At 39.2% G+C, this 288,358-nt stretch overlaps 1 protein-coding gene across 4 annotated transcripts; it reads right to left on the reverse strand.

The window, feature by feature from the left end:
- Positions 1–88,032: 88,032 nt before the first annotated feature.
- On the reverse strand, positions 88,033–232,012 carry EYA1 (EYA transcriptional coactivator and phosphatase 1). 4 transcript variants are annotated; one of them, XM_033081615.1, is made up of 19 exons: positions 231,955–232,012; positions 169,680–169,729; positions 168,163–168,290; positions 166,279–166,341; positions 156,406–156,486; positions 154,442–154,511; positions 153,923–154,065; positions 149,749–149,886; positions 143,163–143,245; positions 142,537–142,723; positions 131,553–131,692; positions 130,258–130,341; positions 124,224–124,313; positions 100,590–100,648; positions 100,236–100,396; positions 99,924–100,038; positions 99,501–99,622; positions 97,263–97,363; positions 88,033–90,062 (listed from the first exon to the last, which is right to left on the reverse strand). In XM_033081615.1, the coding sequence occupies exons 1-19, from the start codon at positions 231,985–231,987 to the stop codon at positions 89,982–89,984; spliced, it is 1,929 nt and encodes a 642-aa protein (XP_032937506.1). In that variant the 5' UTR covers positions 231,988–232,012; the 3' UTR covers positions 88,033–89,981. The 4 variants fall into 4 exon arrangements, with proteins under 4 accessions (XP_032937506.1, XP_032937497.1, XP_032937526.1 ...); XM_033081606.1 differs by having other exon boundaries at positions 153,923–154,068; XM_033081635.1 differs by lacking the exon at positions 231,955–232,012 and adding an exon at positions 176,802–176,873 and having other exon boundaries at positions 153,923–154,068.
- Between the last annotated feature and the right edge of the window lie 56,346 nt (positions 232,013–288,358).

Genomic DNA, 288,358 nt, shown 5'->3' on the forward strand with positions numbered 1-288,358 from the left:
ATGGCCTAGATGTCAAATTGAACACACCTTAGAGTAAAGGCTTGACAATATTTTGAGACCCCTCTATTTATGTTACGCGGTTTTGGAGATGGACTCAGTTCACTTTGCAGTGGCATTTGTCATGTTTTCCTTTTTCATGCTTTCTGAACTGGTGATTCAGGAAGCTGGGGCAGGTCCAGGCATGCATTAGAGTTAATGGATGTTTACACAAGGAACAATGTCTTTGCACTTGAGGTATTCAAAAACAGATGAAATCAGAAAACGGGCCTCCCTCTGTGCTGCTAAGGGAATTTGGATGCATGTCTGTGTACTGTGAAAGCAGCCAGATCTTCCCCAGCCTGTGAAACCCACAAGCTAGGACTGTTATTTATCCTCATACCAGACAATTAAGTGCCAAAGGTGTTACCTTGCCCACGTTGCTGCAGGTTTTGGCACTTTTAAGACATGAGAATGCCATTGTCTATCCAGCAGTAGGGTCAAGTTGTTGCCAGACTCATCTTTATTCTGTGGAGTTACAGAGGGATGGACTGAGATGTCCACCTACAATTTCTGCAGACACTGGAAATGTGGTTACTGTATACACGTGCTCTGGGCTAACAGTCAGGTGGACAAGTCATGGGCCACATAAAGTGTGTCAGGTCAAAAGTGCCCATAAGGTGAGCTGATGGGAATTGCAGAAATTACATAATTCCAGTGTGGTGCTGGCTTGCTGTTTCTCTGTGCCTTTAACATGGACTTCTTGTACAATGAACCTGATTTTTTTTTTTTTTTAGGATGAAGGAAGGTATTTGTTGTGTCCTGGATCAGACATTTGGCTTGGAATCCTCAGGGCAGTTTTGGGAGAAACTTTCCTGAGTTATGGATTATGTGGTAAAGACCATGTAACTCCTTAATACCTCATTTGTGATGGTGGAGAACACAGGGTAAACGACACAAAAGAAACACAGAACTGTGACCTGATTTTTAAACTGATCTCCGTGTCTGTTGCCACAGAGTATCTTGACGGATGGACAAAAGCAGCCTTGTCCAGTTTGGTTCTGCTAAAGGAAATGTACAATATGGCATTTGTGTGGTTGAAGGAAAACTAGTCTTTGATTTCTTATTTTAGTTAGCTTAATACAATATTTTTAATTAAAAAAGATAAAATCAGAGCATCAACTAGATGAAGATAAGCATGTGACATTTTACTTTAGTGGTGCTGTCTTTTCCATTAAGTTAGTAATTTCACTAAGAATGGAAATACTCACCAGTACCTGCCACGTCAATATTGAGATCAAAGTATTAATAGAATAATTTATTGCCAGACAATGCATATACATTTTCAAATCAGACCTTGTGCCTCCCCTCTACCTTACTCTGAGGAATGTAATAAAATGTATGAACCAAAAGTTGCGGTGGCTATTTGCCACTCAACTAATTTTTTTTTACAAAACTAAAAATTGCAATGTCAGTTCATTAACTTATAGCTTGTTCTAATGTCAGCTACCAGTGTGACCTTGTGTTATTCATGAGTCACTGAAGAGTACAAATAAGATATATCAGGTCATTTGCAATATCTTAGAGGGTTTTCATCCCTTCAAATTTATTAATTTCTTTTTTTTTTTCATGCTTAAGTCCAGGTGTCCTTGTCCTGAGCAGCCAGAACTAGCTGCTCATTGCAGGCATGTCTGGCTCACACTTACCCTGCTGTCTACATGTCTGGCACAAATCCCTTCTCTCCCACACACAGTCCCATCACGCTCAGCAACAAATCCAAAGCCTCTAGTACAAAAAAATCCCAGAGCTTTAAAAGCTTTAAAAACTACCATGCACTCTTGAAAGAGATCAAGATTCACTGAGGGTTTTGTCAATGCACCAGGCTGTTCTTACTGGAAAGGAATTTGTTCAATGAAGTTGTCTGTGAAGTTCATTTCTTAGGATAATTCCTCAGAGCTCCCAGGGAACAGCAAACTCCCTTTCCTCTGCATATTCCTCAGTAGCTTTTGCCAATCTTTTTGGGGCAAAAAGTCTTTAAAATTTACTCACAGGGCCTAACTTAGCCCTTTTGCCAAAGATTTTGTGTTCAGCTATTGAGCAAAATCCTCTGCTATTAGTGATTGCTTTTATCAATTTAGTGCTATCACTGATGTATCTTTAGGTCCTATTTTCACTCCACATACCTGATTAAGCATTTGACCATATGCAGTAAGATTGTTCACACTTGGCTGAATCCTTAGTGAAGTATTAGATAGATTGCTATGGCACATTGAAATTTACTGTGATAAAAAGATAAAAAGCAACAAAGATTTGTAGACAAAGTTATGTGTAACTCAGAGGAGATGAGGCCACAATATACAGAGGCCAGATTTACAAATAATTTTTGTGTATCCTAGGCTAATCTCAGCTTTCACTGTCTATCAGACTTACCTTTCACTTACAATTTTTGAAATTTTACCATTTACTTGCAATTTTTTCAAGTTTTACATTTTATTTATAATTTCCAGATGGGTCCCTACAGTCACTTCAAGTCTTCAAAATCATGCTTCTTGTGTACCTCACATCCCAACCCCTTCAAAATGGTAAGTGTGGTTTTGCATGAAACAGATGCTTCCCTTTAAAAAAGTTTGTTACAAGAGAATAGACTTCAGGATCAAGGGAATTAGGTAAGCTGTGCAATTACCAGAAAATACATGCTCCAGTGCAACTGGAAAGCACCATCTGGGACGTTTCAGACTGTAACAGTTCTGCAGAAATCTACTTGTTGAAAGAAATAGACACTGCAAGGGCATTTAATCATCTCACTTTCTTATATAAAAGGAAATCCCTGAACTCCTTTAGAATATCAGCTTTGAGTATAATTAGCCTGGTGATGATAATGTGCTGCCCAGGGAGTGGTGGATTTTTTGAAAGATTTCAAGTCATCTGCGAAACACATTTATCAGCTGATGTTATTTCTTGCCACCATCACCCAGTGACTTCATGGAACTGCAGTGGCAATTTCACCTTAGCTACCCTGAGAGTTGTTAAAGGAAAGGCACAGAACTTCAAGTGTCTTTAAGATTCATCAGAAAGTTAAGTTGGAACCATGGTTTTTAAATTTTGGACTATAATGCTGCATGCAGATGCCTTCTGGCCACAGTCTACATGACATTCTGTATTAGCCTGCAGAGCAAATTTTAAGAGGGTTATTTTCAGCAGCTAGAGGATACAGCAAAAATACCTTTGTATCTTCACAATGAAAATGGCATCCTATCACTCACATTGGTCAGGTGTCAGCCCAGTTCCCTCCTGCAGAGTTTTGGAGGAAAATTGATTATCCTATAAATAATTTTTTTAGTTGAAAAACTAGCCAATCAGTCTGCATCACTGACACTGTGCTTTGCTCAACAAGATGTATCTGTGTTTGACTTGGCTTTTATTATACTGCAAAGAGGAGCAGTAAAATCTCTGATGCTGCGTCAGGAATTTAGCATATTCATTTCAGCCTTTACATCTCTATGTCACTTGGGTAGAAGATGGTAGGTTTTGAAATTCTTATTTACCAGTGATATCTGCTTTTCTATATTGCACCTAGAAGAGACTGTTTCTCAAGAGCCAATTGTTCCTAACACCTGGACTCTCACCAGACCCTTAAGCATCAAGATGGTGCTGTTTTCTTTAATAGCCATGTAGTGCACAGCAGAGGCTGAGTATGTGCAGATGTCTGAAATGTGGCTGTAGCACAGGGGCTAACTGAAGCACTGAAGCTGATACAGCATATGTCCTTCCACTGAACTGAAGGCAGACATGATCTAATGCCGATTCAAAACTGATGTGCAGTTTTGCTCTCCTGGTGTGTGCTACATGCAGCTGATTATGGCTCTGTGCTAACATTGCATTGTGGATAGCTTATTTTGCCCACTGTATACATAAGGTATGATGAAAAGACTTCAGAGGCAGATGCATCAACATAATTTTTTACTCACAGATTACCAATATCCTTCCAGAAAAAAGTTTCTTCTGGTGACAGAAATAGTTCATGGAGTAAGGGTTCCATTAATGTGCCCTGCATGTAGACATCCTGTGCTGCTCAGGTAAAACACTTGACCTTGTCAGAAGTTCTCTTTGTTCTAAACCTGAACTGTGGTGGTACAAGACAACCAGTGACAAAACTAAACCTAACTGGGAGTTAGGTGTCAGGGCAAAAAGCATCTACCACAGACAAAATTCTTGCTGACAAAAACATTACTTTTCTTCCTCAAATTTCTAGACCCCCTTCCTGACAACATAAGAATCTATTTGAAGTGTGCAGAGGATGTCTATAAATATGCCACTGTGTTCTCTGACATCTGCATTTTAATATCTACTTTGATTCAAAATTTGCTCTAAGGTGACTGCAGTAATTTGTGATGCAGTTTACCAGCACAGTTACATCACATTATGAGCAGCTTGAACACCATCAAGGCAATCCAATGTACTCATTGCCTAAATCTCACTCACTCAAAAGAAACCAAAGTCTAAAACTTCTATTGCAGTATTGTGTAGAAAGGACAGTAGCTGGAATGCTTACTAATATTTTTAGTGGCTGAACATAAAAGGGAATTTACACAACCAGTTCAGGCAGCCTGGGTCCCCCTTTTCAGGTGTGAAACATGATTCTAAATCATATGGGCAGGTATAGCAAAGGCAGCTTGTTACACAATGCTTGGCTTTGTTACAAGAGCAAGCTTGTCTTGCTGGAATCTGAAATTTTGCAGTCTATGTGACTTTAATCAAACCAACAGATGTTAATCAGCTGACTTTGCTTTGTTCACATGCAGTGTTATGTGCTGCTTCTGTGGAAAAGGGCTTGCAAGAAAAAGCCAAGCACAGATGTCCTGAACTCGAAGCCTTGGTACCAGATGATGAGCTACCCTTTTAGGCATGCCCCTTACAAAATAAGTTCAGTAATTGATGTATTTTCCTTCTGCTTATTGTACAAACCATGTTGTTGTGTGCTTAGTCTCACAGCATCATTCCACCAAAACTCAAGTCCTGTACCAAAATGTATTATTGCATTTCTAAGAAGTGGTTGTTTTACTGGTGTGTATAAAACTGCATTCTTCCTTGGAAAACAGTAGATTTTGAGTATTTTAGGTAATGTTACCTGGTCTCTGTTATTCATTAGGAGTTTTTTCCTACAGCATGGATTTTGAAAAACAGATAGAACTTTAACTACTCAACATCACTGAAATGGGAAGAAATTTTCATTAATATTTTTTGCTTGCTTTTGAAAAAGGCAATGTCTGTGTCAGAGTAATTTTTTTTTGCTACTTTTTTCTGTTCTTTGAATTTTGCATACATTATTTAATTGCTATTAAAGAGTGAGAGAAGAGTGAAGATTGACATGTTCAAAGGGTCCTGACAGACCACAGCACATGCAAACCATTTCAGTTCAGGGTCCAGCCATTAATTACCACAAGACTAGACTAGTCCATTGCTTGCTCACAAACAAGATAAAAAATAGGAAGAATCGTGGCTAAAAAAGGCAACAGATTAAAAATGCAGTTACAACATAACTGAGAGGTGATCACTCATCGACAGCACACATAAGGGAAGGGTGAATGATTGAAGGTATCAGTTGAGATAATCAGTTAGGGCATAGTTTCCATAGCTTTTACCCTTTTCAGCTGTAGCAATGGTATCTGAAAAAATTTGGTATCAGCAGTTCTACTGTCCCAGCATCCAAACTTTAATTACTTCTCATTGAGATCTGAAATTGTTTCTGTGCAGGAAACACTGCATGGTCTCCAGAGAAAAGAATTTTGTCTTGGGGTATTCCATGCTCCCTTGCACAAGGAGAGTAGGTGGGAAGGAAATTGCCACAAACCAGGATATAGTGGGAGAAAATGAGTTTGCTGTGCCCATAGCTGAATTCACAGGGCCTTGCTATCACAGTGCCAAGTCAATCTAAAAAGCTGTGTGAAGAAGTGAGAAATATTGGAAGAGTATAGTAGTCATAGAACTTGAATCAACATTATGCCATGCCTGCCTTCAGTGTATTCAAGGCCTGTTATGTATCAGCTGCAGTTTTTGATCCACATAAAAAAGGCAGGATATGTTTATCTTCAGCAGGAATGTCCAGAAGGTAGTTTAGTGCTGTTAATGTCTAAATGGTTCATATCTAACATAGAGTTTGCAGGAACAAACTGCAGGAATTTAGATGAGTCTGTAGAGGAAGATGTCTTGCCAGAAGGACAAATCTCAAGTAGAAGTTTCATGGATGTGGCTAAGAGAGGTTCCAGAGCTGCTGCCTCCAGTCCACCATGCACTGGTTTTGGCTAGGGCAGGGCTGATTTTTTTCATAGTAGTTTTTATGGTGCTATGTTGTGTGATGGAAACAGTGTTGATTTTACAGAGATGTTTTAGCTATTGCTGACCAAATCTTATACAGAATGAAAACCTTTCCTGCTCCTTCCACAGCCCTGCCAGTGAGTATGCTGGGGGTGGACAAGAAGTCAGGAGGGACACAGCTGGTACAGCTGACCCCACTGACCACAGGCATAGCCCACATCATATCAGGTTGTGCTCAGCAATAAAAGATGGGAAAAGATGAGGAAGAGGGGAAAACTTGGTTATGGCCTTCCCAAGTAAACATTACAAGTGGTGGAGCTCTGCTTTCTTAGAAATGACTAAATGCCTGTTTGCTGATGGGAAATAGCAAATTGCTTGCTTTGCTTTGCTCACACACACAGCTTTTGCTTTGCCAATTTAACTGTCTTTATCTGAAACCTCGAATTTTTTGCAATTTTATCCTTTCAGTTCTCTCCTCCAGCCCAAGAGCTATTTGGGGTTGAACTGCACTTCAGGATTAACCCACATAACCCCATGGGCTTCAGCATATTATAATCAAACACAAATCAGACTGGTTTGGTGAATTCAGGCATACTGATCCTTGAAGTTTCCTGATCAATGATCAAAACAGCTGATAAAATTTATGATTGAATTTTGTGCCTCATCTTTGCTTAGGAACATTTGATCAGATGTGACCTAAGCTGCTGTCATCTGCATAGAAAATTCCAGAAGAGCATTTCATTTTTTGCATTTTGGACATGCTAGATACCCAAGAGAAAGCATCCCTTCTCAGCATCTTTCACCACATCACCTTTACAGGGGTGATTGAGCTATCCAAAGTCTTACACACTGATAGGAAAGCCCCACGAGAGAAAGGAAGTCACAAATATCTATGTAGACAGAGTAGCAATCCTCATTTATCTCCAGGAATATTTGTTTTTTTACTTAAATAGAAGAATTTAACTGGTAAATCTAAATTAGTGTCCTGTTTGCCTAACTCTTGCACTGGGGAAAGATTTCCAGTCTACTCTCCATTCACTCTGTGAGCAACCAATCATACATTTAGATGCTTAATGTTAGGTGGCTTAAACCTCTCAGTAATATCCGGTAGTTCTTTTAATATTTTTTCCTTTTTTTCCTAAGAATAAGGAAAGCAGAAATATGGGCAAATATTTTTCTCAAGCACTGAAACCACTCATCTTGAGTATCATGAATGGTGATTCTGGAACAGACCTGGTTTTAAAAGAAGGGGAGTCTTACCTATCTGGGTCAAAGTGGGAGTTTCTGACTTTGTATAGTCAGCTCAGCTGTCGTGTCAGGTTTGCTTTTCTGGGTGCAAAATCCTGCTTGGAGCTCTGAAGCACCGCTGGTTAACTAACACACGCCCCATCAGTGTCTGACACTGACATTCCACCACTGACATTCCACACCACCAGCAGAATAAAAAGATGGGATGTTGCCCAGGGGCATTCTTTTGATCCAGGCTGAAGACAAAGAAGTTTTGGCTGTGCAGGCACAATTTGTGACTACAGAAGTGCAGTTTTTCTTGCTGTCCTTACTGAATTATCCAACAACCACAGGAGCAGATGAATCAAGTTCTTTTGTTTGCATATTTATAGTATAATGTATTTGAGTTGCCAAACTAACTTAATGGAAAATTAACAGGGATTACATCTCTTGCTGTGGCTCTGCCTCTACACTATGAACAAGTTGGTGCAAACCATAGCAAACAACCATTAGTCACTTCTGATTATAGAGAGCAGACATTTAAGCTGCAGAAATCCTACATCTTGTGGTACTGCCTGGAAAGCAGAGGCCTTGATTTGTGGGATAATCCCAACAAAAACTGAAGATTGTGGGATTTACCACTGTGCATATTATTTTAGAGTTAGTTCAGGAGAAGAATGAGAAACTGAGAAGATTAAAGTTTGCCAACTTGTAAATCTGGCTGTCTTCTCTGTCATCTATATCAAAAGAAAAAGGTCCAAGAGAAGAGAGAATATGAGGAAGCACTTTGCTTGGCAGTTCTATTTTGGTTTCTAACATGTTATATTTTTAATTTCATATTGAGTTTTGTGCTAGGAGATTGCATCTGTTATTTGAATTTTAATGAACATATTTTTCCTTCCTGAGCATAAATTTTATTATCCTCATTTCCCTAACATTTATATGCAGTCATTTAATCAGTTTCAGGATAAAAATTATTATTCAAACTATAATACACTTCTGAAATTAAATATGATGTTAAGACAGAGATTGATTTATTCCCTCATTTATGATATGTAAAGGAAGCCTGAAGATTTTGTCAGAAATACTTTTTCCTCAATGTTTTTCCCCCATGAGTAGTTTAGATCCAGTCCTATTTTTCTTGAAAGTCTGCAAGAAACCTAAAAGTCATTGTGACATCCTTAAACAATGGAATTAACTGAAATCATAGGGTATTTTTTTTAAGAGGACACGAATTAAAGTCTCAATTTTGTAATTAATAATTTGGATGGGAGAAAAAAATACTTAAAAGGAAAAAAAAAATTGAAAAATCCTTTTTCCTTCAGTTCAATACTAAAAAGAACTGCCAGGATAGCAATAAGTGAATTTCAGTTAATTAGAAATCAATTTTGATTTGCAGCACCTGAATGTTTTTTTTCTACTCACTCTTCATATTCACTCTTGTAACCATTCTAGTTAACACTGAATTCCATGGAAAATTAATTTTCAGTCCATGCTAAAGTTAGTGAAGTATATCAAGTATAACAATCTCTGGAGCAGTAGAGTTTTTTGTCTGAGTTTCTCATTAGTGTTAAGATGCCTATCAACTCATTTTGGCAAGTGAAGGCATGACTGAGACAATGCATGCAGGTCACTGTTGCTTGAATTGCCTTCAGCCCAGCTGCACTTTTTTTACTAGATCTTTTTCCTGATTGTTTTTTTTTCCTCTTCTTTGTGTGGGCTGATGCCTGGAGATTCAGCGTGAAAGATCCTGCAGACATCTGACCCTGCTTTCCCACAAAGACCATGCATGTTCATATGTGCTACAATAACAATTCCTCTTGCACAACAAACCCTTCTGAAGGACGAATGAGCACAAAGAGAAAAATGAAAGCCAAGATGCCATACAATTATCATGAGAATGAATCACCAGGGGAATTAGACACAGATGTATTTCTCAGGATCAACCTGCATATTGGAAATTTGCAAAGGCAAATGCAATATTCACACACACAGGGTGCAGGAGGTGAGATCCAGTGCAGCCAGACTTTGAGAGTTGGAGTGATGTAATCCATAGCTGTTCCTATAGCAATCTTGAATATGCAACTAATCTTTGTAGCCAGTTGCACTCTGAATCAACAGCTGCTGATGGATTAATGGAATATTTTCTCAATGGTTATTTCAAGCCATTTATCTTCTTTCTGTGCAGACTGAAAACTTAAACATTCAGATAGCTCACATACTAAACTGCATCATGCACAGACATACTGTCTCTCTTCCTGTGGTGAAAAAAGCACCCTACATCTTACATGTTAGGCAATAACACAAGGAAAAACTGGCAATTTTAAAGCCTCCCTCCAAACAGTAGCATAAGTGCATGCAGGGTGGAAGTAAATTTACCATTGAAGCTGTGTAGCTGCTTGGTAATTTTCTTACATACCGTTCAACGTACTATTTTGAAACCTGATGCATCAAGGATCTAGAAGTACAGATTTATTTTTCTGTATTGAGACTTGGTTTTATTTTAGAACTATCCTGGCAGCAACCTGCTCCGTACTGGAGCAGCTTCCTCAGACAATATTAGGAAGTGTCTCAATTTTCTGTCATGAAGATGGAAAATCTCTTTCCTGAGAAGATTAATCATTTTCTTTTTGAGCAAAGTGCGACTGTGGGGACAAGAGAAGCTTCTGGAGAGCCTTCTCCCTTTACATCTATCCAGAGAAGAGCAGAGATGTCAGTTCTAGATGCACAGTGGTGGGTATGTGGGCTGGGAGAGACGATGGGGGAAGGGTTTTCTCTAACCACATCTAATGTGGTTATGCCAAAGCTATGCCAAAATTAGATTGAGAAGGAAAAAACGCATCTGGAAAATTGCAGCAACTTAAAGCACAGTATTTTAGTGCAAGTCCAGGGGGACAGCAGGAGTGCAGTGATGTTTATCAATAGCTACAACATAGAGTTCCAACAAAAAGAGAAGGAACAAATTGCTCTCTGCCCTTGGCATGATAATTTGCCTTTTACCTTCTACATTTTCATATATTAGTTTGAAAAGCAGAGGACCAAAACAATCAACAACAGATGTTCCATACAATCAGTGTGGTACATGAATTCAGTTAGCATGCAAATTATCATCCCTGGGCTATTCATGAGGACTGCTGGGAAAGCAGGCAGCCTGCTTTGCAAAAATAGATAGAAGGGGTATGATTAAAATGTCTGGATTCAATCACATGTTTAATCACCATCCACTATTTTAGCTCAGCTACAATGACTGGTAGCTATTATGACAAAAATTTGAAAATGTGCATGATGCACAGTGGCACCCAGGAGCCCGATAGGTGGTCTGTGCTTGATCAAAGTGATCAAAGCTTTGTTCTGTCTTTCCCTCTGGTCCATTTCACCACAACAACTCTAAATGCACAAAATATGATTTATAGGAGGGTGTTCTATACTATTCTGTGGTTTTTTAGGCTAGGTTCTTATGAACTGTGTCTCAGTTTTTCAGTGAAAGTAATAAATTATTTTTTCTCTCCTTAAAAGTAACAATAGTGGACTGTGTTATCTATTCAGACCTGGGTAATACAGTAGAATAGAGACTTCTAATCTGCCTACACAGAAATTAAAGGTGAATCCCAAGAAAAATTTTGATGTGTCCCATAAAAAGCTTATTCAAACAATTCTGAAATTTAAGGGTCAGATAAGTCATCCTTGTGCCATTTTGGCACTTTCTTTGTAGTTGTGGATGGATGCCAGAAGGGTACGAAAAAGGAGTAGGAAAAAATTAGAGCCTCGATTTAATGTTTTAAAATCAAAGAAGTAGGTTAGTTAGAATTTTTGGCAGCAATATATATTATTTATTCAATTAATGAAATTTTTAAAAATACAAGAAAAAGAGCCACCTCTGAAGGATAGACTGTGGAAATTTTACTCACTCTGATAAGTGCTTGCTCATGTGAAGAGTTCTGCTGTTTCCAAAGGGACTTTTTTTTTTTTTTGCTTGGATAATATAGTTCAAAATTAACCCAAATTAGATTTAAAAAGAAAACTATCAAGTGGACTGAAGTCTGTTTATATTACACTGTATATTAGGATCATCCTTAATGGCAAAACATCAAATAAGGGGAAATTCTCTAATAGGGTGATCTGAGGATCAGATGTAGTATAGTACTGTATTGACAAAGAAATAAAAGCAAGGGCGATTTTTAAGGACATTTCAGGGTACTTCCAAACCCAAAATACTCACAAATATGGGCAAGACTAGCAGAATTTCTCTAAGTCTAGGGAAATTAGCAACTGGATCTAAAAGGATAAAATAGGATCTGACTTGGGAATATGAATGTTATGAAAGCAAAGAAGAAAGTAAGCTGAAATACATAGTAGCAGAAAACTGGGTAGCAGAAATGCCAAGAAACAGAGCTGAAATGAGAGCCAGTGGCTCTACAACTGCTGCAGCCAGCAAGGTGAACTTGGAGTTCATGACACTGGTTATGGTTTTGGTACAGGGTTTGAAATTTGCACAAGTGGGGAGATTAGCAAGGATTCATAGTTTTGAGAAACAAATGGCATCTGAGATGACTGCACTTCATTGGGGTTCTATGCTGGCCTTCATCAATTACCTCTGACCTGCAAACCCCTTTCACAAGCAAAGGGGCAGGAGAGATACAGTGAATTTAACTTTCCGAGGGTGAAGTGGGTGGATGGTTTTAAAGAATTATGCCTTTCAGCCTGCCACAAATAGAACATCCAATAATTCCTGTGTCATTTCAATGTGCTGTGCCCGAGCTATGACAGCCCAGCTTCTCCCTGCAGTACCAAATCAATACCCATGTGTCTTCCATTACAGAACATAAGTGACAGAAAATTTCAAATGCAGAGTAAAGAAGAAAGATGGCATGTAAATAAAAAAAAGAAGCATGATGCTGCCTGCTAGATGTGCTAGCACACAGCTGATGGGCTCTAAAGGCAGCATTCACTCTGCTCTTGTTACAGCTCAGTTGGCAATGGGAGGCTCATGTCATTAGAAATGAAAGCCTGTAGCTGAGCCATTCAGAATAAGAGGAAAGACAGTGCTATAACAAGGAAGGTAGCATATGCCAGTGGATCAGATGCAATTTGTATATTTTAGCATTGAAACATTCTGTCCTGATTAAAGCTTAATTGGTGAAAACACTGACTCTGTAGACTTCTTGGCTACAATGAACACAAATATTTAAAATGCTCAGTTCTTGATTAAAACAGTGACTGTGCACCGTGACTAGCAGCATTATTATTTAAACAAAAAGGAGAGGAATGAAAATATAGAATGTTCCCAAGTTACCCAAATAGAACTGCAGTGGTAATTGTTCTGAAGTTGGTCACTGTAAGATAAAAAATTATTTTTTTCTTTATTAAAATAAAGAGAAAGTAAGCACCCATTCATTTTGGCTTTTGCACTGGGCTTGGTTGGTCAGCTGACCTTGTCGCTTTTGGAAAATGCCTACAAACCTATTTTTCATACTTTTCATTTGGCAAGCATTTTCAATGATTCCCTGTATCCTCCAGTCCTGGAGAACAAAACTGAAGAAGGAATTCTTTGTTAGCTTCTGGTCTAGAGAAATTTAATAAATGGTTTTTGCTTCCTCCAGACATTGTTCATTTACCCGCATGAGTGACTCTCCACTAGTCCTGCCTTTGGTTCAGGGTGTTTTGAACAACACATTTGAAGATGGAGGCCAGACGCTACAGGAGAAATCAACAGCTGTTACTCACAAAAGCTGATCCATTTTTCAAGTCTTTCCATCCATTTTCATCAAGGAGTGTGGAAGCAGCCTTTCCCAACAGAGCCTAATGGCAGAACTCAGCAGTTCCTCTCGCAATCCAGAAATTAAGCAATCTACATTCTAATTTGAGGACTATTCATGAGAACGTGTCGTGGCATTAATTTCTGATGATGCGTGAAATTTCCCAACCTCCATTTTCCAGAAGAATTGCTCATTTTGCAGGAGCAGGTCTCAGGTTCTGGCAGGTCCCTGCAATACAGAGCTACATGGCTGTTAACGTGAAGTGTAGACATCCCTGGAGTAGCTCTCAGAATTAAAAAGTGAGTCTGCCTAGTTGCATATTTAATACATGAAAAACAAAAGTTGTTGCCTAAGATATTTAATGGAAAAGACCTAATAGTGGTGAAATGTTGCAGCCTGCTGAGCATTGCAGCATTCTGAGCCAAAGGCAGTAGGTCTTCATTACTGTTGTTAATTCTTTGATTTTGTTACATCTGAATTACACACAGAACCCAAAACACATAAAATGGCAATTGAGCTACAGGAGTAGAAAACAATTCCTCTCTTTTCTGAGTGGAGAAATCATTCTGCCAGTTTCATGAGGTACATTGAACAGACGCATATTATTGTAAATAGTGTTTTTTAGTCTGGGTAGAGGAAAAGAAGGAAGTAGATGGTCATTTACACATAATGTTGGAAAGTAGGAAAAAACACTTCACAGCTCAGAAATCTGAAAGTGCATCTTAAAATGCCTTAAAAAATTAATTTAAAATAAAAGAAGACATTAACACATATTCCATTGTTAGGTTAAAGTGGCAACAACCCATGAAAATGAGTAAGCAGTAAGTTTCTAATGGGAAACAATGGCTTGTAAAGCTTTTTGGGTAACTCTTTCATCCACAAAAGTGCAACCCCCCCAAAACCAAAACTTTGTAGACAGGAACTTTCTGTAAAAGTCATATTTGAAAACTACTGAACAAAAATGCTTTGCCATGAGAGACTACCATCTGTTTACTATATTAAATATACAGGTCTTTGTGTTTTTATTAGAAGACTTTTTCCTTTAACAAGGCAGACAGAGGAGCTTACACGTACAGAAAACCTTTTTACTGCAAAAATGTGTACAAGCTGTAGTGTAGAAATGGCATAACATTTGGAGAAGATTACAAATTCCGTCTTTGGGTGCTGCTCAGAGGCAAGAAATACAGTTATATTTGCTTCATTCCTGTAGCAGTGGATGTTAAAATCACTTGTCAGAGAGCACAAGAGATTTCTCTGTTAGCTCAGGTACTTTTACTCTGCTAGCAGACCTTATCAATCTGAGAAATTTAAAAGAAACTCCATAGCTAAAGATTATTTTTAGCATTACATACATATGTCTATGTGAAACCTCCTAGAGGTGTTGATATCCATACAATGGGAAATCATTCCTTATGGAGCTGACCAACTGATGTACCACAGCTGGACTGGAAGTGAGCTTGGGACCGTCTTGTTTGCTCAGTCATGGGCTTCAACACTTCACTAAACAAATGGCATTTTAATTGAGGTCTGATATCAGAGATTTGTGAACTGTAACCAGATCCAATTATTAATAAACACAGGTCTTGAATAGTATTTCTTATAGAGATATTATGCAAGTAGTATATTTCAATCCTGAAAGTTTTATCTATAGTGATTGTTTTCCCTAGCAACAATACATACCATAATAATGTGAGCAGCTTTTAAAAAGTGTTTTTTAAAGGCACTGTATTGTCTCAAATATTTCCTACTATTGAAAGATTTCTTATGGGTGTTTGTTTGGTGTGATATATGTATGAAATCTGTAGCAAGAAAAAAAACGTTGTATTTTGGAAAAGAAGAGAAAGAAGGAAGAATAAAGGAGCAAAAGAGAGAAGAATGAAGATAGGAAAAGGAGAGGAGAGGAGAGGAGAGGAGAGGAGAGGAGAGGAGAGGAGAGGAGAGGAGAGGAGAGGAGAGGAGAGGAGAGGAGAGGAGAGGAGAGGAGAGGAGAGGAGAGGAGAGGAGATAGTATATTGAATGTGGATTTAAGGCCAAATGCTCTGTTGAAGGAAGTGGCCAAAACGTCTTTGATGTCACTAGAGCATTAATCACTTCAATCAGCAGAGGGAACAGGACTGTATCTTAGGCAGTTTTTTGAACAATTCACATGTGACATGGATTATTAAAGGGAATTAAAATTCTTGAATACAGCAGCCATTTTAAATAATGTCCTTCTAACATTTATAAACATATAAAAGTTGCCCCATGGAGAAACAGGGATCTCTAGTACTATATCCCTATTTAATATTGTATACTGTGTTCAAGGGACAATATGAGCACTCACTGTGATTTATTAGAAGATGTGTATTTCCACTATGACTTTGGATCTATGCACAATTCAGTGATTTTTAGCATGTTGTGATATATTTCAGAGTCATCTCACGTCTTCTTGCTTTAAACCACCAAATCCCAAGTACTGAAGTGTGTTTTACTTGAGAAGCATAATGTTGCTAAGACGAGTCATGGCACGGAGCCCAAGCTAATATGTCTAGTAAGTACAAAAGGTATTACCAAAGCCCTCTTAAAGTGAAGTTTTCAGCTGCAGATGCTGACTTGGGCCTTGAATTTTGTTGTTGCCTATTCTGCAGTTACCTTTGCATCCAGCAGCTGGAGCAGCCATAAGCAAACACACAGCATGGGGTCAGAGCTCATGTCAGCTGGTGAAAACCACTGCTGAAAATCAAATCAGCTGAGAGCATCTGCCTGGCTCTTCCAAGCAGTGGCTCCCTCACCACTTTGCAGGAGCAAAGACCCAACTACACACAGTTTATTTAGTCTTCACTGCAATGTCCAAGGATACCTACATTCCTGTCAGCTCAGTGGAAGGTGCATTATTCTAATTGTGTTCTTATTCACAGAAGGTGAAAAGAAAATTCACAAATTTCTTTCCATGTTTACATTGGAGAAGATGTAATGCAACACTTAATAAGTTGAAGAGGATTTTACATTCACCTACTGCCATGATATCAAAAATTATCTCTATATTGTCACAAATCTGATTTGCTGTTTGCTGTACATCTCAAATATGTCTCATTAGTATCATGTCTGCTGCATTGCTCTTGTAGAGCATCATGTGTATGCCATCTTTCTCTTTTGCTTCCTCCCTGTTTCAAGAAACTTGGGCAGGCTTCTTTCAGCACAAGTAATATGTTAACAACAGAGAAATGTCACTTGGAAACAGAGCTCCCCTCCAGCTTTGTATCTATCATACCAAATCCAAAAAGCAGTGTGTAATTAGCACTCTGCCTGGTCTCACTTGCCCTCCTGGCTTGACTCTCCATATATTATATCTGAACCAGAACCCACCTTCTCTCACCAGCTTTAAATCCTAGTAGCATATAAGGTCTTTGGACAGTATATTTCTCAGGTAATGTGAAGTCCTCTGAACCCAGCACAAGCTTCTTCAAGATCCACTACACAATGTTGCAATTCACCAAACAAGGCTAGCTTAGTGGTTGCTATTTCAGACTGGCTATTTCTGTTTCAGAAGTATTTATTAGAAAGTTATCAACTCTAAAATGTTGGAAAATTCTAGCTTCCTTCAGTCTCAAATTGATTACATGGAAAAAGTCCAAAATTTATGATGAAAAATTCGAAGAGTTTTATAAATAACTAACTGATGATTCCTTAATCTGTTTATTCTTGCTTTCCTAGAGATGTGCTTTGAGTAAATCTCTGAGAGAGTCTTCAAATCCAGAAAGGTGTAAAAGACACTGTTTCTTTTAAATAAAAGTTGTGTGTTTCAGACAATCATCTGATCTAAGAGCAGGGCACTGTAAAAAGAGACACAGTCTGTCAAGAAGAAAAAAAAATTGATGCCTGAATAGCAAGGTAAAACACTAGCTGAACTGATTTTGAATGGAGAAGAAGTTGATTAATCAGATTATCAGTTTTCACTCATTAATAATCGATTATTTTGCATTTAGAGTATCCTTACTTTAAGTAAGAGTAGTTTAAATAATGAGAACTATTCATTTAGTTGAAAACTGTGACTGTTTTTTCTAGTACAGAGAGCCTGTGATTTCTCTTCTTTTATGATATGAGGGAGCTCTTTCTTTCCAGTTTTTTTACACATTGAAATATATGTAAAAATCTTGTATTGTCCATTTTTGATTTTCTGCAAAATAGGTACTCTCAATTATTACTGGACCTCAAAATACTGCAGAGAAAAAAGTCATTTATTGGTGATGGGGTTTTGTATCTCAATTAAGTAATGACACTGTTCAAGTGAACAATGTGATACTATTTCCTCTGATTGCTTGTTGCATTTCTTTAGTTGGCCATATTTTTCTTCACATCACAAAATCATAATCATCATCACCATCCTCAAAGGATTTAGGTTGGGATCTTAAAGACCTAGTTCTAACCCCTCTGCCATAAGCAGGGACACCTTTCCCTAGCCCTGGTTTCTCTAAGCTCCCTCCAGCATGAACCTGAACATTTCCAGGGATGGGGAATCAACTTCTCTCAGCAACCTGTTTGGGTGGCTCATCAACCTCAGAATACAGAAATTCTTCCTCATACCTCCTCTAGACATACTCTCTTTCAGTTTGAAGCCACTGACCCTTGTCTTATCACTTCTTGCCCTTGTAAAAAGTCTCTCTCCATCTTTGTACCTTCTTGAACACTTATGGTACGGTTAGAACTACATTGCTTTTTTTAATGTTTTAAAATATGTGATGATATATTTCAAAGGGGGTTTTAGCTGGAAAACATTCAGTACTTGACCTGTTACAAGCTTCCTCCTCAGCTCCCCTTTGTTTGGAGACTGAAGGGCAATGTGCATCTTAGAGGAGTATTATTATGATGTGCTAAATCAGCATTTGCAAATGGAGCTCTTACTCTGTACCTGCAGTATGGAAAGATCCTGGTGAAGCACTGCAAATGTTTTACATCACTCTATGGACAGCAGCAGCTTCTTGCCACAAAACAGGAAAGTGATATCTGATTGGCACTCCCAAGTGTGACTAGTACTCCATGGTGTGTTCATCGGTCTCCCTTTTTCTTGTCAGTCTAAACATCAGTTTGCATAGTTTGAATGTAGCAGAAAGACAGTTTGCAGCAAATTCGATCTGCCAGTAGGATTAGGACAGTGAGCAAATAAATAGGGAAATACAGGTTCACATGGATGCATGCTTCTCAGCAGATTCTTGCAGTTCATAATGGCTTGATGGGAGACACTGCTGGGCAGTTGGCTGAGCACATGCACACACTTTTACAGCAAAGCAGTGGTTTCACTGAACAGCAAGCAGAGGACACAGGTGCAGAGCTTCCCCAGCAACCTTCCCTCAGCACCAGTGCATGTGGGGCCAGGACTGGGACAAAAGAGAGAATGGTGGCTTAAGATGCTGCTTCCAGCATCTTAGGTTTTGGTTCTGCTAGGAATGCCTTGCTAATATCCATACTGGTGTGACATTTGAATGCAGACAGACTGAGATTAATATAAGTGTACAGCTACAACTCTACCTGAGGAGCTCATCACCACAGCAGATCATCCCTAACTGAATGGCCAGCAAAAATACAAAGTGCACAGGCAACCTATCATTGAGCTACTTTTAAAATAATCTACAAAAAGCTGCATTGTCACTGACCTTATTCTTTTGTATGACCAAGATATAAAGTCAGTCTGTATTGAGCAAAAATAAGGATGTCTGTGCAGCTTCTTCCACTGATAGAATCACCAAATAATTTAGGTTAGAAAATAACTTTAACCTCAAAACCAACACCACAAAGTTGGCCAAAAGAAGTGATGGAATGACCAAACATCCTTCTCCAGAAGCTGTCTATAGTGCAGCTGGAAATGACAATTGTGAACATAAGGGTTTCAATTTTTACCAGGCTTGCCTTCTAGTAATACAGATATTATTCATCATTGACCTACCCAAACTTCTAATGTATTCATCCCAAGTGTGGTGGGACTAGCACAGACTGGAGCACAGTTGGACAACAATTTGCAAGTGTTGCACATTGAGAGCTAAAGTTAAAAATATCTTTTAACAATAATAACTTAAGCTCAACTGGTGTGATTTTTTTCATATATGGAAGATCTAAATTTTAACTGTTACAGTGCTGGGATGGAGAAGATAGCTCCTCACAACTCAAAAAGTTGTATTTAAATTATTTCCAACTTCACACAGTGGTTATTTATTTTGCATGGATCTCCTTTTACTAACTTTCATTGGGGTAAAATAATTTTCATTCTGATCATGTTTAGGTAAACATGTTCTGAGCACAAGAAAAAAAATCTCTGCTCAGAGCCAAGCTTTCTAAATTTGAGAGTGCTCAGATCTAGGGATTTGACTTTCTGCCCACTTCTAGGGTATACAGTAGTATTTATCCGCAAAAGATTTTTGCCAAACTTCTTTTACAGTATTTTATCCATAAAGCAAAGTTTCTGTGTTTTAGAGGCAACATTTTACACAAGTTTTTTCCATCTGCAAGATGGAAAAGATTGACTGAAAAAGAAGCCTTACACAAGCTATATGACAGAGAAAATTGCATTCTTCATAGAAGGAACTATTGCTGCTCTGAGAGTCAAAAGTTGTAATTTCCTACATAAAATAAGTAAAATTTCCCCCTTTCTTACTTTATGTTCTGTCATACCCACTGTTTTCTCTCCAATGCCACTGGAAAGATCTGACTGTGTGCTGTGGTTGCCAGAGAGCAGTCTCCTCTTCCTAAAATACATCCTGGATCACTTTGAAGTGCATTGTGCAATCAAAAATAGACATGCTTTACTCTGTGCTTGTACATTTTTCCATTTAAAAGGAAAAATGTTGCTGCATGTAAGCATGCTCAAAGTCAGAGACCAAAAAGCTTGGGTCATGTTGTGAGAACCCTTAAGGTAAATAGTTGTTATTTTTAAACAGACCTGGCCTTCATGGAGACTGCTGAATTCCCAAAGAAAACTCATTAAAAACTCTGCCAAAGCTTTTCAGAGACCTCTAGCTGCTTCCTGAATCACCTCAGACTCTGCTGACACCCAGGACAATATCTGCCTCTCTTGAAGATTTGTAAAAAGCATCCCTTCTTGGCTTAATCACTGGTGATCACAAGACTGAATATCAAAAATAAGACAATTGCTCCAACAGCCATTAACTCTGTGTGCTGATTTCTAAACACCAGAAAAGTGATTTTGACTTTCATATAGCTCAAAAGCTTAGAAACCTCTGAGTTAAGCTATTTAAAAATACTGTGAGCAGGCGAGGCAGAATTCACTGGCTACACATAAAAACCATAACTAGTAAAATTGAACAGCTCTTTCTCTTCTCTCCACAGATCCTGCCATTTTCATTTCACAGAGCTACAGAACAACAGTAGAGTAGCAGGCCAACAAAGAGGTCTTTGGTAGTATGGATTTAGGAAAAACCATCAAAACCTATATTAATAATCCTGTTTGTTTCAGCTCATTTCCTCTGGGGTCAGAAGTTAGTAAGAGATCCAAGGAGCTGGCTTTAGACAGCCTTTAAAGGTTTAAAGGTTCCCCAAATTTCTTTAATTGGGTCAACTTCACTCTATTTTCAGACAGAAAGAAACCAAATGAAAGCAGAACACGGGAATGGTTAGAGACCAATGTAGAAACAATAGACTGAAGATGACAGAGGCATGAATTTCGAAATAGAGATGGTGAAAGACTTAATTTTTCTAATTGCCCCCACTGTGCCAAAAGAAAGGACAAAACAAAACAAAACAAAAACAAAAACAACAACAAAACAAAAACAAAGACAAAACCAAAACATGCAAAACCAAAACAAAAACCCTAAAAAACCCAAATAACACAACCAAAAACCCCACCCCAAACACCGAAGGCTGAAAGAAGCTCCTGGAATAAATGAGGTGTAAGTTCCTGACAATATTTTAGGTTCAAATTTTCTGCTCATATAGGTAAAGCTTATTACACCACACATCTGTCTTTGGATAATGGGGAACATAAAGTATACACTGAATAATAACAGAGCCAGGTCAGTTTATCTTCAATATTATTTGAGAAATGCTCTTGCTCAAAAGGAAATGTTAGTGATAACTCTTCTTGCAAGTTTTATCCTTTCTTCCTTTTCTCTTTAAAACAAATGCACTTTAAAGGTTTGCCCTCCAAATTCTATAATATTATCATTTAAAGAAAAAGTTGAGAAATTCATATTCCCTACTACTCTGAATAGCAAACGTGGTGATATTTATTACCTGATATATTTGTTATTCAGTCCATCTGCTCTTGCACATATATACTAGCCATAAAAATAAGGTAAATTCTCCAAGGTGAATGGAAGATTTTAAAAACTGCTTACTCTCATACACATTAAAAAAAAAATTTACTTTCAAAGTTCCAAATATAAAAATGCTACTTAAAATATATTCTGCAAAAAAACAACTGGCAAGGTGGCAATGACAAGCAGAATGAAGTGGGAAAAAGGTTACAATGAGATTAAATATTGCATAAGAAAAAGGCAGGGGGAAAAGTATTTGTAAGTGCCAAAATACCTGCCAAGTAACAGGCTATTCTTCAGCTGTGTTGAATTTGAACAGTTTCCCATTGTATCACATCATCCATTTTTGGGCCACCTATAAGTTTCGAGCTGGCTTGTTAAAGTAAAGCACATAACAACAACTCACTAAAATACAGTAATTCCCCAGGATAATTTTCAGTTTCTTCCCTTTTCTTTTCCCCTTGCTGCAGTCCTTTAGAAAACAGGGAAATTAAATAAAATTAGAGCCATGCTTTCCAGCAGAATGCTCAGCAATGAATATCAGGTTTTTAAGACCTGTCACCTACATTTCTTTTTTTAGGTTCACCAAATTATATTTACTGCAGTAGTTGCAATATTTGCCATTAGAAGCCCAAAAACTTGTGGTAGAATCAGATTGCAGACCATTAAGCCCACAGGCTTTTAAAGGTAGTCTGCATAGAGGGCTGAAGGCTGAAATATTTATTACTAGCAAAACTCCACATCTTTCAAAATATCATTGTTGATAATATAAAATATCATTCAACATTTATGGTGGGCAAAAGGATTATTTCCATGGTTTGTTTCTGCTGTTCCTTTCTTCCTTGTTCGAGTCTTTATGTATTGCCAAAGTGATGGCACTGGAGGCTGAACTACTTTCACTTCCAAAGGCTGTGGACTGCAGGTAATTCACCAAAGCACTGAAAAATATTAAATGCTGAGAATCATGCAAATGGGAAAATAAAGGAGAAAATTCCCTTGTTTGGAGCTTGTAATTAGTTCTCCTTTAATAGATGTTCACCTGATTGTTATTCTGTGTTGGTACAGGACTTTTTGAGAGATTTGGCAGCACTGTGCTAGAAGCTACAGGGAAGTGTCATTCTTGGGTTCAGTCTGTAGTAACAGGGTTGTAGGGCAAAGTGGGGCAGAAAAAGCCCCAGTGGGATGGAATGGGATCCTACACTAATATCACTAATATTGCAGCTCCTGAGGGCTGGTCTTGCTCTTATCTGGAGGCATGACAGAGGCCCAGCTCAGAGCCAAAAAAGCCTTCACATGTGTTTGGGTGTGCGTTGAAGAGGGAGCTGATGCTCAGTACTGCTGCTGTGATTTCCAGCTGAACAGTCTCAGTGCATGTTGCTCCTAGATAGCTCCCAACCTGCCTGGCTATTATTCCTCTGTAATTTAATATGTGCCCGAGTGAGAGATGAGTTTTCAGCAGGGACCTCAAGGAGGGGAAAGGTTACAAGGCTTGAAGAGACTTTCAAGGCACGGGGTCTGGCACTGGCCCTCTGGTTCATTGCTCTTTGTACCTCCAGCACATATGCAGACAAGCCTGGAAAAAGGAGATGGAGAGCTTTTTTGTCAGATAAAGCAAAGATGTATGTCAGTGGATCAGTGTGGCTGTCTTTTTAACAGCAGCTCCTGGCTGCTGTTCCACCAGCCCTGTACTGAAATTGCTCACAGCCTTTGCACCTCGATGGCATTTCCTGAGCAGCAGAAACTCAGCAGAGCTAACCTTCAACCGTGCTTGTGCCGGTACAGTGACACACAGCTGCAAACGAATTGGCATCTAGTGGAAAGGGACAGTTGTGCACTCTAGAAAATACTAACTTTGGGACTTACAATAATTGTGAGGTGTTGCAAATCCAGTGGCACCTCTTGGCTTTACTATTGCAATGTCAACTGGGCCAGTGCCTTTAGGAAAAAAATAAATTGAACACTCCCAAACTTATATAACTTTTGTTGGCTGAGTAATTGTGATTTTTTTTTGGGCCAAGAGCAATCATAATGGAGCAACTGGCTGGTTACTATTAATTTTCATTTTCTTTCTTTAAAAATTTTTCCAACCAGAGAAGTGTTTGCATGGCAAGAGACACCAACCAAAGGGAATAAAGAAAAAGTGTACCTACGCAATTCTTCACAACACCAAAATGAAATATTGTAATCATAGGGCTTTTGAAATTTATTTTTGTCCAAGTATAACAGTATCAAACATCTTTATGGCTGTGACCAGTCTGAATAAAGTCTTCTACTGCAGTCTCTTACATCAAAATTTTAGATGGTTCCTCTTTCCTCATCTTATGAGCAGCTTCCTGTAGCTTATGAAGGCATTCAAAGACTAAAAGAGCAGAAAAGCATCACTCAGAATGCACAATTGTCCCATTTACAGAAGCAGTGTAATAAGTCACTGCCTGTTTGGGAGAGCATGAACATAATGCTCCACGTTCTGACTTCCTAGCTCAGAAATGGATCTCCAAACATTACACTCAAATCATTAGCAGTTCACTGGATTGTTGTATGTACATTAATATCAAAAAAGTGAAGTTAAATCAGTACTTGAATTTCATAGTTGCTCTTTTGTCTGATTACCAGTGAGATATTATCATCTAAAACAGTGTATATTTTCTGGAATGTGCAATTTGTTTTCCTTTAGACCAGGAGAATCTGGAGCTTAGGGTCAGATTGGGAAACGATGGTGTCTGTCCAGCTCAGGCTAATATGTTCTTAGAACAAAATCTTCTGCTCTACATAAACTTAAAATAAGCTACAAGCTATTGAAAAAAATCTTTTTTTTTTTTTTTTTTCTTCAAATTATCAAAAGATATTTTGCTGCACTGTTTCTTATTTCATGGAACCATGCTGTAGCAATGACATGATTTTTGCCAATTTAAGTTTTTATTTTAAGTACAGTACTTTTACAAATAATATGCAATTGTTTGGAAAAAAAAGTTAAGAAAGAAAATGCACTTTTTTTTACTAAAGCCATAAAAAATAATGTAGTTTCTGCATTTCATTTAAAGTTATTGTGTAAATTGAAGCACTCTGGGAAATTCTTATTTCTAATACCTTAAATGCTTATTAGTCATCCTTCTAGAAAACACTGGGGTTGAGGCCAGGTAGTTTCAATATTTTCCATATTTGAATACTGCCATGAGAATTCAGGGCTGAGATCTTAATTTATGGAACTTTGTGGAGAAAGGCAGTTTTCCAAAATATGAATATAAATTCCAATTTAACAACTGGCGACTCAGCAATGCAGGCTGTATTAACAATATACAAAGCACAGTAATCTGAGGAAAAATGTAATAGGCTTTAAATTACCAATTCTTGTCAAGGCAGTGTAAGCTTTATACTAAGACAAAACTAGAACTCTTATATTTAGATAGTAAATATAAATTTACATAGTTTTACTTGGTTCTGTCTTTCAAAAGTTATATCACCAGTTTGGGATAAGATTAATATCCATGCAGCCATTTGATTTCAAGACTTTGCTAGAGGCAAGTAGCTATTTAGTGCTAAATTAAACAGGATTATTTTGGGAATATGAATTATAGCATGTGGGGTCAGGAGCAAGAGAATATGAATCTGAACTCAGCTTCTGGAGTTAGAAATCAGGAAGAAAACGTAATCAGGAGTTTCGGTACAAAGCATTAATGCCTCAATAGTTTTTAAAACAGCAAATGCAGTTTTTAATTCTTGGATGGACTTTGTCTGTTATGTTAAAGCAATTTACCCCCACGCACCATGCTCTGTATTGTCACTTGATGCACCCTTATTACTTCTCCAGGTATTAAAGCAGTACGATATGTTTTCATTTCATTAATCTTCTCTCAGGGGGCAGTGATGAGTTCATCCAACTCTATTCTCAAGACTGAAAATTCTTTTCAATTAAAAAATCATCTCCACAGATGGTACCGGCATTATCAGCAGCCCATTCTGTCTGCAACAACAAATATTGAGATATTTCAGGAATTAGCCTATAAATCACTGGACATGGAATGAGCTGCAGGATTATAAAAAAAAAAAAAAAAAAAGAAAAAAAGAAAAAAAGAAAAAGGAAAAAAAGAGCTACCAAAAGTTAGGATGATGAGAATCTGGGCCATATGGTTTATTGTCTCTTCGATGTATCAGTTTCATCACTGTGTCTGGAGAATTTAATTGCATGTTAAGGTGAAATATAGTGAAAAATTTAACAAAGCTATTAACTATAAATATGTTATCCAAAACATTAGGATCACAAAGGTGATAATAGAAATGGTTTAAAGTCAGGGAAAATTCTCTGTTAAAGGGGATTAAAGAGGCGATTTATTGAATAGGATGGATTTCTTCCAACCCCCTATGTGCAGAAAGCATGCAATGCGTGAATAATTCATCCAGAAATTCTATCGTGAAGTTGTATCAGTTTCCACAGTAAAACCTGGCTGTGGAGGAGGAAAATACATCAACATCTGTGACAGGCCCTATGAAGAGACAGTTGCAAAGCCTTTCAGGCACCAGGAGCAAACCAAAATATAATAAATTCACCAAGTGTCAAATTTGTGTCGGCTGAGTAATGACACCATATGTCTGGGTTGCCGTGTCACTGCAGGCTGCCCCACAAAGCAGCCCCCACACCTCCCGTTCTCATCAGCCCCTTCCCAACCCCCCCAAGGCAGGGGAAGTGCTTCAGCTACCGTTTTCCACCCAGAAGATGGATAGAGATCCACTGGATAAATACGACTCTTGGCCGCTCTTCTAAACCGGAGCTCAGCCACGTCTCTCTATCCCCACCCCAAGCCAGGTGAAATGGTCACTCCAGTCCAGCGTGAGCTCTCTAATTTATTGTCTGCTGAAACAGAGGCACCCAATCCCACAAGGATGGTTAGCATTCCTGAGGGCACAGGCTTTTCTCAGCCCGAGGGGCATGAAACAAAGCTGAAAAGCTGCAGTCAGAGCCGGCTGGCTGGGCTGGTGGCAAAGCATCACTGCCCTGCAGGAGAGGCTCTTTCTTGGATGTGGTGATCATCCCTGCAGTGAATAAAGCCAATAAATTCTGGTCTGGTGCTTGTGCCCCAGAAAAAGGTGCTGACTGAACTGTTCCTAGTGTCTGATCCCTGCTGGCAAGTGCTAGACAAATAAAACGGGGGAAAGGAAAGGGGCAGGGGGATGGAGGGAACTGCAAGTTTTATGTGTTAAATTCAGTTTGCTCTACTTTGAAAAACAGGGACAAAGAGACAGGTCTTGGTATTTCCCTGAACTGTCTGTGCTGACAGGTGAGACCACTCCAGATGACATATTTGACTCAAATCCCTGGAAAAGCACCTGAACTTCTCTCCAAGTTCTGCTTAAAACCTCAGTTATACTAACGGCCCCACAAGCTGCCAACTTGCATTTTGTTTTAGAAAGCTCTAGTTTTGCCATAAAGAATCTCCTCATTTCTAATGTTGTGATTGCTCTTCCTTTTCCTGCAACCAGCTTTCTCTCACTGGTAGCTTTTGCAAGTTTTTTTTCATAGAACTCATTTTAAGAGCTGAAAGTAAACATTTTTGTGAGTATCGTGGAATGAATCACAGAAAATAAAGAACTGGTTTTTGTGGAACAGTTAGCATATTACATGGGCTGATGAGAGAGCTAGTTATGAGCTCTCACAAGATATCAAGAAGTCTTATTCTATCTTGCACAACACAAGAATATTAAATAAAGAAAAAAGTGAGATCAGTTAGAATCAAACTTTCAACGTTTCATAAAAGTCAAAGCAATGTGAACCTATGCAGTAGGGAAAAAAAAAACCAGTAGGAAATTTTGCTGCCCAGCAAAATCCTATATTTTTTACATTGTTGGGTGAAAATAATCCATAAATCACTAAATATACTTACACTAGAGAAAAGGAAACAAAGTCAGTAGGAAAAAGCAAAAAAGAAATACCTGCTAGAACAAGTGAACTCCACTGTGGGTTGTTCAGTTACAGACATGTATCTGTCATCATTGCTTTTATGAACACTGGAATCAATGACAAGTCTGTCAATAAAAGAAGGGGAAAATGAAACCATGCCTTTAAAATAGAGGGGAAATATATCATATATGTATATCCACAATTGTATATGTATATCTGCAGGCTGTCAAGCTAACATGCACATGGAAAATGGAAACCAGAATGTCCTCTGAAGAGGTCACTGAAAGGGGGAGGACAAAGTCATAAAGTCATACCAGAATTGTGTCGGCTCGTGTATTTTGCTCATTTAACAAAGAACTAAAGATGTCTGAAAAACCTTGGTTGCAAAAAAAACCCCGAAGCAAAACACAACAACAGCAATAACAACAACAAACTCCCCATAAATAAATTTGATATTTGGTTGAAGACAAAGAGGTAATTTTGCAATGAATAACGTTTTAGACAAAAATAGGCTCTTGGTGGTTACAGAAAGGCTGGAAGATTGCTCTTTGCTTTTATTGACTGATTTTTTGTGACTATTTGGAGAGTAATAGTGCTGCTAACAAAATTTTGCCCTGAATTTCTTATTTAATAATTAAATATATGGAATTTTTGTCAAGTTCTTCTAGGAGACAGGACATGGAAAGGTATGGTTAGTGAACTCTAGCAAGTTAAAAACCTTTTGCAATGTAATGGACACTTCCAAGAATATACCTCTTAGAAATATAAGTAAGTGGCAGGTTGAAAAGTGAAAAAGAATGTCTTTTATAATTTCATTTTCACAGAACAGTAGTATGGATATGTAAAAATATAGAGATCAGGTCTTGTCACACTAATTTGAATTATTTCAGGTGAAGCATCAAGGATCTCTGTAGACCAGAGAGAAAAAAATCAACAAATCTGATTTATCTAAATCATTGTGTTTGTAAGTCTTGACTATGAAAATGGACATAGTAGCAGTTTTAAATACAAACAGTTAATGTTTCAGCTTGAACTAATTTAATGCTTGATAATTTTAGGTTTGACAGCAAAAGTACTTTTTCTCAGCTTCTCAATATGTCTTCTGCAAGCCTCACTCACATTTACCTGGTACTTTCCTGACTCCTTGATCTGCTTTTTCCTCCTCTTTGGTTCCCACCTCAGTTTCTTTAAGAATTTTCTCATTTTCTCTCCCAGTGCTCCTGTTCACACAGAGAAGATGAAGATCAGCCTTAAGCTCCTGGATCACCTCTCTCTCTTCCATCTTCTCCTTTGCTTGGTTTCCAGAGAATTCTCAAATGCAGAGACACCATCAAGGTTTGTTTGGTGTCTACAGCACTGGGGTTCTGAACATGGCAGAAGAATTCAAAGTGGCACAGAATGCATTTCAAATAAGTAACAAAAACTGAAGAAAAACAATGCTATCACCTGTCTGTAAAACCTTTCAAAAGTGACAAATGGAGAGAGTTTCTCTTCTAAACTGCTTTATTTTTAACATAGTCATGAAACATAGCTGGAAAGAGGGAATCCATTGCTCTTTGAAAAGTAGAAACAGTTGGCAATATATGGGGAAATGTATCTGTGAAAGTGACCTTTACCCCTGGAGCAGAGTGCTCTTTGATGCATAAATCTTATGGAGAGACAAGAGTAAGAGGCTTTAGCTGCTGATTAATCTCTTTTTTTCAGCAACAGTGGGACCAGACAGTAAAATAGAAGCTTGAGAGATGGTTGCTTAAGAGGTCCTAAAAAGTCCTTCGAAAGGAAGAATCCCCCCAAACGGCTGAGGAAATATCAGGTTATTGACTGACAGGTTCACTATGCTATATTTAGTCAAGGAAAATTGCTAAAAGATCCACAACGTTTGTATGTATTTTTTTGTTGGAACAGATGTATCTGAACTCCCTCATTACAACAGCAGGATGATCTGATCCTTCTCAACTGTTTTAGGGTTTTATACAGTTACAGAGTACTCAGGAAAAATCATGGGAATTTTACAGTGCTGAGATAAAGCTGTGTGAAAGTGCCTATGCATCTCCACAAATATTTCAAAACTCAGAATCTCAGGAGACTCATTTTGCACTTAAAACTGACACGTGAAATTTTGTGAGCATGAGATTTTGAGCAAAAAATTATCCATTTTCTTCAGTGAACTTCATACAAAGAAAATCCACTGCACACATTCTTGTGGCCCCACTAGCACATCATCTAATTTAGGAAGGCACTTAACTACTGCATCCCCAAACTTTGTGTAATAAATTAGATGCAGCAGCACCTTTCTGGGAACTGTAAAATATTCTTTTCTCCCTGTCAAATTTCTCACAGACTTTCAGAGCTGTTGCAGTCAGTCTTTTGACAGAGTTGGGACTTTTATGTGTGCAAATATGTCTGCAAATACAGAGTTGATGGCAGGACTAGGGACCTTGGCATTAACTGAGGTTCACCTTGCCTGCATATCAGTTCTGAGGTGGAGGTTCTACATAAGTACTCAAGAAAACAAATGAAAACACCACTAAGATGAACATCAGAATTTTTCTTTATTTGGCACTAAATTAAATGAGTATGGAAATATAATTGTAATGGAATGTATTGTACAGTCATTTCTAGTGAAATATAAGAGCTCCCTGGCTACGTAAGTCAAGCAAATGAAAGAGGTTAGTAAACTGGAACAAAGAAGGGCTTAATCCAGCCAGAGGCTTTCATCCCCTGATGCCACAGATGCTTTTTTGGGCAGTACCTTCCACCTTAAGAAATTATGCAAATGGAATGTGAAACTACTGTGAAAATGAACACAATTTCAATCTCTCCAATAACTATAAGCACCCAGATAAAGTCTGTCTTTTTAGACTATTTATACTCCCTTCTAAGAACATGAGGCAAAAGGACATACACAATTTATAATGCAGCTTGGACAACCAAGGGAGGACTGAGCGTTGCAGCACATGATAACATCTGGTAGAAGAAGAGGGAAACTTTCATGGTGTTCAGATATGACATGCTAAGTTACTAGTACTTCTCTTTGAATGCAATTCCAAATCTGCAGAACATTTTCTAGGGATAATATTTTTGAGGAAACCTCACACTTAAAAAAGGCAAAAAGATGATAAAGGGAAAAGAGAAATATTTTCTATTAAGAGAGGATTTTCTACTATCTCAATCTCTTACTGTGGTAAATGCACTGATTATTTGTTACGACTTTTGTCCCATGTCCAAAAGTCTCCTTAGTACAAGGTCTGCCTTTTTCACTGTTGTATTACAAACCAGATTTCCACTCCCTAAACTGAGACGGATGTAAAGCAGAAAGTTCAAACTGCTATACAATCATCCAGCCTTCTTTTCCAGATTGCATTGGATTTGTATTATATTTATATGCAAATAACTTTGATTTCACATTCAGTGTAACAAAAATAAAGAAGAGAAAGACCTTATATTATGCACCACTGTTACTTACAGCACTTACAATGGCCCGGTAGCCATTATAATTGTTACTACAGTGACAAGTGTGATGGATCAATTTGAATAGAACGGCCTGCTCCTGCCAATGTTCAGTAAGTCAAACAATGCACTCCAAATAATTATTAATCTATCATTTATACCCTGTCCCGTCAGAAGTTTCCCCTGATATTTTGTTATACTGTCTCCTGGTTTTGCTGCTTTAAATTTTTCTGAGGGTTCTCTTTCTCACTTTGCACTAAATTGCAATTCATTCCATAGAGTCATTGATTCATTTAGGTTGGAAAAGATCATTAAGAACATCTCATTGCTCTTCATATTTATTCTCTTCTCAGTCTCATTTGTTAAATGTCCCCCTCCCATCCTCGGATTACTGGATTACTCATAGAAGTGGGACTGTACACTTAAGGATTTTAGAATTATCTGTTCAGGTAAAACAATACAAAATCAGCCTCTAAAGTATGGTCTCATGTTTAGACCTTGCCAGTTACAAGACTATGTTGACTAGATTATATAACAGCATTTTAATACAAAAGAAGCACATTATATGCATATTGAGCTCATGACTGCCCTGTTTGTGTATTTAAAACATTTAAAATAAATATCCAAAACACTGTTAAGCTTCCATGATCCTTTTTTCTTTTTGAACTGTCAAGGAAGTCCAATTATCTTTCAAGGAGCTACTAAAAAAGTAGACTTTTCTTTCTGGTTTCAAAGAGATTTTATTTATCTTTGGTGCAGAGTTGCTCTCTCTTTTACCTCTAACAAGAATCAAAAACCTATGTAACCTGTGTGGACCAGAAATCACCTTAAGGCATTAAACTTGTAGCCTCAAAAAACACAAAATGAGTTTCTTTTTCTTTCATATATCCCTTCTACATGGCAAAATACTTAAAGTGATGCCAGAATCATAAAGAAGATGATCTACCTCTTAAACTCTTGGCTACTGATGCTTGCCCTGGAGTCGCAAGCCCATTGTTTACCTTTCCTTTTGAAGCCTGGGAAAAAATATATCAAAGTATTTCAGGCTGCCAGAACTTTGCACACACAGACACTGGCATTGTGACAGGAAACTCAGATGAAAAAAGATGTCTAGGCTTAAATATCACACTCTCCCCTGAGCTCTTCTTGGGAACTTAAAAACTAGCTTGCATCAAGGAGATGATTATAAAATCACACACAGAAATGGTAGAACAGTATGACTGACCTACTCTTTACATGAACCATCTGGGCCTGACATAATTGGGCATTTCTTTCCCCAGACTGCTATGGGAAAAGTCCTGCAATGGGTAATTTTGTTTTCCAGCCCGTGTTTGGCCATTCCATATCCTTTACCACTGTTGTTGAGGAGAGAGCACCTGTTTGTTGCAAACATTTTGCTGTAGAGCGAAGAAAGTGACTCTCTTTTTAGGCTCATGTATTCATTTGCCAAATGGACATAGATCCATTCTGTGCTGAAAGGTTTGGCACAACTTACAAACTGCATCATTCTACTTGCAGAAATTCTAGCTGTCTCTATTTTTTTTTTCCTTTACAGGAAGCCATTCCCTTTTCCTCTGATCTTCCAAGTAAAGATTTTTACTCTCTATGCCCCTCTATCTGTCTCTTGTCTGTCCCCAGGTAAATATTCCACTTTACCAGCAGAAACCTTTGCTGCAAGCCCCATAGAGCTTATTTCTTTCATTTACCATATAAAATATTTTTGGATAGCATGGGTATAAGTACTCTGCTCCAGCCATTCTGCAGTTTAATTGAACTAATTATGCAGTATAACTGAACAGTTAGACAACTCTTCTTCCACAGTGTAAATGATAGCCAAGGAAGTCAAGCTCCCTGGGACAATTTCCTGTACCGTTTCTGTATACTAGAAATTTCCCCTAAGTCATGCCTCTGATATGTCCAAGGTTTAAAGTAATAAGAGAATCTTAATCCTTTGTATGTGCCAAGCATTTGTGGTATGTCATCAGGCTAAATGAAGCAGCAGTTCTGGTTTATTTGAAAAAAACATTCCACCACAACTTAGTATACACCCTTGTACTGAAGAAGAAAGAAAAAGACACCACACCAACACACACTTTTCTCTGTTCTGAAGCACCAGTCCCTTTTCTCAGCAGGTATCCTGACAAACACAGAAACTGGGCAACAGTTGTGGCTTCTTCAGGTCAGCTTCCAAGGAGATTTAAACAATAGGTTAATTTGTTTTCCAGACTAATGCCCCACAATACATTTTGCTCTTTCTTATACCGAATATGTAGCATTTGGGCCACAGAAAGACAGCAGCCACATATAGGTACAATACAGAAGAAAAGGATAAGACACAGCAAGGCAAGAATAAGATTCTGTGTTATGCATGTTGCATTCATTCACCCCCATCTCCACTACAACATTCCTTCAGGAGACCACCCTGCCACACCACATAATAGGATGATACCTTCTCCCATCATTCCATGGGATTTCTCTTTACTTAACATCTTTGTGTTCCAGATGTTCCCACTGAAAATAATTTCAATAGTATAGCGAAGATTAAACTGTTCCAAGATGTTGGCAACTACCAACCAAAATTCCAGTAACACATAATTTTAACATCAAGATCCTCTGTTTGAGCAATCTCTTTGCTGTGGGCTGTATTCCAGCAACACCCTTCTCCATTGTCCTAGCAGCAGAAATAGGAACTGTGAACATGTAAAAACCCTGGGGACCAAATCCCTCTGGACCACCACCTCCCTGTTCTATGACAAGACCACATTTGCAGATGTTCCTGTGAGGCCACTTGCACTAAACACACATCTCCCCAAGCCTACAGGTCTGCCTGATGAAGAGTAGCCCTGCCACGAAAAAGATTTCTTTTTTATTATTAATATACTTTTATATATTTATAAAAATACATGTTTCATTTTTACTAGAGTTTTGTCTGATAGAAGTAAGTAAAAAAGTCTACAGGCAGTTGCAAAGGAATATTGTTCAGGTAGTTTTGATGGCTAAAGGGCCTGCCTAGAACAGAGGCTAGACAGTGTTAAAGGAATAAAGTGGGTATTTATCAAAAAGCCTTCAGAGCACACACCTTGGGCAGTACAAGAGCCTGGCCATTGCCCCACTCAAGATGGACCACTGGTCACGAGTTTTCACACTTTTATATTTTGGTCCATTGACATATTTGGGTTAACTGTCCAATTGCAGTTTCAGGTTATGAGTCCCATCCCCCCAGATTGCTCTCCTCAATTCACTGTTGTTTACACTTTTTGGGCCTGAAGCTGCAACAGTGTCCTTGGTTCTCAGGCTGGAAAAGGATTGTTTTGTCTAATTAAACTGGGAGGAGAGCTTGCTAACACTTTATGTGAAGTTCAGGGTTATATACCAATGCAGTACAGACTCTGGAAAATATGAAAGATAAAACTTAAGACATCCATATAATATTTTTCTCTGTCAGAGACTGACTCATCTTTCTCTTTGGTGTCTGTATTTCGAGCACCCATTCATTCTCTGTCAACTATGGACTGAGTTTCAAAATGAAGCTCAAGTGACTGCAAGACCATTTTAAAGACATTTTTACTTCAACAGGTTCCCAGCACAGCTAGGGAATAAAGTCAATTTTCCTCTTCCATCCCAAACCATTTAATGATTTTGGCTACATGAAAATAGATCTTTTGTACTACTGGTGTAGCCCTGTAAGACATTAAGTCTGACTGGGAAATCAACCAGATCTATGCTGGTGATATTTTGTCTTGTCAGTGGAAATTCCCTCTGTGGAGTGTGCAGCTGGAGTAAATGAGCTCTTTCTGAAGGAGCTCACTTTTATTTCGGTCCCGTTTTCAACTCACCACTGTTGGCTGTGAGTTTGTCAGTTCATGCTGGAAATGGTCAGTGTGCACCAAATTCTCAGCCAGCCTCATAATTAAGCAGGAGGCGTGTCAGGAAATACCATCATCAGTAATGTTAGAGAGGTTAGAGAAGAATGACACAAGCCAAACCCAGAACTCTCACTTTGAAAACACCCCTGTCCACATCTTTTGGATCCACTTCCACCTGCTGAAAAACACCTTCAAGATCAGGTTTGAAAAGAAGTAGAAGCATTTTCTAGCTCTCAGCCTAACTCACCTAGTTAGGATACACTGAATTCTTTAAAGCTAAACAGTTCTGAGCATTTTTTGTGTTTTTCTTTGAATAACTGGGATCTGTGAGACCCCACAACTAGTTGAAAGCATATTTATACTTTTTTAATACCATAAAATCTTCAAAACAGTAATCCCAAAAATATCTATATGATTATATCTGACCCTCCTTATCCCACCAAATAAAACCCACCTCTCTATTGACTTTAGAGAACAGTTTCCTTTTCCTTATACTTTCAATACTTTTATAGCACTTCATTTAAATGTGCAGCAATGCCTGAAACCACTCCAATAAAAACTCAGAATCCACAATCTCTCCTTATCCTGTAACATTTTCTTGAATCAAACAATTACAGGAATTACACATCTTGGAGTCATTCTTTACGTGTTGCTTTTTTAAGAGAAGCATTTAGTCACTGAGCACAAACTAGATCCCACTGGAAGCCCATAAGAGTGCTACTTGCTAGAAGTTCCCTTCTCATTTGTTACTTCCAAGACATCACTATGGTGTGGTGGCAAGGATGACTGCATTTAGCATGGGTCAGACATGCTGTTGTCTGTCATTCCACTTCAGCAAACAGTTGTGCCAAACAAACCACAAGTTTTTGGGGTTCCCACAATGGTTTTTTCAGCAGATATTACAAAATTACATGTGAGATATTTAGGAGAGTTTCATAATGCATTTAAGATTTAAATTAGCAGTGTGTGGCCTCAAGCCTGACTGAATTTTAGTGTATGGTTTTGTAATAGCAATGTCAAGATCAATATTTTATTATTTGTGTATTTACTTATTCCACTTCTTGTTAGGAAAACATTTGTTTCAGTTTATTCTGGCCAACTACAGCTTTCTTTCCTCACTTGTTCCTGCCTTACCTTAATATATATTTTATTTGTCTGTTTCAATCATGGAAACAATATGGATAAAGTTCAAATTATATTATCATAATTAATAGATTTTTTTCTCTGTTTTTTTGGTTTTGTTTTTGTGGGGTTTTTTTTATTTTGTTTTTGCGGATTTTTTTTCCAATTCAGAAATATTTAGCAAAAACAACAAAAGAAGCTCAGAGAAAAAAATGTTTAAGGGACCCTTTCCTGGCTCAGGAATTTGTTTGAACTTGCTGACTTAATAGCTCCCAATGATTGAGCTATAACAAAACCACTTCACCCCCAAGACAACAGAAATTGTGAGATAAACTCTGGAAACAAATCAAGCATTTTTGTGGGGAAACTCATGTGGTCCTGTGGAGCAAGAAGAGTTGTAGGAAATGTCTTTGAAATCAAAGTTTATGAATCACTTGTGTCTGTAAAAATTGCACACAGATGTTATAAAGTGCCTTTTCAGTTTTGATTGCCAAGAAGGTAAACTGAAAACACAGTAGTTGTAAAATGAAGGCATAAAAAGCTGATCAGTGTCATAAATATAGAGGAGAAAATCTGTTTTTTTAAAATACCTTAGTTATTTTTATCATCTACTGATGCAATTTTTGCGGCTGTTATCAAAATACAGATATAACAAGTTATGTCTTCATTCAGATTTGTTCTTCTGCATGTATTCTATGCTCTTGCATTTGCTTGTATATACAAATAAAAAAAAATTCCTATCAGCATCTCTGATCCTCCCCAAATCTGCAATCTGCTTTGTTAGAACAGTGTTCAAACCTGTGCTCAAACCATTGCACTACTTCATGTTTTCCTTTGGGGTTTTTGGCTCCTTACTTCTATGTACAGAATGTTTGGGAAAGAATGGGCTGCATTGCTTTAGCCTTCTTTTGCTGGAAAAAACACTCAAGTGGTAAAAATTTTGAAAAAATATTACAGACACCATGTGTCATGTCTGCTTTTCAGCCATGCTTTATCACTTACACAGAGATTCAGAAACACTGGAAAAGTTCTTATCTGGATGTATAACACTTAGAACCTCTGGGAACATTAGCCTTGTGAGCTGAAGCACTGCAAAGCACCTGTATTGCATACCAGGATTTTTCTCTATGGCCATTTGTTAGCCCAGCTGGCTGTTACTTGAATTCCAGGTACACTGATACTGTCCACAAATGTCCACAGAATTACGAAAAGTCATTCTGCACATATAGGCTAGCATCCCTGTTGGATTACTTTTTGAAGCCTGAAGATATTTCTTTGGTGGATTATAACAGATCTTCACTTTTCTCAGTTTTCTAGGTCATATATTTAGAAGACAGGAATCATCTTGAGATCTCAACTTTTGTTTTAGTTAAACAAACTCCATGGAATAGATTTCATGACAACAGCACCAAGAACAGAAGTATTTTGGTTTTATAGTTACAAATTTTTTTTCCTACAGTAGAAGAAAACACACGTTTCTTTTGCTCTGTTCCTCACATGGATGGTTGAGTACATCAGAAAATAAAATCTGGCTGGGAAATAATTCACTGAATTTAAGTAAGTGATGAAACAGCATGATGTATAGACTTAACCTAATTGGTCAGGCATGTGCACATAATGCTTCAGATATGTAACAGGACATTAAGAAGTCTGAACTTCTTACCAAATGAAAAAAATATGGTATGTATTACTAACCCACTTCCCTGAGTGTCTGTATCAAAAACACTGCTTTATGACTCTCATTTTCACTTATGCCACTGAATGCTCTGTGATACAGGGGGGAAGAAGTCAAGCTCAGCATTTCCTGTCCTTTGTTATTTTTAGAAAAATGAGGTAGTGTATACATCTGTGAAACTGCTGTGTCTAGAAAAAGCACTTTGTGCCAGGCTGCTGTATTATTGCATTCAGAGGGAGATGGAAGCAAGGCTCAAAGCCGGTGATGGTCTCAGAGAGACCTCAAGCTGGAGTTAAGTGTGAGTGAAAAGGGCACTGGGTGCTGGTGGAGATGATGATCATGCAGAACCCATGAGCAGAGACCCTATACATGCATACATACATATATATATATATATATATATATATATATATATATATATATGCAATTTTGTTGACCTCCATTTCTACTGACCAAAGAGGCAGAATTGGAAGAGCCTGGGCTGTTTTCCAAGGTAATTTTAGTGATGTGCTTAGAAGAATGATGGTTTCACATTTTCTATGCTTGTACTACCTCAACTTTCCTATTCTGAAATTTGGACATAAGAGACAGGACACAGGGACAAGTACTGCAGAATGGAACAAATTGCATCAGCATGGAAAAAAAAAAGGCTACCCGCCATTTAAAGTTCACTATAATTTTAGAAGGAAATAATTTACAGAGCTGAAAATGAGACAAAGGACTCTGGGGCTTGATGTCTAAAGAAAAAGATGTCTCTCAGTGCAGGACAGCAGCTCTCCTACAGTTGCAGAAAAATGATGTCCTCAGAAAACAGGCTGAAGTATGCATATCTTTAGTTTTCATCTCACTGAGTGTGCTTTTATCTGTGTTCTCCAAGATGACTATCCCAAACTTCATATGACCTGAGAGAGCTTTTCCAGCCCAGTGTCTATGGCTGAGCTTGTGATTCCTTTCACCTGCACCCCATCAGAAAGTTCCCATAAACAATCTGAAGTTACCCAGTTATCTCTCATCCTGAGACCCTGAGGCATGATGCTTTTCCCCCTCTCAGAGTCAGATTTTCCAGTTGTGATGGAAGACAATGACTGCTGACACCACAAACTTAAACCCCTCTACACTAAACACCTACTTAAACTACTCATATTTTACTCTTCAGTTTACAGAAGTCCACCACTTCTTTCCAAAGGGCTGTCAAAGTAATCCTGCATTCATATTAATTTTGCATAACATAGCTTTTAATTTCCTTGTTTAACTCACTATATATGGCATGCACTAAAAACTACTTTAACACTCTTATGCATTACCCCCTTTTTTTCTGAATCCTGATTACACGAGCAATAACTTAATATTTGCATGAGTTAGTGTTGAAAATCAGACTTTGTGAAAGTGTGTATCTTTTTGTTAATTTTTTTGATTCCTGTGTTGTGGCCAGAGCCCAAAAATTAATTTCTGCTATTATCAGGTGCCAACTTCAGGTACAGTTTGAATCCATGAAATGCCCTACAAAATGTCTTACAAAGTGATTTTCCTTCCACAGAGGAAAAAGGTAACTCATTCCTAAACTCCAGCCATGGCTAAATTATCTGATGTTGGCAGTGGTTCAGAGACAATCTACAAACAAAATTATAATCACTAGGCCATCAGTTTCCATAGGTCTGGCCAGAAAGGATTTTTCTCCCAGACCTTATCCCATTTAATCTTGTTTCTTTTGTCTTCACCCTTTCACTCCCTTCTTCATACTTAAATTCTCACACTTCTCTCTGAGTCCTTTTCTCAATCTCCACTTTGGTTTCCCTTTCCAATCATCATCCTTTATTTGCCTAATAACACTCGGTGTGAGAAAATTCCAAATTAATCAGATTTGGCTCAGGTCTTAGTTTTTGTTTGTTTGTTTATTTTAATTTTTATTTTATTTTTATTTTTATTTTTATTTTTCCTATTCTAAATAAAGCTAATATAGGAACTGTAGTCTGAAATACAGATACTCAGGTCTGATTGATGAGTTTTGACACCTACATCTGTATTTTGGCATCTAAACAAAAGTGGTTATCCAATAGTTTTAGATACCTGCAGTGGAAATGTTAAGTGTTGCATTTAGATACTCACTTATAAAATGTTTCTAATTGAAAAAATTAAATTTTTTGGTAGTTAAAATATTCCGTAAGTGAACTAATAATATTGTCTAGAAAGAAATGCTTCATAGCAGTAAAGTTATAAGTGCTGCATTCCAGTCCTGTGAAAGCTTTTATTCCACCTCTTGAGTGGGTTACAGGAGCAAAGAAGAGCAATAATCCATTTTCACTGATCTGTATTCTTGTTTGACATATCTTTCCTTTAAATCAATGTAATAAAGAATTCTTGAAATAACTGAATTGTTTTTTAAGGAATTCCAGTGGTGATATTTGAAGTTAAAAGGAGGCTGTATCTTCTGTTAAGAATCATATTATGTTTGAAGAAACCTTTGTGACAGTCTGAATCAGATTTCCTTCAGCATAGAAATTCTCCAGAGCAGGACCACCATGGTCTCCTAGGCTGCTGAGCCCATCCTACCCTGGTCATGACAAGGGCGTAAATGCCTCCGAAAATTGATCCAAACCAGGATGCAGAGAAAGAAAGGTGACCAGACTTCATCCATGTTTGGGAATTTGGCTCCTTTTCATACAGATTACAGATACAATTCTCTCTTCAGTGTTGTTTGGGTTTTTTTTTTGTTTTGTTTTTTTTTTTTTTTTTTTTGTCTTGAGACTGGAAGAGGGAAGAATTGGAGAATGGGCACTTACCAGAACCGAGAGGCACTGTCCAGATTGACTCCATGAGTTACTAGCAAATTAATATAGCTGGAAACCTACTGATTAGTGGCACCATTCTGCTGCAGAGTGGATCTTACTCCTCCTAAATCTCCAGTCTGCACTGACCCTCACAACATTTGGTTGAGTGTATTTGATCCACAGTGTCAGTAACTCTCTCCTTGTCTGCAGGATGAGAGGAATTTAGCCAGAAAAAAAATGGAGTTCCAACGATTTAGGGGAAAGGTTAAAATAAATGTTCAATTGATTAGCATTTTTAACATTTCTTGAGGACTTCAGCATAGGTACATGTGCACAGCTGTAGATTGAAAAGTAACCTCAATAACGCCATGTTTTTCATATCATGTTTAATGATGGTATTTCTTAGCCAAGACAATGAGTGTTCAAAAGGAGCTTCAAGACCCTAATTAATAATAATCCCCATTCCAAAGACTACAGTGAAATGTGGGAAATTAGTATGAATACAACCACTGGTCTTTCTAATCCATCCTTTTTCTTTGGACTAGTATTTATCAGCCATGCCCCAAAGTGCTCTCTGCTCTTCAACTCCATGCTGTTTGAATCTTCATCTTTTGTTAGACTTTTCAATGTCGTAATTATGTTTTTGACTGAAAAATCTCTCATTAAACCCCAACCTAAACCTCCTCCTCATTTCTCATTTCAAGTCACAGTGGAAACAAAGCAATGTCCATTACAGTTTTAGCCCTTTTTAATACAACATTTGTTACATTTAAATTTTCCTGTCAGCACTTTTTTTCAGGCTGCAGACATTCAAGCTCCTCAAAACAAGCTATGGCTGTAAAATAGCCAAAGGCAATTGCATTAAGGGAGCTTCAGTAAACATTTTTAGAGAAACTTTTACATGTAGAATTTTCCTTAGCTTAATGCTAATTACTTAGGTATTAATGACTTTATTTTTTAGACATGCTAGAGGAATAGGGACAACAAAAAGGCATCTAATATCAGTGGCTTTTATTAGTGTGGGTTTTATAGTGTTATTTATAAATACAAATTTTTGGTTCCTAGATTCAATCTCTCTCTCAACTAGAGGTCAAGAGATGAGTGGAGAAAAAGGTAGGCAGATTGCTTTTTTCCCCATTAAAAGTGATGAAGAACTTCCTTATGCAATTTAAATGACATGTCCATGGTGGTATGTGAAAGATCGTCTCCCCACAATGCATTTTTCTTTGTAAACATCCTGTCAAGGTGCTTCAATGAGTTCGGAATTGTCTTATCTCTGCCTCGAGGGGGAAAAGACAGTTGTCTTTATAATCCTGTGTTTTAGGATGCTTTAAATGCTGATCTAGTCTGTGAGGATTAGGCACTCTGTGTCATGTTCCTTAATCTGGGCCCCAGTGATGGCTGTGTTCAAAGCAGAGCACGTTTTGGGAATTGATGCAGGTCCCTTCTGGCTCAGCACCTGTGAAAAGCAGGGTATAGGAAGAAGGCTAATATCTGCTTGGGGCTTCTGAAATGGCTTTGCAACACACAGACCTAAACATTCACATCACGGAACTGCTTCTGGGGTCCCCTACAGCAGTCATAACTGAAGCATAACATTTAAAACTTTTAACAGCTGCAAGTAGGAATGTTAAACACTTCCAAAAAACATGTTGCATTTGAAACAAACAACTGTCTTCCCACAGCCCAACTGGCAAATTATTAAACCTCTAATACTTTTCTCTTGTGTGCATGACATCAGATGCAAAGTGTACACAAGGGATTAGCAGGCCACTCAATAATTTTGAAATGAAGGAGTAAATTAAATTCCCAGTGCTCTGAGGTGCCAATTTAATCTGTGTCCTCAGAATATTGCAACATGAAATGCTACTAATCAAATTAGTTGTTTTATAGGTGCTATCAGTGTTTTGAAATCTGTAACCCACCTGATTGTAAGGAGTTAAGAGGTGTAGGGGTCTGACTGATATGGTCCATCCATGCTCCTACTGAAGTAAATATATTACCACATGCTGTGAAAATCTCATCATTCTGCTGATTTACATGTCCCCTTGTCTACATTAGGTGTTTTGCACTTACATAGACTCTGGAGGATTATGGTTGTATAATATATTTGATTTTATAAAATATGTTTCTGTAACAGCAGATGTAACCTGACAAGTACATTCCCCAACTGGCATGTATAGGTGAAGTTCCATCTCATAAGTTCATGTTGGGACCAAAATCTCAAAATATCATACAAAACTAGGTGACAAATGCTTGGCCTTCCTCCACAGGCTGGTAAAGGGTAAAGTAAAGCTTTCTAAGCAGTCGTTTTTGGATATCACACCAGTCTGGATATTCCCCAAGCATTTGATCCTGGCTAGAAACATTTGTTCTTTCATTTGTTCTGATCTCTATGACATAAATGCATCATGAGCCTGTTACTGGATTCCAGGAGGGAAACTCTTTCCATTTCCCAAAACCAGGATAGGAGCCTTCCTTTAAACACCAGCCAGCAGACAAACCACATGGGACTAGAGAAGGTGACCTCTCATGTGCTTTTGTAACTACAACCTCCCAACATCCTTTCCTGTCTAGGTCTAAAAGCTCTTAGGACTGTAAACTACCTTGAAAGATATACCTGTGACTTTCTTTGTCTTAGCAATGCTAAGCTGATAAGATCGAACAGTAGTGTAATTAAACAAACAAAGAAAAAATACAAACAAAAAAACAATGCAAAAAAGAATATTGAAAAGTTGCCTGAGAAAATACCATATGGGTTCAGAAGCCCAGGACAAGATTTGCAGTGAGACTTAAGCAGTGCTGAATGACTTACATTGAACAGCCTCCTTAGTAACTCGCACTCTTTCTTCCTGTGGATTGGTATTAAAAAGAGTAGTAGAAAATAATAATAACAAATAACAAATATTTATTACTTAGTACTTTAAATAAGTAATGCTTTTATTGTTTGTTGTGTTTGGGAAATGGGAAATAAGTGCTTACACGCAACTGTGACTGGGGTCAGTGGGACTCCAGAACAAGTTTCATGTTAGCTCAGTTTTTCATGAACAAAGCTGATGTAACCCTGACAGCCAAATGTGTGAACTGGATGTGTAAAATATATGGACTGACATGTCTGCTGGGGTGTCAGCCACGTTAGTCCACACTATGTAAATCCCTGAGTGAGTCCACCCCAAGGGGCAGCCCAAGCCTGACGCATCAGTGCTGATTGTCCCTGCAGACAAGGTGTGGGTGCTGACCACACTGCCCACCTGTGCCATCAACCTGCATGCAAACCAGAAACAGTTCCTGGGGAGGGGAGCTGGGGCTGTACAGTCAGCAACATGCTTGGAACATGGGAACTGCCTCTACACAACCCTGATTTTGTTGAATTTGCTCTGTACCTACAGTGAGATCTGGTTCACTCTTGTCAAGCAGTTACAGGACCCATTCATGATCTTTGAACAGAGGGGTCACCTATGCAGATCTTGAGAACAGTGTGGAGATGCATGCCCTCAAACATGAGCTTCCTTTTTGGTCCCTGGTGATAGTTTTACCAGGACCTGAGTGTGCTAATATGGATCAGCCATCTCTCAGAAGCTCACATTTAGCCAGCAGAGAAAGACTGGAGGCCTTACTTGACAAGTTCCACAAGAATCTATTTCATGCGAAGGGTGGTCAAGCAGGATTCTCTCAGAACAAAGGGCAGACAGTCATATTTATAAGTTCAGGGGGGATTCAAACTACAGCCAATAAAAGTTTATACAAGGTGAACTGACCAATTACACAGACTAATTTCTAACCAATTATCTTCCAAAGTGTTAGAGTGTGACCAAATTTGGCTCAACCTTGGTATCTAGGATACCTTATCTATTATAGCAAGTTCCAGGGGCCAGGGGAAGATGGCTTTGGAGGAATTGTATCATCCACACTCAGACAAAGAAAAAAAATAATCTTCTGCCTATCTGCATCTCTTGACATTCTAACAGTAGTATGAATGCTGGCTTAGGAACCAGCAAGACATTTCCTTCAGTCCTACCAGCCCATTAATTTGTTATGTGACTCTCATGCACTCCATTCATAAAATACAGGTAATACCTTTTTTATTTTCCTAACTAGTAAAGTCATAATCGCTATTTTCTATTTTTTTTAAACTTTCTAATTTTTTAAAATTTAATTTATTTGAACCTATTATATACTGGTAATGAAGGTCTTTTGTTCCTAACTCAGATGTAGCGTTAGGCTTTTGTGAAACTGTGATTTCAGTATGTAGATTATGACCTTATATATAATAGGATGCATTTGGACTTTTTACATATTTTACAATTTTTAAATATTAAAAAAATGCATATTATAAAATGTTTTTTTGAAGTCTTCACTATTTATTCATATGGGTATCTTGCTATTATTTATGTAGCAATAGTTATACTATCATATAAAAGCACACATATAGAATTCACAATATAGATTTTTGTTCCTGTCACTGTACATTATATTCTCTTCATTATAACAAAGTATCTTGTCCTCAGATGACTCTCAAGAGAATGTGAGCACTGTGTTGTGATCTGAAGGGCTTGCATTATACATTTGCCTGGAGCTTTCATTATTAATAGACCCTCCTTGAGCATGTCTTAGCTAACTGACATTCATTTGAGACCACTGAATTCCTAAACTTCTCTGACCTTGCTACATGAACTCAAGATTAATAGTCTCAAGTAGAATGGATAAATCAAATAAAATAGTTTTTATTATGAGGTTTCAAATGCAGACAGTAAAAGAATATAAAATTATATTGAAAAATATTTGTCTAGAACAACATGCTTTTATTCCCCAGTTTGTTATTTTTCTATTGTGTCAACTAAAGTGAAACAGCAATTTCTTCACTTCTAGCTAGTTATATTGCATTTCTAGTCAAAGTTAAATAGGAAGTTTTTAAAAAAACTATTTTCATGAGTATTTGAACAGTCAAAATGACATCATGGATTTTTTTACAGTAGCATTAGTCCTTGCCAGCTAATAATATGTCAGTCAGTACAAATGTAATATGAGACTCTGGTAGGACTAGGTATTGGATTTGTTTTATGTCAAGGTTTCCTTCAGATTTTTCCATACAGTTCCTGCTGAATGAACTTTCCTGTGTTTTGAGTCACTTATTCTAAGCATTTATTCCTTTGTTTCCAGCACTTTGAGAAGAAGAGTAAGAGGAGAGGACACAGATAGAAAAATCTCAGTCCCACTGCAGAAATCACAGCATCCTCTTTGGGCTTTGGGGCTCAGAGCATGACTCTCAGCAACATGCAGCAGGCAGCTGACAGTATTTGCAGAAATTTGCCCTTTGGGTTCTTTCCACTACTGTAGTTGAGGTTTGTAACACAAAACATGCTATTAAGGAGCGTGTTTCTTGAACCCTTGTTAGATATTGAGAACACAGTATATGTCAGTCTGCAGAGTTCATTCCCTCATCACATCTGAATTTCCAAGTGTCTAAGACTCATCCCCTAATGAGCAGTTTGTCTCTCCTAACTTTTCTGTCAGTTCAGAAGAGTGTGAAGTCCCCCTCACAGCCGCATGAGAATTTCACCAGCAAAAGTTCTACATGTGTATGATAAATCAGAACAGTTAATTAACCCATTGATGTCTTTGCCATGTAGATAAGAGGAGATCTGAAGAAATATCTGGAGAGAATGGAGCTTTCAGACAATTTAGTCCTCTGTCAAGGTAGTGACTCAGCTACATGGCTAGTCCTGAAATCCACACAGTCATGTCTTATTACCCTCTCTGGAATATTCCTTTCTGTCTGAGGGATGTGATGCAACATGTTTTAAAAAACACAAGCCCATAATTTCATTTTCAATACTAGGTTTTTTAATAGATTAGTCAAAGGTACTGTGTTTAGACTTACAACTGCATCAAGGCACTGCAAAAAGAGAGATGCTAAACAGTGCACAAAGTTGTGTACATAAGCTCTCTGAATTTTCCTTTGAAAGCAAATTACCACCCCAAATGCAAATTAGAAGGTTGCATCTGGTGTGCCACCTTTGGAACCTAATTTAAGTGATTTGAATATATGCTTGGAAGTATCTTTTTCCACTGACTACTAGTAAAAGTCCAGGATAATTGCCTGGGATAAATTATTCACAAAAGTTAGGTTGCTGAACTTAGGCATTATGTCTGTCTCTATTGCCTGTCGCTGCTGTCTTAGCCTTTAGACTTCTAAAGGTGGGCAATCAGCAGGTGGGGATGCAAAGACATAAGTAATCATATCTGGTCAAAGAGTGAAGAAATTAAGCCAAAATTTTTACAAAGGCATATGTCCTTATTTCTAATTAAACAATTTTTGGAAAATGTTCTGAAGATTTTCCCTACTGTGAACATTGTCTTCATACTCCCTAGAGAAGAACATTGCTTCTGGAAGGGGTGCCTATTTCAATTTACTTGGGAGAGAAAATGACACCTCAGAAGGTTTTGTGTTTTTCAGTGTCTGGAAAGGTTTCAAAGAGCATACCAACTTACAGACAGTTGTAGTAATATTAAAGCAACACAGAGATACTGACCAAGGACAATACTAGCTCCCTTCTGGAGGTATTTGTGGCAAATGGTGTCTGAGGGCTTCCTCTCCTCCTGACTTGCAGCTGCCTCAGAGGTTTGGGCTAAGGAGTGAGGACACAGAGCAAAACAGAGCAAACATGAGGCAGAAAGACCATTCACAGCCCTCTACATGAGAAAAAGTGGCAAATGTGTCACAGTCCCTGCAAAATTTGGACCACTGGATAGATCTGAGGGTGTTGACTAGGAAAGGGTTTTACTTTGTTCTTGTTCCAGTGAGGAACTGCCTACCAGGCCTGTTTGCCAGTCTTTGGAGAAAAGCCAAGGGTTTTGTCTCTTGGGGAATAAATTATACAGATAAAATATGAGGTATCAGGTAATGTAATTAGCTCAATTTAGATGCACTATTGACATGACACTAGTGCTTATTACTAATGAATACACTGCTAGTGAATCATTAATAATGGGAGTATCTAACTACCATGCTTATGAATGCTTTATTGTGGAAAGGTGGAAAGTTCATTTAGGCTGTTGGATTTTTGTGGGCCAATTGTTTGCTTCACTTTTCACCTTTTTTGATCAGCTATTCTCAACTGGGTTTGTGACCAAAAAGAATATGAGTTGAGTTTTGAAGGAAATTTGGTGACAAGGGTCTTGAATACCTCCACTACATTTTCTTTGCATCAGAATTTCAGCCAGGGCACAGAAAAAGGCACATAAATCTAGAAGTAGACAGAGAAATAATTGAATCAGCAACAAGAAGTTCTCATTGGTGCAGAGGATGTGCTTGCTGGAAGAAGAGCATTTAAACAACTGGGAAGACATTTTCTGTGAGGATTTGCAAAGGTACAAAGACAGTCACAGAGGTGTGGAAGTGGGAAAGAAAACAGCTACAGGAATCTGTTTTGCTGCATAGCCATATCCCAAGCCTCTCTCAGACCCTATCCTAAAAACTGGATGTGCTCTGACAGCTGCACCTGTGGGAGCTGGGACTGTGAGCAGGGACCTCTGCAGGTGTGCAGCACGGTGCAGGATGTAAGCAAGGGATTAGCCCTTGGGCAAGTTCATTAAACTTCAGCTGTGACTTCTGGCACCAGGGGGTTAATGACAATCCCTGGTGTGCCAAACTGCTTGCTTCAGGGCAGCTCCAATTTTTGAAGGAGAGCTCAGGGAGGATTGGAAGCCTTTGCAGTGGTGACTGGTGCTGAGAGGTCAAAACAGCTCTGGCTTTTCTCAGGAGGACACCAGCACTACCAGCAAACCCTAGCCATTGAAGCCAGATGTTTTGCTGCTCTCCAGATACCAGCAGGCCCACAGACTTGGATTTGGGGAGTGCTCCGTGTTTCAGGACTTGGTGCTACATCCTCAGCTACTTAATGAAAAAATTCAGGGAAGTCCAGGTGCATCAATACTGCATGGATAACAAGCTTTATATCGGAAACACTAGCTGGAGCCTCACCAAAACTGGAGTATTTTACAGGCTGTTTGGAATCTGAGCAGTAGGATGCAGAGATGTGGTATCTTGTGACAAGCTGGCTCTGGCTTCTGGTTTTGAAGCAATTCAACTGATGAGATTTTGCAAGCCTAGAATCACTCTTATTCTGCCCTTGCTAATTGGCTGAAGCTGTTCCAATTCCAGCATTTTTCATATAGAAACAAACTTTTTTTTTTTTTTAATCTGTCTTATAGGAAAGAGAGTTTTCAAATAAAATAGTGCAATTTCACTAAAGTTTTACAATCGGGTTTTGTTCTGTAATCTTAACTATAGATCAGAGTTGTGTGATTGTACATCTGCATTGAATTCCCCCCAAAGGACAAAGTGCTCAGGATGTTTCATGACCTTGACCTTAATCTCTGAACTTGCTTTATCTCTTTGCAGAACCAAACACAAAATAGATGTCCTCAGACTTGCTCATCCTTTTCAGCTTACACTTTCAGCTACACAGCCCCTTTTGCATCTGTTTTCCTCCTTTCTTGATCCAGATTAGTCATGTAAGATGTAGAAATCAGCTAACCCTTGATGTACTGGATTTTTTCAAACTACTGTGACAAAAATGTCAGGTTTTAAAACAAAGTGAGACAAAAATGACACAGTATTTATGATTTTTAAATTGAAACAATTCCTCTTGGATGGACAATTTAAATAAATTATAATTAATAAATAATTACAATGATTAATTAATAATATATTAATTAATAAATAATAAAAATAAATAATCTATATAATTTTTTTAAAGCTTTTAGAAAGATAATGCTCTGAAAAAATGGGACTGTAAGTGAAACATCTAGTGCATTATTTTTGACATATTTCATATTCATTTAGCACAGTTACGTGAATTTGTAAAGGAAAATAAATAGTCTTTGGGAAGAAGAAAACACTTCGAAGCTAGATGATTTCTATGTGCTCTGGATTGTCTTTCTTTCTTGAATTACAGTTTATTGGAGGGGACTACAAGTAATTCCCAGTTCAAAAGGTAGCTAGAGAGGGTACAATAAATCTCCTGGAAGCTAGACTTTCATTTTTTTCTGGCATGCTGTACATCAGGCAGAGTGTTGCAATCTGGGCTGTAGCTGATAAAAATGGGAATCTTCCCGTCCTTGTAAAACATATGAATATTTTTTAGTACTTACTATGATTATCCCCAGCAGAATATTCCTGTGTGAACATGGAAAAAAAGGTCCCAAATCTACAATCAGATATGGGACTATGGATCCTGAAACCCACAAGACTCTGCACAAACTACAGCTCTGTATCCATCCCACGGTAGCTCAGATTTCAGGATCAATGCTCTAATTATCCCAAACTTGAAAAGTATGCTAGAAAAATGGTTTTTGCCAAATAGAGAAGGAAACGGAAAAGACATTTCCAGTGTGAACAGACATGTCGATGCCATAAAGACAATTGGGGTTAGTTTCAACAGAGTTGTCAACTGCCGCTGTCAACCCTGGGAGTGTTTAATCATTGAGGTAGTGATATATCCTTCAGTATGGGAGGTGCTATTAAGGTTTTGTGTTTCCTTCTAAAAGCTTCTAGCAATCTCATTCCTTAGAATGACACAGTCAGTAGTTGGGAGCAAGCAGAATACTTACCATCCAGATTTTCAGTGGGGATTTTTTGCTACTTGGGTCATGGAAAGGTTTGACACATGAGGGGTCTGTGTCACCCGTTTTGCCCTTGCTTTTCTTTCAGACTTCTTGTCTTCCCAGTCTCAGTTCTTTTTTCTCCAAGTTCTGCCTCCCAAATACCAAACACTTTCACTCCATGGACACTGATGAATATTACAGAATGCACAGTAAATCCAACGCTTCTGTGTCACATTAAACCTACTGCACATGTGCACACACTGTGTGTATGTGAAAGTGGGGTGATGCTTATTTAAAGTGGTATGCTCCTGCATCCAGCTTTTGCCAGACCATGCACATATACTTTTTCATGGCCAATTCTTGATTTCAGTATACTTTCCTTCCTCTTTCCTCCTGCTATCCACTGGGAGATGGTTTTCAATAAAGTTATTTCCATTCTGGACCCTCCTGGAATACAGCATGTTGTGTGATCAGGATTGTATCTCTGCTGCAAGCTGAGTTCCTGTGACAGCCCAATTATAAACATGGCATTGCAGGACTTCAGGAAAACAAACTTCCATCTCATCAAGATCCCCTGGAAGACTTTCCTGAGGGACAAGAAAGCAGAACAGAGCTGGCAGATCTTTAGTGAAGTCTTCCACAGAGCACAAGAGATGGCAATTCCCGCGAGTGAGAAACTGGCCAAGGAAAACAAGAGATCAGTGTGGCTGAGTTGGGAACTTCTGGTCAAACTAAAGGAGAAGAAGCAAATGTACAGGCATGGAAACAAGGACAGGTAACCTGGGAAGAGTATAGAGATGAAGTATGGTTGTGTAGGGGTGAGGAGGGTCAAGGTGAAGCTGGAACTGAACCTGGTAAGGGATATAAAGAATAGCAAGAAGGGTATCTACAAGTACGTTAGCCAGAAAAGATCAAAGAAAGTGCTCCCTGCTGAAAAACAATGCTGGAATACTGGTAAGAACAGGTGAGGAGAAGGCTGAGGTAACAACTTTTTTTGCCACAGTCTTTAATGTTTGCCTCTCTTCCCACACTCCTTGAGTGGATGGACATCAGGATGAAGACTGGGGGAGCAAAGTTCCTCCCACTGTTAAGGAAAATCAGGTTCATTACCACCTGAGGAATCTGATTGTACTGCAGTCTGTATGACATCATGAGTTGTATCTCGTTGTCCTAGGAAATTGGTTGATGTAGTTGCCAAACCAGTCTCCATGATATTTGAAATGTCATGGCAGTCAGGTGAAGTACCAGGTGACTGAAAAAAGGGGATTATACCCTTCTTAAAAAATGATAGAAAGAAGGGAACTACTTACTGGTCAGCCATACCTATGTGCCTGGGAAGATCACAGAACCAATCCTTCCAGAAACTAAGGTACGAAACCTGCAGAACAGGGAGGTGATTCAAGAAAGCCAGCAAGGCTTTACCAATGCCACGTCCTGCCTGACCAAACGAGTGGCCTTCTACAATGGAGGGACTACATCAGTGGACAAGGCAAGGGTCACAGATTACATTTAACTGTATTTCTGTAAACCCACAACATCTTGCTTTCTGAATTGGAGAGAGATGGATTTGATGAGTGGACTGTTAGATGGATAAGAAAGCATTTGGACAGTTGCATCCAGAGGGCAGTGATCAATGGGTGAGGCACTGGTGAGAAGTGGTATTCCTCAGGGCTCCATACTGGGACCAGTGTTATTTAATGACCTCTTCTCTGTGGTGACCAGTGGCAGCTCCTGAGGACATGGCCTGAAGTTGTGTCAGGGAGGTTTATGTGGGATATTATGAAAAGATTCTTCACCCAGAGGTTGGTTGGGCACTGGAACAGGCTCCCCAGGGAAGTGGTCACAGCACCAAACCTGACAGAGTTCAAGAAGTGTTTGGACAATGCTCTTAGGCACATTGTGTGATTCTTGGAGATGGCCCTGTGCAGCACCAGGAGTTGGACTTGGTGATCCTTCTGACTCTCTTCCAATTTAGCTTACTCTGTGATTCTGTGATTCTGTGATTCTCTAATATCTTCATTAATGACACAGACAAAGAGATTGAGTTCAGCCTCAGCAAATCTGCAGATGATACCCAGCTGGTGGCTGGTGTGGCCTGAATCTCCTTTTGAGGAAGGCAGCTGCCCTTGGACCCCACCCTGCTCTGCCACAGCTGCTTGGGGCAGCAGAGCCCCATTCCAGGCAGGTGATTCTGCATAACTGGGGATCCTTGGGTGCACCTTGCCTGGACAAATCAGACAGCATTGGACATTTGGTAGAAAACTGTACAAGAGCAATTGACTCCTTTGCAGACCTGCTTATGTGTGGCAATTTACCTGCAATGCTTCAAACCCCATGTATTTAAATAATTTGTATGTATTTTGCTCACTCTGCTCAGGAACTATGCAGAGGGTCTGAGAAACATCACCAAACTGACAAATGTGACAAACCTTAGATCTCAGTTTAATAAATTTGGATAAAAAATTGACTGCAAGGTGATTTCAGAGCTGTGCTCATCACACTACGAGTGCACACATTTCACAGAAAAATACACATAAAGGTTCAGGCTTCTACATAAAATTCTTTGTGTCCTGTAATCACATGCTGAAAGCTGGGCCATGCTACTGACAGAATAGTTTGCCTGCAGCCATAAATAGTCTTGTATGGCTTCCTATAAGAGACTGTCTATTACTCACAAAACCTGGACAAATCACAAATGTATATTTTTCAATCATTCCCTAATATCTCACATACTACAGAAAGCAAATTTACATTATGCATACTATAAATTTTTATTTGGTACTTAATTATTTAATTGTAAGAGAGAGATAAATGAGATAATTCTCTCTCTCTCCCTTTTTTGGTGGGATGGGGATGTCTTTTGTAGATGGGTACTCTGATTATGATAATATAAAGTTCTGTTTAGGAACCTGATCATCTATTTTGAGAGACAATGGCTGCAATTCAGTGGCTTTTCCATTTAAATTTGCATTGGTGAATATTCTTAATAGCAGTTTGTGTGCATGTGAAGGTGAATATTAAGACAATTGTCTTGGAGTTTTATATCTGATAACTTCTGTATGTTTCTTCATAGCTTCAAAAATTCTAGAAAGTTTTATAAAACTTTTCATCCTCCCACCGCCCCCAGATTTGCCATCTTGTACTTTTCATTGCTCATGCTAATTCACCTCCTTCTGAGAAAACGGATTTCTGACTAAGAGGAAGCCTATGTAATGGTTTTACAACAGGATATCAGTCTTCAGGAAAATACAGGTGAGCTCACAAAATTGTTGGGCTTCACTCCTCTACTAATTATTTAGCAACACAATGGCTAACCACCTTATTTTGCATAGCATTTTTGTAATTAAAAATCTTTGCTATCTCCTCTGTTCTTCTTCGACCCTCTCTTCTTTTAACCACTTCTTGGCAACTGAAAAATGGGTTAATATTGGTGTTTAAGCTAAACTCTCAAACCTATCGTGTTTAAATTTATTTGAGTTTGGGGAAAATGAGTTTTTATGGCCCAGCAAACCTGACTACCCTGCAGAAGGGCCTGAAATTACCCATGATAATTGTTTTCATATTATCTCTGCTGTAACTTTCCAGTGATATATTTAATGCCTGTTCTGGCAGAAATACAACAGCCCTAGTGGGCAAGTACATGTCAGACATTCCTGTATTTGCAATTATGGTTCCTTGCACATGCCAGATGAACTGAAGCATGGCACAAGTGCCTGTGTGTCTCTTCAGTCTAAGCCCATACACTTGCTCTAAGCTTTAACCAGCCTGGCAGAGGAATTTCTTGTATTCAGCCTTTTCTCTTCAGCATATAGAAATTTTTATTAAATTACAAGAGTGATGAAATGTTGAGACTGTCTTCTGCAAATCTGATACAAATCAGGAGGCCAAATTTTTATTCACATGAGCAGTTCATTTACTTTTTATGGGCATAGCACATAAATATTAGTAAAAATTGAGACTTGAGTTTTTTATTACATTTGCTGTGAATGAATGTGACATACATAAAAAACTGGGAAGTGAACTTAGTGGAACTGTTTAGTATCATAAAGAGTACTATGTGGGAAATCCTTGTTCCAAAGAAATTAATGGGAAGCCTGATGTAAAGGAAAAGCATCAAAAATATGGTGTATAACCACAAGAATTCTCAGGCATATGCTCTTAGTTAAACAGTTTAGAAGTTTTACTTCTTACATAAAATCTAATATTAGGAATATTTGTGTTAGTTTCAAACTCAAATAAGTTGAAGAGCGCTTAATTTCAGCAGATTACCTTTCACACAGTGGGTTCTCTTATTTGTGGTGGAAGACTAAAATTTGTTTCCACTGGAGAATATAATTGTGTTCTGTGTGAAGTACTGTAGGTGAATTGGGAATATATGATATTTTTTCTAATTAGAGACAGGCTTTTGCCTAATTAGATCTGAGTAAGGATTTCCAAACTTGTGTCTGACAGACTCTGTGTGTGTGATAATTTTATTGTGGCAAATAAATTAGTTTCAGACTCATGAAGCTATATTCACTGCAAGAAGAGAGAATGGGACAAAACTAATACCTTTGCAACTGCTTGCAAAGGAAAATCCTTGTGAAACTCAGTAGTTTCAGGTACATTTTATAAATATAAACTTATAATACCCTATGAATAATCTAGTAAAAAACTATGAATGCCTGTATCCACGCAGAGGATTTTCTAGCTATTTCCCTTTTCCAGCTAGTCCCCTTCAACTGGATATTTGCTGAAAAGCTCTAGGAGGTCTGGTTTAGGAAAAAACATATGAAATTCCTATATGTTGGAACCTTCCATAGAAAAAAAACCCCACTTTCTTATGCTGAACATATAAATATGTGTATATCAATGTATTCTGGTAAGTATTTGAGTTCTTCTTTCAACAACCAGACAATTTACAATTATTTTTAGTTCCTCATAGTCTAAACAAATGTACTCATTAGAAACAACTGAGTAATGAAAACAAACATGCCCAACCATGTAAACCAAATGCAAAATCTACCAGTCATTTTTGAAAATGGTTTTGATTTGACTATATCTAAATTGGTGGCATTATCATTTTCCCTCAGTAACACTGATGTGGTTTTACATAAAGGGTTTAATAAAATAGGTGGCATTTGAGAAATGTGCCAGGGTTGTTATTTTTCACCTGAAAATATTGAGACACAAATACAATGAGCAGTGTGGATTTTTAAAAAAATAATTAAATATACTCTGTACCATCTTTTGTAAGAGGAAATCCAGACCTACAGGGATAAATGCTCTCATATTTACAGAAATAAGTAACATAAATTTTGCTCTAATACTCTATTTTTCCTTTAGCACACATGCAGCTTGCTCCAAGTTTGAGCACACCAAGACCAGACTACGAGGCCTTCCAGTGATCTTGATTCTGTAAAACACAAATTTTATCTGCAGTAGAAAATCCATCTCCCACAGGAATCTCTCCTGGAATAAATACCTGGGGGGTTTCTTTGGAAACTTTGTTAACAATTTTATCTGTGTGTGAATTGCAACATAGTTCTCTGATTCATGTCAGAAAGATAATTTGGTTGTTACAAGAGTTCCATTAAGCGATACCTCATTGTTTGATATTATTGGACCAAAAATAAGAATAGCTGAAGTATTTAATAGTATGAAAAATGCTGAACAATTTGGGCTTTTAATTGTTTGGTCCACCAAGAATGTGGACATTTTTATCAGAAGGTTGCTATGTTCCTAAGCACAGCTATCATATTTCAAATTTATAACAAGACCTTGTTTTATGTAACATCAGGATGTTGCAATTCAAATCTTTATTCCAAAACAAATATGTTGTCTTCAATTTGCACTGAAAAATACTATTTAAACATGATGAGTTACAATAATTCCTGGAAGTACTTTTCAGCAAAGTACTGTATTCTGTGCACCAAATGTAATGGTTAAAATCTATGCCTTTTAAACACATTTTCACAAAATAAAATGCCATTTTGTGCTTATACTGTGCCTAGTGTCTGCATTTCTATAACTTTGTGCTAGCTTTGATTATAGTTTTCCAGCACAGTATGCTACTCAAATGAAAGCAAGATGTAATTAAGTATATTAACAAACATAGAGGGACAAGCCTGCACAAATCTGGAACAAGATTCACTGACTTCCAGGGAGTCCATAAGGATTTACACTATTACCAACAGAGCAATGTTTGGCCCTGCTTCTTTGCTATATCCACATATATAAATTATAAATCTCAGATCTGGACTCTCACATCCCCTCCACACATTAATTTCTTTATGTAATGTCATAACTGTGTCTAAGGCTCCTCACCTAGGAGGCAGAGAGGTTTCTGATGCACAGGTTCAAAAGGTTTTGCTTATACCTGCACCCTTCAGAGGTCTGAAGGGGCACTGCTGCCACTTTGCAACCATGATTCATCTTCAGTGGGACTGAAAACCAGCACCTGCTCTGCTCTGCAGGCTTTGTGTAACCATGGCTGTGCCTGGACAAAACCTTCAGCTCCTCTTCCCCCCCACACCATCCCAGTGGTGTGGTTTTGGCAGCAGCCAGCACTCAGCAACATCCCTGCACCTCAGGATACAACAATTATCTTTACCATGTTTTTAAGAAGATTTACATATGGTTTTCTGCTATGAAAAAGTGCATCAGAAAGTGTGTCAAATACCACAGCCTGTGAGACAAACAAATCCTTCTTCCTTCAAAGGCATCAATGACTTCTAGCCAAGTTTGTGCCCAGTTGCACATGTCTGCAGTAAATCTTCACCTTCTTCAACACCTCTGCATGATTTGCTGCCTTTAGGTATACTGACACCTTTTCTCATGTGAGAACTTTATGGCTTGATAACCATAAAGGGACAGCTGGCCCCGCAGAGTGGTTACTGCTGACACTCACCTCCTAGTTAGTAGGAATCTAAATATATAGAAATGCATGTTCAATTCTCACTTGTAACCTGATCTACGGGAAATGTCTAAGCTTATTACTGCGGGGATACGTGTCTTAGATCAGCAGTGGCTTTGTAAGTCCCTTTGTAATAATATAGCTATGGCTGACTCTGAGCAGCCCTGAGCTCTGGAGGAGGATGGATGTAGCCCTCAGTCTGAGCCAATGGCTCAGGTCTAGCTCCAGCTTTAGCTGCCTCCCTTCATGCTGTACAGGAAAATCAGTCATAGGTAGGTATTTAGAAAAATTATCTAAATTCACTGTGCTGAAAATGTGTTTGTGGCTGCTTTTGTAAATAAGGGAAAAATGAAGACATTTAAAAAGTTATCTTAATTTCTCCCTCTTCCTTTCTCAGTGTTGTCTTGATGATGTTAATTTTGGAAGTGATGCATTCAGAGCCCTCTTTCCATGGGGCTGTGATTTGCTGTCTGCAAGAAGAACAGACTGTCTCATCTTTACAGGCCAGGCAGACCTGCAGGGACAGTGACTAATTGCCTTCATTTATCATGCTTCCTGGCATCCTTTCAGATAATCTGATCAAAATCTCTCACTTGACAGTGGCTCAGGAGTCATCAGTTCACAGGACCACCAGAGAAAAGCACTGAGATTTTGGGATCCATTATTGGTCTGGCCGATAAGGTATTTAAATACTGTAATGCAGAGGAAATATAGTGCACATGTGTCAGTTGTTAATAAAATTTATATCTTCAGCTTTGCCTTTATAAATCCTAAATTGAAAATAATTCTAGCTTTGGGGTTTTCCTCATTGCACTGGGATGGGAAAGAATAGACAGCACAGGAGAACAGTTGTTTTCAGGTAGCTGGGAAAGAAAGGATGAGGGAGCAAGCACACGTGACTGAGGCAATCTATTGCTAATGGAACTGCTTTCCTTCAGCTTCCATCAAAATTAAGGCATCCTATGTATGGCTTTTTCCACCAGGGAATTGTGAGGACCGGACACCACCTCTTGCCAGTGAGATTCTGTTGGAGTTTTCCTCTTCTCAAGCCACTGAAGTGAAGTCCTCTCATGCCACTGAGGAGAGGTACTGGCCAGGTGGAAGGTGTTTAATAGGGTCATAAAAATTGCCCTTCCTCTCCTGTGGTGAGGAAAGGCACATCCACTGAATGGGAATAGTGCCTGGAGTGCATCCACAGTGGCGTCCTCATCATCAGAAAGCCTTTTCTTTGTTGCTACCTTTCAGCTGTCTGAATCATGGAAAATCTTTTAGGAAAAAAAAAAGTGTTGGAGGTAATGAGATGGAATAGCTAAAATCAGCAGTATTGTGTTTCTCAGAAGTCAGAAAGCCATCACCAGTTCCATTTCCAGCAACTGCAAGGACACCCCACAATGTGTTAAGAAAAGCTCTCATGACTTGATGGTTTCTGTGACAAAAATTCCTACAGCTGGACTACCCTGACATGGTTTTGTGAAGATTCTTGAAAATTACTTTTTTCTGCCAAATTATCGCTATCTCTTCTCAAAGCTTGTCTTATGCCAGCAGGTTTTCTTATCAGTTCAAGATGTGAAAAATGTCCTTCTTTGCTTTTACAAACCTTTTATTAAATTCTTCCAAATTCCTGGAACATGCATTAGATACTGTAATATGAAATTACTAATAATTTAATTAAAATGTCAAGAGTTACTCTCCTCCCTTAGTAAAAGTCACAATCCTCTATCCAGGTCCACATCTTTATTAGGGTTTTTTTCCTTATCTGAATGAAATGTTACCTTGCAATTCCAAGCACTTAAGAAACTTATTTCTGAGCCTAACAGAAGACTAAATTAAATTGTGCAGAAGGCACCTTTCCTTCTGTTCCTAACTCTTTCATTACTTTTTTCAAAAGTTTACCTAAGACAAGAGTTAATCTTCATTTAGGGAGAGTTGTATTTTATTGTGCTCATTCTTATAACATTAATCTGAAATTTCCCTCTTGTAATCCATTACTTTGCATACATTCTATGCAAAGGACCTTTGCATAGAAATATAGCCATTTTCAAGCATGAAAATGAAATGGTAAAAATTTTTTTTTTCCAATTGCAATTTTTCACAAGAGAAAAACACTCATTAATTATTGTTTAGACAGAGTTTATACTTCTCTATTTTGTACATTCTCAGAATGGAAAATGAATTGGTCCATTGACCTAAGATTCTAAATTTCACTAATTTTATCTTCTAGAGCTCTGCTAAATATATCCTCAGCCATGTCAATAGCAGTGCAAGGCTATGGTTTTGCTAGTCATGCACTGCATGGTGTTGTGTTACCTCAGTGCTATATTTTGGATCTCACATCCATTTCTGTAAAATGGGCAAGTGCTTTTGGCTATGCTCTCTTAGATATTTCCTCACATTTGACTGAAACTGTCAAATACTTATTCTGTTTGTTAAATAATAATATAAATACAGATATTAAAAATATATTTATTAAATATACATATAAATATTTATAATTTAATAATATATTCTAAGAGTGATCACTTAAAGCATCAGGTACTTGGAAAGTTTGCAGAACAAACCCAGTACATACTTGTACACATTTCATGACTATTTGCCAATATACATTTTGTATTCCTTGACCTATTCCTTGCTTTAACACCTTAAAGCAGAGCTTTCATGAGGAAAAAAATCCTCTTATTTTTGGGATCACTTCAAAATTTGGAATGTTATCAGTTGGACTACAGGGGCTGTTTGTCTCTTACTGATTTTCCATTCCTTGAGTAGGTAGGAAGTGTTTGTGTGAATACTGTCCTACATTCTCTAGCAATTATTCTAATGCTATACAATTTATATTAAGGTTCTACCACTCCCAGGCTTTTACATAGGGAAGAAAAATGTGGCATTAATCACACTATTGATATGACTCAGAATGGTGACAGGAATATGACATCGAAAGAAGCCAATGACAAAGTTCCCCATTTCCAGGCAGTGGGAGGGAAAAGTTTGTGGTATGTGATTATTTATACAGACAATTTAGAAAGATATTTTGCTATACCTGGCCTGTTTTTTCTTTGATACAGGTAAAATTCCTAAAGAAAACTGAAGTGTCCGGGAAAAAAATAATAAAAATCAATGTGGAACATAAGACTGCAACACAAATCTTTTCCTGACCTGTATTTTTGCTAACTTAATGAACTTTTCTTGAGTCTCACTGGAATGTCTGCAGTCAGTGGGCTGTGCATTCCTAACAGTTTATGGTAAGAAAAAGAAGGTAGGTGCCTTCTTGTGTAATTTCTTGGACTACTCAAAGTTCCACTGATTTTGGAAGACTCTTACATCTTGCTCCCCACCCTGCCATTCCATAAGCTGTCCCAGTCAGTTTTGTCACATCTCATGCACAGAGTTATGCCAGATAATCAGTGGAGCAATGAGGACTTTTCCCTGTCCAGCTCTGCAAGGCAAGGTGATCTCTGAAGGAGAAAGGAGAGATTCCTCTTTTGGCCACTTAATAATTTTTTGTACATGAAAAAGTTTTGTTTTACATTTCTCAGAGTTATTCCAGTTGTTAAGAAGGAAAGATGGATTAGTGGATATAATGAAGATAGCTACCAATCCAAAGTGTGCTTTACTCCTGACATAGATCTGCATCTCATCAATGCAACTGTACTTTTACAGGTGATAACACCTTAAAACTGAGTTACTTCCTCCGAATATAGACATCACTCCTAAAGTCAATACTTTTGGCCCAAGTTTATATTTTTGGCCTGTGGATTTTGCCAGAGATGGGGCATTCTGGCAGGCAGCCAGGGAAGAGAAGCTCATGGCTTTCAAGTAACAAAATGCTTCTTAGTAGTGCTTCTCAGATTTTGGGTGGAGGTAAGGGGAGGTTGGGGTTTTATTTTCATTTTTGTAACAGAGGCTGAGAATAATTCTCCTGAAGGATGCTCAGCAGAAAGAATTTGCCCATTCCTGGCAGTCTGAGCCAGGCAGATATTGTGTTTTGTTTTCCTGGCCAGAAGCAGTGATGGCTCACCACATCTGCTGCCCCAGGAAGGGTAGGAGACACAGGTCATGCTGTGGGAAGCCAAGAGGCAGCATGTGGTCAGGGTGGGGATGCATCCTGAGAATCCCACCCAGCCACTGCCAACTATGCAGGTCAGGCCAGCAGCAATGTAAAAGATTCAGGAGACACTGACCATCACTGATGGTTCAATTTAAATTCATCCATGTGGGCGACTTCATGGGCCTTGTGGGTAACCCACAGATATATCACTATTGCCTGGGGGCCTGAGATTAAGAATCATGAAATAATTTCTTCAGACTGGAAAATAAAACCCTGAAGCCATGTGAATCTCTGCAGGGATTGTGTTTCAGGATTCAGATTGTGTCAAGAGTCATTAATATGCTACATTTAGGAATTTAAAGAAAACTTTCCACCGTAGAGAAGAAGTAGTAAGGTTAACTTTTTAACACTGAGAAATCATAAAGAAAAAATAAGTTGGCAAATACTTGTAAACACTCCTAGTCTGCAGGTGAGATACCCTCAAAACACTGATAGATTAAAAAAAGGCACAGCTATGAAACACCTTCACTCAAACTATTGCCACACAGTCTCAGAATTTAAATTGATTTGATCTGACTGTATGATTTGTGTTATTTTTCAAACACATCTTTTTCTTGCTGAAAATCCTTTTTTGGGGAGTTTGTTTGTGATTATTTTAATGTATTGAACCACAGGTCGTCAGTAGGTTGACCACTGTTAATTTTGATTTATGGCTGTGATAGGCAAATAAAGCAAGTGCACCAGATCCCAGTGGATTCTGCTACCCCTGGAAATGGTTTGCAGGAATGCTTGAGCAGACTCCGCTCAGCACCCCCCATTGCTCGGCTGCTGTGGCTATGCAGATCCTCACTGATGTGACAGTGCTCCATGGTGGTGGCCTGAATCCAGGGAATTACTGCAGCAAGGAGACCTCCTAGTGCAGCCAACGCAGTCCGAGCAATTCCTTGTGGGAGTTGCTCGACAATTTTTTATCTTGTAGATTTTCTTCTAAATGTACACAGAACAGATGAAGTTGGAAGGGACCAGTCTAGAGATCACCAAGTCATAGAACCATAGACTAACAGAATAGTTTACTTTGAAAAAGACCTCCAGTACCATAGATTCCAACTGTTAACCCAGCACTGCAAGTTCACCACTAAACCATGTTCCCAAGTGTCACATCGAGATGTCTTTTAAATATGTCCAGGGGCAGTGACTCAACCACTTCTCTGGGCAGCCTATCCCAATACTTATCAATCCTTTAGGTGAGAAAAATTTCCTAATATCTTATTTAAATCTCCCCTGGTGCAGTTTGAGGCTGTTTCCTCTGATCTTTTTGCTTGCCACTTGGAAGAAGAGACTGAGACCTTGTTAGGCATCCTCTGAGGTAGTGGTAGAAAACAAAAACATGGTGTTCTCCCCAAAAATAATGTAGTCAGATTTTGCTGTCCCTTTCTGTAAATATTTGCTTTGAGTTAAATAACTCAGAAGAAATCTAAAAAAACTGTTAAAATCTACCAAAGCATAAATATCTGCTTTAAGATGTTTAGATTCATAGCTGAACAGCTCACTGACTGCAAGAAAGTGGCATTTCAAGAAACATTTTGGGAACCCCAGGTGATCTGAATGACTTGGCTTTTGGTGCGTGCAGGCATGAGGAACACAGTCACTCAAAAGGGGGAAAGTCTGGCTTCTCCCATGGATGAATGTCATTGATAAAGGTACATCAAAACACGGCAGGACATCAAATACACAAGCACTGCTGTTGCCTGCAGTGGGGCTGCTCCCAAGCTGCGGGTGAAACCAAAGTTAAATGCTTTCCTGGGCTTCTGCTACACCTTGCACTTGTTTTTAAGGCATGATTTAATTTTTTTGAGCAACAAACAATACTTCATGCTATCGCAGGTTAATGAAACAAAACGGCTTCACTTTATATGCTAAATTTAAAAAATAAATCCATCCTCAGTTTTCACCTGAATTTGGCATTTCCCTTGTTCTCTTTGTGTTTAAATTTAAAAGTGGTAGCCTAAGGGAAGGCGTTTGAAGAACTCTGTGTTTATAAATGGTCTGTATTATATTTTATATATGTAGGTAGCAGCTCTAGCCTTCCCTTTCAGGCCTGAGGGGAAGGCAATGGTTTCCTGCGTCACAGAGCTGCGGCTCCTGCCCGTAGGCAGGTACACAAAGCTCCCTTTAAGTGCCTGCAAGGAGCGGTGAGATGAAACATGCCCACTGATGGTTAACAGATCTGTCCCTCAAGACTGCTTTTCACCGAACATGGCATTTGTTTACACTCAGCTAAAGCTTTTAGCATTTTTGGGCCTATAAGAGGATTTGGCTGGTAGCCCTGCTGCTGATTGTCATATTCCCTAGCTGGAGACGTCAGTTACCACTTCTCTTTCTTCTTCCGTTCATTAAACTTTTTGTATATTTTCTCTGTCTTTCCCAGGAATTAGTGATGACATGTTCCATTTGCATATTACTGTAGTTCTTCCAGGGGATGTGAGTGCACACAGAGCTTGCTGCTTTTAACCCACTAGGGATTCAGGGGACCAGGAGCAACATAATATCATCAGAATATTGTTTGTAGCATCTTGTATATAAAAAAAGCCTGGCGCAAAAATAAGGGCTGTTCAGCTGGAACTGCATATACACACACACTGCTTTTCTTTCATGACCTACCACTGAGCATTTTCTCTGCAGATGACAGGATGGTATTTCTGGAAATCTGTCCCAGTGTGACTAACTGAGAGGATCTCTGAGCTAAAATTGTTTAAAAATTCCCCTTTTAATCCTGTGTGGTGCTGAGCTGTCACACTGGGAAGGCAGCTGATTTCTCAGATTTGCCACTGAAGAATCTTCACGGGGTTTTGCTTCACAGTGCCTGCATGAGGAGTTACCATGGGCTGTCTCTGCTTCTCCTGTGCTCACATCCAGGGGAGAAACACTCTTCCCCCTTTCCATAGGTAATACAACTTTCATAATAGCACAGGATACTCTGCCATGCAGGGCTGAGGCTCAAGAGCACATAATTAAAATTTCAGTCATGGACAGATGATGTAGTCCAGCTGCTGCCAATTCACATTTGTTGGTTTACACCCCAGAATTCTCTGTCCTGACATTTTTTACCCTGGTTCATTCACAAACCCAGAGCTCATTGACAATTATTTACACAACCAGAACTGAGGAGGCAATAGCCTCGGCAAGGTGGGTAGGAGCAAGCAGCTGGCCATCAGTAGCAGTTGACTTAATTTGCCTACCAAAACTGTCTTGGCTTGCTGCAAGAATGAACTGGAGGGATTTAACCGCATAGAGTCATTTCACATACTTCTACCTAGCTAAAAATTATAAGTTTGTCCTTGCTCATGAGCTAAGTTACTGTTGGTGTCTAGAAAAGAGACAAGCACCTCCAGAGGGAATTTCTTCTGTCATAGATGCTTTCAGAGCAGCTCATCTGACTTTGTTTCCCTGGATGACGGCAAAAGCTACAGATTAGGGCAACCAGGCTATATGGATTGGTCTGGAACTTCCAGGGATTGAAGAAAGCTTTCAAGATATTAACTTGTGCAGATTTTAGTAACATTAATGAATACTGCAAGATATTAATCTAGGATGTGTCTTCCTCCTTGATATGAGTCTTGGCAACTCTTACTCATTTCAAACCTGCAGCAGGACAGGACGGTTTGTGCCCATCATGCTCCCTGCCATGTTTGCCATTCCCATTACAGGCATTAATTCCGTGCTCAGTCAAGCTGCCTATTGCAGATGTGTAGGATAGACTACCTTGGAAACCTGAAATAGTTAAAACCCAGGGAAATTAAGTGCATTTTTAAGGGATAAATATGGTATAGACATGGCAACACTGGCTTTAAAATGGATAGCTCAGAGAACAATAGCAAGTAGCTACAACAGCAGGGACCTCAGCTCATGCTGAAAAACCTGCCTCTGTGAAAAATTTTATCAAATTCTCATACCAGAACTCCATTCGAGCAGGGCTACATCCACAGCAGTATCAATTAGCTACACAAAACCTACAACTGTATCACACAAGTCACCTATGCAGGAATGAAATGTGCAGGATCTTACTCCCTGTCCCTCTCAAATGCGACTCCAGATAGTCTTTGACAAAGGCCCTGGCCTAGAAAGGCTGGCGTTTATTAAAGACCCGCAGTAACCCCAGCTCAATTTGTGGCTGGCGCTTTGCTTTTATGTATGATGAATTAGAAAGTGGGATGGTTCCTCCTCACACTACAGGTTTCATTTTACTCTTCTTTGTGAAAAATTCCTTCCTTTCAACCCACAGACCTGGAAAGCATTTCAAAGCCTGTCCTGTTCATGTGATAGTTTGGTAACTCCTTAAGAACTGGTGAATTTAAGAAGTAAGTTAAGAGTTGCTCATGTTCAATTCTGAAGCATAACCACATAAGTTGTTTCTATTTTGTACCACTACTGGGATTTCAGAGATCACTTCTTTGATTTTAGCTGGTAAAACAATGTAACTACATTTCTAATAATTCAACTGGACCAGGTGAACACCTTCTATGCCCTCATGAATACTGCAAGAGGAAAATCCATATAACAAAATCTTTCCTGAAAATGCCCCACAGGACTGCGCTAATTTCAAGTATATGCTTACTTTTTTCAAACACACCTTGTTTATTATATTTTTTTATGTGAAGTAGTAATTTTTAAAAGTTCTGTAACTGTTTTTTACTTGCAAACTGTAACGTGTGTGCCAGGCTGTCCATCCTCCTGTTATCCTCCTGACAGTCCAGTGAAATCTCTGCTAGACACACAGCTGCTGTGGGATCCAGTTTCATTAGCCACTTCCTGCGGCTGTTGCTGGGGCTCTCAGCTATTCTTCTTCCCCTTCTTTCCCTTTGCTCCCCCCTCATTTATTCTCAATAGAGCCATATACTGTAAGGTACATCAGCTCTGATGTCTTTTCTGAAAAGTTTTCAAAAGAATTGGTACTCTTAAAGCATGCAGAGATGAATGTATCCGGTTTCACCAAAGTACACATAATTGAGGAAAGAGGGAAGTTTCAGGCAATGGCCTCAGTTCCAGCAGTAGCAGGGCTGCATTTGTACCTTGCATGTCAGAAAATTATTTACACAGCCTGAAAGTGCAGTGAGAGCATTGATGTAGAAGGGAAGGGACTGCCATAGTTTTAGAGCAGGGACACACAATTTCTGTGAAAATTCAAAAATTATGGCATATGCTGAAACTGACCATATTCTGCTAAGACAGTCAGCAAAGTTAATAACTTGTACACATTTCACAGGGGAATTAGGCTTACTGTATATCATTTAGTAAGTTGTTTGCAGTGGTTTGCTGCTTTTGGATAAGGATGTTGTATTTGATCTGTTTCAAACAGGGGCTCTTCAGTGCAAATGGTCTTTCTTCATGACTGTACAGTCTTAACCCAGTGGAAATGGATGGCTTGTCAATGTTATTTGATAAGGACAGCAATGCTACTGATTTAACAGAAGCTTAGAGCTGATAGGAATTTTCTTCTTTTACATTTAATCTTTCAAGCTGATTAGACTTCTGAAGAAATGTTTTGTTTTGCAGTCATTTATTTGTCCTTTTCCCATTCATTTACAAAACACAATTTATTTTTTAATGGACAAAATAATTTATAACAGATATTAACATTCAATTTTCAAAACAACTAAAACTTCTAAGTATTTCTTGGATAAAGATTTAGATTTGGCACATAGGAGCTTCATGGTCTGAAATCTTTCAGCATTTCAACTGCTTAAGAAAAGTCTGTTTGTTTTTGACCAGATCATCACAGTTCAGCATATGTGGCTTTTGTAGAAAGCACAAAGTGATTGTTTTCCTAACTATCTGCTTCTCAATTTTCTCCTGCCTCTGTGCATGCTTGTGTAAGTAACCTTAGAGGAGTGTTCAGTTGCTGAGGCTACGACTATTCTAGTAAATTAGAAAGTGGCAAGGAATGTTCCCAGGCACTGTGCTTCAATTGCATTTACTTCTAAATTTTTAAAAAGGTCCCAGGGATGGTTTTGGCTCACACTAAATACCCAGGCATCATCTGAGGGTAAGAAGGGGATGGAAAGCCTTCCCAGTGGCAACCTGAATGCAGGGACCCTGCTTGGAAGGGCAAGAGTGTGACAATGTGAACCCAAGTACCAGCTGTTCTCATTGCCAGAAAGTGGTTCCAAGCATGTTTATTTTATTAGTTCAGATACAATTTGAGTAGTATTAAGGATCATCTCCCTCTTTGGTGTTTGAAGGACCTTTAAGGTATCTCTCTCATTTCAAAGGAACTTACAAGGAACCCACAAAAACCTTAATATACAAAGATACTTAAACAAGTAAGTAGTTCTGTGACAGTCAGCAGTGTAACTCATATGCTTGAGTTCAGCTCCATCCTCATCACATCTCTTGGTTGAAGCCTAAAGTGTGTAAGTTTGGAGCTGTCTGGCCTCACTGAAGTTGATTCTTCACAGGATGGTCTCCTGTTGCACTGTGAAAAGTATCTGAGGAGAAAGAAGTCCAGTTCAGCCCAATTTCAAACATTAGCCCTTTTTTTTAGTACAGCCACTCTCTCTATCCACAATGAAATATTTGGTTCCTTGTAACTTGTACAGTTACTCTTGATCTAACCTATATGGTGTAGAAACAGGAAAAGGAACCAGTTGGCTCCTCATGTCACTTGTCTCAGAAGACTGATGACAGCATCAGTGTTGTCATCCAACTTAGCATCTTTAAAATATCACAGCTTATGGACAAAAACCATATAGATGGCAGCTGACATGTCTGAATCAAAACTTGCATGTTCTATTAACGTCCTACAGATAAAACAGAAAAGCTGGTGCATTTGTCATTGATGAAAAGAGAGAAATTTCGTTCCCTTCATTTTTACCATCTGAAAGGTACATCTCTGACCTAACCTTGCTTAGGTTTCGTTTGTGAGACAAAACAACACTAAAGATATCTCAAAGAGTGGTCTTGAAATAAAAGGCTTCTGAATGTACCTGAAATTGTTGTGCATTAAGTACCTGACTTTTACAAAGCTAAAATAGAATCCTACCTAAACTCCTTAAGAGAGTTTTTTATTTCCTTCTGGAAAATAGATGCTGTTCCAGTGAGATGTAATGGGTCTGGAGTCATTCAGTGAAATTCTGTGGTCTGTGTTCATATTAGAGGAACTTAACAGTACCTCTGTGTTTAAAAGCTACTGGCCCATGAAATCCTGCAGAGATGACACAAACTGAATGGCAGAAGCAAGACTTAAGTAGGCAGACTATACACAGAGATGGCTCTGCATGGTTTTGCAGAGCCATACATATGGATCACATATTCAGCATCAATATTTGACATGGCATCATTTGGTGCTGGACAGCCTTTGTGCCAAACAGCCCTAGTGACAGTGTTGTTTTCAATGCAGGGCTTGGTTGTCTTCATTGTTGCTTTGTAATACCATGAAGTGTTAAGAGAAACATTGTCATGGCACAAAGGGATTCCCAGGAAAATTACAGAGCTTTGTTTTCATTTATTCACATCAAGCTCTGGATGTGGTGACAGCTCCAGCAGAATCAGGGCAACCAATCACTGCAGTAACTACAGTACAGGTCAGACTAAGAAGGGGGCATCTTGTGCTAGGATGGATTAGAAGGGCATCTAAGAAAGTCAACAGAAGATTTGAAAAGATAAACATTATTTACCACCTTCATCATCATTTATCAAAAATGGAAAACCTCCAAAAAGTGAACTGTTCCAGAAGTGAGAAATAAAATCCAGGGAAAAAAAATCTGTATTGTCTACAGGGAAGCCTGTTGGTCGGGACCAAAAGCACAAGGTTGCTATGAAGGGATTGCAGATAGAATATCTCTGTCAAAAACAAACAAACAAACAAACAAACAAACAAACAAACAACAAAACAAAGAGCAAAGAAGGGTCTGGCTATTTTTTCAGACCAGAGGTAACCCAGGACATTGTAGGCTAGTATGGCATTGCTATGAGGACCAGGCTGGTGGCCAGCCTCAGTGGCATGCAACTTCTGTGATGTGTGCTTGCAATAATTTCCCTAACACCAGTTGCAAAAGGGAACAGAGGGGTAGGTAACAGAGGTTACTTGGAGTACCTACCACAGTAACGGGATATCAGTCCAGCCTGATATAGTAACAAGCACCCAGTAATTAGTCTGGGTGTGAAAAAGAAGCCCTGCCAGAGTTGTATATCTTAACTATAAATAGGTGGGCACATGGACTTCTAGTACTTATTGAAGAATTTTGCCTCTTCTGCTTTGGATTAAAACCATTAACCTTTAGAAAAAAACACCAGCAACTCAGTCAGACAAAGTTTTTTGAGTCCAGAGACAACAAGAGCCTCAAAGTGGGAAGTAGGAAATTTAATTGCTGCTTCTTTTCTCCTAGCCCTTCCCCTTGAACAATTTGTCATATCTGATTGAGGCTGGCTGATTTTATAGTGCAGATGACAGGTCTAGGCAGGCAGCACTGCTTGTACAGTAGGACTAGGAGGGAAGCCCAGGTAAATCTGTGCCAGCTCATGAAGTTAAAACAGTTTTGCATATGAAAAGGAAACCATAACTAATTAACACCAGGCAGGTGGTCTATCTGGAAAACTAAAATCCAAACTAGGTCACGAGGGAATATGGGACTTGGCAGATGAAACTGTAACTGAAATCATCTCCTAAGACCAGCCAAGTGAGAACAGAGCCAACTATCCGTATGAAAAAATATGCCTGTGCTAGTCATTTCTGGGAAAAACAAGCCAAGGACAAATGACTGCAGCTCTCAGAATGAGCATGATTACATTTAGTCTTCAGGGCTTTGTTTCTAAAAGAGTTTTTTGTTAAATGCTAATCTTACTTGGTCAGATTCACAGTAAGATCAAAATCAGTTTTCATGGTGCTTTAAGAGAATCAGCAGGGAAGATGATTGGGGGTATCAAGTATTAAAACAAAGGGAAGGGTGTGAAAATTTGTGTCAAATTTTGGCGGGACTTGGAGGAAGCAATGGACCCTGCTGAGTTATGAAAGCAAAAGCAGATACCAGCAAAATACAGAGCTGGCTATGTATCAACTACGGTATCAGGGACTGTAACCAGAATGGTGGGAGAAGTTTTTGTTTGGAGGAAAGAAATGGAGAAAGTGAGATTTGTGAGGTGAAAGATTCTGCTCTTTCTCTGAAAATAATGACTGAACAAATACAAGCACAGTGTCTTAAAACTTACCACAAGTGGTGTATGGGCTTTGGGAAACTGAACACCCAGATCACATATTCAACTGGTGGCCCTTAGGGAAACAGAAATGATTCTGACCCCTCAAATTCCTGAAATGTAATCCTATGACATACCTAAATGTTCAAGCAGACTGATGGAGACTTACCCACAAGCTAGAGAAATAGGTGATAGATTTGGATTTTTAAAAGCTTCTGAGAGCTTGCAAATGCGTAAGGTAACAGCAAGTACAAAGTCCCAGCTATTCCTGCTGCTGCAGGTAGATTGTCCCACTCAACTCACTGTACCTGTGGTCAGAATATGTGTAGTTCTCCATGTGAAAATCTTAAGCTGTGCATTTAAAACACACAAGAAATACAGCCTGTAAGATCAATTGACTGTATTTTAATGGCATTCTTTGGCAAGCAATTCAGTGAAGAGCTAATTGTAATCAGTGAGCAGAAGTAGCTCTTTAGCTTTAATCAGCCTCATGGTACCATTTATACCTTCTACTATAAACACTATTATGGTAATTCTATAACAGTTCTCATTCATGCTTCACTAAGATCACAATTGTTCTACTTTACACTGCAACGCTCACATGTAGTCACTCACATATGTACAGCATTATACACAGCATAAAACAGAGAGGCCCAAATTCTTAGCTGGTCAATAATGGTGTAAACTACTGCTGCCAGGTAAAGCCCATACACTTGCAAAAAATTCCTGCCTTTCAAATATCTTTTCAGCCTTATTTAAGTATGTACATGGCAAGGCACAAAATGCTAAGGGATTGTGGTTTGCTTGTGAAGAAAGTCTGGGACACAGAATGATGCATTCTGCCAGATCAGACTGGAGTACCTGAAGACCTAAATGTCCTCTTTTCTCCACTGCCGGCTCACTGGACCTTCTCTGAGCCTCCAGCTCCACGCTAGGAAGGCCACCCAGGGTAAATGAGCCCAGATAAACTTCAAAACTCATCAAGTGCTTTGAGTTAATCCACTAACTCTGCACTGAAGTTGATTAGGAGAAACTCCCCATGCTTACTGCTGAGACTGTTGGCACAGCAAACACCTGTCAGGGTGAGTAACATCTTCTGGCACCACAAGGTGTGCAAGGTGAACGTCATGTATAAAAGAAATTAGCCCAAACATAACAACTAGTTCTTCCATTAGGAAGACAGAGAGGAGAAGTGATTTGTCACGAAAGGCTTGGGAGACTTTTTCATCTAGACGACAAGAGCATGGAAGGGAAAAAAGTTAAGATTGGGAGGACATAAAAAGGGTAGAGTTGATACCAGAAGTTAGAGTGGCAGCATGAGAATATATTTTCTATCTCTTAGTGCATGAGAAGAGCTGTCAAGCTTCTGCATCAGACTGGGAATAGACCATGCAGGAGCTAGAATCCATTTCACCAAGACAGAGGGGAAGTTTAATCCCCCTTTCATATCGTGTTCTTACTAATTAACTGCTCCCAAGACATTGCCCTGCTAACTTCTTTTCTTGTGTCTCTCCAAAAGTCTTCAGTTAATAAAAAATAAGCAATTAAAAAAAACAAAACCAAAGACAAGACTGGCAGCTGAGCAGCCAGAATCTCTTCTTTACACATTCTAATTTAAGCAATATACTGTCCTTCTACCAGGCAAGAATATTAACTGGGAGCTAAACCAGCTGAATACCATTGTTTAAAAGCTCTCTACCTTCACTGATCTGCTGCAGTAAACTTTCTACTCAAATCATTTGGGAGTCTTCTATAGTTTGAGCACAGAAGAATGATGGACTAATTGATACAGTCATCATAATCTCTATAGAAACATTTCTCATTGTCTTGAGGGAAGCAAATCTGAATCTGTAAGAACCTTTATTACTTATATTAAAATTATTCTCTTGGACAATTATCATACTGACTTGGGCAATGAAGACTTGGGCATTAAGCTGAAACCAAGCTATTAAAAAACCACCCTGAGGTGATTTTTGTAAAACTTTTAATTATCGAGTTAAATAAAACATCAGTTGTCTTTTAATGAAATATGTCACTGCATTCAGCCTTTCCCTTGGGTTTACGAGGTGTGCTCAAATGAACACTCAGAGACAGCTCTGTTATTATCATCTCTACATTTATAGTGCCTGATAAGTGCTTGTTGTAGTCCAGAGAGGGACAGATAGTAGTCTAAATATGCTTGGACTACTCAGCAATGCAAATGAATATCACAGGAAAAGAGGCTTTAGGAGAATGAAATAGAAGAAGGCCAGTGTTTGGCTCCCATAGAGCAAAGCTGATAGTCTGTACTCAAACTCACTGCGTGGCTACAGAAAAAACCATGTGCTTTAATAAGAATGTCAAGTGTTCAGTGTGGGTCACCTAGTCAAACCCTATTCCCGGACCAACTGCAGGGAGGTGCCAGACCTGAAATACTCCCAGACTACAGGAGAGGAATGCCCAGGGCTAGACTATTCCTCTGCCAGGATGCAACTGCTGTTCATATGGCAGTGAGCCCAGGCATACTGAGAATCCCATTACGGCTTTGTTGTGCATGCAGTCCAAGGGAAGACAAAATGGCCTGGGAATCACATTATGGAACTTCACGAGATTTGCCTTAGATGCTCCCATCCCTGTCAGGGCACATGTTGACTGCATATGTTCAGGGCCCTGACTGCTGTCAGGGACAAAGGCAGCCCTGGAGACAGCCCCTGCTTTGTGAAGCAGGAGTGGTCCTCGACAGGAAGAAGTGCTTCACTGTCATAAAGCATCTTCTTTGTCTTTAACTGGCAGCACAGTGACAGGGTAACATCTTTGTTATCAGAGTGCTGCAAAGAGTTTTGTAAGCACTTAGAGTGAAGACAATGGGTACCCTGCAAGATGATACATGGGCTACTGCTGGACTTGGCCCAAGGCACACTTTGGGTGAAATCAGAGTCATCCCACTGGCCTCCCTGGGATTTGGATAATGCCAGTTTGGCTCCCTGACCACCAGGCACAGTTTGTACTGTTCATGCAGATTATGTTGTTACCCTTTTCAGCTTGATTAGCTTTGCCAAAAAATTGGAGGCTTGAAGGTTATTCTCTTTAAGAGGAGAAATTGATGATGGAGTCAGATAGCTTGCATGCAGGTCTCTCTGGCTGCAAGCCCTGTGCTCCTAACCCCAGGTAATATTAAGCAGTGGGAAACAGCTTTGGTTTTGGCCAAACACATTAATATTTTTGAGCATGATCTTGCACCCCTTTGAGCATAGGCACAGGCTTTTGTTTTGAGAGGCTGCTATCATTTCTTTTACACACTTCCACAGAGGAACTTCATAGTTCTTTTCCAGCCTTTTTGAAGGAAGGGTGGCAGCTTAGTCCACTTCCTTCAGTGAATTCGTGCCCAGCTCATTTCAGTCTGCCTGTTTCACTGTAGCCACTCCTCACACCGCATGATTTTCTCTCTCTATTGCTCTTTCATTCAGTATCACATTTTCTGCACATTTTGTGTATTTTATGCCCTATGAAAATCAATAAAAGAGATTGAACAATGAAATGTTAATGAATAACAACTGAGACACTGCAGCTGTTTCATTTTAAGATACTTTTAATCTCCATTACCATAGCCAACAACATGCTTTTCAGAGACAACTGTTACCAGGGCAGACGTACTGTCCTCATCACTAATGATAAATCACTGAAAGACCTACTCAGCTGCAGCACTGCTGTGAATGATCTGAGTCCATTCATTGTAGCTCCTGCACCAAAATCAAGGAGTCTCTGTGCAGCATCACTTTCAAACACTCAGATCTATGGAACCATTCCATGGAGTGACTGAAGCCGTGCAGCCCGGGCTCTTCCCATCTTTGCTTATCTGCCGAGAGACACACAGGAAGGTTAAGGCAAACCAGCTCAAGGTGGGAAGTACTGCACATAAATTACAGCATTCTAATCCCTTCCACAGATGCTCTCATTTAAGTGTAAAATGGTTTAAGGTTATTGAAGTTCCATGCCACTGGGATTTATTTACATTTCCTGTAGGAGGCTGTGGTTTGATGTTACAAAATGGACAACAGTGATACCAACTTAAGAGAAATTTCCCCAGTTACAAAAAGAACAACAAAAACTCCTCAAAGAAGCAAAATACAGTCAAAAATATTTTTAACTCATTTTGCAATCAGACCAGTTCACCAAACTTATTCACAATGAAGTCACACAAATAGCATGCTAGAAGCTCTTCTTTTCTTTCTGGTAAAGTTTGTTCTGGAAAAATTGAGGTTTCGTGTCCATGTTTTACTTTTAGCAGTTAAGGATAGTCCCATTGTAATCAATTTTGTTCAGTTGCCCTACTTACTAGCACAGTAATTGCAAAAGTTATTTCAAATAACTGTCTTAATTAGCCAAATGTGTACCTGCATAGTTAAGGCAGAAACGTGAGAACACCTATTCAAAAATTTCCCTCTTCATCCTTTACTACTGCAAATCCTTTAAGTATTTGCACAGTTGCCATGAAGCCTAACACAGAATTAATGAATAATATGAAGTCAGTGGATTCTCTCTGGTTTGTGAGGTACAATCCAAGAAGAATAAAGCTCATATTACTGAGATTTGTGCATTTGGTCAGTAGGTACCCTGGTCTGGTAAACAGAAAATACCTGGGATTACAGGTGTCTGAAAGCCATCTTCCAGCCCTTAGGCCTATGGGGAGATAGGAAAGTTAGAAACAGAAAGAGAAGACTTGGAAGCAGAGTGTGAATGAGTGTGTACGAAGCGGAAGGAAAGACTGTGAGACCAGTTTTGAGTTGTAGTGCTTAAAATCCCCCTAGAAGCTCCAGGAAATGGGCCAGGATTTGGGAGATGGGCCAGTCTTAGGAATTAGACCTGGAAGTGATCTCTTGACATGGGAATGGACTGTAGTTTCTTCCTACAGTAGGAAAAACCTCAGTGACTCTACAGAAATTTAGCAGGAACTACTGAGCAGGTATTGCCCAACCCATTGTAAGAGACAATGTTCTTTAGTCTGCACGTCTCTGTGATTGGACACATTGGATAGATACTGGCAGACCTGCTGTGCATGTACCTGGGACAATTCAGAAATCTTAATCTCCATTTCTAATTAATGAGTCAATGCAGTTCCACTGACCCTTAAAGTGTTTCAAACTTTTAAAAAATTTACTTTCACTAAACCCATTGTCTATTTAAGATTACATCAACATTATTCTTTGAAAATAAAGTAGAGTCCAGCATTCTGGCAACTCACCTTGATCTGTATTATCATTTAGACCACACCTGAAAACCTCATTAATTTAAATAAGCAATAGAGACTGAAATAAAATTCCATTCATGTTTAATTCTTCAATGTGGTTTTGAAAAATCTTTCTTCTTTAGCCAGTCTTATGTTACATGCTGGATGGTCTTTGCTTTGACCACCTCATAAAAAAAGGCTCATAAATACTTTCATGTGTTATTTAAACTAGCGGTACTCCCTGAGGCACCATGCTTTTATTTTTAAAAATCCTTTGTGTATTCCTAAAGCATTTCTAAACCAGTAGCAGAGGTAAATGTGTATTTAAACCTGGGAAAGCCATGTTCTGTCAATATAAGAACTCAAAATATCTTACTCCATGCTGATAAGAATAAAACATTTTTAGCAACTTCCACTTGATTTATGTGCTTTCCTCCTAAAAATCAACAATTTCTGATTATGAGTGAAAATAGATGAAATTATTTTTCATGACTAGATGCTTTCCAAAATAGAAAACATATTCCTAGTATGCTACAAGCAACACACTGGGAGAGTCTCCCTTTCTGCTTGGGAATGCTTTTAAAGAAGGAAGAGGGTATAAAAGCAGTACCTGGGATGGGTGAGAGCTTGCCTGGAGAAGAGTTTCATTGGTACAGGTGTTGGGCAGTGACTGCAGGCATGTGGAGCAGGTGGGGAGATGAGAATGCAAAATATCACCTGGCATAAGAGATATTAGCATATAACTGTGGATAGGAGTAGAATTAAGTTCTACTGTAAGCAGAAGTACTTGTACTCACAACATGTAGGCAACAAAAAATATACAGAAATACTGATGGAATATCACATTTCAAAAAATCAAATGTAAAGTAGGATTTAAACCAATAAGATTAGAAATTGCATACACAGAGTAGGCATCAGGCAATTGGATAAACCCAGATATTCCAGAAAAGCTAGAATGGTTCTTTCACATTACACTTCTGCTCCAAATTTATCTTTCAACAGAAAGAAAACCTTAAAAAAATTCTTTTTGGCTCATAGCCTGAGCATATTCTTCTTGGCAACCTGTGGGCTTCAGTGTATTATCCTAAACTAGGACAGGAATGACATCATCCTTAGTGAGACAGGTATTGTCATCAATAAAATCAAGAGAGAGAAGATTTCTAAATCTTTTCCTTAGATTCTGCTGTTGTGATGGTGTATTAGGTTAACATGGCAAGTAGAGGGGGGTGCTACAGGAGTGCCTTCTGTGAGAAGCTGCCAGAAGGTTCCCCTGTATCTGGCAGAGCCAGTGCCAGATGCTTCCCCATCTGGTTCCCCAGGATGGATGTGTGGCTGATCTGAGCTGAGTCAGAGATGGTGGTAATGCCTCTGAGGTAACATATTTAAGAGGAAAGGAAAGTTATTGTGCAGATCTAATTGTTCTGAGGGATGAAAGAAGTGAGAACATGTCAGAGAAACTGTTCTGCACATACCAAGGTCAGTGCAGAAGGAGGGCAGGAGGTGCTCCAGGCACCAGAGCTGGGATTCCTCTGCAGCCCATGGCGATGGCCATGGTGAAGCAGCTCTGCCCCTGCAGCACATGGGGATCCATGGGGGATCAGATATTCACCTGCAGCCCACACCAGAGCAGCTGGATGCTCCAAAGAAGGCTGTGATGCCACGGGAGGCCCCCCACTAGAGCAGGCTCCTGGAAGTGACTTGCAAACTTTTGGAGGGAGGAGAAAATTTCCTGCTAGAACTTGTGACCCTGTGGAGGACCCACACTGTAACAACCTGATCTTTATGGACTTTCTTTATGGAAAGGATCTGCATGGGAACAGTTAAGGGAGAACTGTTGCCTATGGGATGGACTCAGGCTGGAGAAGCTCACGAGGAACTGTCTCCTGTAGGAGGGACCCCACTCTGGAGCAGGGAAGGACTCCTCTCCCTGAGCAGCAGCAGTGTGATGAACAGACCATGACCCCTGTTCCCCAAGAAGGCAAAGCCCAGGAAACAGTGAGGGATAGGGGGAAGATTTTAAAGATTTGGTTTTTTTCTCAGTATCCTGCTCTGATTGGTAATAAATTAAATTAATATTCACAAGTCTTGTCTGTTGTTTTCTCATTATTGTAATCAGTGAGTGATCTTTCCCTGTTGTTATCTCAACTCACGAACCTTTTGTAATATTTTCTGTCCTGCTGTGGAGGAGAGTGATAGAGCACATTTAATGGGTACTTGGCATCCAGCTGGGTCAACCTGCCACAGGTGGAATCTCCTTGGACTAATGAAGATCAGCTGGTGCAAGGGATAACCTTTTTGTTCATGTCATGCCTGACAGGTCTTTAAAGGTTCACATTTCTTTAATGGATGAATTCCTATTAGAAATTTTTAAATTTTTCAGGAGAACTTGCCAAGCATTAAGTCTTGCTGAGATGCATCACTAAGACTCATTTACAACTTTAGAAGTAGCTGACCTGCTAGATACAATATTTTAGAACAAATGTCCCATAAAAGTGTTCACATAATCTTTTTAACAGCTGTTTAATCAAATGCTCATATTGTCAAGACTTCCTTTCATTTATCCTCACAGTTTTTAAAGAACAGACACTGAGGAAAACAAAATAAACTCTCCCAATCCTTGTCCAGACATCGCAATTACTGAGTAGCCTATCAGCTTAAAAAAAGTAGGAAGAAAAAGGTTTATGAGGAGTTGAGAATTCCATTTAATAAGGGAGAGAGAAAAGTGGCATTAGAATTGGTCTAATAATACTGGATTTGAAGCAGTTTTTTCTATAAAACTATTTCTTCCTTCCTCCTGCACATTCAGATCATTCCCTTTAGGAAAAATAAACAAGACCTTTACCATTCAACTGGCACAGTAGTTCTAGGATTCAATTCCAGTTCAAATGTGAAAGGCTGTCGGACTGTGATTATCTGTTACACACCTTGACAGTAGCCAGCATGGTAACCATGTCAGGAGCAGAAGTGGAGTCAGGAGCTTTGCTTGTAGGAAGCTTTTTCCTCCAACAAGAGATGAGGTTCCTCCTTCCCTGCAGAGCCAACAGCCTTGAATTTAGAGGACTGGGAGAACAGGAAATGTCATCTCCATGCGTTTTTGTTGTGTGGGCAACGAGGATGACCATTTTCCCTACCTCTTATTGCAGCCTACACATCACTTGGAAAGCCAGAGTTGGGCCACAGTGGTACCCTCTAAAGGGACACAGAAATTCAGTAAGAGAAGTTGGACTGCCTCTGAAACATCACGAAGTCTGTTTGACCCACTGGTATCTGTGGGGAGTAAAGAAAATTTAAAAACAAAATTGAAATACAAATAATACTACAAACTAAAATGAAAATGTACATACAATCAAATATGGACTCACCAAAGCTATTTGATCTTTTTGTAGGTTGGAGAAATACACTGTACCTCACATCTCTAATCTTCCCATTGTCCCAACACTGGTCTATATATGATGTTTTCCTTACTAAGAGGTCAGAGGCATCAGATGCAGTCTATAAGTCACTTATCCAGCATGACATGGAGAAATCAGAGGATACAATCTGGCTGTCCTGGATACTGGAGCTGTACTTGTATTCTTTCCAATACACTGCTGTTGATTCACAAGATACCAGCTCCAACTGGAAAATGTATTTCCATGAGGTGCATTGGAGGACAACAGTTGATAAGGATAAGGGCTTTTTCCTGCTGGCTATATTCACACTTTACTTTCCTAGGGGAGGCACATAGTGTACAACTTTCCATCCAGGGGATGCACATGCTGTACAACTCTGCACAGGGTTCAGTATTCTAGCTGTGGTGCTGCCTGGGCTCAGCTGTCCCTGCAAGAGCAGCAGAGGTGTAAGTGAAGATCCCCAAATCAGAGGAGGGTCATACATGGCTGTGCTGCTGTTGGACAAGCTTGGCTGCTCCTGCCATGGAGCACTGCTTGCTCTTCTTTCCAGGGGTTGGTTAAGCCCCAGGCAAATTATGACAAGATATTTCAGCCAACATGCACTCTGAAATGCCAGATGCTGGCATGACATGCAACGTGCTCCCTAAGCCAAAGAACATTTCCTAGCCAGGCTGATCCTTTCTCCCAAACTGTCTTTTAGTTTCTGAGAGACAAGTAATGATTGATGTTTTCCCATCAATTATGTTATTCAACCTGCCTTTTAACCTAGCCTAGCCTAGCCTGGCTTAGCCTTTTATTTCTGAAGATCCAGAATGGATCTTATAGACCATGCATCCTCAACTACTCTTAAATGAAGGAATAGTAGAATGCTTGCCGGCTGATGCAGACAGCATCTGGCAAGCTTAAATGCTGTGGCAAAACAGCAGACACCACAAGATAGGTTTGTGGGCAGAGGTTTTTACCATTATCCTATTTGGTTTTTTTTGGTCTTTGGTGTTTTGCAGCTGTCCTGATTAGTGTTACTAAAACGTGGTTATTTAGATTTACTGTCTGTGCTACAGACCTGAAGATTTGGGGAGTTCTGACAGAACTGAACATCAGTGCTGGTGGATAAATACAATAACACGGTTGCCCAGATTCAACTTTTGGCTGTATAGTTTCAAATCATAGCAGTATCTTTCACTTATATTTGTCTGCCTTTCTCTTTGAAGCAAAGAAAACTACAAACCACTGCAGATTTATAAGAATATATAAGGACATCAGAGTTGGTTAAAGTTTGACTGTTCTGGCTACATAGTTTATTTTTTTAATAGGCTATATCACTAACATCACACTTAATCTATGGTTTGGAGAATTGATGATTAATTTTATTTATAAACTCAATGTGGTTTCTTCTTCCTGACATTATATCTGTAGACAGGCTTAAATTTTGCATGCATACTGTTAAGAAGTTGTCTTGGGGTGACTTTATGGTGCTTGTATCCCCAGTTGCCTGCTCTGTGGTGTGTCATGAGTTTGAAACAAAGCCTTTCTTCTATCCATAAATACATGATATTCTGTTTATTTTACCCAGGCTGCCTTTGGGAATCACTGAACATGAAGACAAAACAGAAAATTCTCCTTCAAGTGAAGATAGAAAATGAATGAGACATGAGGACCTGACATGTGACTCAGTGATTTCATTCTAATTTAATTAATAGGAATCTAACCTGTGTAAAAGAGGTAATATGCCATGACAACAAGAGCTCTGCCATTTCATGTTCTTGAAGCATTACTACAACAACTGTGAACATAGGGAATTACTGTTATATAATATCAAAAGACCATGGTCAGTGGAGCTGAGGAAAGGGCTTTGCAGGTTCATGAAGCAGGGCTGTCTATGGAATAGCTTGAGCCCAGCTGTGGCTGCCAGGCCCTGTATACCTGGTGTGGAGGCTGTAATGAGTAAGGTGGGCACAGAATCACCTGCTGCTGCTCTGGTGCTCCATTCATGGTGTCACCTGGCTGATATATATTTCTGCATAAACATGGAATCAAAACAGAGTATCTGACGATGGGTGGGCAGGACTCATGGTGACCCTGGGTCCATTTGGGAACTCCTCATATCCACACTGATACTGACCAATTGATGCTAGAAGTGAAATTCCAAGCGACAGGGAATGTGAAAAGCAGGTTAGAGGTCTGAGGAATGCTTGTTACATGTGTTGTCAGCATGTTCATGTGCCAGTTCTGCCACAAAAATACCACATCTTACTTATGTTTTCTCTCTTAGTTACCCATTTCATTTAATTTCATTATTTAGGTGGATTAGTAAACCTAAAGGCCAACATCCAAATCAAAATCTCTCTACTGAATTGTGGAAATAATGGGATTTAACCTTAGACTGCAGCTGTCCCTCATTTTGATTAAAAGTATGTTTGAAGGGGGTCTACTTTCCATTTCCATTTAGAAAAGGGTGGATAAAATTATTTTTTTCCATTTATGAGAGCCAAAATCTCCCTATACTTTAGGCTTCTGAATGAACAGAATGTCAACCCACAAGTCTAAGGAAGTGTAATTAACAGACTGATTTGAAGGCAGCATTCTTAACTCATATTCAGATTCATGTTACACAATGAAGCATTTACAATGGTCTATTCTTCTTTTACATAACAATTAGGTCATAATTTCAAATAAGATTTTTATTTCCACAAAATTGCTGGCAATTAGTTTGTCATCTGGATAGTAAAACCATCTGTCCAGAATTATTCCCACCAGGAAACTGAGGGTTTAGAAACCCCATGTACTTCCACACTTTAGAACGATACCACAAATATTCACCAGAAAGCCACTGTCTAAGAACTAAACCAAGTGCCTTGTGGAACAGAGTCCTTTTGCCAGCATGTTTTCAAAATTACTAGAATGGTTTTAGAAACCTGACCAGAGACAACATAATCATTCAAAATCCTGCCAGAGACCTACAAAAGGTTTGATCATCAGTCTATATTTGGTACAGATGAAAGAGTAATTAGAAGACTGTGGAAAATATTATCCAAACTGTAACTTTTCCTCCAAATTTCAGGTGCAGTATTCTCCATCTCAGAAGAGAAGGAAATTCATTACATACTATTATGGAAGTGTTAAATAGGTTCTGTCTCAGAAGTCAATTTTTAAAACATTACAGTATTATGGAATATGGAAGAGGACAAGGCATGGATTAGGATGAAGTTAAAATGGCAAGAACAAGGTCATAAAAGATCAGTTCTTCACAGCCAAATGTGGGAGGAAATATGCTTTAAAAAAAAAAAGAAAAGAAAGGGAGAAAAAGAGAAGCATGAGATCAGTATCTTCTCTCATCACCCAGTGTCCCAGCTCATGACTTGGACTGCTCAGCAGGAAGGAGGATAAACACCAAACCACATTTCCAAGCAAAATATGATTCAAGAACTAAATAAAAGTCTCCAGTCAAAGCTCTGGCTTCAGGCTGCCATAGGACTCATCAGATTTGTCTTGCTCCTATTCCTAATGGGAAAAAAAAAAAAAGCAAATGTTAAGTAAAAAGGCCAGTAAGCCTTAAGGGTCTACTACAGTTACAGATCCGCACAGTTGCCCATAACTTTAGTTGAAACCAATGGGCAACCCAATGTCTGGAATTTTTAGTAGACAGTTTCTGTTCAGGTTTTGATGGAAATGTAGTCTTGACTTCAAGGAATTTCAATTCTGCTTATCTGTAAGGAAGAAAATCACAAAAAAAATTGTTCAGAAACAGAATTTCTCAACTTTGATTTAACCCACACCTGTTGCTTGTGTTCAGCAAGAACACCGAAAAGTAACAAGGGCACCTTCACTCCCAAGAGGTACTAACGTTGGCTCTGTTACCTTGCTGGGGTTGTTCAGCCCAGAGAAAAGGAGACTCAGAGGTGACCTCATCACTTGCTATAGCTTCCTGAAAGGTGTTTGTAGTCAAGTGGGGATTGGTCTCTTTCTCCAGGCAGCACTGACAGAACCAGAGGACACAGTCTTAAGCTGTGCAGGGGAGATACAGATTGGATATTAGGAAGAAGTTTTTTATAGAAAGAGTGATAAAGTACTGGAACTGTCTGCCTGGGGAGGTGGTGGAGTCACCATCCCTGGATGTGTTCAATAAAAGACACTCAGTGCCATGGTTTAGTTGTGGAGTTAGGGAATGGGTTGGACTCGATGATCTTGAACGCCTCTTCCAACCTAGTCATTCTGTGATTATTGGCACACCCATTGCATGATTTGGTTCTTCTGCAGGGAAATGCCCAAAGACAATCAGCAGAATCTTTAGATATGGGTCACACACCTACTGGAGCAATGGAAAGAGGAATCAGGTGGCATAAGAGCAAGTATTTGAGAAATTCTGGACAAAAAGCTTACAGAATGGTGGATTTCAGATGGACTATGGAAATGTCAAAAAGAATGCTAATATTCACAAGAACTGACATTTCCTCCCCGTTAACTGTTCTTTAAAAGGGATATTGCAACATTCCTGATTTTATTTTGTTGAGCTTTCCTTGTCTTCTAGAGAACTAAGTATACAGTTTAGGGTTGTTTTTTTGTTCCACCTCCCCTTCAAAAACTTTCTGTCTTAAAACAAAAGGGCTCCAGGAAGGCTCTTACTAGGTATACATCTGTATGGTTTAAATTGAATTTCAAACTCTCATTTCATAAGAAGGTATCAGGAGCAGTCTGAGAGGATTTACCTGCTGTGTAGTGGAAATATTACGGGGCTGACCCCCTGTGACCCCAGATTAGTGACAAATACCAAATGGCATGTAAGTAGACCTCTGATATCTATGACACAGATGCTCTACTGAATTTTAAGTGAGTCACAATAAATAAAGACTGCACAGATAGATTTAGGAGCTGGAACATGAATTTAATGCAAAGTTAATAATCCCTTCTGGAATTATAACATTTCTTGAGGTAAAGGGGAATGTAATGGTTTAGTTTCTATTCAGTTGCTTGTCTTGGTACTGAGAACCGCACTTGTTTACTCTGGAGAGGTGTTTTGCTGGTTTTGGCTGGGATAGAGTTAATTTTCTTCACAGTAGCTTGTATGAGACTGTGTTTTGGATTTATGCTGAAAACAGTGTTGGCAATTCAGAGATGTTTTAGTTACTGCTAAGGACTGCTTGCACAGAGTCAAGGCCTTTTCTGTGCCTCACTCCACCTGACTCCACTAGTGAGCATTTGCGGGTGCCAAGGAGTTGGGGGGCACACCCCATTGCTGGGACAGCTGAGCACAACTGACCAAAGGGACATTTCATACCATATGGCATCATGCTCAGCATGTAGAGATGGGGAATGAAGAAGGAAGAGGGGGAATATTTTGAGTGATGGCGTTTTCTCCAGTCACCATTATGCATGATGGAGCCCTGCTCTCCTGGGGATGGCTGAATATCTGCTTGTTCATGAAATTGTGAATTAAGTCTCTGTTTTGCTTTGCTTGTGTGCACAGCTTTGGCTTTTACCTATTAAACTGTCTTCATCTCAACCAATGAGCTTCCTGTCTTTCACTCTTCCAATTCTCTCCCCCACCTAAATGGAAGGGAATTGAGTGAGTGTCTGCATGGGGTTTAGTGACCTCTTGGACTGAAACCACAAGAGGAAGGAAAACAGGTATTCAGTCCAACCAGTGGATTTTTCTGAGGAGAGCTAAAGGCATCACTGGATTTGATGGTGTGAGCACATGCCTCAGAGATAGAAGCCCTGATTTATGTGCCAGTTCCCAGGACTTTCTGTACTTTGCATTAAGCATACAGAGAGGCAAAGTGGTTTTGCTCTGCAAAAATTATCCTTGTGTGCTTCACTGAGAGCCTGCACATTTGCACTTCTCTTTTCTTCCGCTCCCACAGAACTCCTCCAGATCTCCAAGAGCATTAACAGCAGGCAGCCTCCCACATAGCTCTGGATAGGGTTGAAAACAGACTTGGCCCAAAGTCACCTGTATCCTGTGGTCACTAATCACTAAGCTTCTGCAGAGAGGGTGAACAGTGGGTGCCGCACAGGACATGCACAGGTCCTGCCATGTTCCTCAGCATGGGCAGCCTCCAGTCCTGCACAGAAAAGGATTCCAGCCACCAGCTGGGGGGCAAGATGAGGTGTCCAAGCTCCTGGTAAGGACAGGATTTTGTGCATAGATCTCATGCGTGGCCAGCTGAAGCTCTGGATGCACTGCTGGTGGCCAGCCTCAGTAACAGCTAGCTCTGCTGAGCCCGAGTCCTAACAACTCCTGGGTTATTCTGTGGCAGAGTCAAGAAATTAATTTGCCTTCCTAAACATAATTTTCTCCATTCTGGACAACTTCACTGCTTGTTTTGCATTATTTTCTCCTGGATTTATTATCCTATGTTTTTCAAATCTGTTTATGTTTTCTCTTTTTATTTCTAACTACTTTTTGCCTTCTCTGCACTATACCGTCTATCACTGCAATCTCAGCTACTAAACTTAATGTGATATCTAGATCACACTCAACTTCCATGTAAAATTTGACATGACTTGGCAATGAATAAAATGAAGCAGACTGGGGCTTCCTTTGCAAATGATTCAACTCCCACTTTAGAAAACAATGCACCTGTGCATAAGAATGGAAATAGCAGTGTTAAAGGCCAACCCTTCAGGAAGCAATAGAGAGCAGTACATGCAAAACATTGCTGAGAGTGAGAAACAAAACCCAAGGCACAAATACCTCTTCCCAACCAACACTCTGGCAGCGCTGGTGAAACGATGGGAAGGCAGATCACTGGTATCACACTTGTACCTACGTCTGACTTCCATGTTAGCTGGCAACATCATGTGGCTACCATGAGAGCTGGCATATCTGCATTTAACTTTAGATAAATCCAAATATTTTGTTTTTCTTCTGCTGTTATTCTATTACCATTAGCAAGAACAAACAGCCACTTAAAACCCAGAAATGGCAATAGTAAATATTGGTAAAAAAAAAAGCAAAAATAAAATTCCCTGGTGTATCAGAACGCGAAATTTTATTTACACTCACACAAACTGAAATGCTGACAGTTACAAAGATGGATGATTTGAGTAGTCAAATGTAAAAACTTCATTTATCTTTCATAGTTGTGCTGGAGAATGAGAGTAAGGGGCATTTTCTATTGCAAACCATTTGCATAACGTCACTTGGGCAACAGGTTCAATGATACACCATTTAAATTTTGCTCTCATAACAAAGCTTAGCAGCAAAAATGTCCACCTATATTTGTGTATCTAGCTATATATCTATATGTATGTATATGTGTGTATATATGCTCATACCTATTACAGAGAAGTTCACACATTTAACAGGCTGTGGAGGGAATTCACGACGTACTCAAGAGATTTCCATCTTTGCTGTGCCCTTTCTGGCACATGAAGGTGCATGCCTGCTGTACAGAAGTAATGGGAACAGGGCAGGAGTTTCAGGAGGAGCCAGAAGAGGGACAGCAACCAGCCCCACCTAGGTTTACCTTGGTTTATCACCCTCCCTTGAGGCCCATATTGAGTTGTGTGCTGCTGTCCACCATGCTGTGCCAACCTGCCATCCACACTGTGAAGTTGGTGGGATAGGGTAACCAAGAGACTGTGGGACGTCTCACTGCTCCCTTGTCCCATCAAATTCCTGGGCATAACCCAGAGCAGCTGCTGGGGGCCCAGGTAGGGGTACCAGGTGCTCCCCTCAGTGACCCTTCCTGATCCTCAGATCCTCTTTGCTGTTGGAGCCTTGTAACCCTCACACCTCTTCTCCATGTTTTTTTCCAACCTGGGAGATGACTGTTTTCCCCTGGATTTTCCCATTTTCTCCTAGCCCTTTGCCTGCACAAGAGAGCTGAACAGCTTTGGTAGAGCCAGTCCCTGGCTAAACAGAGAATGGCAAAAGCGGCAGTGGTGCAGCCTTGCACCTTCTAATATTGATACAGAACAGGAAGATTGGGACAGGGCTGTGCCCCCCACTTGGCATATGACACAAAAAAATGTGTCTCTTGATATCCATCCTCTACTCATGTTGCAGGGCAGAATTCAACAATGAGAGGAGCAGAAAACTGAAGGAAAAGGCAAAAAATAATTTCTAATAATATTTTATTGGCTTGCATTGCAAGCATTTTTGAGACAAAGGTGCCACTCACTGAGCATGCATTCCAGTCATGAAAGAATAAATAATAATAATTACTATTTTTAATTTCTCAGCCCTACCTCAAAGTTACATGTGTGTTATTCTTAGAATAAAAACCATTATAACTAAACATTATCAGTGAACATCTAAGAAATTGCAACTTCAAGCAGTACTGACATGTTTCAAAAAGTGAAACCCAAGTTTATGAGCTGCCTACAGGATCTCTTTCACTTTATAGGACTCCTTGCTTTCTTACAAGATTTTGATTTAAGAAGGGTTCATATGATGGTCCTTAAAAGATAATTATTTTTATGAGTATTTAGTTGCTCAGAAAGAAAGACAATGACTTCAGGGTGAATTTAAGTGTTTACTTCACCAGACTAATTTCCAGCATCATTGCTGCTGTGCTGAAAACATATAATTCAGGTCTGTGCATGCAACTTTTATGGTGGTGCCAAGTATGCAGAAGCAGGTCCTTGACTGGTCTTGGTTTTGCTTCCATTTGTTAGGTCTCACTAGACCAGAAAGTGAGTGTAAGGAATGACCAGCTGGCAGTCAAGGCGTTCACTGATAGGCAGAGAAGCAAAGAGGGATCTTCACCAGACCATGTGTGTACAACGAAGTGTTGCTATACAAGGGTGGTCACTGCCACTCTTCCCAATTTAAAGGGCAGCCCTGCTCCATGCTTGGAAAAGTTAAATTCCAGTCCTGAATTCCCAGATGTTCTGGCCAGTAAAGTCTCAGACTTGTAGCCCTGAGTGAGATGTGTGGATGGCAGACTCATCCATTCAGCACATGGATTGCTTTGGATGACAGAGGCACCATGGAGTTCAGGCATTTGCTGTGAATCACAGACACATTTCCAGGACACTAAGGTGTTATTCTGCCCTGACTGTCTCTAGCTGCTGCTGATAAGCAAAACAATTGCTGCTCATCTAACTGAGGCTTCTGTAAGCTAGATGCAAGTATTCTTTAACCTATTTAACATCTCAGCTGAGCACCAGGTGTCTTGGGAAAGCAAAGAGATGAGAGATGTCTCCTCATTCCCAACCCTGAAGGCAGAAATATCACAGAATTGCATGCAAGACAATTGTTTAATATCTTCACAAATCAATTTTATTAATTTAAAACAAAATTAATGAAGAAAAATTCTGTACACAGTTGTGGACACAACACACTTTTTGTACAATAAGGCCCAGATAAACGTCGTTGTTTTTTTCAGTCCGCAAGTGACTAAAAACTGAAAAGAGCCAAAAGAAAAAAAAGAGACAACCAACCCCCCCATCACTGTCTACTTTGCTTGAGGAAAAAAAAAGGCTAATTATAGTCTCAATTCTAAAATCTATTCACAATGTGCTTTATGTATGTATGTGAGTACTGCATGAGTTGCAGCACTCATACTGGGTAAAGCAAAGCACATGTGCAAGTCTTGGTAAGATAAAAACCTCTCTGATGGTACTAAAGCAATCCACAAATATTTTATTCTAGCAGCAATGTGATTCCTCCAATAGAGAAGATTGTTGATTTGTAGCTACATTGGTGCTCTGTAGCTTTGCAGGTAGCTGTTTCGAGGCTGGTGGTTTTTTAAAAGAAAAAGAAGAAAAACCAGAAAACCAACCAACAAAGGTGAGGCTTTTTAATAAGATATTTAACTGGGCAAAAGGAATTGGTACAATTCAAGCCAAAAAGTCAGACTAACAGTTTATTTAACCAAGTAGCTCACAGCCTTCAAGATCAGAAAAGTCACAAGCCACAGACAGACACAGTCTAGATTTGTCCTTTAAGTTAGTACAGACAAAAGCAAATTTTAACTCCTTGGTGATAACCATTTCAGCATTTCCATTGCCGGCAATGGATATTATATCTTAGGAAAATCTGACTCCTGGTGGAAGAGGATTAAAAAAACTTAAATGTATATGAGCATTCTTGTTTAATTTCTCCAAAATATTCTCATTTCTAATTTCTAAAAATATTAGTGATGATAGTTTCCTTCATTTTTGAATGAGACAAAAGGTATTCAGTACCAAGGTTCCAGTTTAAGTAACATCTTAAAATATATTTGTGTTCTTTCTATATTTCTTTATGGAATGACTCTCCTAATTATTTTTTTAATACTCTAGAAAAGGGTTAATATGTTAACTTTAAAAGAAGAAACAAAAAGACAATAAAGTCCTCGTCTTCACTTGGGTTTTATCTGTATTTGCTTTGACCGAGGGGGGGGGAAACAAAAATCAATCTTTTCATAATCAGAGTGGGTGAGAGAAGAAAATGGCAGAGAAACAGCTGAGAACAAAACCCAATTCCTATTGACACTTGACATCCATGCTTTTGGTCTTGACAAATTTATCTAAAAAAAATCCATTATCTACATATTTATATCCAACACATTGATAAGGCACTGCACTAGTTTGTGCACATGTGGCCTCATTCTTCACCAACAAGGCATTACTATCTTTCAATAGCATTTACCTTAATATGTAAAAGAATCATTCATTATTACAAATTTACACAAAAAATTCTTCCTGTACATGATTGTCTCAGTGATGTACCTATTAGTTTAAATTAGACATATTTTAAACTACTCTGTAATGTGCTAAAATCAAAAGTAGTTGCTGTACCATAAGGCAAAGGCTTATAATAGCCTTTAATCCTATTATACATATCCTCAGTTATATGATGTCAAAATATAGTCTGTTCATAAATAAGTAAAGATGTACAGAGTACCCTGGGTATGAGAAACCAAAACGTAAACCTTCTTTATAAGAAAATTACTCCACTGGTATTTTGTAAAATCTCAGTCTTCATTGTGCAATCAAGTTTGCTGCATTGAAGAAATGGTGTGTGTCACATTGAAGAGGCTAAAAACTACAAAGCATTTGCAGGTCCTTTTTCTTTTCTTCACAGGTATGAACCTCTTATTTCCTTTTCTTTTCTTTTTTTTTTTTTTGTCTTCCTTTCCCATTTTATTTTTTCCTTCTCCATTCCTTTTTGTAGCGAATATGGTAAAGGTGAGTTGTTCAAACACTCGCATGGCTTATTTTCGTTGGACTCGCAGAGCCAACAGCTGTTCTGAAGAAAAAGACATGCTCCTCCATTTACTGAAAGGGCAAGGGTTAAGACCAATTGCAGCTGTACGTCAACATGTTGAAGTCACAAAGTTCTGTAGTCCAATGCTGACACAAGACACAGGCATCTCATCCACGGGCAGAAGGAGGCTCTGAGGTTTGAAAGTGCTGCTACGCTGCTACAAGTACTCCAGTTCCAAGGCATGGTGAAGGGCCATAAGGTCAGAGTGGCTCGAGATCCTCCAAAACGGCATAGCATGCTGTGAACAGCACAGACAACATGTAAAAATAACCCCAAGCATTCTGGTATTTAGACCCACCCCTTGTCTTTCACAGGGATAAGAGAGAACTTGGGGGAGAGAAAAAGAGCTCTAAAAACCTTGAGTCCTTCATGTTTATGTCTGGTTTCTCTAACCCACCCCTTAAACATAAATCTCTTTAACAGCAAATCTATTTACAATAGTAACTACAGCAAACACATCAGGAGATCGTAAGGAAGGGAGGGGCTTCTAATCTCTTTACATGAAAAACAGATTTCAGAACATTGCAGAAGAAAATATTACTTCTGGAAAAAAACCAAATAACATACACATGAAGCATGTGGGTAGTTTGAGGAAGGGAACAGAAAGAAAATAAAGAAAGTGAAAGTGTTGTTTACTACCAAAATGTGTTTGCTCTTTGTAAAAAAGTAATCCTGTCAGATGAGTCAAGAACAGAGAAATGGTGATTCAGAATAACTCATGTGTTGCTCACATCACTTTGAAAAGATTTCTATCCCAGTGGCTTGTATAACATTGGTCATTGCTAACACTGATCTTAAAACATCTTTTCCATATGGGACATTAAAATAAATACATATTTTTTTCCTATTAGTTGCAATAAAATCTGTCTGGAGCATAAATACTTTTGCAAAGAACCTGAATAAACTAAAAACACAAATCCCAGGAAAAAACACAGATTACCTCATTCATGAAGGGTAAAAATCGGATTAAGAACTACCTTCATACTTCAAATTAGGGATGATAACGTCAACAAGAACTTTTGAGTAAATTTAAAAAAAATGAAAAGATAACCATCAGCTTTTGTCAGGAAATCATTCTATAAATCCAATGGGAAAATAGTTTCAATTCAACAATATTCTGGAGGTTGACACGATTGTGTTCACCTTTTCATTGGGTCAGTTTGTGTCCTGGCATCTTTAGGAGGCAAACCACAAGCAATTTATTATCACATTAGCTTCTAAGTTCCCCAAGCATTTTATTTATGACTTCTCAAAGTGGCTTTCATCATCCTACTTCAGCTGCTCCTAAGTAAATTCCTAATTCCACTGAAATCAGTGGCAAAACTCCATCTCCTCTGTCACTTTTATTCTGCTCTCCTTTTTTCATTCTGGTCTTCTCAAGTTTTAAGTTAGAGAAAAATTTTGAAAACAATGTTAAACTTACTGTTTCCAGCTGCAGGTTTACTGTACTTTTTATACCCGCCTCAGAAGGCTAACACCTGAACACTCAACCTATCACATCCTCTTTGATATGACACTCTTGATCTGAATGAAGATGCAATATAAATGCATCAACACGTGGTCACATTCAGAGTATGCCTAGCTTCTACAGTAAAGGAATTCCTTCAGGAAGAAAACAACATGACCCCCAAGAAAACACCATTGTAACAGTTTTGGTTCTGCTTTGCTTTGTTCTAGAGTGTTAGAAAGCCTTGAGAAACATCTGGTTGAATCTCAGCTTGAAGATAAATTCATGAGCAATGGCTGACAATGGAGAGAACAAAACAAAATTCAGAGAAAAATGCTTATGATTTTTTAAGCATTTTTAGGCAAAACACTTTTATAGATAGATCTTTTCCTTAAGAAGGCAATGTTAAATACTACAACACTTTTTTCCCCCTCCATCTTCAATCTGGACTTCCTATAGTCCATGTCCCAGAGTATCCCCTGTTACATTATACAGGCAGCCGACCATCTTGGCTCTGTCAGGCCAGACACTGCTGCTTTCCAACTCACAGATTTCCTAAAGATGAACTTCTTGCATCATCCTCAGGAAAGGAACCAGCAAGAAGAATACGAAATAAAAATTACTAGTCATGCCATTCTCTGGACTTTGTAAAAGCTTCTGTGTACCTATCTCTAACTTAGGCTGCAAGATCTTTCTGGCAGAATCTGAAATATCTGATAGGGGTGCTACATCAATGCAGCAGGTCCATGCTGTGTTTGCCAGATGACTGCACAGGTTGGCGATGCTCAGCGGTGCTGCCTCCTTTTCGTTTGAGGTTGTAGCTTCTCTCTTCTCCCTCAAACCCCTGCCAGGTGGGACACAGCTGCTCTCCCTGACAGCCAGCCATATCTCCCTACTCCTCCTCTTAGTCAACTTGGCAGTAGGTCTGCTTAAACCACTGGTCAGGGAGGTGTAAACAGCACACCTATGATGTGCGTGGCAAGGACTTTGGTGGACACTTGCCTTTGCAAAGTGTCTCTGCAGAAGCCAAGAGTCAGTGACAGGGATGCCCTCCAAGGTCAGGCAGCAAACCAGTGAACAGAGAGAACTATAGGAATAAATTCTTGGCTTCCAGCTCCCACTTCATGCAGCTCCAGCTTTATACTGCTTCCCTAGTAACAACCTCAGCATCACAGAGCATACACACACCAGGCAGACAGAGCAGTTAAAGACTCTGATTGATTTAACAGAAGGTTTAGCTTCTACTAAATCAAATTACAGCACCTCTTGCTAGATGCCCACGTGCAATATCGAGTTTTGGATTACCCTGTTTATGGGTCAGCTGTTGATGCTCACATTTTAAACCAAAACTGTAAGCAGTCATTATTTGGCTATATAGCTCTATCTCAAATTCAGCTAAGTGTCATCTGCTTTATGTATGTCTGTCTGTGAAAGGAGTATACCTATATTTACTCCATGCAGTTACAGCAGTGAAGTCTGGAATGACAATAGAGAGTCTCATGAAAAAAACCAGATTGTGTTAATCTCAGGATTATAATTATTTTCAGTTCTCCTTCATGTAGGTCTAAAGGCCAGCTGCACACTCCCAAGAAATAAAGCATGCCAGGAACGTGGTGGCTGCATGGGGCTGGAATCTGTACTGATGCTCCAGGCATGGCTGAATGTGGCCAATTCAGATTTCTATCAGTCTGACCCTACAGTACAGCCTTCAGAGCTGTGTAACATACCTGATACAGATCTATGTATATCTGTATGTTTATGTGTATATATAGAGCCTCACAAATATGTGTTCATATCTATGCAAGTGTTTTCATGAAGCATGTACACTAAATTTTCAGCCCATCTAAGACAATAAATGATTGTGTGAAATTAAAATCTTTAAAGTAACAAAATTATCATATAAAACCTCATATATTATTCCTGTATTAACATGTGCTGTTGATTCACAACTATTCAGCCATGTCAAAAGCGGCAACACACCCATGAGATGGAAGTACATTCTCTCTTACCAAATGACTTGAGATCATTTGAGAAAGCTAGAGATCCTTTGTATACATACGTACTAAATACTGCCTTTAAAAAGCCATCCCTGCCAACACTTAGCACAAACATGTCATGCAGAACACTTCTATTCTGAGCCAAGCAAGAAATGCTAATCTCGCATTTGCTGCTGCGGGAGAACGGATGACAAATGCTAACCACTAATAAATAGGTGGTGAAACTGGATGCATTAGTATCTAATGGAACTCCAAGTCTACTGTTTCAACATCTTTCAAGTAAATATGAAGCTTTTGTCTCTTAAAAATCATTAATTGTTTGGCAGATGATACTTAATAATAAAAAATCTATGAACTTTTAAATGATTTTATTTTGATGACATTTTGAAATTAAATACAGTGGCAAAATTTTGGCTTTGATGTAAAAAGCATAAAAAATGAAACTACAAATTTAGTAAGCCTAATAATTAGAGTATTAGTAAATAACTTAAGATATTAAGCTATTTTATTTCTGAAATTGAGGTAATTTTATTTTCAGCATGTACCCACTAAATGCACAAAAGTTCAGCTGTTTTAATCCATGAAATAGTGTTGCTATTAATACATATGCAAAACAAATCAATTTTTTGATAGTAACACCAAAAAGTGCAGACTATCCTCTATCCTCCTTTCCTTAAATGAATATATATTTATACAAAAATCTTACTCCTGAGATTTGTGATGGATTTGAATAGAAAACTCATCAGTTTTTGTCATCTTTCACGGTATTTTTGTTGTATTCCTGCCAGATTTGCTAAGCGGCCGTCTTTACTTCCTACCCCAAACCTGACCAGCACAGTGTGACTGTGAGCTTAAAAGCAGTGGCATATTGGATACCCATTTATATTCTATTTATTGCTCCACGAAGATTTATGATTTTTCCTCCAAGGCAGCATGACCATTTTGGAGACAAAGGAGAAGGCCATTTGCTTAGGCTCTCCTGAATCACCTGATGTAAAATCCAGTTCCTCAGTGCAGGGGAGCCTTTGTCTCTTCTCACAAATTAGAAATCCTTTGGAGAATTCTCCTAAGCAGAAAAACCCAGGAGTTGGGGTTTTTCTGTCTTATTAATATTTCCTGAATGTGTCTCCAAAATCAAAGGCAAAAGATGAGCACAAAACAGAACAAAAAAAAGCACAACAAAACAAAAACCCACAAGACAACAAAGCAAAACAACCTCCAAAACACAAAACAAGACAAAGCAGAGGAAAATGCTGAGACAATGGAGTCTCTGGCAGGAATCCCCACAACCTTATACTGAGAATAGCAGTGTCACCAGGGTGGCTCTGACCCACATGGCACCACCACTGGTGCCAGCCGCTCTGGAGCACTTTGGACTTTCACACTGGTTTCCCTCTGCCCTCCTCTCCCTCTTTTCCTGGGGAAGCTGATATGAAGCTAGGAACCTTCCTGTGAACCCTGGTGCTTCTGCACTGATCCAGAAGGGCAAGGTTATTTCTCAATCCACAGTGCAAACATCCTGAGGGTTTTAATTGTCTCTTCAAATATTTTGCTGGAAGTGACAGCTAAACAAAGTGTCAATATCATAGTTTGACGAACGCTACCAGAAATGTAACAGTGTGCAGTTTCCTCAGTGTATTATTCTTCCATCAACCAAGAGGCATTTTATGAACAAACTCTTCATCCTAAAAATGTTTATCTGTAAAGCAATGATCTTTTGAATGGCATTAAAAAGTTTCTATTATTGAATTTTTATACTAATGACAATAATAAAAAGATTTTAAACGTGCCTTTTATTTTTCTGCTGCTGTATTGACTCAAGATTTTCCATGAATGAAGGACATACATTAAAATCTTGTTTTATGATGAAGGAATTTATAAATGATTGGTAAATTGTTTTTAATAAAAGCTTTAACTTTCTTACTGCCTAAGCTGGAAGTTCAACTTTTTTTATCCACTGAATGAACATAGAATAAAAAAACCCTCTCTAATTAAAGAGGCTTGAATTTATATGCTCACTTGAAAAGGCTCATTACAGTTTACATGTAAACAATGAAGTGCTATCTAAAGAAGGGTGCACTGTTTATGCTCTAAGTAGTGTGAAGAAATACACCTATACTAATGGCTTCACCACAGGCCAAAGCACTACAGAAAAGTGCTGTGCAAAGGGGTAACAGAAGACCTGCTCCTTCTCTGGAGAACAGCACAAAACCTGTTGTGACACGTTGATGGGAAGCAAAGTGAGAAGGAACCAGCCACCAAGATTTAGGGGATAAGCATGACAGTGGGGTACATCACAGGACAGTCATGCTACCTGGATTGATCTGCTTTGGGTAGTTTTGTGGAGGCAAAGTTTCTGTTTTGTTTGTGTGCTCTCCAGAGAAGGTTTTTGCTCTTGCAGGATGTGAAGGAAAAAACTAAAAAGGCAAATCCTGCATTCACAGTGTGAAATGCTGATTTCTCATTTGGTGGAGTAAGAAGCAGGACAAGAATCACAGAAGCATTTTGCTAAATCAAATTGATAGTTTATGCAGAAAGGCAGGGCTGCTGGTCTACTTATTGACTTCTCTGGCATTGCTGCAGCAGATAATTTAATCCAGAGCATCTAACATGCTTTCAACCTGAAAATTCCTTCCACCAGGAAAGAATACACACAAATAATTGCACAAAGGAACTTTCTATACTGCTACTCCTCTTAGCAACTGGAAAGGCTTTCTCTTATGCCTTTCTGAATCACGTTTCCTGTTGAAAAAAACATTGGAATAGATAATGTTACCAAAAGGACTACTCCTGCCATTATCATATACAACATTATTTCACCGAGCAACAGAAAAGGAACAAAGAGAAGGAATTATTTTTTCCCCCTGATCTTAAATACAGCTTTTAAAATGTAATCATTTGCAGCGGGAAAACATTTCTCTGCAAAGATGAAAGGCATTTCTGCAGGAGAAAGGAGCAAACTGTTCCCGTCAGTCCGCCAAGGGGATATATGAAACTGAGACTCTGCAAAGTGCTGGGACGAGCTGGGAACCTACCTGCAAGGTTTCGGGGTCACAAACCCCAGATTTCATAAAGCAGAACCAGTCAATGGCTGCTAAAATGCCATGTGGACTAATTAGTTTCACTTCTCCAACTTAGAAAGTCACAGTGGAAAGAGACAGAAGTATCACAGAGTATTGTGGTGAAAAAGCAGCTGTGTAAAAGCAATTTATCTGTGAAAGGAAGCAAGAACAAAAATGCCCATTTTCCTGCTCTTATTCCTGTTATTCAAATAGCCAAGGTTATGCCTCATTCCTCCAAGCAAAGAGTGTGTATCTGCAGACTACACTGGGTAGCTTTCCTACCAAGGTTAGAAATAATATCTATTATTTGTGAATGGGAAGTGTTGCTTTTTATACAGCTTAATTTCCATGGGAAAAAAAAAAAGTGAATTTTTCCCTTCTTCTCAGTGTAAAGCAAAAACTAATAGACAGTCAAACAGTATCCTCTGCTCAGTTATCTGAGATTATGAATGCATGCCAAGCCACAGGTTGTTGCCTGAATGAAGAATTGGAATTATGGACACACAAGAAAACGGAAATTCCTGGATATGTACTCCAGTCCTACATGTCTTTCTAAGGTGTGACATATACGTATTTCATACAGTCAAACAGCACACTGCCTTTGATCACTAAGAATCACCATATTTTGCTTACATTCATAACATCCTATGTGGTATTTTGGGTTGCCAAGGAAAACAGAACTATTAGTTCTTGGCACAAAAGCCAGGGCCCATTTCTGGTCCCTTTTTGAAATACATCAAACATACATAGTTTAATGTGTCTTTTGGAGAACAGCAGGGCAAATCATTATCTCTAGTCTTACCCAGCCTTCTGCTAGATATGGTAAACACAGATTTTGTCAGGCAAAGATATCCAACCTCAATGTCAATGCATGCTGTCCCATGTTGAAGAAAAGACAATTTTCCAACCCTCACCAAAAGGAAGGTCATTACCTTTTTTGCGCCTTGTTCTTCTTCAACACCATCCCCTATAACAACATACACTACTTTTCTTCCAAATCTTTGAATTATTCGCTCAAAACAACTTTCCTTTCCTGAAAGAAAAAGATTAGACTATTCAGGGCAGATGGTGATAGGATGTCATCAAATAAATAACTTTTTAGCCTGGATCTCCCCAACCCTCGGAATTCTTAAGTAGAGCTAAAAGAGGAGAAGAGTCTGTCCCTCAGGATGGTGTATCAAGGCTGATTGCAGCATAGACAACATACTAGAGGGCCACAGTGTGACCTTTCTTGTCTCATTCCCTAATACAACACAGGTTTTGTGGGGAATTTCACTACCAGAGAATTATCTAACATTTGCTTATGACCAGTAGCCTGATTTGAGTAAATTGATTGAAGCTGAGTTGAAATTCTAGCTTTTTCTCAAAAACCTGCAACATGATTAATCACAGCTCCTAAAACAGTAGTCCCTGACTAGAAGGTCACCCAAAAGATTTAGATTTAAATGCCTGTAATCCAATACATGGGCCATGTCCTTGATCCTGCTCTGGGTTCCATTCATATGGGTAATTCCTTCCCTGCACACACCTAGGGAAATCATCCCAGTGCTCCAGCCCTATGCACAAGTACCACAGAATCACAGAAATGTTAAGGGTTGGAAAGGACCTTAAAAATCATCTACTCCCAACTCACCCTGGCATGTGCAGGGACACTCCCACTACAGCACGTTATCCAAGGCCTTACCCAACCTGGCCTTGAACATTGCCAGGGCTGGGGCATCCACCCTGGGCAACCTGTCTCACCACCCTTACAGTAAAGAATTTCTTCCTTACAGCTAACCTAAATTTCCTCTCTTTCAATTGTACCCATACTGGGAAGCTTCAGGTACAGTACTGAAAAGACAGAAAGAAAGCAAACGCTTAAAGTTGAGTTTTCTCAAATGTCCACATTCTGAAAGGTCACTTTAGTCTGGGACATGCTAACATGCTACAGCAATGGGTGGAAAAATCGTGGTTTTTAAAACAGTTGTTTCAGCTAAAGAACAATAAAAGCATAAGAAAAAGTAGGCCGGAAATTAAATAAGTTTTCTAGCCATTACAGAAGCCAAACTGCTTAATGATACCATTTGACAGTAGTGTCAGCCATAGGAAACCTGCAACACTAAGTTGAAATAGTATTTGTATATTATGAATCATGTCATGTTACAAAAATCTCATGGTTTCCTGTGACAGTTGGTGACAGAACACATTTTTCCAAAAACGCCCTTCTATCCCATGAAGTCAAAAGAGAAGATTTATTAAAATACATTTTAATTAACATGTGCATTTAATGTATTATATTTCAAAGTTATAATTTACTATAAAGTTTTGACAGAGGGCAATGTAACTTTAATATTCAGGAAATAGTTTTAAATATTTTATGGGAATGCTTTCAAATTTCTCTGTAAACCTCTAAACCAATTTTTGTTTCATCTTGTTAATAAAAAAATAAAAAATTCCACAATCATTTCTTGACCATTTGAGTTTCCTGTATTATATAGATACTTAAGAACATATGAAAAATGTGTTAGTGTAGCCCATAATTATGAGGGAATCTGAGACAGAACAGATATGTCATAATCGAATTAAAAACTACAAACACTGTTGCCATCTGGTCTGGGGTACTTCTACATACTCAGAATAACATCTTTTATGCTGAACTAGAAAACAGAAATAAACACTTGTTTGGCTGAAGCTTATTACAGTCAGTATGAAGAAACATAAATAATTACATTCTGCAGCAAAACATTCTTGCTTCTGGTAAATAGTTTACCAACATTTTCTCCAGAGCCCATGAAAACAAATGAAGCCAGGGCTTACCTTTATAGAACTTCTCCTACTGCTATTCCAGGGAGACTTCAGTGTTCTGCACTTACTGCCTGTTAAAAATCTTTCTCAACTGCTACACAGGCCCATAGTTTTGAGAAAATGTGAAATAAAAAGCAACTACATTTCTTTCTAACAGAGACTATACCACTGTTAATAGAGCTATACAAAGCTTTGTGTGCTGGATCATCACACATCTGGAAAGCACTTTTAGGATGCTTTAGCAACGTTTCATGAGGATCAGGTGTTACTAATCTCTCTATTTGCTACAGTGGAAGCAAGCTAGAATTAAATATAGACTACAGTATCTTTTTTTTTTAGAAATACAGCTTTAAATGTATCGCAACATGATAAAAATATCTCACCTATTTTAGTTGCACTGTAAATATTCTCTATGGGAAATACAACACCTAGTCCATACAACAAGACTTTTGCCAGAGCTGGAATTAGCTGAGTAGTTGTTACGAGAATGTTCACACAGTTTGTCCTATGGAAGAGAAAATGCAAATATCCTTTTTCAACAAAGCAAAACAGAAAACCACAAAACAAAACAATAGAAGGAAAATATTACCCCTCCCATCACAACCCCTCAATGTTACTATTGCCAATTAAAAATAACATCTCCTTTTTTCACCACCACGCTGAGGAGCAAGGCGCAGCATGGTCAGATCAGAATAAGGGATCAGGATAAGGTCCTCCAGCTTCAGCATTTTGCCCAGCACACCAGACAGCCTCTTCCAGATCATCATCAGACATCCTACAGCTTCCTTCGTACTCTTAATACTCACCTTGAATGAATGAGGGTGAGTGCTTTCAGTGCAAGTGTTAACCAAGAATCTGTCAAAGCTTCAATTTCTGCTCTTAGTTGTAACCAAGCCTCTCTTTTTGCTGGACCAAGCAGACCTGTGGAGTAGACAAGGACATGTCTGCACTGGTATTAAGTAGTGCTCTACCATTTTCCTTTGCTTTCACTAGCTCAGTTTCCTGCACACTGCAAACTAAACAGCTCACTAAACACTACTATGTTAAAAAACAGGAGTAGAAACCAGTTCTTCCCATTTATGACCTCTTTGTTTGTTAGGCACTCCAGAGCCACTTGCCTCCAACATTATTTTTGTAGGTGTTGTATATTTCTTTTACTCGTCTGTAGCGGAAGGCCAGTTTCCGCATCCAGTCCACTCCTCCGCGCACGCCGGTGGCCAGGCACAGGTTGGCACTGGTGGCAGCTGCGGGAAAGCCGTCTGTTCCGAAGTTATATGTGCTAGGCAGAGATAAAAAACCCCACAGATTAATAAAAGGCAAGAGGCTACGCTGAACCGCCAGCTACTCACTTGGCTGGGTTGCAAAGAAGAGAGTTAAAAGAGAGCAGGCTGCTGTGAGCATTCTAGCAGCCCATCACCTGCCCAGGAGGGAATTTGCAAAGCAACTTTTTATCTTAATGAGCTCTCTTGTACCTTAAATCTTGGCCGTTGTCATCCGAAGACACGTCATCAATGTGAACCTGGTCGCATTCCTAAGGTGACAGAAAGATTTTGTAACTTTCTTGATTTTGTAAATCTTGAAAACAAAGCTATTAAAAAATCTACGACCAATCTAGTCATCAGGGATATTTTTAATTGTGGAAATCAGTAGATGGCAGTCTTGTTAAAACAACTATTTTACCTATTCCTTGTGCTCATTTCTTAGAATAAATGCACACCGTCATTAGCTACTACTGTTAAATGGCTTTCCAAAAACACGTTCTTGTGTTTAGAAAGAAAAGTGGTTAAAAACAATTAGCATATGTGTTCCATAAATGTTCTTGTAGCCTTTCAGGTACGTTAAAACATCATGCTGCTCAAAGCTGATTCAGTCAGTGCATAAGTGTAACTGAAACCAGACATTTTGGTAAATGTAACATATTAGAAAAATTAAACCTGATGCTAACCGCCAATGAAATTATGACCTCTGATTGCTGTTGAGCCACACACCAACACAGCCTGAGGCCAGTGTTTCAGAGGAGTGCAGATGAAAAATCTGTTCCTAGTTTGCCATTCATTTGAGAGTTGTGAGTTTCCCTCTTTCTCTTTGGTCTTAGTGCATGAAAGCAGCATGCCAAGATGAAGAAAATCTGAACAGAAATAACCAAATCAAACCATCTTTCTTCAGCAGCTTGTCTGCAAACTAATGCAATACATTAAAAATTAGCTTTGTCCATCACTAAATTAAAAACTGCAATGCACATTGTTTATCCACAGAAAAAAAATTAAAAATTACTATTAACATTTTAACTGTTGGCAGGAAAACAAATAAACCTCTGGCACTCTACATCAATGTCAATTCAATGCTTGTAACAATAATGGATTTCAATTATTTTAATAATTTCCTCTTCTCTCTCCTAATGTGAAGTCCTATAACAAATACAATCTATTTTAAAGGTGAAAATGCTGCAATCCTTTATTTTTGTGTTGCTTTCCTCTGAACAAATTTTTCTCTCTCCATGGATTTGTGAGGAAGGGAGGGAAGATAGAAGTGGAAAGAAACTCAAACCAGCTGTTCCCTAACAGAATTAAAATCATGACCCTCAACCCTTTTTCTAAAACATCTATTTTCCAACCAACCCTCTCCCAGCAAGCAGCAAGCTCCAAGGAGGAAAAGACTTTGACCCTGTAACCTTCTCCTCCTCTCCTGAGGTCAACAACCTCAGATAAGAAAAAAGCTGAAGAAGCCTATGTGGCCTCACATGGTGGTTGTGGATTTAAAAAACATTGGTTTACGAAAAATTCCTCAGAAACTTGAAATGTTTTGAAGAACAAGGTGTGGTCCTTTGCACTTGTACAACATATTCTTACTGTAATGCTTGCTCTTTTGTATCTTATGCATAGGTTGCCATGCTAAAGAGAGGTAGGAGTGACAACCAGCACAGGAGAGACAATACTACATTTGCTCATATTTAACCAGCATACAGTGAATTTCCTCCTCAGGCAGACAAAATGCATTAGATGTACAGACACAGCTGAAACTGCAAGTGTGAGCGTATGTTGCCAGGCTTTGAAAATCAACTTGGCTGAAAAAAGAGCCAGAAGCTTCCTCAGCAAGTTATCAAATTCACATAATTTTTTACTATTTTTCTGTTTAAAACCTAGAGCAAATAGCTTGTCCAAATGCAAACCACATTAACAATTCGAACATGAGCTGAGTGTAAGCTAAAGAAGCAACACCCTCCTGAATCCATTAGTTTCCCACTTTAGTTACTCTTCTACTGCTCAGTAGTTTCTCCTTCCCCAGCTTAGAAAGGACGAATGACAACTGCAACAAGCTGCTGGAGAAGAGGACTCAAAATAGAAACCCGTGGAAAAAACTCCAATTTTTTTAGTAACCACAAAATAAAAGGAAGGAGTAGAAGCTTATCTTCTCAAAGAAGCATATGGAAGAAAGAATAACTCAAAAAATTTCCAAATTCAACTCTGTCAGGGAAAAGACAGAGGCAGGAAGAATGAGACCACTACATCTTAGACACCACAGTTAGTGAAACCTGGGGACATGGAACTTCAATTCACAGCACAAGATCTTGGGACCATCACAAGCCTTGGATCATGACAGACATCCTCCCCTTCTTTCTAACCACCTGCTTGGTAGGTAGAAAGTGAGAACCAGAGTGACACATCAGAAACAGAAACTGTGGGCATAAAAAGAAAGAATTATTTTGGAAAGAAAAGCTCAGAAAATAAATCTGAGACTAAAAACTGGTAGGGCAAAGGTGCAGAAACATTGTCGAAAAAGCAAGAAAAACGAAGAAAATGTCCCAAGTACCACAAATTTTGGACAAAATACAATATAATATAATAAGGGACAGACAGTGTCCTCTTTTGTCAGGAATAAAAGAAGCAAAAAAGTCAGGAGGGGAACAAAGCACAAGAGATACATGTTATAATTTGGAAAGGATTAAAGCCCAATGTGATTGACACTATATTACAGCTAAAGGGAGGTCACAAACAGTGCACGACTGTTTTGTTCCTTTTGAGTGGCAGGGCATGGCTTTGAGGCTAAATGTGAGCTTTGAGTGCCAGGTATTTTTTCACGCTGTCTTGCTGACTTGGACTCTGGGCTAATGAGTGATGGCTGCATTTTTTGACCCCTGAGCATAGCAAGGGAAAACACTTATTTAGCAATTGCTCTTTTAGCAGGGAAATTATTTAGGAGCAATTCTTCAAAGCAGCCAATTACCTGCCCATCATTAATTGATGTGGTCCATCCTTCCATCAGAACCCCTTGTATTTGTTTTCACCTGGTTGGTTTGTGTGGAACATTCTGTTTGTGAGCTACCTGAGACACTGCTTAGTCCTCTGATTAGATACCAGCAAGCACACACACAGTCAACAACTTAAAATAGCAATTAGCTCAATATGCACCACAATCAGGGATATAGCAAAAAATAAAGTTTCCAACCAGAAACCAGAACATTTCCACAACCAGAACATTTCCACAAAAGTATATATATATATACATAGACTCTAAAATCCTCAAGTACTTCTCAGAAAAGCTTCTGTAAGGGGAGCTGACTTACAGCTAAATGGCCATCCAGAAAAAAACAAACAACAAAAAACCAAAAAACAACAAAATTTGTTTGCAGGCTCACAATTTCAAACTTTCACAAATGTATTTGACATTTTTGTGAAATTTTCATAGGAAGTACAGTATTAGAATTCTCCCCCTATTTTCTCTGGCAAAATAATATCTGAAACAAATACTAAAAGTCCCTGTAGAAACACTGTTATTTATGCAGATGTATTTTATTATGACAGAATCAGTTTAGCAGTCAAGTCCAAAGCAGAAAATTAAAATTGTGGGATTCTCTTTCAAAACAGGCTGAATTGGCAAGTAAGGAGCAAAATATCCTGTGGCTTACATATAAAGCTTATGCAGCTAGCTGTGTTTTGCTCCTAAACGTGTTGACCTTGCAACTTCAGTGTATCCAGTTTGAAGGATTTCTTCAGGAGGAACTACAAGTGATAACATATTTATACTGAAGATTTGTATTTCAGTCAGACAGGCTGAGACGCAGCTCTGCACTTCTGGATCAATCACTGGAAAGCAAAATGCACTTGGCATTGTTTAGAAATAATACTTTCAGGGAAAATGGGAGTGTCAGCACGTGTAACCTGGAAAATCTACCAATAGTAGCTTAAGAAGTTACTGCCCATGCTGTCCTTTTTTGCTCTTTCCCACAGCTGGCTTGCATGATCCATGTGTTTTTGTCCCTCAGACCCTTCTGTGCCACAGCTGGTAGCTTAGCTTGAATCTCCTGCAGCAGCTCAATTAAACCAACAGATGCTGCATGGAGTAACTGAGACTTGTTTCTCCATTGCCTTCCATCAGCTCTGCTTTGGGGCACGAAGCAGCAGCAGATAGGTGCTTGCAGGAGCAACTTAAAGCTGCTGCAATCATTTGCTAAGTGAATGTCTCCAGTGAAATGCAGCAAGCCAAAGATAAACAGCAATCAAAAATGAATGACTAGGTGAGTCAAGCCTAAGATTTGTACATGGAAAGCTTATGTCTTCTCCCTCCTCCAGTCCCAAAGCATTTGTTAACTTCTTCCTGCTAAGCTTTCCTTCTTCTCTTTTCTGTTTTTGTATGACAAGCCAAAAACTCCCAGAGATGCTCTGCAGTCATCATTCACAGCTCTTAAAATGCCTGGACCTATGTAGTCGTCTGGAATAATTCCTTTAGACTAACTTAGGATCTTTATAAAGATTCATATGCAAAGCATTAACTTATGGCAGAAATGTTCTGCAAATATTTATATTACTGTGCTCCTTCACTACCACCCGTCAAGTTGTGTACTTCTGCCACAATTATGTAAAATATGCTTCACTACTCAATTTACTGTAGGAAAATTAATAACAATAATAATAAAAAAGAGATTAAGGCTGTTATAATAGTTCTCTTACCCGTGCCAATACTAATGCCAAGTGGAGTGATGCAATCAGCTAGCATGCTGATTCTCTGCATTTCTGTGTTACAAAACTAACAAAAATAAACCTAATAGTTCTGCTGTCTTTGAATAAACACTGACATAAGGTAACCCTGGAAAACTCTGCACATTATAGGGAGGAATAATGTGAATAATATTAACATAACCTCAGAGGGTGCTGAAGTATTACAGTTTCAAATCTGCTGATTATAGCTAAAATACATTTCCACATTTGGTTAATCTTCTTAATTCACCGTGAGAAAACTAACACCACACTGCCAACTAATTGTTCCAATACCTTAGTCTGCAAAGTCAAATGAGAGACGGAAAAAAAACCCCAACCAACAACTGCCCTTCAGAATGAGCTATTTTCATTTTGCCTTTACATCAGCGGGCCCATTGAGACATCCTGGAAGCTGGCCAACTCACAGGAAATGATTGCTGGGATTCTCTGTTCCTCTCATATCTGTCATTACGCAATTATATCCACTGCTCCATTTTCCCTACTGAACAGTAGAGAAATTTGGCCATGTATATGTGAGAACAGATCTAGCAAAACAAGTTAAAGATGCAATCCTTTATAAATGTGATGTATCTGTTAAAAAAAATCAAAAAAATCCCCAAGTGTACACTGCTGTGTTTTTAATGCAGCTTTTTATGACAGCAGTACCTCTGTATATGTCTTTTCCAGGAATAAAATATATACCCTTTCAGTGTATATACCCCTTAAGACTATTACCTACTCCACAAATACTCATCACTCCTATTTCATTCCTATTAGCCATCACAACGTGCTTCTTTGGGAATCACAGAGCTACAGATTGTCAGAATTTTTTTTTTTCCCAGGCAACAATGAGAAATGTCAAAGCTGGTTCATGAACAACCATTTAACACCCCACACCCTCCCCATCTTTTTACTCATAGTTGTGAACACATGCAAGGACCCCAACACTATTTGCCAGCATTTATAAAGCTTTAGAAGTAAACTTCTGGTTTTCACTTGACTAGAAGGATAAAATCTCTGGTATGTGTTGGTTGGAAAATTGAACAATATATACATATTATGAACAGTGCCTAATGCTTCTCTACTGTACTTCTGTGCTTGCTAAATATCCAAAATCCTCTGCACTTCCTTTCAAGCTGAGGTAACAAAGGCTGAAGCGCTGAACTTCCTGAGCCGTCATCGCGGAGCGCTGTTAACGTCCAGCACAAATCCATGTGAAAGAGCAGGGACTGCAGTTCGCAGCTTCTCACCGCTGGCACTCCATTGGCAGGACCTGTCATCTCTGTCTGGCCTGCACTTTGTGACCCTAACATTTTCTCTTCTTTCCCACCACAATTATTCGGCGCTGAAGAAAAAAAGGTGCAGATTACCTGTGGGTCAGGCACAGGATATTAAGAACAAAGAGAGTTCTTGAAATCCACTTCATTCTGTCTGACAATTTGTGGATGAACAGTCAAGGAATTAAATTGGGCTGTGAAGGCTTTCAAAATGCTCCCATTTTAAACTTAAGACTATAAAGAGAAGCTTATAGTGTAAAAAAACCCCACAAAACCCCCATCAAAACTCCCCAAGTCCTATCTTTTATTGTTAAATAGAACATCAGATCAAAAAAAAAATTTATTATGTATACAAACTATTAGCTGTTATAAACACTGAGGACTAAGAACTGAAATTATTTACAAACTCTTTTTCACAGCCAATGACTTTAAAGTACTCCCCTGCAATGAACGTGTAACTCTTTTATAGCACACAATGGATGCCATTCTTTTCTAACAGAAAAAGTGATTAAAATCCTATTTTGCTTGCTCACATCAACAAATGCATTTGGATCAAACATGATACTCCTAAAGTAAACAGTGTCTATTCCAAAAGAAATATAGATCTTATTCTGCAACTTGTGTTTATTGAAGTAGCTATGCTAAAACCAAGGTTTACATTTTCATTTCAACTACACCTTGTAACTGGAAGAATCCAATTTAAAATAAAACATGACCTAGAGAGATATCTATATGGCAACTGCAGTGGATAGCGTGCCTCTCTAACAATCAGTTCTTGCTGCAAATCTGACAAAGCAATTTGTTATTCTATTCTATTATGTTTTTTATTTCTGTATATTTTGCAGGAAAAGTGAAGAGAAGAGGGGGGATGTCAAAGAAAGAATTTTAACAGTAGACAGAAATAGCTAAATAAAACTGAAGTGTACCTGCTTGAAGAGTCTGTGTCATTCCTGGAGAAAATGGTGTTATGTTCAAAGTGTCAAAATATCTTTATTTTAAAAGGCCAGCACTTCACATGTAAATACTTTCTTTATGATATGTTTCTATTATCTGATAATATATACTTTGGCAAAGAGAAAAAAATTCTGTGATTAATGGGAGACAACGAAAATAAAATATGAGGACATTTTAAGAAGTAAAAAAGCCTGAATCTCATCAGAATGTAATGAATTATTCCCAAGCTCATTAATTTCAAAGTATGCTCTTAGGAAAATACACATTTTGTTGAAACTACACAATAAAGATTGTGTAGATATTAAAATATATTTAAATTTTAAAGAACCTAAAAATTAAACTTACAAAAAGAATGATTTTTCCACAAAAGCCTTAAAATGTCTCATTTCTCTGGAAAAGAGGGGTTCATGTGGAAATTTTCACAAGATGTTCTAAGCTGTGTCTTTCCAAGAACCACACAACCAATTCATTCAAACTTGCAGGGCCTTGATGCTGTTGATAATATTCTAAATGCATATGATTAAAATGAAAGCTGCAATGCTTTGAGTGAGTGAGTCTCTCATCTTTGTAATTGAGATAAATGAGACAAATCCAAGGTTTAAAATTCTCTCTGCCGACCTCGCCAGTGTGGACAGTAAAAACATTTTCTTCTGTGAGCAGCCTGAAGACCTTTCCAGAACACTTTGAATTTTCTCTTTCCTTTTCTTCCCCACTCCCAGTGTTGTGGGGCAGATGTTGGTCCCTGTGCTGCTGCTCAGTGGCAGAAGTAGGGAGTGAGCTGAGCCATCACTGCCCTGCCCAGCCAGAGCAGAGGACAGCTATCCTTTGTCAGAGCTCTAAGAGTGCCAGCTAGAGAGATAAGAGTGTTTGTGCCACCTTACAGCCTGTGGTGGTTTAACCCCAGCTGGCAACTCAGAGAAAAGCAACAGAAAGGTGAATAAAGTGATAAAGTGATGCTATGAGCATGGTAGGTCCTGGGTATTTCAGTTCAGCTGTACATCTGCAAAGAACAACCCACAACCAACAACAATGTGATCCTCTTGAGAAAGGAAATCATATAAGCTCTATTTTTAGTGGCACCTAGCATGAAGGTATTTGTCATTTGCCATGTGAAAGAAATTAAGTGGTTAATAAATTGCATAAGCCTATAGGAATGGTCTTCTCAAGTGAGCAAAGGAGGTATTTGTTATTCTTTGTAGCTCTAACACTCAGGAACTACAGCAGCACATTCCACAACAGCCAGGCATCTTGCATTTCAGATGGGTTGAGGCTTTTAGCTGTGTTTTGCACACACCAGCAAAGCCACAGTTCTGCCTGAATGAGGACTTTGTTTTGCATTTTTGTTCATTTACCTACAGCTACATGTGTGATGTAATTTAGTCCCACATTCATGAAGTGGAACTTCATGAACTTTCTGCAAGTCACCCATGGTAGCAGTATCACATAGATGAGAAACAATTTCCTCATACACATATTAGGGAAAACTCTGTGCCGTGATTTGTATTTCCTTTCCTCTCTCTACCCTTCCTTCCTGCACTGCAAGCGAGCTGCTCTTGAGTTGCTACTGTGGAAAATTAAATGCAAATAGATGGGCTTTGTGTCTCAGCCTGAATGTGCACTGGGAACTGCTGTGATGCCTGCTGGAAGGGAGTTCAAAGTGTGGATGGGTTCCTTAGAAAGTGAACTTGTCTTTGCCAACTCTTCATAGAACTCATAGTACTTTAAAAATAAGTTTTATATCTCAAAAAAAAATTTAATGTTGTTAAAAGGTTTTGGAATAATTATATTTGGCTTTCCCAGAACTCTCTGTTGATGAAGAAGAACTATCAGAAGTTGAATCACATGCTTCTCATAAAGCATCCCTAGCCACTATCTGGTCAGGAGGTTCCCATTACAGACATTACAAACATTGGGAGGAGGTGAACCCTTATTTCAACCAAATGAGAAAAGTAATTTTTGAATAGATATTCCTCTGTAGGGGCCTGATGACTCCACTCTGGGTGACCAAAGATTTGTTCAGCTGCCATCCTTATGGTATTTGGGGGTGGGAAGAAAAGAATTCAGTCAGCTCTGTTTGAAGCTTTCTTCTCCCTGAAACCACTCCTTGTATCTCACCACAAACAAGACTTATTCAACATTCTTTCCTGTAATTGCTTGTTTTTTTGACTCTGATGGCCCAGAAATCTATTTACAGTATGTTCTACAGTCCTTTCTATGTTTGGTGTTTTTTATTTTAAGAAGTGACCTCAGGTGTTTCTTACTCAACATCTCGCTAACCAACTAGGAAATTAAGAGCCAAGGGATCACTAAGATTTGCAGGATCTATCCTCCAATCACAGCCCAATCCGACCAATCCTGCCAAAATCACATTCGTGCCTCAAGGAAAACAGATATTTCTCACAGCAGTAGAACTAGACCTAGAGGTCTGAATATGAGCTTCTGTCCATTGTTTATTGCTAAATGGAAATAACAATCACAAGTACCTATATTCAACATTCACTAAGGGCTGATTCCACTTTCAGCTCATCTTTAACTATTGTACTCTTTTGAAAACTCTTCTCAAGTAAAAAGTTTTTCTTTCACAGATTGTTTTAAAAATATTTCTATAGAACAAACATTTCTTAGAATATTAAAGAATACACATACTAGTCTTCTATTTTGAGAGAATGTGAAATGCAATTTTCTAAGAAATTTATTTTCTTTGGCATCATCCTGCTCAATATTTACTTTTAGGTCAGTAAACCTACCCCTTTATCTCAACAGTGGCTGACCTCCACCTATCAACAACACAGTTGCTTTATACTGGATATTTTTTCTTTTTTTACACACATTGACACATCTAGGTTGGTTTTCTTCTTTGCTGGCACATCATTGGTGATCCCAGCACAACAAATAAAATTAATGCCATAATGAAAAAATTTGAGGTTTTGCAATGCTCCTAGACAAGTTTGCAAATGAAATGCTTTAAATAGAACTGGGGTAATTGTCCATGAGGAAAACAAAGAATAGGAAACACTCAAAGCTGTTGTGTTTGCTTCTTAAAAGAGCTGCTATCTACTTTATTTTAATAAACCCCAACCAAACAATATAAATATTTCATATTCCAACAACTTAACTTCTAGGAAAGGTGGAACAACTAAAACCCACAAAGTTGTTGTATGGTTTTATGTTAATAGTAACATTAATATTGCTGTATGGTTAATATTCTATGTAACTTTAATCCTCATTTTGAATGGAAGACAATACCAGCTCTAGTGCTTCAGACTGAATCAGTGGGTTAATCTTTTTAGCATGCTGAAAACTGATCAGAAACCAAATGTAAATGGGATAACTGTTAATACTAAGTTCATCAATATTTTAGTTCATTCTCCATCAAAATTTTCTTCTAATAAAATAATTTCAAAAACCATAAAGATGTAAAAAATAGACAAGTGATACCAGAAATAGTAAACTTTATAAAATCATTAATATAGAAAATAATTATGAAATTATATTAAATTCTAATGGAGTTTTTTTTTCTTCTTTCTCCTGAATTATTTTAATTCATATATACCAATATTTTTTCTTCTGCCATGGACTTTTGTAAAATTTTGAGGTAATTTTACTGATTTCTGAAGCATTTTTTCATACCCCTGCTACTGAAAGCCTAGAAGTCTCCCCTGCTTTATGGTCAAGAAAAATGAGCTATTAAACAATACCCACAATCACAGGTAACATGTTTTGGAACAGCAGTACTTAGAGGAGCAATACTCTGATTTACTGTTGTTCTGATTTCTTCTTTTTCAATGGGTTACCACATCACTTTGTAAACATAATTTGTCACCAACACCAGCCAGAGTTCTCTGTAGCTACTTTTTGCCTTTCTTTCAGATCTGTTATTCCTGCTGAGAGAATCTACTAAAGAAGAATTTTTCATACTGACACCAACTGTAGTCTTGCTGTGAATAACCACATTCCCATAAAAATCATTCCATTTATTGCAAAGTTGTTGGCAGACCATAGGAATAATAGTCAACTCAGGAAACCTTTTATCCTGAAATCACACAGCTTAACCCTTTGCATGACCACATACAGCTCATACATAAAATCTATATTACCACACTGCTATTTAATTCCTTAGTAAAAGGTTTTCTGTTGTTAGCAAGTTTTATTTTTTTTTTTCACAGTACTTCATTTAAGTAAAATTTAAATAATAATTTTAAAAATACTGAATTTGAATTAGGCAGTATACAGGTTTTTTTTCTCAGTGTATATTATTATATTAAAAAATTAGAAACTTTTTCCCAATACATGAAACATTACATACCATTTGAGTGCGGTTTTGATTATAAAGTAAAAATTGCATTCATACAAAACTTTTCTTGTTTTTTCTACCCTCCTATGGTAAACAAAGATTTATACATTTACAATATAATGAAAAAAATTGCAAATAAAATCTGTTTGCTTTACAATATTTTGTGGAAGATACTTCTGCTAGTCATTATATTTGCTGAGTTAAATACCAAACTAATGGAGATTAGATTCAGGAAAGAGATGTTAGTTCTGTTAGTTAATCCTCTTGACAGTTTGGGAGTCAGAGGTTGTATTGCTTGCATTCAAATTTCTGTCTGAATTTATTAAACTGATGGAACAAAAAAAAAAAGGTGGTATATGTTTTCACTGTCTATTTTGTTCTGCTTATAAATCCTTGTTTGTAGGTAAGCACAGCTTGATTTATGCCTTATTCATTTGACCAAGGCAAAAATGGGAGTTTTGGACTTGTGAACACATCTTTAAGAAAAATATATACATTTCGTTCCAATAAATGAATTTTAAAAATTATATTTTTAAACTTTGCAAAGTCAAAGAAAATCCCTAGAAACCATCTTTCTCACATTCTAACTGCTGCTACAAATGTCTCTCCCCCTTGCCCACCAGTGCTAGGGAAAGAGTTATTCCCCTGGGTATCCAGTACAGTCCCAATGAGAATTATACAAATATGCAGAAGACAAAGATGAGATCTTTTAACTGATTGAAGGGATTTTATGCAGTTTGGAAAAGTATCATTTGCTTAGATAAAGCTGATTTTTCTCCTGACAGTGTTTCAGCTGAGCCAGTCTGTCCCTGCTGTCAGTGAACACAAGTGAGCTCTCTCATCTCCTGACTGCACAGTGCTACAGGTAACCTTCACACAATGCCTGGACTGCCTTGTTCCAGCTGGGTGAGGATCTTGGAAAATCCAAAAAAATAAAATCAATGCTCCTTTCCTTCAGTACCTTATTGTTTCTTTTGTTACAATTTTTGTTTACATTTTTTTAAAATCCTTGTTAAAGCCTCATGCTCCAACAGCACACTTTAAGGTAGTTTTAGTCTACTGTAAGATCACCCAGCTTCTTGAACATATCTAAAGAAAAATTCTATACATGCAATTAACAAGAGTCAAATTTTTATTTAAAACACAGAAAAAATGTAGTGATACTGCAATGAGTAAAGGAAATAATGCTCTCCCCTTTCTTTACAGTTTCATTAGACCATTGAACTGGATGAAATTCAGATAGAGGCCTTATTGTAACCACACTGAAACAGTAGAAATCTCCTGAGACTGTGAAACTCAAACATTTTGGGAACCAACTTCAAGCACTCCTTTCGTGCTTTTAAAAGAAAATGAATGAAAGAAACTTCTTATTTTTTTTCCCTGTGGAAACATTTTAATATAATTGCTACCAAAAAAACAAAACAAACAAACAAACAAAACAAGCTAAAAACCCAGCAGAGATATGTTTAAAATTCCCATATATGCATATTTTCTTAACATTTAATCTTCAATCATAGCACTCACACATAACCACACCAGCACAAAGGGCTTTCATGATATCAAACAACTTGTAAACAACTTTGTAAATCCATGCCAAAATTAAACCTAGGCTGGCAAGACTGATAGAAACCACCAGCCATGCATATTGCTAAGATGCTTAAGCTGTGGTTTCAAATCTCTGTACTTATGTGAGGATTGGCTAATGTACTCTCATCCCACAAAATAGCAGATAAGGATGACACTTAGTTTCACCCAGCTTTCCTGAAATAATTACATGACAGAATTCCCAGAGACTAATCCACTCAAAAAAAAATCAACCTGAATACTTCAAATCTGAGAATTTAAAATGAGATTTTAAAAAAACATCAATCAGGAGATATTTTTTCTAAAGGTGACTATTATATTCTCTTCAGTTTGCCTTCTGGGTTTTTGAAGTGGAAGAGTCCAATGACAAAAAAAAATAGTTTGCCACAAAGTAGTGGAATCAGCACAAAATAACTGCATTACGTGAACAGAAAGGGCAGGCTGGGAAAGATATTTGACTGTAAATTAATGTTGATCTTAGCTGGAATAACTTGCACTCTTTAGAACTTGCAGCTGCACCAGGGACTTGACTGGCTATATGAGATTTTACACATCTGTCAGCTTAATCAGAGACCAAAATACAAATCTACTGTTCAGGAATGTTATTTGAATTTAGGAAACTTTTTAGATTATAACTAATAATGGAATACTTAGTTTTATTAACAAGTCTTGACATCTATAGTAGTAGATAGCATTTTGTTGAATGTTATCAAATTCAAAATATTTAAATAAAATGTTAAAAGAAGTTGTTGACATCAGTTCCATGAAATAATAAAAGACAAAGTGAAGCCTCTGTACACAAGAATAAAAGAAAAACAATACAATAATTAGTATATTAACTGCTTTTACCATTAGTATAAACTATTTATTAATTTATTTGACATTACTGCTCTATTGTTTCAGATAATTTAACTCATAAAATGAAGCTATTCAAATCTGAAATGACAATTCTGGCACAGAGGCCTTCAGGATGAATCACATCATTACCTAGTTTTGGATCTAAGAAGATGAACCATCAAGCAGTGTATCTGTGCTTAGGGAACGATTTGCACTGTAGAGAAGCTCTGGGGCACATATCAGCAATTTGCACCCTCTCAAAAATTAAAAATCATTAAGGGCATTTTTAAATGTCAGCAATGTAGCATAAGCCACTGTTTAGAAATCTGCTAATGATTGCGAAGTTCTCAGTCTGTTACAGCTTTGCATCTCTTAATTTCCATCAAGTCTTAGGCTTTTAAAAACAACTCTATTGTTTCACTACTGGCTGTAAGAGAATTTTCAAAGTGCTGTCTCATGTCCTTCATTACATAGCAATCTGCATGCTGCCTTCCAGAGCCTGCCCCTGCAGCCCAGCACTGAGGTTTCTGCTGCAATTAAAGCTGACACATGTGAGGTAGATCTGGGATTCCAGTAACACACCCTGCCTACATACAGCTTTAATACAGGTATTGCACCTGCCCATATACAGCTTTGATACAGGTGTTGCAATGGCTTCCAGGTACCTTAGCAGTGTCCTCCAAAACACAATCTCCTGACTAACTGATCCTAAATCTGATGTTTCAGATTCTGCAGAACCTAGCTGTAATGGGCAGATACAATTGCTACCTGAAAAGCATGACAGCATTTGGTATTTTATTTCCTGGGAAAGGGACAAGAATGTTAGTTCTGTCACTGGAAGGAGCATCTTTAAATATCTAATTTGGAAAAATACGTAGACAAAACATGTTTTGTTATTTTGATAGAAATTACTTTCAGCATGCCATCTTGGAGATGGGTCTCATACCACTAAAAATTAGCTTGCTGCCTACCACAAACCTTTTTGCACTAGCACTGACAAGTGGGATGCCATCCAGAGGGACATTGACAGGCTTGAGGAGTGGGGTAATATGAATTTCATGAAATGCAATTAAGTGCAAGGTATTACAGCTGGAGTGGGACAATCACCCATATCAGTACAGGCTGGTCAACAGAGAGAGTGTGTGGTAAACAGAGAGAGTAGCCCTGTTAAGAAAGACTTGGGGATTCCAGTGGATAAAACCCCCTGGATGTAACCTGCACACCAGAAAGCCAACAGTTCACAGGGTTACACCAAAAGAGGCCTGAAGAGCAGGTTGAGGGACGTGATTTTCCCCATTCCCCTTCTCTTCCCTGGTGAGATCCCACATGGAGAACTGCTTCCAGTTCAGGGGGCCTCAGCACAGGAAAAAGAGGCAGGCTGTGAAGTCAGGCTGAGAGAGCTGGGGTTGTTTAACATGGAGAAGAGAAGGCTCTGGGGTGATCTTATTGTCGCTTTTCAGTATATAAAGTGGATTTAGAAGAAAGATGGGGACAGACTTTTTTACCAAGGTTTGTATTGATAGGGCAAGGAATAAGAGGTAATGATTTTAAACTGAAAGAGAACAGATTTAGATTAGGTACATGGAAGAAAGTCTTTACTGTGAGAGTGGTGAGGTACTTGAACATGTTACCCAGAGAAGTTGTGGATGTGGATCCCTGCAAGTTGGATGGGGCTTTGAGCAATTTGGTCTAGTGGAAGATGTCTAGTGGAAGATGTCCCCGACCTGTGGGGTTGGACTAGATTATTGTTAAAGGCTCCTTCCAAACCAAACCATTCTGTGAGTCCATGAAATGCTCTACACTAAACTGGGAAATTTGCATATCCATGTATTTCTTCACAAAGCATGCCTGTCTAGTCTTTAGCTGATCCGCACTACCGCAAAACAAAAACAAACAAACAAAAAACATCCCAAAACAAAAAAACCCTCAAAAACTCCAACAATAGTAAAGAAATTAGATACAACTGAAAACTGGAAAGCTTTCTTGGCTATTTGTAATTGTTTTGTAGTTTTTTTAAGTTGTTTGAATACACATACTTCTTAATTGTGTCAGTAGAGACAGAAGTTGTGCCAGTATATTCCTGAGGACTAATATGTTAAACAGACCAAGCTGAAGCTTTGTTAGAAAGCCAGCTACAACTGTACAAAATAACAACAGCTATAATCACCAGAATCACCAGCTGTTTTTCTCTATTGATTACTTTATGACAGAATTATGATCCTTGTATCTGTAGATATCATCCTTATCATTACCATGATGAGAAGACTAAGGCACAGTGATCAGGAATTACAAAGTATTGGCAACCACAAACCCAGACCTCTGTTGTTTCATCTACATAAATATGTATGTAAAATATGCACCAGAGAAGATGCATAGCCAGCAAAGGCTTACCCTGACAATGTTCAGAGCTTGGAGTACAGCTTTAGACACAAAATTACCTTGATCTGATTTTTATTTTGTGGGGAAGTTGAGAAAGCTTTTCTCTCTGGTAATGGTGTCTCACAATCCTGTTTCTGCACATCCTTGGTCTGACTGCAGCTCCCCCAACTCCTATCACTGACTGTGGATCTCCACACAATATAAGTCTAAATCTAGGCAACGTCATACCTGTCATGGCTGTCCAAAGCTGGATCCATGACATTTCTTCAAGGTGTGGAAGAATAAATGATGCATTTCTACACTGCTAATAGTGGCCAGCCTGCTCTCCCAGCTTGCTTTGGAGCTTGCTCAAAATCTGCACTTAAGAGCTGGCTTGCATCCAAGCACTTCATTTGTTAGATTATTTGAATCTAAGACCAGATGTGCTAAAATGCTTTCAGAAAGAAGAGCATTTTGCCCTACAAGTCATGGTTCTTTGAGATGTACAATAACCTGCATACAGCAAGCCTGCTGAACGCAGTAATGAATTCAATGATGTGTATTATCATAATGCCCAGGATCCCAAATCATGCTTTGGAGTGCTACTGTGCTAAAAGTTACCAGCCTGAGCCTGTGGTATATCAAAGTACCCAGGTCTGAGGGGAAATAGTTTCCCTTTCTCCTTCAGATTAAAGAAAGAGAACATATGGCTGTGTTGCTTCAAAGGCATTCCTACAGGGCACGGCGTGGTACACTGGGGACGTAGCTGTGTGCACGGTCACTGAAGGACCTGTGAGGAAAGTCACTTAGTCTCCTGTGGTGTTACTGATACCTACAAAGGAGAAATTTTCAGGCTGATGAAAAGAGGATATATGTCCCTGTCATGAAAAAAGGTCTCCTTGAGGGCCAGAAGTGATTTATAGGGTACATTTGTTTCCAGCAGCAGGAAAGCAGCCAGGTTTCACCTGTAAGAATTGAAGGCAAAGGCCAAAAAGTAACTAATCTTCAAGGAGTTCTGCTCCATGATCTGGCTTTATGGATACTGTCCTGGGTATTAGTTGTTCCCTTTCTTATCCATGAACTCTGACAATGATCTCCCATTTTGGAATTCCCTGTAGTGCCTGGTGTTAGTACAGAGTGTATCACCATCTGCTTTAGTGACATGGGAGTCTGCCTTGCAATGTGGACCTTAGTGGTCCTTTATTTTCCTTTAGGGAACAGGAGGGCTCAGCACACTGCTGGGTGTCAGACATCTCCATCACATTTCAAGTACAAAATCAGTCCTCCACACAGTCTTGAGCTTGGAAAGGAATAGGAGAGAAAGATAGACTTGATAAATACCCATAGTCTAATGACTGGGGGCCACAAACAAGAGCAGGAACTTCCACTTAGTGAATTATACAACCCCCAAAAAGCAGGTTTTTTTTAAAAAAAATTGATAGTTAATTTCTCCCTATCAACTTCTAGATCTGAGTAAATTCAAGCTAGCAGTTACAGACCTTTTGGAGTCCTGGAAGGATTTATTGCCCTGTGGGTGGAAGGAGGAGTTTTAAAAAGCAAACACAGAGCATGAGAGTGCAACGACATAAATGCTGTTTATTCTCTCCTTTAAAATATGAGAATATGTTTCTCTGGAAGACAGCATCTCAATGCTTCATTAAAGCTGGAAATGTTCCCATATGTGTAAAATGCAGAATTTGTAAAATGCTTCTGTATTAATCTAACTTTATTTAATGGAATGAAGAGGCAGAGAGATGGGCTGCACTTGTGCTGCTCCTTGGTGCACTGTCCGTGTGCACTCTTCCAGGGATGGGGCATACACCACTTCCCTGGGCAACCTGTTCCAGCGTCTCATCAAGCTCTAAAGACTTTCTACCTAATCCAAACCAACCCTCTTCCAGTTTAAGGCCATCAACCCTTGTCCTGTCACTACACAATGCCTCGTAAAGTCCCTCTCCTGTTCTCTCCTCTATACAATAAGGTTTTCCTGGAGCCTTCTCTTCTCCAGGTTGAACAACTCTAACTCTCTCAGCCTTACCTCATAGCAGAGGTGCTCCAATCCTCTCATCACCTTTGTGGCCTCCTCTGGACTCACTCTATGCCCTTCCTTAGCTGGGGTTCCAAAGCTGGACATAGTACTCCAGGTAGGATCTCAGGAGGGCAAGTAAAGGGGGGCAACCACCTCCTCAACCTGCTGGTCATGCTTTTGATGCAGCCCAGGACACAACTGGCTTTCTGGGCTGCAAACGCACATTGCCAGGTCACATTTAACTTCTTGTTTAGCTTCTTTCCTTCAAGCCTTTCAAGGTCCCTCTGGATGACATCTCTTCCTTCCAAAGTGTTGACCACATCCTCTTTGTTGGGGGCCACCATTCCTTAGCTTGGAGGATCAATCCTTGAATATTAAACACTTCCCTTGGGCCCTTCTTCCCTCAAGGGATTTATCTCATGGTGCTGCCAGGTAGATTGCTGAAGAGGTCAAAGTCTTCTGAAGTGCAGGATTGTGAGCTTCCTGTGCACCCTCCTTGCTGCCCCAAGTATCTTAAAATTCACCATTTCACAGTCACTGCAGCCAATCCTTCAGCTTCATATTCCCCACCGGTCCTTCTTTCTTGGTAAGAACAAGGTCCAACATAGCACCTCTCCTTGTTGTCTCCTCCATCACTTGCAGAAGGAGGTCATCATCAACGCGTTACAGAACCTCCTGGATTGCTTATGTTGCACCTTCAAGAGACATCTCGGTGGCTGAAGTTCAGCATGAGGACCAGCAATTGCTAATATGAGGCTGTTCCTTCCCGTCTATAAAGAGCCTCATCCATTCTTCCTGCTTAGGAGGTCTGCAGCAGGCCCCCACTTAATGGCACCTGTTCTCTGCTCTCCCTTTAATCCTGACTCATGAGCTCCAGTCAGCTCCTTACCTATTTCCAGGCAGTGCTCCATGCACTCCAGCATTGACATCCACTGACACAGAGGGTTACAGGCTCTCCTCATCTCTCCTTCCTAAACATCTGGCATATTTTCATTCCAACATTCCAATCACAAGAGTCATCCCACCAGTCTCTGTGATGGCAATAAGATCACAGACCTGCAGGCAAGCACATGCCTCTAACTCCTTTACTCCTCAAGCTGTGCGTGTTTGCACAGAAGCATTTAGATGGGCCCCTGATGATGCCAACTTACTGGCTAGAGTGGCTGGAATTCCTTTGCGCTGTTCTTCAAGTGTTCTGCTGATTGTGATCCCTCTCCAGGCTTTGGGCACCTATGACTGCCACAGGTATCAGACTGGTAGGAATGGGACAGATTAAGGTTCCTCTCCTGCAGCAACTGTAGTTTAAAGCCTTTGACTGAAGATGCTCTCCTTCTCTGTCAGATGGAGCCAATCAGCTCCACCTGGGACCCCTTTGGCAGGCAGGTCTGCTGTCCTGTCCCTGCCCCAGGAGAAACCCCTATTTGCTTTCTGCAGTGTGAGTTCTGCACTGCAGTGTGTCCCTTCAGCAGCCCTGTGTGTGGAGGCACTGGCCATGGTCAGGACAGATGGTGCAGATCCCCATCAGAGCCGCAGCCTTTGCTCCCAGATGAGTGCCCACCATTCTGCCTTGGCAGTCAGGTAGGAGGAGTGCCCCTGACCTGTGCAGATGGCTACAGAACGGTGCTCGTTGTTGGTAGACTTCACATGTCCTCTCTTGGCCATGGAATGTCCCTCCTCTGAGTCTTCCCTGCTGAGCAGATGCCACACCATGACCTGTCTGCCTGCCCTGGCCATGGTGCTCACTACGGTGCCTACTTTGGGAAGAGGGACTGGCCACCATGACTGCTGGCCTGGCACATGCCAGGACAGTAAGCCACTCTCATAAGAGCTGCCTGCTCCTGGTGGGTCTCTGTGCTCCCCTGGGGCTTCCCTGGCTGAGGACCCCCCTGTAATCCATGTTCCTTGCTCTGCTGTAGAACACACCTGCACCAGAGCTGATCATCTCAGTGCAGGTCACGTTTCAGTCTGGTCACCTAGCTGCTCATTTCCCTAAAGCACCAGAGCATAGCTCCTAAAATACATAATATGTATAATAGCTCCATATGCACCTTTAAAATATTATACCTTATTATCCTTTTCACAACATAATCAGCATGTAAAATCAAACTTTATTTTCACATGAGGTAACTGTGGTTCTCTTGAGAGCACTACATCAATGTAGTTATTCCCTCTTGAACACAATTAAAATTCAACTATAAAATAGAGAGTATGACTTATTTAAATAAAAAAAACCCCACATAAATACTGAAAACCTAAAGCACTTGCTCAGAAGCCCAAATGCAGATTTTGGAATCTAAATTTTTAGAACTCCTCACTATCTTATACTGTAAGCCTAGTACACTTCAGTAATTTCATCATGAAATTACTGCTAATGCAAGAAAACACTGTTTATTATGGTACTTAGATCAAATTATACATAAGTAAACATTAATATTTTTCTTTTCAGTATGTTAAATATCTTGTCATAGCCCTTTAACATGCTGTTTAAGAAGTGTTCCTAAAACTGAAAATTATTTGCTATTACATCACCTTGGAATTAATTATTTCAAGTAAATCTGTGCAAAGTGAAGGAAATAAGCAATTTGTTTTATTTTTTCAAAGCAATAAAATAAGAACCAGTACAAGAGTGCAAATCTAACTGTAGCTCAGCCATCCAGAAACAGAATACTGACTTCAGAGCTAGACAGTGAGATCTGACTGAATTTTTTCAATGAGTTTGGAATTTTCAATTGCAAATATTACTATTATTATCATTATTATTACTAATACATAAAGAACATAAAAATAGATGATTCATTTACCTGGCTGTACCCCCTACTAAGTTCAACTGATACACATTGGCATTGATTCACATTATACAGACTAAAAATTGACTGCCAAACTTTAGAATTTAACCTAATACCACTTCTAAATCTCTAGGCTGAGCTTTGAAAAGCCAGTTAGGTCACACATAAATCAAACTGGGCTCCAGAGATCACTGCTGCAACTCTGCTCTTTGCATTCAAAATGTTCAATCATTCTCCAGCATTTTTTAAGAAGAAGAAGAAGTATTTTCACTTGGATAACCAGAGAGCTATTCTGATTATAGAGTGTTCTGGAATGTGTTGGATGAAAGATGATTTTTATTTAAAAACATTAACTTGTGGTATCTGTAAAAATGTGCATCATAGGCCAAAGTTATGACAGATGATTGCCTGCCTTCAAAAGTGGCCTCTGTGTGTGCCAAGAAGGGTTCCCTCTGAGCCTGGGTGAGACAGAGGGCATCAGCTTTCAGGTTCCCACTTTGAATTAAGCCTAGACTCAAAGACATCTACTCTGTGGGTTAGAGATATTCCAAATCCAGCTTTGCTGTTCTTCATACTACTGCTGGGTAAAGATACCCAAGCTCTGCAGTCCCCTGGAAATGGTGCCTAGAAATGTTTTCAATCCCAGCAGCCCAGATACTTGTGCTCATGAACTAGAAAGCTTAGATCTGAGCTAGATCATTCAGACTCAGTCCTTCATCAGTGAGAATAGATGCTTTAAGTCTGAGGCATGTCCAAACTGAATTGTCCACAGTTTTCATGAAAACTGTCAAGCTGTCAGCAGCCTGAACTTCCAAACCACCAAGCAAGGACTTTTGAGTTTGAGACGGATGTGAGGAATCTGCCCTGAGGCCACAGCTCTTGGGAAACTGGCAGACCCTGCTAGCTAAATGGTGATGCTCACAAGAATGACAGACCGTGGCTCTAGGACAACATGCTCCTCAAGAACACCAGGTCTCTGTGACACGTTCAAAACACTCTGTCATGGCTGGTGAACTGAAAGCCTCATGTGATGAGGTCTAGTCCTCACAATCCTGCTGCTTTCCTGCTCTTACACCCTTTCACTGTGTACTCTGAAGGCTGCACACCTCTTCACTCCTTGGACAAGGCATGATCCTTCAGGCTGGAGCTCATGTTCCCCAGACATAAGGATTAGAGCTCGTGTACAAGGACATGCACACAGCTGCTCCCTCCTGGGTGCCTCTATGTATGAGGAAGACAGACCAGGGTATAGACACAAACTATTACACTTCAGTTGGGACATGCAACATAAACTGGCTTGTTATGGTGGAAATACAAAGAAATCAGGCTTATTAGTGAGCTCCTCTGCCTTCATGAACCCCCTGGAGTAGTTGTTTCCTCATACAGAGCTTCAAAGTTCTTGAGTGAATGAACTACTGTGCTGTATTGTTACGGCTGCAACATGTCTATTAGCAGAAGATAATCTACCACTCCTAGGATGTCACTGATTAACTTCCATTGAAGTCAGTGAGGTTGACAATCGTGTATGAAGTAGCCACGTATCTGGCTCTGCACAGCAAATGAAAACACACTGAACTTTATTAAATATGCTGCTAAAATACAGAAAGAGTAGTACTTTTTCGTTCTGCTCTGGTTAAAATGAAGCATAACCAGAAATCAGAAACAGAGTTGGAAAATAACTAGCATTGTTATATTTTTAGATAAATCTGAAAAATAAGTCCTACACATGCAACTCATTGATGGTGCTTCTTATATCCAAAATAATCATATCTTTAAATACAGGTACCTTAATGAAAGAAAGTGCTACCTTAAAATTTAAAGAAACCAGCTATTTTACTGTAAGTATAAAAAATAAATACTCTAAGGAATGAAAGAAAAAAAAGCATGTTCAATAATTTCATTACGTTCTAAGATGCCAAATCATCTGTGAGTGGTTTCTTCTTAGATGAAAAGAAATCAAAATATAGGACAGATGTTGGACAAACCACATTTGAGGTCTATCACACACTGGCATTTTTCAAATTATTTTGGCTCATCTATTGAATAAGGTGTATTTTGCTTGATTTTGAAAAGGGAAACATCAGGAAATATTTAAAGGCCAATTGCTGCCAATTAACTTTGATCAGCAAAAGTTGCATTTGAATCTTTTAGATTCTTTTGCTGTCTGGAATAACACACTATTCTAAAATCTAGCAAAACAACAACTTGATGATTAATGTGTGTTGGCAGCCCCACCACAAGCTTGCTTAACAGCTGGATTTTAAATAAACAGCTGTCTTCACTATGATGGGAAAGAAATCTGACTGTTTTCATGTTTTTGTGTTATTAAAATGTGATCAGAAATTGCTTTTTTCCCTTTTAAGATGAAACAGCCAGGCATTACAGTGACAGTCTCTTTCAGCAGTTTGGAGAGCTTTGGAACAATCTCCCAATCTGCCAAACCATAGTCTGTGCAGGCTGAAAAAGCCTTGGCAGGCTAAAAAAGCCCTCGCTGCAGGCAGAGCCACCCTGGCACAGAACAGCCCGTGCCTGCTGCAGGCAGAGCAGCCCAGGAACAGCCCAGGGACAGCCCATACAACATTAATGATGCCCCTCAGGGCTAAGGTAACACTTGCCCACCGTGGGATGTACGCAAGAAATCTGTACCCAGCCATCAACTGTTTATAGAAGCTGGAGTTTAATATTTAATGGCCTGTGCAGACTATTGAATTTTGTATCTTTATAGGTTCTTTCGGTGCATCCACTTCTGAAACCTGTCTACTGTCCTTGTAAGTGCTAAAACCTGTGAGGACAAATCTCTACCATTTAAACTGTAGTAACTTTTGAAGGCCAGTGCAGACATTTAGCGTAGATATTATTATACATCCTGATGACTAAATGATATAGCTATTTTCCAAGCATTTCCGTATTGAAACTCTGCAAATAATTTTCAAACCATCTAACAGCACATAAAGCCAGACAAATATTAAATATTAGATCATCTCTGTGTGTTTTAAAAGAATGAACACTTACTTCTAAATCATTAAAGAATAGATGTGTGTCCGCCAAATTGAAAATCATCTCTTCCATTCGGAGTCCAAGGGACACAGAAGTGGGAGGATCCTTAAAGAAGAAATAAAGCAAGTTCACCATCAACACTGTGCCTAACATACATATCCAAATGCAGACTGAGGAACAGATTTTATAGCATACTACTTGTATTAAATGCAACATCTGCTTTGTCTGTTTCAGTTCAGTAACTGTCTCACCCTGTACTAAAACACTTCCCAGTAACACTGAAAAATATGACTTTAACCCAGCTGACTCCCTGATTTTGCAGTGGGACTTCTGTGGTCACCCTCATGCATCCCCAGCATTCGCTCTTTGCTTCTGTGCAGAAAGGGCAAATCCATTTCTCCTAAAACTTCTCCAGATTCTACAACTGTTCCCAAGTTTTATGATCAACCAGGGGTATGATAATACTATTGTTAACTCAAAATAAACTCTCACTGGTCACAAATGACAGGATTCAGTCCTGGGAATACCTAGTGACATTATTGCAAATGACTATTGATGTTTTATTTGCAAATGGCAATTATATTTAAAACCACTCCTTGATTGTCCACAAAACCAAGCTTTAATTACGTTTCCAGTCCGGCCCACCCACGCAGAGTGAACAAAACTATTGTTTGTTATTAATACATAACACACTTTAACTTCTCTACAGAAATTACCATAACAACTTATTCCTTACTGAGCTAATAAACTCAAAAAGCATGTTCAGCATTGTGGTTACCAAATGCATTACAGATGTTTGTCTTGTTTTGATTTTTTTGGTGTTTTATATATATTCAATCTGAAAAATGGAAAAGAGAGCCTAATACATACATTTGATATAGAGTTTCTCATTTATAATGCCAAGTCTATCCAAGTGCACAGGAGCATGAGTTTGAAAGAACATGTTATATTATCCTGTAACAGCCTCTATAAATAATGTTAGTTTGTTAGGAATTATATTTTAAATAGAACTGAAGAAGTGACAACCCATATTTTACTTAAAATAAGCTAATATTTTAAACTTGATGACAAGTCACAGTCAAAAAGCAAGAGATGCAGCCCCCAGTTTCTTTTTCCACCTCTCAATCAAATTAATAGGTGCTTCAACATAATCTCTGAACTTTCAAGCATTTTTCTGTAACTACTGGTTAAAAAGGCTCAATGTGTTAGTGGTAAAGAGCTGGAAAAGAATGGTGATTTGGCAGCCTGTTTACCTTCTGGAAATGCCAAAACCCAAAAACTGCTATCCAGACAAAGAATTTTTGAAATTTCAAAGCAAATCTACACTGAGCAGACAAAACATCTATTCTTGAACTCACGTCCATTAAGAGTGAGTTTTATAAAATAAAAGAAAAATAAAAATAGCCCTTATAAAGGAGAAAAAGATTGCATCATACTATTTTGATGAACTTTGCCCTTAAAAATAAGTCTTCTATTTAAACTGGCACAGCCAAAAAAAAAAAAAAAAAGAAAAAAAAAAGAAAGAATACTTGGCTTCTTAATTCAGATGGAAAGACTTTAAAATATGAACAAAAGTATTCTGTCTCTCTGTTTGAATATTGCTCTATTTGCAGACCTATGCCTTCCTCTGCTTTGCTTTTATAGGCATGTGAGGTGGAAAGCAGGAGGTATTTTCTTTCTAGCTAGACCTGAGGCTTCTTCTCCCTTTGCCACTGCTGCTTATCTTTGTGCCCAGTTAGCACCTCATCATCCTACACAGTTCACCTGGTTTCCTTCTTTCCAAACAGACAAGGATTTCTGTTGTGCCTGAGCAGTAACAGAAGACACCTCACCGGAGCCTCTGCTCTAGTTATTAAAGAATTAGATGGGCTAAAGGTCTAAGATGCAAATGAAGATCACTAGCTGATTATCAACTACTAATGCAACAAGGTGGAAATAATTCCCTTGTGACTTCCATCCCTAAATGGGAACATCATTTTGAAAAGCAAAATAAATGGGCAACAGAGCATGATATTGGTTAAGAACCCATTTGATTAATTTTAAATGAATGGCTGCAAATATATATACTTTACATTTCAGTGTACACAACTTGCTTTTTTCATTGTTGAACATTTTCATCAAATTTCTGAGTCTGTAAAAAGAGGTTTTTGTAAAGCTTTCTAACCATTTTGCTCCAAGGTATTTTTCATGGCAGAAATAAAACAGAATGGTTTTCTCCAAAGTAATACTGAAATAATGTCATTTATTAGGTTAATTTAATTAGGCAGAAAAAATACTAGAAACTCATTGGCACCTACTGAAAATGTCAGATTGAATAACACAAATGCTAAAAGAAGAAACAGAATGGATTCTTATTTAAAGAAAGCTTAATTCCTAGATTAAATACAATCTTTTTATATAGGAAACACAAAAACTATGCTAAACTGTGGGTCTCAGCAGCTACATATTTAACAGAAGCAAAAACCTTGTCTGCATTAGCGTTTTAAACATCTATGTAGTCATAAACTCGCAACTGCTCTAATGAAAAGCACAAGAACCTTTGTTTAAAGCATCACAGTACATCAAACTCTGCCACCAGACGTTACAGTGGGGGCTGTAAACTTTAAAAAAAGACAAGGGTAGAACAAGGTTTAACAAAAATAATCCCATACCCAACCTGTTTTTGCAATTTTAAGCCATTAATTGCTAACTAATTACTGTGAGGTGTCACACAATGAGTAGGAAAGCTAACAATCTCTTCTTGTTGCCTGGGATTTGCAGGTTCAGTCAGTGTCTTTTCAGGTATGGTCAAAATCAGGTACAAATCTCTGAGGGAGGTACAGTTTAACTAAAGAAAAGAAATACCAATGTCAAACTGCTTAAGTAGGCCTTTTGTTTCCAATGCTGGCATTGGAGCCAAAACATTGCCTGTATGTCATTTCTAAATTCTACCTGCTTGATTTCTTTGTTTCGTGGAGAAACAAGAAGCTGAAAAACAGGAAAGTTCACTTTGGGTACAAGGCTTATTTTCCACTTAAGCCTGCAGGTCACAAATGAAGGGTTAAGTGAAACCAGGCTTTGTTTTTTTCTATTTCTAAAGAATATTAAACCACAATAAAATAGCTTATAATTTAAAGGAAAATTCCTTTAAAACCTCTGCATATAACTGCTTTCACTGAGGATGGAAATGTGTGTAAATACCACAGTATTCTGTGCCAATTTTGACATGTATTTTCACCTGCTCCAAGATTCTAAAGGGCTTCAACTTTTTTCCAAATTCCAAAATTTAATCAGCCCTAATGTCAATAAAAGTAACTGGCAACTTTATATTTGATCAATACATCTCTCTCTGCACATAGTTAAAAAAATCCAAAAGCAAATGGAAATGTTTTGGTTCTCTGTCTAATCTTCCGGAAGGGCATATTCTTAAGAGTTTCATACATTTCCATTACATTCACTAAATTCAAATAATCCTTAAATAAATATGTAGTGCTCTATGGAGGCATTTTTGCCATGACTGCACAAACTGAAAAATAAAGGCGTTATTTTGTTATAACAAAACTGAAGGAAAAAAGCAGGAGGAAAATAGAGCACAATAGCAGCTAAAGGAGAGCAGGTGGTAAAAACAGATGAAAAAGTAAGAAGATACAGAAAAGGGTGGCACAAGGAAGAAGTTGGGAGGAATAAGGTAGAGAATTAGGCAAAGAAAATCAATCCCTTCAGCAGCATGGCTGCACATCATTCATAGTCATTCACCATGAAACTCGCTCAGGCATTATGAAAAGAGCTGAATAGCCAAGTTGCCAAATCCTCTATTATTTAATTAGGACATTTTTGTTTGTTTGAAGATCCAGCTTTTGTATTCTAATGATTATGTGATCATCCTAGATTTAATTTTTTAAAAGGGCATTTCTAGGCCTCACCATAGTGCAGATTTATAAGATGCCAGATTGCTCATAAACAAGAATATGAGTGAAAAGAACAATATTTACCTTCAACATTTTTTTTCTCAGATTAATATATAGTCCAGTTTTCTGATTTTAAAGGCAAGTAATCACAGGCAAATAGTCTTTTAAAAACATGTACTTTCTGCTGCCACAAATAAACCTAAAATTCTAGTGTTTTAGCACATTTGCTTTGAACATTTGACACTGCCTTTCTCTAACATCGTTGGAAATTGCTGTTGTCTGAAGCTGTCAATAACCCAAGAGAAAGTCTGATTTGAGTGAAACCTTAAGAAAACAAAACCAGAATGGCACAGTTTCATGACATCATCTGAGAGCCAAGGAGAGGTATGTTGCTACTGCTACCCCTCACCAAAAAGATTTCATATTTATCCAAAGGTTAAGCAGTAATAATGCCATCATTCCTGTCAACATCAACAGCTGGCTGCCATTCAGCAATGCAGGAATATTGTGCCAGATGCCATCCAACCAGAGCCAGCTGGGCAAAAGCTGCATCTTATGTAAACAGTGCCAACAGTGATGGAGCTGCAGCCAGGAGTCAGCCCCCTCCTTGCAGGAGGATTTATATCTCTTTGCAACTGAATAGCAGCCACTTTCCTCAACTTCAACCATCCAGCAATAAAGTGTTTATGTTCAGGCCCCAGTTAATGAATCCACTTCAGGGAACTAGCAACAAATGGAAAAAATATGCTCACATTAGTACTTCTATGGCAATGACTAATTAATCATGCCTTCCAGTGCTACTCTGCTCCCCAAAAGCCAATGGTGAGATTCTGTTATCACTGAGCTTTTTTGTGAGCACTGGGATTTATTCTCCTCATTTTGAACTAGATTGTCATAGATTTTGGGATACCACACAAAAGCTGGTTTTAGTCTGAAAAATGGAAACTAACTTTTGGTAAATATTTAATACTCTTCTATAACGCTTTTGTCCATACATATCCATACAATGATTGTTGAAACATTTAAGTCCTAGTTTCTCTTTACTACTTTAATATAAACCAACAACACCTAGGAAACCAAGGGTGCTGAATTAACTTGCTTTTCAACATATAATGAAAAAACCTAATTATACTCCTCAAACAGGTACACTGTTATTACAGTAAACATTTCTGCAAACAAACCTTACCTGAAAAAGCAAGAAAGGTTGCAAAGTAGTACTGCTTTATTTTTGTATAGTGCAAAAAGCTATTGAGAGAAACTCAGAACCTGATCCAGGCACAGACTGAACTGGAGGTAGCTTTGCCCTTCACTCAGCTGGGTGTAGGGTAAAACCTTGTGGTGCTAAATAGAAGCTTTTCAAGAAGACAGAGGCTTTGCATGAAGTCAGACAAAACTATGTAGCTGCTCTTTATATGTAGAAATGTTTGAGGTTAACAAAAAATCACGTTCCAGTTATAATTCACATGAGGTAACATAAAAAGGCTGTTAGAAATTTTAGCACAAGCTGTTAGCTTTCAAATATAATCCTGAAAAAAGAAGTCTGATCTCATAAGGACATTCCATTCGTAAACTCTCCTTGTTCACCTAAAATCATGTTTCTCTTCTGAGAATTACCAAGGAAATCCACTGTCTGTAGACATATTCATCAATTCAGTTATGATTTATAGACTGTGCATAATAGAAGATTCAACTCATAAGCAGACTTTCAAAAACATCAGTCAATATTTAGATTTAAAAAAAAAAACTAATGTAAAATTTTTTAGACTAATCTGGCCATGTCCAAAAGCATTCCTCCCCTTTCCCTCTCAACACAGAGTAATCTGTCATAGCAATCATTCCTGGAAGTTCTTCACTCTCTGAGGGGACGTAGAGCTGTGCAGATTTTATCAACAAGGTTCAGACAACCTTTATCTACAAACCAAACCTCAAGTGGCCAAAGTACTACTCCCAACACTATTTAAATATGTACTGAATACAAGGGCTGAGTAACTGCAAAGAATGGATGTATTAAACAGTTTGATATTTTTAGTCTTGTAATGCCAGTACCAGTTTGCCTCTAATCAACTCATCAACAAAATCAACCAATGTTCTGGTATTCCCTGCGTATCAGCCATAAATCAGCAAATATTACTGAACATTTCCATCAGTTTCTTGACACTTACCCTTCCATATCTGTTAGCATAGGACCCTGTAAGCAAGGAATGGAAAATGATGATTGTCTCATCCAAATCCCAAATGAATACTCTCTGTAAAAAGAGAATCAAATCAATGTGTTCCTTTGTGAAGCTAATACTTGAAATGGAAAGTTAAAATTTGAATCAGTTAGCACACAAATGGGAAAATTGTACTGAAATGGTTGTATATTAAAACCATAACTTCCCTGCCATTTATTTTCAAAACTAACAACTTATTTTTTTTCCAGGATAGAGTAATACAATCTGTTAGCTTTTTACTACAATTGCTCCTATATCAAATCCTTCTATTAGAATAGAATTATAGTATCGTCAAATATACACAGCAAATGAGACTGTACAATGTAATGTTTGAAGCTTGATGTGAGATAGAAACTGAAATTAAAAAAGAGAAGCATCTGGAAATTAAATCTTTGGGGTTAGAATTCTGTATTTTTACAAGTCTTACAAAAGAAAAGTCTTACAAAAATTCATGTAAGGGCTCTTGGAAATTGCCTCTAAAAACAAAACAAAGCAGGTTGCTGCTGAGTACTTAATTTCCTTTATGTTAATTTCAATGAATTTTAGGCATCTGAAGAAGAAAAAATATGAACTTGGATGTTGTAGGTATAAAACTTATGGCATCAGTAAATAATTCTTTTGCCTAGAGAAAAGGGAAAATAGATGTTTTAAATTTGTCCTCTGACCACACACAAAATGATAAATTAATGAAAAATAAAGTGTTCAAATACAAGTATTTTAAATCCTGGTAAGATTGTATTTGCCATGATGACAAATGGGGTAAGCTTCTGGAAAGGAAAATAATGCAGTGTGGACACTCATAGCTGTGGTGTGTCACTGGAGATGTGTTCTCAGCATACACCATGGGCCACTGGGAGGAATGTGAACATAGCATGAGAGAACAAACCCCACTATTGTGCTAGAAGTGTCTCCTGTCCAAATTAAAACCTTTCTTTGCCTTGGGAAAAGCTTGCTCCTTTTTTTTTTATTCTTTTCCTTTTGGTTTGTTTTGGTTTGTTTGTTTGTTTGTTTGCTTTGCTTAATCAAAAGGAGAAAGAAACACCCAGTATTTTTCCAAGGAATCAGGAGCTCTTCCTCAAGAAGGTTCTTTAGAAGAAAAATCCTATTTTCTATGAAAATGCTGTTAGGAAAAAGGGAGCTTCAATGCCACTTTATTTTTGATGCATAAATAACAGGTTTTTTTGTGCAAAATAATGATAAAATTAAAGTTCTGTAACAGGCCAAAGACATCTAATGTAAAGTACCTCCAGATCAGAGTCAGGTGGTGGTGAAGGATTATTGTTTCTTCTGCCACGTCCACGTGATTTCCCATCTGAACTACGACGCAATCTGTCTGAATCTGAATCCTTAATGGGGGTTGATGGACTGTGGATGCTACTGTACTCTGTTGCAGGAAAGAAAGAACACTTTTACCCTTCTGTTCAACGTTCAGAATGTTCAACTTGCTTACACCAAACCCAGTCCTAACTAAAATAATTGAATATAAAACGGTAAGTGGTAATATTGATTCATAAATTAATTCGATCTAGCTCAAGTTGTATGTAAAAACAGAGTGATAAACTATTTCAGTAAGCACCTATAAAAGTAGAAGAAAAGGTCATTGCTTCATTCCTTCAATTATTACAACATTAAACTCCAAACAAAAAATTTTAAGAGATACCAGTTTTTCATAAAACAACACTAAATTTAACCCTAGCTTTTCAAACTTAAATACCTTAAATGCTTTAAATACCTGTCATGGTGATGGGCAAAAAAAATCCAACCAGGTGTGAAAAACCTAGATATACAGAAATTGAAAATTTTTCCAAATTGCCTGGTTGGAGACACTTTTAGGTTGCTACATTTGAGCCATAAGAATATAATTATTCCAAAATATAGCATAAACCTGAGTATTTATTTTCCTATGGTAATTTAAATTAATAACTGTTAAATATCAACTATGAAGATGATATTTCTAGTATTTTTCAAAGGCCTATTCAACACTGAACATTTCTATCTTTCTTCAAGATAGAACACAAATCTTTACAAACAGTATTGTATGTTAACTATTACGCTTCAGCAACATTCATTAATAGGAATATTTACTGTTATTGAACAGGTGAAAAAAGAATGATGATTTATGTAGTTAAGAGCAGCAGTTTTTCTGAAAACATGCTAGTTTGAAGATATTTTGCTACTCTTAACATCCATAGACTCCATCATAGTGAATGCTTGTACATTAACAAAGCAGACACCAAGCATCAATTATCCTTCCCATTAATTTAATTAGCAGCACCACAGTTCTTAGAAATGCAACAACACATTTTTAAATCTCTTTTGAAAACTTCCTTTCACAGGATGTGTTTCACAAATACTTTTATTTTGATGGCCACCGTGATTTCTTTTGTTTTTCCTAAAAACACTACTTTAGTGAAGGCAGCTGAAATTTTTATGTTTCTCAATTTTACTGCTCAGTTAATATTAACTACTCTTTTGAGTTCAGTAAATACAAAAATTTTCATTTGAATCTGCCTAGACCATGGCATTCCAGCTTGAACAGTCAGGTATATTTCTCACACAAGGGATTCTCTCTCCTAGGAAAACATCCTGTTGAGGTCAAAGGTTAGATTAAGGAGGACTCTGGACATCTGGGTAACACCACATATGCACAATTACTCAAAATAATAACAGTTGCTTGTGCTGAATGAAAGGAAAAGGTCTTGAAATTCTCATGCTCAGCCTTCAAATCCACACTTACTGAGAATTAGCATGTCTTACATACTTCACAATATGTATTTACCTAAATATTTCAGGCTACATCAAACAAAGTAGAACAAGATATAACTCAAGGTTAAGCACAGAATCTTCTGAAGACATCTGATCTATACTAAAAAAGTGATTCTATATGTGTCAAACAACAAAAATTATCCAGACACATCTATCTACATATCCCAATAATATATATTTTTTCTATGACAATGCACACTTCAGAATATTACTTTAAAGCATTTAAACTTTGAATACTGACAGCTCTTTCACCTACTGTGCTTAATCACAAACAATCACAAATAAGAAATCGTAACAAACAGTACCAATTTTCCCAGTTAATTTTTCTACTATACAGTATTTGATTATTAAAATCTTTAATAAAAAGAAAAGAGAAAGAAAATTACGCACAAAAGTCTTGAAATAAATTATAACCTCATAAAATAAACAGACTAGAATTTCTTCAACAGGTATACTGGCCAATGATGTTCTAAATATGTACTCTATGTAATGAAGAATTGCATTTCCTGTTGACTAATTTAAATTATTGCTTTTAGTCTCTGACACTGTTTTTGGGAGTGCGACTTTAGTTCCCGGTTTAAGAAATTTTTCTAACAGGCATATTATGCCTAAAAGTTTCAAGTATTAAACTTGCAGGAGTAATACTAACAAAAATAAGGAACAGGTAAGATGGGAAGAGTATAAACAAACATTCATGACAAAAAAAACCAAACAAGCAGATCTAAATGAGTGAGGACACAGAGCAGAGCATGGTGGGGGCAGGGAAGAAAGTCTGTCTGTAAGAGGCATCCAGCTCTTCATCTCTGCAAACACCTTTCACTTATGAATACTTCATTCAAAATCTCAAACCCAGGGCTGCAATTTTGGGTGGAGGATCATTTCCATTTCCCCTTCACAGGTAATCTGTCTGGATGCACCAGACTCTCACCTGACAGAAAGACTCCCAACCCTGCCTCAGGACCCCTTCTTGGGACCACTGTACTTCCATCATTCCCAAGAAAGGTTTGTCCTGTTTTTATGGACCTCTCCAGGAAATCTCTGCTGCTTGGACAGCTTTGTCATCAGAACATACAACTTCAGCATCCATTGCAGCAGTAGAAGTTTAACCTGTGAAAGTGGGGGAAAAATTACTCCCTTCATAGTATCTGCATGCATTTGAAGACTGTTCACACATCCCCTTTGTTGTTAGATTAACCCTTCCATGTCAATCTTCTTTGCTAGGCTCTGATTCTCATTCTCTACAGTCTCATCAAACTGGACAAAATAATGCAAAGCAAAGTCAAGGAAAGCTTGACTTCCTGAATGTTCTGGACACCACTTGGCCAGAAAAACTTTGCATTTTCCATAGTATTTCCATAAATATTAGATGTGGCATTCCTAGATCATCTTCTGAGGAAGACGTGACATTGGTTGCTTCTCAAAGACCAGACCAAACCTTGCACATGACTGAATAAGCAACATTGCTAATACCTGCAGCTTCTGAGTCTACTCAGGAGATCAGTGTGCTACAAACAGTGTGACAGACAGCAGTAATCAGTGGGGGGAAAACATGGCATTGTGTGCAAGAAACTTGTTCCATGGATGTGGAGGGAAGCCTCTGTGTGCATGGCTGGGTTACAGCTCACTGCCCAATGGTCACTCTGAGGGCCTCATAAGGAAACCCACTTCAAGAATCCAGTGTCCAGCCGAGCCCAGAGCCTCGACAAGGCCAAGCCCTGACAAACTCTGGAGAAATAAAAACAACAGTGGCTGAGGGCACTCTGTGTGCCACTAATATCTGGAGTACTCACAGCAGTCCGCAGGGAAAGGTAGAGCCTGGAAGAAGCTGCCAACATTCCCCATCCCACATTTGTGCAGTTCATCATTCCTGCCTAAATGTATACCTCACACCTGCTCCTATTCAGATCACATCTCCATTTTTTGAGTTCTCATCCCGTCTCCAAAGGCCTCGCAGCCCCTCTCAGCATGGTGTCATCTACATATTTAATAGGCAAACACATTCTGTTCCGTCACCTAAATGATTAATGAAAATGTGGTCTGGGGCAGGCCCAAGGCAGACATTGAGGAATGCTGCTGCAGCCATCCTTCTATTTTAACAGCGAGCTCTCACTGACTTCTCTCTGGACATGATTCCCTAAACAGCTTTTTTATCCTTCTGCTGTAATTCCTGCCAAACTGCTTTATCCTAGCTTGCTTTTAAAATTGTTAAGTGAAGATATTTAACTGCCAGGGCATCAAAAGACTTGCTGAAGTCAATTTACATAGCCACAAACCATGTTATCACTATACCCATTACTCTATAATCATTGGTAAGAGAAGGTTCATTTGTTCAACTTCAGCTGACTTCATGGTAACAGACATACTTTAATACTAGCCAAGTGAAATAATTATTTTTCTAAAGCACTGAATTCAATTTTATCCTGTTCTTGGGCATCACAAACACAAGTAAGTGCAGGAGAAAACCCTGCCCTCCACATAATCATGAGCAGAGAAGGGAGTGGGGATCAGATCCATTGCCTCTCCAACACAAAAGCAAGATGACAAAAGCAAAGGGAGCTGGCAGCAGCCTGGTTAAACACAAGCTATTCAAAAGCTATGAGATTTCTACACATTTTGCCAAAAAAACCCCACACCAGGCTCCCAAAATATTACATGGGTTCAAGACATCCCTGGAAGTGAAGCATTCAGGGATGCTACAGCTGCACCACATTAGCAAGTTGGATCTGTGGGATCAGGCAAGTGGTGGCAACTACATCAGGTTCCACTGGCTGTTTCTGAGAGGTTATGTCAGTGCAAACGCATTCTGATCCAGTCTCCTGGGCATCCTCAGTAGGGTCTGGAGGAACTAGGAGCTGTTCTGGAGGACACATTCCAGGTTAGCTTTGAATGTAAGGACTCCACTTGGGTGCCCTAGGACTGCCCTGTTGAGCCAAAGCTTCACATCAAAAAGACCCTACTCAAAATGAAAATGCTAAAACAGGCACACCCTAAACATACGAACAATAGCAGGTCTGGAAATCCCCTGAGACAAAAATATCTGGAAAAGTGCTTAGGGCAAATCTTACACAATCCTAGCCTGTCCTTGATGCTCCCAGGGTGCCTGCTGATGGCCCCTGGGGCAGGCAGGGGACAGCACAGTGGATCCATCAGTCTGGACCCCCACAGCCATTTCTCTGTGTTGCAATGTCTTCACAGAATTGTATTAATAATGTAGCACCAGTCATTCTTCTGCATCGATGCACATACACCACAACATTTTAGGTCTCTGTGCCATGGCAACTCTGTGCTTTGCTCCAGGCAGACACTAAGTGTTACAGCTTATTTCTGCTTCACCCTCTTCTGAACCTTGGATAAGTGTAAAAGACCGACTCTTGACTTCTACAGTCAGTCAGAAAAAAACATTTTAAGCCCAGATTCTATAAATATCTTGTTTTCCAGGTGTGACTGGTGTGACTCCCCTGCTTCTGACCTGGTAGCAACCCCTGTAGTATATGGTGACATCAAGCCTGACAAAAACATAACTGTGAGGAATGAAATATGTTTACAGTCTAGCTTAACTAAAATACATGAACCATACTGTATCAGACTTTCCTCTATGCTTCAAGGCACCATAAAGCTGCAAATTGACACAAGAGTTCTTAAGCTTATACATCCCTTTATGCATCACTCAGGGCAGTGTTGATAGTTTTGTCATACAGGACAATTTTCCATAATCTCAAAATTAAAACCACCTTGGTTATTTATGAACAGAGAGTACAGCTGTGGAGATAGCATTTGCAACACCATATTCTGTAATTCATTCATGTTTGTTATGAAAATCCCCCCATAGTAATTGCTGAATTTTCTTACTGTTGACATTGATGTACAGCAGCAGTGTTCAATGACAAATCAGGGGAAAAGTGGCCATGCCAGAAAACCCAAAATCAAGAGTGCCTCTAGGTAAATCCAGCTGGTGTGTGTGTATGTGGGTAGAGCTTTTGCTGTTGACAAAGGCATTGCAAATTTTGTCAAACTTTTTCCCTACTACACTGAAAGGTTATGCAAAAAAGAGTAAACACACATTATCAAAGCAATCATATCTCATATCACAATGTAAATTACATGAATGAGGTGGGTCTAGGGTAGTTCGTACAGTCAAATTTCTCTCCAAGTAGCTATGTACAAAAATTTTCCATTTAGATTAATGGATTCCCCTTAAATCTTATACTTCATTTTGGCCATTTCATTTCCTGTGTACCAGAATAAAAATAGAAGATACAGCTAATTTGAATATGTCAGTCTCACACTATGTTTTTCTTACTTTTGCATAATTAAAGTTTCCTTTTGCATGAATAAAACTAAACACAAATTCCATAAGGACTTGTACAAACTTTTACTTGCATACAACTGGACCAGGATTAAGCAGTGCAGCAGAATCACCTGTATTTGTGGATGGTTTTTTTAACTTGTCTATTAAAAAATAGTACTGTATTAGTAAAAGCACTAAGTAAGTATCGCAAGAAATGCAATAATTCCTGCTGACAGGATCACAGAAATATATCTCTAGTGCTGTTCTGACAAAATGTTAAAATCTTCACTTGAAAAATAAATTTAAAGTTTGTATGTTGAGAATTAAGAGCATGCTATTATAAACTTGACAGAAGCTCTCAACAGTCTGTTAAAAATAGTGGCAAAAATGACTATTTATTTCAAAGCCTGGTTGAGGTTTTGATTTAGGATATTTATTATTGCATATTTAAATAATGACAAAATATCATATATAACAGTATTTATAAACTATATATGACCACAACCTAAAGTGGTCCAGATTTTTTTTCTCCAGCCCTCTTTGTTGAAGAAAAAAGGTGAAACAATCCATAATGAGCCAGTAGTACCTGTATTCGTTTTAGCTATTTCTTCCTTATTCAGCTCAGTTTTCAAACAATTTGAAATCATTGTTACTTTTAATCCCACTGAAACCGAAGATAAACATCCCAGGAGAACAACCATTATGAGGAAAGCAAAACCAGTACTGCACTTTGCCATTCATTATTGTATCCAATTTAATTTATCTTTTTACAGAATTTTCCATTATTTTCCTTCCTTGTATAAATATATTCTCTAGATTTACTCTTCACTTGTATTTACGAGCAAGAACAAACATTAGAATACCAGAAATGTAGTGTGAATATAGCTGCATTTCTTCCCACACAGGTATTAGTGAAAAGTTGTCTATATAAACTATTGGCCCTCTTTCATTTTTCTGTCTCTAATTTATTGTTATAAAACATGGGAAGAAGAACATGTAAAAGTTGCTTTCCCTTTTGTAATACTAAATGTGATCTAGTACTCAAGGAAAAAGAAGTTAAGTCTTTAAAAGGAAAATAGTGACCCATGTCTGAGGCTGAGTTTTGTTGGCTGGCACAGCCCTTGCGAGGTTTTTAATCTGCACTGTGAAGTATGTGAGTAATACGAAAAAACTCCCAAACCTTCCCGTAATTTATTGAACACACTTATTACAGAAACTGAGGAAAACGAGAGATTGAATCTCAAGAACAATGTAAGTCTCTTGTGAGAAACACTGTTTAATAAATTATAAATACATCACCATATGAAACAGAAAGATAAATTCAGCTTTCCTGACTGAATGAAAAAGAAAAGGCACAAATCATGAACTTTTTATTACCAGCTGATGGAGTTGAAATATTGCAAGATAAAATTATTACAGCTTTAGAAAAGGTAGGGTTTTTTCTATATTAACTTCTATATTAATTTCTATATTAACTCCTAGAAATACATGTTATGAATGTTACTCTAGGAATTTTTGAGCATCAGGGTAGGCACATTGGATGGGGGCATAACTCCATCTCTCCAGGGTAAGTTTCAACACTGGAAAACAGCTGGAAACTAAGAAAGCATAAGAAGGACAGACACCCACAGAGCACTAATTCACCCCCAGTCTCCAGTGATCTTGTGCATCAAGGATTTCTTGTTGTCTGTGTAAATCTAATATTTGAGCTTGTCAAAGTTATACTTGAACTGGCATAAACTTTTTGCATCCACGACATCCTGCAGCAAAGAGCTACACAGCTTACCCTCCATGGAACATAAAAAAATACTGCTTTTGTTCACTCTGAACATTATTTCAATGAATTTGAATATTGGAAGAGAGAATGAATATTTTCTTATTTATCTACTTCTCTTTTATAATTTTAATTACTATTACTTCTCTGGGATACTACAGCTTAGACAAAAAAAATCAGCAATTTTCTGATTACATCACTAAGAAAAGCACAGGCTTTTGTTCACAAGAAAATAACATTAATTTGTATATCTGATTTATGGACACATAAACTATAAACCTCTGGGCAAATGAATGGTTTTGTCCTGACTGTGGTACAACAAAGTTTCAAATCCTGAAAACAAAGAGAAAGAAGAAACACTGAGCATGGAAAATCTCAGGTTTTTCTGCAAGAATCCCTGCATGCTCTGGATTGCATGCAACAGCTTTCAAATTTAACTAGTAACCAATGGGAACCATAAAAGGATTATTTTATATTTGGACAAGAAATTAAACATATTTCAAGTGAAATTATCTGAGATTTCTGAGTCTGCAAAACTCTACTAAAAATGTCACAAGAGCACATAATTACTTTCTCCCTTTCACATTTTTCTTACCAGGCTCTTCTGTTTCACTTATTGGCCCAAATTCATAGAAACCACCTATGTCTGTCAAATTATTCTGGTGCCTCTGCAGTCTGAAGGCTGCTCTGTGCTTGTGCTGGCATAGCTCATAACCGCATGGATTACATGTTTTTTTTAAATATAGAAGATCTCTAAGGATAGACAGCTGCAATTCAGCAGCTGGAGCCCATCCTACTAAATGTGATGGCTCTGCACTGCTCCCCACCATCCCTCATATGAAGCATTCCAGTTGTGGTAAATAATCAGGAGCCTAATTTGAGCAGAGGTGGCAAAACAGCCTACAGAAATTTTACGAATTGTAATAAAAAATTGTTTAATTTGCTCTTTTGCTGTGTTTTTGACCCAACTATTAACTTCCTTCTGTTGAATCTGCCTTCCACTTGTCCCCACTCCACCAGCATTCCCTTCCTATATGTTGATCCCTCTTTTCTTTGAGCCCAGCCTTGCTTTGTTTTCCAAGCAGACTGTGTATGAGCTCAACTGAGGGTTAGCAATAAACCTCAACAAGAAAAAGGTACAACCATTTACACTGTCCAAGGAGAAATGGCAAGCACAGCACTGGATTCACTGACACGTCCTTCCTTCCCCTCCACCAGTGTTGGAAGTTTGTGAGGCAGCAGAAGATTCTTGCCTGATTTCTCCTTACGAAGCCAGCACTGGTATGTCAGCCCCTTTAGACTGCTTTCATACCACTGGACTCTAATTAAAAGTGGTTATCTCTCTCCAGTCAATACAGAAGGAGCCTAAAAGGGCTTGAGCCTTACTTAACTGCATAAAGAAAAAAACTGCATACAGAAAAATGGAGAAATTTCGCCCTATCAGCTTCTGCTGATTGCATCTACATTGATAGAGATGATTTTCATCAGCTCCTTCTAACAGAGTGGTCCACAGGAGGTGCTTCCCTAAATGTGCCTCTGCCTCTGGTAGCCAGCCCATGATAACCCCACAGCTACATTAAGAGTTGCTATTTGCAAACTCCTAGAACGAACATTTTCAGAACTGTTAAATCAGTAACATTAGTGCCTTGGAAAAAGAAAAGGCAGTTCCAGCAATGCCAGAAGAGGTGTGCACATGTCCAAGAAAGGGCTAAGCAAGCAGTGGTAGAGCATCCTTGGATGTACAGCTTTCAACACATGAAATAACAAATTAGAAGAAGGATTAGGTGCAGAACTCATCCACGAGAAAGCCCACCAAATTCTTTCAAATTTTTAGACAAAAATGTCATAATGAGAATATGGAAGACGTGAGGGACAAAAGAAAGACTTCTTAAAAAGGAACTGAGAAAAGCTCTGTTCAGGCTTATAGAGCACAGAAAACTACTTGAATAGGAAGACAGCCTTTAAGCCACTAAGTTTGAGCTTGGGAAAAATATACCTCCTCTCTTCATACGCACATTTACTATAGCTTTAAGTAAATAGGAAGTAAGTGCTAAAGTAAAATCAATGACTTTAGAAAAATACATGCAAAGATTTTCCAAAAGATCGAGACACAGATGACACAATGATTCAATTTTAGTATCTTGATAACAGCTAAAACTTGATCACCTTAGGGTTTTGGGGGTTTTTTTAGGGTTTTTCCAACTTAAAGTAAAGCAAACAAAATCACAAGAAAACAAAACCAAAAGAATATTCAGGAAGTGAAAAGCAGGATAATTATGCAGACATCAATATGCATCCATATCTAAATGCCACAGATCCCAATAAGCACTCATACATTTAGAAAGATTCTTTTTTCAAATGCAGCGCACACACGTGACCTCATGTATGTAAATGCATACACCATCTGTATTTTCTTCCCTACTTACTAGTAGCAAATGTCTCAAAAGAGACAACACTGTATAACATTTTCTTCAGGTGCACACTCATGCAGAAAAGCAACAGAGGCCAAGCAAATTATTGAAAAATTTATCATTGCACATGGAAGATCAGTCCTATCAAGTGCTTCAAGAGAACTAAAACCAACCTCATCCCCAAGAAGTCTGAAATCAAACCACCTGATACCACTGCCAAATCATAACTACTTCTTCCTGAATTACTGAGAAACACATCTGCAACCTTGGATTTTCTCTCTGACAGACTTCATACTTCTGCCATCTACTAATGACTGACATGCTTGATCTGTTAAAAAATGGATTTTAAATTTTCTTTAATAATGAGAAAAGTATTTTTCACCCCTCATTTCCAAAAACAGCTAGAGCAGTTTGGCATAAATGTTCAAAAAATCTCAGCTAGTAGAGTAGTGCCAAATTCCACCAAGAAAGGTAAAATGACTGGGAAAAAGAATAAGCTACTGAAAATCTTTTCTTAAAATGGAAACACTTGTGCAATTTCAACTCTCTATTGCAAGCATTATTATCTCCTCTGAAATAAAAAGCTCAAAAGCTCTCTTTCAAGTAGACAGTTCAGCTATGGTTTGAAGGCCTCTTGATTTCAGTCTTATTTAAGAAAAATCAGAGGGATTTATCTTAATGAATACAGAGCTTAAAAGCACCAGGTTCTTATTTACCAGAAAGACTGAACATACTCTGCAATTTTTAACACAAACACTTTACAAATAAATACAAACAACTTGTATTCCAGATAAGATTTAAAACTTCTACTGATCCTCTTTTTTCTTTAGTCTATTCCCTGTTAAAATCTGCACAAGATATGCCACAGGCTCAGGATTAAGAAATAATTAAAAAAAAATCAACAACGACGCAAAAAAAAAAATCCAATTCAATCCCCTTTCAACTTACAAAAACGTGCCTCATAGGGACCATAAAATCCATGTAATTACCTGCTGCAGGATCTGTAACTGCTTGGCTGGTGATGCCAGATGGTGGTTCTTGAAGCTGGTATGTTGCATTTGTGGAGGGCGTCGTAGGGCTGGTGTTGCTGTTTGTCATGTAATGTGAAGGATATGGTGAGCTATTATAATACTGTGCATATTGGCCCTGGCCAAAACTGGGATAAGAGGGATATTCCTGCAAGACAAAAAAGCAACTGAATACTCCATCAAAGTTTTGCTACTTTTTAGTATAAATTAAAACTTTTATACTTTTTAGTATAAAATATAACTACAAACACATGTCAGACTTTGAGCATGTATGCTTCCTGGACTGGTTGTTGTAGGACCTAAAACTGTGAGGCAGTAAAATTAAATTTAAATTACACATAATTTATTATGTCTTCTCATACAAGTAGTTTATGGCACACTGCTGAAGATGTGTGAATAGGAACATCAACCTCAGACAATTAGCTCTAGTACTGGAAAATGACAGATTGAAGAAAACATTTATAAACTTTAGTTTAACTTGAAAGGATGACAATTTCTTTCAACAAGCTATTTAAGGGCTACATTTTTTCAGTGGATGAGAATTCTAAGCTTGCCAAAGTTTGCTGAACTCCTATTTACAAATTTACCTGCTGTGAACTATTAAATCCAGTAGAATTTGTGAGTGAATTATTTCCTGCATATATTCCTGATGATGTTGTAAAACTGCTGCCTGAAATGAAATGAAAAATTATGTGAATTAATAAAATAAAGTATTAGAAAATAACATATCACACAATTATATCACAACATTATGGCAGATTTGTAATATTTCCCATATGTTGACCGATTCAGGTCTCTAACATGCTAATACATAGAAAGTGATAATTCATAGTTCTCACACTGTGTTTCATTATTGCAATAAAAAACAAACCCCTTGAAACTTCGACTGGAATTTTGGACCCACCTCACCTCTGATTGAAAATTAAACTATTGCACCCTTCAGAATAAAACCCGACACTCCAGCACTGTGGAAGTAATGAGGGTTTCTTTACTTTTGCTGTTGTTGTTGTTCTTTTTGTTGTTGAACAATAAAGGCAAGCTTTGTCCAGAGAGACACCACCTCCCCTCATGACAGCCTGGTGGCTCTGTTTCTCCTCCCACCCTTGAGAACTGTGTCCTCTCCCCTCCCCGAGCCCCAGACCCCACAGGAGCAGCAAAAGCTCCAAACAGCTCAGTCCCACTGCAAAGCCATTAGGACTCACTAATCGATCAGAGACAGCCTTGGGCTGCAAACCTTTCCTCTTTTGACAGAGTGTACCGGGCATGACACAAGAGAAAAAAAAATGTACCTCTCTGAGAAGGGAGACCCAAGATGGAATTTAGACCAGAGACTGAATTACTGCCTTCATCTCCCTCCTCCAGCTTTCATGAGCCACCAAAAATAGACAGATGGGGCTCTCGTTTAATACCCAACCTGAGAAGCTGTTCCACTAAAAGGGCAGTAACCCCCTTTAGGCTGCCTTGCCCTCGCTGGTTATAACCCAGGAGTGACACTGCCACCAGCTGAGACATATGGATGCACAGGGTGAAGCTACATAAGCCACCACAAAGTCTGTAATGAGGGAACCTATTGAACTCATGCAGCAGGAGAGCACCAGTCAGTGCAGGTTATTAAAGTGTGCAGGTTGTTTACAGCCTCCCCCACCACCAAAATCTGCCTCAGTGCAAAGATATACAGAGACCTCGGGAGCAAGACTATCAGGTGAGCAAAGGAGACAAGGAGGGATGAGAATCAACAGAGAGTTAGGCACACAGATGCACCAATCCTCTGATGTACCCAGCACAACTCAATTAACAACCAAATCCAAAAAGAGGTTACTCATTGGGAGAAGTAACATTTCCTGCAACTCCAAAGAGGACAGAATGCAGGCAGGGGTCCATACTTACTGCAACCCCTGAAGGACATTTGTGAGCTATTTACTTTTCTTAAACAAAAATGCATCAAACCAATAGGTATCATAGCTTTGAGAAGTCAGAAGGAAAAATATTTAAATGTTTTGACTGCAAAAGTTACTAAAAACACATACAAGTTAAGCCTCAGAGTAGTAGATGAGAAGTCCAACAGCAATGGGAGTAAAGGATGAAGCTTAAACTTAAAGTATGAAATGACTGTAAACATTTCTCTTCTATTTTCTACTAGTATAAAATCTCTGATTGTTGATAGATGCTACTAATCCTGTGAACTAAAATCAGATTACTTCAGCAGAAGAGATGACATCCAAGTTTAGCAGATAGTACAGATAAACAGTACTAATGAGAAAAACACGTTTTAAATTTAATTTAAAATTGGAAAACAGATGTTATTTTTTTATTGTAACAAACACAAAAGCCAAAATACAGCTGAAAAATACTTTAAATTGCAAAACTTTGAAATGATATTTTATTTCTAATAGTGCTGTGGCTGAAATAGTATGTCACTGTGTCTCTTCTTATTTCTGTAAGCTTTTTTGAATGATGCAGTAATACATCCAAAACCAGGTTTTAAAGGTGCACAGTTTGAGCCACTCTATAAAGATATAAAAGGCACAGCTATAAGTAGAAAAAACTCCAGACTTTGTTTGAGGAATACATTATCTTTCCTCAGAAAGTTTGGAAAATAATTTGCAAGAGCAAATGAGAAAAGTAATTGCATGCCAGTCAGCATCTCTGCCTCTCAGACAAAGACACACACAAACTAACATGCAGATCTCTCTTTCATCTCATGGTCAGCACTGGCTTCTATGGAGGAGGGGTAAGGGTCTCCTAGACCGTAACAAACATGAAGCAGGTTTCTCAGAAACAGCTCTGTGGGCCACCCAGAACTACAAGCCTGAAGTTGTTTCTAAAATACTCATGATTTTGCACATTGTTTTTTAAATATTCAGCCATAACATGGCATAGAGCCGCTATCCTGCCTTAGCTGAACAAACACAAAAAAAAGAATGACTACAAAACACACGAGATTTACCGCCCTAAGTTGGCCGGCTACATAGCCTTAAAATGTGATAAAAGCTGTAAATTGCAGGTCAAAGGTCTATTTTGCAAAGAGCTCTGACCCACATTAAAGCTGGGAACCCCAGTCAGCATCGGAAGGCCGTCGGACCCTGCTGGGACCAGGGCGCGCTCCAGGCGCAGTGCGCGCCCTGTGCCGCCGCAGGCACGGGATAGGGTCCTCCCCCGTGCACTAGCCACAGAAGCCCATTTGCTCTCCTAGCTCAGTCTCCTTGCCACGGGCTATGTCTATCATCAGGGTACAATGTATGTGGCAGAAGTTTAGTGCAGCTCTCTTGGGAAAGCCTTAGACAGCCAGATGGGCTATTTAAACTCAAGGTTTCTTCCGTTTGCTTACAGTGTTTAAAAATCCTTGGCAAACTCCCCTTTGTTGTCCTAGTAACTGCTTAGCCATCCAGCACAATATTTTTATACTGTATAATAATAACCAAATACCTTAACGTTTACTTTTTTACGGTTGAATTCCCAAACCAATTGGATAGTTATTCTCTATCATCACAGCTTTGGTAACTAAAACAATGCTAGTGCTCATCACAGGCCTAGCACCCTTCCAGTGGTAGGGTACTCAGATTGTGGGTAAAAGCCATGCTTGTTATCACAATCAAAGGAGACATTTGCAAATGGAGTTCTTTCCTTGCTGTTCCCCCCAGCCCTTCTCCACTCCATTTATCCTCACTGTGCAATTCTTATAACTCCGCCAATATAGGAACAACGGCCCATTCCCACAGCCATTAGTCATGTAAGTGGTCTTTCAACATCTATGAAGCAACTTATATGAAAAACAGCTTACAGAACACACTCGGTAAATAAAGTAAGGGAGGGGGGAAGAGGAGCGGGGAGATGGGTGGCAGAACCACCCGAGTCCTCTTCTCACCCTCTCCCCTATGCACCCTCTGTCACTGAGATTATAAATTTGTGAAAAACAAAAATCCAATTACCAGAATAAACTCAGCAAGGAGTCACAGGCAGCAAATCTCCTTATAATTTTCATAAGTTGGCAGCCTCTCCCCCCACTATTGTTCGGTGACTAATGACGCTGTAATTTTAGCAGGGTCAGGAAAAGCACTGGGTTTAATTGGCTGCACACGCACCGCGAGGCAGCGTCTCTACATTGCAGGGAGACATTCATCCCAGGGAGAGGAACCAGAATTAACTCCAAAGCTTTCGAGCACGAGGTAACCCCAGTCAGGGAACACGAGCAGGACAACTGCAAGGCCACTAGGAAATCCCCTTTGCTGCAGGCAAGAATGCCAGCAGGGCCCCGAGCACGCCGTCATGTAACGCTGGGTTGTGAAGTAGGCTGTGGGATCCATTATCTCCATTTAGCAGCTCAGCAGCTGCATGAAGAAGATGAAGAACAGCTATTGCAGGCTATGACAAGGCTGAGGCTGCAGCCTGCCCATATACTGCTAGAGGGAAAAGGGAGAATAAACGCATTCTCCTCTCTAGAGGTTTCTGCACAAACAACTGAACAGCAGCAGCACTAACCCCGTCTTCTGTCATGAGAATCAATTTTGTCCTTAAATAATAGTTGAAATTATGGATAGGTTCTCCTTCCAAAATTAAATCAGGAAAGGGAAACAAATGTTCCTGTTTACTTTCAACAGCTGTTCAATCAAAAGGAAGAATTAAGTCAATTTAGAGTTGTTTCAAATACAAAAGTTTACTTAATAAAAATATCACAAAGACATATATTCTCATGAATAGTATAGACTTGTCAAATATTTAACTGCAAGAAAAACCTCTTCAGCAAAGTGGTTCTTTTCTACTTGGCAACTAACAACTCACCAGTCCTTTAATTTGAAAGATTCTCCTTATTTCCATTCTTATGGTCTCTTAAGATTTCTGTAGAAGACCAGTCCTTGCCTCACCCACACACTGGGGTGTTTATGAGCACAACAGAAAGGACGTGCACACCACAGGGGCCCTCCAGCTCTGACCTGTGGCTCTTCTGCCCCAGCCAGACTGCCAGTGAACCACTGACTTCCAGAAGTGGGCAGCTCTCAGCTCAAGCACAGCACAGCTAGAGCAGAACCCAGGCTAAGACCCCCTCCTCCCTAAGTCCTGCAGACAATTCCATCATTAAATAAATGTTTCAGATACTTTTTTTATTACAGCTTCAAAACTGGGTCATCTTCAACCTATTTCTTTTTGCAGAATATTTTAAGATCCTTGCCTCTCTAAGGATACAGCTGAAATGCTCTCCAAGGTCTTACTTCCATCTCTTGTCATCTCTTGTCAACTGTCACCCTTCGCTGAGCTTGACAATTCTGATCTTACAGAAATTTTGCATATAGCAAAAAAAAAAAAAAAGGTAATATCCTTTATGGCAGACTTTATGCAGTCCTAGCTTTGCACTACTAATGACAGCGTTCACATTACTTACAGCATTCACTTAAAATTTTTCAAGCACTCTCTATGTTATCCTGTGCTGCTCCCTCTTCCCTCCCTCTATTGAATGAGTTTCCCATGGACATCTGCAAAACTATTTCCCTGTCCTGCCTAAAATCCCTTTTTGACATCCCTCTGCTTGATATCTTTAAAAAAACACCTTTAGAGCTGTTAGATAACCAGTATGGGGTGCCAACTGTTTATTATACATAAACAGTTTCAGCTTTATTGTTTCATTAGGTTCTTCTAGCCTTTATTGTTTCATTAGGCTCTTCTAGCCTATGTGTTTATTTTTAGCCTCCAACTTCTGTATTTTTATTTGCCTGTGGAAGTTAACACAACAGGATCCCAGTATATGACTGTGGCATGAAGGCACTACTGCAACAGAAACTATAGGCAGCACAGACATGATTTTTCAATAACACCATTTCCTAGTGTTTCAGTTCCCTAAAAGCTTAAATGTTGACTCAGAAGTTCATTTTAGCCACTGCTGGCAAGTATTTTGAGTTCTCTCCTACAGAGAGGCAGGATTTTTTTTGGGGGGGAGGTGGATGTGGACATGTGCTTGTCTAAGTTTTTTGTGTAGCTGTCTGCACAAAGCAAAACCAGTAACCCTGTTTGGTTATATTTACTGTGATGAGGAGAAGATCATCACCATTCAGCATGTAGATGAAAATCCACGTGCAACTCTAGCTCTGTCCCTCTTGCTTGTCAGAGCACACTATAAGTCAGCAATATTTCAGATCTCAAATGGTCACTTCTGCCCTGTGGAGCTACTCAACACAGCTCAAAATAAGATTTAAAAAAATGTAACAAAAAATCTCTCTTGTGTCTGAGCAAAAGACTGGATCAATATATCCTTAAAGCTGTGGAACAAAAGCAAAACCTTATTTACTTAGTCTCTGGAAGCACTTCTGCCTCAAGTTTCATGGACTGTTTATTTGGTGGCACAGTTTAGCCTAAGCCTGATAATATAAGCCTGAAAATATAATATGTGCTAAACTTTTTAAAAAATGTGTTCCCTTTCTGTGTTTGATGACTTATTTCAACAATTCCAAAATCTGCAACACACCTGATACCTACTGCCAAATTCAGGGGTGAAAAGGCCTGCTGCAGACATCCCAAATTAGTGATTTCTGGTAAACAAAGATTTTTTAAAATATCCATTAAGTGGTGAACAATCCAGAACCAGGCACACCCAGTGACTTCTCAGTACAGAAGAGGGAAAGGAATTGGGAGAACAAGGGGGAAAGACATTAAGTAAACTAAACAGGCAAGTACAGCTCCAAAATATAATTGATAATAATAGCCTGCACATACAAAGACTTACAGCTTTTAAATAGACTTCAAAGAAACAGACTTCAATCATTACTTAGCTACCTCCACAGCTGCAGTAGGTATTTTTATCTTCTCCCTCCTCGAACACGCTCAGGTGTCAAATTATATTTGGCACTTCCTAAATTCATAATCCTGTCACGTTTTACAGGACTAGCTTTGTCTCATTCACTATTTGCTTAACTATTGCTATTCAGAGATACATTTTTTACTGTAGTAACACTAGAACACTTCACTATTTAAAATTTAATGAAGCAAGGGATCTTCCAAACTGCTGAGAGCTGGCCTGTTGCTCTCTCAGCAAAGGGCAATCATCTTTTAATCTCCAACTGCAATAAAATCAGAGTTAAGTGCTCAAGCAAACATTCGTTTTTATTCTAGGAATATAACAAAACAAGGAGGAAAAAAACCTCACCATAGCATTGCTATATCTAATAATGGTAATGTTATACAGACCTTGCATCTGGTAGCTATAGGGAGCCTGTCCAGGTTGAGGTGTGCTAAAGCTGGCACCGTAGCTTAGAAATCCTGTCTGTCCAGGTGACTGTGACTGTGCCAATCCACCTTCTGTCTTGATGCCTGCCCACAATGCACCTAAATCAGTTAGTGACAGCAAATCTATTTGTTCATATTCAAACAGGGATGGAAAACAAAATCACTTAATTAACAGCCATTTTAACATATACCTACTATTGCCTGAGAGAACAAATATTGAGAGCATGCACAATTAATAGGGTAAGGGCAGTCTAAAAGCACACTGAAAACTGAAGTTCACCAGGGAGAGGTTAAATTCAAAACTGTGTTTCCAATAACTGCAAAAGAAATTTATACATGAACAGGAAGTTGCATTATTCCTTTTTTCCTTTCCTGCCAGAGGCAAACTTTTCCATATATTCATGGCATTACACAGAGGTAGATTAGCAACTTTATATGAATTTAATGAAGCAGAGCATAGCCAAGCTCTCCTGCCATCTACCCATTAACAACATAACTGAGAATTGTATTGTATATTATTCCTACATGAAAATTACACAGTTCCAAGAATAGTTTTTTAAAGAATTAGAAGTGGATAAAGGGAACTAGCAGTATTAAGTGCAATGATGATTTTTCAAAGGTAATTAAACACTAATTCAGTTCTTAACAAATAAGCACCTAAGAGACAGGAACTATTCCTGAATCAATCTCCTGAACTGGGAAAAAACATAGCAGAGTCATTAATCTGCACTGACAGAGAAATCCATTACACACCACATTACTCTCTCATTTCTAAATTTAGTTATAAAAGAATCCAAAGTCTAATCAATGAATGACTTGCTGCCCAGTTTCAGTGATTCTTCCCTCAATTTGTAAGGCAATGAGCAAGCAAATATCAGCAGACAAAATACTGAGGAAATGCACACAATTCAGCCTCTGTCTCTTAGTTTTAATTATAATGTTGTCCCAACATGAACTATCATTTAAAAATAATTACAGCCAAAGTAATGGAAAAGTGATACAATATTCTTAAGTTTCACTGTGGCATTCAGTGATACCTCATTGTTCAGAAACCAACAATATTTGAACTGAATTAACTAAGTGTGAATTAATAACATTCCTTTGAAAATTACTGTTAATCTAAGTCCATTTCCTGCTTGGATTTTTCTTTAGACAATATTCAGCAATGTTTCAAGGTAGGAGAAGGCTCAGAAGTCACTGTGTTGGCAAAACTTCAATATCTCCCTATATACAAACAGTAGCATATTTTCTACCATCTAAGTAATTATTTTTCAACTGTTGCCATTAATTAACCTTAATTCCTTCTGCCAGACCTTCGAACTGCTGAGCTAAATCTGTTTGTTTGTTTCTCCCTGATGCTTACTTGATTCTTCTGTTTCATGTTACAATTAAGCAGTTTGAATGATGAATCTTGACACCTCATTTCCAAGGGCAAACTCTTGCTATGGATGGTCAGCAACCCCTATTTGTTGTCTCTTTAAGGACTTCTGAAATGCTGATTAAATATGGCTTAGAGAAAGTTTACGTGAATCAAGCATTAAATTTGTAGTCTAAATTTCCTTTAACAGCCTGACCCAGCTCTCCATCTCAGACAGAGCAGATGATCAAAAGCAGCAGCAGGAGGATGCCACTTAAGTGAAGACAACTTGGCATTGACATGCCCTTTTGCAAACCTACATGCTATGAAGAGCCTTTAATCTCCTGGGACTTACTCTCACACTTGCTCTCATCCAAAAAGCCTTCACTCATCAAACCCTGATGCTCCCTTCTCCCAAGTCTAATGTACTCAAGGAAGTGGGAAGGGACAGTGACACAAGAGGACTTCCAGGATCTGGAAAGTAAAGAAGTTGGTAAGCAAAGCCTCTGCTAGATGCTGGTGCTGGAGCAGGCAGGAGGAAAGAGCTTCAGGAAATTCTCCAGCCTCCTCAGGGGCTTTGCAGATGAAGCAGAGCCAGGAGCCCCAGGGCAGCAGCTGTCAATGGCATTCCCCTCCACCCCCCTTCCTGCCTGCATGGCTGCATGGCTGTGGAGGTGGGGAGCTGGAAAAATGAAGAGGCTAGAGGTACACTTGAGACAGCACCTTCCCAAACTCCACTCTAGAGAGAAAACTTGAGGCAGGCTAATACAGGAACTCATGAGTACTCTTTCTTCCAGTAGACCCAGAGTAAAGAAACAAAAAGAAAGAGGACTCAATTCAAGTCTTCTGCCTTTGTACTACAAGATTTCTGCCTGGATGAAAGAAAGGCAAGACAGAGGGTACCCGGGTCTAAACTGCAGATCAAAGAGTAGAATTTAGGCTTTAAGTAAGGCTTCAGTTCCTGCCTATGCAAATGAGCGTCCTAATGCTCCCCAATTTAATTTAGGAGAATAGATTATATGGCATACCTTAAATATGCAAAAATATATGTTAAGTCCCAAAACTTTTAATAGTTATTTGCTTTTAAATATTACTCCAATAAAGTACATCAGCAAGGAGCACCTTAGCACCAGCCACAAGGCACAAGTCTGAAAAGAGCAAAAAACGTAAAGATTCTCTTGGCTCAGGAGCTGAGGATTTCAGTGGTCAAAAGTAGCTCTGCAATGTAAAACATTGCAAATTTATCTGAAGTCCTAGGCATGGGGGATGGACTAGGCAAAAATCCAAACCAAAACAAAAGAGCAGGCAAGCATGTTAACCCCCACAAACAGTTGCCAAGTAAAGCAACTCTCAATTACAGCTCCGACGACAGTGAGACAGCTAAACTCAAGTAGTGAAATCAAGGCCTGGCTGAAGTCAGTGGGAATTTTAGAGTTGACTTCAGTGAGGTCAGGATTTAATCCAGAGGAACCAAGCGAAAAACAAAAAAGTCACTGTTTGGGCTGCCCAAGTCTAGCAGTCAGCCAAGTATGAACACAAGGTGTCCACAGGAGAAACAGGTCAACAAAAGTAGGGTGGGGAAAAGGATTGTCTGTTATCATCCCACCTGGTCCAGATGGAATTAGCAGACAAGCTCTCATCAGCAACAGGGGCTCCTCTGTGTGTGTGTGTGTGTGTGTGTGTGTGTGTGTGTGTGTGTGTGTGCATGTATCCAAGACTCCCCATCTAACAGTGTAGTTTAAAATATGTGCATTCAAACTGAAACAGAAACATCCAATTTATACTTAGAAACCTATTTTAAAGTAAGGGGGAAATAATGTATTTCTTTCACCTAGTGTTCACCATAATCTGCCACAGGATATACTTGAGATCCAGTGGATTTTCAACTTGCAGACTTCAAGATGAGAGATTCACCAATTTTGCACTTAAAACTTTTAACAATTTTAAAGTGAGTAGCTTGTATGGTGAGTTCTGTCCTTTTGGTATAAAACTTACATTGTCTGAGCGTATTTTTACAAAATACACTGCTCAAAGCATGTGGATTGTATATTTTTAATATATTCCCCCAGAGGAATATAAGACCTATTTTCTAATAATGCATCCTCGCTGCTGCACTGCTATGTGGTCTGCCAGCAGACAGTCTGGCAGGAAAATGGTCTCACCCACTGCAGCTTGTTTTTAAATTAAATTTTTGGGGAATATTTGCTACTTAGTACTATCTCCTTCATCAGGCAGACAAAGCTTTAGTGGCAATTTACCTCAATTTTCACCTCCAGGGAGCTTTAAAACATTGGAAAGTGAGACTTTTTTTTTGATGGAGGCATTTTTGAATCAGTTTTTTTTCCTGCTGAAAATCAGCACAGCCTTGCAGATTCATCTGGATTCTAGTAATCTATTAGCTGAAATTCAGACTTTTACATCCTGATGTAACCTCACCACAGCTGGAGAGCAGAGCCCTGAGCAAGTCACCAGGGGCTGGGCCTGTACCATGGAAGCCCCAAGACCTCTTTCCCATTTCACTGCTAGTTTTTTGATGGCACCGAAAAGCTAATGAACCTCTCCTCCTGATCCTAAAATGGGTTCATCTTCTTGAGTACCTTTTCAGCTCTTTAATACATAAATTAAGTGTCACTCATTCCAAGGTGTGAAAATTAAGTCTCCCACAAGAAATTCTCTAGAGCACAGCTGTCCCACTAAGTACTGACCCAAGGGTCACACAACCTTGATCTAAAAAAACATTTACCTCAGGAGCAGAACAACAGGGCCGTGATTTCTTACCATAGGAAGGGATTCCGTAGGGCTGTCCGGGCTGGGGGTACGTGGCATAGGCTGTAGCTTGCTGCATTCCCGCTGTAAACTGGGTCTGCCCGTACGCAGCCATCGTTTGTGAGGATGGGGTAGGAAGAATATGTGGGTAGGGTCTGCTATTGATTACAAATGACAGAAAATAGGACAGACACTGCATTAGACAGACATGCCTGCACTTATTTTTAGCCTTATTATAATCCTGCTGCTTCATTAACACATAATCATAGGCTGTGCTAGACAACAGAAACTTTAAGAGACAAAACAATAAGAAATCAAAAATAAAAGAATAAGTGAAATAAGAACTTTACAAACATTTTTCAAATAAATTCTTAGCATTTAAAAAAAAAGTATTTTTTCCCCTAGAAGCTGCTGTGGTTTAAATTATGGCTTAACAGATGGACTCAATTATTATTTTAAATGAGGTTAAAATCTGCCTATTCCAGTTATTATTATTACTACTACTATTATTATTTTAAAAAGATATCATACTTGGAAGGGTAAATCTGTGGTGGGGAGAACTGGTGTGTTTGTCTTGGGCTGAAACCACTGCTTCCAATTGCTGCACCAGGGAGAAAAGAAAGCATACAGAAGTGTAAATACACACACCAAAGATAAATATTATTTTTCCTAATAGAATTTCAGAGTATTAACAAGATTTTAATTAAATTCAAATATCATCGATACCTTAGATAGAAAATAATATTTTATGAGGAACTATACAGGAATGCTTAACATTAAAATCTTGATTGCAAATCTCAAATACTAAATTGCCCCTTTGTACAATTCCTGAGCCATAGTTTATTCTTTGGTTGCACACAGGCAACATTTTCAATGCAAACAACCTATTTCCTAATGGAAACATTTCCCTTCATAGTTTCAAAGGATTGTTGATATCTCAAGTGCAACATTTTATTAACTTTTAGAATTTTTAAGACCTACATTTTATGAAGGAGCTTTATCCATGCCTCAATTGAAAACACATGGCCCGCTTCAGAGCACGCGCGTCTTTTTAAAAATAAATAAATTCCTAATACCGACTATGCATTACCTTATTACACTTCTATTTTCTTCCACCTTATCTGCTGTCTAAAATGCTTTGAGCCCTTCGAGTGAGTATTGCATGAGGATGCCCAAGGTGCAGATGCTGTTAGTGAGACATAAGCAGAGGAGGCTGCGCTATGAGCCGCTCCCTGAGCAGCCCCAGCAGCACTGCTGCCACGGAGCCTCCCCCCAACACAACCCATTGCTGGCAGCATTTCTGGGTGCTGCTCTGAGCCTGGCAGCTCTGCTCCAGGCAGTATTTTTGGGAGCCCTTCTGGTTACTGTCAGGGTGACACTTCTCCTCTAGGTCCCAAGGTGGGCTTGGAAGCCTTTGTAAAGAAAGGGTCAGCAGCGGGTTATGAGACTACTGTAAAATCAGACAGCCCGAGAAACACCAGGCCTTATTGCTAACTGCTTGGACATAAACAAGGCATGCATAATTACCCCTCCCAGCTACCCCCTTCCTGGCCAGCTACAGGGAAAATCCATCATCTTTACACTCTGGGTGGGGGGGAAGCAGGGAGCCTCTTTCTGTGTCTTCCACACCTGATAATTTTTCTTTTCTGTGGCCTGTGAGGGTGCAGACATGCCAAATGTTACAGTCCAAGCTTTATTCAGATCACCACAGTTGTATGTAGCTACTATTAGGTACACATCGTATTTTCTTCTTTCAGAGAATTGAAATACCTTAGAAACCTTCCTTTGGGCTTTCAGGTTTGATGCTTTCATACTCAACAGCCTGTGCAGAAAATGGAGGCTGTGACAAGACCAGGAAAGGGCTGGCTCTCAGGAGTCTAACTGTTTGTGAGATGTCAAATTTTGATACTACAGACATGTAATCCCACAATACCTTATTAGATCCTTTTCTGATTTGATTTGCACCATAAAACCAATGTACTAGAAATATCACAGTTATTCCACAGCTGTGCAAAACTGAGCAACACCTTAGGTTGTTCTCACAGTGTTTGTATCCTGTATGTCAGCAACCAAGAGGCATTTGGCTTCTTTTATGAAAAGAAGCCTGACAAAAGAATGAATACTTTGGTAATAATACATTACAGTAAGTGAGGAAGATCTACCCCTCAGTTAGAATAATAAACACAGAGGCATGTATGTCTAGTCACAGAAAACAAAAAGTAATTCTGTACAAAAGTAATTACTCTTACAGAAAGTAAGAGTAGTCCTTAGTGACATTCCTACTGAAGACACCAATGGACATTAATAAGCCTGATATTGTAATGCTCCTTACTTGGGCAAAACTCCTGTTGACATAGACTAAAATGAACAGAAATAGGTATAAGCTGGAAAGTACAAAAGGCTTTTTAAGAGAGGTGCACGGGTTTAGACCATGTGGGATAAGAAAATAATAAATTAAAAAAATATTGAGCTTAAAACTTTTGTTTATTCCTTACCTGATCCTGAGAAATTGTCTAAAGACCCGTCTGTGGTAGTAGTAGTAGCGATCTCACTGCTGTTCATTGGTTCTGTTTTAACTATATAGAAATATAAACAGAAGATATTCTATACGCTCCTAATATTCTTGCAGGCGCATGCACACACACTCACTACAAACACAAACTCAAAAAAGCAAAAATCTGCCAAAAATGTTCTAAATCATGGCTATCAATATTTTGCATTTTATGTATTTGTGTATACAAACAGTGCAAAATACTGGCAGCTATGATTTACACATAAATATAGGATGATCAAGAGGGTTATTCCTGTCTCCAAGGAATAAGAGCCAATGTAACAAACCAGAAGTCCCCATGCAACTCTCTGCACCTGTCCTGATTCCTCTTAATCCTGCAGACCCAACAATAAGGATCCACATTTAGATCAGGTCACACAGTATTTACAGGCTTGAAAGACAGCAAATTGAATAAGACCAAACAGCAAATAATTTTTAAATGGTTTTCGCTAAGGGCTGTTCAATTTTTGTCTCAAATTAAATAATTTTTCAGAGGAAAATCAAGAATTTGTGATGAAGTAAAACACTTTTCTTGTGGTGGATTTCTCCTCTCAAAATTAAAACCAACTTTATACTCAACAACCCTGAATAAAGAATGAGGACACAGTCCTCACCAAATACTTCAAAGAGTGCTTTTATATTTTATCCCTCTGCACCCACAACATAATGCACCTGTCTGAGAGTAAAAGAGAAAGACACCAAGATATTATTGCCTGGCTCGTGCTGATTCATAATTAATAATCAATTAATGGCTTCTAATAAAACCTCAAGTAAATAAACGATTTCTCTTTCTGAGAGTGCAGTGCAAAGTCTGTAATGTTGAGATCAGGCCGTTATCCTGATCCAAAGAGCAAGGATGGGGCTGACTTGGCATGGATGCAAAACTGGCACCAATAGGTACTCCCTGTATAGTCTGTCTATACATGTGTGTTCAGAAATTACAACCATCACTAGCAGAAACCCTTGGTACCAAGTTTGGACTTCCCTCTTTTCACAAAAGACCTTTCCTTTCACTGCCAGACCACATTCTTATTTCTGCATGTCTCTTTCCTTCACCAAGTCCCCTCCATGGGATCTGAAAGAAATCTCTCAAGATTTTACTAATTGTCCATTATTTTCTTTTGACTCTCATGCAGGACTTTTGTCTGCTAAACTTGGGAGGTCAATGCTTAGCTGCACACAGAACTCTGCTGTGTCTGCATTAACCAGCAGTGCAGTCCATTAAAGAAAGTTTCATGAAGTGAAATGATTGGGGCAGAGGGCCCAGTGTCCAGAGGTTGGGCAGTTTTGGGAGTGGTTATTCAACTTGAGAACATCAGCTGCACTTCTGCAAAGCAGCTTTTTTGAAACAAGTGAGATCCAAGAGACTCCCTAAGGGGAATGAATGTGGTAAAAAAAGGTAGCCACAAGGTTCACTCCAAAAGTGTGCTCATGATCTGAACTGTAACTCCAATACAAAGGTATTTCTTAAAAACATAGAAAATAAGTTATTCACCATCCATTTAATGACTAAATACTGAAAGTCTAACACACAGATACAATGAAATATTTATTGCAAAGTGTCTATCACAAGTAATTTTTCAAAAACTACCAGACTTTTACTGCATGTTCTACAGTTTGCCAATCTAAATATGAAAAATTATAGCATCTACATTAACTTCTGCTTTTTTTTAGAAGGTTATCATAGTTACATTTTACAGTCAGACTCATACTTCTCTCACAGATTAGTTCAAGTTTCCCAAGAAATTGCAAGTCTTCTCAACCTAATTTCCATAATGCAATTGTACTTTGGGAATAACAATGAAAGATGCTTTCCTCTATAGCTGGTATCTGTGGTAGGAGAAAAGAGAGGAAGATAAGACACATCTACCTAACCTGGAGTAAAGCGTGGAAGTTTTCAGTATGTGCTTTCTCCAAACTCTTCCTTGTCTCTATTGGAGAAACCATATTCCATATTCTTAATTTTTGGATCACTGCAAATTAGCAGACTGAGAACTACGCTGAAGTGCCTCATGCAATATAATACAGTGTCAGCAGCCCTTCTGAAAAGAATTTGAGATTTCTGGTGGATGAGAAGTCAGGTTAGAGCTGGGAATGTCCATCTGCAGCCCAGAAAGCCCAACTGCATCCTGGGCTGCATCAAAAGCAGCATGGCCAGCAGGGTAAGGAAGGGGATTGTGCCCCCTGCTCTGCTCTCTGAGACGCTACTGGGAGGGCTGCATCCAGCACAGGAAGGACATGGACCTGCTGGAACAAGTCCAGAGGGAGGACACCAAGATTATTACAGGGGTGGAGCACCTCCCTTGCAATGAAAGGCTAAGAAATTTGGGATTGTTGAGCCTAGAAAAGGTTTTGGGGTGACCTAATTGTGGCCTTCCAGTACCTGAAGGGAGCCCACAGTTAAGATGGAAAAGGACTTTTCACAAGAACATGAAGTGACAGGAAAAGGGAGAATGGATCCAAGGGAAAGATAGTAGGTTTAGATTTGATATCACAAAGAAGTTCTTTACTCTGAGGGTGGTGAGGCACAAGAACAGGTTGCCCAGAGGAGCTGTGGCTGCCCCAACACTCAAAATGTTCAAGGACAGGTTGGATGCGCAACTGAGCATCTATTTGGATCTTTGTTCAAGATACCATTTTCAGAAAAACATCATCAAAATGTAATTTCTGTCTCTATGATTAATGAGCAATACTTCTGTGCAATATGAATGCTGTTTACTACACATACTACTTTTGAAGATACAGGAAAACATACGAAATAAAATGCAGTGCTGTCATCATGGTAAGGAATTCTAGTTGCTGACTGAGGTGCTCACTAACTTTTCATAAAAACTTTATGTCTTCTCTCTCAGCTGTTTTATATCCTGAATATAAAAAAACCCAGGATATAAGAAAGGATGTTCTCATTGCTCCTGAATCCCTGGATCTGGATACCCATTACTTGGGTGATAATACATATATCCTAGAATGCTGTCTTTAGAAACAGCCACGACCTTAATGAACCTTTGTGTCACAGATAGTTGGGAATTTAATAAAGATGAACAGGTACTGAAAAACTCTCCATTCCTCAAGCCCTTTAATCAAAATGCCTGAAAATTACTGCATATTTCCTACTATCAGCCTAAGGACATTGAAATGGTGCTATACAAAGAAATAAATGGAGAAGAATAGCCATGGCTGTACCTGTTGGAAATATTTACATGTACTCTTACTGCAAAGGAAGGTTTCTTGTTTGTCCAAGGCAAAATTGACCTGCAAGGGAGCATATTTCACCCCAGAGTCATGGGGAAAAAGAACTGCAAAGGGACTGCCTAAGAATACAAGTCTCACAGTCTACCCAGCAGCACATGAGTCATCCACATCTGTGATGAGAGACATATGGAGCTGTCCAAGGAAGTCAGGCTTTGGATGGGCAGAGATCTGGCCCTGCCACATACTGCTTACGGGTGCTCTGGATTTCAGCTCTTCACATTTTCCATGACAGTTGACATTTCTGCAACATGTCCTAAGCCTTCACAAGATGACACTGAGAAAAGAGTGGGAATATTGCCACATCCAGAGAGCACACATTGCAAGCTTGCCAGTAACAGCCAATGCCACGCTCAATTGTGGCAGAGACCATGGAAAGTGACACAGGAAAATTCCCATTTCTGCTGCTCCTTTATCAACTGACTTTTACAGAGGTGCAGAATCATCACACTTGAATTCTAGAGACAGACTCTGATTTAGCAATGTATTACTAAGTTTTTAGTGACACCCAAACCACTCATGTAATAGATGATCAATATGAAGTTCAAGAAGCAGACTCATGTCTTCTCAAACTGCTGCAAAAAGTGTTTATTTATAAATAAACTAGTGATATAGATTTGGTTTATATATCAAAGAGCTTAAGAAACTTCGACAACAAAGAGACTTTTTCCCCTTATTTTTTGTTTCTAGACATTTGTAAGATTCTAAAAAGACTTAAAAAGAAACTGTGTAAGAAAACACACAGAACAGCAGAAAAAAAATAGGAGTAGCAGATAATAGAACAAATGCTAACTTGGAGAAAAACGCAAAAAAATTCAGAGACATCACGACTGCTGATCTAATGTTATATAGATTATTGAGATTTTTCTTCTAAAGGAACGCAGAGACTTCAAGTGCCATGTGCCCTGTTTTGCCAGCTGTCTAGCAAAAGGTGGTTAAAAATTACTTACATGGCAGTTTCTGAACTCTATTGAGAGAGAGAACTTCAGACCAGAACCCACAAGTTCATGTGGTTCATTGGCCAAGTAACAGCTTTCTGAGTTCACAGCTTGTCATGCAGTTCCTGGTATATATATCAGTAAAGAGTGTTACAAGGAATGACACGCTGGCTATTTTAAATAAGGATTTTGAGACCTAATATTTGGTTACTCCTAACACAGAAATTGTAGGAATACCTCATAAAGATTTGCACTTTCAAACATGCAAAAAGTAAGGTTTTAAAATGTCTTTTAAAAATTGCTTTTATTACATTAAATACATGTAAGGCTTGCTGTACTGAACTCATCTTTGTCAACAGCTATGCCATGTACATTCAATTAGAACAGAAATATTGCACATATGCCTGACATTGAATTAATACTAGGATGTTATAGTCTTTGTATTTTACAAAAAAGTGGGCAAAATGAAATTATATTCCTGGCTGGCAGCTCTCAGTGTTCATGGGCTACAAAAGACTCAACAAAGTAAAAGTGGTGGTTAGTTTGTTTATAGTCATACGCAAAAATATCTTGCCCTATTTTGGCTGGTTTTATCTTCAAATAATACTAGTAACTAAATGCCATGTAAATCTTTATTAAATACTTTATGTATCAATTGCTATTCACACTCTGTTCTGCTTGACACCATCTTTTATCTGTACTCACTATAGAAGCCCAAAGTTCACCTGGAAGCATAAACAAGACAAAAATTCTACCTGGAACCTCTAAGCTGATGTTATTTTCCTTTATTTTATTCAAACAATCCTTTGTTTGTAGTGAAGAATCTTGCAATTATAAAAAGGTTACAGGTTACTCAATTATACTAATTCCTATCCAGGATGTTATTGTCTATATCACAGATTATCGAATCATCAGCTTCTGACCATGAAGTCTGATAAACTTACTGTTTCTCAAAGCAGATAACTCTTCCTGAATCTCATTGTCTGGAAACTACCAGAAGGTAATTTCCAGCCTAAATTTTTGTGTGGTTTTCAAAGAAAGTCCCTGCTCAAAGCAGCACATTCTAGTTCAAGCCCAGACTGTTCCCTGCTTTCCCCTCCCCTGACATGAGAGGCTTCAAAACTTCTCCAGTACTTGGGCTGTGGCTAACACTTGGGTTTTACCACATACACCCCCACGACCTTCATCTTCCTCTTACATTGTGCATTTCAGGTGAAAGAGCTTTAACATCCTTGTACCTCCTCATCTAGCAGTGAAAACCTTAACTTTACAAAGAAATGATGTCACTGCTACAGTGCAAAATCAAAAAGAAAATTCAAGAACATCTGGATAGAGACAAGGATGGACAGTATTTGTAGCTGCTGTGCAAGATTCAACTTGGATGTCTATCTGACAAGTACAGTCATGGGTTAAAATTCACTGCAGCTGAGAGATGAGAGTACCTGAGTCAAACTAAGGTTCTCATCCCTTCACACTCACATGTCCAATTATACCAAATATTTGTATCTCTCCAGTGCCAGCAGCAGCAAATTCCCTAGCTTGTTTCATCAAACCTGGAGACACAGGTACTCACTTCCTGACCAGAGGTCAAATGACACCGCTAACCCCAAAGTGCAACCAAGTTTCATGGTTTTTTATCTACTTTAGACAAGCAAAATCCATCAGAAAATCGTAAGATGCAAATGCTAAATCATCAAGCCACAAGTCTGAAGTTGTTAAAGCTCTTCAAATACTACCCTATTAAGGTGTGATCTTTGACTAAGATCTTCTACTTCTGTTCCTTCTGCACGTGCACAGTGACAGTGCATTTCCTTCTCTTCAGTATTACTGGCCAGCCATACGACACATGACATTTCATATGACATTTTTGTGTGAAATCACACAATTGTACATGCACGTGCATAACAGGCTGGTCCCATGGGAAAGACACCACCCCAGAATGATGTGTTGTGGATAGTTTTCAGTGAAGTAGTGGACATCCTCACAGGTTCTGGAAACCCCAGGTCCTTGAAACCCCACAGCCCATGCACAACCACTGTGTACATGGAGCTCTGGGACCCTCAGACACACTCAGAGGGTATTCCCACACTACCACGTTTTATGCACATTCTGAAATAGCATGTGCTGTGAACATCTCTGTGAGAAGCTTTCAAAAATAAATGATATTAAAGTTACGGTGCTTCTAAGAGTTTCCTTTGTTTTTTTAAGTAACTTGTCATTTGGAGTATTTTGTCTGCCTCAAATGCCTGTGGGAACCAGTACTGATATTAACTTATCACTTAAATGAGGTCCTTTCTTTCAGGAAAAACTTACAGAGGAAACTGAAATACAGACTCTTTAAAAAATGGATGCACATATATATAGAAAAGACAGTAAGTACATAAATATTTATTCGCCTGTCTCCTCCCCGAGACCTTGCAACAGGAGTTGCTCAACTGAGTCAGCAGAGAAATGGACAAGTCATTTCACTGGCCAAGTGCCTATGAAAGAGGAATAATAGACCATTATGTTACATGGGCTCAGAACAGACAGAAAGACTCTTGGGGAAGCAGGAGAATAAAAGCACAGGTAAGACAAAGAATCTGGAAGGAAGCCAATGTAATACAGCAAGGAAAAAAAGGTGAAGAGCAGGGAAGAAAGGATAGTCCAAGTCAGCCCCCTGCCTTCACATAAATCGGCTGTATCTGATTTTTATCCTTCAGAAGTGACATAAGGTGGAAGATTCTTACTAGCCTCTACAGACCCTCAGCTTGCTTTTGGGAGCCCAGGACCTCTGCAGTTTTTGCCTCTGGCCAAACAATGGTCCAGTTGCACTCTTCTGGAATTAGTAAAGAAGTCAGCATCCACAGTTCGTGATGCTAATACCCTACTGAAAGGCAAATATTACATCTACCGTTAGTATGCTGTTATTTCAAGGATGTCTAAATATGGAGGTACCAACTACAAGTTTCACACCATCAAGCTCCTTATTGCAAACACAAGTATAGAAATTTCAGCATATAAATGAGTAATTAAAAGGCACCAGAATCCAGCCAGAATCACCAAAAGAAGCACCATTTTGTCTGATTACCATCACCTACCACAACTTTGCATCCCAAAGCACACGAAAATACAAAAAAAATTAAAAAAATAGGAATAAATTTAAAATCACTCACTGCCACTGTGAATTGTTTACTTGCACACTGAAAGACTATTTTGAGTGCTACAAAGTAGTGCTAGAATTTCAAGAAATATAATTTAGAGGAACATAATTTACTTAGAGAAATCTACGTCACATGCCATAACAACAACCAGTTCTACTCTCTCTATAGATTTTAACATCTTACTCCCCCATTACTTTAGGAAATACCAAAAACAATTTTTTCTCCATTCTGTAATACTGCAACTTGACAGCAAACATACCACACAGTGCTGCCTTTTGAAACCCTGAAGATGGATTTATGTTCACCAGACTTAAAACAACCTTTTTAATGGCCACAAATCAGATAGTCTCGTAGTGGAGAGCTTTGACTGCCTTTGTGTCAGATCTCATTCTCATGTTGCAGCAGGTACTTAAAGAGTGAGAATAATTTTTTTCCGAAGGATTTTTGATGTCCAACTCCCTTTGAAGCCTCCCTTCCTATGTATCTTTGAAAATCTGATCTTCAATTTGTTATCCATTTTCCCTTCCTGCTTGATATGTCAATGCCTTCCCTCCTTCCTTCTTGAACATGCAAATAAAAGGGCAGTAGCAGGTCTGTACTGCTTAAATGAAGGGAGAGTAGCTGCTCAGAAAACAACTGCTCCTTCTCCCAGCCCTCATCTATTCTTTTCCATTCCACTTGCATAAAACATCATCATGATGGGCCACAGGCTTCTGTTTCTCACTCTGTGCCATCCATCAGATTTGATTTACATTCTTGAGATAAAAGTAAAGATCACCATAGGCAGAAACTGGATGCAGTCGTCTGCCATGGAAAACAGATTTCCTACTCCTTTCAAGTTTACTGATTACTCATGGCCTTTCCCCTCTAAAGGGTATCTACCAAAGTGGGCACTGTGTTGGAATAGCCACCAGCTGTCTGATAAAACTTAATGAATGGCAATTTTATGAGCTTCTGTTGTTATTGTTCCTTTAACTCCTTCAGTAGCAACCCACCATGGCAATTCACTGACAAAGGAAGATTAGAGATAAGGCAAAACTATGAACATTTTGATCCCTGCTCCAATAATTTTTTAAGATATTTTCTTAGGCAAGTTATGCAAGGCCATAATTTTTATGGTGTCCAGTGCCTGCTCTATTCTACAATAGAGGGTATGTTGTGGAAATGCACTTAAAGAGAATATGAAAATCGTAAATACTGTAGTATTTATATAATCAGCATCACCTTGACATACTAGGACTTATTTTTCTGAGTGCCTTTAGCCAGGCATTTTAGTCCTCTGCATTTGATCCTGGGAAATTTCTGTCTGATCAAGGTCTATAATTTCCTTGTTACTTCCCCATCAGTGAAGACCATGCTGCCTGGCCAAGAGAAGAATTCTGCTCTATCAAAGTGAAATTAAGCACACAAAGAGTTATTATATATAAGCTGCATGTAGAGATTAAACTCAGACTCAATCACACAATTAAATCCCCATTCAGTGCTTTGTAAACTTACAGCTAAGTGTGAAGCTAAAAATATTAGCTAACAAAGTAAGCTATCTTCCAACCACATCCTCTTGCAGAAAAACATCAATAGAAGACAAGTCTGAAAATGTGCCTTAGAGGAATTAATGAACATTTGTTTGAAATGCAGCCATTTCACTTTGGGACAGGTATTTTTTCTCCTTCTTCTTTCTTCTTCCCCCCCACTCCTCCTCTAGTGAACATATCCTGTGCTTCAGGGTATGGAAACCTGTCAAAATCACACCCATAGTCAAATCAAATTTAACATATCTTTACAAGATATTTATAGCATGCAAATACCTAGAGGCCCTGCTTCTCAGTCACATGAAGATCTCTTATGCTAAAGAAGGAGGGCTCTTTCACATTAGCGAGAATGTGTGCGTGATAGACTAGAAGCTGGTTTCACATATATTTGAACTGTGAAGGTTCAGCAAGCCACACCTCCACTCCATGTGCAACAAACAAGCAAACCACAGCGCAGCATCTAGAAAGAGATGTTCGGTGAGCCCTTACAAGCACAGCCTTACAATCAGCCACTTGTGTCTCAGCAGGATTCTGCTTCAAGAATCCCAGAAAAAAAAAAATTTACTTCACTCTTAGTTAAAAAAATAGGAAATTTTTGCTTCATTCACTCCACTCCTTCTAAAGCCTCTTTAGCAGCTCAAGGAGTCTAACAAAACATTTTCTCAAGATAAAACAGATTAGCAGTAAAAATTCCACCTTCAGATTCTTAGGCATCTGCTTCACTCACAAATTTTGTCTCTTGGCACACATCTCATTCAGAAATAAATGATTCTACTAGTTTCTTTGAAAAACTTTTCCTTCTTTGTCACTTAAGAGCAATCAGAGACAGGAATTTTCAAATTAGAGAGCTCAGAGCAGAACCGCCAAGCACAAGCTGTCTCTCGGGACACTTTGGGAACAACATTGGAAATCGCATGCTGAGTGCCCACGCCTGCTGCGCCCACTGCAGCACCCAAACCTGCAGGGCTCGGTGTGCTAGGGCTGAGCAACCAGTCTGCAGTGCTGAGGAGGGTCATGTCACCTGAGGGAAAAGGGCAAACAAAAGAAAACCGTTTGGCTTCATCTCAGGAGGCAAACATGGATTGCAGGTTAGAGCTTTCTGGGTAGAATTCTCTCCAAATCCTCTAAAACTTGAAAGTTCTAGTGGCACATAAATAAGTTACCACAGTTTAATTGACTTTCTTCAGTGAACTCTGATACCTACCTAGAAGTTGAGATATTATTTCCAAAATTGTTTTCTACCTGAGGTCAGTAATAGATAGAGACAATAACTACTTCATTTCCTGACAAAGTAATATTAAGCATTTCTCAGAGTGTATGCACACAGCACTACATGTCGCACAAAAAGTCAAGTCAGATGATGAACATCTTTCAGTGTTTCAAGGAACACCCCCTATTTTTGTTCTACAAAAGAACCTCCAGGTTATAGAGAAGGTAGAAAAGCTCATGAAGTTTACAACAAAGGCTTCAGTGAGCTAGAGGAATTTTAATTTGAAAGGGCAGTTTTATCCTGTACTAAAAGTGGTATATACCTGGTAATAGGATATAAAAATACAATAACATACTTCTGTAATTTAAGGGAAGAAGACTCATTTATGGACATAAAATATTTTCCTGCTAAAAGTACATGAGCATAGTAAGCATTTTATTTATCTTTTTAAAAGGTATTTTTTCTTCAAATGGCTTAATATTTGATTGAAGCAATACTTTAACAGTAATAGCAAAAAGTAATTTACACACAAGTCTGGCACAAGTTCCTGTTAATCTGATAACCCATAAACTGTCCCCACCACCAGGGACTACAATTACATTGAATAACAGAGATATTTGGGGAATTGGGGGCAGGGGGAACAACATTTGTTTGATTGACACGTGCCTTTCCTGGAAAAATGCAATGCATGTCCATAATCCTAAAGAGTCTGACAACATTACTGAGACCCAGTTCTTAGGAAAAAAAAAAGGCATATCTTTGCTACAACAGTTGTAGCAGTTTACCTATACATTTATACTGAAGAGCAATACCAAATCTGCATGACTCTTTTCTAGAAATGCATTAAGTCTCTGTTAACACAGCCAGACAAATGTCATGTATGATCTTTCCCATTATTGCCATAGAAATGCTACAGGAAAGAGCATTTTTTTGCTGCTTGTTGTATAAATCCTTCTGTGTTTCATTACACATATTATTATATGTATTATAGATGTATTATATTACTGGCAAAGCTGTTAGGTTGTTCTGTTGTTAGTATTCTACTGAGAACAAACATAACTTATCAACTGCCTGACTGCTTCTTGAGAAATAGGTATCAGTTTACCCCATTGAATTACTACACCTGTTTGAATTTTGGCCACTCCATCAGAGCAGCAAGCTAGCCTGAGGAACTTTCAACACTCAGTTTTATTAGCCTACTTGACAAAATTCTCATAGCCTTAGGAACTTGCAAAAAGTGAGAACATAAAGAAATACCAAAATAGTAAATGAGACTGAAAAGTTACATTTTGCACTATGGCAATTGTAAACACCTACTTTTTTTCTCTCATCACTAAACTTCCTTTTCAGTTTTTTTTACTTTTTTTAAAATTTAAGCTCTGCACATACTACCTGCTAGGCATGCAAACTCCATGAAAGAAACATAAACCTGTAATGAAAGCTATTGCTGAAACTTGATAATACTAACTACTGATAAACACTGAACATTGCCTTTATGTACCATATGAATAAACACAGAACACCTAAAATAGTGAAACATTATATAGCTTGCTGACTGTAGGAACACCAAAGCAAAAAAGGAGAAAAAACAAATAATGAAACACTGAAAAAAAAAAAAAAAGGCTGGCTCACCTTCTGTGCCATTGGGTGTCATGGAATTATTATTTATATGGGAGTTATCAAGTTTTGGACCACTGGGGGAATCACTACTACCACTTAGTCGTCTGTGTGGGCTGGCTAGATCCTGCATTTCCATAGACCTGAAAACAAGATGCAACTAGTTTTAGTGAAATAAGTCGACATGAATTACAGAGGAGCTGCCTCTATGAGATGCAGTCTGCTATTTATCAATATCTCAGACACTTGGTAAACAATTAACTTCTTCTCCCAACTTGATCTTTTCCAGTGTTTAACTCATGTTGTAGCCCCACATGACTGGCCAGCTACTGTAATTATTTTTGTAGCTTGATACCAAATAAAACTTAGATTCCAAGCACCAAAAATTGATGTAATCTTGTATTTTTAAAATATGCACAAAGATGGAATCACCAACATATGAAGACATATATTCTCTTAAAAACGAATTAACACTCTGCTTTTTCAAGGTTTACCACTCAGTGGCAATATAATGGGCCTCCAAAACAAATAAAACACTTGAAGCAATTGTGGAAACCTATCATCTAGTGACAGGGAATGAGATATTCCTGATGTATGTGTTTACTCTGGCAAACTACTTAATTGTTCCTCTGTTTCTTTTGAAACAAATGCAGCATTAAAACATTATTATGTCTGCTCACTTGTTTGCTTTGTGGATTACATAAAGCGTGCCCAATTGGAAAGGGATATGACCGACATACAGTGAATCCATACAGGCGTTAGTGTGCCTCAGTTCTCTGCTGCATCTCAGCAGCTGTCGCTTAGTCAAAATGAGAAAAGAGCAATTCCCACCTAAACCAAAAATTACATGTTTAAGCAGCACAAAAGTAGCTGAATATTTAAGAATTATGCTTCCAACAGCCTTATATTAACAGGCCAACAGTCATCACCACCATGACATATCCCTTGGTTGGTGCTGGGGCTTATGACTGAAGTACCCTGTCCTTCTGTTCCTTTATACCTAAAACTTTGGATATTGTTATTTGATGTACTCATTCTAAGTAATTGCTCCCAGAAGAAACTTCATAGGTTACTGTGCCTCCAAGGCATTTCAACCAGTAATTTTTCAGTTTAAAAGAAATGCTTAGGCTCTTTTAAAGACTATTAAAATTATATATAAAATTACTCCTGCATTAATGGTATAAATATCCTAAATGTCATTTCAGGTATGAAGCTTTTATATTTCAACCGAAATTTTAACATAGGTTCTAAACATAGGTCCTTCACTGAATTCTTCTCTACCTAAAACAATCTACACAAAAAGGAGAAGATGATACTGCAATGAGTTCAAAATGCCAGACAATTTAGTGAAAAGTTACGTGCTCATGGTTTAAAGACTTGGTTGTACACACGTAAAAGCTACGCTCCAGCACTTACTCATCCGCTTAAAGTGGGAAACAAGAATAAATATTTTACTTATCTCTTGAAGGTAAAAGAAATCCCCAACAATAGAAGGTTTGCAAAAAATTAGCAATTTTCGGTCAAATCCTTACCTGCAGCTTGAGGAAACAGCAACATCTGAACTGGTTTGGGACTTCTGCACCTGCAAACCAGTGAAACAAACAGAAGCTTCTATTACTCCACTTTACCACGAGGCCTTAATTTAAAGAAAGGATATCACTGCGGATGACAATTGTGTCCTTTAAATCCGAAGGGAGAGGAGGAGGGCGCGGTGCCCCTGAAAGGCATATTGTCTTTAAATTGAAGGCTCAACTGTTGTTTCCCCGGCAGGTCTGCCTCCCTCCTCCCCGCGCCAGGGGACGGCAGCCAAGTGACGGGATAGTGATTCATCAGGGGCCCGTGACAGCTGCACAGGGGCTCGCTCTCTCCTCCCCCGGCTCGGCTCGGCTCGGCTCGGCTCTGCCCTGCACCCCCCAAGGTAACCCCGCCGGGGCAGCGCCAGCTGCTCCTGCCCCAGCCCCGCAGCATCCTCCGCTGCTCCCGCCTCTCCGCATCCCTCCTTCTTCGCTCTTGACAGCTCCTTCTGACCCTCGCCGCAATGGTTTTCTTCCTCCTTTGCTCTCCGCCATCCTCCCTCTGTGCCACTGCGAACCCACAGGTCAAGCTCACCCCAAAGGCAAGCTAAGGGACGCTGATGTTACTTTTTTGGTGGGAAGGAGTAGAGAATAGCAAGGGGCAAGTCTACTCATGGTAAAGACCTTCAGTATATAGCCAACAAACAGCCTTACAGAACCATCTCTAAAAGAAGCCCACCTCCAGCCAGGTCAAATGAAAATAAAAACTCCAGAGGTTATTGCATAGTCTTACTCCTGAAATTCCAGTTGCTAATGAGATTTCTGATAAAATTACTAAAAAGGACACTTCTGGCTAAATACATGGGAGGAAGCTGCATTTACCTCTGAGGTCACTCCTGAAGAAAAGGAAACTGGTTCCACTGGGAAGCCCACCAATAATTTTTTAGTTTAATCAAATTATTCCTTTTATAACTCAGGTGAGCAATAGTTTTCATATTCCATCAGAAAAACACTGTGGCTTTACCAACAAACTCTAGCCAGTAACAATAGTCAGCAGGTGATAAAATTCAGGTGGAAATACACTGCAGGACACTGTTAGCTTAAAAGCACACGAAAGCTTCTCTGGGCAAGGTATACATCCTCTAAATGTCTGCAGGGAGGATCTTGTGCGTTTCCACTCAACCCGAACTGACATCTCTTAAATGATCACAGAGCAAAGACAAGGGAGATGAGGCATTTTAAGTGCCATAAAAATCATCCGAGCAAATAGTACTTATGTGTCTGTAGGGTGGGTTTTTTGTTATTTTTAATCACAGACAGAATTACTACTAGCAAGAGTAAACAACTACCAGGGGCAGTCAGGCAAGGAAGAACATCACATATGATGTCAAGAAGCATGCAATAATGCATGCTGAAAAACATCAATCTTTTTATAACTGGGTACTTAAAGTACTGCATAACACGCTTTTCAATACATTGTTGCATGCCAAATCAAACTAGACTAGCAGATACAGTCAAAACTGTGCATTTTGGTTTGAGGATTTTTTCCCCCTTAGTTCTTAACCCCAGAAACTGCTGCAGAGTGCCTTAGGATATGCTTCTGCTGTTACGTCTAAACACCTGGAAAAAATTATAGGTGAGAACTAAGTTTGCCTACAGAGCTATCTTCACTCCCTCTTGCACAGGATCTTTTAAAACCCATCTTTTATAATAGAAAATACTCCCTTTTCAAATGGATGCTCTAACTAACCGATATTTTCCAACACCCACTACACAATTATTCATGCTTGATTAAAATAAAAAAAAAAGTAATCCTCACTATTTTAAGTACCAAATTTTTACAAAAATGGTAACTTCTGTGCATTTGAATATATATGTATTATATACATATATACATCTTCATGTATGTGCATAGCAAAAAAGACCCCATTTCTGTTTTTGTGGGACAGGGCTAAAAAAAAATAACCAGCTCATTCAAAGTGAATTAAATATATACCTTAAATGTCCTCCAACACCCTATGATTTGTGAAAGTTCATATCCACAATTTTCATTTTCATTAGACGTACTTTAGATATATTCCTTTGTGTCTCGAGGATTATTTAAACCATGTGTTGCACGTTACCAAATTTAAAAATGACTCTTTAATCAAAATAACTTTAAAACAACTAATCCTCACTTAGGCTGGTCAGCTGAATCCACAGAGTGGTCCAGGAAAAATAAATCTACTCTCAAGAATGCGAATGCAGACAACAATTAGACACAGATGTGAGTGAAATTAGTTACAGTTTACAAAATGCTACACTTCACATGCTTTCAGTTTTTTATGTGCAGTACAAAATTACAACATAGTAAGGAAACACACTTATGACGACCAGTTAGTTCATAGAATAAAAACATTTCTGGGTGGTGTGTGCTTGTGCTTTCTCTCATATATTCTCATTTTGTCAACAGGTTTCAGGATAATTGAAGTTTGGCAACATAACTCACATATCAAATAAAAAGTGGGGGAAAAAGCCTAAATGCTTGGCCTTACCCCGACAGAAATGGGTCACAATGAAAAAAAAAAAAGAAGAAATAAATAATTTTTTTTAAAAAAGGAGCTGTTACACCCCCTTCATACTCAGTGCCCTGCTTAAACTAAAAATGCCTTATATGCTAAATGGCATACACGTTCTTCTTAATACTTCAAAAACATTACTCTGTATAATTTGATTTTTGTCAGTAACATTCACATCTTTCTCCTTACTACAGATTGCAGATTGGGCACTGTGTAGTACATGGCGAGAAAAAAAGGACAGTGATAGCAAAGCTACTTAAAATTCATCCATTTAAGAATCCTAAATCAGTAACATCAAATTCTGATTAGTTAATGAGGTCTTTTAAGTTTGCCCTTTTTTCTAATTAAATTTATAATTCTTCACAGATGTAGGTTTTGTTGATGTTCAATTTGTCTCTCTCATTTTGTTAAACCTCACATAGTACTCCACCAATCCATTGAATAGCCACATTAAATCTGTTAATACCATGCTCTTCAACCCCAGAAATTATTTCCAGAAGGCAAACTTGCTTTGAGAGATCATCAAACAAGACTTAAGGTACACATTTTATCACATTTTCCCTACCACAGAGCTCAGGATGCAGAGGAAAATTCATGACTTTTGCACTGTTTATTATACTTTGCTAAATTACAAATCAAAAGCATCTGACAGAAGATCATGTATGAAGCCAAAAAGTTAATAATGTTCTGTGAAAAGTAAACTGTAAATGGGAAGAGATTCTAAATTTCAGCAGCACAGAGCAAATAAAATGTAGGTACTTCTCTAAATTACAGGTTTTCCACAGTATTTTTGCTTGCTAGGAGCAATTTTTTTAATGGCTATAATTTAAAACATTTTTCCAGCTGAAAAGAAATTTTTGAAGTGAAAATAAGAATTTAACCCAGAAAACTATGGCCAGCACACACGTTCTCTCTTAAAATATAGTTCTACTTTAAAGAAGAAAAATTCAAAGACAATGGCAGTTTTCAAACTAGGCTGTTCCTTCTTAGGAAAAAAAAAAAATCTGTCATTTTTAGGAAGGGGTGGAGGGAGGGGGAGAAAGGGACCTTTTTCCCAACAGCACTCTTTACCTCCCTGAAATAACCATGCAGTCAGTATCTACAGATGTAATGGCTTCAACAGCCAAAATGTTACAAAACTAAAATGCAAATTGGCTGCAGAAAGGCACCTTGCTGGCAACCTAGGAAACTTGGTAATACTTTCACTCTTCGAATAATCATATATTGCTGTGCTCCAAGGGAGGAGGTTGGGCTTTTTCACTAGATATTCACATCAAAGACAAATTGCACTTACTAAAGCAAAAGCAGGTAATTGCAGTTACTTAATTTTTAATTACCAGTTTAAATTCTTCCAAAGTGCTATCCTGTGTGCTCATTTCATACACTCATGAATGAGACATTTTGAGATCCCAACATTTTCCTCCCTTTGAGAAAGAAGTACTACAATGTGACAATGCTTCTATTATGACCAGCCATTTAAGAATGCTTTCTGCTTTTCCAAGATTTTTTTGGCTCCCAAGAAATATTTCATACTTATTGCAATTCAAACAAAATGATTACTCATTCTTTTTTTTTCTCCTAAGGTGAAGCATGACTCAAGCTGTCTGTCACTGCACAGAACTGCTGAGAGGGGATGGCTGCTCATTTCCAGACCCTTCCAGGCCTTGGGAAAACTCTGACAGCAGTGAGGTGCTTGGTTAAAAACTGCATGTCATGGGTTTGTGAGCAACATGAATGCGCAGTGTGCGTATGTGTTTTTATACCTACATTTCTGTAACGTGTATACACACAGATATAGGTACTTCTACAGATGCACATCCATATATATACTATGAATTTATTTGACACCTCAAACCAGTAGTCTGTGTTCTGGCAGATGCTTTGCGGACCATCGCAGTATGGGTTGGAAAATAAAATAATCTTTATACATAATATCTACTGTTTAAAAATTCCTATGATACACTACACCCCATTTCCACTTCTTATTCCAAATTTCCCTTGGTCCTCATTTTTAAATTTAAACAAACTACATGAAACACACTATCATTTTTTTCCCCCGGAAAGCTTTTATCTCTTCCGCTTACCTCAGTTTTGAATGTTTGCTTACAGAAGAAAGAAAAAACCACACCAAAACCCAACCACCTTCAAGAAAACATTTTTACGTGCACTAACACCTTTACTTTTCCAGAATGAATCTTGCACTATAAAGGGCAGCCCTTCCTCTTGGTGTTTGAAACACCGAGAGAATGTTTGGTGGGTCTTGGTTGCTCAAAAGCAAGATGTAAATTTAATGAGACTTCAGAAGGTCTTTAACTTCCTTGTTCTAAGATCACCGTTCTAAATAAGCCACCTAAAATGTCAATAAACGTCAAATATTTCAGTTGTGTAGATGTTTATTCTGTCATCTTGAAAAGTTCTCCTGTGGGGACCTGCATGTTTTCCTTGGTGTTTGGAAAATTTAAACATATTAAGCAAAAGGATTTCCTGCTTCAGAAAGCACTGTCAAAATCTCTGTCAGGCATTCTTCCTCCCAATTTTTTTACTATTTTTCTCACGCTCTCAATGTCTCTTTCAACAAGGTCTGCTGGTTTCTTACCGTAGGCGCCTATTTCCACCCCCCATTTAACATCTCCCCATCACGTTACTCCTATCTGCCGAACCACCAGCACTCGAGGAAACCAAACAGGAGAATCCGCAAAGCCCATCACAACAAACGGAACCTCCTCACATCTGTTTTGCGGGAAGCCTGCGAAGCCCAGCCTGAGCTAGGGCCAGAATTACCTGGGGCACGCAGTGGTTTACAGCTGCTGGGCGCTGCGCTGCGGGACGCGCGGGAAGCGCCGCTGCCCCTCGGCGCCGCCGGGCCGCGCTCCGCGGCAGCCGGGCCGTGCAGCGGCCCCGCTCCCGGCGCTGTCCGTCCGTCCCGTTCCCGGGATGAGCTCCCGCCCGCGCCCCGCGCAGCCCCGCGGGGCTGTCAGTGCCCGCGCCCCGGTACTCACGGTGCCGGCGCCGCTCCGCGGGTCAGAGCGCGGCGCCCGCGCCTCCCATGGCGCTCGGGGCAGGAGCGCCCCGGGGCCGGGCCGCGCCGGGCCGGGCCGGGCAGACAAAGCGCGGCCGAGGAGCTGCCTGCAGCCCCGCCGTCTGTTTGCTCAGCCTTGTGTGTCTGCCCAGGCACTGCCTGGGGGCACGCCGCCGCTCCCGCGCCCGCTTTCCTCCTCACTCCCCTTCGCCTTCTTTTTTTGTTTTCTTTTTTTTTTTTTGTTTCCCCTCTGCTTTTTTTTTTTTTTTTTTTTCCCTCCCTTTGGGTTTTGTTTTTGTTTTTGTAATGCAAACCGCAGCTATTCTCTTGTCCCAACCTTATTGGCTTAAGAGCAACGACTGCAATGAGGCTGGCGCGGTTCTGAAGCCAGCCTTCTCCCCGCACGGCCGAAGCGCAGCCGGGCTCGGCCGCGGAATCTGCGCGGCCCCGGCCGCCCCTCCGCCCCCCGCCCGGCCCGGGGCCCCCCTCCCTCGCACCTTCCTCAGCCTCACCCCAGGAAAACTCCCGAAAATCCCTCCTCATCTAGAAAGCTGGATCGCGCGGAGATGCGTCCGCTCTTGTAAAGCTGGGTTTAAACTAAAGCCGTCCTAATAGAATAACTGGAATTACACCAACATTATATCAATGAGAGAAGCTAAATGGGGATACTCAGAGAGGCTCTTAAGCGCACAAGCAGCATGCACGTCCGGACATGCCGTTTTGATTGGATATGTAACAGATTTGTTCTCAAATATCTGAGATTCTTGCAACCTTGTAAAGAAAGGGTCTGCTAAAACTATTTAAGCTAGCCTTGTCCAGTTTAAGGGTATTTATTAAATAAAATATCTGTAACTTTTAAAATGGTTTAAACCACTTAAAACATTAAATATCTGTACGCCTAAAACCAATTGTAAATATAGTCAAATTCGTATTTTAATTATTACTAATCACGTTTTAAAATTTAAAACTGTATAAAGCCTGTTTCCGCAGACCGTATAAATGTTTCCGAAGAAGGGAGAGAAGGTTGCACAGAGTTAAATTTGTGCATTAAGTAACCTTAGCTTTTACCAATCAATAGGTAATTAAGTAATTTAATTAGTAAGCCATTAAACTGAAATGGGTTTATGATGCTTTTCTTTTAAACAGAACTTTTAGTTGCTCATAATTTAAAAAAAAAAACAAAACAAAACAAACAAACTCTTTTAAAAATACATACATTACGTTAAAAAACATTATAACATTCATAGTAACTAAATTTGACCAGCATTCTCCAGAGCATTTCCACTATGCAGCCAGCATTTTCACTTCATGCAACACTAATTTTTCTACACTTTTTTTCAGTGTGCATAATCCAAATATGATGAGGAAAACAGCGTAACGATTTGTAGTACCAAAAAAGAAGTCTTAATACCATGCCAGGTCTAAAGTACTAAATTTTAAAAAACCAAAACAAAACCAAAAATCAACAACCTCCCCCAACTTTATACTGTATAAACAGATTGAAACAGAACTTTTTTTCTCCTCACAAAAACCTGTGGTTATTCACTGCTAATATATCCTTACCTTCAATTAACTAATCTGTGAATGAAAGCAATACTTCTAGAGGAGAAATATCTTCTGGCTACTACATCCCAGTAAGTGAGACATTATTTTGTAGCAAGTACATTGGGAATACTTCAGGGAAGCAGATCGGTTTGCAAAGCTACAAGTCAACCTCGAGCTGAAAACGCACCTAGGATTTCATTTTGTTTAGCGGAGAAAAGGGATCTCGGGACAGTCACACTCCATATAAGGGAACCCAGGTCAAAATAAGCAGCTTTCGATTGGGCCCGTCTGCGCAGCCAGCACAAACACAATCCCATCACTTCTTCAGAGTCACAAACCACATCTCACGCCAAGAAAACTATTTATCGTGTTCTATATTAAACGGTGAAAGAAATACAAATTACTTTTATTATGGAGTCACGCAGTTTTGTCAGGTAAAAGTCACTGAAACTCTGAAACACAAGGCTATGCAATCATTCCGAGCTATATGCTTTTTTGGAACAGCCATGATCTTCTGGAAAATGCTTACCACTGAATTCTTTACCAGTGTTAATAAGGATCATTTTTTAAAAGCCCCTACCCAATCTGATATAAAGACACATCTTGTTTCACTGTCTGTAGGAGCTAAACTATTAAATTAATAATATCAGGCACACGCTTTAACAAAGCAGAATCTCATTTTTTTCTAGAAGAACTCAAAAAATATCACATTGTTGTGAGATACAATCTAACACTGGAAAATGCAATCAAAACCCTTTCTCAAAAATAGTGATACTTAAATGATGCTATGGAAGTAAAAAGTCATATAAAAACAAGACTGTGACTTCAATGATGCACTCAAATTTTCGCATAGATCTATTTCATTCCATTATTGAAAAAAAAGACCCAAATAGCACAAAAATAGGAATAATTTTTAGCATTCTAAATGTAAAGGTTACTGAAATGGGTTTATTGTTGTTTAGTTTGTAGTCCCTACTGGGAGTTATATCTAAGTAATAACTTCAGGAGTGTGCCCAGTCTCTGTATTTAATTAAAGTAAGGCAGATCCCCACACACACGTACAGAGCTTGGTGAAGTGAGGATAAACATGGGATAAATTACACAGAGGCTAAGATGATCAGAAAAAGGGTGTTGGCAATGCATTGCATGAAAAGAATCAGCTTTGAATTTTTAATCTTTTCTGTAGTATGGCATGTAGACAGTATGGGAACTGAAGCCATATAAATGATCTAGATGGGGGATATGAGATAAAGTAGGGTCCTCTGTGTTTATACAGCCATTAAATAGTGCCTTAAAGTTCTTTATCTGATGTCTGAAGATTGGACTTCAGATCACTGTATATCATTACCCCATGATAGGGTCTAACCTATGAACTTATCCTACAGCTGATACTGTAGACCAGATCCTCATTTGGTTTAAGTGAGTGCAGTTCTTTTTATTTCAATAGGTAATCTAATTATTACAGCTGAGTACTGCACCGATTTGAAACCTACTTGAAAGAGGTTTGTTTACTTATCTTCTGGGGCTTGTCCTTCCCAGTAACTACATACCAAAATCAGTGCAGGGTGGGTTGTTGGCCACTGGCACCCAACATCATTTTCAAACCACAATTGCACTAACACCAGGTTTGGAACAGAGATTTCAGTGGGATTTGCATATGTTTACATCATGCCTAAATTTGCCCTGATTCTGCATTCCCATTAATGCAGCTGGCATCTCAAGAGTCCTAAGAAGTAAAGGACCAGGCCTATTCCATAACATCAAATGCATAGCCAGCTACTGGTATATTATTACAACCATTACTCATGCAATATGGTTTTAACTTCATATGCAGTGTGACATACTTGTTTTAGCACAAGTAAAATGGGTCCATCTGGAGCACAACATTTACTGGGTGCTTAGGTGCCACGATTACAGATGTTCTGGTAATTAAGAAAAATTAGATGTAAGATGGATATGGAACAGTGGGATGTTCATATGTTTGTCTCCATGTAGGAAATACTACTGAAATATTTAATATCAGAAATAGGCCTAGGAAGACCACACTTCACTAAAGCAAAAGATGTATCCCATTGCTCCTGAAAGCCACCGCCTGGCTCTTCCCATAACAACTGCAGTGCAACGTCAGAACCCTCTGAAGCAGCAATATCCCTCCTATGCCTCCATACAAGTTTTATCTTACACACAGCAGCTGTTGCCTAGAGACATCTCTGGCTGGAACAGAAGTTTGCAGCATTTGACAGGAGCCCGTATTGTCTCATGCTACTCATGTGAGCAAAAGTAGAAAGACCTTGGTAAATACAAACAGTAAAAGTGACAGAAATCAACCATTTTAAGTGCTCTATCCAAAAACTATCAGCATGACTAAGAAAAACAATTTAATTATATTCTTTCAAGACATACTGGATAAAATTATTATTGAACTAAGGTCTGTGTGCAATGTGTTATAAGAAAAGGTATGTGCTGTTAACCATCATCCTTAGCCAAAACACGTATCAACTGCTGGCCCCAGCTTGCTAGTTTTACTAGTTTGCAAGCAATTGTAGCTGTTTTCAATCCATCACTTCAGCACAAACTACAGAACCAGTTAGTATAGGAAATAGTAATCTCTATTAATCTTAAGTAGATGCTGCTTTAGCTTTTTTGAATGAATGCATGACTTACATATGATTCTGAAACAGCTGACAGCTATGTTATAAAGAAATGCAGAGACTGTCCACAGAAGAAGGATTCAAAGTGTTGTTTGAAAGCCAATATCTTAGTGTATCTCACTTCTTCACTCTCCAAAGTGAAAGTATGCGTCTTTCTTTGGTAGATTTCTTACATCTTAAAAGCATGATGTTAAAAAGAGGAATATGTGTATATAAAAAGTGTGTATATATATATATTTATAAATAAATAAATAAATATACATATATATATTTACAAGCACCAGTAGTGTAAATTATATATAATTACTCTAAATGCAAAATAAAAAAGTATTTTGGCAGGGTGAAGGAAAGGTTTCCTAGATGAACTGAAATTTTAAATGTATTTAATACCATCATTTCCCTTTGGGTATGTTTTAACACTCTACATTACTTGTCTCTTCTAGAAATCTCATGAAGGGAATGATTGACACACAAAAAAACTGAAAAATTATGGCTTTTCCCTAAAGACTGAGACACCAGGTCTGTGACATCCCAAGGGCAGAGCTCTGAGATCTACTCCAGGTTTAAGAGTGATGTAGCTTTTCCAACCACGCCAGTCTTCATTTTAGCAATGTTTTAGCTATTAAATTGAACTATAGAAAATCACCTTCTATTTTCCAATAAATTTCAAGAGTTTTACAGGCGGACTTTTAATACTGTCTACAGTACCTAAGAATCAGTGAATGTTACTTTTATTTGTGGTACAAAAACCTCTGCTCAAAAGATACATAAACATGTAATTATTTATAAAAGAAGTCCTGCTGAAGACAACATAGGTGTATCTGAAGAAATTCATTTGAAGAATTATCTGTTTACGAGGTAAGGGGAGAAATGAAAGGAGTAAATTGCAATCTGTGAACTTCCTTAAGAAAGAGCTAATTTTTCTAATTGATATTCAGGCTTTTACTCCAGCTCAGCATGGAAACATAATTGCCTAAAATTTGAAAATAATCATCCTTCACTGTGATATGTGAATAATAATTTGCTTATAAAAATGAGCAAGTCAAATCAAATGCACCACTGATGATGAGAAGCAGCTTGCTAGCATTCTAATGGGTGATAAAAGCTATAATCAGTAGTTCCTCAGAAGACTGGGTTGCAGGAAGAACTACAAATGAGAGATTACCAGTGAGCTGAGAAAATAATCAAGTCCTGTTGTTCTGTAAAGACTATAAAACACATCATTTCACACACATGCCATTTTTCCATAGTTCATCCTCCCACGACTGTTTAGGCCTTCCTCATCTTGCATTTAGTTCTACTAGAATAGAGTATAAATTTTTTTTTCATAGCAATAACTTACATTTTTGCCAGTGATATAAATACAGTGCACTGTATGACATGAGTCAGCTCAGTAATACTAGACTATCTTTTCTCCAACTTTTTCCCACTAACATGAGCAAAAACAGTTTTATCAGTACCTCCTGTAAGGTGAAAAGGAAGATGGAAAGTTTCTCTTTGCTTTTCAACTCTGAATTAAAGTCATACTCAGAATACTTTACTCTGCAAGAAAAAGATATTTGTTCACTAACCACAGAAACAATATGTTTATTTGTTGTAAATTTCATTTTGTTAATATTCCTAAATGCATTTCTTTTTTTTTTCCAGAGTGTTATTCATGTCACTGTTCAACAGTAGATGGAGCAGTGGATCATTACTGTATTTTAGTAATTTGTGTCAATTGTTACATAATTTTTCATCTATTGAAATATAAGGCTGCACTAAAAATATTATATAGAGAAAATAATTATTGATTAAAGCATTTAGAATTAGAAAGAAAATTGAGAGAACAGTAACCCAGGCTCACTTGGACAAATTATTAAGACAAACCTGCATTTACGACTAATGTAAGTGACTCATAAACATACATTCAAATTACAAACCTTGTGTTAGCTGACTGCAGTAAATATGTGTATCCTTAACTTTGAAACATTCAGTCACACAAAATTTTCTCATGGTGATCAGGAACAGTGAAATATCTTCTAAAAGTGACATGCATAAATATTCCCCGTTGTCGGCCTTGTAATGAAAAGGACAAAGTGGAAGCCTAAGTTAAATAATCCTGTGATTTATTTTATACTTACAACAATGTTTTTCCCAGAAACTGTTTTCAAGAAATTTAACACAATAAATTCTTCTGAACCTTACAGTAATTATACCAGGAGGATCATTTGTTCAGCAGAAGCTAAATTCTCACATATGTGTAACCATCTAAAATTGAGCATTCGGTCATAGGTGATCATCCAAACCCTCATCCTCAGGGGAGGGAGAGACACTTCCAGTCGAGGTAGGGGACCCAATTTGGAGGTGTCCCCTCCCTGTAGAGACAGATGATGGACTTAAGCTACCCTCAGGTTTTGATGGCTACAGCTGCCCCAAGAATCCAGACTTTACTGAACCCAACAGTGTAATTTCCCTTAAAATCAATTGAGTCTCAATAGCAATTGTATTCATAGAAGTTTCAAAATAGAGCATTCGGCTCTATTTTGAAACTTCATATAATTACTGACTCAGACTGCCAATATTTGTTGTTACAAATCAAGGCCAGAGGAAAACTTCTCAGATGGCTTCAAAGACCCAGTTCTCATCCCCAAGCCCAGCTCCCTCCCCCGCTTCCTTCCAGCAGCATTAACTTTTTCTCTGCAATCTCACAAAAAGGAAAAAGAGTAACCTCTAAAGCTGTTTTAGACTGAAGGTCAGAATTCAAAGGATTGGTAACTTTATCCACGGAGCCTTGCAATCACATTGCTATTGGAAACACACCCAGAAGCACCAGCTCTCGAGATGTTTTTATTAAGCAATGTCAATAGGTACGAAATTTGAAGGTTGGTTTGTTGGGGGGGTTTTTTCCATAGCGTAAGGTTTATCAAGACTCATATTTGCAAGAGATCAAATTGCTTTCTGCCACTGAATTTTAGTTTAACATTCTCTCAGGTAAGGAAACTGGGCTCTGTGTCACATGCTAATGAAAACAGCAGCTTTGGTTTGTTTATCTAAATACTTAAAGAGAGGCACCTCTTGCAGCCAAAATGTAAACAAAGCTTAAACTCTTTTTACTGCTTGGATACTTCCAGACTACTAATACACTTTTTTTTTTTTTTTTAAATTAAGGGCATTATAGATTTTCTACATATATATTCTGCTTGAAAATCTAGCTTCCTGAAGAAATGTTTGATTCTTAAACCAATTATTCATAATTACACCTTCACTTTGAGCCCACAAACACAAGATGACAGTTCCCTTTCAAACCTGGGCTAAAGGGGGGAGTGGGAAATCACAGAGAGCAGTCAGAAATTTTGTCCCTGCAAACCTGTCACAAATTTAGAGGGAAATAGGTTAAAACAAGGACTTCAAGTGAGTTTCCCAATAATTAAGAACAAGCAAAACTGTGGTTCCAGTATCTAAAAAACCAAATCCTATATCTTGACCCTCTGCCTTGTAGCATATCTGCATGCCCAAAAGAGCAAAGCATTCATATCCATCCAAGCAATTCACCAGAGGAAGTTCTGAAAATACATCTTTAGGGATGCCTTGCGTTCTACAGTGCAGTAATTTCCATACACAACCACCTCCATTAAACAATATTGCTAAACTAGGCACAGACCAGTGAAAATGCATCTTTGCCAGTTTATGGGCTGAGAGACAAAGCATGAGAGCTGCATGGGCAGAGGCAGAATGTTTTTCTTGCAGTGGTACCGGAAGAATGCAGTACCATAAGGAGAACAGGACATAGAGCTACACACAACAGCAGACAACTGCATGAAGAATTTGAAACCAAGTTGAGTAACCTGGTTTTAACTCTTATAATTTGATTTTTAAAAAGTTGCAGTCCGTCTGCTATCAGTATAAGGAATGTGTTGAATGCAACTCAGAAATGCTTATTCTTCTTTGGTGAATCTAGTGCCACTGTAATCACAAGCAGGCTATTTTTTGTAACCAGGCTGATTTTAATAGCTCTTCTGGAAAGCACAAAAGCCTAATATAGAGACACCTTGTAAAATTTAGTAGCCATAGTAGTTTGAAAATGCATTAGTCTGAAATATATTCCACCAATGTACTCTACTGCAGATGACTGGTTTTTTAAAAAAACCCTAAAATTACACTGCATGTGATGCCTTATGGTGCCTGGGACACAAGGGTTTCATTGCCCTGGCTGAGGACACCTCCTGCTCCACCAAGCCCCAATGGGCTTTGGCCATTCACTGAAGCATCCCCAGCCCCTGCAGCCACTGATGAAGTGCTTACCCACCCCTGAAGCATCCAGGATGAACGCTCCCCCTCCTGAACCTTAATCTGTATCTAGAATGGTTTTGAATTCAGAAATAGTCCCAGGAACTGTGTGGTGGTCTCAGGAACATCTGAAAACAGAAAGTCCAAGGGATGGAGAGTGGTCGCCCCTCAGCTGGCTCTTGTTCCTCTGAGAAACCCAAAAAAGCTGCCACAAAGCAACAATGATAGCTCTAGAGTGCATTTCTCTTCTCCAATCTCCTCTTTCATAAAATACTCTACATTTTCAGATGGGTTTTTGGGGGTTTTTTGGTTTTTTTAAGTGAGAAAACACTCTTAATATCTTCCCTCCAAAATACTATAAAATATTGTGTGTGCATCTCTAAAACTTGAATTAAAACACAATCAGCATCACAGTAATTGGCCTCAGACATATGTGGTATACCAAGCACAGCAGGAGGCTTAGACAAATCTTTCTCTACTAGCTGATGAATTACAGGATTTGCCTCTTGCTTTAAGTAAATAATAGTATATTAGAATTATATTAGTATATTAATATTATATTAGTATGCAGCATGCATACTAAAGCAGCAATTTTTAGGTCAACTATTTTGTAGATCAATGCAATATGGGGTTGCCTAAATTTTTTTTTACCATCTGATGAATGTGCAGGATGAAATGCATTTGAGCAGGTCCTACATTACAAGGTTACTGTCAACAGTGTTGGGGAATGCTTCAGCCCAGGCCACTGCCCTGCAGACCAGTCCAAAAGTGAACTGTGGCACCCATCAGTTGTCCTTCTGACCTCAAGAGGGCCATGTACTGCTGCCTGGAGTCTATCCTCACAGTCCAGGCTGCTGGAAACAGGTCTAGATATCTCATCATGTTTGGATGCACTAAAGTTCACCAAGAGTTCCTCAAAATTCGAATGGGTAAATAAATAACTTGAATGAATGGCAATGAGAAAATAGCTGTAAGTTAATATGCAGTAAAAATGTTTCCTACTAATTCAGTGAGACGTGGACTTAGACATCCTGCATAAGAGTTTTGAAGACTTCTGTTTACATTTGGTTTAGAAATTCATGACTATGAACAAAAACCCAATAAATCACAGAGATTTAAGAGATTGGTTTGAGACACCGATTTGCTAAATCTTTACACTCACCTGAGCTTGCTGGTACCTTTGCAAGACAAGTTTCTCTGGTTTAATAAAACTACACTACACAGCTTAGGGATTTCCAACCTGCTGAATTTCCAACTTTAGCACTGTTTAAGCATGTGTAGCTTTTCTCTTGCTGGAAAGATCCATGGATAATAGCAGTAAATCTTCCCTCAAATAGCTGAGAACTAGAAGTAATGTGAAGTATTTGCAATCGGAAAGCAGTGATGTCATTTAACAGCAATAAACATGAAAGTACACAGGTAGACATCAGTGGAAATGTGATAACCTAATATGCAATAAAAATAGTGATACCCAGACTTCATAAGATTTCTACATAGGTGTCATGTGCTCAGGAGAGTGACATTTAATACCTCTTTTAGCATATGACAATATGTTTCTTTCCTTCCATTGCAGAAGAACTAATAAGCCACAGCATCCTTCCCTGCCTAACATCAAATGCCATGCTATCCAAATTAACATCTCTGTAGGGTTGGTTCTACTGAAAGAAGTAAATCCAGTAAATTTTCATCACTTGAATTTATCTTTGATTAGCTCCATTTGAAAATCCCAAAGAATGTTCTTCTGAAATGTGCAAATGGATTCTCAAAATAGAACTCAAAAAAAGAAAAAAAATTTGAAGTCCTGACTTCCTCCAAGTCTAAAAAACACAAATACTGATTTATCATTTAAGATTTCCTCACCTGCCTGCAATTACAACTTCATTAGCTGAATACTGCTAAATGCATTCCAATCATGTGTTCATAACTGAACTCTAAAAGACTGTTTCATTTCTTCACTCTTGATCACTTTATCTGATTATTTCTCCATTTACATAATTCCTTGCTAGCTCTGGAAATTACTTTTCAGAAAACATTTATCAGAGAAGTCAAAGCATTGTCCAACACGCTGGTGTCTTGCCCCTAACCTCGTTACAAATGCCTTCCCTTGAGTTTGTTCTCCCTCAGGTGTGACAGCCCTATGGCGTGTCAGACACTTACTTCCCTCCCCTTGACTCTGAAGGTAAGAGACAGGAGTGGATGTATCTATTAGATTGTCTCTGTGTTCCCCCTCTCATCTCTCTTGATGTGAAGTAGGAATCACTGATAGTTTGAATTATATTGGCAGTGAGGACCACTGTGGCACCATGAGCTGGGTGACTCAAGGTTTTGCTCTCCAGCTGCTCATGATCGGCCAGCAACAGCTGAGGATGCCCACATCCATCTTGCACGGTTTTCCAGCTCTCACAATTTACTGTTTCTTTACTCAATTTACACAGTTTGCCCTTCTTTACACAAACCAGTTAAACTCTCCTTCTCTGGGAGAATATCCACACATATTTGCCAGGGGAATTTATTCTCTTAGATATTCTATAGGATAAAGCAGGTGTTTATATTTTGTTTGTGACATGTAGGGAATCACTCTCTCCGATACTGATAAATTTGTTACATATTTCTCCTCATCCCTCTAACCATTCCTGCACCACATCTTGCTAGGAAGAGTGTGAGACTCTTGCTCCTGCTGGAGATGTGATTGCTTCTTTTTTGAGTTTGGGGTCTTAAGGAGGAATTTTGTTGCTTCACAACTTCAGCAGTTCAGGATCTGTGGGTTAAAGCTGTGTTATACAGAGAGAAAGCAAAACATTTCTTTTCTCTGATCTTTTCCATCCAGCATTCAGTCTACAGGGCAGAGAAATCAAGATGAACTGACAAAGCCCATGACAGACTAATTGGTGACGGAATTATTTTGGCGGAAGATTGCTGCTTGGTTTGACAAGACTTCAAAATGTGAAAACCACTTGGTAGACAGGGAAAGCTGCAGAATATCTGCTTTTCATGCCAGGTTTTTTAAGGGCTATATTGACTCAGAATTATTCTCATTTTACAGGCATTGTCATTTTTTGACCTGCTGCATCTGTCCTGGGAAAACCAAGGTGGTACACTAATGTACTAACAGCTGAAATTAGTTCTGTGGCTCTTGAGTTTTGGAGGGGATGCAAACACCATAAGATACTTGTTTTCAGTCACAACCACTTCATCTTTCATTCTTTCTCTGAGCTGAACTGACAATCAGAAACCACGAGCCTTGCTTTGGATTTATGATGTTGAATGAAAGCCCAGTGGATAATAAAATTAACACCATTCATAGCTTAACTAATGATAAGCACCGTGTGTCTTTTACTAAGCCAACAGTAACTGGACACAGGACACAGAGGATAGATGGGTTCTGAAGCAAATGCAGAGGCCTTTCCTTTTACCTCCTACATCTTTCTCTTATCATCCTTCAGTGCAGCTACAGTCTTCAGAAAACAAAGAATTAGTTTAACCCAACACTGAGATCAAATTAAGACTCTGGGTACATTACCAGAAGGTTGTTTGCTATCTGGTGATCTGATTGACATAAGTATCTCCTCTAGAGTGATGCAATAACCTGTATTTTGGGGATTTTTATACATTCATGGGAGTAAAGATTTTAAATACACTTGCTAAATATGCAAGCAAGTTTAGTGACTTCATTAGGAATTTAAAAATATTTCCTTTCCTTTCTAAATAAACAGTTTTCTTTGGTGTTTAGCTACTTCATTCATATGTATTTTTTATTTCTGGACAAAAGTGGAACATATGACAATAACTAAAAACAAGCAAAAATATGTGATCACTTTGTATGTACACTGGCTTTTGCTTCATTGCCTGCATTTTATTCTCATTGCATAAAAACACCCAGGGAAATTTTCAAAGTGGTGCACAGAGACTACACTATGCAGTTCCTATTAATTTGAATAAGTCACATGATTATGTTTTCACATTCCCACCATCTAAAATAACTGTCTAATTCTGAGTATGCACTGTCTGCATCTCCCACCCTTCAATCTATAAATACAGAAGGGACATAGAGTCTTTTCATACAGATACTTCAGGATGCTCCATTAGCATTTTATACTCCGAAGAAAAAGTCTCCAGCCTAATGAGACTTACTCTATTCCTCGTGCTGCTCCTAATCTCATCTCTAAGGATATTTTCATTAATATTTTTGCTGAAATGCCTTTTAGATGCATAAGAGTATCAGTATCCTGGGAACTTCTAAAATAATTAAAAGAACAATTACAAAAAAAAAAAAAAGGATCAAAAGAACCACTAAAACTAGAGATAATCAACCTCCAAGAAACTGTGCTTTGACATTCCTGCCCCAGAAGCTAATGACAGCAAGTATAAATTAAAGATTTTTGCATTTGACTATATTTGAACTTTCCCCACAATGTGCCAGGAAGGTCAGCCAGGGTATTTTAGAGCAAGACTGTGAGCAGAGAGAATTACAGGCTTAGAGTTACTTACAGGGCCTTGCCAGAGATTCCCTCTGTTTTATAGCTCACAGGCTTCAATTTTCACAGTTGCTGCTTCCAACCAGATTTTACATCTCCAGAAAACCAGGGGTGGGGGAAGGGAGGACTTTTCCCCCCACACAGATAATTCCAGGAGATCCAGTGCCCATGGAGGCAGAGGCAGTGAACAGGGGCAGCCAGCAGGAGCTCAGAGCAGCGCTTGGAGCCAGGTTGAAATCTAGTGGTGGAGCAGCTGCAGTGAGCTTGGAGCTTCTGTGCTGGGAAACTTGAAGAGAAGGGTGGCTTAAGCAAAGAGAATCAAGTGGCAGGGAAGAAGGAGAGATTTGCTGATGAGATTGGTGTCGTTCTGGAGAGGAAAGGGTCTGGCTTTTGCGATGCAAGCTGCTTAAAAGTCAGTTCTCTGGGGTTGGAATCCTGAGGGTGCAATGGGTTGGGGTTGACACAAAACAAGCAGGTACCTCTTACCAACACCCCAGTCTGGGGAGAGGGACACACAAGGGGTTGTGCCATCAGCAGCACCTTTAGGACCAAAAGGCAGCTGTCCTGCACTGGAGACTGGCATGCCTCCAGCCATCCCATTATCAACACATGGCAGCCCTGTTGTAGAGTTGCACACATGCCCACCCAAAGAGACATTTGTCTTCAGCCTCTCAGCAGCCAAGGACACCTCCACACATTTTCCACAACCCATCCCTGTGTTTTCCTAAAACTTAAAGGAGTGTGACACACTCCTTTAGGCTGGCTAGCTATCCATCAGACTGGATTGAAATTTCCCAAGAAATTGAAAAGTTATTATTAGGAGACATGCAGCTAGACAGACACATACAAAGAATGTGGTTGCAAAAGCCTTTTTGCTTTAGGAAACCAGGTTATAACAAGAAACTGCCTGGTCTCCATTTACAGTTATTTTAATGAAGTTTTTGATTTTGCTGACAGGGCAACTTCATTTTACAGAGAAAGACAGTTCCCCAGAGGGTAAGATCTGTCAGCTGTCACACTAAAGCCTTTCAGTCCCTACCTACAAAAGCAAAACTGTACCTCAAGAAATCAGGTTCATCCTATCGAGCTGCTGAAGGAAGGAAAACAACACTACAGAGAAAAAACCCTCCCTGGTTTCATTGTGCATTGCTTCCTTTCAGGGACCAGCTATGGCTGCAATCAAGAAGTCACTTCTTATTTATATTATAGATTGTTTGAATTTTTTTTTTTCCAATCTCACACCTAATGCTGTTAACAGCTGGACTGTCCTGTCTCATGTGTGGGTCAGATTGACTTTCTCTTCATCACCATGTAGCAGCAGATGATAAGAGTGATGTCAATGAAGAGCATCTTTCTTCACCCATTCTTCCAGTCTACTTTGATAGACACCAACAAATAAAAATCCAAGGCACCATGCCAGTGCAAGGAAGGATGAGACCACCAGAAAAGAACTACAAGCCAACAGGAATGGACACCATGTATAAGCTCATGAATAACCTGATTTTTCCACCTAGTAGGTCGTGAAAAGGTTTTGCTACACAGCCTGCTGGAATGCCTGAGGCTGTCAGTTTGTTTCAAAGCAAAAGGGAAGACTCTTGGCAATCTCAGGGCAATATCTGATTTGGGAAAATTACCAATGCTCTGTTGAAAAGGATTTTTTTTCCAGAAACAAGCAAGTCTCAAATCAGGGATCTTTTCACCTAAACTAAACAAAGCTTCTCCTATCAAAAAATATTTTAAAAGCTTTCACAATAAAAAAGCTGAAAAGTCTTTGCATTTAGAATGTCCTAAAAAAATTTACTGTATTCTGCAAGTTTCTGAAAACCCATGTATCCCTCTGGTTTTAAGAAGTTTTTCCTTTTTAATGTAATTTCCCTTTCACCACATTATTTTTGTTGCTATCTTAACTCCTCTGCAAAGGTGGAAATTCCATCCCTCTAAGTAATAGTAGTTTTAAACTCCATATCTTTCTTTTAAAACATTTTAAAATTATATTCATCCAGAACCATACTAAATTGATTCTGTCCTTTATTAAGGAAGACAAGTGACCAAAGACTATAACCAACTAGACTGGGCCATGTCATGTGTTTTCGCCATCAGTGTTATAAAAAAAGCTCAAAAGCTGAATACAGCTGAAATCAGTAGATTTTAATGATACCTATGCATTATTCTATTAATTGTGGTCTTTATTAAATGCAAAGGATAAAGGATTTTGAAGAAAGTAAAGTCTTTAACAAGCTATAAATGAAAAGCCTGCCTACAAGGTTTTCATACCAATGATGAATTCATCACTGAAATTCTACTTTTCCTCATAGATCATGTCTTTGCTCAAGTAAAACTGTCAAAACTTGTAATCAAAGTATTAAGAAGATGTATCAAAAACAACCCTGCTCCACAATATAAGCTGGTTTTTAGGACTTCTGCAATCCTCCAGCATTTGAAGCTCTTAGAAAGCTCACTTTTTTTGTATCACTTGAAAAAAAAGGGTATCATCACATGTAAAAGGAAGAGAGGACTGAGTACTTGGAGAGTTGCAACCACAGTCTATTTGCAAACTGAAACTTTCATGCAATATAGGTGTAAAAATTGCATACACCTACCAGTACATCTGGCCAGACTGGATAGCTATAATTTAAGCAGGTGGCTGACAGATGTCATATCTCAAGCATGCCTTTTCATGTTCATTTTTATTTTAATCTCATTTTCATGTCTCAAGTATGCATTTAAAATTATTTGCTAACATATTGTAGTGCGTATTGTACATGATCCTTGAAGGAGATTTCAAAGCAGAGTTCAAAGCTGCCAATTGATTATACAGTGGGAAAAATGAGAATAACCACTGCCAATTTACCAGCCCCCAACACAGACAAAGATGGGCTGTTCCACAGCTAACTGCAGCAACAATGTTTCAGAATGCAAAATGCAGCAATCTTTGCCAAAGTTAAAATGAAGTTTTTGCCGTAACTTGTTGAAAAATATATTAAAAAGCTGCTTTTAGGCTGAGAAGATGTAGCTGTAACTCACCCTTACACTAGTCAAGGATTTGCAGATGGTAATCTAATTGTTGCAAAGGTTTTCCTCTAGACACTATTTTTAAGCCTCATTCAGAGGTTTGGTTCTGCAGAGGAAGTGTCAGAAACCAAAAATTACAAGTTATGGTACCACCACTTGCTTCATGTAAGACCTTAGTACTTCAACAGAAGGAACAACTTCAGTGTAACTACATACCAATCTCACAGATGACCGTATCTACCCAAGTGGGAGATCAGTGGTTATTCTGGAAAAGAAGAGCTAAATTCTCGGCTGGCAAAAGCAGCATACCAAAAAGCAAACTTAAGTTCTGAATATCATCTGGAAAGTTGTCCTAATGAATGTAATCTCCCTCACAGGAATAAAGCCATCCTATCAAACCCACTAGGGTACACTGAGATTTAATTAACTGTCCTGACTTTCAGGAAGAAAGTACCAAATAATAACAACAGGTGACATTGATAAAGTCTTTAAGTACAAAATATGACTGTTTTGCCAAATACAAGCAGTACTCTTTTGTTTTTATTAACAGATGCATCATGTCTCATTCCTTCAAGATGAGGACTGAAATGCTCTATAGTAATTTGTGTGAACTTTGGGGCACATTTACTTAAATCCTCTAAAATATGCAGTCTATTTGGCCAGTGAATTTCAAAGTTAATGAAGCAAACATCCTCTTACATGCATAAGTGAGGGAAAAAAGGAAATAAATCTTTCTGTTTGACCCCCATTCAAATCTGAACATGAAACACGAGCACTTTTAAAGCAAGGCAGAACTTTGCAATGTATTAAAAGCATATGCTAGAGCCTACTGCTACTAAAAAGCCTCCTGCTCCTCACTTTATCACTGCATTGCATATCCCACCTCACAGGTGTCCATGAGCTTTTACACACACTCTATTTCTAAATGCAAAAAAAGAAGAATCAACTAAAAGCAATCTTAGGATGACTTTGCGATTTATAAAAGAAAAGCTCTTTGAAATTCTGCCCTGAGCCACACAGAACTCCAGCTGAATAATTAATTACATATTGACAAGGTCTTATAAAAGAAAAGCTCAGGGCTGTATTGACATTTATATCATCTTCTTAAAATTCATTAGAAAAATGTCATTCTGCTTGAAACAATTATTGGTAGTTTACAGTTTTTCCCTTTACATCCAAATGCTTATCAAGAAGATATGTCAGTGATGATGTTTTATGGTTATGAGACTTAACAAGTTGCCTAAAATCTAATCTTTCTGATTGTCTAATTTATATTATGAGAACATTAGTGTCTTCTATAAACAATTAAATTATTGTGCGTATTTAACAAGTCACAGTTTGCTCCAAACATTTATTTGAACTATTCTAATTAGCCTTTATGTCTGAATTTTTGTGCAATTGCAAACCATTAACACTCAAAATACAGTCAAAATCATGATTTAAAATTACTGTCCATGAACTTTATTAGGTAGGATGTAAAAATAAGACGCACCAAATAATTGCAAAATATGCAATACTGTCAATATTCTTTATTTCAAAAGGAGAGGATAAATTTTCATATTTCTGTTTTCCTATTGCATTTGCAATTAATTGAACTAATATGGCATGCACATTTCTGCTAGAGCTCTTCTGTTACAGTACTTCAGTTGCACTTAATAAATTGCACCTTCCATGAAAAGAAAAGGTGATGGATTGAAAAATGTTTAGCACAACCATGCATAATTGATAGGTTCCCTAGTGCAAATAAGTGTCTAATAAATAATTAAATTTAATCTCATTATAAGAGTTTTCATAATGGGATAATTTAATTAAATGAAAGCCAAAGGGTTCTTAGGGGTTGAAAGATGCTGCTGATGCTATATTTGGCTAATGGTCTGGGGATAGTGTAGTGAAGAAGGGTAATTCACATGGGTACATGCATTATTTAATGAATCCCTCTGAGATGGAGGAAAGGACAGATCAATGATAACTTGTCATTTTATCATTGCTTACAATGCACATTTAAACAACCTGGGAAATGTTAAAAACAGAGAGATAATCTTGCAAGCCTTTGCAGTGCATCAGGCCCTCCCTCTGCCAGACGCACAGCAAACATTGCCTTTTGCAATATGCAGTTTCACTCTCATCTATCACTGCTGGGTTTTTTTCCCTTCTTTCAGACCAAAAATAAAAGCAAAGCCTTACAAGCTTCTGTACAGTTAGGGCAAGCCTGCCCCTAAGTGAAAGTTATAATGGATACAGCATGTATATCTGATACTAAAAAATTGATAGCTGTGTCACGTGGGACCCATTAACAAGCTTTTTGAGTGGGCTGAGTTTTGAGCTTTAAGTCTCCAGAAGCACTTAGCTAGGCTAGGATACTCAAACCATACAAGTCTAAGTAGTTTGCTCATTTGCAGGTGATCAGTTATGAATTAATATGAATACTGAAGGTTATATCTTTACAGATAAGACAGAAGTGTCACCTTGCACACAATAAATGTGAAAGATCCAAAAGCTAAATGGATGAGTTTGCAATCTGAACTTTCACTTTTAAACGACCTGTACACTCACATTCTCATTTAGAAACTTTTACCTTTACTGGTAGACCCCGAATACAATGACCACTGTAGCATTGCAGGCTTGCAGTTTGTCTGATGGTACCAGACATTTTTATCAGAGATAACAATCACTCTTTTAGAAAAACAGAGGGATACAGTTGCCCATTATTTTACCTTCTGAAGCATAAGGATTATGTAGCACACATAAAAAATATTTTTATTGCAACTCTTATTATCTTCTTTACCTTTGTTAGCACCCTTCTAAATCTTTCTCAACCTTAAAAGTGATTTTTCTTCCATCAGTAATACAGGACTACTACTTGCACAAAGAAAACATTTTCTAGTATCAATTAAACAGTTTTAATTTTTGTTTGGTGCTGTGCTATGACCAGAAGTGGCAATGAGCTATACAAAATGTTGTTCAAATGTTTCTAGGAGTTATGACTACAGCAGCTCACATTGTCCTACCAAATAGATTGCATCATATTTGCCAGTTATATGAGGTCCCACAGGAGTTCTTCATCCTTTCCTAATCTTCATCTAAATTATTTTGTCTTAAATTTGCCATGTCTCCAGTCAGCCTATTTTTAGTTGATTAATAAGTACATTAATCAAATTATTTTTATTATAGATGCTGAAGGTTTTGTGTGATGAATATCAATCTCCTATTTCTATTTGTTATTTATTCTCCCAGACACTTTTCAGTCCACATGGAAGTTTAGCAGTAACATGTTTCTTGATTATTTCTTGTTAGAATCTAAACCTTTCCTGAAAAACCCAAAAACACTGTACCTGTCTGGTTTTTGTTCACCTTCTCAGTGGCTCACACGAATAATGCAGAAACCTCACTGTGTCTCACATATGTTCTCTGAGGGATTTACACTTCCACACTCGCTGGTTACCTCATACAAAAATATGTCTCAGTGCTTTCAGTATTCTTATTCATGTTTTTTGACAACCGCCTTCTGAAGCTGAACAAATACAATGCCATTTGGCTTTCTTGCTCCTGCTCTGTTATTTGCTTTAGCACCTCCTTCAGCATTGAAAACACAAACAGTTCCTCACTTTGTATAAAAAGGAGGTGTTTAATTTTACACTAACACAAATTAATCATTCACGAGTCATTACAGAGATGTAGTGCCTCTTCCGTCTTCGACTGTTATATTTGGATTCTTACAGTTTAATAGCCTAACTGATTAATGTTTTGGCTTTTACAAAAGGAATGGTTTTTATTCTAGTGGGGATTTGCAAAAGGAAAAGAAAAACTACCACAAAATATTTTTTGTTATTTATAAGATACTGTCTTCCATCTACTTCTTTACAAACAAACAAACAAACAAAAATATACGTCTTGAGAAAATGAAAGTGGCTATGTTTTTTGTCTAAGGTGCCCAGAATGCAGTGGCCTGATTTCCATGAGAGTTAGATATTCTCGGTCTCTCTGAAATGAGTTTCGGAGATAATGTACTAAAATTAAGATGTTCTTTTCTATAAACAAGGTTCTTCAGGCACAGTTATCTACTTAAATATTTGTGTACATTTTATTACACAATAATAAAATTTGGCTTACTTCCCAGCCACTTGTACAATTCAAATGTCTGGGAAGTAAGATCTCTGATGATTACAGTCCTTCAAGAACTGATGAAGTTCTCCATCCACTTCCCATCTTCTCTAAGGAGATCTCCAGTAAAAGAGATTTCCAGTAAACCAAGCTAAAACACACAAAGCATTATAAAATTGAGAGTTCCCCTGTTTTATATAAAATACATGACAAATACAGTCATATTTTTTTTTCCTTTGTCATGTCAGATTGCATTTCCACAATGTCTTATTGGAGCATAACTTCAGTGCTGAAATATTCTGACTGGTATCCAAAGTTTAAGGCATTCAGGGCAGAGGAATTTTGTTTTTTTAGAAGTGGGACCTTCTATTTTTCTTATTAAGTTACAAAATTAATTCCCCCTGCCTCCAGGAACTAGTTTTCTTATCCCAACACCTCGGCAGACTTCTACACATGATGTTGCAACAGTGATCGTGCCATACATTTGAATTACAATCTGTGATTTCTACTTGTAGAAATCTGCTCCTGCTTTCCCAGACTGTATGATAAAATTCCAAAAAGATATAAAAGGGAAAAAATACTCAAATAAGAAACATGGAGATATTTTGATGGGAATCTATCTAAGAAGTAAAATTTCTGTTTTCATGTCTTCTTTTCTTTAAGAAAATTCCTGTCAGCCACCTAAAAGTCCAGACCTTGGCAGCCAGTTTTCATGCTATGCTCCAGTACTTGCAAAATTTTACATCCACATGTGGCAGAACAGTGGCTCCCTGTACTCTAAAACAGTGAAATCACCACAGTACAGTATGGAAATACTGTAACTGAGCTGCATCAGCAGCTTGTTTTCTAACCTGATTATGCACATCAGCATCTCCTAGTGAGGAGTTGGTGCTTGGCACCAGTTAATGCCTTTGTGAAGCTCTGCTTACTGCACGCCTGCATTACTGAGCCTCAGAGCACAGGAACTAGGAGGCAATAGAAGAAATGCATGTGATATGCCACTTTTAAAGGTAAACCAAAACTCATTTCTAAAACTGCATCTGTTCCTAAGTTATTGTGCATGTGGGACTTATTTGATTTATCTAATATTTCTTCTGAAATCTACTTCTGTGAACATAATTTTGCTATAGTATTATCACTTCAGGAAGAAATTATGATATTGGGATAAACTTTGCAGGACCTATTTAAAATATATAAATTAAACCTAAGAATGACCTCCCAAGTAAGTATATACTTTATTATTTCCACAAGTCTCATGAATCAGTATTTCAGCCTAGCTTTTATATAAAAAACCCCAAGCAACAGCACATGAATTTACACTTTCAATTATTACAACTTGAAATACAGGAATGACCCCAGAAGTTTTTTCCTCAGTGTATCAATCCATATCTTGTAAGTTTGTTCAGTTAAACATAAATTGAATAGGCCTCAATAACCAAATGGAAAACCACAGTTTTACTGCCATTTCTGGACTCCTTCCTTCTGCTGTGAAGTGCTTCCCCAGCCGATTTCCATGACCTCAGTTCTCCATGAGACATACTAGTTGGCATAATGAACAACAAAACTTCAGTTATGCTGGAGAAAAAAATCTACTTAAAATAGAAAGGAACCAAAATACTAATATTTTTCCTGCTTGAAGCATGGGAGGGATTCTCTGGTAGAACTGGTCAAAATCTGTAGAACTTGGACTGCTTACATGTTGCTAAATGAACCCTTCCAAAGGCACTGCAGGGATGCAGTCAAACAAAAGTCAACAAATCTGGTCAAAGAGCAAACTCTGTCTCTATCCATTCATTGATCCTGTACATCAGCAGCTTTTGCCAAACCCAAATGATCACAACTTTTGATATTCACAAGGAGATCTGCTCACTTCCCTCCTCATGCTTTTCTGTCCCTCCATCTGGTACATCTCTCCACAGTCTTAGGTGGCACTAAACCTCCATCAAGTCTTCCAAGGATGAGAACAAAATGCTAAACTGCTGCTCATTTCCACAAAGACAGAATTCAAAAGGAAAAGCTTTCTATCTCTACACCTAACCAATGTAAACTGAGCCTTTACCGTAGAAATAATACATATTGTGGGGGAAACAAATCTAGATTCCAAGCATAAAAGTATCAGAGAATCTCAAGGAATTCTTTATATTTCCTGCCAACAGTTTGTGCTGGAAATGATCTGCTGGATATATTTCATTAAGACTTTCTGAAAGCCTCAGCTTCACACAACCCAGCTACAAGTTCTCAGCTGCCCTGTAAGGACAGAAACACTGGAGCCAAGCACAAAGTCGTGAGAGATGAGCAAGGCTCCAAAAATATCTATGAATCTGGTCTTTCCAACACCTTACACAAAGTAACTTCTGGTGTGCTGTAACTGCTGGATGCAAACTCATTAATACAGCTGGACAGGTCAGTTCTTTATTCTCAAACTACTGGCTGGAAAGCAATAGATTTTCACTTCTTTCTCTAGGCATACACAGGATATCCATTTTGGGAATTTGAGAAATATTAAAAAATGGGATTGACACATAAAATGCTTATGTTTTGTCAATTTTAGCATTTTTCTTTGAAACAAATACAAGACACACCCTTTAATTCCCTTCGAGCATGTATGGGAATGTCCCCACCTACTCCCTTAAGTCCAGTCTTAATCCAGACACAGCAGAAAAACATTCTTGAATGCAAAGTAATGAAGACAGCTAATGACAACTTTGAAATACATCCTCAGAAGGCTAAGATTCATTCATTTGCAAAAAGAAATTAAATGTTAATAAAAACAGATGAACCACTTTTCATAGTATGAACAGTTTTGAGGCACCTTGTGTTGAAAATTAACTGTGCTAAAGAAATGCACAGCAAACCAGACAGCAATCAAGGAGCAGATGTCCTATGAGTTTGTGAAATACTAAGCAGTAGTTAAATGGCATAATCTGGTGACGATCAGCAAAACAGAAGTTCTCTGAAGATAAACTCGTGTTCCCAGTGGTTTTGCACATATGACTTTCATTTTAAAGTTGAAAATCCCACCAAAAGGGCAGAAAGCAAAACGGATGCCAAGACAGTATGTCCTCCTGAATAGATTAAGTGGGAACAGTAGAAGAGAGAAGAGATCCACTGACCTTTGGAGGAACCTTCTGTAATATAAACACCAGATTACTCCTGTCACGTGAAGATGCACTCAAAACCTATGCCTACAACACGGAGCTCTGAGTAGCCACAACCTAAATATCCCTCCCAACATTTTAGTTCTCCCCAAACTGAACCTCTGAGCACAGCACTCACAGCCACTTACTGATGTCAGACCAACGCTGGTATGGCACAGAGGGCATGGTCCTAACAAAGGGCAAAAAATCTGGAGGACCTAAACATGCCAACAGAGAGCTGTTGAGAGCTGTTTAAAGGCTAAAATGTGGTTTTTATTTCTCACAGTAATATGTGGCTTAGCCAGTGGAATAAATCACACAAAATCTACTCAGTTTAACAGGTAAAGGGGAACCTAATTGCAGCCTTCCAGTACCTGCAAGAAGGTCATCAAGAAAAGAGCCAGGCTCTTAACATTGATCAATGCCTGGTGGGGGGATTCAGGACAGCAGGCAGAAGATGAAACTCAAGAGATTTGGAGTGTTTAATAGGAAAATCTTTTTCACCCTGAGGTTAAAAACTTGGAGGTTTTTCAAGATTGGACTAGATAAATCTCTGAGCCACTCGGTCTGGCTTTATGGATGATCTTGCTTTGAGCAGGAAGATGAATGAGGGACCTCGTGGATTGCCTTTCAAACTGTTTTTTTCTATAATCCTAACATCCTAAGCTATTAACTGTTAAAGCAGAAAAATGTCTAAATAATTAAATATTCATTCCAGAAGAATTAATGCACAAAGCGAACATGTAGCTCTAGTATATTGTTCAGCATTAGCCACTACATGCTATTCTTTCAGATTTCCTACACCACTTATTATAGAACAAGTCTTGATAAAGCCTTACTTAACATATATTAAAAGCTCAAAAGAAAATGGTAACAAATCTTAGTCAATAAGCCATAAATTAAATTGTCTCCCAGTAGATCTTGGCATGTTACACTACATTTCCATTCAGTAGACCTTGATTGGCAGATTGTAATGATTCATATTACATTATTAATTCATGAAATAGTACAATATACATAATCCTAAAACTATGTTCAGACATAGTGGAGCGGGGCAGCTCCAAGAAGCTGACTATTCTTCTCCATTCCTCACCTCCAGCTAAAACAAACAGCAGCCCACCCTGTACTCTACTAACACAGTCCAACAAGTAATGAAACACAGAGCAGAAAGTTTCACCATGACTTCTCTGTGCTTCTAGTTTCAATTTTCCTGATGGGAAGGGAAGCAGATGGTAGGAAAATTATCTATATCATTTCTGGGCAGGGACAGGACCCTCACTACCTACTAATGATTTAGGTGGCCACACACCATGTGCAAAACAACCTGATGACCTGGAGAAATAATAGGTGAATTTATAAATGCTATGGGTCTCCAGAATCAGTTCTGGATTTCTCTGATTAAATCCTTTCCTTAAAGGTTGAAGATTTAACATTGCCAGGCTCCAGCAGTGTCCTTGAATTTGTGTTTGCAGTAGAACTGCAGGTTTACATGGGTAATTGAAGCACCTAATACCTGACTTAGCAGCTCTAGGTGCTCTACGAGCCAATATGCTCCTAAAGTCCAGGGATTATATGCAATGCTATAAATTTCTGAATGTCTAGGTATGTATTGATATAGACACACACATGTACATAAATATTTGTGATTAATTCTCCCAGGAATTTTTAGTTTCCTGTCAGTGGTTGATTTGCCAGACCTAGGCAGTCCCACTAGAACTTGAGAATGGATAGCCAAAAAAAAAGTATTTATGATCTATTAAATCAAAATTATGCTGAAAATCTATTTACAGCATCATTTTATTTGCAGTATTCCTACTGGTGCAGGGAATTGGTAAGGAAATAGTCATTTTTGTAGTTTTCCAATAGTGATTTTGCAGAAATATTTTCCATTTGCTAAGCAAATTGTATTACGGGGCTTTCTTAAATAAAGCACTGCACTGTTCAAATGATAAAATTCCAGCGCCATGAGTTGTTATTTATATCAACAATGTTAAATATGCCATAAAGGTTCAGAAAGGTACAGAAACACACCTCTGCCATATTATCTATTAAATATACAAAAAAATATGAAGGTACAATTTCCTCAATCGGAACAGAAGGCTTGCTGCTGAAGTTAACAAAGAACATCTGGTTTTCATTTGAGGTGCATTGAAGTGTTCATTAAAGTGTCCTTGTTGGTCATTTTTGACCCTTTTTTTTTTTGCTTGCTTCCTTGCTTGACCATAGTTTGTGTCCTAATTCTGTGGTAATCACAGCGTGCAACTGAAAATGGTCATTGTCATTGTCATTTCCCTTCAAAAAATTGCAGGAGAAACCTGAAAGAACCAAATGGAGATCTAATCTGATTTCAGTGTAAGAGCTGCTTCCACAGCTCACCTTGTTCATACTTCCTAGGGGTGTTTATTTTCTGCAATTATTCATCTAGGCTTCACTGAACTTGAATACTAATAAATTTTAAGAAGTGAAACAAGAAGCCTTCATGCTGTCTGCAGGGAGGCCTCAGAAAACTCTGCATTGAGAGTTATTAGTATCAGCACCAAAGCTGCTAATTCTTTGTTACTCGTCACAGAAAGCCAGATCAGGTGAAAAACATAGAAAAAAGAAAACAAAACCTGTATACATTTTCTCTGAACACATGAACATCCTTATATGATCAATCTTAAGCAAAGGAGTTTAATATAAACTGTAAATACTCTCTTTAGATTTATTTTGTGGCCCTCTATATAATAAAGTTCTTAGATGCATTTTATAGAGATCTTAGCTTAAAAAAATTAACTTCAGTAGTTTATAACTAAATTCAGGGGGAAATATCAATTATTTAATTTCACAAAAGAAAGAGCATTATTTATAGCCAGAGTTTAAATTTAAGAAAACTACTGTGCCTTATGCTAGATTTCTGTCCCAGTGCTTGAGGTAAAGAAAATTCAGCAACATACTGGTACTGCATCCTAAGTAAATTAACATTGGTATGGTTAGCAAAACCTCGAGGATTCATAACACTTGACAGGAAAATAAAAAGACAAGACTGCCTTCAAGCACCCATCCATCTGGAGTTAGACTGAAATCTCTCTGAAACACGCAGCAAAAATTCACAGGGTGTAAATATGGGCTTTAAACACACATAGGATGCCCATGCTTACTGTGTTCTCTGAAACTGAAAGTATTTTAATAGTTACACAGTTTACACAGAGGTGTTCTGCCAGTAGGCACAATAAAAACATTCTCTGAGTGACAGGGACTATAAAAACACTTAAAAGCCCTGCAGCCTGACGGGGAAAGGGTAGCAAGGCAGTTGCAGAAGAAATGGCTTTTCAACTGCCCAGCCTGGCTGGCAGAAGTCTAGAATGCTTAAGTGTACATGCATTTTAACTACTAGGTGAACAAATTCCACAACAAATTCACAGCTTCCCAGTAACAAGCTGATTGATATAAAATGTCAAGCAAAAGTGTTCAGCTATTTCTAGAATCATCAGAAATTCCAATTCCACCCACATTCAAAATAATTATAATTTTTTAAGTTGAACAATACATTAGGAATGTGAAATTCATTTCAGGGCAGCAGTTATTAACTTTACTATGAATCTCATCAAAATAATTAATCCTGGAAAACTGCAGTTTGTGGGAGAGACTTGACAACATATCACATTTTAGCAAATCAGTCCTATGGACCAGTCTGTTCACACTTGGCATGCTTTGCGGAATTCTGAGGGCTGTCTCATAAAATTAGGTCAGGAATGGGATTTATTTTCTTTTTAATGATCTTTTCCTTTCCCTTGTGTTTACAAAGGACAGAGAAAGAAGTTGATTCAAATGCAGGGAAAGAAGAGTAGCTGAGAGAGAAAATGAGTTCTGTGGCTGAGAAAAGCATGAAGAATAGGCGGACCAGTGAGCAGAGGAAGGAAGAAAGCTAAGGATTAGCTTTAGGACAGGAAATAGTGATGCAGGGCTGTAAGGGGCAATGCAGGACTGGGAATTGGAGAATGAAAGAACAAGAGGTGGGAGCACCCTGGGAACAAAGACTGGAACTGACCATGAGAAAGAAGAGTGAAAAGGAGGATCCATGCAGGAACAGACATCAGTAGGATGACATCAGATATCAGAAGGATACTGCTGAGATGCTGGCTGGAGTAAGACAACGGGGATGCCCAGGGATCAAACGGTGCCATCCCAAGCAAAAGTTACCTGCAGGTGGCCTGTGGGCAACCTGGTTCAAGCATCACCCTGGTGAGCCTGGAAATACAGCTCAACACACTGAGGACAGGCAGGGAGCAGCTCTTTGAAAAGCTTTCTTAAAAGCAGATCAACACATCCCAACAGTTGAGGAAGAAAAGCGAACGAATGCATAAGGAAGGAATAGGAAGTGATATGGGCATGCAGCTAAAGTAACAAAGAGCTGCTTTTACAGATTCTGCATGTGATCACTAAAGCCAGGGTAAGAGGTGGAAGTATCACCTTGAAAAAATATCTGTTGCATGAGAATAAGCCAATTTTATCAATAATTTTGCTAAGTACAGAAGATAACTCATTCTAAGAAAAAATTTTCCTTATATTCATGCCACCTCTAGTCTTCTTTCTTGACTTCTGTTTACTTCATTTGACATCACCCTTAATATTCAAAAAATATTACCCAACAAGGACCATCCAGAAAACTCCATTCTTCACAACTCTTTGAAAGCCCTTACCTACAACAATATCCCTGTGTTTCCTGAGCATACCACTTTGGGTCTCTTTATGCAGCAAAGATTATTGTATAATAATTTAGCATTGGTCACTGCAAATACTTTAACTAAGTCAAGCACCTGAGAAAATGTCATTGTTAAAGGAGCCCCTGAACAAACTGAGTTTCCTATTTCCCTAATAATGAAAGCCATGGTAGCTGTGGACACTAAGCACATCAGAGAACCAAGACTGGGATTAAAAAACTGTCTCTAAATAGCAGCAATTACATTTCTATATGACTTTTTAAAACAATAAAGATAACTTAAATGTATTTGAATTAGCTCTTAGCACCTACAAATTCTACATAAGCCGAATATTTAATTCCTATCTTATATGTGACCCATGGCACAGTACTGTCTGCCTAACACTCCCATTTACTACAAACAGAATAATTTGTTTAGCTATATAATCAGCAGAGAGGCAGCACACAATAAAAGAAAGCATTCCAGCTTTAAAATGAATAAAAATTGATTGTGTCCCTATAAAAACTAAATTGGCAGAGTGTTAATTGCATTTCACATAAACATCTGTAGCAGTCGGTGACTTGTTACTGTGCTGTAATGCAATACAGGACACTTAGGAATAAATGCATCCTCTAGATGAGTTCATAGAGATTTTCTAAAAGCGCCTGATGAGATTGTAAAAATCTGATTAGTCAGAACTGCTAATGACACTTAAAACAAAGGGAAATCTTTAAATAAAATTATTTTGCTTTCCTTTTCTCTTGATAAATTATATGCAAATTACCGTTGATTGAAAAATGCCTGCCTTGAAGGGAAATTCATACTAATGATGGAAAGGTCATCAGACAACAAAAGTATTTGCCAAAGAAATCTGCAAGCACTTGAATAATATGCTGGAATAAGAAAATATATGCATTCCTCATATTATTTGTTGTTGTTATAATGCATGAGACACTCTCCAGGGAGGAAAGCAGACTGGCTTGCTTCCCTGGAGACCTCAAAGTAAAGATTCAGCTCTCCAAAGATGCAAACACATGTTTAACTGTGGGCCACCTCAACCTCAACCACAGCAGTTACATGCAAATGCATATCTGCAAGAACATGTTCTAAGAAAGCCGTGATATGGAACATAACCAAAACCAAAAGTTTATGCCTGAGCTGAGGACTAAATAAATAAATAAATAATGTATAGAAATTATCAGAAAAAATAAATGTCCTTCCAATGCTTCCACTAAAAAAAATCAGTAGAGAGAGACTGGTAATCTAGTTACAGGACCCTGAAAAAAATACTTAAGTTTTAACCATTTCAAATGCAGACTGAGTGATTTCACTCTAGGTGAGGTAAAGCTCTACTGTTTTGAACATCTATTTTAACAACAGTGATAAAATACAAAAATCAAGTGAAATAAAAGCAGAAGTTGAAATTCAAGTTTCTCATGGAAAATTTTTAGAATTCCCTAAATGTCAGGCCAGAAAACTGAGCCTATATTTTTAATTTCTTCTAATTATCATCAACTAAAATTACACTTAATATGTGAAACAACTACAACATCTAAACAAGAAGCTGCACAGATATGAGAAAGCCAGTACTAGATAAGTTGCAGCTATGGAGAAATGGTTTTGGAGCAGACCACAAATGAAATCTGAGCTATATGTGTTAAAAAAGTATTTATCCTGTTGTGACATGCAAAGTAATCCTCCCCAGCAAGTGAAACTTGCAAAGAGCAACACAGAAAAAAAGTTGAGGAAACATGAACAATCAGGAGGCCCTCAAAGAACTGACCTTGGTGGATCTAGGGTTGGTGGATCTAGAAAGAAAATTGAAATTGAGAAGAAGAATGTGTTTTATATCATTACTGATTCCTAAAAGTCTCCCACCAAGGCAGTGAATTACCCTCTGTGAAATGGGAATGCAGCAAACTCCACCATCATGTTAGATAAGTGGTCCCAGTGGTACAACGGTAATTAAGGTGTTTGATTCTGCTTTAGAGACAGTGATAGATGAAACAATCTTGAATTTCTCAACCGTGCTTCTATCAAGATTGTTCATTTTACAGTCAGCCTATTTAAAATGCTATATAATGTAGTAAAGAAAAATCCCATTAAAGGTTTTAAAAGTGTCATTTTATTTGTGTTCATAGATCAGTGATAATCAGTCTTATATGGGCCTCACATGTGTACATATACATATATGTATACATTACATCATATACATATATACATATACATATGTATAAGAAATGCTCTTTGTAGCTCAATGATAAAGCAAGTATTGATAACATGATTAGGTATAGTCTTGTATAATTTTTAGCATTACCACTTAAACTATTGTATCAGCCAAGAATGGACTTTATCCTCCTTGTATTTTTATAAACAGAGTAGTCCCATTCCTGATAAGCGTTTCTAACGAAAAGTCTTCTACAACTCTAAAAATAGTAAGCCCCAGTTTCAAGCACTGATTTTGGTAGAACAAACCCACAAAAATTTAGTAAAATAAATAATCTTCAATCCTTGAATGGAACACAGAGGAGTTCTAAATTCAATAAACATGTTTTCACTTCCACATGAACTGTACTCTTTCAAATGAACAAGGCTTGTGTCTAACCTCACAACATACTGTGTGTTCCTCACTCAAATAGATTATAATAATGTGTTGTAAAGCCACTTGGTTTGAACTGTGGCTGGTGCAGTACCCTTCAATAAATAAAAAATGAATGGACATATGGAACCACTAGAATCCACTCTATTCATCCCTTAATGGAGGGTCCTAAATCACAAACCATAAGTTTAGCCTGTTGGTAGCTGCACTGATTATAATGAGACCATTTACTCCTGAGGTTAATGCTTAAGCTGACTCAGATTCTTAAAGCAATCAGATAAGGCTGGCCAAGATGTGGTGCTAGACAAAAGTGGACATTCAAAGGATTTCCCTGCAGTGAAGCTAAATAGAAAGGCAAGCAGAAAGGTTTTAGTTGGGCTGCCAAGTAATCCATATTGGCAGGAGAGTCGTTTGCTAAAGGTGCCATCCCTCAGCTGCTTTGGGGCTCAGAAGAAATGCAGGTCAACCCTACAGAGCACAGGGACCCTTCTTTCACTGCTTACTGGGAAATCACACTCCTTCTCTCCTTGATTCTCCTGAGCATGCAATGGACCCCAGGCAGCTTTTTATCCCCAGGGATCTTAGGATGGGGCTCCTACAGTAAAGAAGTCTGTCCACCTCTGGTTTAAAATTTGGAGCCCTGTTGAGTGAAAATAACTTACGTATTCACAGTTCAGCCAATTCTATGTTCTCACCCACCTAACTGGAATGGATTCAATTTGGCTGCTTCCTCAAAGATATTGGGATATACAGGACACACTGAATTTGTGCTCTCCCGCTTCACTGACATTGCCCCAGCTGCAGCACACAGCCAGGAAGAGATGGAGCAACCACTCAAGCCATCTCACACAGTAAAGCTCTTCCCTGAAATCTCAACAAAATATCTCTTATTTAATTTAAATTACTGTTTAGAAAGCAAGACAGGAAATACAATGGGTCCATTCCAATTAATATTACTGTTTTCTGTGCATTTCTTCTAAATAAGTAAATTCAGTTACAGTAATTTTTGTACCAAAAGTTTTATACATTATAGAATTGCCAGTTGCATCCATCTTGGTAAGGGAATTCATTTTTCCAGGATGTATGGGTGGACAACCCCTTGAACTTGTAAGTTTTAGTGCAAAAATGAAATACTAATGCTTTTAGCATATGAATACAGAGAAATGTATATATGTTTATGTTTCTTTCTCTGACAAAATAAAAGCTAATACTTTTATAGTAGCTACAAAAGGAAGATTACTAGAAAGCAGCTGACAAGTATCCTTTTTGAAAAAAAGAAAAGAAGAAAGGAAGAGAGCTCATTCTCCATGCACTAACTGGAGTGTTTTGATCTGATACATGGCAAAGTATTTTTCAAACTAAGTTATTTAAAAAACAATAAAGGTACCCTTCTGCCAGATGAAAAATGTTTCTACATTTTCTGATAAGAGATAAGTTTTGTCCTTTAAAATCTATTCTACAGACAACCTGTAAAATGCCCTTCTGAGATTGAGTGTTGTAGCAGTCTGGTATGACTACTTACTGAAATACTTTCAGTGCATCATAAAATTAAATTATGTGTTCCAGCTCATTGGTTTCTAATTTAGATAAAACAGTAAGATCTGAACTCATAAGGCTGGTTGGTCTGTAAGGGGGCCCCAGTAAGGGACTGCATATTAGGCTATTAAGACTTTAATTTTAGCTAGGCTGTAGTTATGTCATGTACTTGAAGTGAAAACATGATTAAACATTTTGAGGGGAAAAAATGATCAATGGGATGCTTAAATGAGCATTTATGGGGAAAGCATTTAGACCTGGCATTTATGCAGACCGTAAACAATTTCTAATTACATCCACAATGTCTTCTCTATGAATAGATCATGCTTTCTTCCTTTTATAGATCAGCATTTAGATAAGAGGGAAAGAATTGGTTAGGGGTTAAATGTAATTTCAAATAAGAATCAGATTCAAACTGAAAGATACAGTCAATTGCTTCTCCCTTGTATGTAACTGAATCATCATCTTCTCCTCTGGAAGGAATAAATCTGAACATATCTCTTCCATGGCGGCAATTTTCCATTTTGTACAACCATTCTCTCATCTCCTTTACATTTTAAATAAGTTCAGTGAGTGAAGAGTCTACCACAGAGAGTTCATTTTTACAGAGTGTTAGTTCAGCTGCAACTTCTCCTGAATGATTTAATACATATAGCTATTATGTAACTCAGATTGTCTTCCTATGTTTTAATTTATTCAGTCATTTCCTTTTTAAAACATGTGCTATAAGCTACAGCATACCTCCTGGTTGTGATTTTGAAAGCTTTCAATTTATTAGATAGATTTCAGACACTAAAATATTTAGCTATAAAAATGTAAAGATTTAGAACGGTTGGAAACCACTGTTTCCATATTTTACTCCTGTCTTGCAAGGGCTTTTGTCCCAAGGTGAATGTGGTAATGATGTAGATTTGATTTGGATAAGCCCTAGATAAGGTATTTTTTTCCAGAAACACACAGTGAGAAGTTTGTTGGGAGAAAAAGTTATGAGAATTCGAGCAAGCCACCAAGGATTAGAGGAAGGAAACTTGGAGCTGCATCTCTTCTGGTGTTCAAGTATGAAGTCGTCCAACTCATTAGTTATCTTATTCAACCTTGACATTCATTTATATGGAAGACAAGGCTACAAATGACTTTAGCAGGCATGCAGAGTCTCTTCCTGAAAGGAATATAGTCTGGAAGAAAATACAGTAGTCATTTTAGAACAACTTGCAGGAGGTATGTAGTCTCTCTTAGGAGCTTATCTTAAGACATTAATTATTTGTTTCCCCTATTAAACATCCTGTTACACTGGCTACTATGTTTAGGCTCAAGACTGACAAGGAGGTCTTGAATAGCAAAAATTTAGCTACTGTCTCATGGTGCTTCAGACCAGATGCTCAAAAAACTTGGCCTCAAACAGAGTTGTTTTAATATTTGTGTAGCAGCCAGGCAGGCGAGTTTCCTGTATAAAAAGAACATTTGAACTTTAGGCGTCAACGCTAGAAGAATTCATGTTCTTTAATTAGGTCACTGATCCCTCTAAATTTCTATGTCTTGACTAGACATAGAAACATTTTCTGTTCCTCAAGACAGTCAGACTGTCCCCTCTGGTTCATCTGAAAGAGGATGGTTAAAACTGTCTCTAATTCATCTAAATCCCCTAGACATTGCTATCTACATAACACATAGTGTTTATAAAGAAAGAGCAAATCCTATCAAATAATATCAATCACGTTGTACATTAATTTTCAGGGATGTACATAATGAAACATGGCATCTTGCAAGTGAGAATATGGCCCACAAATATCTGGATAAGGTGTAACCAGTTTTAACTATTTGAGACTGACAGCTGCAGATTAATCTTAAAAGTGTGTTGGACTATTTGCACTATAGACTATAGCAAAAAGGGAAATAAACCTTAAAACATATCAAATTTTTTATGGTTCTGCATCACTTTTGTGTTGGTCAGGACCTGATCTTTTTTTTCTTTTCTTAATTATTAGTAGTCCAGCTATTAGTCGCTTTCCAGTGAGTATAAATCAATACATTTCTTTCTTACTAGCAATGCTGGCTATTACGTAGGTAATTCACTTTCAGGGGCTGCTGTGGTACATGAGTTCCCACCAAAACATGTAGGACACTGAAATCACAGAGTAGAGATTACACCTTCCTTCTCCACACTCCCCATCTTACTTCTGGGATCTTAAATAAATTGCAATTGCTTTCCCAAGATGTATTATTCAAGTTATCAATTTCATAACCAGACTATGTAAAAGATCCAAAGTTTCCTTTTAACGTATATGTGATCTGAATTTTAAAAAGATCCCATGGAATGCCACTTGACATCTAATTTCTTTTACTCAGAGGTGTATTTTCAACACAGGATGATGCTTAAAGGTTTACTTTGACATACCTCTTATTTATATTTTATATGAGAGAAAGGTTATTATTTCAAAGGTTATATGTTAAAATGTACTATATTTTTTCTTTTTTCTTTTTTTTTCAATTCAACAGCAAACAAAAATCCAACTCCACATAAAAAGAAAACCCACCTAGTATTTTACTGTCATGCAGACTGTGTTTGTCATTCTTTGCTTGGTAACATTTGAATCTGATAGACAGAGAGCAGCTTCTACAGTGCTAGGGGACAGAGACGCCTAAGTGGAAGACAGATCCTTCCCCATAAGTGGAAAGTCTGCCTCACAACCTCAGTCAGATTTTAGATAATAGGAAATCCATGCAGGAGACGGCTACTGAAAACTGAGCTTCATAAATTTCACCAAAGGTCTACTTTTAATCTGATAGAATTCAAAATAATAGTCTCTGAAATGCACAACAGACTAATAGACTAATCCACTACAAACTAATTATCAACTGGTAGAAACTGCCATATATATAAAAGGGAAGCATTTGGGTCATGGAATTAACTCAAGAAAGCAAAAATGACACTTGCAAAAAAAAATCGGAGGTTCGTTCTTCTGGAATCAATGGTAATGCTCTTGCTGATTTCAACAATTAGCATTAAGTTCAAATCATTAAAAATAATTACATATTTCTTCATTCACCTAGGAATACTTAGATTAGAGTCCTAGATACCACACTGAACTACATGTATGTTTGTATTAAGACAAACTAATAATGGGTCATAAATAGAAAAACAAAGTCTGATAAAGCACTGTTTGTTCATAGGATTAATTACAATGACACTGAAATTTTTCACTTAACATTTAGTTCATACTGAAGATCTTTGCTGTATGACCTGAAAGCTCACAATCAAAAATCAAGTAAAATCACACAGCATGGCAAACGATCTGCCTAATCTTCACCTTGGCTGGAGTTCAGAAATGTCAGCTACCTTAAAAATGAGTCTTGGCACTAGCCAAGTTGCCTCAATAATTTTTTTTTCAATCGGATACCCAGAAAAGTTAGGTATAAAAGTCTCTTTTACAAGTCTCCTCCTGCGAGATGCAATGTACTAATTTTGAGGTTTTTTTGTGATTGCAATACTTTGCTTCTGCTGAGATGGAAAGATAATACAGAAGGAATTAAAGTAAGAGATTAGGGATACATATTTGAAAAATTCAATCAATTTTTTAACAAAATTTGCCTTAATAGATAATTTTTCTTTTATGAAAACTTGAGAGCCATACTCTACTGATGGTAATTATACTTAAAGTACTACTGAAAAGTTTTCTAAAGATCTTTCCAGTTTACCTAAAATACATACATACATATGTAATTATATAATAATTATATATGAATGTACTAAAACATATGTTTTATTTAGGTGTGTTTTATAGAAAAAGGCAAGTCACTGGAACAAAAAGTTTAAAATCAACCACTTCATCAAGAATACTGCTGAACTCCAGCTTCACCACAGCTGAAAACAACTGCATTAACATTCAACTACATGCCTCGTATTTCCCTTTGTGAATACTTGTATAAGTCTTATTAATGAGAAACTTTAAGGGAAGCAAAAACATTTTGGGCATAATATTATTTTAAAAAAGCCATCAGTAACACCCTTTTGTAACTTAAGCAGTCTTTCTAAAACTGCTTAGTTATTAAGGTCTTTGAATTGCTTGATGGAGTTTTAACTACCATAACTATTACAGAAACCACTGAGTAAGTCTAATTCTTATCCCTAAAGGATCAAGAAGACATTAAACTTCAGGCCTATCACTATTATTACCATTACTATTTTTGCATATTTTAGAAAATAAAGTTATTTTGAAACCTTACATCTAGGTTCAGCAAATCTAAGACCTTAAGGGAAGTATCTGTGATGGACCCAGTTTAAGCCCTGCATAATGTAAGCTACTTTATAAAACAAAGATTTTATAATTTAACACAAATAGCATTTTGTGTTAAGGATATCCTCAGGCTTAAGGGCAACAGGGCAGCAGTTTACTTAACAGAAACCTGACTGCAAGTCAGAAGGGACTATAGGATTTAAGCTACTTTTGGTAATTGTTCTTGAAGTACCTCCTTAACAATTTCAGAGTTAGCCATGTTACAGTAATTTCACGATTATAAGCCGCACCATTTTGACTAAAAGTTTGGTCCAAACCCAGAGTGCGGCTTATAATCAGGTGCGGCTAATATATGGACAAAGAATGAAAAGTTGCTGTTTTAGTTTGGAGGACAGGTGTCTGCTGAGAAAGGCAGGAGCTTCTCTTTGAAATGGAGAATGTAAACCCCCTCCCTCCAAATTATTATAATTTTGAAATCAAGGGGCTTTCAGGCAAAAATATGGGAATTAGGAATAACAGTTCTTTGCTAGGGAAATTAAAGTAGAAATACAGCACTGCAAAGAAACAAACTCCAAACCCTGACAAAGTCAGAGTACAACCTGACACCCTGTCAGGCAGGGTGTTGGTAGCAGTCCTATTAAATGGTGGTTGCATCCTCCTGCAGTGACAGATGTGGCTCAGTTGAAGCAGTGCTCCTTTAGAAGGTGCAGTTTCCCTCCGGAGGTCCAGTGGTGATGTGGAGAAATCCGGTTTTCCTCTGGAGTCCAGTGGAGAAAGGGGCTACCTTAGTGTCCCAAAACCTCTGTTTTCATTTTGGTAAGAAATGTTGGGCTCTTCCCCCTGGCAGGAGCATCTCCCAATGGGATGAAGCAACTTTATCAGTCACACAGTGGGACTCAATGGGCCATTAGCAGAAAATGACTCACTGGAGGAAGGATGGGTTGTGAAAAGATAAAGAACAATGCCCTGCCTGGTATCAGTGGATGGCCCATTAGCAGAATATCTGCTGTTGAGATAAGGATCACTGCCCCCACCCTCAACAGATGGTGATAGAATAGATACCTTTTATCACACTCTGCATTGTAACTTGCGGCTTATAATCAGGTGCGGCTTATGTATGGACAAAGAATGAAAAGTTGCTGACACCTGGAATTGCGGCTTATACTCGGTGCGGCTTATAATCGTGAAATTACTTTTCGCATAAACTGGATAAGGTGGAAAATGCAAACATTCAACTTCATGTCTCAGTTATCAACTCAGTATTGTACTCCTCCATAACTTATCTTGCAACGTGAACAAAGATAAGTCCGCTTATCTTTTGACAGTTAATAAAGAGTTACAGCTTTTTGTCACTGCATCAGTAAATTCACTAATTTAGTGATTACTGTTCTTCCCTGCAGACAAGGGCAACAAAACTTATAAAAATCCTCAATATAAAAGGCAGGGAACTGGAGGCATCCCAGGAAGTAGGGGAAAGCATTGTTTTAATGTTGTGGGTATTGAACTTGTTTTGTGCATTACATAATGGGAAAATATTTGGGCCCTAGTGTTTAGCTACATTAAATAGTTTTTGCGGTTATCAAATTTTGTAGCCTAGTTTCAGCTTTTAGAAGTTGCCACAAAAGCATTTTTCTGTTATGTATGCTGTACAGGCATAAACATTATCAATTAGATGAACTGACAGAAAATTGCTGGTCATTCAAAAGTGAGAACTTCCCTCAGGAATTGATAAAATTCTATCATGCTCTCAGAAGTAAAGGGGTGTGTTTATGCCATAAGCACTACACAGGAACAATAGTCATTCAAAATACAATAATTACTTTGCATTCTTCTATAAAGGGGGTGGGGAGAAAGAGGACACTTAGATCAACTTCCTAACCTAACCAACCATGGTTTACACCCACAATCTGCACTCATGTTTTGCTGTTTGATTTACTTTTTGCTTAAATGGGCAGCCACTGTTAATTATAGCCAATTTCTAGGCAAATGCCTGCTTATTTAAAGCTATTTCCTTTAAAGCTTAGGGATGAGTGGCCTCAAAAAATTGTTCTCATCTTGAAAGAAAGGAGTATGTCTCAAATCCATTAGCAAGGAGGAAGGCTGCCATAGGGAGCAGCCTGGTTTGAATGCAGTGCAGGTTTGGCAGAGCTAGCAGTGGGTGCTGCACAGTGATGGACAAGATCAGGAGCACAGCACAGCCCTACTCCCTCCTCTGATCAGAAGGGCAGGTGGGACCTGCTGGCAGGACCCCATGGGGGTGGAGAGGCCCAGGAAAGATGGCCCACCCTCAACCACAACATCCCCAAAGCATTGTCCTTTTCAACATCAGGAATCACAGCAGGAAAGGCAGAAGGCCAGCATGGATAAAAAAAAGACACTCTTGATTCAGCTTAAACACAAAAATAGAGGGTAGAGGCAGGGACAGGCTGCTCATGAGGAATGTAGAGACATGGCATGAGTGTGTAAGGATAAAGGTAGAAAAGCAGCATCACTGAGCATCTCTGAGAGGTCACAATGATAGAGAAGACTCCTTAAGACTATAAAAAATTAATGCCATATCATCATCAAGAAGAACAAGAAGACTCTGGGAAAATACAGGCCAGTCAACCTAACCTCAGTCTCCAGGAAAATTTGGGAACAGATCCTTTCAGAAACGATTTTTAGGCACAGGATGGGCAAGAGGATAGAAAGGAATAGTCAGCATGGATTTAACAAGGACGATTTGTGTTTAACTGACTTGATTGCTGGCAAGATGAAACGACTGGTTCTATGGACAAGAGTCTGCAAGCCTCTCACAGTACCCTTTCAAAAAAATATGCAGAAGATAAGGCAGCTGGAGAATTGGCTAAACATTTGGGCTTGAAAGTTTGTGATCAGGCACGTAAAGGCCACCTGACAGGTAGACACCAGTGTCATCTTACCAGGCATTGAAAATACAGCCCATAATGTTTGGTATCTTTGCAAACAAGCAGGGAGAGGGGTGGTGTATACTCTCGAGTTTGTAGACTGTGGAGTTTACCCTACCAGTCTGGGAGGCAGAGCTGCAGTTCATCAGAGGGATGTGGATAAGCTGGAGATACGGGTCTGTAGGAAACTCACGGAGTTCAACAAAGGGAAATGCCCAGTCCCATGCCAGGAAAAGAACATTCCCACGTAACAGTGCAGGCTGGGAGCTGGCTCGGTGCAGATTTACAGAAAAGAATGTGAGAGATTTGAATACAAGCTATGAGAAGTGAAGAAAGTCAAAGAATATGAGGCTGTATTAGCAAGAGTGCAAGTAGCAAATCACAGAATGTTTCCTCCTCTTCTATTTGGCACTTAAGAGACTGCATTTGAATTAATGTCTAGTTTTGGCCTACCCAGTATAACACACTGGAAAGGGCCTGACAGGAGTCTATCAAGATTAGGAGGAACATTCCATATGAGAATAGGCTGAGAGAAGTGGTTTTGATCAGCCTGAAGGAGAGAGTTATTAGGAAATGTTACTGCTGTTTTTTTATTTTTTCCTAGTAAGAAGATAAGGAGAAGAAGAAGCCTGATTCTTCTTGGAGGCGTGCAATGACAAGGTAAGAGACAATAAACATCAGGTTCAACATGGGAAATTACACACAAGAAAAAAATTCACCATTAGAGTAGTGCGGTTTTCAATATGCTAATCATAACATGGACTGAAGAAACCATAAAACTCATAAAACCTGAGGCTTAAGCTGTTAATGCAAGTAGTAATCTATGGCAAGATGAAAGCATTGGAAAGACGGAAAGCCTATTAGGACAAAGTGGAAGGTACTGAAGCTCAGAGCATCAGTGTAAGCTACTTCTACTGGCTGTCAATTTGTTCTTTGGACAAACTGAACACAGTTTATTGGGGATAGATATGAATTTGTCACTACCATTTTTTTCCTTGTGACAAATTTTCAATTCTTTATTGTTCCACGCTGGAATTCCCTGTGATTGAATGACACACTCTCAGGAGCACCTGACACTATATGCAGCAAGACTGGCATAGCAATCATTGGTCTCATCCTATAAATGTTTTTTGCCTGCATGAAGATAGTCTTTCCTCATTGAACATAAATTATACAGTGAAAGAAAGAACTTTCAGTAGGAACATCAAAATATGACAATTGGTTGTACAACCAGACATGTTTCTATTTAACACATCTGATGTAAGGAAGCTATTAATTTTCTAAATGCATGGCCAAACTTCTTTGTAACATTTGACACAGCATTTTGCTAGGGTAATAAAAGAAAGCCTGACAGCTGCAATTTTCTAGAAATATGGATTAAGCCTTTCAATATGCTCTTGGGAAAGTTTTCTCTTCTATAAGCTTCTATAATTTGTTTTAAAATGGCTGATCATTCAGACCCAGAGTTCTCCTGCATTCACTCCAGCTCCAGCTTATTTTTTGTCATAAATATATTTAAGCATTGGGAAAAAAAACCAAAAACATATAATCTCCTACATATTCTCTCTAGCACTCATTTTAAAATTATTTTGTTTAAAACTTTCTTCCAGGTATCCATAACACCAAAGATTGCAGAAAAAAAAAATCACGCTGATAGACTTGATTACCACTTCTGCTAAAAAAACCCCCAAATGATATTAACTGAAGGGGAACATTGCAGAGAAAGTATCTGGCTTTCTCTTCTGAGAACGAGACGCACTGGTGCCTTGTGCTGTCTGGTGACAGGAACTAAATATATTATCTGCATTCTCCAAGACATTCCACTTTGAACTTAACATGCCAGTAGTCATGGTACTAGTGAATGGACAGCTGCCATGAGGAAGGCATTTAATGTTCAAAACAAAGATTAATAGAGCAACCACAGTTAAATATAAATTAAATAGGAGATATACATGTGGCAACTACCTTCATAATTTAAAAATAATGATTCTAAAAATTGCATTGTTTAAAAAACCATCAAGTTACAAGATAATAGATTCTTGCTACTATTAAAATTGCATCACGTAGTCCTCTGTTCATGTAGTATCATTTGTACACAGCAGCAACAGCAGATGACTAAAAGAAAGACTACTAACTTTGTCCTGTCTTAAAATCAGCTAAAGAACAAATTTTAAATTTGCTTTATTTATCCTGGCATTTTCTTCATTTGTCTCTCAGTACCACTTTGCATTAAACTATTCAACTACTCAATATACTAAAAAACTATTGCATATATTCTATAGTTTGGGTTGTCACAAAGTATTCCCACACTACATTTTGACCAGATGAGAACAAAGAAATGTGGAAATATTGAATAGTGTCACTTAAACACGTACTTAGCATTTTAAAAAGTCAATGTCTGCTATAGAAAATAATTGCTTTAGAATTTAAATAGTTTCAAAGCATATCCCTTTTCATAAACTATATAACAACCATGATAAAAAGTGTGTGACTCACAAAGTGGAAGAAGTCATACAAAATAACACGCCTTAAGAGAAATTACTGCATTTACAGAATATAGAAGAAAGTTCTGGACCAAATACACAGCTTTAGCTCGGCACACACCATTCCCATTCCCTCCATGGGGACAGATAATACAGTGTTCAAATCTAGACTTCAGATCATTATCACTTCAAAAACACATGGGTCAGTCTCTGTGTATTTCGTATTTGCCCACTGGAATATAGTTGCTGTGAGCCCTTACACAGAGATCTTTACAGGAATATTTTGAGCTTCATGCTTTTGATCACCGAAAGCAAAAGCTTAGAGCTTACTTTTCGTGCCTGGCACTCACTTTACTTTCAAAAGGATAAATTCAATGCTCAGGACTACAAGACAGTGCTTAGCGCAACTGCATAAGAGAAGCTTAACGCAACTAGCTCTAATTATTTAGACTAATATGATGAGAAGGAAAACGTTACTGTCCCATTTTGCAGACAAAGAATAGGCAGAGACAAACTACACAGCATCACAATCATACAAACAGTTTGCAGGACAGCCATGGAGAGGACTCATTTCCCAAACTCAGATCAGTGTCTTAATGACAAAACCCTCCTTACTACCAGAACATTACATCCAATTACTCATGGAGATCTCAAACCACAGAAATTTCATTTCCTCCTTACTGAAGTCTTAGATGTTTGAAAAGTGTCAGCAGAGCAATCATGAAACCTCTAGTGACAGGCTGGGCTAACACAAAGATCTTGGATTAAACACATCAGATGTTACAGTTAATCTAGTCCTCTAATTCTGACAGATTCAGAACTGATAAAAACAACAAAGATTTAAAACTCCTTCGTGAACAGTAAAATGAAAGGCTGAGGTCGATTAAGAAAATGTCTGTTTCAGAAGCCCAGCTCCTGGGCTCCACATGGTCAGCTTGTTTATGATCCCAGTGATGCTTGTTTAGCGTCCCTCCAAGAGCCTCTACAGCTCTGCCAACACCACCATCACACACTTCATCACAGTCATGTTTATTTTCCTTGGCAGACCTACACAGGTCCTGTGCAACACTTCCTATCACTTAATTTACTCAAATGGTACTTTTATACCTACAAATTACTCGCGGAAAACAAATGTTAAAGCAAAAAACACATTGGGTTTGTCAGCACCACTTGTTTCTGACAATCCTCTTTCACTTCTAAATGTAACTCAATTTCTCAGCAGGGTGCAAGGCTTACAGGCAGAATAATAATGCCCTCTAAACTAGTATCTCACAAGGATTTGGTATTAAAGATGCTTAAGCATGAAACGTTTGCCAAGCAACCCTGTAAAAAGAAAACATACTAAGACAAGAACTCCATGACAGTAAATGCCATGTGCAATAAAAAATGTGGCAAGAGTTTGCAATCCTCTCTAAGTAACAGCAGTAACAACAACATAAAATCTCCCACTGAGTTCGTTTGACACAAACTATCCACAACTGCTCAGCAAAACCAAGAAGGACAGGACTTCTATTTCTAGCAGCTGTCTCTAATGCTGAACGCCCTGTGAACACTTCGCAGCGAATAATGTTTTCCTACTTAGCCCCTGACAATGAGAAACTAGAGTGGTACAAAACTTCAGTGGTTGAATAAGATGAGCGAAAGGAAAAAAAAAAGTCCCAAAAGAGCACTGGCTTTTCAGCAAAGACAGCTGAGATCTGCAGTTTATTATTAGCACAAGCTGACAGTCAATGGGAGTAAAGCCAAAGGTGTACCAGTGCTCAAGGAAAGGAGTCAGGATGACCTAAACAGCATCAGTGTAAATCTGGCATTAGTGTGAAAGTCAGCAAATAGTCAAAATGCTCATCAGAAGAAATACATAATTGATAACTCTCAAAGAAAAATATTTAATATCCATTTTAATTTTCATGGCAGGTTACAAAAGACTGGAGAGCTCAGAGGCACAAGTAATTTTTCAGGTATGTGCTGCTATGATCCTTGGTCAACTGAAATAAAGGACTGCTCTGTGCCAGTAAAACACCAGAACAAAGATAACAAGTCAAAGGCTGGGAAAGGCAGGTAAGTGGAGGAGTACTTTCAGCTGGAGGTAAAAGGAAGGAACAAATGACTTATCCTTTTTTTCCCAAACTTCCTTGCCTCACTTCCCATTTAGAGTTATCCTTCACAGCACTTTATTACCCACTCCTGGGTAATAGATTACACAGTGCAGTTGCCTCCTTCCTCCTCACCTTTTCTCACCACAACCTTCCTCTGCACAATACACTGAATGCCACAACATGCAGGTAACAGCTCCTACACACAAGAGATGCTCTAAAACGCCCAGGATTCAAAGGTGCTGAAATGACCCTTTATCACTAAACGATGAAAAGCAGACAATACATCTTCAAGTACAGAGGAGTCATCACACCCTACCATCATAATGATCTACACACAGACTGTCTAAATCTTTAATAAAAAAAAGCAATTAATGCTTTCAGAACTTTAAGGTATTACAGCTGCTTTACTTCTGCTAACACTTCTTGCTCTCTTCCCACTTACATGCCGAAACATTTTATGTGGAAGTCAACAAGGGGATAAAATCTTTGTCACGCCATTATAATCCAATGGTCAATTGGATTAACTCTTCCTTGGAAGGAGCCTGGGAAGAGACAAGAAAGGGATTTGGAGCTACTATATTGCAGGTGCCCCATCTTTTGTAATTGAAGAAAAAAAATAAACAAACAAACAAGAGTGGAAGGAGGTATAATTAAAATAGAAACAGCTTCTGTCACCTGTGCACCTTTAATTGTAACATGTTGACCGAGTTGGGCTCATGATTTTATCACCTGTTCTCAGACCTACCAAATCATGCTAGTACCAGACAGTGTAAGGCTTAGGTTTTAGCACCTTTGCCAGTTGAGGATTCATTCACGTGCTAGAGGAATCACGCATGTTAATTAGGACACACTTTTCTTGATCAGAAGGCAACGGAGATGGGAAGGAGGAGGAACAAAGTGGAGAAAGAAAAGAGCACAAGGTAAGAACAAGGGCAGAACCACACATTTTGCACTCCAGCTGACTTGCTCAGGATTCAGCCACAGTGCATTGAAGTGATGATGCAGACTGTCTTTTCAGTCCCAAGCTCTAAGGTTTATCCAGCAACATTGCAGCAGGCACTGGCTGCAAGTGCCCACTGAAGCCCACATGGTGCTAAACTACATGAGACCTGAGTCTCAATAGATCTGACTGGCTACTGATCTTTAACAACAGGAACAAAGACCTATATAAGAGTCAATCTTCAAATAGTGCATCTATTCTACCAAAAGGCAAGAAAAAATAGTCACTGAATTACTTATTAAGAATATTGAATAAATTAATTTTTCTTTAAAAAAAGATCTTTTTTTAAAAATTAAGTAATTCAACTCTCAGAATTTGCTTTTAGAACAGATGGGCTTAAAAACCTAAAATTTACTTTTCCATCGTATGTTACTTTAAACTAAACAGGCAATTTCTTTAAGCAACAGCTTGCTTTTCTCTTTCCTCTCTCTATGCCACCTGCCAGAATGGGTCTTTGATCTTCACCTAGATATAAAAGACATATTACATATTTTTTGAAACTCACAAAGGTACTAACTGACCTTAAATAATGTTACATAAATAATTGAGTGTTTCTCAGCAGTATCTTTTCTTGGTCAGTGAGATGCAGGTTCCAAAAAGAAAGCAAAATACACTCCCATATGCAAGTTTCTCTGGAAGGTTATGTTCCCACTCTCCTAAAACCTGTCTAACCTTTTTGAGTCAGACTATAAATCAGAACCATCCAGAAACTTTACTAGCAAGGGGAGAAGAAAGTTTTGGAGACAGAGATTTTAACAAAAAGATTGGATGACAACAGAAAAAGGGGGTAGATGGCTGAAGCAGGTGTTTCCTACAATGCTATCTTACAAGCCAAAGAATGCAAAATACAGCTTAAATCACATTTGTGCTTGATTAGAGTTGGAATCCAAACTGCTCCTCCAGGAAAGCACCATTCCTCTTGTTGGTCTGGAAGAAGTTGCTCACCTGTAGTCAAGTGGGTAGAACACTTGATCAATAGGGCAGGGCAAGATGCTCACTCACCTCTCTGCTCCAGTCAAGCTGTCTGTCATGGGCAGACATCCCAAAGTACCATCACCCATCCCAAAGTACCATCACCAGAGAACAGAGTAAAGGCAGGGTGGAATTACATCTTCCCGATTTGCAACTGATGCCAGTGCCCCCAGCTTCAACACAAATTCATAGAGTTTCAGCTTCAAAGACTTTTTTTTTCACTGATTAGCTTCAGTGAGAAAGGTCCTGAATATCTGTCAGAGACATTACACAAGCTGAGTGCCACACACTAGAATTAAATACCTGAAACTGGAAAAAGGGTCATGTTCTGTAGATTCAAATGCAAACCCATACCTAGGCAAAAAATACCTCAACCCTGAAGAACCATTTGTTATTGTCTCAGATTAATATAAACACTTCCTTAAAAAACATGCAAAAAACCAACACTTACCTGTGGTTACAAAGGAAAATTCAGTCAAGACAAGACCATTGCAGAAATAGCTAAATTAATTATTTGCATGATGCTCACTATCTAAGAAGAGAAGACCTCGACAGCTCTAAAACAAAGTATCAGAAGAAGCTTTGGGAAGATCAACAAAATGAAGAGACACAAACCAGCCAGATTCAAGAGTTCACCCAAAAGCTCTAAAACAATGGAAGCATGATCAAATCATCTGCTATAATAAACAAGAGAATTGGTAGGCACATGGGAATATGATGTAATGGGGAAGAGAAAGCGTAGCTTTGTAAAGAGAAGTCAATAACTTCAAGATTACTTGCTTTTCTGTAAGGAGTTAATGATTATTTGGATAAGGATGATTTGGGTAATGTAGTATATTTAGATTTCTGAAAAGCTACCACAAGCCAAAAGCTTTTAAACAATTTGTCATAAGGTAAAATAAAAGGTCTGTCATTAATTACTATTTAAAGGATGGAACCGAGTAAGTGGGCAGTTTTCACAATGTGGAATTCCAAAATGACCTGGTCTATTAAACACAAATACCCTGGAAAACAGCAAGGTTATAAATTTGCTAAATGACTCAAGTCAGCTCAAAGTAAATCTCCTTACAGAAAACTGCTTTCATGGTGACTACACATGACAAGTGCTGGTGAAACTCTGTGTTGATAAACGCAAAGTAAAGGACAACTCAAACTGAGAATGGACAAGGATAAGTGCTAAATTATCTACTGCTCCCAAGGAAGAGATCTTGCAGTTGTTGCCAATAATTCTCTGAAAACTATGCCTCGGTGGCCAATGGCAGTCAAAGGGGTGGATGTAGTGTTTAAAATTATTAGGAAGGAAACACAGAGTAAAACAGAAAACATCATAAAGCCAGAGTGTTCACATCTTGAATCTCTCACACAAAGCTCAGCAGCAGCCTCGGGAAAAAACAAGGTTCTTCAGTTTGGAAAAGACACCTTTGTGTTATGAAAACAAGAGAATTCTACCAAATCAGGAAAGAGACTGCAGGAAGCAAACAGAGATTGACAAGTCATTATTACTCATGTCAGGAAAACTTAACAACCCCATGTTTTTGCTGCAGTTACTATGCAGCACGCATAAAACAACAAAACCACTTTCTTTGAAAAGGCATCATTAACTTGTGGAACTTATTGCTACAGACAAAGCACACACATATCCAAAAGCAAGTTCATGAAGGACAGCACTAAACACAACATTTTGGATGTATCTTCCATCCTCTCAAAAGCAGGATTTGCTCCCTTTCTCCTACTCTCATTAACTATCTGCCACCAGCCCCTGTTAGACACAGAACACCAGGCTAAGTTATGTTGTCTATCCCAATCTGGTGGCCCACACTTACCACTTGCTCTTCTCTGCTAGTCCCAGTCTGAGGTTCTTGAAGCTGTCATATGAGGCTCTTGCTTTTCTGTCCAGCCCTGAAAGTGTTTGCTTCTGAGTAGTCTTTAAAGTCTCCCTAGTCAGACCAAAATACTGTCAAATTAACTACACTCATCAGAGGTAATTATTTTATTAAAAAATTGCAGATGGAGAAGAAATTGCAAAGATGAAGATTCCAAGCTACCAAGAAGTGCAAGATGCTCTTTGCTCCTGATGATCAAAAGCGGATGCAATACTGGCAGATAAGACAGTCTTTGAGCATCAATAAACAAGACAAGCTAAGAACAGAAAGAGCTGATGTCCAGTGCTGCAAGGATTTGGCAGTGTGCTTGTCTTCTGTTTATAGAAAGCATAATGGCAGCATACAGCCCTTACAGAGACTGAGCAGAGGATTTATGCAGTGTCTGCACTATAGAAACCTGCTTGATGTGCCACTTAGCTTTTACAAAGCCTTGCAAAAAACCGAGAAAAACGTAAGAGATCCTGCACCTTCTCCCCCTTCAAAGTATTGTTCCAAAGGACAAAGAGCTGAGGTACTCATCAGCCTACCAATAAATATACCTTGCTTGTTCCCCAAAAAGCTAATGCTTCAAACTAGAGTAGAAAACTAGAAGTGGAACAAGGCAACCCTAAATTTAGATTCTTTTTTCGTGTACATATAACTGAAGGTGAAAGCCAGGCATATAAGCATTTAACTAGTTGATTCTGAATACTGAGATACTTTTAGATCTTTTAAATTATTTACAGGCCTAAAAGGCTGGTCAAACATGAAAAATATGTCCAATTATTAAGAATAAAAATAAAATAAAAAATAGATCATACTTACCTTCTAAAAATATCTACAGTACTAAACACACATTCAGCAAGAGCAAATTCCTGAATCTACAAGCACCAAAGCAGTGCTTACTCTAAAAGTTCTCACTCTTTGAACCCCCATTCATTTTCCCCAAATGCAACACTTAGATTATATTTTAAGATTACTCCACAGCATAAGGAAAGTATGAAAGTATGTCTGAAATTACTTAGTCTCCTACTTTCTTCTTTTAACATAGAATGAGAAAAAAAGATAAAAACATGGGGTCTTTTATCTTCAAGCAATTTCATTCATTGACTCATGACTATTAACAGCATTTACAGCTCAGTAAATTATAATCAGGATAATCAAATCCTGTGCTTTGGGGTAGGAGCTGACCTCCATAGGAGCTGAAAAGGAATTTTCTCCCATCTGCTGCACTGCAGTTGTAGAGGTGCATTGTCAGTACAATGGAAAGTCCACCCTATGTGAATGGTGGTGGCAGAATATAAGGCTCTGAATGCCAAAAATGCCAAAAAGACAAATTCTGTGTGATTGATGAGAAATCCCTATGAAGCTTTCTTTTCACTGCTAGACTCTGCTGCTGTGCTGTGCACGGACCACGAGACCAATGAGTCTCTGACTTCCAGGACAGTCTAGACAGCACAGCTACAGCAAAGCAGACAGAAATAGAGAAGAGTATCTTTCCTACCAAGTCTGAATTTTAATTTCTCCTGTTGTAAACAGCTCCTTGACTGACTAATCTTACCCCCAGCAAATATAATTTGATTTTACTGTAGCCATATATGTAAACATAATATGAGAAAATCATGGCATTAACATTATTAACTACTAACAAAATTATATTCCTCGAGTAAAAGCTGGAACATAACTTAATTTAATCTAATACATTCCATGCACACAGACACACACAGACACACATATATAAACTCACACCAAAATAACATTAATTTAAACATCATGTTACTGAAATCCACTAATCTGAGGTCAGTATAGACAGGATTGAAAACGGCACTTAAACAGGATTTCTTTGACATTCTATTGTATTTTCTATTACCATAGGACAACAGTAAGAATTAATATTTCAGAGAAATATGAAATTGGAAAGAACTTATACTTCAATATCCCATGAAAAATAACAATGTAAAACTAGGAGTTTGTCCTGTGTGTAGGAGCAATACCAGTGACAGCCACAGCTCAACCCAGTACTGTAAATATTTAAGTTCCAGCTTGAACCTCCCATCTGCTGACATTTCTTTCCATACAGTTATCAGGACACATGTGAGCTGTACAGCAATGCTACATGCCAAGAACCACCAAAGATGTCAGAAAGAAAATGATGAGTTGGTGACCAAAATCCTCATCAAAATATTGTTTTAAGGAAACATAGTTCTATTAACACAGGTAGAGCAGCTTCACTACTGGCTTAGTGATCCTTCTTACAGACAACATTCCTTCTGCTGGGAAGCTCCAGCTTACCTGCAAGTCAATGTCATGGCAAAGAAGCTGAGTGCTGGAGCTGCTCTGTGTCGTTATTGTTGCTAAATACAGGGTTTGACCTGTCACATAAATATACATGGTAAACTTGAGACCAAATTTACAAGAGCACGTCTCTAAAAAAGCTGTTGAAATCCATGTGATTGCTCCACACTGTCTTTAAGGTGCACATTCAAGTAGCTGGACATGAAATACCTGATCTATAAAGTTTTCATTTTATTTCTAGGTATTCAAATTCTCTCTTTCTCCTTAGAAGAATTCATAGAAAATTGTGGGTTTATGTATGCATCAAAATTACTTCCCTTTCGTATCTGCAAGAGTACTTTAGACTAGAAAAACCACTTAAAATTGTATTAATTTCCACATTTACTCAAATGGCACCAGGACAGGGGGTGGAAGAAAACAGGTATGGCACACAAGTCTTGGCATCTGAGTGACTATCCCAGCTTTTGAAGCAGCAACAGAAACACATCTGTCTAATTAGAAATTACTGTTTCAAGAAAAACCGTATGTACTTAAAAACAGCATTTCAGCAAGTCCACTAAATATTGCATAAATAAACTTTGTGCTAAAGTTTTTTTATAGAATTCAAATTCAAAAAACAGTTTAGGCATGTGCATGTGTAAGTAGAGCAGCCTGTGTATGTGTGGGTGTGTAAATACCATATACCCAGATGCAAACCTTCAATGCATTAAGTAAACTTCAGCTCTATACCTTAGTACTCAATTCTGAGTCTGGTTACCTTCCGGATTGCTAAGTCTTTCTAAATTAGAACAAGCAATTTCTCTTTGTTTTACCTAATATTTGAAAATGGCAAAAAAGTCCCATGGGTCACTGAAAATTATCCCTTCATTCCTGCCGCCTGTTTCAAGTCAGTCAAAACATTCCAGACTTCAAAAGGGGGCTTTGCCTGCTTAGGCCATTTTGGTGTCCTTCTATGGTTGGCCTATGAGGGATTGGTTATTTGGATAAATTAGTTTGTGGAGCCTGCTGGCCTTCTAGAAGACCTCAGTGTCTGACTGCAAATTAGTTCTACCGAACATGTAGAAATCCCTGGGCAGACGAGAAGAAATAAATGGTGATAAAATCTAATACTACAATGTTTGTAATGCGATTTTATTCTGCTCTGTAGCTTGTAAGCAAAGCTAATGTTGAATTAAAAATTTTCAAATATAAAAATGTCCATGAAAGCACAAAATCAGATCAGTATCCGAGTCACAGCAGAGAAGGCTGGATGCCAACTTTAAAGTTAAGCTTCCCGCAGGAATCTTTTACAAGAACAAACAAAAAACCTCCTGGTTTTCCACAGAATCAAGTAGGTATTTACATTACGGATGCACCCCTGCTTAAGCCAGGAAGTCACACAGTTGAATTCGGCTGGAGCTTGGGCTGTGAATAAACTGCTATGCAGTCTTTCAGTGCATAGTTGTACAACTGCCTAAGGAGAGTTTATCCTTAAGGAAGAGAAGTCAGAGAGCCAAAACTAACAAACATGGCTCCTCGAGCGGAACAATGGTCCAGAAAACCTAGTAAAAAAGAAAATAAACTTCACTGGCAGTTTGCTTTTTACTGTTAAGGGCTAAGCTACAACTTCATCAAGACTTTCAAGAAGAGACTCCACGCTGAACAGTTGCATACAGTGGCTGGAAAAAGTCAGATGGATTGTGTATTTCTCATATACCCACTTTTACAAGTTATCTAAAATGCCTCATGCCATAACAAAGAAAAGGTTTCATCTCTCTGAGGAAACAAGGATTTGTAACCAAGATAAGTGGTCCATCTGTTGATGGACCCCAACAAAAACCTTGCAAGGCCTTTGTGACCTTGAGGAATATGCCCAACACTACAAGCTGTGGGTAGCAGTACTTCTGTCAGTGGTACAAGCACCGTTGCCTGTGGCACTGTAGGATTTCTGCCACCAACTAGGAAAGGTACATTTTAAGTGACAAGAATTTCTCCTTGGTGTTACTGCAGACCCAAATGAACAAAGAGCTTGTAGTGAATAATGTTTTCAAACCATCTACAAACAGTTTGCAATTTACAGGAGTATTTTCACTAAAATGTTTTGAAAGAAAAATTTCTATCAATAGTTACTGATTGGGCAGTTGCTATAGATGGTCTAGCAGCAGCTCACTTCAATTTGGGGAACTTAAATACATCAGCTAGTTCCGGCTGTTTATTCTTTTTGACACTTACTGAGCGTAATAAGTGGGTTTTGTGGCTTATGTTTCCAATATTCTACCAATTGCAGATAGGGAGGGGAAGGGGAGTGGGAAGGGTGCAGGCGATTACATTTTATAGGCTCAGTTACAGATTGCAATTGCATGGTGCTTGTTGGTTATTGCCTGGCAGAGCTTTCCAAAAAGGAAGCGTGTCACGCATTTCTTCAGAACAGGAAGGGAACACAGAGGGGAGAACAGTGCTGTGCCAGTCTTTGAGAAAAACTAGGCAGCACATGCACGACTCTCACAGTGACAGCACTGTAAGTTTTCAGCTGAAGGTAAAATATAAGTATTTTCACCCTTCCTCCATACAGACTTTGTTCCCTGATGTGACAAACAGGTAATGTGAGTAAGCGTGACAAACATGTCATCGATGATGCTGCTCAAAGCTGCAGGTCACCAGCCATGCCCCCAGGCACAGCCATGCCACCGCCATGGCAGCGGCCTCTGAAACTGCTCGAGAGCTGTGCTGCCGGATCCTGGCTCGCCCTGAAACAAAATGAACTTTCTAGCCCTTCTGCTAGTGAAGATAACCTTGAAAATGTGAAGAGAGTGTAATCTGATGCCTCAGTAAGACTGCAAGGAGCTTGAAACAAAGACAGAGAGATGTGAACTGCCCCAGCCATCTCTCTCTGGGCCCCATGGACTCAGCATTTCTGTGGTCGTGGAGTCTGGCATTTTTCCAAGATTCCACAGAATCTCGCATGTTTGCTGCAAAATTCATTATTTTGCTGCAGCCAGGTGCTGGATGTTTTTTGGTTTGGGTTTTTATTTTCTCCCTCCCCCTTTCTTGCTGAAACCAGCTACTTGCCCTGTGTCTTTCCACTAGCAGAGGTGAATTTTTGGCGCAAAGTGCCGCTCTCCGGTACGTGGCACGGGGTTCGCAGGACAGAAGTGTCCAGTGAGCGGCAGGGAGGAGAAAGAAGTTGGAAATACGCAGCCAGAGCGCTGAGTGAAAGCTGAGGTTTGGGGGCTGTGGGGGGAATCACAGAAGATTAACTGCTGGAGTGAACCAAGAGCACCTCCTTTTTTGGCTCATTGGGTACACACTGCTTGGATCCACCTTGACTGCTCAGGGCCTCAGAGTCTTCGCTCTGTTTTCCAGAAGGGCAAACTCCATCATCAAAAACTGAAAACACTTCTCGGTGTGCAATTTTGCAGTGAGAATTTTCAGCTATGAGCCTGGACAGAGTAGGAATGAAAATTATTTTATGCGATATGATAACTTAATATCACTACCAGAGAGAGAGTTATGGGAGAGAAGCCCTCCAAAATATCCTCAGAGGATATACTATTTGCTGAAAACAGGCCAATATTTACTTGTGAAAATTTTCTTGTGCTGAATTTTGGAAATAAATAAACCCCACACATTAAAAAAAAAAAAAAATCACAGGCAAATCAAATGAAATAAAATACCTGCTGACCTCTACACTGCCCTTTTTGAGTTTTTTTTAGAAGTCATCATCAGGGTACCTCTAATCACCTGGATTATCATGCTGAATCTTATCAGTGTTTGTCATGGTTTTTTTAGGGCTTCTAGAAGGCTTCTTAGGGCAATAGATTCATGCCAATGCCAAGTTTGGAACTGATAGACTTAGCCTACCACAAATATAAGCTGAGATAATTTTGCATAAATTTTTTGAAATCAATTTGGTATAAGATGCACTGTTACTCAGTCTCATTCTCCTTACAATCAGAATTTCTCTAACACCCAAAATGACATTTTCATCTCAAAAATAATTAAAACAAGAGGTTGTTTTTTTATTTCTCAAGTATTTGAGCAGTGGGACTTGTTGCAAATGACTGGCAAGCAGAAAAGCCCCCTCAGGATGGTGAATAAAATTAAAATTAAAAAACCCAACCATTTATTTTAGCTTGATGAAACATGAGTGAACCATCTTTGACAGGTGCATATATCATTAGCAAGTAAGCTTCAAAGTTTGTTTTGGAGTTGGAAAGAAAGCAACAGAACTTCAGTGAAATTTTCAGACATGGTAACACACTGATACCCTCTGTCCAGCCAGCCTAATGTCTGTGTTGCGCTTCTTTCTCAAGCACCTAGCAAAGGAAAGGCAGGAGCAGACATAATGTTCAAGTTTACAAGCCAAAGTTTGAAATTCACTTCCTACAGAATGCAAACCAAGCATGTGACAGAACAGTTAGAACCATTTCTTGATCAGGAAACAGCTAAAATACTCTCTTAGCTGTGTGAGTGCAACAAGTACAGAAGTGAGTTCCCTGGGCTTATTATGGTATACTCTGCACACATCAACCCTGACATGCATTCTCACATGCATCATCCCCTTACTCAGAAGAGAAATCTTGGCCCAAGACAGTGGCCAAGTACTTCCTCATCTACTCTCTCATACTGTTGTCTGATAACTTTTTTTAAATTTTCTTTGACCTTCTCATTCCCCTAGTACTTTCTCAGTTATCCACCTAGCTCGGTCTCCCCAAAACATTATCCAGCTTCATTTCTCAGTTTTTGAATAAAGATGCTTCCTTATCCATATGTACCTGAAATTGCTTCTACCACATAGTTTGCATTGGCCAATTGCAAAACTAAATTACCTTTCAACTGGTCTGCATAGGGAAGTTTTCTTCTTTTGCTATGGAATAGCACCAGATTTTCAAAGTCATTACATGTGTTTGGGATCTTAAATCCCAAACAGGTTTTGGTTTCTGGTTTCTAATTACAGAGTGCTAATCTATCCCCTCACCCTGGCTTTCTTTCTATGCACACACACAGAGCAAAATAAACAAAAACAATGTTCATGCCATCATCTTTATTTTTACTGACACTATTTTGCCTTCTGACTACTGCTTTTAGGAAGTCTCCCTGTTGGTCAGCTGGCTGTTGCAAACACAGCAGACTGTCCAGTTATGAATGACTTCAAGTGAGACCTAATTGAAGGATCTGATTCCAGGGTCTAACACCCCAATTTTAAACCTCTCCAATGACACTGCAATCAGAACAGTCACACCCTGCCCTGTGTCATGTACCTTTGGGCACTTCAGTCCTCGTTTACAGAAGCCTGAGTGGTGGTCAGTGCAGTGGGTCTATTCAGCAGTTACTGGATTAGATTTTGATAATCCTGATAGCATCAATGACTACTACCCACTTGGGTAATGTGAAGGGAAACTCTGAGCAGATGAAGTGTTTTACAGGCTCTCTGGACTAAGTGCTGAAAACAAGGAATGGAATGAATAACCCCAACAGGAGTGCTGGTGGTGCCAAACCATGAACAAATATTTCCCTTAATACTCCTGTTATGTTAAGCGACAGTTACATTTGTCATTACACACTGCTCCAGCACGCGATTCCCCGGCCCAAACCCTCCACAGCACACCAAGCCCAGGCTATGCCGGGCACACAGAGGGGAAGCATTGCAGTGGAAGCCACAGAAAACCCTGACAGCATCAGGGAAAGGCTTTTCATGCATGGAGGAAAGCCTGACTCCAAATAGAACGAGGAGCTTGGGTGGTGCTGAAAGCTCTGGCACAGCAACAGCAAACAGGACCATCCCTGTTTAGTGCCTGTTGGTAACCATGGCCACCCTTTCCCTACGAGTTAACTGGTCCTGTCCACACATGGTAGTAGCAGAGATGGATAAATACCCAAATGTACACGTAGAGACAAGACTGGAACAAATGAACATTGGAAAATAATCAAAGCCATATTGCTTCAGAAAGCAAAAATTGCACTACACATGAAGGGTAACAAAAACACACAACACAACAGGCTTATTATTAAGGGGTTTGGTTTTTTCCTGCTCCGTTACTACGTGAAATGGAAGCATCAGGGAAACTGGGTATAGAAACATAAACTACAAAGGGAAGAGTAAGAAATAGATTACTGTCAAATGTAGAAAATAAACGCATCAGAAAAAAAATGCAGGAAATACATCTAATTAAATTTACTAAATAGTAGGTTTTTTTACTTATTTTATAACTGGCAAAAATAAAGTAATCTCAATACACGCAGTTTCTGTTAAACAATTCAGAATGAAAACATATATGTAGCATTTTGAATTTCACTGAGTGCCAAGAATGATGTCACAAATTAAACTAACAAAACCAAAACACACAACTAATCATTTGACCGTGCATGAAACGCTCTTAATTGCGCCTGATAGTTTGCAAAATTTCTTATTGTTGTGACGCTACGAGCAAGCATTTACAACAAATAACAATGCTACTACATTTTTTTGCCACTGTTCTTAAGACTTTGCAGCTAGGAGTTGCACTCCCTTTTCCCAGAAGCAGTATTTGCATGCATTCACACAGACTAAGAGAAATAACTTCAAATAATGGGATGAAGACTCTCCAGCAGATAAAAATGTGAACAACATGAACACAGCTGGACAAATATTTCTCAGAGAAAACAACAACCATCATTTTGTAATTTGAATCACTGACAAGTATTTTTAAAGCTATACTTAATTTTCTGTAGCTTTAGCACAAGCCTCCATCTCTCAATTAATTTCATCATTCCCTGCTTCTTCCAATCACTAAAAGTGCATGTAGCTCTCTAAGACTTCCATTCACTTGGTTGCCACAAAAATAATTGCCACTTTAAAAGCCGCAACTTTTTTTCTCAGGACTGACAAGTTGTTTACTTACAGACTTCCCATTTATTCCCTCGGGGTCTTCCATTGAAGATTTCTCCTTCCAAATTATATACGGGCTATTAGTTACAGGGAGGTTCAGACAGTCCTAGCACACACACACCTGTGGAAAAGACAGTACCACATCGTCGGATTAATTTGTTGGCACGAAACTAGGAGTTCATCTTCATTGCTGCAGCTTTCCAGCAACTCACAAGTATTCACAAGTTGGGAGCAGTTGTCTTTGAAGACTTGAATCAGTCTTGAAAATAAATACATAGCTGAGCTGTTTATTGCGAATCCATGCAAGCCAAAAGCAGGCAGCGAGAGCCCCGTTGTGCTCACTGTCTGCAGAAGAATAAAAGGCAGCCAGGAACTCTTCCACCACCACTGTTTCTGTGCCAACAACACATCTCTTCTTTTTTTTCTTTTTTTTTTTCCTTTAGGAAGCTCAGCCTTCCCCTGATATCTATCAATGTCAATAGTACTTTAATGCTAAGAGGAAATAATAACAAAGCAATATGATTGTAGACTGAACCAGGATAAAAAAGAAAATCCACAAGGTTTTCAAATGTTGCCCTCAAGCTAAGGATATTTTTATACTAAATCTCTTCAAGTTTACATTAGGTCACAGTCCTAGGCCCCATAAATTATAAATATTGGATGCTTTGTGTTCTCTCACCTTCCGAAAGGGTGTTCTTTGATGTTTAAAGTAACAGTGAAGTACTGAGATGAAAAAACAAAGGCTTACCCTCCCAAACAGATATCAACCCAAAATATACTTTCCTTTCTTCTTTAGAATAAAATGTTGTATACTTCTTAAAATTTAGAATTATTCGTTGGCATAAATTTAAACAAACCCAGCCAAAATCCTCATTAGAAAAAACAGTGCTTTCTTTTTTAATAGAAGGGGAAAATGCTGTCAATAAAGAATAAAAATGAAAATCTGGGGTTTTTTAATTGTATATGTATACACATACACACGTTATACACACAGAAATGTGAATAGCACTTTGCTCTTCCATGACAGTTGAAGATATGGTCTGAAGATACTCAGTTTGTCCTAAAACCACTCTGCATATGAAATCCTTTTCTTTATTTTTCTACCTGGATAAGACTCTAGCAAGAAAGTAAAAAAAATCCCTTCAAACCCAGTTTTCTGGGCATTACTCACAGCACACATTTGGCTACTTCTATAAAATCTAAGCATTAAGAAAGCGTTAACAGGTCCACTCCACACCCTAAGGAAGATGCTAATGTGAACCATGCTTCTGCAATGCATCCACTCCCTTCTTTCTGGTTTACAATTGAGAGATCAAATCCAGTCCTGCTCCTGCTGAGAACAATGGCCAATCTGCAATAATTCTGTGAAATCAGGGTTTGGTGCTTATATTTGCTCTGACACCAGATTATAGGTTAGAAAATTATTTACGGCTTTAAAAAGTGACAATTAAAGTTAGGGAGGGGAAGGACAAAATTTTTTTCTAACATATTAAAAAAAAAATGAGAGACAGAAAGAAGAAAACAGCCCTCTAACAATGCCCCACTCCTAAGCAGTGACTGACATCTGTTTCAAAAACTCTTTTATTGCAAAATTCAATAAATGGAAAAACCGCACAAACTGAAAGTCTGCCACTTCAGCGAGGGAATAAAATGGAGCCTTTTCTAATGGAAAAATATTCAGAAGTCAATTGATGTAATGCCGGGATGGATGACCTGATGGATTTTCAGATCAGCAGTGCTCTCTCTACTAATGGAAAGAAAACTTTACCAAGACTGGTAATTTTCTATCGAAGCCCAGAAGGAAAAAGCATATATGTTTTACTGTATATTATAGTTCAGCTGCGATTAGGCGACCTAACTTGCAGGAGCTGCTGCAGCAAGTATTTTCTCTCTCTGGGAAAGATTCCTTTAACACACCAGTGCTAAAAGAGCCTACTCTTGTAATTTCTGCTCTGACATATGCTGCACTTCATGTCACTGCAAAAGAGGTTTACAAAAAGCTCCTGTATACACCCACCCACACTGCTAGGGGCAAAGACTTGTCTTGCTCAAAAGTCACCAGAGACCTCTGGCAGCAGAATCAAGACACAGTAACATGAGGGCTTAGATGTTAATATAGAACAGCTGATCCACAATACAATTAAGCAATTTTGATTTTGAAAAATTCAACTTTTAAACAACAGCAACTTAGTTAGCCTGATTCTAATTGTCATCTTAGGTTATTCTTAACTTTAAGTAAAGCTTTACAAAACTAATTAATTTCCCTTGAGTTGTTAATGTATCAAAAATATATCCAAATAACACAGAGTATCTATTACAGAGATGTTGTTATATGCAAAACGTGCCATCGAATATGAGCAGGACAAACATTCAATTAATTGAAAAAGAATTGAAGGGAAGTCATGAAAGGACATACCCCTTTTTATTTTGCTCTGCTTCTTTGGAAGTCATTTGCTTGGTAAAACATTATTACTATTAAATACACAGTAGTATTAAGAGTCCCACCAGGTAAAGAAGTACTGTTGTACCAGGCATGATGACCAAACATCATTGGTCTTCTTGCCAAATAGCTATTACCATTTAAAAGGGAATTAAAAATAAACCCACAGGGAAGCACAGAAAGTGGTTTATGGGGGATTCTTATTCCCTCCTTTCTGAACCATTAGCCAACACTGTGCAATTTTCCCCCCACACACAGATCCCAACAGGAGGCTTTGGTGCCAGGCACGGGGCAGCTGACAGTCCCTCCCAGCCACACTGCAGAGGTGGCAGGAGCTTTAACAAGCTCCTTGTCATGGAAGTGCTGTCCCCATGTCCCCATCCAAAAACCTGGCAAAAGCCAGTGGCGGATCACCTGGGAAGCAGATGTTAAACACAGCCACTGAGAAATAATCTCTTGGGGCTGGAAGGTACCAGTGGGGGCTGACCACTTGCAGAAAGAGTACCAAATGCAAGGGTGACCAAAAGGTATTTGGCCATGTCTGACCTGAGCACCTAGACACCTACATTTAAGGACAAGGAACCTGATTCCTCATGCTTGCTGAGCTGCTCTTCATAAAAGCTGTGCATTTCCCATGCAAGGCCTCCAGTGCCACTAATCCATGTCTTGGAGCTGTCCCAGGGCTGCTGTAACACACCTTCAGCTGCACTGAGCCCCTGAGGAAACTCACAGCGATCAGAAACAGCACTAACACAACAATGCCTTGGGATACCTTCGTCCTTCTATCCCCAAGAACAAGGAATTAAATTTTTACCCTCTTCCTGTGCCACCAGCAAAATCAATCCTGTCTTACATCCTCACAGCTGATTATGGCATTGCAAAGTCTCCAAGACAAGGTCAGTTTAAGTGCCACCAGTGGTTTCTGCTTTGCTCTTGTTTTCTTATGTTTTCTCAGGAACGGATGGGATTTTTCTAGTAACACTTTGAAAAAATTGTACCTCCCCAAGTTATATGTATTTATAAGGCAAAAAAAAAAAAAACCCACATGTGCTTTATCTTTTGGTAGAGAAAATAAAAAAAGGTTATGAGGCTGGGTTAAATTCTTACTCTGTAGATGATAGCATGTGGTATTTTATAGTTAATGTGAGGGAACTCGATGGTTTTGATTTTAGGTGCTACACTTGGTAAATTTCCTTTTTAGCACTTTCTAAAGACTCACTACATTCACTCCATTCCCAGGTAGGTCTCTCGTCTCCCACCCCCATTTCTTTTTAAGGTGTTAAATTTGGCAGATAACCTGGGTAGCATTTAGAAAACAATTATTTCCAAATGCTGGGAAAGAAACTTGCCAAGTGTAACAGCTGAAAACTGAAAAGAAAGAGGAAAAAAAAAAAAAGAGGAAGGAAATAAAACGGAAGAGGGAAAGGCATTTTTTAAAAATGAAATTTAGTAGGAACCTTTCAGCAGCTTTATAAACAATTAACTCCAGGGCTGCGACTGAAGACCACCTCTGATTCAGCCTGGAATGCCTGCAGATGCAATACAGCAGCACCCTGCCTTCCAGTGAGCCTCAGGGACCCCAGCAAAACAGATAGGTGCCCAGATGTGTGGGACCGACCATGCACATCTGCTGGAAGGCATCCCACACCAACTGCAATGCTGACACCGACCAGGCACAGACTGGGGGTGTGTGAGCCCCCACAACACTCTGTGCAGCACGTAGGTAACACACTGAGCAGCACCACAGAAGGTAGGTCACCATTTCTGCACCCCAACAAACATCCATGTTCAGCTCAACAGAGCTTTTTTTTTCCAATGAGCAGAAATGCACAGAGTGTCAGGGCTTGTGGTTGAAGTAAACTGTGGGAGAGGAGGCTGAAAGTTTTCAGTTTTATTGGGAAGTTTTCCTTTATATAAAACAGAACAACCACTCTGGTGTCCTGGACAGGCATGTTTAAAACACATGGCACTTACACTCTCTGTCAAGTCTAGGTCTAGCACCAAAGTAATCTCATTCTTTATAAGTAAATAATATAAATTACGTATCAAGATTTAAACTTTATTTTAAAGATTAAAACTATGGTATTTCCCCAACTTTTTTACCTTCAGTGAGCAGCTACATTTCTGGTAAGGAAACATGAGATCTCATCTGCCCACACAGGAGTCTCACTGGGTGTTGGACCAGAATAACCAATGAGACTCAAGAGCAAAAGGAAGAAAGAAGGTAGGAATGAAGCACTGTGAACACAAAAAAATACATCACCAGCAAATACCAGTGACAGTTTAGGAAATACATCTGTGCTACTTTCTGAATCCTGATTACATTTACAAAATTGCTATCACACTGTAAGCCTAAGTATGTCTCGAAGGAACTCTTCAACAATAGAGTTTGTGCCCCACTTCTCCCATATAGCATTAAATCTAACATGAAAAAGATGTTGAGAACACAAGAGCCATGATACTGGTTGAGACCAACAACCCTCCTGGTGCTGCCTCCAGCAACAGCCATAACTAGCACAGAAGAGCAAGAACAGAACAAGCATTTGCCCTTTTCACAGCATTTTCCCAGTTTCCTGCTATTTCAGTTCAGAGGGTTTCCTGAGACAGATGGAGTTCACCTGTATAGAAATTCTCAGTACTTCTCTATTCTCCTCCTGAAGCCTATGTATTTTTTTTTGGTTCCTAGCAGTTCTGAATTACTGAGAACTGAACAAATTTTCTTGGAATTATCTTAGTTGCCAAGACCCCATTTCTGAAAGGTGAGGGTCAGCCCAGTGCAGATGACTTTCCATGTACAGCTATAACTATTTTAACTGAGGTTTAGCAGTTCACATTTATGTCTGCAGAATTTCAGTTGTCATTTTATTGTCCACTGACTTGTCTTATAAGGTCCTTGAGCAGTTCTTCACCGCTCTCCTTGCTGTTCACCTCAAGTGGAAGCAACCTGGAAAAATGATTCTTCCTGATTAGCACACTTATTGAGACCTTTGGAGAAAGTGGAGTGAGGATAACAGAAAGGATACCTGAAGGAACAAACAAAGGCAAAAGATGTTGCCATGATTTTATGGGAATCTCCTGGTTGCTGATTTCAACAAGCCCAGAAGAGCTCTTGCCCAGCATTAGAAGAGATGGTCAAATACAAAGAAAACTCTCCTGAGGTAGAGAAAGAAGGCTGACAATGTAGAGCTCAAAAGTTAGAAGAGCAATAATACAAGACTAAAGAACAGGAAAAAAATTAAGTCAATAATCTGCCATTGCTTTTACAAGATCTAAATCTGAAATATAACTGTTGCAAAAACTGTTTTGATGAAGTATTTGAGTTGCTTCCCATATCCAATGATCAGGAATGGTTTTAAACATTTTAAATATAAGGACTTAGGAGTTGCTATGTGCTTCAGGTATAAAACCTGGTGCCTGCAATGGGCAGATTTCTATGTTCAATCTCCCTCACACAAATACCCAATACAGTGCCTCAGGAAGCTCTACAAAAGGCTAAAAGTAATTTTTACATATAAAAATTTAAAGCAATAATGTTATTCTAAAAGCAGAGCTCTCCAAACATAGCAAAAGATCATATTTTTCATTGAATACTACATGCACACAAAAGTCAAGCTGTAGAACAATGCTAAAATTATACTGGTTACTTGCTTGCCAGAGTTTCTTTTCTAAATTACTTACAAAATTAATACTATATTTAAACTACCCAGTGGGATCAAATTTATTTGTATCCTAAAAGGAGGTTGAAACTGTTCAGCAGAAAAACACACTAACAGTTTAGGACAGGAAATAAAGAATATTCTTACGGTGAAAACATAAAAATTCTGCTTTTAAAAATTAATAAAGTTACATTTTACAGGGTGAACTTCGCCTTGAATAAGGATTAAATAGCTTTCCTCTTAGCATTCCATAGGATCTTTATCATCAAAAAGTTAGAATTTCCCTGGTTTTATTTATGTATCATTAACAAAGAACAAAACCAGAATGCAACAGCCAATTCCTTAGTCATCATGTCTTTGAGCAATAAATCCGCTTTTTTGCTTTCTATGTGTCAAACGCACTACAAAAGGTGGGGGGGGGATGAACAGATTAATACCATTAGGTTAAATGTCATGGTTAATAAAGAATATGAAATATGTACAAGAAAAATGTTGAGCTACGAATCATGACATGCAACTGGAACACTTACCTAGCTCAGCAAAGAGGTGTAAGATACTTTACAAACAAAGCTTTCTTTCAACCGTGTGGTTCTGTACAATGTTTCTAATGAGTAGTAATTATATATGAGCTTTAAGAAGCCTTTCTACACCTATTATAAATTTAGATTAAAGGCAGGGCATTACTTATTATTTTACATGTGCTTTTAAAGTAGTTTGTAAAATATATGCAGTCTATAAAAGTTTGTGGTCTAACAACAAGCAACTGTAGTGCTTCTGCATAATTCAGTGCAAAAAGTTTGCTAGTTATAATTAATACAGGTCACATGTAGAGGTTTTAAGTTTACACAGAGCAATTAAAGTAATTTTCCTCCAGGTGAAATGTCTTAGTTTTATAATTTTTTAAAGTTTTATTTATTTTTTTAAATAAATCAGATAAATTTGAGTCTGAAATTCTAACAACCTTCATTAAAACCTAGGCTTCCCCCAAGCTGACAAAAGCATTCAAGTAAGAAACAGTACCAGCAATATTTTCAGTAGTGGAAGCCACAGCATCACAGAGAGCAGAAAAATGCACCCAAATAGGATGGGTAACAGAAAGCGTGGGTGCAAGGGAGTCATCCTGGCTATGGAAAGCTAACATTCAACCAGGAAACTCAGAGGCCAAAGTCCTGGTGAGGGGGACCCAAGTGCTGGGTCAGGGCCAGCTGAGGTGCCACGCTCTGTGAGAATCACCCAGCTGCCTCTGGAGCCACCCTGCCCTTGGCAGCAGTGTGGCTGCCCTAGTGTGGCACAGAGCCATGTCTCTGGTGTCTCCGTGAGTGCCACTTGCAGATCTCACAGTGGATCAACCACCAACTCAGTGTGCATAGACAGCAGCGACCCTCCTCACACCACCACCAGAAAAGCCAATGATGCTGCTCTATTCCTTACAGTAAGAAAACTTCCATGTCTCTTGGGGTCAACCAAAATTTTCACTGGTAAGTCACAACAATCACACATGGCAAGAAGCATCTTATTTTCAATCTTTACAACAGATCAGTGTCAACAAATACTTCTGCTTCTCTTCATGCAGTGCCTCTACTGCTTGAAATCAGGATGAGCTTCTAGCGGGTGCAAGCTGTTTATTTTCTTCATTTGGACTAATTTCTGAGAATGGGATCTCTTTCAGCCTCTGTTAGGTCCAAATGAAAGAGCATGAATGGTCCTAATACTGAGAAAACCAAAAGGCTGCACCACTCAACTGACAAATCTGTCAGTGTGAGATCCAATGGGATTTTTAAAGGCAGCACATCAGCCTAAGCATCTCCAGCCACTCACAGTTACTTGTTTGTTCCTTTATACTGCAAGCACCCTTGTGAATTACAGTAAAGACCCAGCTGCACCTTTAGCCACCTAAACACCTTTGGAAGCCTGGCCCATGGTGATCAGAAATACCCACAATTCACTAACTGAAAACTAATTCTGAAGCAGAAGCAATGCAGTTTTCGCCTAACAGTGATGCCAGCTTTCCTTCACATTTCTGTTCTGCATCCTCAAGCTCTTGCCTCTCAGGAGTAATCCCAGGGAAGGCACTGCCCAGCTCCCTGTGGGGCCATCCCTGCTGTCAGTGGGTCAACTACGGAGGCCCTGGTGGGGACCTCTCTCTCTTCTCTAGCCATGAAATTAAACCCCACCAATAAACTGTTGTCAAATTTGGACAATTAGCATTGGAATATTACAGGAGAGAAGAAAATTATTGTAGGACTATTTATAGGACTCCCAGTTCCTTGGAAAACAACGCTAAAACACACTTTTTAAAAATACTGTTCTATTCAACTTTGTCACATCTTTTGTTTGACAGATGACGTCCTTCTCCTCTGATTTTTTCCAGACTATGTTTCCATGAAAATGAATACAGTAACTCATCATTTTTAACATAATAAAACCAGAAAACTTAAGGATTTAGAACCTTGATAAATAGGTTTTGCTTACACAACTACACAAAGATGCAGTATGTGTTTTTTGTCAGCAAAAAATGCACCTGGTCAAACAACAATATTTAGTTTCAGTTCTCCATGTGTCCAAACTGTATCTACCAGGGAAAATGAACTTTACATAAATTTATGAAAAAAACAAAACAGTCAAGAGCAAAACACAGTGGAAATTAAGTCATTAAATGTCTGTCCTCTAGCAACAGCCACAATTAAGTGTTTGCTTATCCTAACAGTCATGCAATCTTTTTCACCATCACAATGAAATTTTAATTATTGCTAAATATTACTCACTATAGCAATATATTAAGTGAGAAGAACAGAACAATGGTTATTATCTACAGGACATGATTTTTTTTTACAACTATTACAAAAATAGTTTCAGTTGTCAAATAATGTTATAGCTAAGTTTTTATAAATAATATTTCATAATAAAGGAAAAAGCAAAGAATGAACTACACTATCATTTTGAACATAATATTTCACTTTCTTTTGAGAAAAATATAATGTAAAACATAAAAAAGAAAATTTTATTCACACAGCACCATGCAGTCCCCTTCAATATTCAGATGATAAAGAGCTGAGTAATTAAAATTCAAAAATTTCAGGAATTAGGCTAATTGCCTAATGTAGCAGTAGGTGTGACTCGTTATGGAAACAGCATGGGAAGGACAGAGAAACAACTTCGAGTTGGAAAAGCTTTTAAAAGCATATGAAGTACCCAGCTGTGGCCTCCTTGATTTTAAGGACTTTACACACAATTTCCGTTCTTATAAATAAAAAGAGCTTTCTCCTAGCTCACTTCATTATAAGGGGAGCTGCAAAAGTGCAGACCCACCTCACAGGGTGGGGGTTCACCTCCATGATTTTTCCAGGCAGCCAGGCTCAGTGGGGGCCCTGGGCAGATTGGGGCATTGACTGCTCACACTCCTACCCCCTGCCCAGGCTTGGATTATGGACAGCAGCTGCCCCCAGGCTCCCCCAAGAATTGCCCCTCTGGGTGTCACTGCCAGGCAGCCACAGCTCACTGTCACACCATCAAAACCACACTAATTTTCCTCAGTCCAGCCATTAGAGCCTTTTCATGGTAGTTTGACCACAGAACTCAACGGTAAATTCATATTACTTCCTAGGTCCATGCAGTAGGATTAGCACTATCAGACAGAGTGAAAAGATATTCTGTGTCACAAAGGAAAAAAGAAAAAGAAAAAACAAAAACAGGCAAGTGTCCAGATATTTGAGAAATCATTATCTTATGATGTTTGCTATATCAGATTAAACAGTCAAAGAGAGTAAAAATGAGAGAAAGGAAAAAATCCCAAGCCTCTTAACTCAATTTAAACTCTTAAATTTTGTGTCATTCTCCCTCTCTCTAAATCTAGAAGGAAAGATTATTTTGAGCAATAATATATTTGGGTTCTACAATTAAGCAATTGAATGAGAGAAACAAAGAAAATAATGTAAAATTCTCAAAATCCACAGAATGCAAGAGGTTCCCAGTTTCTAGCTCACTGGGAGAAACTGTTCAAACGACCTTTGAAGATTTTACAATTCTCCTGCCAGAGTCCATCCCTCACCTTGACCATAGTGACAAGTTTTGCAGCAAAAGGATAACAGAACCACCAAAAAAAAAAAAAAGAGTGACTTGCTTCCTCCTTTCTCTTCCTACCCTGTTTGTGATTTAGTTCACATGGGAAGACGTAGCTAATGAAGAAAATTAGGAATGAAACATCAAGCTTGGAATGAATAACACCAGTTATTGGTGCTATTGGTAACCATTGGTTATGGTCACAAAAGGAGCCAGTGACTTAGTTTCTACTTAGATGGGTTAATAATATTTTTATTGATGCTATTATAATTTCTAAAATTTTGAGGACTGATGAACCATTCAGAAAGAGTAATCTATACATTTTAAAAGGTTGTTGAAGACCACGCATACTTGTGTTTTACATCACACTTCAATCTACAGCACAACAAGCTGTGTACAAGCTAGAACAAAGGTTTGGGAGGAATGTACCTAGACTAGCCTTCAGAAGCTGTGCCAGCTACCTCCATGAGCTGCAGTGCTCAATTAGGGACATTTCCATACATATTGCTCTTCTGTCTTTTACTTTCTGCGGCAGCTGGACTACCTGCTCCATGATCCTACAACTACCCTCATTACAGCTCATGCTTACACAGCTTTTGGCATTGAATGAACAGCTCTAATCTGGAAATTGTTTCATAGGGACTTTCCACACACCACTCCTCCTAAAGAACTTCTGACAGCACTGAATGACCATCTTCTCTTCTTATAACCATATTTTCATTTTAAAGTATTACGGAAAGTGTGAGCCTTCAAACGTAACAACTGTCTGGCGCTGCTGTTCATATTGCATTTTGCTGGAACATATGCAACAGTAACAGTGTTTTGCTACTAAAAGTCAATGGGAGCTACTCTTCGCATTTTAAATACTATATTCCTAAAAGTCTATAAGGGGGGGGAAAAGGAGGGAGGAGTGAGGGGGGAAGCCTATTGCTATATTTGCATAATTGAAGAAAACTCTGACCTTTGACTTTGTGATAGAAAAACTACCAATTTAAGTACAGTTTTAAAGAACAGAGTATTTCCTACAAAAAAATAAGCTTTATCTCCAGGATGAACAACAGAGACCAAAACCATTTCCTAAGTAGCCATATCCATCCATCTCTTTGAAGAGAAATAAGAAGAGAGAGGGAGAACTAAGAAGCCTAGAAAGCGAGCTGAGGCAGGATACACCTGTGGGTGCCCCCCCTCCCTGCTGCCACGCTCGGCACTCCCCTCCGCAGGCGCTGGGATGCGCGGAGCGGAGAGCACAGCAGATCATCCCGCCGGAGCAGCGGGCTGCCGGCGGGGAGCAGAGGCGGCCGCCCCGCGGGGCCGTGCCCGGGACACCGGGGCGCTCGGTGCCGTCGGTGCCCCGGCATCGCTCGCTATTCCCCGTCGGTCGGAGGAGGAGCTGCGCGCTCCCTGCTCCCCGGACACTTGCCGAGCAGCCCTGCGGAGCGAGGCGAAGGCGGACACGCAGCACGGCGATGTCCGCAGTCCGTGGTTACCCGCTGACACAAAACACGCGTTCAGCGCTGCCCACACACCGCCTCGCCCGGCCGGCACCGGGAGAGCCGCGCTCCGCCGCCCTTTCCCTTCCCTCCCCTCCCCTCCCACGCCGGGGCTCCCGCGGCCTCGCCCCTCCCTCCTTCCCTCGCTGCCGCTGCGCGCCCGCGCAACCCCCGCGCAGCGCCGGCGCGTCCCGCCCGGCCCCACGTGTCCGGCACCCCCGGCGGCGGGGCCAGCACGGCTCGGCACGGCTCGGCTCGGTACAGCACGGCTCGGCGCGCACTTACTCCGCGGGGCCTCCGGGGCGGCGGTGCGGGCCCGGCGCTCCCCAGGAGCGGCGCCCGGCGGTAAGTTTCGAGGAGCGCGGAGCCGCGCTTGGCGGGGAGGGGTTTCGGGGAGGCGGCGGCGAGGGAACTTCCCTGGAGCGGCTCGACCGCCTCCTCCGCCTCCTCCCGCCGCCGCCGCCGCCTCGCCCGGCGGCAGCACCGCGCCTGCCCGGCCGCGCCGCCCGCTCCCGGCCCCCGCCACTCACCGGAGCGCCGCTGGCCGCCCCCATTCCGCCCCGCCACACGCGCTTTTAAATTACTGTATCTTTGAAAATTTTTCTTTTATTTCTGAGAATTAAGGTGTTACTAGCGAGGGAAGAAGGATGGGCCCTGAGGCGTGCCGGCTTCCTGCAGCGCTGCCGGGAGGTAAGTGTGCAGGTTGCACACCCCGAGCCCGGCTGGCTGCTCCGCCGCTGTCTTGGAATTCGGAAAGGTACCGGGAGCATCCCCCGGGCCCAAGGGCTTGTGTGACACCGCTGCTTATCTTCGTGGGTAAAGGCATGGCTGAAGGCACAGAATGAGTCAAGGCGTCAAGGTCTGCATGGGAATGCTGCACTGGGCATATGGCACCTGACCCCGCGGCTTGGGATCATCCCTAAAATCCGAGCTTGTACACATCCACCCCTCCTCATTACCCACGAGGAGAGAAAGCATGGGTCAGATTCCATGTGCGTTTTGCTTCGGGTACAAAGTTACTGCAGAGCAGTGCTAGAGCATCCTCTTCCTTCCTCATCCCGGAGACATGAACTTAGACCCTCCTAAGGTGTGTAGCATGGGCATCCGAGTACAGCCTAGATGAAAGCCCTGCTCAGTCTGGCAGCCTGCTCCAGACACTGAAGCAAGCATAGCTGCTGGGGGGTTTTTTAACCTATTGTTTTAAATACAAGCACTGTAGGCCAGGCCTTCTCCTCTTCCCTTTCTTCTTCCTGAAACCAGAAGGAAAAAAAAAAAGTTGCCATTGCTCCAAGTTCTTCCATTCCGCTTTGTCTTCAGTACATACTCTTCCACTATTTTCTTTTCCCACCTTTCTTGGTGTGCTTTTATGTCAGTTTTAGAAAGAAAACAACAGATCCTATCTTTAAAGAAATTGAAATTATGTTCCCACAAGCATTTTTGTAGATATACAAAATCACTAGAATATCTGATGTTAGTCCTGAAGGGTGCAAATCACATGGAATCCATTTTAACTTTTTAACATATTTAAGGGTTTTTTTCCTTCACATGTTTCTTTTCCAGTCCTGTAAATTAAAGGGTGAGAATCAATTAAAATGTCACACGTGGGGCCACATACAAAATACAGAGATGGAGTCCACATTCTTCTGAAGATAGACGAATCCATTAGGCTGTATTTTGACTGGACAAATATGGGATGTTTATATGTATATATTTTTTAGAATTTTCATTGTACTTGTATTGCTTGAACATTGTATTTCTAGTTTGATATAATTTTAAGGTACAAAAGGGAGTTTGATTCCCACTAGATCCAGTAGCCAAAACTCACCTTGACCCGCAATGATGGATAATAGATTTTTGTACTGCAGGGAAGCAGATTAAATTGCTGTAGCATACCTGGGGTGAGAATGTGATCTACAGGCTGTAAAAATTTTGGTTCACAGATTGTGAGAAAGACTCAAAGAAGGTAAAGACATAGGTCTACTTGCTCCCTTGTAGTGGAATATGTAATGCACATGTGATTCTGTAAAAATCTCTAGGAGCAAAATGGGAAACCTCATTTCTACAACATACTTTGTCCTGGACTTATGAAATAGAAAAGTGCAGCCCATATTCTACCTTGTGCAGAGCAGTTTCTTCAGAAATTCATATTCTTTGTTTTTTCTCTGGCATGAAGCCTTTTTTCCAAGTCAGGTGTGGGGTTAAGTGTATGTCCAAATTCTGTCCTTTTTCACCTAGAAATCTTACTGGTAAAAAAAAAAAAAAATCATATATTTTTATTTCCTATGTATTTAGAAATTCTGAGCAAGTTGGAGAGTATTCAAAAGCTATACACATACCAAAAATATTTAAGGAGGTCTCCGCCAGAGTACATCTAGTTTCCTAGAGGTGTTCTTATTTTTGTGTTGGATACCTCAGAATAAAATGTCAATGTCCGCTGCAGCATGAGCAGAATTGTTGCATAGGCATGTGAGAGTGCTGGCAGTACAGCTCCAAGGAGGACAATGCTCTCATGAGAGCCCTCAACTTCCTTACAGAAGAGTGGACCTCCTTCCTTCAGGAAGACCTGGACCTTGTGGTGGTAAGTGATGTGGATTGTCTTAGATTTGGCTTAGCAGTGTTTCTGTCAGCGTTCCTTTTCTGCAGGGTTTTGAGCTGTTAATGTTGTGAGAAGAATCGAGTGAAGCCTATATAGTAGTTAGGCACTGAGTAAAAAATCAGCATAATTACCCTTCACAATAGGAAATTGGTAAACATGGTCTATAGATCAAAATATTTAGAGTAACAGTGAAATTGCCATCCTGCTTCCTGGAGTCCAGTCAAATGAGTTGTCAAGCATCTACTGTTGCTACTGGATTAAAAACCAGTTGTGAAAACTCCCTCCCACCCCAAGAGCTGTCAGGTCACCTGCTGCCATTTATCCCCTTATCTGCAATAGAAACCTCTGAAATGTTAAGTGGTTTATTCAACCTATCGTGTCAGCTAAAACTAGTGTGGGTCTTCCTTATGTAGCTAATGAATTTCAGTAGGAATAGTAAGAAAGCATATTAGGTCTGACAACTCATAGCCCTGAAATTTGAAAGACCAGTGCCTTTGAGAACCGACAGTAATGCCAAGGTAAACAGTTTCTTTTCTGTTATTCTTTCACTCCTCAAAGCAAGCACCTCTCCAAATCTGAGAGCTCCTGGCAGGTATGATGAATGGCAAATCCTAATGAAGCCCATGGTTTGGCCAGAAGTGTTAGGACTTAGCACTCTGTACAAATTCTCATCTGAAATAGGAGTATCAGGAGCCAATTTCTGGAACATAATTTATTCCAGACACTAGCTGGAATAAACAGCATTCTGTAACCTCCTCAGATATTTTGCCAGTAGGGAGCTGTCTTTACACTTCTTTCAACTAAGCAAGTGATCCAACTACAAAATTCATCATACAAGAATACAGTGTGGTTTAAGAGACTGGAGGATTTTTGTTCATTACCAAGAACATTTTTGTGTTCTATCTGTATGACATTTTCTTTCTAAATCAGGTCTACTGTGGTTTGCTGCTACCTTGCCCTGATGAGTTAAGAAAACCCCAGGACTCAGGTTTGACTTTCTAGAAGCAACTCAATCTTATATTTAGTTTCTAAAATATGTTTTGCTTAAGTTTCATACTAGAAAAGAAGTATAAAATGGGACTTCTTTAGTTAGTAAATGTTCTTTTGTCTCCCTCAAAGTCTTTTCAGACTTTGATTCCTTCAGTCACAGATGGGCATTTTGTTATGAACAAAAGCACTATGATGAGTATAAACCTGACTTACCCATGCAAAGAAGGATGAATAAAACTCAGCTTTTCAGTTCCAGAGTCAGATGCCATCCTTAGCTGCATGTAGATGTAATTAAAAGCAAAATTTTTATTACTACAAATAAAGATGTGTGATATTCAAATGGTGCATAATGGCTTCGAATAGAACCTGGAAACATTTCTGAGGCAGATGCTGTTAGGATCCAGTACAAACTGGCACCCAAAATGCCGTATTGGTGAACCACACGTGACAGCAGATCTCCACCTACTCCTTCAGAAGGTCCCACGAGAAGACAAATAACAAATAGTCCATTCAAATGTTAATCTGTCTCATCTTCTAACTCTTGATTATACTTTATTTAACTCCCCAAAAGAAACCATTTTCATATGTGATGCTTATGTTTTCAATGCCTTCAATGTTTATTTTTCCTGTGATTGGATGATTTAAATATAATTAAAAATATTTTTCCCTCTGCTATGCTGATCATCCCCCCACCCCATCCCCCCAACAATACATTATTTTGTTGTTATCTTTTTGATAGGTGGTTGTCTAGAATTAATGAAGATGGAGGTAGATGGGAAAAGCAGCCATTTAGCATTGTGTGGGGGAGCAGATAAGATCATCTTCCAGTTTCATAACCTGCTAATTGTGTCACTGCAGATAGAAACTTCCCACAGTCTCCAGGTCAGTGGGAGAAGTCCCTCTGACTTCCAATGACTTTTGAGCACTGTTTTTTCAGTACCTGAAAATTAATCTCAGATGCTAAGATCTAACACTGTAGACACTTACGTTTTAGTGAAACTAGCCACCGAGCTATTTATGAATACATGGATTTACAGAACTTTATTCCATGAAATAACTGGCTAAAATCGGATTATGGAGTAAATTATCAATGAAATCCTGTATTTTAAACTGTCTGGTAATTTTAATTGTGCCTTAGCTTGTTAAGATCTTAAAACTGAATACTCCACGTGCAGTGGAAGAACACCCTAACCTTGCTCTCTCCACAACTCTAGATGAGGTTTTTCAGCAGTAAAGGCCTGAAATCAGAAGCCTGTGTACCTAACATAGGTATTAACAGGAGGCTGAACCATTCAGAGTGACAAGCCACTTATTTAATGTCATATTCTGCAAACATGGACTTGTGCATTATTTAACATAGGACCGTTTGTAAAAGCAGTTAAGTGCAGTCACTACTGGAAATTTTGGAGTGCAGTTTATCAGGTACAGAAGTTTAAAGGACTCTTGGGGAAGCTGTATGTATTTCACATTCTTTGTTTTTCTTTAGAACATTATGACTCGATTTAACTCCCAGCAGTTCGAGGCTGGCCTATGTAATTTAATAATTTTTGTTGACAATGTAAAGTCTTGTTTATCTGTCATTAGCTGTATCCTCACTAGGTTCAATAAAGAAAATTTCTTAGTATATTTGAAGAAAATAGTGTTTGTAACAGGAGGTTTAAATGTCTTTGAAGAAAATATTAGCTAACAAGGCAAATATTTGTTGTAATGATGACAAAAGAATTGTATTTTTTACTGAGTAAAATTATATGAAGGCATTGCAACACATTTCTGACAGGTTAATATGAAAAAGTATCATCCTTAGATATCTGGGGAGAAATGTTTGTATTTAAGATTACCATCTCCGAGTTTGCTCAAGTCTCTTCTGAACACAGGTCTGGAAATACTCTAGAAAGAGAATTTGTCAAAAAAGAAGTAACGAAACGGCGGATTTTAAGTAAATCTTTTTCCCACGACGAAATGTGACAGTGCGAACGTGCTAGGAACAACCCGGGGAGCAGGGGGAAGCGGTGCCTCCCGGCCGCAGCTGCCCCCGCCGAGCCGCGCTCGCCGCCCGCCCCGCTCCGCCTCCCCGGAGCCGGGCAAGGGATGCTGAGCCCAGAGCTTTGGACACTCCCCTCCCTGGCTGCTTGGTGGCACTTCCCAGGCTTGAGGTCCACAAGGGACGTGGAGCCCTTGAGTGATGCTCCGAAGGACAGGGCAGGGACCTTGGCAGGAGCAGCGGGGGTTCGGGGAAGCCGGATGGTGGGACGGGACTGGGGTGCAGCCGTGCGTGAAACCATCCCCTTCCACCCACCACTGCTTCGCTGAGGTGACCTCCTGTGGCACCCAAGGGATCATCCTCCAACTGTTCGGTCACTCCACTGGTTTCTTACAGCCAAGAGAGGAAACTAGGAGATCGTATGGGGGAGAAAAAACCGCAAAACCCATTCGGCTGAAGCCTGAGTCACTGCTCCCGCTTAATAAACGGGAATGTCCCACTGATCCCTTTGGCTGTTTGCAGCGCTCGAGTGCAGTCATTGCCAATAGTCGCGTAAGGGCTCTGAAGTTATGGTTATTGTCTTTGCAGGCATTAGTCAGTGCTTTAATGGGTCTCGTTCTGGCTCGGTCGCTGAAAGATGTAAGCAAGCTAAAACTTCAGCGTTCTTCTGGGGCATCTAAAACGTTAGGTCCTTCCTCCGAGAGGGACTTCGGTGTGAGGCCAAGCGCGAAGAGACGAATGAGTACCTATGTTCAAAATCACATTTTCGACAGAAATTCAGATCTACCGACTCGTGTTTAAATGCGAAGTGGGACAGAAGTGGGAGCGGGGCGGGGGGGGGGTCTCAGTGTACAGGAAACATCACTGGGAAACCTGGAATGTAACAGCCAGGATCAAAAGTTAATGGCCTATTTGATGTGAAAAGTGAGCTGGGGATGCCGGAGAGCGGGAGTGAAAAGAGGCGGCCAGACGCACGCAGCGCCCGCGCAGCCGGGCCCCCAGCACCTCGCAAATAGCTAAGCCAAAAGTACAGCGCAGGTAGGAGCGCTTCTCCGTCGGGTTAGCCTTTAATCCAGTAAGTTTAACCTCCCGAGAAGGGCAGTGGGGTGGCTGAGCCGGCCCTGGCTCCGCGGGAGATGCGCCCAGCGGAGAGCCGCGCCCGGCATCGGCTGTGCCCGCAGACCCGCGCACAATCTCTCCGCTGCCTGCCGCGCAAAGCTGGGCAGCCGGTGAGAGCTCCCAGCCCTCTGTGCCCGCAGCATCGGGGTGACGCCGGGGTCCCCGCGGAGCTGCGCGGGGAGGGGAGAGGGTGCGGGGAGGGAAGGGGGTGCGGGGCGGAGCGCCCCGAGGTGCGCAAGGACCGCCGCTGTGACCCCGCTCGCAAACCCTCAGTGGTCGCACCGCCACTGCTGGGCAAAGCGCAGGATTCTGTCTGCGCCTGGCACGGGACAGGGAAAAGTCCAGGAGGAGAGGGTGCGCTCCTCTGGATTGGCAGGCCACGGTCGAAGCTCGCCCAAATTGCAGACCGCCCTGCCACATAGCATCGAGCCATCTCGATAAAGCTAAGAAAAAAAAATATTAGCCTCTAGTACCATCAGAATATTTCATCCATGCCAATTTGTTTAACAATATTTTTCTAAAAATAACTCTCTCCTTTGTACGGCTCAGTTTCTCCGGCTTTAGCATACGCTTTGAATTAAAACTGTTGACAAGATTGTAACGAAAATACTGATTGATGCAAACATGCCCTGAAACAAATCCACACCTGATTCTGGTTCTCTGACTACGCTGATTAAAGACAACCCCCGCCATCAGCAAGCCCGACTGGGATCTCCAGCTTCCAGAGAAACCCTTCACTGGGACATAACGGTGACGGAAAACGAAGGCACAGGGATGAGTACCGAAAAATTTGGTTTGAAGCACTTGGGGTTCCCCAAGTTGGTTTGAAGTGATAGCGCGACAAACGCATCGAATGCAATCTGTTTCTTCCTCCTTGGTCTTATATCAACCCCCAGGTACAGACAAATGTTGAGAGAAGACTGAAGTCAGGCCAATGCCAGCGCTAGAATAAAAAGGCTAAGAGAAGCCAAAAATGCCTGTGGTCTCCGTGAGCTACATTAAATCACGGGGTGGTTATATTTAGGTGGATAATGAAGCGCGTAAAACAGTAGATAAAAATCAGTTGCTATGGACTGTCTAGGATTTCGTGTGTTTTTATTAATTTTCATAGGAGATTTTTAAGGTTTACGTGATCTCCCGGTTTCAAACTCCCCGCCCGCGGCAGCCGCCCCGCTCCGCGCCCCACCTGGGGCCAGCCCAGCCCTGCCCCGGCCCGGCGCTTTGCATGGGCGGCTTGCGCTGCGAACGGAGCCGAAGGGAGCCCGAGTTGCGGGGTGATGAGTGAGGAAGGCGGGGGATGTGACACCGGGGGGATGTGCGCGTCACAACTTCTGCTCCGGCCCTGATGACCCAGCTTCAGGTCAGCTCTGCGGGAACTCCAGGGAGGTTTGGCCTCCGACTATTCAGGCAAGGAAGGAGGAGGATGCTGCCTCCGCACAGCAGCTCTGTCCCTGGCCGAGCAGGACAAGAACAGCCCACATCCCAGCTACAGAGCAGCTGGCCTTGCAGCCTTCCCATCTCCTAGCTGACCACAGCCGCCACAATCTCCCCGTGCTCCTGCTCCTCTGCTCCCCTCCCTGGGGCGCCGGCACCAGAGGTAGCACCAGCGGGGGCCGCTGGGGCCGGGTAAACAGGAAAGTCCTGCTGGGTGCCCAGGGGAGGAGCGGCCGAGGCGGGAGCAGGGCAGGGAGCAGGAGGCGGCCGCTCCTCTCTCGCCCACCTCTCTGTGCCTCCCGCACCTCCGAGGGGACAGCGGGATCCTGCAGCATGTGGGAAAGCTTCCCGCCGGGATCCATGCTCTATCTTTTTAACAGCTACACTTTGCCGGTTTAAAAAAAACCCAACAACTTAATTTTCAGTGAAATCGGTTTCACCGGGAATATGTGACTACAGAGTAGCAAGGAAGGGGCTGGAACGCGGGCGGGATTAGCAGAGCGTCACGGTCCCACAGCGGCGTTATCCTACATCATAAGCAAAACTTAACCACCCGCAGCGACCGCATCGCTGACACCCGGCAGCATCCCCACCCCTGCCCCACGCGGCCTCAGAGCTTCGGCAGCGCCGTGGGGGCACCCACGGGGCGCTTGGGCACCCACGGGCCCGTCGGGTCGGCGCGGGGGCTCCGCGGGCACAGCAGGTGCGGCTCGCAGGAGCAGCCTCTGCGGATTCACCGCGCGCCCGTGTCTACTCTCCTTTTATCCCCGAGTTTTGGCTGCTGTTTGTTTCTTGTTTGTTTGTTTTCTTTTTCTGCTGTAACTGATTTCCACGCAGTTGCACCTCAAGTTTCGCTCCTCGCTCAGACTTAAGCTATGTGCCAGCCGGAGCCTGAGATCTCCTGCGCTACTTTCTGTATCGTTCTTCCTTATATTCCTTTCTAATTTTCCCCACTTCCCCGTGGAAGTATAGACACATAGATGTGCCAAGTTATTTTCAGATGGCCAATGGCCAGGACTTCAAACCGGTTGGCGAAGCGGCATCACTATCTCCTGGAGAGCTGGGCTTGCGTCACGGCGCACGTCATGGCTCAAATCCCAGCGCTCTCCCTGCCGTACCTGCCCCACGGAGCCCTGAGATCGGAGCCGCCGTGCACTCCTGGCTGGGGAGAAAGGCAGGCGCTTCACCCCTCCATGCTCTCAGCAGCCGGGGACTTATTCTAACAAGGAGAGAAATGACAGTATGACTTAGATACTCATTGTCACTCCACTGGCTGGTGGTGGAGATATCAGCCAGATTAGCAATTTTAGGTTTGAATCCAATCCTGCCTTCCTAAATAACACGGCACAAGCAGCCCAGATGGCTCCTTGGTTGCCATTCACTCTTACTTTATAGCAATTGAAAGCTGTATGAATTTTACCAGCAGCCCGGCATTTTTCTGTGCGTAACCTGGTCTCTGTTGGACGCTGCTGCGTACAAACGTGGGATAGAAAAGACGCTTTCTCTGCCGGGGTGTAAGAAAGGTACCAGATTGTCATTTTGGGCAGTGCTAAGGTCTAAGTTCAAGGATGGGAGTTTTGCTTGCCAGGCACTCGGAAGTGCGCAAACCCGCCCTTTTCCGCCCCGCCTCACCCTCTCCCAAATCAACACCAACAATCAACTCCGGAAGCCAACACACATCAAAAAAAAAAAAAAAAAAAAAAAAAAAAAAAAAAAAAAAAAAGGTTTAAGACCCTCCTCGAACACATAAGCACATAGAATGCAGAACTATCCTTGTCTCCGAGCCCCGGGAAAACATTTCTCTTTGTACAGGGAAGAAACAATCGTGTCGACAATGCGCTCATCTGCTTCACTACTGTGGCTGACACCCCAGGTCCCTGCTGGGCTAACAAATACTCCTCTCAAAAGTGCCAAATAACACTTTTAATAGCCCAGCTATGCGGGTAATGGTGTCACTTATTTAAACCGCTCATTTAAGTGCTGTGGTTCATCCCTAGGTTGGTTTCACGGCACGTCTCTCCCTTCCGATTCTCCCCTGACGCCCACGGGTGACTGGAGGGTGTGAGTGCGTGTGCATAGAATATGGCAGCGTGGAAAATGCATTGTTTCCTGAAATAATAAACAATCAACTTGTTCAAATAATCCTGTTTTTTACTTTGTTTTGTGTGTGGAGGAGTGCTTACCTCAAGTCTACTCAGGTTTCTCAGGCATGAAAAGTCTGTAAACATTGCAAATCATCTAGGAGAGGAGTTGAATTCTACGCGTCTAGAAGCAGACACATACTGACTTTTTAAAACGAGAGGAAAAAAAAAAAAGATTTGCAGGATACGTTGTAAAGGGGAAAGCGAAGGGGAAAATAAAGAAAGAGAAACAAAAATGGTACTGGGAAAACCTTGTCTCTGGTAAGCAAGAAAACAGTATCTTCTCCCAGCGTCATTTGATGAGACTATAAAGAGACACATATTGCGCATTTTATCAGGTTTTCAATATCCCACACGCATATAGTAATAGCGAGTTTCAACATCTATTGCCAGGGCTCGGGTTGGTTTCCCTCAAGTGAAGAAATGCATCTTTAAGTGGGAAATCCGCCATTGGCTAACCACAGTCAGAGATGTCTGCTGGGATAAACAGCATTGTTAATTCCTTCAAGCTCCATCTGTGGAAATGATAAAGTGCAGCCATTATGGAAGACTGCAAAGTTAAATTAATTAGGTTCCTCCATTATGCTGCAGTCTTCTGAAGATGATTGCTATTTTCCTCTTAAATGCCATTATTCCTAGATCTGTCTAGCAGCTGATGCAATTAAAGTGAACGTAATGTAAATTTAACAACACAAATGACACTTTCCTCTGCGTATGTTTGAATGGGGCACGCAGGGGCTGTATCTCAAGCTTGGACTTCCCCCGTAAATATCTGATGCAACCTTAAAAAAAAATTCAAATAAACCAGTGTGTATTTGGATACTTTTCTTCGGCGAATTCTTGGATCAATACTTTTGTTTCATGTTTTCATGTTCTCAGTAATGTTAAGGGATCCAGTTACAAACTCTTGCCAGTAAGAAAGAAAATATGCCCCGCTGTGCACGCTCCTAAACACTTCTAAGAAATAGTGTTTTCTTTTCATTTGGAATGACAATTTTGTTTGTCTGCTCTGCCCCGGCGAGCGAGACTATAGATTATTAGTAGACACATTTAATTCCGGACCATAACGGAGGCGGCTGCGCCCGGGCAGTGCCGGGCGGGGGGCGAGGGCACCCTGGAGCCCACCGGGACTGGGGCGCTGCCTCCTGCCCTGCTGCCTCCCCGTTGCCCTGCCGTGATTTTATTTTATTTTATTTTATTTTATTTTATTTTATTTTATTTTATTTTATTTTATTTGTTACATTTATTTCTTTAAGGAAGAAGAGTGATTTCTCTAAGCCTTTGCAGCGCTTCATGGGTCATTATGGCTTAATGCAATTAACGTAACCTTTTGTAACCCAATATCGAGTACTTCCAGGACAAATCTTTAAACAGATCACTAATCGTAAAACAAGTTATGGTGTCTGGAGTGAAAACTAAGCTATTTGCTATTCCCCCTGATACTTTCAGCTTTTCGTCCTTCCCCCTTTCTCTTCTCTCTCGCCTCTCGCACCTCAGGTTTGTGGGGTTTGCTGAAAGGCTGCTTAATTTTTTTTTTTCCCCTTTAGGTCTCCGTTTTAAGCCACTGAAATCCAGCGCTGGGTTTTTACGGTTTTCGCGAGGAAGGCCGTCGGGACTGCGCTGCAGGAGGGGCGGAGGGAGCTCGCAGGGATGGGCGAGCATCCCCCGGCGGGACCGAGCCCGGCCGGGTCCCAGCGCCGCTCCGGGGCCCCGAGGTGTGCCGGGGCCGGGGCTGGGGCCGCGGTGGCCTCCGGGGGCGGAGAGACATCCATCAGCAGCGGCCAATCCAGCGGAGTGCCCTCCCCCGGGCTAATTGCTTTGCGTTTGGTTCAATGGGGGCCGGGGCTGGGCAGGGAGCGCTGCCGGAGCAGCCCCAGCAGCCCAGCCCGTGTGGCTGCTTCACTCAGGGGCTCGTACAGCGCTGTAAAGCTTTCTGCAGCACGCACAAACGGAGCGGCTGTGGCTGCCAAGTTTTTGTTTGATTTGACGGTGAGAGGCGCTTCCTGGCCTGCGCTGTCGCTCCCGCCGTGACGTTTGGGAGCAAATTCGGGCAGCGCGTTTAAATTTGGTTCAAGTGTCCCACGGATCATTTATAGGTGGTTCAAGGTAGAGCCACCACTTTACTTTAATTTAGGCTTGTTGTTGCATGCCTATGAATGTATTTATGTGACTGCATGCAACACCAACAGAGGCCCATTTCAGTGATGTGGTACCCACCGCAAAAAACAGAACAAAAACCCTGGGAGTAAATTATACCGGAATTCTGGTTCAGGAGAATTACACCCCAGTACTCAGAATATTGGATTCTGTTTGGATAGATTATTTAATCTACCACACACCATCGCTGTACTTTAATTTCCCCAACCATGTGTGCAAAATTGGCCTTGTCCTGATTTCATTTTTACATCCAAGTTTTTGTTTGTATTCCTTGTTACCCCCGGGGAAAGAGAATTGCTCTAATAATGCAGGCAATATTTTGCATCCTCACAGTGTGCTTGTGCATTCTGCTATGTTTTATGAAGAAATCTCCCTAATGTGTCATCTTTTACTGTTTTGCTTTGGACTTTAGCATGTCAGAAACAGGAAATGGATCTCTATATTCATCATAACAATGTATTTTCTGAAAAAGGATGTAATAAAAAGTAATATTTGAAAGGTCCCAGTTGTAAGTTTCAGAGAAAAAAAATCTCTGTAGTTTATCTGTCTTTGGAGAGACTGACAAGTTTTTAAAGAAATCTTGCAGAATGCACAATGCATTTACCTTGTCTAGTTTAATAGAGGCAGAAAATGATTAGAGTGTGTTTTAATACTTGCTGTACATGTGATGTAGGAAGCCAAGCCTCAGAACAGTTTAAATGTTGATATACCCAGCTTGAAAAAGCTTGTCAAATAAATCAAACTGTTCTGGGGGCAAACCCGTGTTGTTTTTAAACCACAGAGTGGGGCAGTGGGTGTGGTTACTCCCATGGTTGAATGGTGAATGTATAGATTTAAAATACATTTTGCCACACTGGTTTTCAGAGGATTGTTTTGGCCTCGTATTCCAATACCATGAGCCAAAACTCTGGTCAATGTTTTGACAACAGAGCCAGGAAAAACAAAAAAGGCTTACCCTCTGAAAAAGAAATGAAGATGTAGTGAAGGAAAACAGTAGTCTCTCTGCCACTGCCTTACTCAATCCATATGTGGACTTAAACACAGGAAATACCCACCATTCACCGCAATCAAGCCAGGGGCTTGTGCATCAGAAAGTGCCTTGTGGAACTAATTGTACTTTATTAAGATTGTCATTGACATAGAAAAGCATTTTGAAATTTGAAGTCAGAGCATTTAAAGAATACAGAAAAAAAGATAATCTGCTGCATGAGTGTTGATTTTTAAAGAAATGTATTTACCACAACACTACAATCTTACAATGTGCATTTATTATGGCATTTTATATAAATTAATTGTAATTTTGTGATATTAAACTCTTTATGCTTACTTTTCATCCACAGTTCTTCTGGTGCATGGTACATTTCAGGATAATTTCAGAGTGGAACAAAATCTAAACTTCACCAGCTTAAAAGGTAATAAAGAGAAAGCATGGTATCTTTCATACAGGAAAAGTTTACACAGAAAACAAAGCTACAAATAATAGGTTCTCAAATTTTTTTTGTCATTATACAAACTTAAGTGAAAACTTGTCCTTGCCAACAAATATTTGGCAAAGTATTTATTTTAGGACTTTTATGCCAGATATATTTCCTTGTGAGGTTTTTGGTGATGCTTTTCCTGACCACATATTTTTTTTAATTATTATTTTGCTGTACCGTTGCATTTAGATTTTCAGTGTGGTGAGTCTCTATTAGACCTGACAAAACAATGCTGTGATTGCCAATTAAATTCAACCTCTGGGTAATTTTCATTGAATTTATGTTCCTCTGAACACCTGTGGTCTTTGCCTGATGATTTTGCTTCCTAGTGCTTTAGGAATCAGGAGAGCATTTGTGCTTCAAATGGTACAGGCTTTTTCACACACTGCTGTACTGTGGGCCAAGTCACTTGGCCTTCCAGATAGACTGGGGAATGTTTGAGGGTGTTATCAATTAATTTGAAATTCAGTTCTCCACACCAGCCTCACAGGTACTGTGGCAGGACTAGGGACAGCAATTTCTGTGATTCAAATGGTGTCTCTACCTGAAATAATTTTGGTTTTGTTGCTTGGCTCTGATCCTTTTTGTTTTCTTCATCCAGATTTCATGAAAAATTGCTGTTCAAAATCTCATATCTTTTAAAAAATTTCAAGAGCAAACCTGTCCACAGAGAGCAAGAGTTGCAGTTGTCATTTCCATATGTGAAATACACCTGAATGAGATTTGGAATACAGATAGCTGCAGCTCCCAAAGCTGCACATTCAAGGCTTGCTTTTGCCTAAAGAGATTTTAACCCACTATGTAAAATGTCATGCCAGGGGATGCTTGCTCTTTTTTGCTGTTTCTTAAAAGCCCATTTTATGTAGCCTAGACTGAGGAGTGGGATGCTTGAGGCTCACCATTAAAATTTATTTCTGTTTCTAACACTAAAATACATTGAGAGTATCCCAGATCTTCCTCCAGAGTTGGTCCACAGGTGACCGCCTTCTAATCCCAGCTACCAGTTTTCTACCTTAAGCAGCAGCCTTATCTTGATATTTTGCAGCTTTTGCAGATTTGAGTTCAGATTTGATGAACCATTCCTTGCATTTTATGTGGTCTGTTGGGGGAAAAAGTGGGGAGAAAATCTGTGTGTAAATACATAAAATGGGATGAATTTACAGGCAAGAGTCAAGTCTGATTGTAATGTAAACACTACTGATTATTTTGTTGGTAGATGTCTACACCAGTGCATTTGGAGTACAATAATCCGTATGATATATTCAGAAAGTAACTGAATATGTAAGAAATCAAGAACAGACAAAACCCTTATTTCCTTATAAAGTTGTTCATTCTCTATACAAATGATTCTTAACTTTTTTTCAATGTGAAAGAGTGCATACACAAAAAGCTGATCTGAAGAAAACTCTCAGCTCCATCCATACATCCAGCAACATTCCTGTGGGGACAAAAAGGAGAACAAAAGTTTGGCATCTTGAGATCTGGACTATGGACAGATGCACTGTCATTAATTTTTAAAAGGCAGAGCAAGGGACTATGGGCACTAAGATCATATTCTGAGAGTTTGTATTACCGACTTTGGAGTGACAGCAAATAAAAAACACCCCTGAAGGTCAATGTAATTAGATTTCTAAGTCATCCATATTTTTCCTGATGAAATGAACATTAGACTGATGTGTATTGGAGGCAGTGAAAGTTAAAAGTTTTGGCTTCTTCGCTTACTTTGCAGCAGAGTTTCCTTGGCCATTTGCCCATTACAGGTCTCTGCAAAGCCAATGTTTATACTGATCCATTTTCTTTGGCTTTTTTTCCACCATAGATGTCTAAATGTATAAAATGGTGGCATTCTGTAAGGACATAAGAACAGCAAAACAATAGAGATACTAAATCAGAAGAAGAAAGTAAAGAAATATAGGAGGTGGTGAGGTAAGAGGAAAGCAGAGATAAATGTGTATGAAGGTGAATCTCTTCCTTTAGAGTGACACTTGTGAAAACTTTAAATTACAACATACAGAACATCAAAACCTTTGCTAGATGCATCTGCATCTCATCCACTGCATGCTGATCCTGTGTGTTGCACCTCTGTAACATTCCATCAGAGCCATGGAGGCAGGTGTGGAAAAGAGAATACAGATTTACAATTAAGAGGAAGTAGCCAAATTGAAACTAGTGTGAAAGGGAAGGTAATATTCTCACAAATAGTGACTGATGTTTATTTGTGGCATCAGAATGCCAAAAGCAGTCAGGACTGTCCTGAACCTGAACAAAACCAATGGTTTTGGGATTAGTATGTAGGACTTGAATTTCATTCCAAGCCCTACTACTGTTATTCCCATGCATAGCCTTTGAGCCTGGTTACTTTAAATAAAGGCTTTTAACTCCCCGAAGTTGTAAGTAGCCTCAGTGATGAGTAGTGTGAACACAATGGCACAGACTACTGAAAGGAGTCCCTTTAGTTTGCAAAGACATAGTATCAGTAAGAGTTTTGGAGCCTAGATTATAAAGTAGATAAGACTCTGAAGACAGCAGGATTTTTCTTAAGGGCTATGGCAGAGTTCTTGAAATAACCATGTAATCAAGCATTAAGTCCAAATCATTTAGGCATTCTTGGGTAACTCTTTCAGATAAATGATGGGTCCTCAGCTGATGTAAAAAGATGTGGTTCTATCAATGTGCTCCTCACACAGCTGTGGCCCTATAGGCATAATAATCCACACACTGGACAGTGGTCTTCTCCCACCGCTGTCCCAACAGTTTCCTAGTGTGCTGTCCATCCTTTTGGGAATTGAAAAATACAGACCTCAAAGTATATGTACTCTAAATTGAAGAAAATGCAAATGTCATTGTATAGGAAAATCTATCAATAGATCAAAACAAAAATAATCCATTTCTATCTGTTACTGTGTGTTTTTGGTGGGGAAAAAAAGGTATGACTTTACATATTTAATTTTCTGATATTTCAGAATTAATGGCCTAGAAAAATCCAAACACTGTTATTTTTAGCCCTGTTTTCTGTCACTCTCTCCCCAGTACCCCTGCATCTCCCCAGAAAAATTCAGGCCAATTTCAACCACATTTGAGAAAGGAGGAGAAATCCCAAACATCATTCATTTCCAGTAGCTGCCATGAAAATTTGTGGTTGGGTAGCAGAGAAAAAGCATGTTTGTTCTTCCAGGTAACTTGGCCTCTGTTGGGCAAAGTCAGCTTTGCTTCTGCCTGGCAATGCCTGGGTGCATGCAAACACTCTTGGCCACCATCAGCCAGCTCACCCAGGGCTCTGGGACAGCTTCAGGCTGTTCTCTACTTGCCAAAAGGGATTATCAAGTGGGATGTGAGAGATGGATAGGGTTAATACAGTAGGAACGTGCAGAGGATATAAGACACAAACACACGGGGGCTCAGACTCTGTTAACTACTCCTGGAACAGCTTGTTTTTTAAATATACCTAAGGTAGTTATTACATTCGTTCCTAGACATTAAGTCTCTTGTTTATAAAGTGTAATCCTTGGATAATTTATCACTTTCAATAAATACTAGCATTCAATCTTCATGCTATGGCTTTTTCAATGAAGTAATTTAATTGAAACAGGATTTATGGTATTTTTACACTAATATGCACAATGTTAGCTTTTTTTAAAGGACAACATGCTAAATTTTACCCCACAAAATACTTATGTTAGCTTTACTTAAGTTACTAAAGTTAGCTTCCTATTACTTTGTATATGTCTTTTAAGTATGTTCAAATTTAGAAGCAATTGATGTATCACCATTTTTAACCAAGTGAAGAGTGTTTAAGAAATGACACACTCAAAAAGTACAAAAGGGAAAGAGGAGTCCTGGTAGATGTAAGCGTGGCTAAGCTTTTAACTACTTTTTGCCTATAGCTTTTGGTTTCAGTATAAGAAATCTGGAGCTGACTGGTTGGTGGTGGATCTCCAATCCCCTGGGGGCTGGAGCACTCAGGTCCCCTATACAGGCCAGAGGGAAGTCAAGAGAAGTTTGTGCTGGGAGTCCTGACCTGCTGCCTGGAGCAGCCTCTCTTGTTCTACTGACTGGGTGGGAGTTGGAGAGACCTGACCCCCAGCTTAGACACTACCCTTAAATGTCTTCAGATGTGTGGTGTAGAGAGCCTAAGTGGAAAAGGAGCTTGTTCTGACCCTGCTCTCAGCACGAGGAAGACAGCCACAGCAATGTAATAAAACGTTTTTTCCCCCTCAAGATGGACCTAAAGCAACAAAATTTCTTTGTGAGAGAAGGAAATTAAGAACCTCAGCTGCCTTAACAGCCATTCAACTTGCCATCACATCTCCTCCCAGATGGGGCCAGAGGCCAGAAGGTGGCATGGCCACATGCAGAGAGGACTGAGAGGTTCCCTCATGGGCTCTGTCATTTTCTATCTCCTCTTCATTCCCTGTCTCAGGGACAGCGCTTTCATATGCCCTTTTCCACACCAAATTTCCTGGAGTGTTTGCATGTTCCTCGAGGGGATTTCTCTTGCTCCTTCTCCATGGCTGATCTTCTGTGGTCACTCCTTCAGACAACTGAGTTGCTCCCAACTCTGATTTCTTAATGCTTCTGGAGCCACTTTATTTACGTACTTCCCTCTACTCTTTTCACTTACAGCCTCTCCTCTTCCTCTCATGGTGTCTCAAGCCTTCCTCCTTTTCTAAATCACTCCTTGGAAACTGAATTCATTTTCATGATTTTTTTTTTTATCATTTCCAGGAGGGTGGCTACCAAGTCTAAATTTCTGTTCTTGACAACATCCTTCATTTTTGTCTCTCTAATTCTCATATTTCACCCCTCAAGTCTATCCAACATGCAATTGCCAACATTTTCTGGCTAGCTCACATAGCAATTTTCTCACTATTTAAGTGAAAGAAAAAATAGGGCAAACTTTGGGTCTTGTTTCTCAAGAGCACAAAGGAGATATTTCTGTCCTTGGTAGTGTACCAGGTAATAAAGATAAAGCTTACTTTATTCTGAAGTCAGACTAGACTGTATATATTTATGTGTAGCTGCTATGGTGACATTTACAACAAGTCATTATCATTCACATGGAATAATCTGTCAAACATGTAGGGATTTAAATATTTTACCACTAAAATTTGACTACGCTTTTCTTAGTTGAATGTTGAAAATTCCGTGTAGTTCTTAAAACAACACTCTCCCCTCCAATATATATTTTCCAAAGCTGTATTATTGTAAATGACTATAAATGATCATCCTTTGTGTGGTAGTAAGGGATGGCAGTGGGAATGCTCATTCCTTCTGCCCAGCCTTTGTTTGAACTGGCAGAGGACAACCGAGATCCTTCTGCCTTGTGTGTTGTCAGGAGGAGAGAGGAGATGGAGGGATCTCTCTCCACTGGTGGTTTGGATTTAAATGATGAGCCATGCAAGGCTGACACTGGGAAGGTGACTCATCTCCAGAGAAGAGCTGAGCATATTTCCATCAAGTTTTGCAGACTGCGATGAGCCATGGGCAGGGTGCAGAGGCCAGGGATAGGAGAGTAGTCACATGGAGGGGACAAGCAGCACAAGTCAAACAGTTGTCATTTTGCTGCTGTTGATGGGAACTGTCTACTGGTGGCTACAAAATTAAACAGCTGCATTTACTTCTATGGTATGCTGAACACCAAATGACATAATAGAAGCTGTCCCTCCAACATGAAAGAGTGTGAGTTTCTGTGTGAAGATCATACTAATTTTATAGGTCTGATGACCTTTAGCTACAGTGTCAATTCCTGGATGTGTGCAGACAAATGACAGAGTGAAGAGATATTATACATCATGTGTTCTTGTGAAGATAAGCAGAGCAAAAGAACACAAATCTATCCATAAATAAAGATGAATAGAAAAACTAAAGTGCACACTTTATTGTATTAAGGTACAGCCAGAAATGTATTACTTTTTATTTTGTATTTAGTTTCTGGATGAGCACCAGAAACAATAATTCTTTTGTCTGAATTGAAAGCTCTTATTTTCAGCTGCCAAAAATCCAAGTTGGTTTTTTTGATTTTTTTTTTTTAAGATCTCAGAGACCTGGAAACAATAAATGTTTTGTTTCCTCAGATCCAGTGATGGAGAGTTGACATGCCAAAGTCATTCTTCTGTTTAATAAGATTTCTGCAACATTTGTCTTCCCATTAGGGATGTCAGTAGAAAAAAAAAATATATTATACTGTACATCTCACCCACTTGTTTCAAAGATGAATTTAAGCAATATTTAATATCCTCTAGAAAACCTTGAAAATATGATGGCCTTAATTCCAGCCATGTATGTAATGTTTGTACCTAATCTAACATTGTGGAAATCAGTTTGTAGTTGTTTCATCCAGCCAAGAGGGTACCTTTCCTGCATATCCTCTGTAGTGCAGGACCAAGGACAACTGGAGCAGGATGGGCAGAGGGTTGTGGGTGTGTGATATGTACACATCGCCACTGCATTTACCCAGAGTGGCTGAACACAATGACTTCATCCATCCTGGCATGCCTGAAGCGTGACCTCAGCTCACTTTGGCTTCAGCTTGTGTTGAAGATTCTTAGCAGGTGCTGGCAGCTTCGTGGATGTGACACAACATATATAGCTCTCTCTTCATCCAAGAGGCAGGATCAGTTTCATGCTGACCCTGCAAATTACATTTGCACTATGTGGAGTTTGTCCTCTTGTTGTTGTAGCTTGGGTGATCTAAGTTTACAACCGAGTCAAGGCTTGCAAGCAGAGCTGGTATCTTTTACTAGACGTAAGTGGGGCAGCAAAGCAAAAAAGCAGTCCATGAGCTTCAGTAGCAAAGGTCTGTCTTGTCCCTCTCTAATGGCAAACAGAAATACTGAAGGGCCTGTGTTACTCTCCAGAGATGGGCCATTGCCTGCCACCTTATCATTATACATGTAATTTTTTTCCAGGCATCCTTAGGACATTTTCCTTGATGGACATTCACAACACAGGGCAGTGATTTGAAACAGAGGTTTTTTATTTGTGCAGTCAGTTGCAATGTGACAGGTTTGAAGTGAAGTAGCCTTGTGCCCTGTGTGGAAGTGTCAGGACTTCCTCCGTGCCTACTAAGACATTTTGCTTCAGCCAAAGCCTTGATTCTCAGCAAACCACCCTGTTCAGTACACAGGGCTTCTGTTTGTGCCAGGAGGTCTTAATCTGCTCTGAAATCCACTGCTGTGTTTTCATTCACATAGATGTCCTTCCATATGGCAAAATTAGTGCTGGTCACACAAGTTATGCATACAGTAGCAGGTAGTACAGGTATGGTATGAGCAGATCAGTGGAGCAAATCTGTTGATCCCAAGGACCAGGTGTGTCAGAGGGGGTTTGCTTTGGTCTAACTTGTGACTGGGTCTGGGAGCTGTTAGCTACCTGTGAGCTACCTGTGAGCTATTGGAGTGAATTAGGTGCAGTCTTGGAGCACATCTGGCTCAGTTTCATCCAAAACATGTTTATGGAATGTGCTCTTAGACCGCTGTGCTGTGAACCAAAGCACAGTGAATGGGAACAACCTGGAAGTTTGTCCAAAATTCACTTCTCTGACCTATAGCACTGCTGCAGATTCCTCAGGAGTGCACTGTGCTGCAGCATGGTGCAGCAGCACTTCTTCAGCTTAGCACTGTGTTTCCTTTTCTCAAGGAACCACGTGTTCCTGCAGGTGGCTTGGGATGCAGACAGACACTTTTTCTTCCGGCATTAGAATAACAAGGCAGAAGTTACATGTAGGAGTTATCTTCTAATTGAGTACACTCTGACACCACCAGGCAAATTTTATCCCTGGGGCTGGGTTACGAAGCCATAGAATATCTGTGACTGTGTATGCAGAAACTTGACTAACCCAGAAGGTGCTTTTTAGGAGAAGTCCTAGTCAGAAAAAATATTTTTGCTAAACATTATTTCACTAAATTTTTATTAATAGAAGATTGTATTTCTATCAATACAAAAGGAAATAGTCTATTTTTAGTGTTCGGTGATGTAACCATGAACTTTTAATAACAAATGAATGTGGTGCACTTACCAAAACAAAACAAAAAACCCCAAACCAACCAACAAACCAAACAATTGAAAAAAACCCCAAAACCAATACCCCCATCTCATGAAAAACCTCCTAAGGAACCTTTTAGAAACCTCCACTGAAAAGTTCAAGATGGGGAAGGGGTATGAAAAATAAGGCTGACCATACTTACCCTGATGTGAGATGTTTTCATTTTTTAGTGGAAGCACATGCTTTAATAGCTAAAATGTTTAATCATCTCAATTTTACCGGAATATTTTAATCACCATCCTAAAGAAAAAAACACATAGGAAGTACTGGAAGCAATTGTTTTAATAAATGTGAAGAAAGAACTAAGTGCCAAGAAACACATTAAAAGTTATCTTTTGTCTGTACTTTCACTGTTCAGAATGGCTGTGACTTGGGCTTGGCTGAGGGCTTTCCTCTGAAAGCATCCCTTTGACTGAGGACAGAAGACGCTGTTATATTCCAGCATGTGACTTTATTTAGACACTTCCATGAAAATGGTGCAAAACTTAACAATGGGAAATGACATTAGAAAAGTTTTGTGGGGGTTTTGTTTTTGTTTTTGTTTTTGTTTTGTTTTTATGGACAATGTACTGACAGCACAAGCCCAGAGAAGAAATTTTGCAAGGATTGTGATGATTTCGCACTTTCTTCAAACAGATTCTGAAGGCCTTCCCTGCACTCCTCGTTTTAGCTCTGCACTGACTAGGCTGAATTGCAGGACTTGGCTTTAAGCACAGCTTCAGCTATAGGAAAGTTTGGACCAGACAGAAAAAAAGCACAATGTGTGCCTGAACGCATTGTAAAATAGGTAATGTAAGCTATGAACATGGAAGAAGAAAACAGAAAGTAGACTTCCAATATCTTCATAAACCATAAAATATGTCCTATAAGTAAAATCAAATCCTCTGTCTATGCCAAACATTACTCCATCATAATGTTTCATTGCACTGTATCCATTTGCATGAGCCACTAACTCCCATTTGTAGCTGTCCATTGGTCTAGACAGACAAATCTTTGGACATCTATTCTTGTGGTGGATTTATCAGATTTCCAGACCTGTTTTCCCCATGTTTGCAATTTTGTGTTCCTTCCTCACTCTTGTGCTGGCTGCAGCAGATTGATGAGGTAGGTCCACATTGCTAATCCTGCGGCATCAGGGTGAGCAGGTCACTTACTTGCCTTCTCTCTTTTAGTCCTCTTGAAGTGACTCCCCCCACACCTTGTAGTTAGTATGATATGAAACTGGCTGCCTCTGCAGTAAATTTAAATCCTGTATGGTACACACAGAACACTACTGCTGAGGAGCACAGGAAAATAATTCGCTCAGACTCCCGTGCTCCAGCTCCTCTAATAAAATGTGCATCCTTTGTGCAGCATGTACATTGTGCATCCAGCAAACTTAATGTGCATGCTATGAAAAACTTTGTGGACATAAGATTGCTAAAAAAGGATTTAATAAAGCAGTTTTCTAACACGGTACTTTTTGTTTATTTTCAGAGTTCAAGAACACAGTGCTTTGGTAGTTCTGCAGTTCCGGATGTGTAAGGTATTTAAAAATCAGTTCCAGAAACCAAAGCAGTTCTATCCAAGGTACATCAAGGGCTAGATTCCAGCCACACATTCAGTATAAATAATGTAAAACCATCAGTCACATTTTATAGTAAGCAAAGCATAATTGAAGAAGTAAAGACAAGCTAATAAAATAATTAATATTAGTGGAAAATAACTGGTATAAAGTAACAAATACGTTTCTGTAGATATACCACTTAACTCTAAAAAAATATATACATACATATATGATGGCTACAAATGAGCTTGTGATTTTCTTCCAAAAGTATCTGAGCAGGAAGTAAAACATTTTCCCAGTGGATGAAATAACATTCATTTTTGCCAATCTAAGCAAGGCAGATTTAAATTTTATGTGTGTCCAACTGCTTGTTCCCCCTCAACTAATAACCTGCCTGCTGGAAGCATTTCAAATGAAAAGGAGTTCACAGTTCCTAAGCCCAGCTCTGAATATATCTGCCATGCATGTAAACAAGTAAACCATTATGTTTCTTGTTGAGATAAAGAATACCATGATAAGTGGGGACTTTTACTAAACAAAGGGCTTCCTATTGCGAGTGTGGATAATCTTCCAGAAAACCCTGTGTTTTGGCAAATCACACCAGATTAATCTATTAGGCATCTCCTTTCATCATCAAATTTCCGCTGCCTATCACAGTGGCTGCCTTATCAAGCACCCTTTACTCAATAGCAGGCCCATTCCTAGGATTTCAGGTGCTGGCCTTCCGAGCTCAGAAAACAGGTGTCCCCACTGTTTTCAGGCAGGAAAGGTCCCTGCACAGAAGCCTGGGAAAGGGCAGGGGTATCAGCCGCTGTTCTACCTGAAGGAACAGGTAACAGGAAACTGTTGATTCAATAGGCTGATTTAATTGGCAAGCATTAGTCAGCACTGAGTGTTTTTTGTGAATTAAAAATCCTCATAAGAATCCTTCCTGACAAAAGTTTTGGAAAGGGGGAAGATATGTGCCCAGGAGCAGTCAGTTCTTGTAACTCTGTTTTAAGTGCTGCATTCTCTTGGTGTAGTACAGAAAATATGAGCTGGGAGCAGAGAGCAGTGTTAAGCTTTACCTGGTTACATGTAGTGCCTGAGCTCTTAGGCAAATTACCTATATTCAGGAGGAAATGGATTTTAAATCTCAAATAAAGGCTAATATTTCAAACCAGTTAGTATGATGGATAAGGTTTTTGATTTTCAAACTCACTTTCAGTGCCTCCCCTGGCCAGGTTTGTTTTTGTTTTTTGTTGGGTTTTTTTTCCCCCTTCAGGTTAATGAGACTGGGCATATGGATTCTGATCAGACTATTCATCTGTGAAACAGGGCCATCCACTTTGTCACTAAGCAACAATGCAGTATGGAGCACATTCAGAGTCAGGGATATGAAGAAAGATGTTTTAAGGTTGACAGAGGAATCTGTTTTACAGAAGCCAGTAAATCCTTGCTCATCTTATTTAACTTTCAGTGCTTATCTCGTCTTGTCCAGACAGCATCAAGCAGCTCCTGTCCTGGCGGGTGTCTCAGTATTTGACTGCCTTCTCAGGCAGAAAGACCTTCATTCTGTGCTCCAAACCCTGCTCCTGAAAAATTGGCTCGTTCAGACTTTGCTGTAATGAAATCAAGGCAGGCAGGAAGGCTGGCGTAGTGACAGCAGGAAGAGCCCATCTGCTCTCAGCTCCTTGCTTCGACAGCAGGGCTGCTCAGAGCATCAGGATGAGCTCCCAGCTCTGCTTGGTGGCTAGGAAGGAGTTGATAAGCGCATGCCTGCCCTTCCGGGACTCTACAGCACAGGCTTTGTTTCATCTCCAGATGATTAAATGGTCTACGGAGCAATTACAAACCAAAGGAAGGAATAGCCAGCTCTCTCCAGGTTTCCTCAATCAGCACGATTGAATTTCTCAGAGGAAGGCAGCAGTAGCAACAGCAGGCTCAATGACGTTTCCTGAAAAATGTTGTCCAGTTTAGGATTGAGCTTTCATTTAACTACTTGCTGTTTCATTTTATTAAGTGCAAATTGTGGCTTAATAGATTTACAGTTGCCATAAACCTCGGCATCATGAAAGCTGTCGGACTGGCCAGTTGCACAGTGTATTTCTCAGATGATGCTAGAAAGGGTGAACAGGACAAACCAGGCACCAAGAAAGTCTGCAGAGTATTTTAAGGGGCTGTGCACACTGTTCTGAGAGGCAGACAGAGATGTATCCCAAGCAGTTGCTTTCCTTTTATTCCTCTCTTTTCTAGGAATTAGAGTGGAGATGGAGGATTTCAGAAGTTTATCTGCAAATGAAAAATAGCTCATTTTGCCTTTTCAGACAAAAAACTTCTAAAATTAACTGCTAGACAGTGGTTACCCCAGTCCAAAACAAGTTCCTTTTTCTCTGTGCCCATTACACTGTAGCTCTGTTCTGCACTCATTACACTATGTTTAGTTCTAGATACGTACCAGCAAAAAATGTAGACATACTGGAGTGAGTTGAGAGAAACATCAAAGCTGATTAAAGGGCAGAAGGTACAGACTCCTGTGAGAAGATTAGAAAAAATAAATTCAAATGGTTTGGTTAAGCATTGATGGGACAATGGGCATGAGAGACACCTACAGCTGTTTTCCCTAGGGACAAGATGACAGGCTGTGCAATTTTACTGCCTGGTTAGATGACTGATTTACCTTGGATAAGAGGGAAAGCTGCTTACCTTCCTCAAACTAAGTGAGAAGGGCTAAAGAGAGGAAGAGAAGATGAATTTTCATTTTGTGTAGGGGAGATTTTTGTCACTTCTAAATAAGGTCTCCTGCGGGAGGCTATTCATTTTGCAAGTCAGCAACTTTTGTCACCAAATTTTTTTGGCAAATATCTGAGTTCCTCTGTGTGTTGCTGAAAAGTTGGTTCATTTACTCCACACAGCATACATAGGGATCTCTGTTACCTCTCCATCCAGATATGTACAAAAGAGCTTAGAGGTCTTGAGAGAAGTTTGATACTAGAATAAAACAAGACTGCTACAGCTCTGCTCTGTTGCATCCCCTGAACAAAGAACTCTCCCATGTAGGGGTATCAGTGTAAGGGAGAGAGGATCTGGTGTCCTATGCAAGCCATTTTCCCTCTGCATATCCACACAGGGGTATTTCACATCCTTGGCTTACACTGGAAAATACCTCCATGTGCATAAATGCACCCCAGATGTGAAGCAGTAGAAAGGAAAGCTGTAAGTCAAGGGGGGAGCCTATTTTTGCTGTTACTGCATTCTGAAAAGGGTTTTCTTTATGGGTCAAATATTCTGTGAAGCACTGAAATGTATGTGTGAACTTTGCTGAATGATAACCACTGTACCAGAGGGCAATATATCAGAGGACCTAAAAACTATTTAAATAGTTTCTTAATGTAATGATCCTGTGTGAAACTGGGAAATTTATTTCAAAACAAATTTAACAGACAAATAATTTTCTGGTGACAATACTGGGAGAGTTAAACTGTAGTAACTGTTCTTACAGAGTAAGTATTCATACTGTTTTGTGATGGCTTGCAAACAGGCATGGACCTGCCAACAGGAGTTGAGGGGACTTTTGCCCTTCTGCTCTGCCAGCACAGCTCAGGAGCCCACAGCTTACAAGGCCAGGGTACCCTTACATCCCATTCCCACTCCTTACCTGTCAACAGCCCTGCTATACCCCATAATGTGGTGTGTAGATCATTGCAAAAGGACTGGAACAGAATTACAATGTATTGGGATACATTCAGAGATGCAGAAATCTTTACCAACCCAAACCATCTCACAAAACCAAAAAAGGATGTTTATTTTTTAGATCTTCTTGTGGTAAAGCTGTTAAATTGTGTTTCAAGTGAACAAAACAGTGCTTGTAAGGCAGTTTGTTGTTGACTTTGCAATACTGTCAGCCTGTGAAATGCAACCTGTTCCTTCTAAAAAATATGAAGTGTGTGCTTCACCTACCTTTGTGTGAAAACACATCTTAAGAGACACAGCCAACAGGACTATATTTTTTGCCTACAGTTACTTCACATGTAAATTAAATTAGTTTATTTCTGTAAACTGAATCTTACTGTATGAATAGAAGATAAGGATTTTAAGGCTTTTGGTCCACTTTGCTAATTACAGTGTAAAACGCTTTATGTATGTTGCCAAAGACCATTTTGAAATCACATAAATATCTCAGAAAATTGCCCAAATCTTCTTCACTCCATTAGCAAATGCCATATTTACAGATTGCCAGAGGACTTAATGGTCACCATGCTCACAGACAGCTGCCAGCACGCTGCGGCCAGCGAGGCCATTTGTAATTCTCATTAACAGTTCTACCATTTTTGGTTGTATGAAAAGTGATAACACACTGATCTAAGAGTCATTAAGAACTTTTTCTTACTCCTTTAGGATTAATTTGCACTGACCCAGAATTCTCTATTTGCTTAACACAAGCAGTGGGCCACTTTGATGTTATCTGCTTCTATAAACAATAGCGTACAGTTCTCTCCTGGGCTAAAACAGCTCTTGCTCTACTGAGAATTAGCTGTATTAATCATTCTGAAGTCCAAGAGTGCATGATCATAAATTGTGTGCAGGGACCTCACTTAGCAACTCCCAAGACTCTCATTTATCAACATTTTTTTCCTTTCCTGGATATTTAGTATGTAGGGAGTAATTTATTTCTGAGCCGGTGCCTTGTGATGTCTTTCATGTTGAAGTAAAGTTGGAAAACTTTCCGCAACAAATATAATTTTTCTTACTTCCTTAGTGTAAAAACAAAAATTATGGACCACAGCTACAGAATGATTCCCTCAAGTGGTCAGAACAGAAAGCACAGGCCAAGTGTGCAGTCACAGAGCTTGAAATTCAGTGAACCAGACACCAGTAACTAAAAATAAGCCAAATTGCACACCAAAAATGCCTTTTCCCAGTTATAAAATCAAGTTTTAAAAGTGTGGGGCATCTTTGAAGCTGATACACGCCTAACTTTTCTTACCTTTCTCAAACTAAGTTGCCAGAACATTATTAAGTTATAATTAAAGCAAGATGAAATCTTCAGAGAACATTATTTTAGTTTATATTTTCCCAGAAAATGTCTGGCTACCAGTGAGTGGTGTTTTTGTCTTTGCCATTTATTGGTCTTTTTCCCACCGTCAAAACACAATACAAATCTGCCAAAAATGTAAGGATGAAAAATGCTGTTCCATATCAGGTCAGAGTTGATGTGATACAATGCATTTCATACTTTTAATGCAGCTAGTTGGAGACTTTTATTTAAACTCTCCCCCAGCTTTCAAAATCCCCTTGTAAAAGGATACAAAGTCAGAGCATAAGCAAGCAAGAATAGAGGGAGCAAAACTCGCATTTTGAGAGAAAGAATGAAAACCTTGGGTGTTATTAGGCAGTGTTTTACCCACAGGGCTCAGTTTCTTCAGCTTTTGGGATTTTTCATTATCTAAACCAAAAGGGGACACAGAAACCCAAATTCTGCTTTCCTGGAAAGGAGTATATTTGAAGTATCTTCATTGACTTGCTGGGGAAAGTCCAGAGTTGAGTAATTTTTGATGAGAAAAGAATTTTGGCCCAACTCAGACAGAATCAGACTCATAAGCACAGAAACCCTTCTAACATTTTTCCTAGTTTCATCTGAGTGTAACTTTGATTTCAAAGCTCTCACTGTTTTATTGTAAACATGTGGTTTTAAAAGTACTGCACTGATCCAAAGTTATCAGCATGTGAGTTTATTTTATATTAAGTAGTTCAAAAAATATATGAACATAAAATGCCAACAGGAACAACAAAAATATAAATAAATCACAACATTCAGCAGAAGTGTTTTAATTCAGAATGCAATGGAGACAGACAAGGTTTAAAAAGTTTGTACCAGAGTGTAAGCTGAAGGAATCAGTTATTTATTTTTTTTCCCTGCAGACAGTTTTGCTACTGCAGCCAAAAGATTCTCAAAGGTTGTCAAAAAATAAAATTAAGGAGTAGAAAAAAAAAAGACAGTGGAAAAATATATATTTCCCCTCAAGAAATTCTGGCTTCTGCAATTTGGCATTTTTTTAAGCTTTTGAGAACATTTGTTTTAGTGAAGGCCAAGAAGTGCTGTTATATTAACAGATTGTCCCTCTTATCCCATAAATAAGTGTTCAAGAGCTGTGATCTATCCTCACCTAGAGCTGTGCAGTCTCTCTGATATTCATAAAATCATGACAACAGTTCTTGTAAAAACGGCTTGTATTTCAGAAGCTACCCTGATTCTTCCTGGATTTCTAATTACAGAAGAGTTTGCTACCAAAGTCAGGGGGCAAAATTCAGCCAGAGTCATGTGAAGTGCTATGACAGATTTTTTAGCATAGTAAAATTCTCAGTGACTACCTGTGGAAGAATTTTTCTTTAGGGCTATGGACCCATGTGGTCTGTGTACAGCAGCTAATGCCTTTTGAGGTGATGTAGGTGTGCCTGAACCAGCCCTGTCTCAGTGTTATAAAACTCACAGAATCATGGAATAGGCTAAATTGAAAGAGACCCATCAGGATCACTGAGCCCAGCTCCTGCCCTACACAGGACACTGCAAGGATCGCACTATGTGCCTGAGAGCATTTTCCAAACTCTTCTTGAGCTCTGTCAGGTTGGTTCTGGGACATTTCCCTGGGGAACCTGTTCCAGTGCTTTTGCCCTTCTTGAAAACTGGGACAAGATTTGCCAGCTTCCAGTCAGCTGGGACCTCTCCAGAATCCCAAGACAACTCAAAAATCATCAAGAGAGGCTTTACAATTACATCAGCCAGCCCTTTGTGGATTCATGGATAAACCCCATAGATTTGTAGGGATCCAGCTGAAGCAGCAGATCTCACAGTTTCAGGGTTGGCTGGGAGTTGGTCATTCTCACAGTCGCAGCTCAGGGCACTGAGACCACCTCCATCTGCCCTACTTATTGAAAACAGACAAAAAAAGAATGCATTAAACAACTCTACCTTGTCTCTGTCCCTGCTTGTGAGAAGACTGTCCCCACCTTGTCATGGCAAAATGCTGTTTCTACATTGCCTTCTGGGTTTTTTTGCCATTTTTTTAATTGTCCCCCACATTTCTGGCCAGTTGATCTTTGGCCACATGAATATTCTCCCAGCAGTGGTGAGCAGCATCTCTGTATTCTTACCACATGTCCTGACCTTGCTTCCAGTGGGCATACACCTTCCTTTTCCCCTTATTTCCCAGAGAAGATTCCTGTTCAACCAAGCCAGCCTTCTGCCTCACCTGCTTGTCTTCTCAGTTTGGGGTTTGCCTGCTCTGTGCCCTTAGGTGCATATTTAAACTTATATTTAAAAAGTGACCAACACCAATGAACCCTGGCATCTGAAAAAACATTTTCACAGGGGACTTTACATACTAGCTCCCTGAGCAGCCTGAAGTCTGCTCTCCTCATGTCCACAGCTGAATTTTGTTGGCACTTTGCGCATTGTTGTTCACTAGTCTGGCTGATATTTTTGCAGGAGTAAGGGCATTTTACCCTGCCTCAGGAAACACTGCACCTCATTCCACAGAGCACTGCAGACATGCTTATAATGCAGTTAATCTCTAGAATATCAGCCCATCTTTATTTAAAATGCTGTGGATGGATGCTTGAAACAATCCTCAATAATTATTTTTGCATCACCCAGATGCTGAGAACTGTGCTCCTGGCTGAAACAAAAGCAAATAGGGGCTTTCAACTGCCCTCACTGCAGTGGATGGTCAGCAGGCTTTTGACTGCTTGTTCTGTGTTCCTTTATGTACTGCTGCTGCAGCAAGATTTGATCTGGGCTTATGCCTTGAGCATTATCTACTGGATCCTGTGTCTGTAGCCTGAGACAATGAAACTATCTGCCTAATTTAAAATCCATTTTAAAAGTTGCAGCACTTCCATTGCCCTTGTCACTCATGCTTCCCTTTGGCATATCTCTGAGGAATTGCATAATTTAAATAAAGCTATTATTTTATTGGGGTCTTGCTAGTGTTATTATTGCCTCTCTTGAGACTTAATTTCTGATATTAATTTTGTGCCTTCCATTAGCTGTCACAGTAGGCTTATTTGTACTTATAGAAAACTCATCTTTTGTTCTAAAAGCCTATTTCCAAAATTTGCAGTGGTGAAATATGTGTTTACTTATGAAGGTCCAAAGTCCTCATTAGTGTCTCATGTACATGTGAAGGTATAGACAAAAAATTGTGTTTGCTGGTAACGTTACAAATAACAAACAAAAGTTTTAAAGTTCATTTTATTCCTTTCTTTTTATGGCTCTATTTGGTGGCTCATCTTCATCAATAATTTCATTGTACTGTGGAAGAGGCCATGCAGACCCAAGGCTACACCATTGAGGACTCTTCTACTCCCTAGACCTCTCTATGAGTGCAACTCTGCAAACAGATGAGGTGTCCATAGATGCCTACAGAAGTCTTTTTTGTGTTCATTATCTAACTTCACAAATACTTTGCCACCTCCATTCAAGGCACCAGAAGGTTATCTGACTTTTTGGAATTCTTGTAAAGAAATGTCAGTTATCTGTTTAGAATCTAAAATACAGGTAGTTGAAATTATACTGTGACACCACACCTCCCAAATTCTGTGCAGAGATTTAAGAACAGGGTCAGCTGGTACCTGCCCTTTGCAAATATAGTCTTTCCACTTGGTGTTCCCTCATGTTCTGGATCCCTGCTGGAGGCACAAGGCATTCCCCTAAGTAGGATTTCCTTCAAAAGCTTAAGAAGGGGCAGAGAGGAGAACAGCTGCATTCGATTACCAAAAGCATGTGTCTGCTAGTCAGGAAGAAAGGGTGACTGCTGCTGCTCAGACAGAACAGCTCCCTGTGCTCTGGAAGCAAACTCTGGCAGATCAAAAATATACAGTATTTTTTTTTGGTGGGAACACTAGTTTGGAAAAGCAAGGCAGCAACTTGCCTTGAAGAAGGGTGACCTCTGAAGAATTTGCACATTGTGGTAGTCCCTTTAAAACAAACAAGAATCTTCAAAAAATCAATTTCTCCTTATAAATTGTTTCTCCTTATAAATTGGGGGTTGAGGGTATGGAGTAAGCAGCCTTTGATCAGGATTTCTCTTTAACCTGTAAAAATGAATAGACAAAACTTGATGGTACATGTAAATAATTTGCTCCCCAAACATTCTCTCCCAATTGTTCTCTTCTGGTACTTTGATCCCTGGAACGCTGGTTTCTTTCAAAGTGGAATATGAAATTGATAAATGAGTACTTGAGGAAGAGATCACTTGATGGGAAGATGCAGCCCGATTTATGATGCAGTTGTATGTAGAACACCAGGAAATGAGGAATCTGCTCCCTGTCAGCAGGTACTCTACAGACCCAAAGTGAAAACTCAGATGAAACCATTTGGACAGATACTCTATTCCTCAAACATTGGCTCTGCTTTTGACATGATGTATCAGGTTCTGCAAGGGGGTGGAAAAGAGAGGATGAATCTGGGAGGGCTTTAAGAGCAGACCACAAATACAATGCTTATGTAAAGAATAGGCATATATTTTTCACCTCATATTTTTAATTACGGTTTTTTGTTTTTGGTTTTGGTTTTTTTTTTTTCCAGAAATGTCTATTAACTTTTAAAATACTGAATTGCAGATGACCACCATACTACACTGAATTCAATAGAGCTCTGAAAGTGAACTGGAAAAAATATACAGATTACGGGCCTTTGAATTGGAAAGCAGCCAACATTGTTCCTGGGATTTAGGTGATCTCGGCTATAAGAGCATTTAATATTTAACTTGTGAATAGTCTCCAGTTAATTTACTGTGGGATTAAAAAAAAAAAAAAAAAAAAAGAAAGAAAAAAAAGAGAAAAGAAAAGAAAAGAAAAGAAAAGAAAAGAAAAGAAAAGAAAAGAAAAGAAAAGAAAAGAAAAGAAAAGAAAAGAAAAGAAAAGAAAAGAAAAGAAAAGAAAAGAAAAGAAGTCCAGATTACAAAGTTCAAGGATTTTAAAAGTTAGTGGAGGAAGGAGAAGGTTATACTATGCTTAATCCTACAATTTCCTTACTGCTAATGAGTGATAGAAGGCTATGCAGTTTTTTTAGCTTCAGAACTGTGAAAGGCAAATAGGAATACAGGTTCTGTTGCCCTAAAGCAAACTCTGGTAATTGCACCCTCAGAATGTTCCTTGTGAAGCACCTTCTGACTAGGAGTTCAATAAACTCCTCCTTTCCAGAAGGTGTGAGGGTCTTTAAACTATTCAATATGAAAAGAGTCACAGCAGTTTCTGCTGAATCTGCAGTCACTTCAGCTTTGGAAATTTAGCATCATTATTTATAGATAATTTGTATATTACCACTACAGCATCAGGCAGCATAAATAGGAATTTATAGAACTGGTCACGGCTCTGGCACTAGTGAGAAGCCACATCCTTGAGTTTTGCAGACCTTTCTGATAGGCTGAAAGGGACTGTATGGAGGCAGAGGTAGATGCAAAAAGGATTTAGGGACAGAAGCTGAGAGCACAATGGCCAGCAGCAGCAGCAGCAGCGGCAGCAGCAGCAGCAAGGACATTTGTGGCTGGGCAGCTGCATAAGCAGATGGATTATTGGACACATTATTGGGAGGAGACTTGTGCAGAGCTTGTGCAAAAGATCAGTGTTGCTCATATCTGAAGTCTGAGATAACATGAAGAAATGGCTTATGACCAAAGGAGTTAAGCAGATCCTTACAGTGAAGAAAACTATCTCGCTGTTCCCTTTCTGTAGGGGAGGAAAAGACTCACATTGTTCTTTTGCGGAAAAAGAGACAGACATGACAGAAGGTGGAAGGTGTTAACTCTTTGACCCTGAATGTGATGCTCATGACAGAAGATGAATAAACATCTTGTTACTTTTGTGTCTTCTGCCTGAATTCAGGTTTCCCTGAGTGCCAGGCTTGGCTTTGCTGTCAGTTCCCATGGCACTGGTACTTGTGGGTCACACTCTTGTGTCACAAGAAGAACTTGCAGCCATATTATTGTGCAGTCATTTAGAGAAAGACTGAGCCTATCTCTAGAAACTTGATGTCTCCAATTTTTAATTTTTTTAAAGATAAGCAATCAAATACAATAATTCATTCAATGCAGGTTATGGTGTTTTTTCTTTCTTTCTTTTTTTTTTTTTTAATCAGCTGCTTGGAACATGCCCCTTCTGCTACACATCTGTTTCAAGACATGCAGTTAGCTTCTGTTTCCTTGTTATTCCATCTGCAGTTTCACAGCTGCATGTGTCCTACACACTACTGTTTTGTTCAGTGGCAGCATTTAGATTAAGTCTTTATTTCTTTCTATAGTCACCATTCTGATAGATGTACGTGTCTCTTCAAGCCCACCTAGGGATCAGGATTGAAATTGTATCTACTTCAGTATAATTTGCTAACATAAAGGACAGGCAAACCATATTTTTCATTTGATTTAGTTACTAATTGAAAACAAAGTTTTTTTATTTATAAGTTAATTTTCATCTCTGGGAGGTGATGGTGATATTCAGCTTTTGTACATCAGTGTCCTGAGCACTCCTGAAAAAGATTTTAGTTTTTCAATATCTGGAATTGTTTTCAGGGACTCTGTGGCTGAAGGAATGGAGTGCCAAGGTTTTTCTCCACATACAGATGTTTTGACTATTTAAACAGACACAGAAATATCTCAGCACTGTCTTTATGTCACAGCACATGCCCAAAATATTCAGTAGGCTCCCACAACTTATAAGAAACAACACCAGCTATCAGAGTCTGTGAGATACATTCCCTCCCTTAAACAAAATAAAGGAAAATGAAGAGATTTTATTATTATCAAACCTCAGGACACTGTCACCAATTGAAGTGCCAATTTAACTTTAAGCCCCTCTTTGATATTGTTCCTTGATGAGAGTACAGGATAGCCATAAATCCAATCTGGCAATGATTCTGAAAGGTCACCTGTGGATATTGTTTTTCATGGTGTTAAATAGACTGTAATGGTCTCATTATTGCTCCAGAAGGACAAGTGGAAGTCCCATTGGTCTTCTTGCTGTCTCATAAATAATTAACAGGCTGTTTTAACTGGGTCTAACCTTTGTACAGAGTGGCTGAACTTCACCGCATAGCAGCGGCAGAAGAGATGCAGAAAAATATCATCCATCATTGATGGTACTAAAACATTCAGGTGCTCAAGGAGTAAAAATAAAAGACTAATAATCAAGTGGTAATCAAGCATTTTACAGGCAACTAGAATAACTGTCTTTCTGTACAGATATAAATAGTTTTAGCCTCCTCCATCATCCAGATTATTCTTTTTTTTTTAATATGTTGCCACATGACCTGCCAGCCAAGTCTCCAACATGAGAAATTTAACTATAGAGAACGTGAGAAAAGTTTAAAATGTTTTTTTTTTCTCTTCTGTAGTAGGCAAAATACAAAAGAAGAAGGATTAAAGAAGGACCAAATTCTTTCTACTATCAATTCAAAACTTTCAAGTGGGAAAAACAAAATCCTGCATTTGAATATTGTAATTATTTCTTGTTTAGATAAATAGTCCTCTCCAACTTTTCATTTTGAGCATCAACAGGGTCTAAACTAGAGCTGGACTCAATATCTAAAACACATTGCTGAAGTCTGCCACATCTCACCTGGAAAGTCCCCAGGTTTCTTGCTAGCAACAGCCAGTCTTAGAAATCAGGGGCCAGGTCTCATCTCACAGAAGCTGTTTCATCGTGGCAAAGTTGGGGGTAGTGCAGCAAATGTTCCTGCTATTGGATACAGAAAAGATTGTCTGGAAAATAAATGCTAAATTCTAGCAATGAAATTGCAAAACAAGATTTTAAAAAAGGGGACTTAGACAATGAGAATCAAAGAGAGAGAAAAAGAGAGACAGAAAACATGAGTATCTCAAATATTTCAGTTTTACAGAAAGGCAGACATAGGTTGTCAGAAAATGATCTGCATGTTTTCACTGCAACTGTTCCTTGTGTCTCCTTTGTTCCTCATTTTGGGAAATGAAAATATGTTCCATACAAACCATGGTAAGTTCACTTAGAAAAAGACATAATTTAATAATTCTGCTTTTGAAGTTCACTTCAGTGTAATTGTACTTTCTTCTTGACCCTTAAATTCATGGACTGAAGAATGGGTGACAGTTGGAGGAAAAGGAAAGCTCTGAACACCCAACACAGGGAGGGATTGCTCTTGAACACGCATCCTCTTCCAAGATGCTTGCTAGCAACCCTACAAAGTAAAGAGCCTGACACAGGGAGAAGAAGGAATATTTTAGAGCAGGAATAGCAGGAAGCTCCAGTATCATAATTCAGAAATTTGGCAGGAATACCATCTTCTATTCCAAGCTGGTGGCAACATGTCTGGAGAACACCTTGGCACTGACAGTCAGGGGAGTCTGAAGTCAAGCAGCTTTTCATGTGGAGGCCAGGGGAGGTTTTGAGCTGCTTTGCCCTATTGATCCCTAAACTTCATGGGTGTTAGAGGACTTGCTCTCCTGCCCTTCCTGCCAAGAAAATAAATCTTTTCCTTTTAAGAAGACACTCATCTTAAAGTCCCCAGCCTAAAGACATTTTAAAAAATCCCAAGAGGAGGGTGCTTCTTATGTATTTTTCAGGAAACTTTTTCCAGTACCTTGGGAGTTTCTTGCAGTCTGATAGTCCACATTTTTACCACACCTTCTTTTTGTATTTTGAGCTATTTTTTTACATTTTACAACCAATTTAAGGGTAAAACAGTAAAATCAGAAAGACAGCATGCAGGTAATTTTATGAAGTATCTGTAATGGGTGGCAGTTTCTAGTTGCATAACACAGAAACTCAGTGGTACTGCTCAAGATGTCTGTGGGGTGAAGGGGCACTATTTGGAGAGATTTATTAGGTTCTTAACCTCAAGTTAAAAAGGGAAGATAAATGGAGGAAAGTCTCCTCCCAATAGGCCTCAATTACTTACAAATAGTCAGAAGATGCATTGAAAAGCTAGCATTTTTTATCACAACTTTCATTATTATTTATGTAACTCTTTTCTAAAAGCTGAACTGATGAATTACATTCAGGCTAAAGTGAGGAGTTCCCTCTCCTTGAGGAAAAAAAACCAACAAAATAACCCTAAAATCCAAGAGCCTTTCTGCATTCTCCCACTTAGCCCCCTGCATGTATACACAGACACACTGCTGTAGAGATGTCCACACGTGTGGAGCTTTGTGCTCTGCCCTCCTGTTCAAAAGCCCTTGTGCACTTAATGAGCAGATCCAAATCTACATAAAAACAAAATCCTTTTACTGACTTCAGGAGGTCAAGACTCATATATAAGCAATTTGAGGGAAGAGAAACAAAAAATCTATTACAGTAGTTTCACGAATACAAGCCGCACGGATTATAAGCCGCACTTCCGGTGCCTCGACAATGTTGCTGTCTTTGTCAATAGATAAGCCGCACCCCGAATATTAGCCGCACTTTCGTTCGTCGCGAGAATCCGTGCGCAGCTTTCACAAATTGGCCAATTAGTAACAGGATCGCGGCATAGCGGGCTTTACTGGCTCGGGGCGGGGCCAGGAAGGCTCGGCCCGCTCATGGTTGCCGACGGGGCCGGGTAGCCCAGCTCAGCGCCACGGCTCGGCGGGGCTGGCCAGGTGGTGCTGCCGCCGCCGCCGGGCTTGCTGGCCCCCCTCTCCCGTCAGCACCGCCTCGCCGCTACGTTTACGTACTCGCCCTGCCGGCGGGCCAGCCACTGCTGCCGCTGGCAGGCATACCGGCCGCCTCGCCGCTGCGTTGTTTACGTAGTCGCCCTGCTGGCGGACCAGCCACTGCCGCCGCTGGCAGGCATGCCGGCCGCCTCGCCGCTGCGTTGTTTACGTAGTTGCCCTGCCGGCGGACCAGCCACTGCCGCCGCTGGCAGGCATACCGGCCGCCTCGCCGCTGCGTTGTTTACGTAGTCGCCCTGCCGGCGGGCCAGCCACTGCCGCCGCCGCCGGGCTCGCTGGCCCCCCTCTCCCATCAGCACCGCCCCGCTGCCGCGTTCCCTAGCCCTGCCGGCGGGCTGCCGCCGCCCGGCTCGCCGGCCACGCCGCGTTCCCTAGCCCTACCGGCGGGCCAGCCACTGCCGCCGCCGCCGGGCTCGCTGGCCCCCCTCTCCCGTCAGCACCGCCCCGCTGCCGCGTTCCCTAGCCCTGCCGGCGGGCTGCCGCCGCCGGGCTCGCCGGCCGCCCCCTCCCGTCTGCACCGCCGCCCCGTTTCCTCGCCCTGGCCGGCACTGCAGGCCCCCGCACCGCCGGGCTCCCCCATGCTGCTGGCCCCGATTCTGCTGGGCTTCCCCCGCTGCCAGGCAGCCCCACCCGCCGGCCTTCCTGCTTCTGCCATGCTCCCCTGCACTGCTAGCCCCAGTTCTCCCAGGCTCCCCTGCCCTACTGACCCGGCTCTGCCTCCCTCCTGCCCCGCCCTGCTGGCTCAGGCTCTGCCGCCCGCCCCCCACACTGCTGGCCCCGCCTCTGCCAGGCTTTCCCACCTCTGCCGGGGCCGGCCGGGCTCCAGCTTGGCTTGGGGCTGCCGCAGGCTCTCACTTCCGTGTTGGCAGCTTTTAGAATTTTGTTAATGTATTAGCCGCCCCGGAATATTAGCCGCACTTCCGGGTTTCCACCAAAATTTTGGTCAAATTGGTGCGGCTTGTATTCGTGAAATTACTGTAGTTCTTGCTGACATTTTCGTGCCCTGAAAAAAAATTAATTTTTCATTAATTCCATGTTGAAGTAGTAGTACACAAATTCTTAAAGGTGACAACTTGACTTGCAGCAGCAGCAGCCCAGTGGCAAACATCAGCATTTACTGATCATGCCTCAGTGTTAACTCATGTGGTTTCTGTGCTACCTGAGGGCACAGCTATCGGCTGTTTGCAATACCCCAAATTTCCCCCACTGTCTCTAATGTTTACCTAAACTCTAGAAATTCAGATGTGGACTTTCATTCATTTTAGCCTAGAAAATATTGTGTTTTTACTGACTGTTACTATTGTCTACTGAACGCAGTTATGGGATGGAAAGCAAACAAACCCTGAAGATGCAGGTGTGTGATGTGTTGAAATCTGATACTGCCTGGTGCCTGTAAGTAAAATAAACAGAATTGACTTATACTAACTTAAGTGTTGATTGTCACCTCAAAGTAATTTTTTCCTTTTATCTCTAAAATATATATCTATATTGTTGACATTTTAAAACCCTAGGTCTTAATTAATTTTCAGGGCGAGTTTTTCCTGAATATACAGGACAGAGTCTGATCTTTGACGTTTGGTGGAGTGTAATGACAGAGGAGCGTTGTCCTGTTTTCATCACTGGCTTTAAGAGATTTTACAAAACTTCCCTGTTACAATAGTTGTTTAAAACAAGATCTGGATCTGTCTTCTTTCTGCCAGATCACAATCATCACAGAAATTTTAACACAAACAAAGAGCCAGAGGCTACCTGTTCCTCTGTGCAATGACTGAAAGCTGCCAAGGCTGGACCAAAGCCAGCCTTCAGGTCAGGTTTACATTATCGCCAGCAAAGAAGGAAAATCAGGTCCTGAAACAAAAGGTACTGTAGTTAATAAGAGATTGAAAAAAATCTGATTAGCACATCTGCAATTAATCAAAGCTGTCACAAATAATTCAGTGAAACGTAACTCTTTGGTGAAATCTCTTTTGACTCAGTTTACAACAGTCTGAACAATTGTGCTCTCCTTCAGGAGAACAAACAAACAATTTCCCTGGCAAACAAGAAAAGTAGTATTGCTTTAACTCTATCTGGGATGACAGTTTTTTGTGTACATATCACTACAAGGCCCATTGGACATGTTTCCACAGCACTTACAGAGTAAATTTATATATTTCTTAAGGGCTTGTATTCTTAACAGGGTGGACTGAGAGGCTGCAGGACTGGATGAATTAAAGACCTTTGGTTTGGTTAAGCACCTGGATGAGAGGCTGCAAAGAGAAATTTGGGGACTGTTGGAAATGTTGTATATAATACAATACACTTTCTCAAGGTTCTATGTTTGATCAAAGCTCCTGTGTGGTTTCAAGAGAAACCATGTCCATAAGGAAATCCCTTTTTCATTTCATTTTTGTTTTGTTTTATTTGAACATAAAACCGAAACTTTGAAAGCTTATTTTAAACCTTAAAGATCCCTTACAGGCTTTCATGAGGAGCTATAACATCAATAATGATGCTCTGGCTTCCTGAATTTCACTTCCAGTTTTCTTGGATTCATTACTTTTCGCTCTCCAGGAGATGAAATCTGGCTCTGTGGTACAGAATCGATGCCCCTGGGGTTTTGGTGGGGAGAAAACCATCCTTGCTTGGACTCAGAGGGGCCATGATCCTATGCATCACTGAGCAGCTATTGAAGGAAGGGGAAACTGGTGGACTCAGAGATTTAATAGCAGCATTCTGATCCTCTTATGTTTAGCTACAGCAGAGCTAGAGCAGCAGGAAGTCTCCTTCAGCTCCTGCTGCAAAAGGAGAGTCTAATGCAACCAAAATGACTGCATGCAATCCAGCTTCATTTCCTACATTTTTCATTGCTCTCACCACAGTCAGCCTTTGGTATCTGCCTGTCTACTTCCACACCAGCTCTACAGCGTGGCTGTGTCTCCACCTGGAAAGTTCTGCAAGAAGGGGTTCCATTGCAGACACACAAAGAATGGAGATTGCACAAGAAGAAGGAGCCCTCTAGGTGATGGAGCGACCATGTTTGCACACATATAAAGGAGTGCAGTACCAGAGTAGCAAACAAACACACAGTCCTGTTGTGTGTTCCTTTTAATATTGATCCCATGATGGACATGGTATTTTGTATCCTTGCACACTGATGTGTGCTAACACTCAGACTAGAACTCCAAACTTGCAAATACAACTCCTTTAAATAGCACACACTGCTCTGTCTTGGCTCTGCACATATTTTTTTCCTACTTTTCTCTCCCTATTTTGTTATGTCACATCATAATTTAGTATTTAGTCCTTCAAGCTGCAAAACCTAAAAAGTATAAGGGGCATAATGTGTAGAATAGCTCCCAAAATGTTCAGGTTCTGGTGGGAATGGACTATGCTTGTTGCATCTAGGGAGCATCTTAACCACTAATGTCATTGTGCAGAGATAGAAGGGCCAATAATAAATAGAGCAGTAAGGATGAAGTGGATGTATTTTATAGTATTAATTTCACAGAACACAATGTAATACACTTAGGAAGACTTTTAAGTATCCTAATAGTGGGTTTATCTCATCTTAGCCAAAGTGTAAACAAACAAGAAAAAATAGAACTCTTGGTATTTCATTAACTTGATATGAATGGAGTACAATAAAATTGGATATAGTGTTGTTACACTTCCCTACAACCACAACTTTGGATGGTGTACAAGTCTTGGAAATAGCACTGCTTTGTGGATAATAAAATAATGTGAACAATGAATATCTGATCCAAACGTTGTTGGATAATTATTATTAGAGATGTGAATATTCCCAAGAAGATAGCTTTTATTATTGTTCATTGATACATTCTATAACTCTTTTTTTAGATGTATATTGCTGGCAAAATGTCTAGGGTGGAAAATCATAGGCAATTCACATTAACCAAAATGTGTAGGCCAGGAGTTTTGCATTAACATATCCGCTAGGCTTCACTGAATTTATAACCCCTTAAAGCAGTACAAAGGGTTTTAGTATTGGATATAAATTATGTATAAAACGCTCAGCATGAACTGTTGTCTCTGTATTAAGGTAGATACACCAGGCATAAAAAATAAATGACAAAGTCTACATTAATGTTAAGAGGTCAACTTTAAACTGACAAAATCAAGGAAATACAGAATTACTGCTGAATCCTTCTGTCACTCATTTTACCCCCTACTCAGTTCACACTGGGTCATCCCTCTTTCCAAGCTGGAGTAAAACCTCTGCTAACAAAAAAAGAGCAATCAGGATTCACTGCCTAGAGTACCTGTGGTGATGACTGGAGACCACTGCTGCTGATCTCTTCTCAAGAAAAACACCCCCCATTCATGTAAGATACAACTTCTTCCTTTGCACATTTAGCCTAACACACCCCTCTTTAAGAGAAGTTCTGTTCTGTTAAAATGGAACCCAAATATGGTTTGGCCCTCAGGGCATGGATAAGCTGTAATAGTATTTCAAATAATACAGAGTTGTGTTCCAATGTGTATCACATTATTTTCCTAAGACCTAAATAACAACATTAGGGGTTAGAATTGAAGGGTGAAAGTGAAGCAACATTAATAATAAGAAATAATTACAGATTGTGCCCCCCCCAAGAAAATACTTGGATTCTCACATCTACATCAGCACTAATGATTATCAACCTTCCTATTTTGGAAAAGAGATAAATCCATCAGAACTAAAGACTGACATTCTTTATCCTAATGCAGTATCTTACACCTTTCTTAACCTGAGGAGATAACCCATACAAACATACATGTTCAGTAAACACAGGATGTATTTTAAAAGACTTAAGGGTAAACTTGACTTCAGATAAAGCAATGGGAATATGGGAGGGACTATTGTGTTAATCCAGCCTATTTGGAAGAGCTCTCCAGATCACAGACTTTCATTCTTTCATGTTAAAGAATTGATTTCCTTGTGTCACCCTTATTGATTGTGATTAGATCAGCAGCAAAAATTAGTGAACATTATCAAGCTCAGTAACTTGTGAATGAAGAGGAAAGATGTTCAGCTGAAAGGCTTCAAGTGACAAAGACCATAAGGAATTATTTTGCTTCAGGGAACAATTACACACTTAAAAAGTAATTTTAGTCCCACCTGTAGCCATTGAATTGCATTATGTTCTACTATTAGAGACCAAAAAGGTCCCTATTGCCACGTGCAAGTAATTACAGATTGTGATCTAGTTGTTTTTGTGAGCCTAATAATCCATAACAACCTAACTCCCAGTCACACATGGAAGGTTTCAGTCATCTCTTTCTGTACCTAAGTCAATAATTGTCAAGCCAAGACCTTGACTTCTTGCTGACACAGGGTAGACTCACCGAGATTTTCTAAAACATTTCCACATTTGTCAAAAATAAATCATAAGGGCAAAGAAACTGGACATCTTTCTTTTAGCAGCTAAGGTGGAAAAAAACCTGTTGCTTGTAGGGTCAGTTGCTGCTGCAGTCTGTGTGAGACCTGGGAATATTGTCTTAGATGTGATTGTCTGAAGATGCTCTGTCTAGCTGCTGTTTTGGGTACTCTTTCAAATTAGTTAAATCCAAAGGTTTCCTTCTACTATATTTCTACAGGGACAAATATATGTCTGGCACATATACTCAGTTTCAGAAAGATTAATATTCATAATATGAAGCTCACAGAAATATTGATAAATGTATTTTAGACCACTATGAGCAAAAATGATCAAGTTTAATTTTCAACACATGTATGCCACTTAAAAAAAAAAAACAAACCAAAAACCGAAAAGCGTGGTTCTGATGTTCTTCCACAGATATTTTAGGTTTGAGGGTGAATCTTCTGGTATAGGATACTCAGCATTTTCAGCTCTAAACCTTCTTACATGGCTAATGGAAAGGTGGGCCCTCCTTGCAACCCACAGGACAAAATCCAGGTTACAGGTCAGGTCCCTCTCACAGTACCATGCGTTGGTGAGGGAAACATTTTCTACTCTTAGAACAGTCAGGCCACAAGGAATGATGAACCAAAGACTAATTTTAATCTCATAAAATCAATGCAATTTCACCTGATTCGTTGGTGAAACTCTAGGACAACAAAATCTGTCGTATTATACAGGATATGTTATTATGCCATATATTATCTGGGGACAAATTATTTGAGATAAAGAGATGAAACTGGAAAAGTACAGGACTTGGTGACACAGGGTTTTTTTTCCTTGTTTTTTCTTTTTTTTTTTCTTTATTTTTGAGACAAAAGAAAATTACTTTTCAGACTGTTTTTCATTATATAAATTTCTACCAGAAATTTTGGCATTTTTGCCTTTCCAGGATACCTGAAAGGAAGAGTGGCTGGAACTAAAGAGGGTCATGAAAAAGAATTTATTGATAAACCAGTGATTTGAACTTGTCTAGTCTAGTGAATTATGAAAGGGTGTTAGTTGGATGTATTCTTTGACATTTAGGATGAAACATTAGGCTGTGATTTTTCTTTGGAGCAACAGGAAAGGCACCACATTATGTCAAAAGTGCTGAAAAACATAGCTAATTAACCCTTGCTCCCAAACCTAAAAGTCATGAATGAATTGAAAAAAAGGTAATGAACCCTAAAAGATAGTTTTATGGCAATGATGAAAAAGCATTAAGATAGGAGTGGAATGATATGTGCA

The sequence above is a fragment of the Catharus ustulatus genome, chromosome 1 (assembly GCF_009819885.2).
Source record: "Catharus ustulatus isolate bCatUst1 chromosome 1, bCatUst1.pri.v2, whole genome shotgun sequence".
NCBI lineage: Eukaryota > Metazoa > Chordata > Aves > Passeriformes > Turdidae > Catharus > Catharus ustulatus.

What these genes read in the sequence shown, in the direction of transcription:
- EYA1 (XM_033081606.1), bottom strand. Translation starts at nt 231,987, where the DNA reads ATGGAAGACCCCGAGGGAATAAATGGGAAGTCT. An exon ending in GACAACGGCCAAGATTTAAG is followed by an intron (nt 100,397 to 100,589) that starts GTACAAGAGAGC and finishes ATCTCTGCCTAG; the next exon opens with CACATATAACTTCGGAACAG. An exon ending in AAGAACAAGGCGCAAAAAAG is followed by an intron (nt 90,063 to 97,262) that starts GTAATGACCTTC and finishes TGCTGTTCACAG; the next exon opens with CATGCTATGCCGTTTTGGAG.